The following is a 288,358-nucleotide window of genomic DNA, read 5'->3' on the forward strand; positions in this document are numbered from 1 at the left end:
GAGTCATTTCCAAACGCCTGAAGATACCACGTTCATCTGTACAAACAATAGTACGCAAGTATAAACACCATGGGACCACACAGCCATCATAACGCTCAGGAAGGAGACGCGTTTTGTCTCCTAGAGAGGAACGTACTTTGGTGCAAAAAGTGAAAATCAATCCCAGAACAACAGCAAAGGAACTTGTGAGGATGCTGGAGGAAACAGTTACAAAGGTATCTATATCCACAGTAAAACGAGTCCTATATCGACATAACCTGAGTCGCTTAGCAAGGAAGAAGCCACTGCTCCAAAACCGCCATAAAAAAGCCAGACTACGGTTTGCAACTGCACATGGGGACAAAGATCGTACTTTTTGGAGAAATGTCCTCTGGTCTGATGAAACAAAAATAGAACTCTTTGGCCATAATGACCATCGTTATGTTTGGAGGGAAAAGGGGGATGCTTGCAAGCCGAAGAACACCATCCCAACCGTGAAGCACGGGGTGGCAGCATCATGTTGAGGGACTGGTGCACTTCACAAAATAGATGGCATCATGAGGGAGGAAAATTATGTGGATATATTGAAGCAACATCTCAAGACATCAGTCAGGAAGTTAAAGCTTGGTCGCAAATGGGTCTTCCAAATGGACAATGACCCCAAGCATACTTCCAAAGTTGTGGCAACATGGCTTAAGGACAACAAAGTCAAGGTATTGGAATGGCCATCACAAAACCCTGACCTCAATCCTATAGAAAATGTGTGGGCAGAACTGAAAAAGCGTGTGCGAGCAAGGAGGCCTACAAACCTGACTCAGTTACATCAGCTCTGTCAGGAGAATGGGCCAAAATTCACCCAACTTATTGTGGGAAGCCTGTGAAAGGCTACCCGAAACGTTTGACCAAAGTTAAACAATTTAAAGGCAATGTTACCAAATACTAATTGAGTGTATGTAAACTTCTGACCCACTGGGAATGTGATGAAAGAAATAAAAGCTGAAAGAAATAATTCTCTCTACTATTATTCTGACATTTTACATTCTTAAAATAAAGTGGTGATCTTAACTGACCTAAGACAGGGAATTTTTACTAGGATTTAATGTCAGGAATTGTGAAAAACGGAGTTTAAATGTATTTGGCTAAGGTGTATGTAAACTTCCGACTTCAACTGTAGCTAACTACCAACTGTAACGACGTATTAGAGACAATAAGTGATTCTTGTCCAAATGTATTTATGTTTTTAATAAACATTTGAAGACGAAATATAGTTTACATGTTATCAATAATCCTATGATTCTAAACAAACCCTGTCTGTTTTGCCCCCGAAGATGAGCACACTCAAAACCTATACTGTGTCGCTCAAAACCTATACTGTGTTTATGTCCTATTTTCTGCCCATCTCTGTCTGCGTGTCTGTTTGTCTGTGTCAATCTGGGTCTCTCGCTTCCTCCCCTAGAACCCTAGACCTACAGCTCCAGTTTTTAACAGTTCTGAATGGATTTCGTACCGTAGATGAAATCAATATGGCGTAGCCTCCACTCCCCTGTCCCTCTGACTCACCGTCTCTCTTATTCCAGACAGCAGCAGGTCCTTGACAGTGAGATGGTAACCAGAGGGCAGCTGGGGGTTGTGGGTATCCTCATTGCTCTCTTGGAAGAGGCCAGACTCCCATCCATCTGAGAAGACAGAGAGACATAGGACCAGATTTACTGAGGGCTCAAAACAGTTACAAGATTGTATTCTATTTTATTCTATTCCATTCCATTATTCTATTTACTGACGTTACTGTGTGTCGGGGAAATCTGTCATATTTGGTCAAATCCAATGGCTCTCCCACAGGCACCAATGCAATAACAGCTGGCTCTGATCTATTTAACACCCACCTTGTTAAGACGGCCTGAGCGGTGGGAGACATTATCACGGGGATGCAGTATGACTGTCACAAGATGGTCATGAGACGGTCACATTGACCAATGAGAATGTATAGATAGTTCTGTACGACCAATGAGATGTTGTGTGTGTTGACAGTTAAAATGAGATGTAATTTTAGATCTGATAGCTGACCGTTGAAGCACCCCCACCCTAATACATCGGCCGGGGTATTATTAAACAAGTTGAGTTTTGAGAACTGTCTAAGATTCCTTGATTTGTTTTCACTCCTCTGCAAGTCTGAACTTATTGTTTGGCCATTTTGTAATTTGGGTGAACTATCCATTTAAGGTTAGGGATAGGGTTAAACTTAATTTCATTCATTAATTCCGAGTGGTTGAGGTTAGGTTTAAGAGAGGGGTTCCAAAACTTTTATGCCCACGACCCCATTTTGATTTCAACAATTTCTCGCCACCCCACCATGTAAACAAAGTGATGGAATCAAAGGACAATGTTCACTTTTTTTATTGGTGCTATAGCAGTCTATTACAAATCAGTTTGACAGTACTTTTGACAGTATTTCAATCTAAAATAAGTATGGTTTGATGTGACTGAAATGCATCAGAAAAGAAATTCAGAAGATCATCAGGCAATCATTTTGTATGATATTCTGTGTGGAAAAGAATGTTATCATTGTTTTCCCCCAGTCTGATTTAGTGCCTGGTCTTGTCCGCTCTGTTCTAATGAGTCCAGCTTGAGGGAAACAGAAGACACTGAGTATACCAAACATTAGGAACACCTTCCTAGTATTGAGTTGCACCCCCACCCTTTTGCCCTCAGAACAGCCTGAATTCGTTGGGACATGGACTCTACAAGGTGTCGAAAGCGTTCCACAGGGATGCTGGCCCATGTTGACTCCAATGCTTCCCACAGTTGTGTCAATTTGGCTGGATGTCCTTTGGGTGATGGACCATTCTTGATACACACGGGAAACTGTTGAACGTGAAAAACGCAGTAGCGTTTCAAAGGTACTTAAATCTTTTGTCTTTCCCATTCACCCTCTGAATGGCACATATACACAATCCATGTCTCAAGGCTGGGGTCATATTTTGTAGCTTCAACTGTTCAAAATATAGAGCCACATTAGTTGAAAGAAAACAGAATCGGCTTTGTTTATTACAACCACATCTAGTGGCTGACAGAGGCTACTGTCAGCCACTAGATGTGGCTGACAGTAGCTGACAACCCCCTAACTCCCCCCTTTTTCCTGGCCAAACAGTTCTATTTTTGTTTCATCAGACCAGAGGACATTTCTCCAAAAAGTATGATCTTTGTCCCCATGTGCAGTTGCAAACCGTAGTCTGGCTTTTTTACGGTAGTTTTGGAGCAGTGGCTTCTTCCTTGCTGAGCGGCCTTTCAGGTTATGTCGATATAGGACTCGTTCTACTGTGGATATAGATACTTTTGTACCTGTTTCCTCCAGCATCTTCACAAGGTCCTTTGCTGTTGTTCTGGGATTGATTTTCACTTTTCGCACCAAAGTACGTTCATCTCTAGGAGACAGAACGCGTCTCCTTCCTGAGCGGTATGACGGCTGCGTGGTTCCATGGTGTTTATACTTGCGTACTATTGTTTGTATAGATTAACGTGGTACCTTCAGGCGTTTGGAAATTGCTCCCAAGGATGAACCAGACTTGTGGAGGTCTGCAATTTATTTTCTGAGGTCATGGCTGATTTCTTTTGATTTTCCTGTGATGTCAAGCAAAGAGGCACGGAGTTTGAAGGTAGGCCTTGAAATACATCCACAGGTACACCTCCAATTGACTCAAATGATGTCAATTAGCCTATCAGAAGCTTCTAAAGCAATGACATAATTTTCTGGAATTTTCCAAGCTGTTTAAAGGCACAGTCAACTTAGTGTATGTAAACTTCTGACCCAGTGATACAGTGATATAGTGATACAGTGAATTACAAGTGAAATAATCTGTCTGTTAACAATTGTTGGAAAAATACTGATGTTACGCACGCAGTAGATGTCCTAACCGACTTGCCAAAACTATAGTTTGTTAACAAGAAATTTGTGGAGGGGTAAAAAAAATTGTTTTAATGACTCCAACCTGAGTGTATGTAAACTTCCGACTTCAACTGTATGTTCATCTGTTCCTGAGGTGTGTATTACCTAAGTCGATGGAGACATCAGGTGCCAGCCAGTGCAGTGCAGACCTGGTGAGGTTAGAGTGGAGGTTAGGGAGATGGGCTTGGTCGAAGGCATGGAAGGGGGGGCTGGAGGGCGGGTTACGGCTGTCCAGGTGATCGGAGCCTGAGTTGGGATCCTCACTGATGCCACTGTCGCTGGGCGAGTAGGGCCACATGGGGGAGGTGGGGGCAGACGATGAGTCAGTGCCACCTAACAGAGTATCCAGGAAGTCATCACCGCCACCTTCTTGGCTCAGAGACTGCAGGGGGTTGTGTGTGTGTGTGTGTGTGTGTGTGTGTGTGTGTGTGTGTGTGTGTGTGTGTGTGTGTGTGTGTGCGTGTGCGTGTGCGTGTGCGTGTGCGTGTGCGTGTGCGTGTGTGTGCGTGGGGAGGGTGAGATACATGCAGAGAGGGAAATAAAACCAAAGGCACGTCATCAGACATACAGTACACAAACAGATTACAGGTTATCTTACTGTACAGAAACCTACTAAACACTCAGGAATAATGCAATCACTCACACACAAACATGCACGCACACGCACGCAAACACATACACACCCATACATCAGCCAGAGATAATACCCCTGTCTAGGGCCATTAAAGATAAAGAACTGCTATGCTTGAGGTCTGCCAGTTCTGGTGAAGGGAACAAGAAGCCCCTCCCCACAAGCGTTCAATGAGAGTCATATATTTAGAAATATAAATATATGGCTCTGCTGTCAATAAATAACTGTCATTGGGCAATGGGAAAGATGATTGGCAGATGGACGAGGTCAACATGGACCACGCAAGACCAAAAAAAGACATGGGATTGAGCATATTATCCTATTCAGATTGGTTACATTTGTGGCTGACTTTCCATAAGTATGAATGTAAAATCTCTTTTTCTCGTCCTCCAGGTTTTTGACCCTTGCCTGTCCTGTTACTGTACCCGCCCGCCTGACCACTCTGCCTCTCCCCGACCCTGAGCCTGCCCGCCGTCCTGTATTTTTGCTCCTACTCTGGATTATGGACCCCTGCCTGCCTTGACCTGCCGTTTGCCTGCCCCTGTTACAATAGACATTGTTACTTCACACAGTCTGTACTTGAGTCTTACCTTGATACCTGATACCAGGAAAAACTATGGGTCCTAGTTACTGACAAGGAAAAACTCAGATATGTCACCAAATCTCTAGGGTGCTTTTATTGATGGAAAGGGCTGGAGGAGAAAGTGGAATGGTTTTGTCACTCACCTCGGGTGACGTGATTTGCCAGGGCTGGTTACCATGGCAGCTGAGGGTTCCGTCTGACTGGTTGAGCAGGAGATCTATAAATTCAATTCCTCTCTATAGAGGAGAAACATACTGATTGGTTACAACTCGGGACAGGAGTATTTTCTGACTATATGAACTGACCAGGTGTCACGCCCTGATCTGTTTCACCTGGCCTTGTGCTTGTCTCCACCCCCCTCCAAGTGTCGCCCATCTTCCCCACTTATCCTCTAGGTATTTATACCTGTGTTTTCTGTCTGTGCCACTTCGTCTTGTTTGTCAAGCTTACCAGCGTTTGTCCTTTCAGCTCCTGTCTTTTCCCAGCCTCTCTTTTTCTTGTCTTCCTGGTTTTTGACCCTTGCCTGTCCTGACCCTGTTTCCGCCCACCTGACCACTCTGCCTGTCCCTGACCCTGAGCCTGCCTGCTGACTATAAGTGGGTCACATCGCAAAAATTACACGAGGAATCTCTTTACAGGAGCTATAGACACAGAGGAATGTGCGTGTTTTCTATAGTTGTATTTTTTGTGTTTCCTGTGCTTCCTTCTTTGATTGATGTAATTGTGTCACTAGCTCCTTATTGTGTACTTTCTGTTTGTTGCTTTTGTAATGCAGTGCTCCCTTGCAAAATAGACTTTGATCTCAATGGGACATTAAAGAAATAGACAGGTGGACACAAACATAACAGATCAGGGCACCTCTATAGAAGTATAAACTTGTTAACATGGATCCTGAGACCATTCAGAGTCGATGAATAATCCTGACTCTTCCTGTAGATAAACATAAACAGTAGACTACATGACTCCATAACACCAATACATATACGCAACTTTGGTTTTAGAAGTGGGGGGGACATAATCATAATTGTTTTATTATTTTATTATTTTCCAGTCGGATAAACACTCCAAGCAGCCTACCCGACCGCTCGGTGGCGTCCGCATGGTCCTAAAGCACACCGTTGCCTGTTTTTGGATCACATTCCAATGATAAAGGCCGTCATTGTAAATAAGAATTTGTTCTTAACTGACTTGCCTAGTTAAATAAAGGTTACATTTTTTTAAACTGGGGGGGACAAAAATGCTATTTCAGAATGTGGGGCATGTCCCCCCCACCCGTCGCCAGTGAAAGTTGCTCACCCTGCATATAGAGCATATGGTTCCTGGGTTGAGAAGACTAAAATAAGTCACAAAAATATACTTTCAAAGAGAAAACGTTGATATAATACAGGTCAATATCTATGTCTGTATGTCATTATAGAACCCACAAATGAGTATGTTTTTTAAATTGAAGTCTTAATATGATCACAATGCTCTATGGTGAAATAAGCTGACATTAAAAGCCACTTCAAACTATGAATGACAAAGCACACATCTAATTCAGTCACCTGTCTAAGTAACACAACAAAAAAAATGACATCCACACAAGTTAGTTTTCTTTACCTTGTTTGAGATGTGGGTCATTATTCCAACTTTCCAATTAGATTGGTGCAAGAAGTTGTAAATATCCAACAGGAATGGTCAAAAGTTGTCAATAGCTACCTTGATAAATATTTCAAGCTGGGATTGCAGTGAGTGTTTCCTGTAGCTAAGTATGTGCGTTTTTGTATGCGCATATGAGCCTGTTCCACGGGACAAAGTTGAAATTCCAATCATATTGAAATCTCAGCAGAATTGAGATTGTGTGTGTGTTTGTGTGTGTGTCTGTGTGTCTGTGTGTGTGTGTGTGTGTGTGTGTGTGTGTGTGTGTGTGTGTGTGTGTGTGTGTGTGTGTGTGTGTGTGTGTGTGTGTGTGTGTGTGTGTGTGTGTGTGTGTGTGTGTGTGTGTGTGTGTGTGATCCCCCCACCGAACACACACACACATTTTAATTTAAATGATCAAATTTTGTTTAATCTGAATAGTTATCTCCTAAATTCCTTTCCATGTTTCATCTTTTAGATATTTTATTAAATTAATGTAATTGACACAGGGGTACCTGTATCCATCATGGAGTACCATGTAGAATGTAATTAAACTGAGGTGACCAATTGGGGTTTTTGTTCCATTATTTACACATATTACATCACTTTTTTTCTGGTATAATATATGATTCATAAATAAGCTATGCATATAAATCAACACATTGTTGTGTTTAGTTAATAACAGCTATTTCTCAATTCAACAATAACCTGAGGCCTTATCAGCGTGCCTTGCTCTTATCTCTATATATGAGGGCGTATGCCTGCCAATGTGCTTGTGTCTAAGAATTACACCTACCATAAAGAACATTATGTCATGTCCTCTAATAATGTTTTATCATTGCAGTGTTATAAATCATAACAATGTCAACGACAAAAGAGGTGTACCTTACAGAACATGGTTTCCAAATGACGGTAGCTGGACGTTTCCATGCGATTGTTTTACACAAATTCACACGGATATGAAAATTGTGGGGGAGTGTATCAGAGATATCTGACCACAACATAACATCAGAATTAACGACCAAGAGAGTAGTTTATATTGTTATGTTTGCCTGTAATATGACTTTTGCAGGTGGGTGTTGTCCAGAGGCAATATTCAACAGTACCATGATGAAGATATTAATGCCAGGAGTCAGGACACTTTGTTTTTTTTATGATATACAGTGCATTCAGAAAGTACTCGGACCTCTTGACTTTTTCCACATTTTGTTACATTTCAGCCTTTTTCGAAAATGGATTTAATACACGTTGCCTCATCAATCTACACACAATACCCCATATTGACGAAGTGAAAACAGTTTTTTTGACATTTTTACACATTTATTACAAATAAAATACAGAAATACCTTATTTACATAAGTATTCAGACCCTTTGCTATGAGACTCTAATTTGAGCTCAGGTGCATCCTGTTTCCATTTGATCATCCTGGAGATGTTTCTACAACTTGATTGGAGTTCACCTGTGGTAAATGCAATTGATATGACATGATTTGTAAAGGCACACACCTGTCTATAAAAGCCATGAGGTTGAGGGATATTATCTGTAGAGCACCGATACAGGATTGTGTCTAGGCACAGATCTGGGGAAGGGTACCAAAACATTTCTGCAGTATTGAAGGTCCCCAAGAACACAGTGGCCTCCATCATTCTTAAATGGAAGAAGTTTGGAACCACCAAGACTCTTCCTAGAGCTGGCCGCCCTGCCAAACTGAGCAATCGGGGAAGAGGGCCTTGGTTAGGGAGGTGACCAAGAACCCGATGGTCACTCTGACAGAGCTCCAAAGTTCCCCTGTGGAAATGGGAGAACCTTCCAGAAGGACAACCATCTCTGCAGCACTTCACCAATCAGGCTTTTATGGTAGAGTGGCCAGATGTAAAAGGCACATGACAGCCCGCCTGGAGTTTGCCAAAAGGCACCTAAAGCACTCTCAGACCATGAGAAACAACATTTATTTTAAAATAAAGTTATCAAAAATGTATAAGATTCTGCAACCATGGAGAGGTAAATACTTGTCTATTTATGTAAAAATCACATTGATTAACTCTTTGGTCCTATCACAGTTTACTAACTAATGGCTCTGCCTACTCCAGATGACTCGTTTTTTTCAAATCATATGCGCAATAAATATTTTTAATTTGGAACGTTAAGCCAGGCAAATTAAACATGCCTATTTATATAACGAATATGAGTTTGTGGGGCTAAAATTATTAAATATTAAAGCTTTAAAACTCTCACTAAAAGCTTCACTCATACATAAATTATGCTTAAACCCATAATGGTTATCCAGTAGATTATTAAGAAAGGCTCATTCTTTGTTCAAAAATGGCCTTTTTGCCTTTATACAGATTACAACTTCTCATTTCCGACTAACTGAAAATGAAATGTTGTTTAAAGTATCGCCCTTTCTTAAACAAGCCATACAAAGCTAGTTACAATTTCAGATTTATCCTTCAGAAAAGATAGAACAAATATTACAACAAATGTTATGGTTAAACTCAAATATACTGATTAATAAAAAAAACATTCTTTATGGACATTTAAAAATATATATATATATATATATTTATTAATGATACTATGAATAGAAACGGAGGAGTTATGTCACATATGCAGCTATCGAAAATATATGGGAATACCTGCTCAATTCTAATTTACAACCAACTGATTGCAGCACTACCACAAAAATGGAGGAGGCAAGTGGAAATGGGAGAAGGTAGGGAACTTGTTTGCCTGCCATACATTAAAGATACAAATTAGCTGAAAGGAACTGGCATAAATAGAAAAATATACCAGTTTCATTTGAGGACAAAAATGTTGACAGCTGAGCCAGACAGGTTGCAAAATAAATGTCAAGAGATTTTCAATGTACCAATCCCATGGCATATGGTTTATGAACTGGTACAAAAAACTACACTTGATTCAACACTTTTTCAATTTAAATTATTTCATACAATTCTTGCCACCAACATAATGCTATATATATGGGGCATACAACAATCTCAGCTCTAGATTTTTCTGTGAAGAGACATAATCAATGGATCATTTATTTTGGTATGTTTGGTAGCTTGTTTCTGGTCAAAAGGTTCAGGAATGGTTAAGAAATCACTACATGCACTTCAAATGAACATTACAAATAGCGGTGTTGGGTGATTTGGAAAGCCATAGTCAGTCAATAAATAATATAATAATACTCATAGGAAAGGTATCTGTGGATAATATACGATTAGAAAGGTTTAAAAAATTATGTAAAACATCACAGCACAATTGAAAAATATATGACACATGGGAACCAAACGAGGGAGTTCTATGGTGATAGGTGGGATGGGCCGAGAGTGGCTGAGGATTGGGGTTAAAGAGCTTATGTTTGGAAATGTATTATTGTTATGTGACTGCTTTATATAAAAGTACCATGTATTTGTATGCAAAATGTGTATGGAAAATGTATGTAAACTCAGCAAAAAAATAAACGTCCTCTCAATGTCAACTGTGTTTATTTTCAGCAAACTTAACATGTGTAAATATTTGTATGAACATAAGATTCAACAACTGAGACATAAACTGAACAAGTTCCACAGACATGTGACTAACAGAAATTGAATAATGTGTCTCTGAACAAAAAGGGGGGTCAAAATCAAAAGTAACAGTCAGTATCTGGTGTGGCCACCAGCTGCATTAAGTACTGCATTGCATCTCCTCCTCATGGACTACACCAGATTTGCCAGTTCTTGCTGTGAGATGTTACCCCACTCTTCCACCAGGGCACCTGCAAGTTCCCGGACATTTCTGGGGGGAATGGCCCTAGCCCTCACCCTCCGATCCAACAGGTCCCAGATGTGCACAATGGGATTGAATTCCGGGCTCTTTGCTGGCCATGGCAGAACACTGACATTCCTGTCTTGCAGGAAATCACGCACAGGATGAGCAGTATGGCTGGTGGCATTGTCATGCTGGAGGGTCATGTCAGGATGAGCTTGCAGGAAGGGTACCACATGAGGGAGGAGGATGTCTTCCCTGTAACACACAGCGTTGAGATTGCCTGCAATGACAACAATCTCAGTCCGATGATGCTGTGACACACCGCCCCAGACCATGACGGACCCGCCACCTAAAAATCAATCCCGCTCCAGAGTACAGGCCTCGGTGTAGCGCTCATTCCTTCGACGATAAACTCGAATTCGATCAAATAATCATAATTTCATATAAATTATAATGCATTTCCACACAATCTTTGGTTCTATAAGGCAGACCTGACAGTAAAATATATATATATTGTGAGATAAAACCGTGACTCGTCAGTGAAGAGCACTTTTTGCCAGTCCTGTCTGGTCCAGCGACGGTGGGTTTGTGCCCATAGGCGACGTTGTTGCCGGTGATGTCTGGTGAGGACCTACCTTACAACAGGCCTACAAGCCCTCAGTCCAGCCTCTCTCAGGCTATTGCGGACAGTCTGAGCACTGATGGAGGGATTGTGCGTTCCTGGTGTAACTCGGGCAGTTGCTGTTGCCATCCTGTGCCTGTTCCTCAGGTGTGATGTTCGGATGTACCGATCCTGTGCAGGTGTTGTTACACGTGGTCTGCACGTTCACGTTCACACAGATGAGCAGGGACCCTTGGCATCTTTATTTTGGTGTTTTTCAGAGTCAGTATAAAGGCCTCTTTAGTGTCCTAAGTTTTCATAACTGTGACCTTAATTGCCTACCGTCTGAAAGCTGTTAGTGTCATAACGACCGTTCCACAGGTGCATGTTTATTAATTGTTTATGGTTCATCGAACAAGCGTGGGAAACAGTGTTTAAACCCTTTACAATGAAGATCTTTGAAGTTATTTGGATTTTTATGAATTATCTTTGAAAGACAGGGTCCTGAAAAAGGGCGTTTCTTTTTTTGCTGAGTTCATATGTAGAAAAAAAGCTGTAAAAAAAGAAGATATTTGTCCTCCGAAGAGGGGGGTGGTGGAGGGGTTAATAAAAAATATATTTAAAAAAAAGAAAGATTCTCTGGTCTGAATGCAAAGCGTCACAACCTGGCACCATCTTTACGGTGAAGCATGGTGGTGGCAGCAACATGCTGTGGGGATGTTTTTCAGTGGCAGGGAGTGGGAGACTAGTCAGGATCAAGGGAAAGATGAACGGAGCAAAGTAAAGAGAGATCCTTGATGGAAACCTGCTCCAGAGCACTCAGGAACTCAGACTGGGGTGAAGGTTCTCCTTCTAACAGGGCAACTACCCTAAGCACACAGCCAAGACAACACTGGAGTGGCTTCGGGACAAGTCTCTGAATGTCCTTGAATGACCCAGCCACAGCCCAGACTTGAACCCGATTGAACATCTCTGGAGAGACCTGTAAATAGCTGTGCAGCAATGCTCACCTTCCAACCTGACAGAGCTTGAGAGAATCTGCAGAGAAGAATGGGAGAAACTCCCCAAATACAGGTGTGCCAAGCTTGTAGCGTCATACCCAAGAAGACTCAAGGCTGTAATCGCTGCCAAATGTACTGAGTAAAGGGTCTGAATACTTATGTAAATGTGATAAATTATAAATGTTTTTGTATTGTCATTATGGGGTATTCTGTGTAGATTGATGGGGGGGGGGGGGACAATTTAATCCATTTTCAAATAAGGCTGTAATGTAACAAAAAAGTGGAAAAAGTCAAGGGGTCTGAATACTTTCCGAATGCACTGTATATACAGTACCAGTCAAAAGTTTGGACACACTTACTCAATTCCAGGCTTTGTCTTTATTGTTTACTATGTTCTACATTGTAGAATAATAGTGAAGACATCAAAACTATGAAATAACACATATGGAATTATGTAGGAACCCAAAAAAGTGGCTACCTTGCTGGCGAACACAGGCAACAGACATTCACCTATAATGGAGTGGTTTGCAGGTCAGGAAGGTTACATTTTTATACCGTATCATAGACACCACTGAGTAAACTATCCCTGCTAACATCTCAAGAGTATAAAGTCAATGTCTGTCAAGCACGTAGGTCTCCAAAGCCAGCTCTTCAAATGGTTTACACGTCACTTTCCAGTCCTCTCAAGTGGCTATGGCAAGTCCTGAGAATCAATTGGATGAGTCGTGCTCCTTATCCAAGGGCCTTCTAGCACACCGAACTACCCAAGCACTTCACAGTTAGATTTGTGTTTAGATTAAGTTTCTCTGTTTTCAGGCTTCCTGATTTTCATCCTCCTCTCAAACACCCACTGGGACTCTGTGAAAAACCCAATCTGACCCCAGAGATACAATTTGGAAGACTACATCAATGCAGGATCAGTTCCCCCCTGTCCATTCATTGTTAATCTAAAAGGAAACATGGATCCTAGATCAGCACTCCTACTCGGAGATGCTTTAGGAATACGGGCCCTGGTGTGCGTGAAACCACAACCAGTGCCTCACAGGCACAACGTGGAGCTCTTAGGGCTCCATGGAGTTTCAGGATTGTCCTATAAGGGTTCTGTGTAATCAACAACAACAAGAACTATTTACCGTATAACATTTCTCTCACTCTTTCTCAAAGTGTATTTGTTGCTCCATTAAAGCACACTTATCTATGAAATGGGACACAGAATGATCTGTATTTGTAACAGTATGCTAGCTGAAATCTTGTATCTTTATTGTTGTTCTATCTGGGAAGTTTAGAGATCCAAAGTACACATATATATATTGCGCAACCAGGTCAGAGCAATAAATAGTAGCTATACATGTATTTCCACCCTATTCGTGTACAGTATATGAGGGTTAGAATACATCACCAATGTACTAATACCTGTATTAGTATTTAGATCCAGTCCAGAAGGACTTTAGAGTGAGCGTTTTGATGCCGACACTACAGGAATCAAACAGGCATAACCATTACTGCCTTGCTGCTCTGTATTGTCGTCACCAACTGAACTAAGCCATGACATCACAGGTTCTCTTCCTATCATGTAGTGGTGCTGTAAATACACGCGTAGCCTATGTGCCATTTTATGGGTGTATCTCAATCGTTAGTAGCTTCTTCTCCCCGCCTCTTCTATCTACACTGATATTAAATAACTGGATAGGTGGGAAAATCCCACCTGCTGGGCATTCACCATATTATTTTAACCTGTGCTGTGTTGTCAGATCAGTAAAGATGAAGGAGAGGAGACAAGGACAGGATGTAACTTTAGGACCAGCAATATTTCATAGATGGATTCATAGATGGTCCTGGATCCGGACCCAGGACGGGATCCATATGGGCCGTGGATCCCAACCAAAAAGGGGGGGGGGGGGTTGATTCAGTCGGGCTTTCAACCTTCTGCTGTTGAGAGTTGTCATAGTTCATGGGCAGTTTTCGTCTTGTTATCACATTCACTGGCAGACCTTAGAGAGCTATTTATAACATGTCAAATTCCATTTGAACAACTAGCCCAAGTTAGCAAGGTAGGTAAATTAGGCTAACCATCTAAATCCTGTAGTTATCATCGCCAGGTCATATGACCAGCTGCCTCAACTCCCAGGGGGCCTCAGTTGATTTTGCTGAGTGAATCAGGTATCATGTGAACGCACAAAAGACATGGCAAAACATGTCGAATTTCAGGAAATTAGCTTAAAACTGCAAGATTTTCTCTCCGCCCCATGGCAAAATGTGTAGAATTGCAGGAAATGATTGTCTCTCCACCAAGAAGAGGAGTGTGAACAGTTTAAACAGTTTGGGGTCGCATTGGTCACGAGGTGGGAGTTTGTTACCATGCCGATGAATGAAAACATCTATCTGAACCTTCGTGTCACCGGACCTTCTCATATAGTATTTGAGTACCCCTGCTTCAGATTATTGATACGCGGCCATATGTATGTGTGTTCCTAAGCATCCCACTTTATCATTACACTATACACTCAAAGAGCTGGGTCTTATCTTCAGTCTTCTGTGATAAGTACAGTTGAAGTCGGAAGTTTACATACACCTTAGCCAAATACATTTAAACTCAGTTTTTCACAATTCCTGACATTAAATCCTAGTAAAAATTCCTGTCTTAGGTCAGTTAAGATAACCACTTTATTTTAAGAATGTGAAATGTCAGAATAATAGTAGAGAATTATTTCTTTCAGCTTTTATTTCTTTCATCACATTCCCAGTGGGTCAGAAGTTTACATACACTTAATTAGTATTTGGTAGCATTGCCTTTAAATTGTTTAACTTGGGTCAAACATTTCGGGTAGCCTTCCACAAGCTTCCCACAACAAGGGGTGAATTTTGGCCCATTCCCCCTGACAGAGCTTGTGTAACTGAGTCAGGTTTGTAGGCCTCCAGGCTCGCACACACCTTTTCAGTTCTGCCCACACATTTTCTATAGGATTGAGGTCAGGGCTTTGTGATGGCCTCTCCAATACCTTGACTTTGTTGTCCTTAAGCCATGTTGCCACAACTTTGGAAGTATGCTTGGGATCATTGTCCATTTGGAAGACCCATTTGCGACCAAGCTTGAACTTCCTGACTGATGTCTTGAGATGTTGCTTCAATATATCCACATCATTTTCCTCCCTCATGATGCCATTTATTTTGTGAATTGCACCAGTCCCTCCTGCAGCAAAGCACCCCCACAACATGATGCTGCCACCCCCGTGCTTCACGGTTGGGATGGTGTTCTTCGGCTTGCAAGCCTCCTCTTTTTTCCTCCAAACATAGCGATGGTCATTCTGGCCAAAGAGTTCTATTTTTGTTTCATCAGACCAGAGGACATTTCTCCAAAAAGTATGATATTTCTCCCCATGTGCAGTTGCAAACCATAGTCTGGCTTTTTTATGGTAGTTTTGGAACAGTGGCTTCTTCCTTGCTGAGCGGCCTTTCAGGTTATGTTGATATAGAACTTGTTTAACTGTGGATATAGATACTTTTGTACCTGTTTCCTCCAGCATCTTCACAAGGCCATTTGCTGTTGTTCTTGGATTGATTTGCACTTTTCGCACCAAAGTACGTTCATCTCCTTCCTGAGCGGTATGACGGCTGCGTGGTCCCAAGGTGTTTATACTTGCGTATTATTGTTTGTACAGATGAACGTGGCACCTTCAGGCGTTTGGAAATTGCTCCCAAGGATGAACCAGACTTGTGGAGGTCTACAATTTATTTCTGAGGTCTTGGCTGATTTTCCCATGATGTCAAGCAAAGAGGCACTGAGTTTGAAGGTTGGCCTTGAAATACATCCACAGGTACACTTCCAATTGACTCAAATTATGTCAATTAGCCTATCAGAAGCTTCTAAAGCCATGACATTATTTTCTGGAATTTTCCAAGCTGTTTAAAGGCACAGTCAACTTAGTGTATGTGAACTTCTGACCCACTGGAATTGTGATACAGTGACTTATAAGTGAAATAATCTGTCTGTTAACAATTGTTGGAAAAATGACTTGTGTTATGCACAAAGGAGATGTCCTAACCGACTTGCCAAAACTATAGTTTGTTAACAAGAAATTTGTGGAGTGGTTGAAAAACAAGTTTTAATGACTCCAACCTAAGTGTATGTAAACTTCCGACTTCAACTGTATAACATTCTGGATGTGATGGAAGGAATGACTTGCTATGTGCATTTCAGGGGAAATAAATGAAAGTGATAGTGGATGATAATGAGTCAATGGTCACAGTTCAAACTTTATAGCGCTCCAAGCAATTCTTTACTATATGCAACTATTACAGCGACATGACTTGATATTTTTATGATTTTATTTGGATGCACGTGTGTGTGTGTGTGTGTGTGTGTGTGTGTGTGTGTGTGTGTGTGTGTGTGTGTGTGTGTGTGTGTGTGTGTGTGTGTGTGTGTGTGTGTGTGTGTGTGTGTGTGCGCGTGTGTGTATATGTGTATGTGTAAGAGTGTGTGAGAGAGAGAGTGTGTGTGTGTCTGTGAGAGACTGTGTGTGTCTGTGCCTGTGTTTTTGTGTGTGTGCGTCCCAGTCCAGAAACAACCCCTATAGGCCCTAGCTCCTAGCACTTCCCTCCAGGCACTTCTGTTCTGGAGGTTTGATTGTCCAAGCCTTTTTTTCAGATGTCTTCAATAATATTGTGGATAATCATGCTCCCTTCCAAAACTAAAGGTTAAAGGTATATTGAATGCCTGGGACACTCCGGAGTTATCAGAAGTCATTCATAAAAGAGATTGGGTCAAGGCCAGGAAACAGGCTTAGGACCGGACTGGCATGTTTTTAAGTAATTGGAGATTCATTGTGTAAGACAAATCAGAAAGGCTATATCTGATTATTATGTAACCGCTCTTTTGGATTGTAATGGGAACCCGGCAAAATTCTGGAAAACTGTTAAATCCCTAAAGGTTTCTACTTCCTCCTCTCTGCCACAACAAATGAATTCAGACACTGGCCTCATAACGGGGAAAAATTCAATCATTGATACACTTAATCAACATTTTATTTCAGCGGGTTATCTCTTTGAAATAACTTGCATGCCAATTCACAATGATATTGGGCCGGATGCTGATAGGGGAAACCTGCTGACTGATAAGAGAAACAATTGTTTACAGACAGATTATTTCACTTTTAATTCAGTGTATCACAATTCCAGTGGGTCAGAAGTTTACATGCTGTCACGTTCCTGACCTGTTTTCTCTTGTTTTGTATGTGTTTATTGGTCAGGGCGTGAGCTGGGTGGGCATTTCTATGTGTTGTGTTTCTATGTTGGGTTACAGGGTTGCCTGGTATGGCTCTCAATTAGAGGCAGGTGTTTGGCATTTCCTCTGATTGAGAGTCATATTAAGGTAGGTTGTTCTCACTGTTTGTTTGTGGGTGATTTTCTTCCGTGTCTGTGTTTGTACACCACATGGGACTGTTTCGGTTTGTTTGTTCATCGTTCTTTTGTGTAGCCTATTTTCCCTGTTCGTGCGTTCTTCATGTTATATGTAAGTTTGTCGTCTAGGTCTGTCTTTATCGTTTATTATTTTGTAGGTTATCAAGTTTAGTTTGTTATAGTGTTTTCGTGTTTTTTCCCGTCTTGTTTAATAAATCATTATGTATTCAACACCCGCTGCGTTTTGGTCCTCCGATCCTTCTCTCCTCTCCTCGTCTGAGGAGGAGGATTACGACACCCGTAACACATACACTAAGTTGACTGTGCTTTTAAACAGCTTGGAAAATTCCAGAAAATTATGTCATGGCTTTAGAAGCTTTTGATTGGCTAATTGACATCATTTGAATCAATTGAAGGTGTACCTGTGGATGTATTTCAAGGTCTACCTTCAAACTCAGTTCCTCTTTGCTTGACATCATGGGAAAATCAAAAGAAATCAGCCAAGACCTCAGAAAATAAATTGTAGACCTCCACAAGTCTGGTTCATCCTTGGGAGCAATTTCCAGACGCCTGAAGGTACCACGTTCATCTGCACAAACAATAGTACGCAAGTATAAACACCATGGGACCACGCGGCCGTCATACCGCTCAGGAAGGAGACGCGCTCTGTCTCCTAGAGATGAGCGTACTTTGGTGCGAAAAGTTAAAATCAATCCCAGAACAACAGCAAAGGACCTTGTGAAGATGCTGGGGGAAACAGGTACAAAGGTATCTGTATCCACAGTAAAACAAGTCATATATCGACATAACCTGAAAAGCCGCTCAGCAAGGAAGAAGCCACTGTTCCAAAACTACCGTAAAAAAACCAGGCTATGATTTGCAACTGCACATGGGGACAAATATCATACTTTTTGGAGAAATGTCCTCTGGTCTGATGAAACAAAAATAGAACTGTTTGTCAGGAAGTTCAATTTATGTGGATATATTAAAGCAACATCTCAAGATATCAGACAGGAAGTTCAAGCTTGGTCGCAAATGGGTCTTCCAACTGGACAATGACCCCAAGCATACTTCCAAAGTTGTGGCAAAATGGCTTAAGGACAACAAAGTCAAGGTATTGGAGAGGCCATCACAAAGCCCTGACCTCAATCCTATTGAAAATTTGTGGACAGAACTGAAAAAGCATGTGCGAGCAAGGAGGCCTACAAACCTGACTCAGTTACACCAGCTCTGTCAGGAGGAATGGGCCAAAATTCACCCAACTTATTGTGGGAAGCTTGTGGAAGGCTACCCAATACTTTTGACCCAAGTTAAACAATTTAAAGGCAATGCTACCAAATACTAATTGAGTGTATGTAAACTTCTGACCCACTGGGAATGTGATGAAAGAAATAAAAGCTGAAAGAAATAATTCTCTCTACTATTATTCTGACATTTCACATTCTTAAAATAAAGTGGTGATCCTAACTGACCTAAGACAGGGAATTTTTACTAGGATTTAATGTCAGGATTTGTGAAAAACTGAGTTTAAATGTATTTGGCTAAGGTGTATGTAAACTTCCGACTTCAACTGTAGGTAAGTTGTGGGTAGGTAAGGTAGGAGAGGGGGCTCTTTAACTTGTACTTTCTTTACTTATCCCCTTTTCCCCAAAATACTTTGGGAAGGAAATAAATTCCCTGTAAACAGTAATATATTCTGCCTCTGTCATCCTTTCCTGCACCTACAGTCACATACCTCTTTTACTCCACGGGCAGTTGAGTGTAGCAGGGTGTTACGTTCCCTCCAAGAGGCATGCGTAACATAGTGATATTATTTTTCAAAGTACAGCTGCTACTACTCTTAAACCTTTGGATGCCATGGTGCCCATCATTTTTGCTATAGTTGACAGTTTTGATACTCAACCCTGCATCCTGTATCAAAAGGTTGGCTAAAGACCCGTAGATCTCTACATTAGTCCCTTTTTGTTTAAAAGGCCCTACTTCATAAACGTTTGTCTTGTCTAATTTAGCTGTTGAAATATAGACACTGTTCACAGAATTGGTTAACTCTTGAGGTTCCTAGGGTCTCCACCGAGCTTGGTAAATCTGCTTTTAGCTTTAATGCACCATATTGCTGGAACAAAATTCAAAATACATTTTATCTGGACGTTCTGCTGCCATTAGGGGCCATTTAAGCATTGATTGGGGACTTATTTGTGAAGGAATGTAACTGTTTTTCTGGTTGATTTGTGATGTTTTATTCGTGCTTTCCATGACTGTGTATTTGTATTTATATATGCAGTACCAGTCATAAGTTTGGACACACCTACTCATAGCATTTACTATTTTCTACAATGCAGAATAATAGTGAAGACATCAAAACTATGTAATAACACATATGGAATCATGTACTTAACCAAAAAAATTGTTCAATCAAAATATATATCATATTTGAGATTCTTAAAAGTAGTCACCCTTTACCTTGACAGCTTTGCACACTCTTGGCATTCTCTCAACCAGCTTCATGAGGTAGTCACCTGGAATGCATTTCAATTAACAGGTGTGCCTTGTTAAGTTAATTTGTGGAATTTCTTTCCTTAATGCGTTTGAGCGAATCAGTTGTGTTGTGACAAGATAGGGGTGGTATACAGAAGATAGCCCTATTTGGTAAAATACCAAGTCCATATTATGGCAAGAACAGCTCAAATAAGCAAAGAGAAATTACGGTCCATCATTACTTTAAGACATGAAGGTAAGTCAATGCAGAAAATTTCAAGATCAAGTTTCTTCAAGTGCAGTCACAGAAACCATCAAGCACTATGATGAAACTGGCTCTCATGAGGACCACCACAGGAAAGGAAGACCCAGAGTTACCTCTGCTGCAGAGGATAAGTTCATTAGAGTTACCAGCCTCAGAAATTGCAGCCCAAATAAATGCTTCACAGAGTTTAAGTAACAGACACATCTCAACTGTTCAGAGGAGACCGTGTGAATCAGGCCTTCATGGTCAAATTGCTGCAAAGTAACCACTTCTAAAGGACACCAATAATAATAAGAGACTTCCTTGGGCCAAAAAACACAAGCAATGGACATCAGACCAGTGGAAATCTGTCTCTTTGTCTTTTGAGTCCAAATTTGAGATTTTTGGTTCCAACCGCCGTGTCTTTGTGAGACGCAGAGTAGGTGAACGGATGATCTCCGCATGTGTGGTTCCCACTGTGACGCATGGAGGAGGAGGTGTGATGGCGTGGGGGCTCTTTGCTGGTGGAACTGTCTGTGATTTAATTAGAACTCAAGGCACACTTAACCAGCATGGCTACCACAGCATTCTGCAGCGATACGCCATCCCATCTGGTTTGCGCTTAGTGGGACTATCATTTGTTTTTCAACAGGACAATGACCCAACACACCTCCTGGCTGTGTAAGGGCTATTTGACCAAGAAGGTGAGTGATGGACTGCTGCATCAGATGACCTGGCCTCCACAATCACCCAACCTCAACCCAATTGAAATGGTTTGGGATGAGTTGGACCACAGAGTGAAGGAAAAGCAGCCAACAAGTGCTCAGCATATGTGGGAACTCCTTCAAGACTGTTGGAAAAGCATTCCAGGTGACACTGGTTGAGAGAATGCCAAGAGTGTGCAAAGCTGTCATCAAGGCAAAGGGTGGCTACTTTGAAGAATCTCAAAAATAAAATATAACACCTTATTGCTTACTACATGATTCCATGTGTGTTTTGTCATAGTTTTGATGTCTTCACTATTATTCCACAATGTAGAAAATAGTTTTTTTTTATTAAAAAACTTGAATGAGTTGGCGTGTGCAAACTTTTAACTTTTAGATTACTTGTTAGATATTTCTTCATGGTCGGAACTGGAAGCACAAGCATTTCGCTACACTTGCATTAACATCTGCTAACCATGTGTATGTGACAAATAAAATTCGATTTGATTTGGTACTGTGTGTATATATATATAATTTTCTTATGTTTAAAAAAAATGTGTGTGTGTATAATGTGTATATTTATGTATATTTATGTATATTTATATTCATGCAGGGCACATTTGAAAAAGAGACCTAGGTCTCAATATGTCTTCCCTGTTAAAATAAAGGTTAAATAAATAAATAATAATGATATAAAGTCTTACCATCCCTATCAGAGGGCAAGAAGCTACCATAATACGTATCCCATCAAATCCTTTTATGTTTCTCAAATCAAATCAAAACAAATTTGATTTGTTACATGCTTACTTACAAGCCCTTAACCAACAATTGAGTTTTAAGAACAATAAGAGTTAAGAAAAAAGATTTACAAATTAAATTAAAGTAAAAAATAAAAGAACAACAATAAAAGAACAATGACGGGGCTATATACTATGTACCAGGACTGAGTCAATGTGCGGGGGTACAGGTTAGTCGAGGTAATTGAGGTAGCCATTTGATTAGATGTTCAGCAGTCTTATGGCTTGGGGGTAGAAGCTGTTCAGATGCCTTTTGAACTTAGACTTAGCACTCTGGTACCGCCTGCTGTGTGGTAGCAGAGAGAACAGTCTATGACTAGGGTGGCTGGAGTCTTTGGCAATTTTTAGGGCCTTCCTCTGACACCGCCTGGTATAGAGGACCTGGATGGCAGGTAGCTTGGCCCCAGTGATGTACAAAGCTACCCTCTATAGCTCCTTGCGGTCAACGGCCAAGCAGTTGCCATATCAGGCGGTGATGCAACCGGTCAGGATGCTTTCGATGGTGCAGCTGTAGAACCTTTTGAGGATCGGGGGACCCATGCCAAATCTGTTCAGTCTCCTGAGAGGGAATAGAAGTTGTCGTGCCCTCTTCACGACTGTCTTGGTTTGTTTGAGCCATGATAGTTTGTTGGGGATGTGGACACCAAGGAACTTGAAGCTCTCAACCTGCTCCACTACAGCTCCATTGATGAGAATGGGGGCGTGCTCGGCCCTCCTTTTCCTGTAGTCCACGATCACCTCCTTTGTGTCACTGGTCAGCTTGCGGCTGGGCTTTGCTTTGTAGTCCGTAATAGTTTGCAAACCCTGCCACATTCGACAAGCGTCAGAGCCGGTGTAGTAGGATTAAATCTTATTCCTGTATTTACGCTTTGCCTGTTTCTGTGTGTGCCAATCTTTATAAAGATTATGGAGGGTAGACCAATTTTACAATCTACCATGCAACATATTATTTTGGAGTGAGACAGATTGTGTTCCATTTATTAACTGGAAACTTTGTGGATTGACAAAATATTTTTGGACTAATATTGCCTCCGTGTGGATTCGTGCCTGTATGTCATAGCCTGGTCATAGCACGTCGCACCGCTCAAAGTACCCCTCACTGCAGCACACTGAACATGGCTGGGTCGGCTATGGGCGGAAGCGGCCTGAGCCGACCCGCCCACCACAGGCTTTCATTGGTTGAGGTGCATTCGCATTCCAGCCGACACAACGTAGTGATACTTTAGCAGTCACTACATCATGTAACTGTGTTATTTTCCACTCTAGCTAAGAATACAAATCTTTGTTTTCTTATCAATTTTGAGGTTATTAATTTCTGATGACTGTAAATACGTTATATGCATGATGGTGTTATAGCATTCACTTTTCACACGTCGAAAATGCTTGCTTACTCCTCTGGGCTATGGTCACGGGTTGCTGTCATTCTCCATGTGTGGAATTTGCGGTGCGGTTTCAGAATAAAAGTCCCACATTAAAAGTGACGCAAACGAATACAAATAGTGCAATCGTTCCATTTGTGAACTATATTATTATTAAAACAAGGTTGGAATGTTGTTGCATAATTTAAAGTCATATATAAGAATTAATTCGTTTGACAAGAAACAGAAAATAACTGTTGAAATTCCATTACACTGCAAAGTTGCATCACCATCCCAGTCAGCCTATTGTGTGTAGTTAACATTCATATTGAACTCTATGGATTGTGCACCCATAAAATGGGGTATCAGCCTACTCAGTGACACCCACAGAACCCAACTATGCAGAGTTTACACAAATATTAGCGTCATAGCTTTTACTGCAACACTCTGAAAGCACTTTGAAATGAGACACATATTTTAAACTTCAATTAATAGCCCAGGCGTTTATTTGAATAAATCACTGAATACAACAGGCGCTTATTAGAGACAGGCTTCTATTTGAGCCAGGTGTCTATTTCCTTAATGCACACAGCTTCTGCTCATTTGCATAGTTAAATGTTTAATTCCAGCATTAATTTACAGCATTTTAATCAATTTCTTAATTCCTTCCACTAATATGTTATCATTTACACACTGTGCCCCGTTTATTTTGTCTTGGTATACCTCTATTTTAAATAAAAATAATAATAAATTAAAAATACTTGACAGAATAATTATTCTCCTCTTTGTCTGTGCATTTATGGCAGTTCTTACTTTCGCCACTAGAGGACGACGGCCGATTTCTGTGGGTCTGTACTCCCGAAGTTGTTGACTGTTTTTGTACTTGTCAGTTAGCTAGCAGTTCCCAGCTGTTAGCAGCAAATGGCTAGCAGTTTCTTACTGGCGATAAAAACGGATGATTGCCATCATTTTTGCTGAGTCATTACTGAATTATTTAATGTAACAAATCAAACATTAAACATCGGAAACAATTAATGGTAATTCATGGTAACATCGTAAACAATTCATTTAGACTCAGGAGGCTGAAAAGATTTGGAATGGGCCCTCAGATCCTCAAAAAGTTCTACAGCTGCACCATTGAGAGCATCTTGACTGGCTGCATCACCACTTGGTATAGCAATTACACTGTCCTTGACCGCAAAGCGCTACAAAGGGTGATGCCGACAGCCAAGAACATAACTGGGGTCGACCTCCCTGCCATTCAGGACCTCTATATCAGGCGGTTTCATAGGAAGGCCCAAGAAATTGCCAAAGACTCCAGACACCCAAGCAATAGACTTTTCACTCTGTATAGCTAAATTATTGTGCATTTGATTTTATTCCTTGTGTTAGTTACTTTTTTATTTTGTATATTTGTATATTGTATATCTGTTGGGAAAGGTTTGTAAGCAGTAAAGTCTACACCAGTTTTATTTGGTGCATGTGATAAATAAAATGTGATTTTATTTGACCTGCTATTTATTTGAAACAGGCCTTTATTCGCTGCAATGTGTGTCATTGCCCAGCTAAAAGGGACAGGCGGCTTTTGAGACAGCAGTTAATTAAAGTTTTAGGGTAGTATGCCCCCAATGCAATTATGCAGTCTAATACATCCACAATGGGATTTATATTTATTGTCAAACTAATGAATTATTGTATTTCGTTTTAAATTATGTAACAACATTCCAACCTTGTTTAGCATTATCTTGTTAAAATATGGCAGAATTACACTATTTGTATACGTTTGCGTCGCTTTCAACGAGGGACTTTTATTTTGAAGGATCGACATCCAATTTCCCTATTGTTGGTAATCGTTATTGTGGCTAGCTTCACATAAGTAGGGACACGCGGGTACCCGGGCCGCGTTCAACGGGAGGACGCAGACAACATTGCCTAACGTTCAGATATAAATATAGAATGTGAACAAACATGCCTATCTGATTCTAAGGAATCATGTTAGAATAATTCATACAAATTCTACCAATGTTCCAAAACGTTTTTGTACTGAACCTGCCCAACCGAACTATATGAGCGCCGCTCTTTGTCTGTCTGGAAAGCCTCCGCAAATGAAAACGTTTGGGGGATCGGGTCGGCCCGGGCAGAACCCGCCCATAACTAACCCCGCCCCGTTCCATAGCGAGGGGCTACTACACCGAGCTTATCAAATAAACGTGATACAATGCAGCGTAGGCTGTCATAAGCGTTCTCTTTCCTGCCTATCCTTGGACGAGGAAGGCGGTGTATTCGCAGTGTTCCTTTTACCAACAAGTTCATCTACGAACATCAGACAAAATGGTAAGTCGAGTTTGAAGTGTTTTACTATAATTCGGTGAACCGGAAATTCGGTGTTGTCAGTGGTTAAAGAGTTGGCTCATGTCCTTCATCGGTGACCGGTTGAAATTAACCGGGCGGGGTGAAACAGCCTCCGAACCGAAGATGGATGCTCAATCTGTTCGAACGGCATGACGTTGTTTAGAAAACCGCGGCGGACAACGCCAAATAAACCTCAATTTGAGATACTGATTTGAAAGCTTCCAATTTCTCTGAATAATTTCGTTTGAGGAATATGAGGGATGTCTGAATCTACGCAGCTGTCATGTTGGTTTTTATTATCTAGTTAGCCATCTTTAGAGGTTGTCTGTCTGTTGTATAACTGGGCCCCTACATAGAGTAACTATCACCCGCTTTGCTTTTGGGAGGACAGGACTTTGCGTTGTTATTGACCACAGTAACTTTAACTGTTCACACGTGTCATTGTATCGGTATTCTAAACAGTTGGTAATGGTAACTGTGTCCGGTGTCTAATTGTAAAGGTATGACGTACATAATACATAATAGTACTAGTACATAATGTTCAAGTTTTCTAAATTTGCCACCTGGCAGTAAAACGTCAGTTATTTGGTCAAAGGGGGCATGTAATGGCATTACTTTGTTTGAGATCAATTGGCTAGCTACGGGTATGTGCTGGAATCGCAAAAATGTAAGCCTGTAAGTGCAGCGTGATGCAGTTGTGCACAATGGGCAATTCCCTGTAGTGCGTCACCGTTTTCTATTATAGCAGGCTGGACACATTAAATGTTTACGTTCTCTGATTAAAATTAGTTTATTGCATCCGCCATGGAGCCCGGTTTAATAATAATACCGTATATCCCAGCTGCTTGCCGTAGTTTAAGTATTCGCGGAAAAAAAACAGATCTAATTGTAGTGAATTTCTCCCCCTCCCATCTCGTATTAACACGGTGGCACCAACTCGCCTCCGGAACGTTCTATTCCCATCCCATTGTTCTGCGTCACAATGCCAGCTTCGCAATGAGATCTACCCGCGTGAACCTTGTAACACTGGAGGTTGGTTGCACCTTAATTGGGGAGGAATGGCTGGAGCGCAATATGTGGAACGGTATCAAATACATTAAAGAAATGGGTTCGATGTGTTTGATTCCATTCGCTCCTTTCCAGCCATTATGAGCCGTCCTCCCCTCAGCAGCCTCCACTGCCTTGTAGGATTTAGGCTTCAAATCTAATTGTATTTTTCACATGTGCTGAATACAACCAGTGTAGACCTTACTCTTAAATGCTTACTTACAAGCCCATAACCAACAATGCAGTTCAAGAAATAGTTAAGAAAATATTGACTAAATAAAGGAAAGTTAAAAAGTAATACAATAACAAGGCTATATACAGGGGGTACTGGTACCAAGTCAATGTGAGGGGGTACAGGTTAGTCAAGGTCATTTGTACCTGTAAAGTGACTATGCGTAGATAATAAGCAGTGAGTAGCAGCAGCGTAAAAACAATGTAAATAGTCCGGGTGGACATTTTAATTAATTGTTCAGCAGTCTTATGGCTTGGGGGTAGAAGCTGTTAAGGATCCTTTTGGACCTAGACTTGGCGTTCCGGTACCGCTTGCCGTGCGGTAGCAGAGAGAATGTCTATGACTTGGGTGACTGGAGTCTTTGACCATTTTTGAGCCTTCCTATGACACCGCCTAGTGTGGTATATAGGTCCTGGATGGCAGGAAACCTGGCCCCAGTGATATACTGTAGCGCCTTGCGGTCAGATGCCGAACAGTTGCCATACCAGACGGTGATGCAACCGGTCAGGATGGTGCAACTGTATAACTTTTTGAGGATCTGGGGACACATGACAAATGCTTACCTCAGGTAAGTTAAAGTGGAACTGAGTGTTTAAACTACTTTGCAGATATGAAAATAATCATATCAGTCAGAGATATCACATTCCTGGTTTATGCTTCAAAACCAACTTTATAACAGGTTTTAAACTAGTTTAGTTCTATTTGACTCAAAATCCCATGACATACAGTAAGGCATTGTTGGCACAAAAGATGGATGCAGTTCAATACGTTTCTTGGTATTCCCAAAAATATTGCTATCAGGTTGTAAATCACAGCTGGCCTGTACATTGTTTGCTGCCTTCACCCATTCAGCATGCACAAGGCCTGTGGCCTGACTAGGACACACAAGCGAGTGTAAATTAGTTGTCATCTACTAATTACAGCCGGATGCGCTCGCATTGGTGAATTCAACTTCAATTGCGCTGCTTTGATGTGTCCCGTTTACAGCGCGCAGCAGTGGGAAAGTGTACCGACACATGCCACGGTTCTAGCTAGGCTACTAAAATGTTGCAGTCTGGCTTCAGTTTTTAAAGCTTGACAATGAATAACCAAAAGACAACTTGCAACAGAACAACATGCCAATTAGAAACAAGCAAGCAATTTCCCATTGTTTATCAGTGCAATTTTGACAGCAACTAGCTGAAGGTTTGAGAGGGTTCATCTAATGTTCCCTCGTAAGATTTTTAGCTCCTCTGGCTAGCATTAGTTGTTGATGTGCATAAGAAAGTGTGGGAGTCTACCTTTTTTGTTCGTGTTAATATGATCAATAGGACTGTGACGTTCCCAAATGTAAGAGGACTCCCTTGGCATTTACATATTTGCACAAATCTTTTCAGGTGTGGCTGTTGGCGGATGTGTTCTAAGGATCTACATTTGAGCTGTGGCTACTGCCTGTAAACGTTCAGTTCAAAGTGAATGATGGCAGGCCTGTGTGGTAAATGGATCATTTACAAATAGGCCTACTGTAGCTCTGATTGGCTGTAGCGCGTCTCCGTAGACTCCGGTCCTGGACAATGTTTTTATTTACTGCCGTGTCTATTTGTCCAAAAGCACGGCTGCATTCCCGCGCTATATTGCTATAGAATTTTTACAGATGCCTTACTACAGTGATCCCTCGCCACTTCGCGGTTCACTTATCGCGGATTCGCTATTTCGCGGATTTTCATAATGCATTTTTTTTTTTTTTTTGTGCATTGTGCTCTGCATTCTGATTCGCTAAAAACTCACTCCCGCTTCTTGTATCAAAACATGCTACGAATTGGACACGAGAGATGAGGAGGAAGGACTAACGCTTGGTCGCTTAGCAACCATGGTGCGAATGGCCACTGAATTTAAGCGAGTAGCTGAGGAATGGGACCCTTTGATGAGCCGTTCATTACAGTTCTCCAACGTAATCGATGGTGGCATGGCGGTGTACAAGGATCTTTTTGCAAAGAAGAAAAAAGAGCGACAACAGCTGCCTATCACTATGTTCTTCTCCCGAACAAACACACCTGCACCGCGGGCTTCAGAAGAAGAGAACACTGCAGAGCGCAGTCAGGATGCAGCGGCCCAGTCTGAAGAGCAGTGAAACGGCCTACACGTGAGTCACTGTATTTGTATACATGTACTAGTTGCTAATTGTAAAAAAAAATATATATATATATTTCGCGGATTTCACTTATCGCGGGTCATTTTCGGAACGTAACCCCCGCGATAAACGAGGGATTACTGTATATGTAATTCCCCCAAATTCTATGAAAATGTGAAGGATCATATCTACAGTGCATTTGGAAAGTATTCAGATCCCTTTACTTTTTCCACATTGTTACATTGCAGCCTTATTCTAAAATGTATTCAATTGTTTCCCCCCCTCATCAATCTTCACACAATACCCCATAAAGACAAAGCAAAAACTTTTTTTTTTTTTTTTTTTTTTAATGTTTGCAAATTTATTTAAAAAAAAATATCACATTTACGTAAGTATTCAGACCTTTTACTCAGTACTATGTTGAAGCACCTTTGGCAGTGATTACAGCCTCGAGTCTTCTTGGGTATGATGCAACAAGCTGTAGTTGGTCAGTTTCTCCCATTCTTCTCTGCAGATCCTCAAGCTCTGTCAGGTTGGTCGGGGAGTGTCACTGCACAGCTATTCTCAGGTCTCTCCAGAGATGTTCGATCAGGTACAAGTCCGGGATCTGGCTGGGCCACTCAAGGACATTCGGAGACTTGTCACAAAGCCACTCCTGTGTTGTCTTGGCTGTGTGCTTAGGGTCGTTGTCCTGTTGGATAGTGAACCTTCGCCCCAGTCTGAGGTCCTGAGCGCTCTGGAGCAGGTTTTCATCAAGGATCTCTTTGTACTTTGCTCCGTTCATCTTTCCCTTGATCCCAGACCCTGAAAAATATCCCCACAGCATGATGCTGCCACCACCATGCTTCACCATAGGGAGGGTGCCAGGTTTCTTCCAGACATGACGCTTGGCATTCAGGCCAAAGAGTTCAATCTTGGTTTCATCAGACCAGAGGATCTTCTTTCTCATGGTCTGAGAGTCTTTAGGAACTTTTGGTAAACTACAAGCGGGTTCTCATGTGCTTTTTACTGAGTGGATTCCGTCTCTACCACAAATGCCTGATTGGTGGAGTGCTGCAGAGATGGTTGTCCTTCTGGAAGTTTCTCCCATCTCCACAGAGGAACTCTGGAGCTCTGTCAGTGACCATCAGGTTCTTGGTCACTTCCCTGACCAAAGCCCTTCTCTCCCGATTGCTCTGTTTGGCTGGGCGGCCAGCTCTACGAAGAGTCTTGGTAGTTCCAAACTTCTTCCATTTAAGAATTATGGAGGCCACTGTGTTCTTGGGTGCTCGCGTTCCTGTGGGTGTATATGAACAGATTTTAATTAAAATGTTGCTTAAACACTGTCAGTTCTACTTCAGTATTAACATGTTCACGGCTACTTGGTGAGTGATATTACATTGTGGTGACTCATGGTGGTAGAGATGGCTGGCGCCTATCCATCAAAAGTGAAACATTTTCTGGTCATGATTAACCATATTTTTGTAAAACCTTAACAAAACGGGTGTCCCTGTCTTTCAAGATGTGGCCGATTTTTAAACTGCCAGATTTGTTTTTATGAAGAAATAAAAAAATAAAAAAATGGATATTTGTTGTTTCTAACTGGCTGCTCTGTAATTTGATATGCGTCAATCTGTATGTTCATAGGCATCGACTTGAGCGTATGCTGCGCATGTTCACTGAGTTGCAAACCAAATGGATGGGTCTAGCTCATTGATTTGTAGATCTGATGCACTTTCTACCTCAGATTTTGAGCCCAGTGAGTGTTGCGAATGAGGTATGTACTACCCGCAAATGACCACAGGGTCATAGCAAGAGCTATAAACCATACTGTTTGCCGGAAGAACTTAACCCTAGCCGTAACCATAAGTCTAGGGTTTAGTAATAATATTATGCTAGTTAATAGGGTTAGGTGTCCTGTTAATGGAACAGTTATAAATCATGCACCGCGTTACGCAGATTTGAGAGAAACCACAAATGTCAGTATAGATGTGTCTTACATTGGCTGGAAGCTTAAATTCTTGTTAATATAACTGCACTGTACAATTTACAGTAGCTATCATGGTGAAAAAATTCCATGCAATTGTTTGAGGAGCTCCTAACGAAACACTTTTTCCCCCCAATGCGATAGGTTTGATAACTTCACCTCTGAAGGTGAAATATGTATTTACATTCTGAAATCTTGCTCTGATTTATCATCCAAAGGGTCCCAGAGATAACATGAAGTGTCGTTTTGTTAGATAAAATCCTTTTTCATATCCTAAAAAGGTCCATATAGCATGCACGATCGATTTTTGTATTTCCACTCGTTCAATTTGCAAGGAATCTGAAAATCTCACCCTAAACATTGTTTCAATGAGTCAAATCACGTTCGTCTCTATTCCTCAGAGATCCTAGAAGGTAACAAGACTTCACTATTTCATTAGGGGTGTAGTATATCCTATAGGACACCATATTTGGTCCGAGAGCAACGCCTTCATGGCACGCCGATGACGCGGGCGGTCATCACTTGAAGGACTGTATCTTTGTCAAATAAGCACCAATCGGGGTCAAACAAAGCTAGCTAGATAGCCAATGAGCTGGGTTTTATGGGAGTATCCGGAAACCCTGTCTCGGTTGCAAAATGTAGGTGCTAACCTTTTGCGACAGCATGCCTTTTCCTTTTGGACACAACGTAGAAGAATATTCAGAGTTATGAAAACTGGTTGTTTTGCGAATGTTGAACTTAAAATATGGATACTAATACTTGGAAAGCAAAACCAAAGTCCAAGTATACAGATTTGACGATATTCTTGCAGAAAAATTGATTCTGAATGTGAATGTCCCCTTCACGATTTTCCCAAATGTACTTGGGGACTTCTCACTAAAAGTGTTCTTGTTCACTAATTTTTCAAGTTATCAATCTGAAACTTTGCACATACACTGCTGCCATCTTGTGGACACTATCGGAATTACAACCAGTGATAGCTAGAACTGGGACATTTCTCTTGCATTTCAAAGATGGTGGTAGAATTTTTTTTTTCTTTTTTTTTTTCTACCAGATCTATTGTGTAATTCTCCTACATTCAATTCACATTTCCACAAACTTCAAAGTGTTTCCTTTCAAATGGTACCAAGAATGGTACCAGGCAGTTGGATTTGGGTATGTCATTTAGAAGAAAATTGGGGGGAGGGGGGGGTCTATCCCTAAGAAGTACCAGTAGTAAATGTTATCAACCTATAAGTATTAGCTTTTTTAAGTGATATGGTATGGTATTTATTATTGCAAGTGAAAACAGTTGATAAACGAGCCACATTAAAAAATAAATTAAAATGTGGTTTGAACTGGTTGTGACCAAGTAACCTCGGTGAAACTCCAGCAATTGGCGTAGGATAGGTGGGGCAGGGGCCTTCCGAGGGGCGCATCAGTTTAAGGCACTGCATCGCAGTGCTTGAGGCATCACTACAGACCCAGGTTCAATCCCAGGCTGTGACACAACCGGCCGTAAACGGGAGTCCCATAGGGCGGAGCACAATTGGCCTAGCGTCGTCCGGGTTAGGGGAGGGTTTGGCCGGGGGGGCTTTACTTGGCTCATTGTGCTCTAGCGACTCTTTGTGGCGGGCCGGGTGCCTGCAGGCTGACTTCGGTAGTCAGTTGAACAGTGTTTCCTCCGACACATTGGTGCAGCTGGCTTCCGGGTTAAGCGGGCGGGTGTTAAGACGCGCGGTTTGGCAGGTCATGTTTTGGAGGACGAAGGACCAGACCTTCGCCTCTCCTGAGCCAGTTGGGGATTTGTAGTGATTACACAAGATCAAAAAAGGGGGTAAAGTCAATAAAAATAAAGGATAAGTGGGGCAGGTTTGAGACTGATCTCAAACAATATGACAAATATACTTCATTTCTAAGTTGCCTCCAGTGTCTTTACGGTCTGCTGTAAATTAATAACTTTTAATTGCTAAATATTTCCAATAGATGGCAGCATAAGGCCACGAGGCATCAGTTATAAGCTACAGTTGAGGCCGGTTGGACGTACTATCAAGTTCTCTAAAACAACGTTGGAGGCAGATTATGGTATTGAAACTAACATTACATTCTCTGGCAACCGCTCTGGTGGACATTTCTGCAGTCAGCATGCCAATTGCATGCTCCCTTAACTTGAGACATCTGTGCTATTGTGTTGTGACACAACTGCACATTTTAGTGGCCTTTTATTGTCCCCAGCACAAGGTGCACCTGTGTAATGACCATGCTCTTTAATCAACTTCTTGATATCCCACACCTGTCAGGTGGAGGAGAAATGGAGAGGAGAAAGGATGCTCACTAACAGGGATATAAACAAATGTGTGCACAAAATGAGAGAAACAAGCTTTTTGTTCATATGGAACATTTCTGGGATTTCAGCTCATGAAACAAGGGACCAACACTTTTACATGTTGCATGTGTTTGGTGCCATTTAGGGATGATTGAATTCTAAGCTTTAATCCACTCAGAAAAGGCTCAGGGACAGTTCATTTCAACTCATTTGCTATGGCCTCGCGCTAGTGTTCCAACTCAGCCAAAGTTCCTTTGGCAGTTTTTCAGCCTTGGATGAATTTTTACTCATTCTATTGTCATTTAATGTCATTAAGGTAATTCTTCCAGGGAGATGTGATGTGGGAGAGCCATTATCTTTACACTGTACTCCTCAGAGGGTATGTAGTGAAGATGTCTCCCACATTACCTCCGGAGGTAGTTTGGGAGGCATCTCTTAAAGAGATTTGAATCTAGATCTCTTTACACTATGCAATTATCTCTCTTGGACCTAGTTTGTGTCGTCAAAGTAGTGTAAAGAGTCCCATAGTCATGTATGTCATTGAGAGACTAAGTGAGCATTTGACATACGTGAGTTAGGGTTCGCCCCCAAATGAATGAATTAACCCTTTAATTTAGCCAGGCTAGTCATCAAGACGAGAGCATATTTTTTTACAATAATGTCTTGATTGATCTGTGCTCTTCAGGTGAACTTTACAGTGGACCAGATCCGTGCGATCATGGACAAGAAGTCCAACATCCGTAACATGTCTGTGATCGCTCACGTGGATCACGGCAAGTCCACGCTGACGGACTCCCTGGTGTCTAAAGCCGGGATCATCGCGGGGTCTCGCGCCGGAGAGACTCGCTTCACAGACACGCGCAAAGACGAGCAGGAGCGGTGTATTACCATCAAGTCCACGTAAGTAGTACAGGGTCATATTCATTAGTGCACACTGTTGCAAAATGTTTTGCAACTAAAACCGAAAACAAGGGTTTCTTATAGGACAAGTTCATGTCGTCCGTCCCAGTTTTGGCCCGTTTGCCTCGGTTTCATTCATAGTGAATAGAACCCAGGAGTGCGTGTGTTTGGATACTACATCTACAGTATAGGAATTGGTAGATTGTATGCTGCTTGAGTTTTTTTTAATTATTGACGTCACGACTTGTTGGCCTTCATCTGAATAAATGTAAATTATTAAAGTAATTTCTCAAACTTGAAGAGCGAGATCTGTATCTTCACCACCCTCATGTGATCTTCTTTAGACTACAGGTTGTTTTCTGATCACTGTCTTTTCCCACGGTTGTATATTGCTGTCGTATGAACAGTGCTGTACGGACGACAGTGTGTTGTAAAATGCACACTTTCGTATGGGCTTATCTAACATACAGTGCCTTCAGAAAGTATTCAAACCCCTTGACTTTTGACACATTTTGTTACACCTGCATTTAAAATGGATTAAATTGAGATTGTCACTGGCCTACACACAATACCCCATAATGGAATTGTGTTTTTAGAATTTTTTACAAATGAAAATCTGAAATGTCTTGAATCAAGTATTCAACCCTTTATGGTAAGCCTAAATGAGTTCAGGAGTAAAAATTTGCTAGGTAAGTAGCGTGGACTCTGTGCACTAGTGTTTAACATTTAAATATATATTTTTTAATGACTACCTCAATTCTGTGTGTGGGGTACAGAGATATCTGTAACATCCCTCAGTCGAACAGTGAATTTCAAACGGATTCAACCACAAAAAAACAGGGAGGTTTTCCAATGCCTAGCAAAAAAGGGCACCTATTGGTAGATGGGTAAAATAAAAAGACAGAATATCCCATTGAGCACGGTGAAGTTATTATTTACACTTTGGATGGTGTATCAATACACCCAGTCACTACAAAGATACAGGCGTCCTTCCTGACTCTGTTGCTGGCGAGGAAGTAAACCGCTCAGGGACTTCACCATGATGCCAATGGTGACTTTTAAAACTGTTTGAGTTTAATGGCTGTGATAGGATATAACCAATGGATCAACAACATTGTATACTGAACAAAAAATATAAACGCAACAATTTCAAAGATTTTACTGAGTTACAGTTCATATAAGGACATCAGTCTATTGAAAGAAATTCATTAGGCCCTAATCTATGGATTTCACATGACTTGGCAGTCGGGGCCCCGCCCACTTGGCAGTCGGGGCCCCGCCCACTTGGCAGTCGGGGCCCCGCCCACTTGGCAGTCGGGGCCCCGCCCACTTGGCAGTCGGGGCCCCGCCCACTTGGCAGTCGGGGCCCCACCCACTTGGCAGTCGGGGCCACCCAATCAGAATGATATTTTTTTTATTTATTCCCACAAGGGCTTTATTACAGACATAAATACTACTCAGCACTTTTTGTGATGAAACGGAATAGAGCTAAGCACAGGAAAAATCCTAGAGGAAAACCTGGTTTTCAGACACTGGGAGAAAATTCACCTTTCAGCAGAACAATAACCTAAAACACAAGGCCATATCTACAATAGTGTTGCATTGAATAAGTCTTCTAGTTTGGAATAAAATCGGCTTAAATCGATGGCCAGACTTAAATGCTGTCTAGCAATGATCAACAACCAACTTGACAGATCTTGGTGAATTTTAAAAAGAATAATGTGCAAATATTGTAAAATCCAGGTGTGCAAAGCTCTTAGACTTAACCAGAAAGACTCACAGCTGTAAATGCTGCCAAAGGTGATTTCTAGCATGTATTGACTCAGGGGTGTGAATTCAGGCTGTCAAGGGGTATGACTACTTTCTGAAGGCACTGTATGTATGGCTGAAAACAACACTGCCTGTACTTACGCCTGAGCTGAAAATGCCAGATTAGAGGTAGAAAACACTGATTTACCATGCTTTGGAGATTCATCTTTGGCTTTACACAGATGAAACAGCAAAGCAGGATAAGTTACAGTGCAGCTTGTTCAGTGCTGTTCTGTCGTTCCCCCTGCACACATCAACTTGACTACTATCCCTGTTAGTCTGCATCCCACAGCTGACGGGGACACTTGGTTTTAGACACCTATATAATAATTAAAAAATATATATAATTTAATGTTGAAACATCTACCATTCACCTCCCTCACTCTTCTCAGGGCCATCTCTATGTACTACGAGCTGGGGGAAAATGACATGGCCTTCATCAAGCAGACTAAGGATGGGCTTGGCTTCCTCATCAACCTGATAGACTCCCCGGGCCACGTGGACTTCTCCTCTGAGGTCACAGCCGCCCTCAGGGTCACAGACGGAGCGCTGGTGGTGGTCGACTGTGTCTCAGGTAGACTCTCCTTTCTTACTCGCTGTATTTGTTTCTCTTGCTCTCTCCTTTCTCACTGGGAGATTCTCAATTGCAAATGACGTTTACAGAGGTGGAATTCCAAATTAAATGTGTAAAGTAGTAAAAAGACATTTAGCTAGTTGTGCAACATTTTATAGATAAAAGGATAAGTAGCATGTCATTTTTAAATATGTGCATACTTTTCTCCTCTGAGTAAACATCTGATTTCAAAGGGGGTGTTGTGGATTTCAAAACTCTTCCGCGAAGGACTGGTAGGATATTTTTGTGCTTCCTTGACGGGAGGCGGCGAGGACACTTCCATTCGCCTACTAACTAATTTTCCTTTTCTATATTGTATTTGCTCAACTCCTGTGTGCTCTCTCGCCTCCTTTTGGAGAAAAAAAAAAGTCAAAGGCTCCTGAGAGGGGCAGCGTTCTAAGCCACTGCATCTCAGTGCTAGAGGCATCTCTACAGACACCCTGGTTCGAATCCAGGTTGTATCACAACCGGCTGTTATTGGGAGTCCCATAGGGTGGCGCACAATTGGCCAAGCGTCGTCCGGGTTAGGATTTGGCCGGGGTAGGCCGTCATTGTAAATAAGAACAAATTCTTAACTGACTTGCCTAGTTAAATAAAAATTGAGGCGGCGAGGAGAGGGTGTGGACATAAAATGCGCTTGTATGAAATGAATCTCCTTCCCCACTCGTGCATCATCAGGCAAATTACGTTTACAGGGGTGGATCCCAAAATAAATGTGTAAAGTGATGCACAACTACATAAATTTAAGACATTTCATAGATAAAAAGATGAGTAGCTCATTGTTTTTTAACATGCATGCTTTACTTCTCCGACAAAACTAAAGCTGATTCAAAGTGGGTGTGGCAGATTGCAAAACTCTTCCGCGAAGGACTCTGGTAGGATATTATGGCCCTATAAAATCTGCGTTAAGTAGATCGCGGATGGAATCACTGAATCCAGACATTAACGGAATTCAACAATATAATTTTTTTTATTGAACTTATTAGTAAAGAAATCAACTTATGTTGAATTTTAGAATATACATTCTTTTCCCCAAGATTATCAAAATGCATCAGCGATTCATATTTTCCTTCAACTCTCTGAATAGGCAACGGCACAGGAATGCACCTGTCTGTGTGCGTGCATTTGTCTACCACTTTGTAGCTGTTAGCGACGATGCTAATGTAACGACGACCGTCTTCTGGTAGATGGAGAGGTTCCCCAAAACGTTCTCAATTAGCTGTTAACTACAAAGTAGCTTATGCCTGCCTTGCGGAATGATATCATGATCATTCACATCAATCCAGTGGCCATTAGTTTTGCGTACTTTGCAATCACATGAGCGCTACAGAAACATCGCTAACGCCCCCCAAAAATAGGCTGGTGCACAGTTGACTTAGTGTAACTACACCCCAAAATCCATAAAAAATAATGAAAAAGATTTTCCCAGACCTCAAAAGTGGTCTGATGTGGTTTATTAAGCATTGTGGGCATAAATGTTGTCTTAATATAATAAAAATACAAAACTGAATGACGGAAACCCATTAAAATAAAACTGAACGAGATTTGGGGAAATTAAACTTATTTGATATGGCACTAGGATACACATGGCTATCCTTGATGAAAGGTGGCTATCGAGGAGGGGAGGACCCTTCTGTTCGCCTACTAACTAATTTTTTTCTCCTCGACCACTTATCTATCAGTTTCCGGGTCAGGGAGGAGAGGGTGGAGGACAGACCTTTTGCCCATTGTCCTTCTTTCTCTCGCTCAGGCCTTTCTCAATGTCCTTTCTCTTGCTTCCTCTCTCTCATTGTTCCAGTCTTCTTTCTCTCGCTCAGGCCTTTCTCAATGTCCTTTCTCTTGCTTCCTCTCTCTCATTGTTCCAGTCTTCTTTCTCTCGCTCAGGCCTTTCTCAATGTCCTTTCTCTCGCTTCCTCTCTCTCATTGTTCCAGTCTTCTTTCTCTCGCTCAGGCCTTTCTCAATGTCCTTTCTCTCGCTTCCTCTCTCTCATTGTTCCGGTCTCCTTTCTCTCAGGGAAGTCTTTCTTGCCCTCAATCTCTGTCGTTGGATTTTCATATAACACCCTCATTCTCCATCCCCTGTTCAGGTGTGTGTGTGCAGACGGAGACTGTGTTGAGGCAGGCCATTGCTGAGCGCATCAAGCCGGTGCTGATGATGAACAAGATGGACCGGGCCCTGCTGGAGCTGCAGCTGGAGCCTGAGGACCTGTTCCAGACCTTCCAGCGCATCGTGGAGAACGTCAACGTCATCATCGCCACCTATGGAGAGGATGAAGCAGGACCAATGGGCGCCATTATGGTGAGAGGGACACACCTGACAAGAATACATCTAAGTAGTGATCAGTTGGATTGAATTCTTTGTAAATTCCTGCCAATTTAGGAGTGGAGTTGCACCGCTATGGAGAAAATTCATGTCCAGTTCAACTGACAGATTTAAAAATGGGACTTTTCTCCAAACTCTGACGTGATCAAAGGGAAACATGTTTGGCCTAAGACAACGACGTGGTCCTCTTGTCGTCCCTCAGATTGACCCCGTGATCGGTACCGTAGGGTTTGGGTCTGGCCTCCACGGCTGGGCCTTCACCCTCAAGCAGTTTGCTGAGATGTACGTGGCCAAGTTTTCTGCTGGCAAAGACACCCAGTTGGGACCAGCAGAGAGATGTAAGAAGGTGGAGGACATGATGAAGAAGCTGTGGGGAGAGAGGTACACACACACACACACACACACACATATATACCACTACACACAAACTGTACATGCATACACACACTTTACACACACACAGTATGTACTTGCGTACGTAATCGCACACACACTGTACGAGTCAACTTTGGACACCTACTTATTCAAGGGTTTTACATTGTAGAATAATAGTGAAGACATTAAACTATGAAATAACACACATGGAATCATGTAGTAACCAAAAAAGTATTAGATCCTTCAAAGTAGCCACCCTTTGCCTTGATGACTGCTTTGCACACTCTTGGCATTCTCTCAACCAGCTTCACCTGGAATGCCTTTTCAACAGTCTTGAAGGAGTTCCCACATATGCTGAGCACTTGTTGGCTGCTTTTCCTTCACTGCGGTCCAACTCATCCCAAACCATCTCAATTGGGTTGAGGTCGGGTAATTGTGGAGGCCAGGTCATCTGATGCAGCACTCCATCACTCTCCTTCTTGGTCAAATAGCCTTTCCACAGCCTGGAGGTGTGTTTTTGGTCATTGATCTGTTGAAAAACAAATGATAGTGCCACTAAGCTCAAACCAGATTGGATGGTGTATTGTTGCAGAATGCTGTGGTAGCCATGCTGGTTAAGTGTGCCTTGAATTCTAAATAAATCACTGACAGTGCCACCATGCCTCACGGCGGGAACCACACATGCGGAGATCATCCGTTCACCTACTCTGCGTCTCACAAAGACACCGGCGGTTGGAAGCGTAAAATCTCAAATTTAGACTCATCAGACCAAAGGACAGATTTCCACTGGTCTAATGTCCATTGCTCGTGTTTCTTGGCCCAAGCAAGTCTAATTTTATTGGAGTCCTTTAGTAGTGGTTTCTTTGCAGCAATTCAACCATGAAGACCTGATTTCAGGCTGGTGACTCTAATGAACTTATCCTCTGCAGCAGAGGTAACTCTGGGTCGTCCTTTGGCGGTCCTCATGAGAGCCAGTTTCATCATAGTGCTGGTTTCTGATGGTTTTTGCGACTGCACTTTCAAAGTTCTTAATTTTCCGGATTGACTGACCATGTCTTAAACTAATGATAGACTGTCGTTTCTCTTTGTTTATTTGCACTGTTCTTGCCATAATATGAATTTGGTATTTTATAGGGCTATCTTCTGTATAGCACCCCTACTTTGTCACAACACAACTGATTGGCTCAAATGAATTAAGGAGGAAAGAAATTCCCCAAATTAACTTTACAAGCCACACCTGTTAACTTAACTGGAATGCATTCCAGGTGACTACCTCATGAAGCTGGTTGAGAGCATGCCAAGAGTTAAAGTTGTCATCAAGGCCAAGGGTGGCTACTTTGAAGAGTCTAAAATATTTTTTAACAATTTTATTTGGTTACTACATGATTCCGTGTTATTTCATAGTTTTGAGGTCTTCACCATTCTAACATGTAAAAAATAAAAATAAAGAAACGAGGTGTCAACTTGACAAACACTGTACATGGACACACACACAGAAGTGTAATAAGAGAGGACTTGAGGAAGAATCTGTGGACAGTAAGCTCTATGCATCTGACAGAATAGTGGGGCAAGAGGTACACGCGGAGGTGAAAGAAGGGTGGGAGACACAATGTAGACAGGTACACACTCGGATTGCGTTCCAGATAGACATTCTCTGCGGCCTGTGCAGATTGTAAGATCTACACAATGTCTTGAAGTGTAACATCTCAGGAATCACACGAATGTGGAGTGATCCTATAATTTCTACAGAGCTGCACTGAGAATTTGTATCTGGAATGCACGTTCTCCATCTCGCTCTCTCTGGGCGCACTTGATTTAGAAGGCCTATCATGCTGGGTAGGTATAGCTTGTACCTTAGGACCAATGAAATGGTTTCAAAGGGGACGACGACGCCTACCCCGGCATTTCAGACTTATTAAATTAAGTGTCCGTGTTCTCTCTCGCTTTCTCAATCACACGCACACAGGTGAGGGCGTGGCAATATTGAAAAGTGTTTGCAGGTTTGTGACGTGACACGGGCAGCCACCTATATGTACAGGGTTTCTCTCTGTATGGAGACCTGTTGAAGACAAAGTAAACACATTTGGGAGCCTAAATCGCAGGTGCGCACTCTTCTCTTATGCTGGCAAACAATCTGACGTGTTGCAAAAATGTCCTGTCTTTGGCTGGTGACTTGTCACAGCTGATTGTATCGTACTGAATGTAAATGCTTGCGAGTTCCTGGCTGTCGTAGTGACATGAAATGTAGTTAACTGTTGAAGTTGTCTTTTTTCCTTGACTCTTAATAGCACTGGTTTTCCATTTAACTTCCTGAATAGAGAGACTTCAATTGGAATGGACCTCAACCAAGCTTGCAACTTGTTGAATGTGCGTTTTGTTGAAATGTGCGTTGCTGTGGATAAGTGTCTGCTAATTGACTGGATTGTCAATGAAAATATTTTGTGTGTATATCCATCCGGCAGGTTTTTTGACCCAGCCACTGGGAAGTTCAGTAAGACTGCCACTGGCCCCGATGGTAAAAAGCTGCCCCGCACCTTCTCTCAACTCGTGCTGGATCCAATCTTCAAGGTGAGACTGGCCATGACGCCCCTAAAGTGTTTTCATTGATGCAATACATTGACCAATAATGTAATACATTGACCAGTATTAATGTATCAATATTTTCTTTTGAAAGGATGAAAGTCAACTGTCTAACCCTCACCCTTTCTCCCTCCCTCCAGGTATTCGATGCCGTCATGAACTTCAAGAAGGAGGAGACGGCCAAGCTGATAGAGAAGCTGGACATCAAGCTGGACACGGAGGACAAGGAGAAGGAGGGTAAGCCCCTGTTGAAGGCTGTGATGCGTCGCTGGCTCCCGGCCGGAGAGGCTCTACTCCAGATGATCACCATCCACCTGCCCTCCCCCGTCACGGCCCAGAAGTACCGCTGTGAGCTGCTCTACGAGGGACCAGGAGACGACGAGGCCGCCATGGGTGAGGACAGGCACGCACACCGAGACACATGCACCCCCAAACAACTGACTGGAGGCCGAGAAAAGTACACTGCCTGTCCTAATTAATATAAAGTTTCATATACTTAGACGCCCCCCTTTCCTCTTCTCTCAGGTATCAAGAACTGCGACCCCAAGGCACCTCTGATGATGTACATTTCTAAGATGGTGCCCACAACAGATAAAGGTCGCTTCTACGCCTTCGGCCGTGTCTTCTCTGGCTGCGTGTCCACCGGTCTGAAGGTGCGCATCATGGGACCAAACTTCACCCCCGGGAAGAAGGAAGACCTCTACATCAAACCCATCCAGAGGTGTGTGTGGTAACATTTAGAGCGCCAGATACGTGTGTGACGTGAACTTTTAAATATTGTATATTCTCTCCCCTCAATCTCTTCTCGTCCTCCCTCCATAGGACCATTCTGATGATGGGGCGCTATGTAGAGCCCATTGAGGATGTACCATGTGGGAACATTGTTGGTCTGGTTGGAGTAGACCAGTATCTGATTAAGACAGGGACCATCACCACCTTTGAACAGGTAGCTTGTACATCTCATCACATTATACTATAGGAAAACTGAAGACCACATTGACTTTTAATGACAAAGAAGGATTTTCCATTCAATTTATTTTCCACTCCTAGGCTTTTGCTCTGGTCAAAAGTAGTGCACTATGTAGGGAATAGGGTGCCATTTTGGATGAACACTAGATGAATATTTCTCCCATCTTATATGCTCGTCCAACAGGCCCACAACATGCGTGTGATGAAGTTCAGCGTTAGCCCCGTGGTGAGAGTGGCTGTGGAGGCCAAGAACCCTGCTGACCTGCCCAAGCTGGTGGAGGGCCTGAAGCGGCTGGCCAAGTCTGACCCCATGGTGCAGTGCATCATCGAGGAGTCTGGCGAGCACATCATCGCCGGGGCCGGAGAGCTCCATCTGGAGATCTGTCTCAAGGATCTGGAGGAGGACCACGCTGGCATTCCACTGAAGGTGAGGGAGGAGGAGGAACAGACTACATATGAGATGGGGTTGAATGCGCTTTCTCCAAGTACAGTACAAATGGTACACTCCAGAGAAGGGGATTTTGTTTTCCACTGCCTAACAAAGAGAATCTGCCATAGGGAGTGGGTGTCTTTACTCTGTAGACATTACAGGACGTGGCAAGACTGCCGTCAAGGAAATATGTATGTGTAGACGAACGCACCGTCTTAACTAGGTATGGGCATAGTAATTCAAATATCCGAACGGACGTTACTATTCGAATACTTGCGAGAGTGTTCTTTTATTTGGGAGGGGGGAAATCATAGGCCTAATTTTAACAATAAAAAGGCTTTGTCTAAATAAAAGTATGACGTTGCTACACACAAGGATATACCATGACATTTGAAATTCTTAATTCAATAAAATAAGCGTTTGAATGTAGTTTGACGTCCATACCGTAGCCTCGGACACTACCCCATAATAACAAAGCAAAAACATTTTATTTTATTTTATTTTATTACAAATAGACACCTTATTTACATATGTATTCAAACCCTTTGCTATGAGACTCGAAATTAAGCTCTGGTGCATCCTGTTTTCAGTTGATCATCCTGAGTCCACCTGTGGTAAATTCAATTGATTGGCCATGACATGATTTGGAAAGGCGCACACCTGTCTATATAAGGTCCCACGAGACCAAGGAATGAAGTCGAAGGAATTGTCCGTAGAGCTCCAAGACGGGATTGTGTCGGCACAGTTCTGTGGAAGGGTACCACAACATTTCTGCAGCATTGAACGTCCCCAAGAACACAGTGGCTTTCATTCTTAAATGGAAGAAGTTTGAAACCACCAAGACTCTTCCTAGAGCTGGCCGCCCGGCCATACTAAGCAATCAGGGGAGAAGGATCTTGGTCATGACAGAGCTCCTCTGTGGAGATGGGAGAACCTTCCAGAAGGACAACCATCTCTGCAGCACTCTACCATTAAGACCTGATTGGTGGAGTGGCCAGAAGGAAGCCACTCCTCAGTAAAAGGCACATGACACCCCACCTGGAGTTTGCCAAAAGGCACCTAAAGGACTCTTAGACCATGAGAAACAAGATTCTCTGGCCTGAATACCAAGTGTCACATCTGGAGAACCTGGCACCATCTCTACGGTGAAGCGTGGTGGCAGCATCATGCTGTGGGGATGTTTTTCAGGGACTGGGAGACTAGTCTGGATCGAGGTAAAGATGAACAGCGCAAAGTACAGAGATCTTTGTTGAAAACCTGCTCCGGACCTCAGACTGGGGCAAAGGTTCACCTTCCAACAGGACAACAAACCGAAGCACACAGCCAAGACAACGCAGGAGTGGCTTTGAGACAAGTCTGAATGTCCTTGAGTGGCCCAGCAGGTGCCTGGACTTAAACCCGATCAAACATCCCTGGAGACCTAAAAATAGCTATGCCGCAACGCTCCCCTTCCAACCTGACAGAGCTTGAGATGATCTGCAGAGAAGAATGGGAGAAACTCCACATACAGGTGTGCCAAGTAGGGATGCACGATATCGGAATTGTCCAATATAGCTAAAAATGCCAACATCGGTATCGGCCTGATTGTCTAGTTTAACAGCGACATTTATAAAAAGTCAAAGCTACCGTGCATATCTAATATAACGTAGGTACATGGCGTAATGTGGCCTTCCTAACCTAGCACACAATGTCTGCTGTGTGGATTGAGCAATCATTTGAAAGATTAAGACAATTTCAGCGAGACAACTCAAAGTTGAGTTAAAATCCTTTTTAAAGCCAAGATGATGGAATTCATTGCCCTTGACAATCAACCGTTCTGTCGCGGATGGTGTTGGTTTTCGCCGACTGGTCGAGCACCGGTACACACTACCAAGTGCGCTATTTTTCAGATGTTGCCCTACCGGAGTTACACAATAATAGCGTCACTGCTATTAGCTTCACAACATACATACTATGGAACGCCGTTTGGGTCTTTGTGTCAAAATATACAGTAGCACTGTCAAAGCTGTACAAAAAAGTCTGTAAACACCGACCACGAACGATGTGTTTACAATACCGCGTTGGTAATAAAGAATTTGTTCGACCACAACTTCTGGGGTAGCTAGCTTTAGCTTGGTACCTAGCTAGCACCAATACAACCAGCCTGAAAACAATGACCAGTAGAAACTGCAGTCATTTTCATTATTCTTGCCAATGATTTATGAATCCTTGTGAGTAACTATTAGCTAGGTTGCCATTTGTTGTTCTATTGAAATTGAACTTCAGATCATGAAAATAAATAGCTTGCCAGCTACCTAACCCTGTTGCCCAAAGCTAACGTTATAAGCAGCCAGCTAGCTTCATCTGGCTAGTGAGGCTCAACCGGACCTGGTTATGTGTTGTGAAGCTAGCCCTATAAGGATTAGGCACAATAGTGGAATCTGCGGTTTGCAGTGACTCAGTTACTTTATACAAATAGTAGAAATATGCCATACTTTTATTTAAGGCTAACCGCAAAGTCCACTATTGTGGCTAATCCTTATTGTGGCTAGCTTCACATAGCTGGGTCCGACCATTAATCAGATGAGGACTTTTATAAATTAGGGTTATTTTAGATGATGACATCTAGATTACGTCGTTTTGCTATGTTTTTGGGGAAGAACATTGTTTGCATCCATGAGCTAGGTAGCTTTTTTTATGACCAGCACTGTAGGTGCGCCAGACAACTTTAACAGCATCATAGCATACATACCGATGAATCATTGACATATGAAATACAAGTAATAATGTAATCAATGTGTAATAACTACGTAAAAAAATGTATGAACGCGTTAAATTATGTGAAGTGCGGTCCTGATTGGTCAAATAGTGTTTCAGGCGTATCTTTTTTGACACGCAAAGACCCAAACGGCGTTCCATAGAAATCCTGGTTGAGAATGAAACGACTGAACAATGAAACTGCAAGTAAGTGAAATAAATAGCTTTATGTTTTACTGGTAATGGGGACATGCCATCAAAATAACTTTTTGGTGTGTGTACCTTTTTTTATTTTTATTTAACTAAGCAAGTCTGTTAAGAACAAATTATTTACAATGACGGCCCGGTCCACGCTGGGCCAATTGTGCACTGCCCTATGGGACTCCCAATCACGACCGGATGTGATGCAGCCTGGATTCGAATCAGGGACTGTAGTGACGTCTCTTGCACTAAGATGCAGTGCCTTAAGACACAAACACACAGCGGTCTAACTGTACTAGAATGCTTAAAAGGGCGCTAAAAATTTTAAATATCGGTAACAGGGTTTTTTTTTGGCACGGAAAGTATTGGCCAAAAAGGTCATATCGGTGCATCACTAGTGCCAAGCTTGTAGCGTCATACCCAAGAAGACTCGATGCTGTAATCGCTGCCAAAGGTGTTTAAACAAAGTACTGTAAAGGGTCTGAATGGTTATGTAAATGTGATATTTTTGTATTTTGAACATCTCTAATCTGTTATTTTGTCATTATGAGGTATTGTGTGTAGATTGAGTTTAAGTCCATTTTAGTATAAGACTGGAAAAAGTCAAGAGGTCTGAATACTTTCCGAAGGCACCGTAGCTGGCTAGCTTCTTTAAATTGATTTGATGCAGTCAAGACCGGTTATCATCCCATCTGGTAGTGCCTATCTATATGACTACTTTCTCCCATATCAAACTCACCATCCACTGCCCATTCCCCGCACTTCTGCAAGCAAGCAAAGCGGGACTTCTAAGTCGCGCAGCAAGCTAGTTCCCAAGTTGTCCTTTTTTTTTTAAATCACGTATTTAGACTATCCAGGTATCCCAAAACATTTCATGAGTGAAGTTATTTAAAATGCCCATCCCTAGTCCTAACCTGACAACTCTCTCTCTCTTCCCCCTAACAGAAATCAGACCCGGTGGTGTCCTACAGGGAGACTGTGTCTGAGGAGTCTGAAGTGATGTGCCTGTCCAAGTCCCCCAACAAGCACAACCGTCTGTATATGCGGGCCAAACCATTCCCCGACGGCCTGGCCGAGGACATCGAGAAGGGCGACGTCAGCCCCCGGCAGGAGCTCAAGATCCGCGCCCGCTTCCTGGCTGACAAGTACGAGTGGGACGTGTCGGAGGCCCGTAAGATCTGGTGCTTTGGTCCCGACGGCACTGGGCCCAACCTGCTGATGGACGTGACCAAGGGAGTCCAGTACCTGAACGAGATCAAGGACAGTGTGGTGGCCGGCTTCCAGTGGGCCGTTAAGGAGGTGGGTTTACTTTTAGTTAGTTAAGCTTGACAACCAACTAATGCAGTCAATTTTCCTTGCTAAAGCTTATTGAAGCATTGCAGTTCAAATCTGCATTCATGACTTCAGTGTGTAAGAATCTTGAATCTGCCGTTTAGGCCATGCTACAGGTACCAAGTTTGCTTAGTCTTTTCTCTATCCTGCGTTGCGAAGTGGTGTTCCTTCTTCCCTCCTACAGGGTGTGCTGTGTGAGGAGAACATGCGTGCGATCCGCTTTGACATCCACGATGTGACCCTGCACACAGACGCCATTCACCGCGGTGGCGGACAGATCATCCCTACCGCCCGCAGAGTGCTGTACGCCTGCCAGCTCACTGCACAGCCAAGACTCATGGAGCCTGTCTACCTGGTCGAGATCCAGGTGTGTGTGTGCGTGCGGGTGGTGTGCGACTACTTTGACACTTGAACTCGACCACTGTCTTACATTGAATTGTACGCTAGGCTATTGGGGGCTATTTGGAATCAAGTGTGACATGACGGAGTCATGCGTTTCCTGTCTCTGCAGTGCCCAGAGCAGGTAGTGGGCGGGATCTACGGCGTGCTGAACAGGAAGCGAGGTCACGTGTTTGAGGAGTCCCAGGTGATTGGCACGCCCATGTTCATCGTCAAGGCCTACCTTCCTGTCAACGAGTCATTCGGTGAGTGAGAGTTAACTTTATCCAGGGCTTACCAGGGAAAATTTGAATTTCAGTGTACTTGCCGGAATTTAAATGGAACTGACCCCAACCCAGCGTAGAACATTTATTCTTATTTGATGGGTGATGTATAGAGATGACCCATTGCCTTGACACAAACTTCTGAACATTTCACTGTTTTAACTCTCAAGCTACCAACTTATTTTACATACAACAATTACCAACTGGGGTAATTTTGACCCCAAGAAACTATTGGAATCACAGCAACATAACTTTCTTATCAAAACATCCTTAAACATGTCATTAATGCTATCAGAGTGAAGAAAAGGCCAAAATATTATTTTAGCATTTTGTTTTTGTATATTCTGTAAAACTATGTGTGGCTTCTTTTCCAAAGTACAATCCACATTAGTACTAAACTAAATTTAACATCTGAATATACTATCATTTCGTTTTCAGAATATGTATGTGGTAAAAACGACTGCCATTTAAAGGGACAGTACACCAACATTTTGAAATGTACTTAATTTGATTTACAAAAAGTGATCCTGAGAAACAACAAATTGCATTATTGCTGTTAGTGAAACAATGTTAGCCGTACGGCTATGGCTGCATGCCCAAAATTGATATGCGTTAGTTAGTTACTTTACACCAAATGGTATAGCACCCAAAATATCCTACGCTACACAAAGAATATTGGATATGAATTTTGGTATTTTATTTAACATTTACAGTATTGTTTTGGGAGAATGCACACCAATACAGCACTATTCTTTACATTCAGAGGGTAGCTGGTTTCTTTAGTTTTACCAAGTGTTCATACCACTGACAAACTTATGAGCTGTTTTGACTGCAACTTATTCATATATCTAAAGGTAATTCCAATTTTGAACACAGTGATACCTAGTTATAACCATAAGCGAGTACTAGGGATGCAACGACTCACGGATAGGCGTCGGTCCCCGATTCAAAGCATCGGTCGGCGGACCCAGTCAACTGTGACTGTCATTGATCTACAAGTCATTTTGCATGATGAACAACCCCACAGTATATTAGTTGCCTAGTTGTGCTATGTATTAATTGGCTATGTCATCGCTCATTTGTAAACAAATATTGATACATTACTTGCTCAAATCTGCAAAATTACAAGTTGATTAGTGGGCGACAGTGATTTCAGAACCAAAGTGGGAGGGGACAAAACATAGGCTATGTTGTCACCCCTAATCTGATAGTGGTAGATCCCTAGTTTCCCTTATGGCTCAGGTCAGGTGCCTACTAGGGGCAGGATTGTTATGTTGGGCCTCAAGTTTCCACTCTGATGCTATGTCTGTAGCCTAGTGGTTAGAGCGTTGGACTTGTAACCGAACGGTTGCAAGATCGAATCCCTGAGCTGACATGGTAAAAATCTGTCGTTCTGCCCCTGAACAAGGCAGTTAACTCACTGTTCTTAACTGACTTGCCTAATTATATAAAGGTTTAAAATACATTTGGGAGGTGGAAATTTACTAGTTATTGAGTGGTAAATACCAGTTGGATGCATTCATGTGATTTGAACTCTTTGAGAAATGCTGATTGGCTAATGGCCAACAAACTCTCAATCATAAACTAAAAGTACAGCTATCATGCTTGTAAACAAATCGGTTCAAAAACCACAATAATAGATTGCTTTTTATAAATAATGTTTTGTTGCATTTTAACTGCCGAAAATGCTGTTGGAGGCCATTTCTTTAGTAGGTGACAGAGGTCACCATGTGGGAGAAGTGGGTGCTCAGGATGATAGACAAGTTTCCCACTAGTAATTACCAGTTGGACGGCTGTTCAAGTGGATTTTTCCCAGTTGTATTTTGGTTACGAACTCAACATAACACTGCCTCCTTCAGTGCCAGGTGCACACTTGTGACTCATAAAGGGAGCGTGTCTGTAGCGCAGTACATCTCCCAGTCTGTGATAATGTGATGGCCTACTAGTTGTATGAATTTGGGATCTATCATCCCACAACTGTCCCAGAGTCTGTTTTGGAACAGGCTATTTTGTTCTTGACAAGCTGACCAATAGAATAGGTAGCCTACATAGGCTACTGATTTTAGTTTTTGTAACTTGTCTTGTTGGCTGAGAAATAGCAAATGTGTAGTTATTCTAACGTGTTCAAAGTGCACATCAGAATTTGGTAAGCAGGACCGCACATTGCTACATCCACGACTTGCATGTTCTGTTAATATCATCTCCGCCCCCAGGTTTCACAGCTGACCTGCGCTCCAACACGGGCGGCCAGGCCTTCCCCCAGTGTGTGTTTGACCACTGGCAGATCCTCCAGGGGGACCCACAGGACCCTACCACCAAGACTGCCGTTGTGGTGGCAGAGACCAGGAAACGCAAGGGGCTCAAAGAGGGCATCCCCGCCTTAGACAACTACCTGGACAAATTGTAAATGCTAGTTCTGAATCCCAAATGGACCCCTAGACACTACAACCCCCTCTAGGCACTACAATTGAAGTTGTTGGCTAAGCGTAAGCAATATGGGGAAGATTTCACCTAGCCTATCAGAGGGTAATGTGGATCTATAAGTATATTGCTTATGGTATACCTATCCGACCCTTTCAGATCTACAGTGCCTAAAGGAATGGACTAGGGGTTGGTTTGGAATTTAGTGGATGTCTGACCATTCCTCCCCCCATTCCTTCTATTCCTCCACTGTACGAGTGAAGGATGGGACTGTACAGTATGCAGTGGCGCTTGCCTAAATGGAAACCTGGTGAAACCAAACCAAGGATACAAATGTGTAAATCATAATAAAGATGAATAGAAATTGTACTTGGGGTGGACTTCTGTTCATATGCGGTTGAATGGTGGTTAACATTTTAATAAAAAATATTACTGGTCAGAGTTGATTTGACTTGTAGAACAGTGATTCTCAGATGGTGGATCAGGACAGCGAGAGATTAAGTTAAATGCTAGCATAAATTGTATAATTTTGAACACATGATAAAGAAAGCACCCCAAGACGATTGTGTTGACAGCTTTGGTACTGTTTCGGGACCAAAAAGGATTAAAAGGGACAGATGGCAGTTGCTACATCCATTTTTTTGATTTATGTACCCATATTCTTCAAGCTAAACTTATAAATGCCTCATTAACTTAGTTCAACTGCTGTACCCCATCAGAACCACACGTTTGTTTAGTCCCAATGATTGTAAAAAGTTCATGTAAACAACCATGTTGAGGTTATATAGTTTAGTTTTCGTATCCTGGATGGTCAGTCCTTGCATCCATAGCGGTCTATGAATGAGTGGTTACGTTTCTTCAGCCCCATCCCTCCGTTTTTCACTGAAACCAGCACAAAACGTCTTGTTTCTACTGCTGATTGAAGCTTTTAGGTTAAGGTCTGGATTCAATCAGTATCGTGATTGAGCCGCCATATGCAGCATTAACTGAACGCGGTCTCCGCGACCAAAATAACATTGCCTTTAATTGTCAATCGCGTTATAAAGCACATCTTCAGTGCTAAGTCTTAAATAGGGTCCGTGCTATGTGGGCTACCTTGGGACGTCCCTACCGCGTATGAAATTTAAAACGGTGAAAGGGTTAAATTGAGGGTATTGACGTCATAAGGATCCCAGATATCACTAACCGATTTCAATGACGCTCTACCGCGCTAAAGTACAAAATGGCAGATATAGAAATAATGACAAGAGAAAGACTTCATTTGAATGGGGAGATTTATAGCCTCAGTCTGAGGTGTTACAATAGAACCTTCACGCATTCGAATTTGTAACGCGGCTGCAAAGGATATGCAGTCTGGTGTGGATTCGTTGCATCTGATGAGTGTGCGATAGGTAACTTGCTGTCTAGACCTGGGCGCGCCATCGCACGCATGTTGATTTTATCCATCCACACCAAGACAAACTGGTTGAAATATCACAACGAACTCTGAACCAACTATATTCATTTGTTGCTAGCTAATTTGTCCTGGGATAAACATTGGGTTATTTTACCTGATATGTACAACGTCCTCTACTCCGACAATTAATCCACAGATAAATGGGCAGATGTAGTTCCAAATATTGTCTTCGCGTGGCGGTTGGCCACCAACTGGAGTGTGGACCTCAGTTCATCTTTCAATCACACACGTGGGTTTATGCTCTTAAAAAACAATGATGGGAGAGGCGGGACTTGCAGCGCATCACAAATGGAACCAAGTTATATTGAATACACCGTACCCAAACCGGCTGCGCGCGTGCGCACGTTGCAATATTCAAAACAAACTAAACCAGCTTTATTAATTTGGGGACAGGTCGAAAATTATTAAACATTTGTCAATTTAGCTAGCTAATTTGTCTTGGGATATAAACGTTTGTTATTTTACCTCAAACGCACAAGGTCCTCTACTTCGACAATTAATCCAAACATAAAACGGTCAACCGAATCGTTTCTAGTCATCTCTTCTCCTTCCAGACTTTTTCTTCTTTGGACTTTATATTGCGATTGGCAACTAACTTGCTTAAGTGTTACAACCACGTGGGTATCTGCTTCTATAAACCAATGAGATGGGAGAGGCAGGACGCAAAATCAGCTCACAAATAGAACTGACTTCTATTTTAGCACTTGGCGACACTGGTTAGTGTGCAATAATTGAATAACATGTCTAACTGTATTTTGCGACACGAGCGGTGTAGTCAGTAAGTACATTTATTTCCCAATGCTTGCGGATGTCGGCTAGTGCGGATCTGATCGAATCTAGCCCTAGGTAAACGCAAAAATAATTTAATGGCTAGAGTTGTTACAAAGCCTTACCAAGCGCTGAACATCCTGTAGCCTTGTCTTCCACCTGATACAAACTGAATTAACATAGGAATAATTAAAGGGACAATCCCACAAACTAACATTTTAATCCATTGTGAATTCAAACTACATTAATGTTAAATGCCAGTATAATATACAACCCACAAACTTATTTTGTGAAAGGAAATAATTTTTCCAGCTGGACATTTCAAGACAAGGCTGTTAAAATGGATTTACACTAGCTCTTATTCATGTTTAAACAGGCAGAACAAACAAATCCAAAAGCTCTGATTTAGTGCTGAATATCCTGGGAGAAGACATTTCGATATGGTGATCTGATAGTTGAAATGCTGTCTTAATAAAATATTAGGTAGTGGAGGGCAGATATTTCCCCAAGTTTCGTTAAGTGTAACTCAGAGAGAGTACTCATCTTTATCTGTGCCATTATAGCCTCAATGGCGCTTCCCATGCTATCTCCCTTTTGAAGTAGTCAATATTACTCTTCACAATTGGCTGATCCCTCCTGATGATCCAATTGGACATGACTCCAACATAGTCACCAGGAGGGATCAGCCAATGAAGTTGGAAGTCCAACCCAGTTGACTACATTAAAATTGTGGAAGCCCTCAATGGCGCTGCCCATGTTAATACAGCTTTTTGGCCACTAGTCTATGGTGTAACTCCAGACTGTCACATGGCCCTGTGCTGTGACTCCCAATTGAAGCAGGGAGAGACTGGGTCCTTTCCATCACAACTCCAGTGTGGAATGGACAAAAAGGCCCAATCCCATTCCAGTCTCTTATTTCCTTCCGTGGTACAGATCTGAAGAGATAGGAAAAGTATAAGCTTGTGATTGCCCCCACCAGCCCTTCAATAGGCTGAGTAGAAAACTTCCACACATTTATCCAGTCCATTCATATTTGTACTCCCTGAAGAGCTAGAGCAAAGGAATAGCGACTGGAGTAGTCTGAAGTATGGTGGGTCACTGATCAGAGCTGGAGCCTATTTGAACAAACCCTTCTGAGTGGTAGTGTAACAGTCTGTACATACATTAGAGCCCCTGGATACATCTCAATCTTTCACATGCTTTTGGATACAGGCAGACAGAGGTTGGTACTTAAATGCATGTCAAGCTTTCCTCCTTTTCCCATGTAAATACTTCTGACACCAGTCCATTCTGGGGCTTAACCCCAGGACTCTGGAAGCACAGTCCTCCCTTTCTCTCCCTCAGCAGACAAGACGTATGTCATAGTAACAGTAAAAACAAGCCGACTCAGAATTGACTCCCCCTCAACATCAAACAGGCTCCTCTCCACGTTCGGTAGGTAATGGAAGGGGGGAGTTGAGAGAAAGAAAAACACCATGTTTGAATAGTTGACAAATGCCTTCTCGCCCCCTCCCTCCGACAGGTCTGAGTGCGTGAAAGCAATGTTTCCCTGTACATTTAACAATCACCTACGATCAGAGATACTGTACATCACCAAGGAAGGTCCACAGGGTGAAGATAGGCATTTGATACATATTCAAACAGGGCCAGAGTCTCAGCAGTCCTGTGATCCCTAAGCCCCCTGAGGTCATAAGGTCAGAGGGGACTATGTGTAAAAGATGACCTCGGGGATCTGTCCGTCCTCTACCGAGGTGCCGTTGTTGTTGCCCGCGGCGTAGCAGAAGGTGAAGCAGGTCTTGGTGCCGGTTGAGGACGACTCGTGGGTCACCTTACGCATGCCCTTGGTCCCGTAGTGAGAGTCAGGACCCTGAGAGAGAAAGGGAGGGAGTGGGAAATGAGAAAGAGGGGAACGAGGGATGGATGGAGATAGGAAGAGGAGAGATTGAAGGAAGAGGGAATAAAGAGGGATAACGAGAGCATCACTATGGTTACTCACATAGCCAGAACAGGACCACAGCTATCCAGTGAGGAAATAACATCATCAAAACCTAAACAAACATGTACAGTAAAGCCTGTACCTTGAGTGTGGCGCAGGCTGTGTAGTTGACGTTGGGCAGGATCTCCACCGGCTCCTTGAACATGACTCTGAAGGTGTTGGACGAGCCGTCGCAGCTGAAGCCTGTGTCGTTCTGACCCAGCACTGTGTTACTGTCTGTATGAATGATCTGGGACGAGAGAGGGACACATTATAGAAACATCATATGAGTCCCATATGGCACCCAATTCTCTTTATTGTGCACTAATATGGGCCCTGGTCAAAAGCAGTGCATTATAAAGAGATCAGGTTGCCATTTGGGACACAGATGTCACACATTCTGCCCCGACACACAGTTGATATACATGTATACACAGGAACATATATATACTGTCATCAATGATTTACGAGAGACAAATATCTGAGAGGGGAGTCTATTCGTTCCAATGTATTTTGTCTATACAAATTAAAATGGGATTGACTGATTTGGTTAGTTGAGGTGGAAATTACCTGGATGTTGACTTGGTAGTCTGTGGGGCCATGTATGGAGCCGTAGAGGCCAAAGCCCACCACGAAGATCCTCCTGTTCACTGAAAATCTGGGAGAGGAGGATAGGATGGATAAATGATGTCCAGAAGCAATATTTTTCTAATTCAAATTAGTATCTTTGTGTGTGTCATTGTTAATTTGGGTCTGTGTGTTCTCACCGTATGCGGTCACTGGTTCCGCTGTAGCCCCAGCGGCTCTCCACCTGTCCGAAGCGTGTGATGCTGCACTCCTTCCCCCGGAGGCAACAACGAGGCCGGTCGATGAACTCTACGTGGGGCTTTGGGTTCACTGTGAAGTGAAGGAACAGACTCACCACCTCTCTGTCTGTCAGGATACTAGACTGGGCCGGCCCTGGTTGGAGACACACAGCGGGGAAAGGAGGACACGTCAGCGTGAGTGTGTGTTTGTGTGAGAGAGATAGTAAGAAAGAGACATAACCCCTGCAGGAGATGGTAAAGGTTCTGTATTCTAATAGTGCAAAAATTACTAAGTGTGTGTGTTACCTGCAGCGAACTCCTCAATAGTCATGAGTGGGAAGCGGATCAGGGCGAGGGCCTTGCCCAGTACCCTGCGTTTGTTCTCTGGAGTGGGCTGTAGCTGCTGTCGGTGGGCCTCTGCCTCTGCCCAGCGCACCGCCGCCACAAAAAGACGCACCTCCCTCACCCCCAGAGTGTCCCTTTCCAGGACAGCCACCAATGTATCTGAAAGAGGAGGTAGAAAGATGGAGAGTGAACAAGATGGACAAAGAGGGAACGAGAGAAGAGGATAAGAAGACAGAGGGGGAGAAGAGGATCAAAGAATGGATGACAAAGATAGAAGGGGAGAGAGTGAAATGGCGGAAAAGAGATGTCGTCATGATACACAGAAACATTGCCTTTCAATATGAAGAGTGAACTACAAAATCTAGAGTGAACTACAATACCCAGATCTATGTCCGTGAAGCCCTCAGCGGCGAGTGCATCTCCAGTGTTCTTATCGATGTTCTCTAGACACAGGCTGGCAAGCTGGGGCTCATCGAACAGTCGAGCCTGAAACACACGCGGTTGTACATTGATCAGAGACACACACAGTCAACAGTAGTTTACTTACATGAACTGACCAATAATCTATGCGAATGCTGCTTTGGGACTGACGGGTGCTATTGTTTTGAGACAAATAGACAGATTGTAATGGAGTTGTTTTGATGCTGGGTCAAGCCACATAATCAGACACTGGTGAGTGACTTGTTTAGACACTGCATCCCAGTCAGACATTACAGTAGTAGCTGACCTGAGTGAGCAGCATGAAGGCATTGTCTGCCCGCAGGTTCTTCTTGAGGAACTCCACACAGTGGGCCTCCAAGGCTGGCACTGCATACTTCTTAGCCGTGTACAGAGTGGTCATCACCGTCTCAGGTCCTATCTGAACCTCATCAGAGTACAGGAACCTGGAGGGGGACAAGATTCGTTGACTTATAGCAGGGGACCTATACACTCAATGGACTAACAGTCTGAGTGGCACAAATGACCTGGGATCAATACCAGGCCAGTGTAAGGCTATATTCTGCATACTATATAATGCCAATACCACTTTTTGTGTAAAATACTTAGGATGCGAGTGTATTTTGCCTATTATGATAGGATCATTTCTAAACCAGAAGCCATTTCTTACTTCAGTAATGCCAGAAAGGCTGCAGGTTCGACATCTGGTAGTTCGATTTCCGTTGAGGTGGTCGCCATACCCCCGTTGAACATGGCATCGAAGACTGCGCTGCCCACAGCAAGAACGAATCTAACCAAAACAAAAGCGAAAAGATATCAAAACAATGCCTTTCACCACTATACACCAATGTCGCCTGGATTAACACACACAAGACGAATTTCTGAACGTTCTACTAACCATACTTTGCTGACAAACTATATAGTTATAAAGGGAAAAACACGTTCGCTCTTACCGGTGTGCGGGTATTCGCTGCACTCCCATACCTTTCCCCACCAGAAAATGGACGTCACTCAGAACCTCGTTATTGAACAGGAAAGCAAACCGTTCCTTAACGGTACTTTTCGTCGCCTGCCAATTGTACACGGGTTCCCGGTAAACCAAAACAGCAGCGGCCGCTGGTGCTGACAATAACGAGGAATGGGTCGTTGGTACACTCGCAGCCGACGCATTCGACGTCATGTTCGTAGCGGAGGTCTCCATCGCTCTTGCCGAGGCGCTTTGAGCTAGCGCTTGCTGAATCGCGTTATGTGCAGTCGGTGGAGTTCCAGCAACAACACCGGCGCTTTCACCTCCGCCAGGCCCCGACTGCGGGTTGAGGCGCCTTGCAGCCCCCTGAGCCCCTCCGGTCGCACCAGCAGGCCCACCGTTGGACATAGGCATTGAATAAGCACTGTTGCTGGGCTGACCATTTCCCAAAGGCCCTGGGCCGGATAAATTTAGGCAGGGAGGCCTACCGCTGTTATCCCCAGCAGCCATCTTGAATCTGATAGAATGTGGGAGTTGCGTGACGTAGACATAAACAAAACGGTCATAACTCTTACCCAGTGGTGTAAAGTATAGTAAAAAAAAACGTTACTATTTATATTTTTGACAACTTTTACTTCACTTATGCTACATTCCTAAAGGGAGTAATTAGGTACTTTTTACTCTATACATTTTACTTGACACCCAAAAGTACTCGTTACATTTTGAATGCTTAGGAGGACAGGGAAATAGTCAAATTCACGCACTTATCAACAGAACATCTCCTGCCATCCATAATGCCTCTGATCTGACGGGCTCACTAAACACACATGATTTGTTTGTAAATTATGTCAATGTTGGAGTGTGCCCCTTGCTTTCCGTACATTTTTAAAACAAGAAAATGGTGCCATCTGGTTTGCTTAATATAAGGAATGAACATATATTAAGGGGGTGAACAAAAAACTGACCCTAGATGAACCATTATCTGGCATTATCCACAACAGCATTCCTTCATTGACCCGTTTTGCCAATGTAGCGCCGCTGTGCCTGCCAGTAGCGAAGGCCGGGACGGAGCTATATGCCGGAGTGGCTCATGTACTGAGGAAGGAAGGATGGAGGGGATGTAATAATGTCATATTTGGTAGTTAAAATCCCAATGTCATACGGTACCGTCTTCATTAAATTACCTTGTTTAGGAAATTCAAAAAATCTCAGATTTGCAGACAGCTAATTTCGTTTTGGTAGTGGTACACTGAATAATTATAGCCAACGTTAGATGGCTAAACTTTGATCAGCATGGACATCCGAAAATGGCTGAGCACTTTCAAGACCAGAAAAACGGAGGACCACCATGTCGAGACTGATGCCGAGCTCACCGAGCAGCCTGCTAGCAAGACAACCGAGGTTGAAAAGCCTAGCAAATGCAACTAGACCAAGACGAGCCATGGTTAGCACCAGCAGCACGAGGGTAACATCACAACAAGCACCTCCGTTACCCCAGCCACTGGCACCTGACGACCTCGGTGACGAGGAGCCAGCACAGGTTTGTCTTGACACTTACCCGAGACCAGAAAGTTCATAATTAACTTGCAGCCTGTAAGTTTAAATAGTGGATAGGCATAGGGAGATTGATGGGGAAATTATATGATGGCATTTTATAAACCTTGAATGAAAGGAACAGCATTCCAAAATATACACACACCCAATACATTAGGTACGTTTCCATCCAATTTGCGGCAGATTTTCATGCAAATATTCTCAAATCTGCATAAAACAATATGCGCATTTTCGCACCAGAGATGTTTAGAGAAAACTGACTTTTTTTGCCCATAAAAGGCTGTGTGTGATGACGTAGTGCATATAAAAACTACTTTTGTCGTTACCATGTACTGAAAAAATATTTAATGGGACTCCATCGCATTTTCAGCTCTACTGATGGTTTTGTCACTAACTGTTTTGGCACATGCGCTCTAGCCAACAGCTCGCACATACAGTGGGGTTTGGCTATCTACATTATGCAATTATTATGGATAAGAGTGATATTTCTATTTGTCAAACGGCAGCCAAGCATCGATCATCATGCCACCAGAATAAGACCCTGTTGATGACACAAGTTTACTGGAGAACTGAGACGAAGTAGAGACTCTGGACAGGGTGGATATTCGTATAATAAAAAGCAGTTTTATTCAGAGGTAAAGATATCTGATACAAGCATGCTTGGACTCGTTCATTCGGCTCGTAAGGAACCTGCAGACAGAGCCCAGATAACAGAAATACATAGTCATTTTATACAGCACAGAAAGTAGGTTGAGTCTGGAAGTTCTGGTCCTCTGGTTGGTTCTGATGAGTTGGGCGAGGTCTCCTTCAGGCTAGTATCACTGTCCCATTGGCTCTGAGTAGAGTTCTTTGTCTTCAAAAATGTTCAGACTGAAGAGGAGTTTTTTGTGTGTGCGTAGTCAGCCCTCTGTCCTTGGTTATGTGTGTGTGTCTCATTATTTCGTGGGAAGCCGTACCAAGCACTCTTGCTCAAGGCCTTCCCTGCCTTATCAGTGTTTATGAATGTTCTGTGTCAGCCATCTGTCTCTGGTGTGTGTGTGCCTCAGTTTCTGCTTGTGAGTATGTGAGAGAACCTTGTTTAAGAAAGAAGTTAGTTATAACAATGTAATAGCAATATGCTTGTGTTATTACAATGGTATTTCTTACAACCCTCAGTATTTATTGGAAAAGAGCATCAAGCTCATCACCTGACACATTCACCATTCTGTGAAGTTCATCATCATTTATTTAATCTGTAGCCCAATAAACGCTTTCCCGAGTCCTAGAGGGAGGACAACACAACACATCATCGCGTGACTCCAAGTTTACTTTGACATGATAGTTATTATATCAATATTTGCGCATTAAGGAGTTTCCACCGCAATTTCTCGCATAACTAATTACATTTGTGTTGCATAATTCATTTAAACAAATTGTCTGTAGGGATTTATAAAATTGTATCGCCATTTCATGTTTCCATCAACCTGATCGTGACCTTTTTCATGCGTCAGGTAATTCATCTGCATGAAATGGTTGGATGAGAACGTGGTTAGTGTTGTGTAAATGAACCAGTGGTGGAAAAGTGCCCAACTGTCATACTTAAGTAAGAGTAAAGATTCCTTCATGGAAAATGACTCAAGTAAAAGTGAAAGTCACTTAGTAAAATTCTACTTGAGTAAAAGTAAAAAAGTATTTGGTTACTTAATTAAGTATCAAAAGTAAATGTAATTGCTAAATTATAGTTAAGTATCAAAAGTAATAATAAGAAATAATTTCACATTCCTTAACAAACAGCACGATTTTTAAAAACATTTACGGATAGCCAGGGGCACACACCAACACTCAGACATAATTTACAAACAAAGCATTTGTGTTTAGTGAGTCCGCCAGATCAGATGCAGTAGGGATGACCAGGGATTTTCTCTTTAAGTGTGTGAATTAGACCATTTTCCTGTCCTGCTAAGCATTCAAAATGTAACTAGTACTTTTGGGTGTCAGGGAAAATGTATGGAGTAGAAAGTACATTATTTTCTTTATGAATGTAGTGGAGTAAAAGTTGTCAAAAATATAAATAGTAAAGTAAACTACTCATCCAAGTAGCGTAGCAGTCGGACATGTGTTTGTCTTGTCCAGTCTTGTCCCATGTAAATAGTCGTTTTCGTCTGTTTTTTTTCATATTTATTTTTAATGTCACTTTTCACCTACGATCTAAATATACTTTCCTGCAATCCACCTCACCCAATGTGGTACGAATCTGCTATTTTTATACGTTATAACTGGAACCTCCAACAGAAGCTACCCAGCTAACTAGCTACTAGCTAGTAGTTACTGTTAGCCACGGCTAGCGGTCTTCACCTTTAGCTCGGTCAATACCTGCCAGTCTGTGTAACAGTATAACTTTAAACCGTCCCCTCGCCCCGACACGGGCGCGAACCAGGGACCCTCTGCACACATCAACAACTGACACCCACGAAGCGTCGTTACCCATCGCTCCACAAAAGCCGCGGCCCTTGCAGAGCAAGGTGCAACACTACTTCTAGGTTTCAGAGCAAGTGACGTAACTGATTGAAACGCTAGTAGGGTGTACCCGCTAACTAGCTAGCCATTTCACATCCGTTACACTCACCCCCCTTTCAACCTCCTCCTTTTCCGCAGCAACCAGTGATCCGGGTCAACAGCATCAATGTAACAGTACAACTTTAAACCGTCCCCTCGCCCCGACATGGGCGCGAACCAGGGACCCTCTGCACACATCAACAACGGTCGCCCACGAAGCATCGTTACCCATCGCTCCACAAAGGCCACGGCCCTTGCAGAGCAAGGTGCAACACTACTTCTAGGTTTCAGAGCAAGTGACGTAACTGATTGAAACGCTAGTAGATCGTACCCGCTAACTAGCTAGCCATTTCACATCCGTTACATCTGCACAGTGCGATATCAACCCAGAGCATATCGGACTGCTTTTCTCCACCACATCACCGGATTCCTGCCGCAAGCTCTGGGCCATTACACCGGATCATCGCAGCTAGCTAGCTGCTACTGCTGGCTAACGCCTCTGTCCCGAAGCAAGCACCAGTTAGCATTAAGCTAGCCTCGAGCTAGGCCCATCTCGCGGCTAGCCGAAGAAGTATACCCGCTTCTTCGCGGAGCTACAATACCTCTTTTGCCAATTGGCCTGGACCCTTTATTACCGACACGTAGCCCCGCCGATCCATCACGACTGGTCTGCCGACGTAATCGTCTGATGTGGTTTCAACAGACCCGGATCATTGCGATGTCGCCTTAGACCCATCTGCTAGCTCCGGCCCGCTAGCTTTCCGAACGCCGTGCCTCCCACTCGCCTAGCATAGGAGCGACTACCGAACGGCTCCCTGACACACCTATTGCTGCTAATTGGACCCTATCATCACTTGGCTACACATGCCTGTCAATATGCCTTGTCTTCTGCTGTTTCGGTTAGTTATTACTGTTTTATTTCACTGTCGAGCCCCTACTCCAGCTCAACATGCCTTAGATAGCTCTTTTGTCACACACTCCACACATGGTGAGACCTCACCTGACTTAACTGGTGTCCCCAGAGATGCAAGCTCTCTCATCGTCACTCAATGCCTAGGTTTACCCCCACTGTACTCAAATCCTACCATACCCTTGTCTGTACATTATGCCCTGAATCTATTCTACCACGCCCAGAAATCTGCTCCTTCTATTCTCTGTTCCCAATGCACTAGACGACCAGTTCTTATAGACTTCAGCCGTACCCTTATCCTACTCCTCCTCTGTTCCTCTGGTGATGTAGAGGTTAACCCAGGCCCTGTAGCCCCCAGCCTGACAGCTATTCCCCATGCGCTCTCATTTGTTAACTTCTGTAACTGTAAAAGCCTTGGTTTCATGCATGTTAACATCAGAAGCCTCCTCCCTAAATTTAGGAGTGAATAAACTCCTCCCTTGAGTTTATTCACTGCTTTAGCACACTCCACCAACACTGATGTCCTAGCCGTGTCTGAATCCTGGCTTAGGAAGGCCACCAAAAATTCTGAAATTTCCATCCCCAACTACAACATTTTCTGTCAAGATAGAACTGCCAAAGGGGGCGTAGTTAGCCTGCAGAGTTCTGTCATACTATCCAGATCTGTGCTCAAACAGTTCGAACTTCTACTTTTAAATATTCACCTTTCCAGAAATAAGTCTCTCACTGTTGCCACTTGTTATAGACCCCCCTCAGCCCCCAGCTGTGCCCTGGACACCATATGGTAATGGTTGCCCCCCATTCATCTTCAGAGTTTGTACTGTTAGGTGACCTGGGATATGCTTAGCACCCCGGCCGTCCTACAATCTAAGATAGATGCCCTCAATCTCACACAAATTATCAAGGAACCTACCCTCAGCCACGCTCAAGGTCCTAAACTATATCATAACAGCCATAGATAAAAGACTACTGTGCAGCCGTTTTCATCGACCTGGCCAAGGCTTTCGACTGTCAATCACCGCATTCTTATCCGGCAGACTCAATAGCCTTGGTTTCTCAAATGACTGCATCGCCTGGTTCACCAACTACTTCTCAGATAGAGTTCAGTGTGTCAAATCGGTGGCCCTGTTGTCCGGACCTCTGGCAGTCTCTAGGGGGGTGCCACAGGGTTCAATTCTCGGGCCGACTCTTTTCTCTGTATACATCAATGATGTCGCTCTTGCTGCTGGTGATTCTCTGATCCACCTCTACGCAGACGACACCATTCTGTATACATCTGGCCCTTATTTGGACACTGTGTTAACAAACCTCCAAACAAGCTTCAATGCCATACAACATTCCTTCCGTGGCCTCCAACTGCTCTTAAATGCAAGTAAAACTAAATGCATGCTCTTCAACCGATTGCTGCCCGCACCTGCACACCCGACCAGCATCACTACTCTGGACGGTTCTGACTTAGAATATGTGGACAACTACAAATACCTAGGTGTCTGGTTAGACTGTAAACTCTCCTTCCAGACTCACATTAAGCATCTTCAATCCAAAATTAAATCTAGAATCGGCTTCCTATTTCGCAACAAAACCTCCTTCACTCATGCTGCTAAACATACCCTCGTAAAACGGACTATCCTACCGATCGTTGACTTCGGCGATGTCCTTTACAAAATAGCCTCCAACACTCTACTCAGCAAACTGGATGCAGTCTATCACAGTGTCATCCGTTTTGTCACCAAAGCCCCATATACTACCCACCACTGTGACCTGTATGCTCTCCTTGGCTGTCCGTCGCTACATATTTGTCGCCAAATCCACTTGCTCCAGGTCATCTATAAGTCTTTGCTCGGTAAAGTCCCGCCTTATCTCAGCTCACTGGTCAGCATAGCAACACCCACCCGTAGCACGCGCTCCAGCAGGTATATTTCACTGGTCATCCCCAAAGCCAATATCTCTTTTGGCCGCCTCTCCTTCCACTTCTCTGCTGCCAATGACTGGAGCGAATTGCAAAAATCACTGAAGCTGGAAACTTATATCTCCCTCACTAACTTTAAGCATCAGCTGTCAGAGCAGCTTACCGATCACTGTACCTGAATACAGCCCATCTGTAAATAGCATACCCAACTACCTCATCCCCATATTGTTATTTATTTTTTGCTCTTTTACATCCCAGTATCTCTACTTGCACATCATCATCTGCACATCTATCACTCCAGGGTTAATGCTATATTGTAATTATTTAGCCACTATGGCCTATTTATTGCCTTACCTCCCTAATCTTACTACATTTGCACACACTGTACATAGATTTTTCTATTGTGTTATTGACTGTACGTTTGCTTATCCCATGTGTAACTCTGTGTTGTTGTTTTTGTCGCACTGCTTTGCTTTATCTTGGCCAGGTCGCAGTTGTAAATGAGAACTTGTTCTCAACTGGCCTACCTGGTTAAATAAAGTGAAGGGAAAAAATGGTTGAGTACCTGCACCAGGTGGAGGTGACCAGACCCTACCCATTTGTGTTGGTTCTTCGGGACTGCTCACGGATGTTTACAGTCATTAGAAGACCGGCATTGGAGCTAGGTAGACTGCTTGGGTCACAGGATGTGTGCTTCAAGTCTTATTATGTGTTTGATATCAACTTTCCCACTTTGCCCCATCATGGAAATTCCTATAGACCACGGTGTATCAGCTGCCAGATACAGTATCTCCTGCAGTAAGACTGTTGGGAGCATGTCTTTTTTTCACTGAACAATAGTGGATAAGTATCTGCTCTTGTATGTAGTGTGAGAAGGGACCGGAGGAAGCAAGTGTTCCTGGGAATTAAAAGATCAATGGATGGATGAGCCATGAGGTTCTCATTCCATTGCTAATATGCTCTTAAGGCACTATTTATAGCTGTTAAATTGCATTTGTGCCTGCTTTTTGCCTACAGTACAGTATGTATCTCATTTGCCTTTAGTTTAACTACTGAAGTGTGTTCTGGTACATTTTCATTATATCGCAACAATTTATTTTAAATACAAATGTTACATTTTGGGGATTGTGATTGAGTCATTAGTCCATGTCCTTAGTATAGTGACCTTCAAATGTAATATTTTACACTTGTTCTGTGTAACAATGTTTTAATTCGACCCAAATGTAGACCATTATTGTATGGCAAAACAGCATGGTGTGGGTGTGTGCTGTCACCTAAGATAGTCGAAGTGTGTCAGTGAATGTGAATATCTAGCGATTACCTCTGCCTTAAGTGGTATTAACACAGATCTGTGTTAATACCACTTAAGGCAGACAGTGTCACATGCACTGCTTTGTTTTTTCTCCAATTCCATGTGTGCACATCAATTTCAACTGAGGTTTTAGTCTGATGTTTGGACTGTTTGGTTCATGAATTAATATAAATACATTCTAATAATCAATCCTATTTTATGAAATCTTGTGAAATAATACACCCAGTATTTAGACAATAGGGCTTTGTTTCAATGTGCTATTTAAAAATATATATATTCTCGTACATTCTCTGACATGATGTATGTTCTGAAATAGAGTTTATAGAAATCAATTATTTGCAATTCAACATTGTATCTTGATTGTGTGTGTGTAGGAAGGGGAGGGGATGGGATGCAAAAATATGCAAGCAACATTTAAATTAGGATGACACTGAAAACATCCCAAGGATAACATAAATGACCCAGCTGCTGGGTCAATCCCCCAACCCAACACATTGGGTTGTTTTAACCCAGCAATATAGTCTAATTTCCCCAGCAGTAGGGTCAGGCGCTCAACCTAAGACACTGGATTAGAAGCACAACCAAAACCCGCTGGGGTGAATTAAGCCAATTCTGTGTTTGACCAGTATTGACCCAGCGCCGGGTTGTCGAAATGACCTAAATTGGGTTATTTTTAAAACATCACTAGGGTACGTGGGATGCTAGCGTTCCACCCTGCCAACATCCAGTGAAATTGCAGAGCGCCAAATTCAAATACAGAAATACTCATTATAAAAATTCATAAAACATACAAGTGTTATACATCGGTTTAAAGATTAACTTCTTGTTAATCCAACCACGGTGTCAGATTTCAAAAAGGCTTTACAGCGAAAGCATACCATGCGATTATCTGAGAACAGCGCCCAGCAGACAAATCATTACAAACAGTTACCAGCCAAGTAGAGGAGTTACACAAGTCAGAAATAGAGATAAAATTAATCTCTTACCTTTGATGATCTTCATATGGTTGCACTCACAAGACTCCCATTTACTCAATAAATGTTCGTTTTGTTCGATAAAGTCCCTGTTTATATCCAAAAACCTCTGTTTTGTTCGCACCTTTTGTTCAGTAACCCACAGGCTCAAACGCAGTCACAACAGGCAGACGAAAAATCCAAATAGTATCTGTAAAGTTTGTGGAAACATTTCAAACGATGTTTATAATCAATCCTCAGGTTGTTTTTATTCTAAATAATCAATAATATTTCAACCAGACAATAACGTCGTCAATATAAAAGGTAAACAAGAAAGGCACTCTCGGTCGTGCGCATGAAAAATCTCTGGGACACTGTAGGGTCCACTCATTCAGAGGGGTCTTATTCTCTCATTTTTCAGAATACAAGCCTGAAACAATTTCTAACGACTGTTGACATCTAGTGGAGGCCATAGGAAGTGCAATTTGAATCCTAAGTCAATTGATACTGTAATGGCATTCAATAGAAAACTACAAACATGAATAAATCCCACTTCCTGGATGGATTTTTCTCAGGTTTTCCCCTGCCAAATCAGTTCTGTTATACTCACAGACATTATTTTAACAGTTTTGGAAACTTTAGAGTGTTTTCTATCCAACCAATTATATGCATATCCTAGCTTCTTGGCCTGAGTAGCAGGCAGTTTACTTTGGGCACGCTTTTCATCCGGAAGTGAAAATAGTGAAGTTTTAACCTAGCATTTTTTACATTTAATTTAATGGTGGATCAGCTTTAACATTGCTGATTGTTGCTTCCATCAATGTAATTGTCTGCATCATTTCCAATCCCCCATATATACAGTTGAAGTCAGAAGTTTACATACACCTTAGCCAAATACATTTAACTCAGTTTTTCACAAATCCTGACATTTAATCCTAGTAAAAATTCCCTGTCTTAGGTCAGTTAAGATCACCAATTTATTTTAAGAATGTGAAATGTCAGAATAATAGTAGAGAGGATGACTTATTTCAGCTTTTATTTCTTTCATCACATTCTTAGTGGGTCAGAAGTTTACATACACTCAATTAGTATTTGGTAGCATTGCCTTCTAAATTGTTTAACTTGGGTCAAACGTTTCGGGTGGACTTCCACAAGCTTCCCACAATAAGTTGGGTGAATTTTGGCCCATTCCTCCTGACAGAGCTGGTGTAACTGAGTCAGGTTTGTAGGCCTCCTTGCTCGCACACGCTTTTTCAGTTCTGCCCACAAATTTTCTATGGGATTGAGGTCAGGGTTTTGAGATGGCCACTCCAATAACTTGACTTTGTTGTCCTTTAGCCATTTTTGCCACAACTTTGGAAGTATTCTTGGGGTCGTTGTCCATTTGGAATACCCATTTGCAATTAAGCTTTAACTTACTGACTGATGTCTTGAGATGTTGCTTCAATATATCCACATCATTTTCCTTCCTCATGAAGCCATCTATTTTGTGAAGTGCACAGTCCCTCCTGCAGCAAAGGTCCCCCACAACATGATGCTGCCACCCCGTGCTTCACTGTTGGGATGGTGTTCTTTGGCTTGCAAGCCTCCCCCTTTTTCCTCCAAACATAACGATGGTCATTATGGCCAAACAGTTCTATTTTAGTTTCATCAGACCAGAGGACATTTCTCCAAAAAGAACGATCTTTGTCCCCATGTGCAGTTGCAAACCATAGTCTGGCTTTTTTTATGGCGGTTTTGGAGCAGTGGCTTCTTCCTTGCTGAGTGGCCTTTCAGGTTATGTCGATATAGGACTCGTTTTACTGTGGATATAGATACTTTTGTACCTGTTTCCTCCAGCATCTTCACAAGGTCCTTTGCTGTTGTTCTGGGATTGATTTGCACTTTTCACACCAAAGTATGTTCATCTCTAGGAGACAGAACGCCTCTCCTTCCTGAGAGGTATGACGGCTGCGTGGTCCCATGGTGTTTATACTTGTGTACTATTGTTTGTACAGATGAACGTGGTGCCTTCAGGTGTTTGGAAATTGCTCCCAAGGATGAACCAGACTTGAGGTCTACAAAAATGTCCTTGTTTTTGAAAGAAAAGCTATTTTTTTGTCCTTTAAAATAACATAAAATTGATCAGAAATACAGTGTAGACATTGTTAATGTTGTAAATGACTATTGTAGCTGAAAACAGCATATTTTTTACGGAATATCTACGTAAGCGAACAGAGGCCCATTATCATCAACCATCACTCCTGTTTTCCAATGGCACGTTGTGTTAGCTAATCCAAGTTTATCATTTTAAAAGGCTAATTGATCATTAGAAAACCATTTTGCAATTATGTTAGCACAGCTGAAAACTGTCATGCTGATTAAAGAACCAATTCGATTACAAACTCAAAATGGCCAGAATCAAAGAACTTTCTTCTGAAACTTGTCAGTCTATTCTTGTTCTGATAAATGAAGGCTATTTCATGCGAGAAATTGCTAAGAAACTGAAGATCTCGTACAACGCTGTGTGCAACTCTCTTCACAGAACAGCGCAAACTGTCTCTAACCAGAATAGAAAGAGGAGTGGGAGGCCCCGGTGCACAACCGAGCAAGAAGACAAGTACATTAGAGTGTCTAGCTTGAGAAACAGACGCCTCAAAAGTCCTCAACTGGCAGCTTCATTAAATAGTACCCGCAAATCACCAGTCTCATGGTCAACAGTGAAGAGGCGACTCCGGGATACTGGCCTTCTAGGCTGAGTTCCTCTGTCCAGTGTCTTTGTTCGTTTGCCCATCTTAATCTTTTATTTTTATTGGCCAGTCTGAGATATGGCTTCTTCTTTCCAACTCTGCCTAGAAGGCTAGCATCCCGGAGTTGCCTCTTCACTGTTGATGTTGAGATTGGTGTTTTGTGGGTACTGAGGTGCAGTTAACTCTAATGAACTTATCCTCTGCAGCAGAGGTAACTCTGCGTCTTCCTTTCCTGTGGTGGTCCTCATGAGAGCCAGTTTCATCATAGGGCATGATGGTTTTTGGGACTGCACTTGAAGAAACTTTCAAAGTTCTTGAGATTTTCCATATTGACTGACCTTCATGTCTTAAAGTAATGATGGACTGTCGTTTCTCTTTGCTTATTTGAGCTGCTCTTGCCATAATATGGACTTGGTCTTTTACCAAATAGGACTATCTTCTGCATTCTAGCCCAACACAACTGAATGGCTGAAACGCATTAAGAAGGAAAGAAATTCCATAAATTAACTTTTAACAAGGCGTACCTGTTAATTGAAATGCATTCCAGGTGACTACCTCTTGAAGCTGGTTGAGAGAATGCCAAGAGCAAAGCTGTCATCAAGGCAAAGGGTGGCTACTTTGAAGAATCTCAAATAACATCTATTTAGATTTATGTAACACTTTTTTGGTTACTACATGATTCCATATGTGTTATTTCATAGTTTTGATGTCATCACTATTATTCTACAATGTGGAAAACAGGAAAAATTAAGAAAAATTCTTGAATGAGTAGGTTTATATATGTAATACGTTTTTTGATATTGTTTGGAATTTAGAAACGTTTTCTAGCGTTTGTTTCTGTAAGTTCAGTAACCTCGTGGCGCTGGCGATGGTTCATTTGAAGTGGAAGATCAGCTCAGTGAGGTTTAGTGAATGCATTGCGCTGTATTTCTAGCAATGGGTGCTAGTTAAATTAATAGTTTTAAGCTGTGAATAGGCCAGTGTGCATGTGAGTGTGAATGAGTTAGATAAGATTTTGGTCCAAATAAATTTCCACGTTTTTGTAATGTGTGATGTATACGTGAGTGGTTATTTTATTTATGAAATTATTATTTTTGATACCAAAAGACAAAGGAAAATACAAAAGAGATATTTTGAAAATATGTTTAATAAATTCTTAGCGAAGCTGTCCATGAATCAGACACCTTATTTCCAGTCTCATCATTGCTCCTGTTTTACAGGATACTATTATCTGCTGACTTAGTCCTAAACCGGGACCTGTTACAGATTTTTGGGCGCTCGTCTTGGACCGGTGCCACCTGCTGCGGGATGCCAATCCAGTGAATCTAATATCTAAGACTGCGTTTGACCCCCGTGAGGGATAGAGGAAAAGGTTGTCATGTCGAGCAGTGAGAGGAAGAGCGTCGTGAGAGACATCAGGAAGAGCCTGCATACGCTGTCGGTGGAGGAAGTCTTCAAGACCGTCGGTCCGGTACCTGATAAAGATCAGTCAGGCTTTGCAAAATAAACATTGATGCCGACACCTTGTCACGCTTGCCTCTTGACATAAACAAATATGTGACTGAGGAGCTGTCACAGGATGCTGTCCGCCCCACCTGGGAAGTGAGCCAAGCTGCTCAGAAGAAGGACGTCGCCTGTGTTGCAGTCTTGAACCTAGCTTCTCAGGATGCTGACCAAGGATCACGTGGAGAACAATGAATGGGCTTACAAGGAAATTACTACATGAGTGGAGTAAACTTCTCTTGGGGGATGGATTACTGTATCGAAGGACAGGTGAGAGACGACAGCTTGTTCTCTATGTTAAGTACAAACAAACTGTACTGAAGCATCTCCATGATGACATGGGCCATGTTGGCACAGAACGAGTCCTCAACCTCGCGAGGGAACGATTTTACTGGCCCTTCATGAAAAGAGAGATCAAGAAATATGTCACAAGAAGATGTCTATGTATAAAACAAAAGAAACCAGTTACCCTCATCCGATCTCCCATGGGAAGCGTCACGTCCTTCTTTAGACTAGTTGAGTATCTGGATCATGATGATTGATTCTGCCTGCGGAGCTTTCCAGTAAGGGTCTGTGAGGAAAACTGGTGGCGCATTTTATGAAGCGTGAGGGAAATTCCCATCTGACCAAAAGAGGACGAGGACCTGCCCAGACCAGGCCCTTACTGTGAGCTGCCCCGTGTGAGATGCATCATCTGCAAACAATTGAGGGACATGACTTCTGAATTTCATTAAGTCAATTTAAATGAATTTGTGTAAAAAGAAAACAAATAATAAAATGAAGGCGAGTAATGCATAAATAGGTACCCATAGTCTTATAGGAGAAGGCTATTCACTAGTCTTATGAAAAGACTTGAGCGAAGGTGTAACGGTACCATGGAAAGCCCCGCTGACAACTGTCTGTAGGCATTTATAAGAGAAGTGTCTACATGGTCTGCAGCCACTAGTAATAGCACGTGGCGGTATTATAAATGTATGTGAAAGATACATATGGTGCATAGGAAGTAACGACAGAGAATCATTGAAGATTACAGAGTGTGTTTGGGAATAGTATTATGTGAATGAAGATATTAAAGTTGTGTGAGTGTGGAAAGGATTTGGATATTAAGCTGATTGAAGTTTGGATAAAAAGAGAATTAAAATGTAGCTACTAAGAGGATTGAAATTTAGCTATTAAGTACTGAGTGAATGAGAGCTGTCGGGGGACTATCTCCGGTGTTAAAGAGGTCTGAATGAATACCCCAACCAGTTCTGTGTGAGTTGAGTTTCAGTTCTGTGTGAGCTGAGTTTTACATTTTCCTTTTATTTAAAATGTCGCCAACAAAACAACAAACGAAAGAAACAACTGTGAAGCTTACAGGGCATTAGTGCCACAAACAAACTTAACTACCCACACCCAAAGGAGGGAAAAAGGGCTACCTAAGTATGGTTCCCAATCAGAGACAACGATAGACAGCTGTCCTTGATTGAGAACCATACCCGGCCAAAACCTTAGAAAACAAAACATAGAATGCCCACCCCAAATCACACAAGGATAGCATGTCTGATCAGTGGAGTTTGATGGTATAATGTTATTATGTATGTGGAGATATGAAAGGAGAAAGTTCTATTCCTGAATATGCTGTTACTAGAGATAAAGTAACATATGAAGAGTATAATGGGTTACTAGAGATAAAGTAACATATGAAGAGTATAATGGGTTACTAGAGATAAAGTAACATATGAAGAATATAATGGGTTACTAGAGATAAAGTAACATATGAAGAGTATAATGGGTTACTGGAGATAAAGTAACATATGAAGAATATAATGGGTTACTAGAGATAAAGTAACATATGAAGAATATAATGGGTTACTAGAGATAAAGTAACATATGAAGAGTATAATGGGTTACTGGAGATAAAGTAACATATGAAGAATATAATGGGTTACTAGAGATAAAGTAACATATGAAGAATATAATGGGTTACTAGAGATAAATTAACATATGAAGAGTATAATGGGTTACTGGAGATAAAGTAACATATGAAGAATATAATGGGTTACTAGAGATAAAGTAACATATGAAGAGTATAATGGGTTACTAGATATAACGTAACATATGAAGAGTATAATGGGTTACTAGAGATAAAGTAACATATGAAGAATATAATGGGTTACTAGAGATCTGATTAAATAAAACAATAATATACAACTTGCACACCCACACGTAGATGTACCGTAAGTGGTGTAAAAAGTATTTTGAGAAATTAATGTATAATTGTAAAGGCAGTCAATGTTGTTCTCCTCCTCAAACGAGGAGGAGCATGGATAGGACCAAGATGCGGATTGAGGGAAATAAGCCATCTTTTAATGAAAACAGCAAACAAGACAATACAAAACAACAAACGTGACTAACCTTCAACCGTCCATGTGTGGACACAGGAACAAACACCCACAAAACCCCAGTGAAACCCTGGCTGCCTTAGTATGACTCTCAATTAGAGACAAACGATACACACCTGTCTCTAATTGAGAATCATACCAGGCCGAACACAAAAACCAACCTAGAAATACAAAACATAGACTGCCCACCCAAAACACACGCCCTGACCAAAAACACATACAAAAACAACATAAAACAGGTCAGGACCGTTACAGAACCCCCCCCTCAAGGTGCGAACGCCGGGCGCACCAGCACAAAGTCCAGGGGAGGGTCTGGGTGGGCAGTTGACCACGGTGGTGGCTCAGGCTGAGGGCGAGGTCCCCACCCCACCATAATCAATCCCCGCTTCTTTATCCCCCTCCCAATGACCACCCTCCCACTAACACCACCTAAATGAAGGGGCAGCACCGGGACAAGGGGCAGCACCGGGACAAGGGGCAGCACCGGGACAAGGGGCAGGTCCTGGCTGAGGGACTCCGGCAGGTCCTGGCTGAGGGACTCCGGCAGGTCCTGGCTGAGGGACTCCGGCAGGTCCTGGCTGAGGGACTCCGGCAGGTCCTGGCTGAGGGACTCCGGCAGGTCCTGGCTGAGGGACTCCGGCAGGTCCTGGCTGAGGGACTCCGGCAGGTCCTGGCTGAGGGACTCCGGCAGGTCCTGGCTGAGGGACTCCGGCAGGTCCTGGCTGAGGGACTCCGGCAGGTCCTGGCTGAGGGACTCCGGCAGGTCCTGGCTGAGGGACTCAGGCAGGTCCTGGTTGGAGGGACTCAGGCAGGTCCTGGTTTAGGGACTCCGGCAGGTCCTGGCTGGAGGGACTCCGGCAGGTCCTGGCTGGAGGGACTCCGGCAGGTCCTGGCTGGAGGGACTCCGGCAGGTCCTGGCTGGAGGGACTCCGGCAGGTCCTGGCTGAGGGACTCCGGCAGGTCCTGGTTGAGGGACTCCGGCAGGTCCTGGTTTAGGGACTCCGGCAGGTCCTGGTTTAGGGACTCCGGCAGGTCCTGGTTTAGGGACTCCGGCAGGTCCTGGTTTAGGGACTCCGGCAGGTCCTGGTTTAGGGACTCCGGCAGGTCCTGGTTTAGGGACTCCGGCAGGTCCTGGTTTAGGGACTCCGGCAGGTCCTGGTTTAGGGACTCCGGCAGGTCCTGGCTGGACGGCTCCGGCAGGTCCTGGCTGGACGGCTCCGGCAGGTCCTGGCTGGACGGCTCCGGCAGGTCCTGGCTGGACGGCTCCGGCAGGTCCTGGCAGGACGGCTCCGGCAGGTCATGGCAGGACGGCTCCGGCTGGTCATGGCAGGACGGCTCCGGCTGGTCATGGCAGGACGGCTCTGGCTGGTCATGGCAGGACGGCTCTGGCTGGTCATGGCAGGACGGCTCTGGCGCTAGGCAGACGGCAGACTCTGGCCGGCTGAGACGCACTATAGGCCTGGTGCGTGGTACCGGAACTGGAGGTACCGGGCTGAGGGCACGCACCTCAGGGCGAGTGCGGGGAACAGGAACTGGGCACACTGGACTCTCGTGGCGCACTCTAGGCCTGGTGCGTGGTACCGGAACTGGAGGTACCGGGCTGGAGACACGCACTATAGGGAGAGTGCGTGGAAGAGGAACAGGGCTCTGGAGATGCACTGGAAGCCTGGTGCGTGGTGTAGGCACTGGTGGTACTGAGCTGGGGTGGGAAGGTGGCGCCGGATATACCGGACCGTGAAGGAGGACACGTGCTCTTGAGCACCGAGCCTCCCCAACCTTACCAGGTTGAATGGTCCCCGTAGCCCTGCCAGTGCGGCGAGGTGGAATAGCCCGCACTGGGCTATGCAGGCGAACCGGGGACACCACCTGTAAGGCTGGTGCCATGTACGCCGGCCCGAGGAGACGTACTGGAGACCAGATACGTTGGGCCGGCTTCATGGCACTCGGTTCGATGCCCAACCTAGCCCTCCCAGTGCGGCAAGGTGGAATAGCCCGCACTGGGCTAAGCACGCGTACTGGGGACACCGTGCGCTTTACCGCATAACACGGTGTCTGACCAGTACGACGCCCTCTTACTCCACGGCAAGCCCTGGGAGTTGGCTCAGGTATCCAACCCGGCTTCGCCACACTCCCCTTTAGCACCCCCCAAGAAATTTTTGGGTGAGCCTCTCGGGCTTCCAGCCGCTCTGCCTTGCTTTTGCCTCATAAAACCTCCTCTCCGCTTTTGCTGCCTCCAGCTCCGCTTTGGGGCGGCGACACTCCTCTGGCTCTGCCCAGGGTCCTTCTCCGTCCAGAATCTCCTCCCAAGTCCATTCCTCTTGTGTCCAGTGCCTTAGTTCCTTTTCTCTCTCCTCAATCCGCTTGGTCCTGTTATGGTGGGTGTTTCTGTAAAGGCAGTCAATGTTGTTCTCCTCCTCAAACGAGGAGGAGCATGGATAGGACCAAGATGCGGATTGAGGGAAATAAGCCATCTTTTAATGAAAACAGCAAACAAGACACTACAAAACTACAAAACAACAAACGTGACTAACCTTCAACCGTCCATGTGTGGACACAGGAACAAACACCCACAAAACCCCAGTGAAACCCTGGCTGCCTTAGTATGACTCTCAATTAGAGACAAACGATACACACCTGTCTCTAATTGAGAATCATACCAGGCCGAACACAAAAACCAACCTAGAAATACAAAACATAGACTGCCCACCCAAAACACACGCCCTGACCAAAAACACATACAAAAACAACATAAAACAGGTCAGGACCGTTACAATAATGGGTTACTAGAGTTTAACTTGCTAGGTAGAGACTTCGTATGGACAGAGCACGCCATTTATAGGGACTGGTAGACAGTGCCAGCCAAGTTATAGTGAAAGTTGATCCCAGAAAGAGACTAGTCTCGAGAGCCACCTTAAAAACGGAAGCTCCCTTAAAAGTTTCTGTTCCCTTCTGAATTGGCCTATGTATTTTATAAATGCAGTGCATTTATATAAATTGCTGTAAGACGTAAGAGTCCCAAGCTAGCGCGAGGACGCACTCTTTGAAATGAAGTAGTTTAAAGACCCTGGGTTTATAAGCGCGGAAATCGACTCTGCCGCACGAGCATGCTTTTGCGGCACAGTCGATAGCGCGCCGGACCTCGGGCTAGGGGGTCGAGGATTCGAGACCTGATCATGTACTCTACTTTGGCAAATAGAGGTGCAGTTCAGATATGAATGTCTTTGAGATTGTTTTTCAGTCATATCCAATACCAGGAGTATCAAATTCCAGTCTTTGAATGATGCTGAGTCTGCATGTATGCATTACAATTATACACTTCAACAGTGTTTAACAATCTTGGTCATGGGACATCAATGATTACACATTGTAACTTTGCAATAGACTAGAAACATTATTTAACTAGTTAAAGGCTGATTTGTAATTCATATACACAGAAATAGAATATAAAAAACAGTACACTACACTTCCTATGCATCATGTAAATACTCTAAAACCAGTTCATCTCAATATCTAATTCCCTTCATCTGCATTGATCTGATAAACACAGGATAGGTGTAATATTTCATCAAATGAGACTTAATTTCAACCAGTAGAGAATGTGAAATGCTTTATTGAAAGAAGTTCATTATCCAAGTGTTATAAACACATAATACACGCATTATAAATATTACAATTGTAATATTATAAATACAAGTTCAATCTGTTGTGCATTATAAAAGCAGAGGAAGAAAGAGGAGGTGGCGAGAGAGGTGTAAAAGACAGAAAGGGAAAGAGGTAAGAACATAGGAGCAGGGAAGGTAGCATATGATTAATGAATCCCAGTGCTACTCTAATATTCTCTCAGTTCATTACATAATAGTGTCTCTAGTGGTGTCTCTTAACCAGCCTTGGGCTCCTAGTCGGCCCGATGGTTATCTTAAGAGCGGGTGAGGTGGCAATGACGGAACTGGGGTTTGGCATCCTCTCTCACATCAAAACATACATGCAGACGAGAGACAGATGGAGAAAGAGAGAGCATGTTAAAACCTTGTGTTTTTTCTTCATTCTAACACTGTCAGTCATCAATCATCAGGAGATGAAATGCAAAAAATGACATTGGATCATTAACTCTGGGAATACTGCATCTCTGTGTATTTCAATGTAAGGCATCTATTTAATAATACTTCCTGTTGACCCGACCAAGTGACCTCTCACCTCTGATCATGCTGTGCACTCTATGTAGCCAGTTTAAATGCGGGAGGGGTCCACCGACAGAGCTGATATAACCTAGAGGATTTAGGGAGAAGTTGAGAGAGGGATGAAGTGAAGGAGACATATTGAGAAAATAAGGTAGTTAAATAGACAGTGTTCAACAGGAATCTGTGTGTGTGGCCTCGCCTGGTGTCCACACTAAGTGGATGCAGAGTACTTTATGCTGAAAAGCATGCAGACACACAAGGACAAACAATATAGCGTAGTTATTGAAATAATGAAGTGTCTTACTATTCTCCATGGTTGGCCTTCTTGCCTATTCTTTGAAGGTGGAAGGAGCCACAGTTATACACCTGAGCCTGCTTACTGAACAACACAATCCATCAATCAGATTGATACATAAGTGTGTATGTGTGGGTTATAGGGTGTCTAATTGTTTAAAAAAAAATCTATATGGGTGACTTAAAATAGCCTGTTTTGTTTTTGTACAGACGCCACACCCTTACCTAAACAGCACCCTCTACTGAGAAGAGAAACTGGGAATTGAATAACTCCAGTTGACATAGCTTGAAGAATATTCTTATTGTATTGTGGATGGCTCTTAAAAGAGGCTTTGGTTGTGCATAGTGTAGTCTATGGTGTTGCCAGGGAACAGCACCCTCTTTGATGAAGTAGGAGGTGAAGATCTCCCACACACGGATTGCCTCTTGCTGCGTTGTTGGACCCCATCCTTGAAACATCCTGCAGAGCAGCAGACTCCTCTGGCACACGGCGGCAAGCTGCAGATCCCCTCCTGATCCTCGTGTCCATCCTCATGAAGTTTTTCAGGAAACAGGTAGCCTTCACATGCCTGAATTCCTCCCGGAGGCAGTCCCAGGTTGGTAACCCAACCTTGCAGTGCCCTAAATAGTAATTGTAGACAATCGTTTTGAAGGAAATCTCCAGTGACAAGGTATCTGTAGGAATATGGAAGATAATGTCATTATTAGACTTTTACATCACCAGATCATTGTGGATTACTAAAGTATAATATCCCTTATAACAAATCATGAATACATTGGAATGATTGATACATGTGCATCTGTAGCATGTGAAAACAGCAGGATCATATCAAGGATAGCATCATAAATGAATACATACATACCACTTGAAGCTTGATGATGAGTTGCTCATTTGAATCAGCTGTGCAGTGCTAAGGTAAAAACAAATATGTGCACCCCTTTGAGTCCGAAGTACCAGGACTGAGAACCACTGCTCTTCATTTGGACCTCTTCTTCTGCAGACGGGCTTTCACAGCTCTCTGTATCTGAGGACAGAATATCTCACAAGAAACAGACTTAATTATACTCAAATTAGACCACACTGAATATTATGTTACTATTCTATCCATCCTCACTTCTAGAGATTGGAACTACACGGAAATACCTGCCCTATCCAGAATAGCCTACTCTCTCACTTTGACAGTTGGGACAGCAATCTTTTCACCCTCATCCATGGCTGTTAGCTAGCTACCTACAAATGCATTTGGAGTTTTTTTTTAAATACAGCGATAAATACATCAAGATAGCTAGCTAATGTGAAGTTAGGTAGCTGGTGTATTTACTTACTTTAATAGGTTCTCCCAGCCATGTGGACGATTGGAAACAGGGCAGCAAAGTTTGTTTGTCACCAGAGCGTTTTAAATCATGTGACTATTTACCCATTTAATAACCAGCCCTTCATACAAACTTGGTATGCTGAATTCTTGACAGGCAATCGAACTTGCTGACAGCAAGCGAGCCACTCTGAGCGGCCTAAGCGGCACGCTGCATTTTACCGAGTGATAGTGAACACAAGCGGCTTGAACAGATGCTTTTTTACCGAGCTCCGTACCAAACTTCAGAAAGATTGTGGGAAAAAAAACAAGTTTACAGTCATTACTATTTTTATTTGTTCAAGATATAAGACCTTTCCTGTTCCTGGAATAATAATTGGATAATTTATTTCGGCAAGTCCATGCAAAGTCGTGACAAAAAAAGAAAGGAAGAAGTTAGCCGTTCTATTGCTAATCAACAAGAGAGAAACGTGCTAATAGACAACTGCCATAACTACGCTTGCCCTATGGATAATATCATGCTTTCGAATGCTGTTGAATATGACGAATTCCCCTCTTTACCGGTTACTCCGTGCAAACCTCCACCCTCCAAAAAACCCAACATGAACTCTGACATCGTGGCTACTCTCTCCTTACTCATCAACTCCAGGCCTGACGCCATTGAGAAAATGGTTGGCGCGAACACCGTGGTTATCGAAGGTTTGAAAAAGACTGGAGTTTGCATGTGGTGAAATCAAGGATGTGAAAACGAGAGTGGCAAAAGTTGAAAAAAGTGTGGAAAAGGTGGAAAAGAATAACAATGTCTACCGTATACGTCTCACTGATCTGAAACAATACACAAGAAGATGGAACCTGAGACTACGGCTTGCCAGAGGTGGAGAATGAAGATGTGCGAGGAGAGGCCATCCGCATCTGCCAAGAAGTTAGGCCTGCAGAGAAGAACAAAGTTGGTGATACCATCGACGTTGTGCATCGCCTCGGCAAGAAGCAACAGCAAAACGATTCAAGACCAAGGGGTATCATCATCCTCTTCACTGCCAGATTCTACAGGGATGCTGTCTGGAAAGCTGCTAGGAAGAACGTCTTCCTTCAGAGCCATGGTATGCGTTTCGCCGAGCATCTCAACCCGGAGGACATAGAAAGAAGGAGCAAGTTGTGGCCAACGATCAAGATAGCACGAAATGAGGGAAAGGCTGCTTACTTCGTCGGAGGACGAGGCTTCATCAACGGTTCAGAAATCCATATTCCTCCCTAAAATCTCACCAGAAGGAACAGGTTGATGGTTTCAGCCATGGTATTCTCATTTTCCTTATGTTGTTTACCTAACAAGCATCAGGTGACTATTTTTCAGGAATACTCAGGTACTTCAATTTATTACTTTGTTCTTGTATGACCAGAATACCTATTTTGTTTACGAACTTACGAAGAAGATTGAAAGCTGTATTTATTTTGTATGTATACAGTAACTAAGATACTGTTTTAAAGGGCATACAGGTCTGCTTTGACTTTACACGGTTATTGTTCCATTTAGTTATTAATACTTATTTCAAAAAAAGATCTTAGGAACGTGTGTATGTAAAACATTTTTTATTCAATTATTTTATGATCAGTTTTCATATGCACTTAAAATAGTAGGTACCCTTTTATTGAAATTATTATTTTGTATTTTATTTCTCAGAATAGTTCCTGATTACACTAAAGAGGGTTTTTAGTCTCTCTTACTACAAGAACCCTTGGTTTGGTCTTGAACATCATTTTCAGTTGAGTTGAATTTCAAAGCCGGATAACGTCTAGCTCAAAGTTTATGGAATAAGCTATTTTCACTTTAAATTGACTTAAATGGTGCAGATCTCGGGTTCCTTATCGTTTACGTTCACTGCTCCTACGTCTTTGACTCATCCTACTACAGTTCATACTTGTATATAATCTTTGTTGTTTTGTCTTTGTCTTTAGTTTCTCTTAATGCTAGGGGGTTACGAAACAATGTAAAGCACAAGGCCTTATTTTTATTTGCTAAACAATTTCGAACAGATTTTTGCTTTCTTCAAGAGTCTCACTCAATTTCGGCTGATGCCAACTTCTGGAGGTCACAGTGGGGCAACGATATTTGGCTTTCCCATGGATCTGAACGCTCCGCTGGTGTCACTACAATGAAAAATACCTTTGGTGGTAATATTCTACACTCGGAATGTGACCCCTCGGGTCACTTTATTTGTCTTGTGACCAGTTACAATGACATTACGCTCATTACTGTAAACTTCTATGGGTACAACACCAAACATGAGAATGACGAATTGCTTGAATCTATGGAGAAACATATACTTCATTGGTTATCTACATTTCCCAATTCGTTATTATTTATAGGAAGGGACTTTAACATTACAATAGATAATTCAACTGATAGATGGCCCCCAGGTAGACCAACCAATCAGAATTTGGGTTAAATACTTTTTATGGAAAAGTTTGACCTTACTGATATATGGAGAGAGAGGTTTCCGGCCGACAGATCATTCACTTGGAGTAACAAAACAGGTTCCAGAAAATCCAGATTAGATTTTTTGGCTTACATCCAAATGTATTGATAGTGAGTGTGTTACTACAAATATCTGTACTACTCCCCTCACAGACCATAGGGCCATTTACATTGATATCAAAATATTTACCCCTGATACTAACCTTGGCAGAGCATCCTACTGGAAGCTAAATAGCTCATTATTAAATAATGATATAGTTAAATTTGAGGTTAAAGATCTGCTCTCACACTTTTGGGAATAAGAACAATCTTATTGCAAAAACTGGGAGCTCTTTAAATTTGAGGTGTCCAAATACCTTAGAAAATATGGTAGTAATCTTGCTAAGACCAGAAGAGCTGGGGAGGAAAAGGTGATCATTAAGATAACTTCCCTTTCTCAGAGGTCACCAGCCGGCCTCTCGTGGGAGGAGAAGATGGAACTGGTTGAGTTACAAAATAAACTGGATAATATATATAGATTAAAAGCAGAAGGAGCCTTTATTAGATCTAGGAAAATATTGATTGAGGAGGGAGAACAGAATTCATCCTATTTCTTTAGACTTGAGAAATTTCAATCTAAAAATAACACTATCCAAAACTTAAACATTGATGGTGTTATTACAGATGACCTAAAATGAATCACTAAATACTGTAGCAATTTTACAGAAAATTGTATAGCTCTACGTACTGTCAGGAATCCACAGGATTGTTTTTTAACTCACTGAATAATGTTCACTCTATCAGTGATATAGAATCTAAACAGTGTGATGAACCCATCAAAGTTGAAGAGATTATAGAGTCTATCAAACATCTAAAGAATAATAAATCACCAGGTGTTGATGGAATTACATCAGAATTTTACAAATTATTTTCTGAACAAATAGCTCCCTTCCTATTTTAAGTATTTTTAGAGAGTATTAAAAACAATGTTCTCCCTCCTACAATCAGTCAGGGATTAATAACACTGATACCTAAGCCTAACAAAGAAGTGCTGCTCATCGATAACTGGCGTCCAATTTGTCTTCTTAATAATGACTATAAGATATTAGCCTTACTACTTGCAAAAATAATTAAAGAAGTCCTGGATGCAATCATTGATGAAACACAGTCTGGCTTCATGAGGAACAGACATATTTCTAACAATATCAGACTAGTATTAGACATACTTTACTACTCAGACCTAATAACTGAGGATAGCTTCATATTATTTTTTGATTTTTATAAAGCATGACACAGTAGAGCATCAGTTTCTCTTCCACTCCCTTGAGAGACTTGGCTTTGTGGATTTTTTCTGTAAGGCTATTAAGACTATGCAAATGGTAAAAACTCTATCAAATTGAAATATGGCACCTCACCTAGATTTGAGTTAAAGAGAGGAATTAGGCAAGGTTGTCCTATCTCCCTGTACCTGTTTTTATTAAATCACCCAACTTCTTGCAAATTCTTTAAAAAATAGTCCTGTACAAGGTATTTCCATAGCTGGTAAAGAAATTATTATAAGCCAGCTGGCTGATGATACTACACTTTTTCTGAAAGACGCTAACCAAATTCCCATATCGATCAATGTGATACAATCCTTTTCCAAAGCGTCTGGTCTATACCTTAACATTAATAAATGTGAACTCATAGCTGTCAAAGATTGTGTGACACCTTCATATTATGGTATTCCAGTAAAAGAAGAACTTACATATTTAGGCATAACCATTACAAAGGATCAGAAGTCTAGAGGCTTACTAAATTTTAACCCTCTTATTAAAAATACCCAGAAGAAGCTAAATTAGTGGTTACAGAGGGACTTATGGCGCTCTATCTTTATATCTTGACAGTAAAATAAGCAAGGAGATAGACCAGATGCTTTTCAACTTTCTTTGGAGAAACCGTACCCATTACATTAGGAAAACTGTTGTAATGAACACTTATGAGAATGGTGGACTGAATTTCTGGATTCACTACTTTAAATAATACTTTTAAGATCAATTGGATAAAACAATTCCTAAGAAGACCCACTTCTATCTGGAATTTTATTCCTCATCATGTCTTCTCTACTTTTGGTGGCCTTAACTTCATGTTGTCTTGCAATTATAATATTGACAAAATTCCAGTGAAACTTTCTGTAACGATCGTCTTCGGGTGAAAGAGAGGAGGACCAAAATGCAGCGTGATGATAATCCATATTTTAATAGGCTACTTAAACAACGAACAAAAACAACAAACTGACAGAAAGAACCGAAGACGCTACAGTCCCGAACTAGTGAACACAGAACAGATGAACACACGAACAGGAACAATCACCCACAAAACACACTACAAAAACAGGCTACCTAAATATGGTTCCCAATCAGAGACAATGACTAACACCTGCCTCTGATTGAGAACCATATCAGGCCAAATAAGAAACCCCACATAGAAACAGACAACATAGTTAATACCCACCCAGCTCACGTCCTGACCAACTAAATAAATACTAAACAAAGGAAATAAGGTCAGAAACGTGTGTGACGACCCTCCCACTCTGTCTGCCGTATTCTCTCTTTGTTCTTGTTTCCTTATTAGGATGCCGGTGGGCGGAGTTGGGAGGGTCGTCAGCCAGATGGGAAACACCTGGGCCCACTGTCATAGGATAAATGCACCACTTCCCCATTCATGGAGGAGACTCTCTCCATGCAGACACCTTGATAGATTTTGTTGTGTTTCGTGGTGCTTTTTGGTTATTTGCTGTGACACCTTTCATCACCCTGCATTATCACATTCATGCATGCTAAACAATCACTTACACTACTGATTACTGATTACACACACCATTGTATATTAACTTAGTTACTTTATTTATTAAATATATATTTTGTTACTCCTTATCTCCACGTGGTCTCCCTTTTGTTACGGGCTTTGAACCGGTTCGTGACACGTGACAGTACCCCGCCCCCACCCCCCCCCCCCCCCCCCCCCAAGGTGCCGACTCTGGCCGCAAAACCTGAACCTATAGGGGAGGGTCTGGGTGGGCATCTGTCCACGGTGGCGGCTCTGGCGCTGGACGTGGCCCCCACTCCACCATCGTCAATCCCCGCTTCCGTGGCCTCCTCGGAACGGCGACCCTCCTAAATGACCCCACTCCACTGAGGGGCGCCTCTGGACTGAGGGGCGCCTCTGGACTGAGGGGCGCCTCTGGACTGAGGGGCAGCTCCAGACTGAGGGGCAGCTCTGGACTGAGGGGCAGCTCATGACTGAGGGGCAGCTCATGACTGAGGGGCAGCTCATGACTGAGGGTCAGCTCAAGACTGAAGGGCAGCTCATGACTGAAGGGCAGCTCATGACTGAAGGGCAGCTCATAACTGAAGGGCAGCTCATGGCTGAGGGGTAGCTCATGACTGGCGGGCGGCTCTGGCGGCTCCTGACTGGAGGGCGGCTCCCGACTGGCGGGCGGCTCTGGCGGCTCCTGACTGGCGGGCGGCTCTGGCGGCTCAGGACAGACGGGCGGCTCTGGCGACTCAGGACAGACGGGCGGCTCTGGCGGCTTAAGACGGGCGGCTCTGGCGGCGCTGGACAGATGGGCGGCTCTGGCGGCGCTGGACAGATGGGCGGCTCAGGCGGCACTGGACAGACGGGTGGCTCAGGCGGCGCTGGCCAGACGGGCAGCGGCTCAGGCGGCGCTGGACAGACGGGCGGCTCAGGTGGCGCTGTACAGACGGGCGGTTCAGGCTTGCTAAGGCGCACTGTAGGCCCCGTTACTTTCTGTAACAATCGTCTTCGGGTGAAAGAGAGGAGGACCAAAATGCAGCGTGATGATAATCCATATTTTAATAGGCTACTTAAACAACGAACAAAAACAACAAACTGACAGAAAGAACCGAAGACGCTACAGTCCCGAACTAGTGAACACAGAACAGATGAACACACGAACAGGAACAATCACCCACAAAACACACTACAAAAACAGGCTACCTAAATATGGTTCCCAATCAGAGACAATGACTAACACCTGCCTCTGATTGAGAACCATATCAGGCCAAATAAGAAACCCCACATAGAAACAGACAACATAGATAATACCCACCCAGCTCACGTCCTGACCAACTAAATAAATACTAAACAAAGGAAATAAGGTCAGAAACGTGTGTGACGACCCTCCCACTCTGTCTGCCGTATTCTCTCTTTGTTCTTGTTTCCTTATTAGGATGCCGGTGGGCGGAGTTGGGAGGGTCGTCAGCCAGATGGGAAACACCTGGGCCCACTGTCATAGGATAAATGCACCACTTCCCCATTCATGGAGGAGACTCTCTCCATGCAGACACCTTGATAGATTTTGTTGTGTTTCGTGGTGCTTTTTGGTTATTTGCTGTGACACCTTTCATCACCCTGCATTATCACATTCATGCATGCTAAACACTCACTTACACTACTGATTACTGATTACACACACCATTGTATATTGTACTTAGTTACTTTATTTATTAAATATATATTTTGTTACTCCTTATCTCCACGTGGTCTCCCTTTTGTTACGGGCTTTGAGCCGGTTCGTGACACGTGACAGTACCCCCCCCCCCCCCCCCCCCAAGGTGCCGACTCCGGCCGCAAAACCTGAACCTATAGGGGAGGGTCTGGGTGGGCATCTGTCCACGGTGGCGGCTCTGGCGCTGGACGTGGCCCCCACTCCACCATCGTCAATCCCCGCTTCCGTGGCCTCCTCGGAACAGCGACCCTCCTAAATGACCCCACTCCACTGAGGGGCGCCTCTGGACTGAGGGGCAGCTCCAGACTGAGGGGCAGCTCATGACTGAGGGGCAGCTCATGACTGAGGGGCAGCTCATGACTGAGGGGCAGCTCAAGACTGAAGGGCAGCTCATGACTGAAGGGCAGCTCATGACTGAAGGGCAGCTCATAACTGAAGGGCAGCTCATAACTGAAGGGCAGCTCATGGCTGAGGGGCAGCTCATGACTGGCGGGCGGCTCTGGCGGCTCCCGACTGGCGGGCGGCTCTGGCGGCTCCTGACTGGCGGGCGGCTCTGGCGGCTCAGGACAGACGGGCGGCTCTGGCGGCTCAGGACAGACGGGCGGCTCTGGCGACTCAGGACAGACGGGCGGCTCTGGCGGCTCAAGACGGGCGGCTCTGGCGGCGCTGGACAGATGGGCGGCTCTGGCGGCGCTGGACAGATGGGCGGCTCAGGCGGCACTGGACAGACGGGTGGCTCAGGCGGCGCTGGCCAGACGGGCAGCGGCTCAGGCGGCGCTGGACAGACGGGCGGCTCAGGTGGCGCTGTACAGACGGGCGGCTCAGGCTTGCTAAGGCGCACTGTAGGCCCCGTTACTTTCTGTAACGATCGTCTTCGGGTGAAAGAGAGGAGGACCAAAATGCAGCGTGATGATAATCCATATTTTAATAGGCTACTTAAACAACGAACAAAAACAACAAACTGACAGAAAGAACCGAAGACGCTACAGTCCCGAACTAGTGAACACAGAACAGATGAACACACAAACAGGAACAATCAACCACAAAACACACTACAAAAACAGGCTACCTAAATATGGTTCCCAATCAGAGACCATATCAGGCCAAACAAGAAACCCCACATAGAAACAGACAACATAGATAATACCCACCCAGCTCACGTCCTGACCAACTAAATAAAGACTAAACAAAGGAAATAAGGTCAGAAACGTGACACTTTCTGCTTTTTATCAGCAGGTTTTCTTGTCATGGTCCTTAATTTATAAACAAAAATGTTCTCCACACAGATATTATATATGGAATAATTGGGATATATTGTATAAAAATACTTCTTTGTTTTTAGAATATTGGTTCCGAAATAATATCCTATTGGTGAGCCAACTGGTAAATGCAGAGGGTCTTTTACTCAGTTATAAGGAATTCTTATCACTTTACAAGGTCCCTGTAACACCTAAAGATTTTGCAATTGTTTTAGACGCCATTCCCTCAGGTGTTGCTCTCTTATTCAGGAACGTGTCAAGACCTGACCCTCAGAGCCTACCTTCTATTGACCCTGTTGACTCATCAGTAGGAAAGATTTGTTTCTCTTTTGGTCCATTCAACAACAGAGCGATACGAACCTTGTTTCAGCAGGATGTTGTATCTATACCTTATGTCATGCCTTATTGGAATGGATTTATTGATAATATCTGTTGGGGAAAAGTTTGGATGTTGCCACACACATACCTACTTGTTAACAAAATTAAGGAGGTTTCCTTTAAAATTATTCATAAATATTATCCTGCCAACCACTATATGAAGAAGTTTAAGGAAAACATCAACTCAAATTGCTCCTTTTGTAATGACCACCCAGAAACAGTGTTGCATCTTTTTTGGAATTGTATACATGTAAGAAAACTGTGGCAAGACATCAGTAGATTTATAATTGAACACATTTATGAAGATTTTACACTATTGTGGAGAGATGTACTGCTTGGATTCTTTACATACGATAAAAAGAAGCTAAAAATAAACATTTTTATGTAATTAATTTCATTATTCTTTTGGCCAAATTTCATACACACAAATGTAAATTTACTAACAAAAAAAACACATTTTCTTACCCTACAAAAATAAATTGAACTCTATTTTAAGACAGTTAAACACTCTACTAACAAAAAAGCTGTTAGAATTGTAAGTGTATGTATGTCTCTTAATGTCACGTTCCTGACCTATTTATGTTAGTTTGTTGTATGTGTTAGTTGGTCAGGACGTGAGTTTGGGTGGGCATTCTATGTTTTCTGTTTCTATGTTGGTTTAAGGGTTGCCTGGTATGGCTCTCAATTAGAGGCAGGTGTTTGGCGTTTCCTCTAATTGAGAGTCATATTAAGGTAGGTTGTTTCACAGTGTTCGTTGTGGGTGGTTGTCTCCTGTGTCAGTATGTTAAGCCACACGGGACTGTTCCGGTTTTTGTTTGTTAGTTCGTTCGTTTTATGTAGTCTGTTTTCCTGGTTCATGCGTTCTTCACGTTGTATGTAAGTTCGTGTCCAGGTCTGTACATTTGTTTATTTGTTTTGTAATTATTCAAGTGTTTGTCGTGTTTTTCCGTTTTGTCTAATAAATCATTATGTATCCACAACCCGCTGCACGTTGGTCAAATCCCTGCTACTCCTCTTCGGATGAGGAGAAGGAGGAAGCCCGTTACACTTAAGGTCCTTGTGTAATTGTAATGTGATATTGTACCCCCTAGCTCGATTGTCCATTATATATAATCTATATATACTTGTGTTCCCTTATGTACTTTCTGTATTTATTTGTTGTTAATTAAAAAAAGATATAAAAAAGATTTACAAATATAAAAAAACTTCGTGGCCCCCTCACTACCTGCTGCCTCGCGTCACATTAACTGACATCACGGAACTGTCCTCGCGAGAGCAGTGGAGGAGAGCAATGCAGTGAGCGCGAGAGATGCAGCTTAGTGAGGGGAGCACTTCAACAGCAAGACAAATAGCTATATCCCTGAAAAACGGACGGGGTCATGTAATATGTCCTCGAAACGTTGCTGCGATATTTAGCCTATGTTTTGATGCAGTCTACATATGTAGCCTACACCGGGGAGGTAACTGTAGCCAAGCGAAACAGTGAAGAACAGGCGGCCAGTAGAGGACAGCCGGGGACTCTTACAGCTACTTTCAGAGATGTCCCTTCTCTGTGTCAGAGGTAAGAAGACATACACATTATGATTATACCATTAATGTTACATTTCATATTTATTTGATGTGATTGTTATATATTGTAGGCTACTTGCAAGGAGCTATAGCCGATTCAGTGTTTGACCAATAAGCAATTACCATGGTAGCCTTTAATGTTGGAGTAGCCTAAAAATTGGAAATGGCATAACGTTACATAGCCAGACTTAGTTATCACCTTACTGTTTTACCTGTGGAAAAATGTATTCACACCTGTACATTTGGGTGACAGTTATTTTAAGAACGCGGTCCTTTGCAGAGAAAACTAGCTATAGGCTCCTTGAGATGATTTTTCTCAGGTGAAATATGTTTTTCTGATGACAGAGGTCCGTGTTTTTTTTTAAGGGTGTCTGGCAGCTTTCTATGGAAAGATATGCTTTGGCTATGTATGCTTGAGGTGCAATAAAATGATGCCAAAAGTCACAGCTCAGATTGAAGAAGCCTAATAGTAGTAATAGTAATAGTTGAAGAAGCCCAAAAGCTTAGGCTATATTGTATTAAGTTATAAGTAGGCTATCAATGAATGTCTTATTCACAACGGACTGAGGAGCTGCTGTGCCTGTGTGTAACCTTATCTTGGACATTTAAACGTGTAATGATCAAAATGTGGACATTTTGTTTCTATTTGCCATCCTTAGCACCGTTTTAGCTGCATGTGTGTTGCGTGCCATGCCAGTTCATGTGTGGGCGGCCGGTGTAGCAAGGAAAGGATAGCCCCTGCCGCTCCGCTGCTGCGTGGAAGCGAGCCTCCCGCGGTCGTGAGGGAATCCTATGGTGGGTGTTCGCGTCAGGTCGTGCCACCTGTGGGCTGAAATGTAACAACATTTCCCTGTCGAACCGCGTGACCTCAGATCATCTAGCGTTGCATTACATGCATGATATGGTGCACAGCATTCATATGTGCAGAGGTGGGAAAAGTACTCAAATGTCGTACTTGAGTAAAAGTAAAGATGGCTTAATACAACATGACTCAAGTTAAAGTCTCCCAGTAAAATTATACTTGAGTAAAAGTCTAAAAGTATTTGGTTTAAAATATACTTAAGTATCAAAAGTAAAAGTATAAATCATATCAAATTCCTTATATTAAGCAAACCAGACACCATTTTCTTGTTTTTTAAATTTACATATTGCCAGGGGCACACTCATTCAGACAGCATTCAACAAACGAAGCATATGTGCTTAGTGAATCCACCAGATCAGAGGCAGTAGGGATGGCCAGAGTTGTTTTGTTGATAAGTGCATGAATTGAACTATTGTCCTGTTCTGCTAAGCATTGAAAATGTTACTAGTACTTTTGTGTGTCAAGGAAAATGTATGGAGTAAAAAGTACAATATTGTCTTAAGGAATGTAGTGAAGTAAAAATAAAAGTTGTCAAAAATATAAATAGTAAAGTACACATAATCCCAAAAAACGACTTAAGTAGTACTTTAAAGTATTTTTACTTAAGTACTTTACACCACTGGATACATTTAATATAAAATTACTCAAGTGAAAGTAACCCAGTAAAATACTACTTGAGTAAAACTATCAGATTTTAAATGTACTAAGTACAGTGGTGAAAAAAGTACTCAATTGTCATACTAAAAGTGCAAAGTAAATGCTATACATCATCATTCCTTTGTATTTAGCAAATCAGACTGCACAATTTCCTTTTTTATTCTACAGCCAGGGCACACCTCAACACATTTACAAAGGAAGCATTTATGTTTAGTGAGTCCACCAGAGCAGGCAGTAGGAATGACCCGGGACGCTCTCTTAATAAGTGTGTGAATTTGTCCTTTTTCCTGTACTGCTAAGCATTCAAATTGTAACTCAGGAAAAAATGTATGGAGTAAAAAGTATATGATTTTCTCAAGGAATATAGTGAAGTAAAAGTAATCAAAATTATAAATAGTAAAGTACAGATACCCCAAAAAACTACTTAAGTAGTACTTTAAAGTATTTTTACGAAAGTACTTTACACCACTGCATATGTGTACCTTAGGTCTGCAGCACTGCTGGTTTTCATCATTCCCCTCTACTCAGGGATGATTCAAACCTGGGACACTACCTGGTGACTGAGATGTAAGTCTGGCAAATCAGTGACATAAACCATTAATTAACAACCAGGAAGAAAAAAAGAAACCAGCAGTGCTGTTTCAGACCCTGAAGAAGTGAATTCCTGAAATCCCTGATGTACGTCACCGGCCAGTACAAAGAATTAAGTAAAACCACAAGTCCAAATCCCTATCTCCATCCATGGCTAATTTAGGAACCAGCCCATTTTAACTAGCTAGCTAGCCACCAAACATTGGCAGTAGAATGGCCCGTACCGAGGAGCTCAGTGACTTTCAACACTTTTCAGCATCATAGGATGCCACCTTTCCAACAAGTCAGTGCGTCAAATTTCTGCCCTGCTAGAGCTGCCCCAGTCAACTGTAATTGCTGTTATTATGAAGTGGAAACATCTAGGAGCAACAGCCGCGAAGTTGTAGGCCACACAAGCTCATAGAACGGGACCGCCAAGTGCTGAAGCATGTACCACGTAAAAATAGTCTGTTCTAGATTGCAACACTCACTACCGAGTTCCAAACTGCCTCTGGAAGCAACTTCAGCACAAGAACTCATGAAATGGGTTTCCATGGCCGAGCAGATGCACACAAGCTTAAGATCACTATGTGCAATGCTAAGCGTCGGCTGGAGTGGTGTAAAGCTCGCTGCCATTGGACTCTGGAACAGTGGAAACACGTTCTCTGGAATGATGAATCACGCTTCACTATCTGGCAGTCTGACGGATGAATCTGGGTTTGGCGGATGCCAGGAGAACGCTACGTGCCAACTGTTTGGTGGAGGAGGAATAATGGTCTGGCACTGTTTTTCATGGTTCAGGCTAGGCCCCTTAGTTCCAGTGAAGGGTAATCTTAACGCTACAGCATACAATGATATTATAGACGATTCTGTGCTTCCAACTTTGTGTCAACAGTTTGGGTAAGGCCCTTTCCTGTTTCAGCATGACAATGCCCCTGTGCACAAAGCGAGGTCCATACAGAAATGGTTTATCGAGATCGTTGTGGAAGAACTTGCCTGTCCTGCACAGACCCCTGATCTCAACCACATTGAACACCTTTGGGAAGAATTGGAATGCCAATTGCGAGCCAGACCTAATCGCCCAACATCTGTGCCCGACCTCACTAATGCTCTTATGGCTGAATGGTAGTCCCCACAGAAATGTTCCAACATCTAGTGAAAAGCCTTCCCAGAAGAGTGGAAGCTGTTATAGCAGCAAAGCAGCAACTCCATATTAATGCCCATGATTTTAGAATGGGATGTTTGATGAGCAGGTGCATCTTAGCTACCATTATACACTGTAGCGAAGTTTCTAGGACATACCAGTTGTTTAAAATTAAACCGAAAGTGGTGGAAGTTAAATGTCCCTCTTGCATTTCTCACAGGTTAATTATAACAGGCTGCAGGGTTAATTGTAGCACGGTCTTCAATGGGATCACATTTGTGATCCCAACTGTTGCCATCACCTGGTGTAGCTTGTGCTTTATTTACAATAGTTTGACAGCTTGCAGATGAGGAAGTTGCAGACATGTTATTATTCTCAGAAATCGGGTTGGGAAGTAGCCTAACGGTTAAGAGCGTTGGGCCAGTAACCAAAATGTTACTGGTTTGAATCCCAGAGCTGGCTAGGTGAAAAAAACAAATCTGCCGATGTGACATTGAGCAAGGCACTTAACCCTAATTACTCATATAAGTTGCTCTGGATAAGAGCGTCTGCTAAATGACTAAAATGTAAATCAGTCATGAGCATGCAACCAGACTTTCCTGACTCCTCAGACTATGCAGTGCACCGACAAATTTTTCATCCACATTTTGTACTTGAGAAATACTGCAGCAAAACACCTTAGTTAGATGTAAAATTGTGACTAAGACCTCCTTGGCAAAACATCTAAAATAATTACAGATTTCTTGATTTATCTTCAATGAATTCTGACTATTTGAGGAAGTGACTAAGCTGAGGAAATGGCTATTTTGACTCAGGAGGGCTAAACAACAGTACCTGCCAGGGTACGATATGCAAACATAACGCACCTACATCAAATCACACCCCCAAGACAACTCACGTTTGGCTTCAGTCATGGCATTTCTTAATGAGCAATCTTCAAAACGAGGCCAAATCAGGAAGTGCAGTCACCCTTTACTTCGTCATTGGGGTCTGGTGGTGGCTGGGCGGCGTATTTCACATCTGACAGTTGAAGTGGAATGGTTTATCCCACTGGGATCCTCTCTAAGGTCCTCTGGCAATCCTTTTAACTCCCCAATAAATCAAAGACAGTTATCAAACATAGGCCTGTCCAGATAAGATTGCTGTTGAATCTCTGTGACTCTACGCGTCAGTCTTCCGCACTCCAAAGTCTGAGTTAATGCGGGAAAAAGTGTTGTTGCACTAAGAGAGTGGCAAACGACCGGGTGTCGAACCTGTGTCTTCAGATCTACCAGACTCCAAGACTGTGGTAACCTAATGAGCTAATGGAAGTTATAGTAAGGGTTTTTAAGCCTAAGGCAACATTACTCATCACACAAGCGTAGTTCACTGGACCATCGCGGCTACAAGAGCAATATGTAGAATGTCAAGCGTATGTGCTGCATATGAAGTTGAGTTCTAAGTAACGTTTTTTTAATAGGATTCAACCACATCAATCTGTGTAGCCTTTTCAGTCGTTCTGTTTTACAGTCAATACATTTTTATCCTGCCATAAGAATACCATGAATACTGATTATGTTTTGGACGCATGATGCAGATAGATACTGGCGTAGGAGAAAGAGTAAGTTACATGAATAATTGCATGAAAGCAAGCTGTATTTCAAGATTTACTTTATGTGTATGCATTAAAAAAAACTAGTTAACTAGGGTCATTTCCATGTAAAAAATCCCCATGAGCACCAACATGGAAAGTTCATAGGAGCATATCAAAATGGGTGTCAGACAAAAGCTAAGTCTATATTTTGGGGAAATTAAGGCAGGCACATTTTTCAACCATTTTCCATCTTAAAAATTTGACATAAGTAAAGGCTTTGATTTCTGCTCAAATAGATGGAAAAGGAGTCTTAAGAAAACGTCAACTAGAAAAAAATCTCTAAAGTTATTAGAAATACTACATTAAAACACAGTGTTGAAGTTAAGACCCCTGCCAACTAATATCACCAGTAACACTTATATTTAGTTTTGGAGAAATTATTTGCTTTCTGTAAGTTTAAGAAACATTGTCTTGTGCCTTGTAATCCCGTTATCAAAAACCCACATATCTTTAAGATATTTTCTAATTTCTCTCCCTCGTGAGGAGGATAATGAAGGTTCACAGAAGTAACAAGTAAAAGGGAGACCTTCCAATTTAGTCTGGCGGTCAAAGCGAGAGTGTGAAAACAGTCTAGACAACCCCTCCCTCTCTCTCTGCCTTTCTCATCTCGCTCCAGTTAATGTTAACTCTCCCTTACTGACACCTACCCATGAGCCCTCTCTATTTCCATTTATTGTAACCAGCACGGACCGACACCGGACTTCCATGGACATTGAAAAGAAGTTGACATTTGGTCAGGCCACCATTGCCTTGATTTCAACAACAACAGACATAGTTTTTTGGTCCGGACTGGCCTGCATTTCAACGTCTACAGACATCGATTTTTTGTTGTTGTTGTTGTCCGGACTGGCCTTGATTTGGCCCAAACATAAACGTTCCATGATTGGTGAACGATGCAGATCTGGACCAATCGTAGACGTCCATGTTTCACAAGTTTGGACAGCACAGTAAAGGAAAGTAGAGTATAGTTCAGTACAGTAGAGCACAGTATACTGTACTGTACTCTACTTAAGTGATAATACCAGAGAAGCTGGTGTTTGGAGGATATACAGTACTGGCGCGGGCGTTGTTAGGCCCAAGACAAAGTCGAGGTTACCAACATATTCAACTATGTCTAACTTACAGTCATTTCAAAAAGTGCAGCCAGAATAACAGCAAAGTAGCTGCATTTGCGTTTGTTTAAGCTGTTTTCTAGAGCTGATTCATGATTTTGACTGGCTGAGAAACGCTGACTGTCTCATCCCGACTCGTTCATTACTATGAGACAGCTGGAGATCGAATTTGAATATTGAAACAATGTTGCAAATGTTGGAGAGACAGACAGCGAGGTTTATACAAATCTCCGCTGTTGAAAACTAAATGTTAGTCTGAAAGAAATGTGAGATAATGTCTAGATAGACACTGGTTGGAATGCAGTTAACCAATCAGCATTCAGGATTAGACCCACCCGTCGTATAATGTACTGAACTCTTCTGTGATGTACTCTACTGTACTCCATGTGCTGTACTGTGCTGTCCAGACTTGTGAAACATAAAGTCCATGACTGGTTCAGATTTGGTCCGGAACAACCAAATGTGGTCTTGTTTGGTGGTGGAGCTAATTAGAATAATAGCCAGTGTGTAGAATAATACCCATATATGCTTATTTCTACCTTTGTAGACATCACTATGAAGCATTCACATCCATTATTATGCATTTCTGTGTAGTACAGATCAGGGACCCATAATGCAATTCCGCTAGTGTAATTAGTGTAAGTACATAAAAGCTGGTGATAGTACAGACCAGGGATGTCAGGCCAAATTATGCTGTCATTCTGGGTTCGATTCTGGGTAGACATAGGCATCGTTTTCTGTCTTAAAAAGAGTTGTGTTTTACTTGGTGTATATTAGGAAAACTTATGGGTAACAGAACAAAACGTTTTGGTAAACCACTGCTATAAACAGTTTTGTTTGAATGCACCCATCCATTGCAACACTTTGTGAAAATAGTCATTGATTGACTTTATTTGATTTGATCAGGATCTATTTTAGTCCTCATTTGGACTAATCTTACAAGAGTCCTTCAACATTAAAATACAATTTATAATACGATCACATTTTCACATATAACACACTGTTGCAAACAGACATAATACACTGACATATTGACCAGATTTAAAAACTCTAACAGTCTAAAAAGATGGCTTGATTATTCATCTACCATAGTCCAGCGCAACTTTCCTATGTATTATATTTAAATCGTTTTAAAGTATTGTTTGAATTTATATATTGGAAGGTTTCTGGTTTGCTCAGATAAATTATTACATTTCTTTATTGCTCTAAATCAAAATGTTATTTTGCTATTTCTCTTTTCTGTCTGGATAACACATAGATGGTGGACAGTCTACTCCTAGTATTTACTGAATGTCTGTCTCTTACCAACTGAATACCGTTGTGAATAGAACTTGGCCGTTTTAAATGGTGTATATTATGAAATATAATAAGCATGTTTTTTTTTCAATTCTCTTGTTGATTGATGACCAACCAAGAGCATTGAGCATGACTACAACAGAAGAACCATATCTTCACCTTAAAACAATCCTTGCTGCTTTGCTCTGTGCAATCTGCAGCCTCCTAATTAAAATTGCTGATGCAGTTCCCCAGACCACAGAACAGTAGTTCACCTGACTCCCAATTAATGCTTGGGTTATTTGCTTAAGAATCTTTCCCAGGTTAATATTTAGCTATCCTTCTGATCATGCATGCAGTTCATTTTATTTTTTTGACATAGATTAGTTATTTGAGACGACCATGATAAGCAGTTATCTAGCTGCACTCCTAGTAGTTTGGTTTCTGCCACTTCCTCAATTTGTACTCCCCCCATACTTAATAGTATCCCATGCTGTGTTGGCCTTTCCCTGGTGGAACAGACCAACATAACCTTGGTTTACTTGGTGTTTAAAACAAGTTTGTTCCGGAAAACCCACTCCATGATATTTTCCAAATCTACTTGTGGAGCTTGCTGTACCTGTTGAACCGATATTCTTACTGTATTGATTAGTGTATTGTGTGTGTGTGTAATGTATGTGTGTGTGTCTTTAGGCATGCATGTATGTATGTATGTATGTATGTATGTATGTATGTATGTATGTATGTATGTATGTATGTATGTATGTATGTATCTGTGCGTGTAAATGTGCGTGAACGTATATTGTGTGTGAGCGTAGGTTCCTCCCTGAATAATTTACATGGGCATGATTCAGAACTATTATTAAGCATTAGCTCCATGCCTTTCTGCAATTAAATCTATTTCCCATTGATCCTTCTCACGTACTGATATATTGCCTGAGCCGTTTCTAGTCCTGCTGGAACACAATCAGCTGGTGGTCTGTTATCTGCTGCTACATTTAGACTTGTGTGTTTCCAGTGATGAAAAGGCAATTCATTTGATTCTCCACTTTCAGTCCAATATTGAACGGTTTAATTTGCAGTGCTGCCTGGCAGAGTTGCAATGGGTATAGAATTTGGATATTCATTTAGGGTTTGAAAATGAACTGGATCTATTTCAGATGTTCAGCCAACAAAGCGTTGAAGGAGATACAGAATAGCTTAAGTTCTTCACCAACACAACATAGGATTTTCTCTGTTTGTAACTACCGGCAGGCACAGACGCTTCAGCCTCTGTGCAATCTAATAATACAGTAACTTCATTGGTATTCCAGTAAGACTCTCATCACTAGTTCAGCGTGTAATGCCTCTTCTCTCGCTTAGTCAGGGAATTTCACACATCGTCCCCTTTTGTCCGTTGTCATGGAGACTTTGTCCTGTATTGAATATTATCAGCTGTGCAGGTGAGGGTTGTTGAATTTTAAAACTCGCTGTGGGATGCACTGTGATTCCGTGTGTATTTGTAGGCTACACAGGCCCTGCCATAGAGAGATAGTGTAGTGTGTGTGTGTGTGTGTGTGTGTGTGTGTGTGTGTGTGTGTGTGTGTGTGTGTGTGTGTGTGTGTGTGTGTGTGTGTGTGTGTGTGTGTGTGTGTGTGTGTGTGTGTGTGTGTGTGTGTGTGTGTGTGTGTGTGTGTGTGTGTGTGTGTGCGTGTGTGCGTGTGTGCGTGTGTGTAGTGAGAGTGTGGGGCATTAACTAAGGCTTCAGTTACATCAGAGCTGTTTAAAAAGTACTGCAGAGGGAGAGAGTGGGCTTTATAGAGACAGAGCCACAAAAGATATTCAACCCGCACTCTCAGAATAGGACAACAGGAATTAATTTATAGTGTACAGTTGAGGATTTCCATGTACACTACATGACCAAAAGTATGTGGACACTTGCTCGTTGAACATCTCATTCCAAAATCATGGGCATTAGTATGGAGTTGGTCCCCTCTTTGCTGCTATAACAGTCTCCACTCTTGGCATTCAGGTCAAAGAGTTCAATCTTGGTTTCATCAGACCAGAGAATCTTGTTTCTCATGGTCTGAGAGTCCTTTAGGTGCCTTTTTGCAAACTCCAAGCAGGCTGCCATGTGCCTTTTACTGAGGAGTGGCTTCCGCCTGGCCACTCTACCATAAAGGCTTGAGTGGTGGAGTGCTGCAGAGATGGTTGTCCTTCTGGAAGGTTCTCCCATCTCCACAGAGGAACTCTGGAGCTCTGTCAGAGTGACCATCGGGTTCTTGGTCACCTCCCTGACCAAGGCCTTTCTCCCCTGATTGCTCATTTTGGCTGGGCGGCCAGCTCTAGGAAGTGTTTTGGTGGTTCCAAACTTCTTCCATTAAAGAATGATGGAGGCCACTTCGGAACCTTCAATGCTGCAGAAATGTTTTGGTGCCCTTCCCCAGATCTGTGCTTCGACACAATCCTGTCTCGGAGCTCTTCCTTGGTTTTTGCTCTGACATACACCGTCAACTGTGGAACTTTATGTAGACAGGTGTGTGCCTTTCCAAATCATGTCCAATCAATTGAATTTACCACAAGTGGACTACAAGTTGTAGAAACATCTCAAGGATGATCAATGGAAACAGGATGCACCTGAGCTCAATTTCGAGTCTCATAGCAAAGGGTCTGAATACTTATGTAAGTAAGGTATTTCTGTTTTAATTTTTTTGAAATGTGCAAACATTTATAAAAACCTGTTTTCGCTTTGTCATTATGGGGTATTGTGTGTAGATTGATGAGGAACATTTTTAATTTAATCCATTTTAGAATAAGGCTGTAAAGTAAGAATTAAAAATACATCAAAACACAATCATGCGGAAGTAAACACCCCTGCCAACTAATATCAACACTTATATTTACTTTACCAGAAATTTGCCTTCTGTTAGTTTAAGAAGTATTGCCTGGTGTCTTGTCATTCTGTACCAAAAATGTATTTTCAAATTTCGCTCCCTCATAAGGAGGGAGGATAATGGAAGTTCACAGAATTAACAAGTTAAGGTAGACCTACCAATTATTTAGTGTTTTTACTGATAACAATTTGGTTTATGTTGGTAACAGAATGACCCAAAAAATCTGTAACAGAATGACTGCAACAATTGTCTACAATGGGGATTCATAGGAGGTCACTTGCTACTTTCCTCCCTTCCACTGGCTACTGTTATATTCAGCTAATAATTGTTTTCTTTCCCTTTCTGTCACGTGGTGGTCGAAGCAAGAGTGTGAAAACAGTCTGGACAAGCCCTCTGTCTCCCCCAGACAGCACAGTACAGTAAATACAAGTAGAGAATAGGTCAGTACTGTACTGAACAGTGGAGGATGCTGAGGGGAGGACGGCTGATAATTATGGCTGGAATGGAGCAAATGGAATGGCATCAAACACATGGAAACCATGTGTTTGGAGTATTTGATACCATTTCACTTATTTCACTCAAAACCATTACCACAACCTAATTAAGGTGCCACCAACCTCCTGTGGTACTGAAGTATACTCTACGGTACAGAACTCTATTTTACTGTACTAATCTCTACTGTACTGAACACTACTGTACTGTGCTGTACTATATTGTACTGTACTGTCGGGTGTAATGCTGCCGGGAACACGGGGGAGCAGCGCTCCCTCACTTTTTTGAATTTGAGAATACACAGAGCTGGTTAAACTATTTCTGTCAATTACATTTAATTACCACAAGTTCCATAAAAAACGCTAGAATGACAAACTAAATAAATTTGTATAGCAGCCGAGAGGTAGGTTGATAGTGGTTTCTTCCCTGTCTTCTCTCTGGTGGTGGCGGGAATGATGAACTGTAGGCTACGTGTGTGTACTCGAAGGCCCATCGGAGGCTTGACCACTTTGACAAACTCATTCGCTCTTTAGAGGGACTAAAAGAAAGGCCAGGTACAAAAACCCTGGAAGTGCAGTGGCTGGAAGAGGGGTAAAACTCCCTCAGTGAAAATAAAAAAATTGTCACACTCAATCACCAGCAGTTTCTATCCAGCCGTATAAACAACAAGAGAACCCGCCTGTTCACAACCACAAGCTTTAAAAGGGCACGTCCGGAGCGGATCAGGCTGCAGCACAGTCCCGAGCACACACACCTGGTACGTCAGGCAAACATCCTGGAGCGAGAGAGTTGGCTAGAGCCTTTCCCTCTGGGATTCGGGGAAGAAGGCATTCACATCCCGTGCCAACGCTTCTCCCTCCGGTGCTCCTCCACCATCAATGGCTTTAGGGACTTTGTTGACAGTAAGGGAGAACAGGTTCCACGTGAGCTGAGACCACTGCTTAACTGTACATGTCTCATTCCTTGCAGCTCGGCGGAGTGTGAGTGGGGGTTTAGCCACATGTACCTTATCACACCAACAAGATATAGGATACAAATTCACCATGTGTCTGCCTTGATGTTCATAAAACTCCACGGACCGGTCTCATGGTAATTGACCGTTAATTAAAATGAACACTCTGAGCATCTTCTGTCTTCCACGCATAGTCTACAAGCCACTGATGCAGACCTTTGGAACATCTACATTTTTAAAAGTCTAATAAATCCCTGTAATATAGCCTACACCATCACAATCAATCAATTTTTTATTTTAGACAGGTTTAAAGAAACATGACATGAAGAAAATGTAGTCTAATTCAGAAGAACAGAACAGCATACTCTGAGTTGTCCTTGTTAGGCCCTGATATGGCTATGCCATATGGCTGTGGGCTACACTAGTTCATTTTATAATTTTGTGGCATTATTTTATATTATGAAGAATACAATTGAACATAGCTTAATTATATAAAGGATATTTTCTCTAAACGATTTCCAAGGAAGTGCGCGCATGCAGCTATTCTGTGTTGAGCGGTTAACAAAGAAATAGAAACTCCTATATGCTTAATGTAGAGTTATTTATGCACCTTTAGTTGTTCTACAAACGTTGGGCTATATGTTTTGTTTTTTAATACATTCTAAGCCTGCATGATACGACTAATGAGGATTTGAAAACAGTTGCATGAAAGGCATGAGCTCTGGTTTGTGCAGGCTGCGCGCCCTTAAGCAGTCTGACATTCACAATTTGAAAAGAACTCGATATTCTCACCAGGTCTCGAATTTCCCGGCGGCATCCTCCTTGTGTGGCCGTAATGCCCCCTCAAAAAATCCATGCCAAAGTGGCCATTGTGCCCTTGGGCTGAATATAATAATGATTCCCTTATCCCGGCTGCCGTGCTCCGAAGCACCTCTCACTCACATAGGCTCTCTCAGATATTTCAATTCTTATTAGCCAATGCATGTCACGTTATCGGGTCCTTCTCACAGGCATCTCCGCTAAGACGTAGGCTCAAAGCGAAGACGGATATCAGGGACGCAACTGGGCGAGTCCCTCTTATCAAATTCTGAGGCGCCTATTGAAGATGTTTGAAGAGCTGTCCGCATTTAGCCAACTTTTCATCAGCCAACAAGATGAGTAGGCCTAACGAACAACAAAAGCACCAGCCTGTCATTCTACTATCATCCCTAGTACAAAAGTTGACCTATTGTATTGGTCAACTTGTCCTTCTGAGCAAGAAATACATATTCCAAACCTACTCTGGGACAGTTGTGGGATGCGATAGATCCCAAATTAATACAACCACTCGCATACATGATTTTTTTTAACAATGAGGCTGATGCAACAGGACAGAATGTTAAGCTTAAAATGTTGATCAACTATTAGGTTATTTCTTGACATTATAAGCGCTGCAATGCGCACACAGCAGTAGGCTATAAGCGCGAATGTTCCAAAATGCAATCAATTATCGGGAAAACACTTCTCAAAAGGGACCGAAAATGCATGTAATGCTTTATTCTAAAAGGTAAACATTTTTATGGTGAAAATTATCTTCCCCAAACTTGAAAGTCACGCACCGCCTATGTATAGCAGTTAGGCTCTACACCGGTTGTAAAGCGGATTAATGTGCTTCATTTTAAGAAGTTATTAGGCCACTTCAGTTGTGATACAATCCTTATCAAAACATATAGGCCTATGGGCTAGGCTACATGAGGTGTGTGACTATGATTTTACTACTTGGTCAATTGATTTGATAGCATGTTTAATCTATGCAATTAAATTAATTGATAGTTCCTCTGTTTTCTTTTATTCTGTAATAAGGTATATAGTAACCATCTATTCAAGCTAATCAAATCAACGTTTATTTATGATGCAGCGTAATGTAAACTACACAATACAATGAAACTAAAGCTCTCATCACAAACAGTGCAATGATATTAAGCTATATTTATTTGTATTTACATTAGGCTATAGCCTACAAATAGCTGTACCACGTAGTCATAGGCCTATTAGGCAATCTTTCAAATTATTGTTGTTTGTTCCTGAACTGACTGAATGACAGAGGTATCCTTCAGCACAAGTTGGTTCAATTTCTTTAAGTAAAAATAGATAAGTAAAAAATTTAGGTAACAAGTAATTAAAGAGCAGCAGTAAAATAACAATAGAGAGGCTATATACAGGGGGATACCAGTACAGAGTCAATGTGCGGGGGCACCGGTTAGTTGAGGTAATATGTACATGTAGGTAGAGTTAGTGACTATTCATAGATAATAAACAGGGAGTAGCAGCAGTGTAAAAGGGGGGGGGGGGGTGAAAATAATTTGGGTAGCCATTTGATTAGCTGTTCAGGAGTCTTATGGATTGGGGTAGAAGCTGTTAAGAAGCCTTTTGGACCTAGACATGGCGCTCCGGTACCGCTTGCCGTGCGGTAGCAGAGAGAACAGTCTATGACTAGGGTGGCTGTAGTCTTTGATTTTTATGCCTTCCTCTGACACTGCCTGGTATAGAGGTCCTGGATGGCAGGAAGCTTGGCCCCAGTGATGTACTAGGCTGTACGCACTACCCTCTGTAGTGCCTTGTGGTCGGAGGCCGAGCAGTTGCCATACCAGGCAGTGACGCAATCAGTCAGTATGCTCTCAATGGTGCAGCTGTAGAACTTTTTGAGGATCTGAGGACCCATGCTAAATCTTTTCAGTCTCCTGAGGGAGAATAGGCTTTGTCATGCTCTCTTCACGACTGTCTTGGTGTGTTTGGACCATGATAGTTTGTTGGTGATGTGGACACCAAGGAACTTGAAGTTCTCAACCTGCTCCACTACAACCCCGTCGATGAGAATGGGGGAGTGCTCAGTCCTCCTTTTCCTGTAGTCCACAATCATCTCCTTTGTCTTGATCACGTTGAGGAAGAGGTTGTTGTTCTGGCACTACATGGCCAGGTCTTCCTATAGGCTGTCTCATCGTTGTCGGTGATCAGGCCTACCACTGTTGTGTCATCTGCAAACTTAATGATGGTGTTGGAGTCGTGCCTGGCCATGCAGTCATGAGTGACCAGGGAGTACAGGAGGGGACTGAGCACGCACCCCCGAGGGGCCCTCCTGTTGAGGATCAGTGTGGCGGATGTGTTGTTACCTACTCTTACCACCTGGGGGCAGCCCGTCAGGAAGTACAGGATCCAGTTGCAGAGGGAGGTGTTTAGTCCCAGGGTCCTTAGCTTAGTGATGAGCTTTGAGGGTACTATGGTGTTGAACGCGGAGCTGTAGTCAATGAATAGCATTCTCACTTAGGTCTTGTCCAGGTGGGAAAGGGCAGTGTGGAGTGCAATAGAGATTGCATCATCTGTGGATCTGTTGGGGCGGTATGCAAATTGGAGTGGGTCTAGGGTTTCTGGGATAATGGTGTTGATGTGAGCCATGACCATTTTTTCAATAGCACTTCATGGCTACAGACATGAGTGCTATGGGTCAGTAGTCATTTAGGCAGGTTAGCTTAGTGTTCTTGGGCACAGGAACTATGGTGGTCTGCTTGAAACATGTTGGTATTACAGACTCAGTCAGAGAGAGGTTGAAAATGCCAGTGAAGACACTTGCCAGTTGGTCACCGCATGCTCTGAGTACAAGTCCTGGTAATCCGTCTGGCCCTGCGGCCTTGTGAATGTTGACCTGTTAAAAGGTCTTACTCACATCAGCTATGGAGAGCGTGATCACACAGTCATCCAGAACTGCTGATGCTCTCATGCGTGCCTCAGTGTTGCTTACCTGGAAGCGAGCATAGAAGTGATTTAGCTCGTCTGGTAGGCTTGTGTCACTGGGCAGCTCGCGGCTGTGCTTCCCTTTGTAGTCTGTAATAGTTTGCAAGCCCTGCCACATCCGACGAGCATCGTAGCCGGTGTAGTGCGACTCAATCTTGGTCCTGTATTGACGCTTTGCCTGTTTGATGGTTCGTCGGAGGGCATAGCAGGATTTCTTATAAGCTTTCAGGTTAGAGTCCCGCTCCTTGAACGCGGCAGCTCTACCCTTTAGCTCAGTGCGGATTTTGCCTGTAATCCATGGCTTCTGGTTGGGGTGTGTACGTACAGTCACTGTGGGGATGACGTCATCGACACACTTATTGATGAAGCCAGTGACTGATGTGATGTACTCCTCAATGTCATCGGAAGAATCCCAGAACATATTCCAGTCTGTGTAGCAAAACAGTCCTGTAGTTTAGCATCTGCTTCATTTGACCACTTTCTTATTGACCAAGTCACACCAAAAAAATATTGACTGAGTCACCGGTGCTTCCCTGTTTCTTTATTTTTAAAAACAAACACATTTGGCATTATAGCTTTCATCTAAACAACCCTGGGACCTCATTTATCAAAAGGTACAAAAAAATACTCTAAACCTTGCGTGTGCCAGTTTCTCTCCACGCAAATCTCAGACCATGCATACGCACAACTTGTAGTGGAAAATGTTTAGAAACCACATTTTTTGGGGGGGGAAATGGAGGTGTTTGATGCACAGGAATTATAATAGTGGTAGGCTAATAAAAACATTAAAACGTAGGCCTAATGACAAAAAGCTGCATTTGCCGTTGATGAGGTCATATAGAAGAATGTCGCCTAATATATTTATTTTACTTTAATTATATAGACCTTAATCATATTGCGGGGCATGTCTCTCCTTTTCTGACATGACTGGTTTATTCCAACTCCACAACAAATATTAGGCTACCATTTATTCATCGCTCATTCAATAGTCAACCATGCTCAAAACTAAATAGACCGGTATAGCCTATGGCAGTATGGGTAGGCTACAGTATTGTTGTGCAATATTTGTTCAATCTTGCAGAATGAGTCCAGCGTTTGGCACTCGCTATAGGCAACATGCATTTTTTTTTAAGTCACTGCAAAAGATGAAAACATTCTGCCCACACTCAAAATGTGATCAAATGTGATCAAATTTGCTTTTCAGCTTTCTTATAGAAATGGCTATGGCCCAGTTGCAACATCTCCAAATCATACAGCAAATGGGGGTATTTTTGTTACCATAAAAGGTTAATAGAAGGGGTTTTCCAGGCAGGGTTGTAGCGCTAGTTCACGAGCGCACAAATATGACATGGCTGTGATTTATCAATGACAACATGCGTATATGTTGTGTGCGACATTTTTGATAAATCCTAATAATGTGGCCCACGCACGCCAGTTTGTATTATGAAACGTATGCACGGTTGATAAATGAGGTCCCTGGAGATTGATGTCGAATATATTTTGATAAAGAAAACTTTATTGAAAGTTAGGCTTGTGACTAAATCTGTTTTGCACAGTGTAGGCAGTGACTGCAAGGTAACACAAGACAAGTAAAGCCTATGCACTCAAAAAAAGACAGCATTTCCACCAACCACCTCCTTCTGTATCTACTGTAACACCACACTGATAAAACACAACAGGCCTGTCATACTAGTGTAACCTCCTATGGCGGAGTCCCAAATGTCTCCCTATTCGCTATATAGTGCAGTACATTTTACCAAGGCTTTGGTCAAAAGTTGTTCCCTTTTTAAGTGAAATAGGGTGCCATTCAGGACAAAGTGAAATTGGGTGCCATTTAGGGTGCAGTCTATGTGGGTGCGCTAAAGCCTCTGCCAGGAATTGTCACTGGGGTAGTGCATTTGTCCTATAACCACAGGGTTGCTGGCTCATTTTGTCCCACAACAATGTGTACTGTGTGTAAAATCACCCCAGATGTCAAGCAGTGACACATATGAAAGCCTTCATCTGTATTTGTTTTCAGCAGAGTTTTAGTTCATTTTTTTAAGCTTCTAAGTCAAAAGGCAAAAGTATTCCTCCATGTGGGTATATAAGGTGTGTCTTGCTGTATATATTATTGTTTCTGTCGATGCGTATGATTGTTATTAGAAATGGTATGGGGTTGAAAAGGACTAATTATTAGACGACAAAAAGTGGCAATACTATAATCACATATAGACTTAAATGGACTAAATGCTAGTAGCATATGCCAAGCAAAAGAGCAGTGAAAACAAAGTAAGGTACAAACAAGTATATAACTCACTTTCGTCCATGAGGCATGCTGAAAGTGTCCCATTTCTATTGAGCACTTGGCCACTTTGATTAGTTGGTTTTGATATTTCCTTGGAGAATTCACAACAATCGTTTAATGTTTGTGTTTACCCCAAGACTGGATGCTAATGGGGATCCAGAGAAAATAAGCAAAGTGAGACTCAGAACTACCCACAAAACAGGAAATGGACGGTCGTTTTGGAGGAAAATGGATCCAGCATGTTATGTTCTTTGTGTAAAGAGTTCTGTCAAGAGATGGTGTTGCCCTGTGTGACTCTGTTCCTCTGTTTTCACAGTGAAGAAAGCCAAGCTGGATGGACCCCAAGGTAAGTGTAGCTATTCAAAATATTGCCTAGTCAGACCATTACTCTGTTCCAGCTGGCTGATAGGTATTATTAGATAGGTACTGTTTGGCGTAGGACAGAGAATCTTCGACCAACCTTAACCTTTTCGATACTTCCTCAATTCCTCACGTGGAAGATAATCATCGTTTTCTAAACGTTCATGTCTAGTTGCCGGGGGTTTGTTGGAATTAAGAACATGCTCCATTATTAAATGAAATAAATGTTTTGCTCCTTGAAGTAATCCAACAATGTGTACATTGCCATCTTGTCTATTTCAAAACTCCTCTCATTGATTGAGACAGGCATGTCATGATGACCCACCTGCGGACGAGGAACAAGTGATGATGGCGGAAGCACTGTTTGAATCGGATGGTGCGTTGAGTAAAGTAAATGGACATGTGTGGAAAACTATAACATTGAAGAATGGTACAAAACGGGCTAAAGTTGTTAATGAAGACAGGCATCGGTCTAATAATGCTTCATTCCTTGTTGGAATACATTTCATGGGTAAGGATGTGTTTTTGGGAGATCCATTTGCAGTCAAGGAGATGGTGGAGGATGCACTGCGAAAGGTGAATTTAATTAAAGTGACCAGGAGTGGTTGGGTGTTGATGTATTGTATGTCCAGAAGAACAGAAGGAAAGTGCATTGTCTCTGGGAATTATTGGAGTGTGAAGTAGAACACTTTGATTTTCAGAACAGGTGTCATCTCTGGCGTCACGGTGGAAATGGAGGCTGAAAATCTAAAGCACCAGGTACCAGGAATAGTGGAGGCACATTGATTGAACCGTACGGTGAATGGAAGGAATGAGGAAAGCCTACCGGTGCTATTGCTATTTGATGAAGAATATCCTCTGACACATGAAAGCTGGTGTATATGAGATACGCAGTGAGAGCTTATGTGAACAGACCGTTGCAGTGTCTTAAATGGAAAAAGTTTGTCCTCATGGCAAGTGTGTGCAGACGGAATGAATATGTTGTGGAGGAGTCCGTAAATACACTGTGCCGCAATTGTGGTGGGAACCCCGTTCCCGAGGTCCAGGAGTGCCCTTTAAGGGCGAAGGAGGTCAAAGTAGCAAGAATCCAGGTTGTCCACCATGTCTCCTATGCAGAAACAGTGCAAATTGCGGAACCAGCAAGTTCAAATGAGGAAGAAATGGCAATGGATACCCGGCAGCCTGCAGAAAGTGTTGTTCATCAGGTGAGGGATCCTGAGGTACTGAATGTGAAGAAGCTGAATTTTGTTGCATTTATTGCACTGGTGATAAATTGTACAAGTAAAACAAAAAAAAAATTGAAGATTTGAAGATAATTGAAGATTATTGTGAATGCAGCAAAAACGTTTCTGGATCTCCAAGACTTTACTGCCGGAACATTGCGGGGAATATTGTCTGAAGATGTACTTCCCTCAAGCCCCAAAGCCTGCAGGGATTGGAGCAGACACTTGAATCTGACTAAAGGGGTATGTTTCCCTATTTCCCTGTGTTTTTCTGGATTAAAGTTCCCCAGTTTTCACCCCGAACAGTAGGTGGTAGCATGCACCTCTAACAAATGTTTTTTGGACCACCATAATGCCATAAAAGACACTCGCCTGTCTTGATCAATGAGAGAAGATTTGAAATAGACAAGATGATGGTGTATATATTTTTTTGATTATTTCATGGAGCATTTTTTTATTTAATAACAGCATTTTCTAAATGCAACGAACCCCTTGAAACTAGACATGGACGTTTAGAATTGTCGGGAATTGAGGCAGTATCGTTAAGGTTGGTTGAAAATTTTCTCTGCTATACCAAACAGTACCTAACCTGTAACGGCTAATGGAGCATCACATTAGGCCATTAAAATCTGCTAGCTAAGGTAAGTGCTGCTGAGAACCTAGAAATAAAATGGAAAAAACATACAGGACTAAATTCGATCAAACTTGCTTGCTGTGTCCAATAGGTACAGGAGTTTACCAGACCATGTGAGGCTATAACCCAAATTTAGACACATTTTATGAATTATTAATAAAAAAAGGGTCTAAGGGCATTCCATTGCGAAAGCTTACGAGAAGTCATGGTCAATGACTGTAAACGGTTCTGAATGGAGAAGTGCTGTTTGCATTGCTATGAAATCCAGTTTTAAGATGCTAACCCCCTACCCAAATCAAACATGAATATGAATGGCAATGTTTTGTTCTGGCTTTGCACGCAAGCACATGTTTCCTCTACTTCCCATCTGGGGAAGCATGGTGCCCATAATCCGAGGCTGATTAGCTAGACAAACTGGTGTACAAGGGCGTGAAACAAACTGGTGTACAAGGGCGTGAAACAAACTGGTGTGCATGTGAAGTGAGAAGACAACATGCAATCCATGTTTGGTTTTGATTTCAGTAGGCTGGAGTAGCATCTAAAAACCGGATTTCATAATTTCCTGTTCACTGCTCGGCAATGCAAATGGCTCCTCACCAATCAGAACCGTCTACAAATTATGGATGTAGTTTCAGACGTGGGACATATGCTTTTAGCAAGTACAGTCATTGGACCATGACTTACAGTATCTCGCAAGCTGTCACAATGGAATGCCCTTAGACCACATCTTATTAAATAATTCATAAAAGTGTCTAAATTTGGGCTACTGAGGCTATAACTAGGACCTGGTCAGGTCATGTGATCAGAAAAATGTCCTGGCCCTATCTATACATAGTCTGGTCCTACATCTGTGGGTGATTTTGCAACTACGGATACTTTTGGCTTGTCTTATTCTTTAAAAATGTTTTTGTTAAATATATATATCTTTTTTAAAATTATAATCATTGTATAATCCCAGCCAATATCAGTTTTTGTTTCCTGATTAAATGAACAAAGTATTTCTGTTGATGAAAGTATGATATTTAACAAACAAACCCCCTTCTGTCATTACCATCAGATCATACAACCATCAATTTTTGTTTAAAACTGAATCAAAACCATGGGTTGTGATTTTATTTATTTCTTTAACCTTTATTTAACTAGGCAAGTCAGTTAAGAACAATTTCTTCTTTACAATGACGGCCTACACCGGCCAAACCTGGACGATGCTGGGCCAATTGTGCGCTGCCCTATGGGACTCCAAATCACGGCCGGTTGTCATACAGCCTGGATTCGAACCAAGGTGTCTGTAGTGACGCCTCTAGCACTGAGATGCAGTGCCTTAGAATGCTGCGCTACATGTACATTTTACCTCAATCAATCACACCAACTAACTCGTACCCCAGTACAGTACACTGACTCGTTACTGGTACTCCTTGTATATAGCCTCATTATTGTTATTTTATTGTTTTACTTTTTTCTTATCTACTTGTTAATTTTCTTTATTGTTAACTGCATTGTTGGGAAAGGGCTCGTAAGTAAGAATTTAATTGTAAATTCTACACTTGTTCTATTCGGCGCATGTGACAAATAACATTTTGATGATTTGGTTAATCTATCTATAGGATTTGGCACTACTGCATAATCATTTTTTTATATCCATATTGCATAACTATGTCCGTTTGCTGCCTGTGCTTGAATACCTACTTTGAGGCTTCCATAAACGATGCAATAACTTGTTGAAATGGTTGTATTTCTCATTTTTAACTAGTTATATTGAGGACATGTAAGTGCTTTACACTTGAAGAAGACAGGAGTGTGATATTGTATGTGTAAATATATATTTTTTTAAAGAAATATGTGTAGATTGTGGTGGTAATGACTGTGTGGTGGTTATAACAGGATAATGATAAATTGCCATAAATGTTAAAAATAACTTTGGAAATAGTTTTTTACAATATACCATAAAGACGGTAAAATATTATGTGATGAGCAGTATTGAGCAGGCAAAAGTTTGTATGGCTGGGAATTGCCAGGGACCTCATGATACGATATTATCACATAGGTGCGAATGCGATATATATGTCGATTCGATACTGTGATTTTGTTGTGATTCTATGTTCCAAACATATTACTCATATGTCTGCTGCAGAGGGACAAGAGCGGCATGAGAAAATGAGTTTTGGTCAATCATGGAAGTGCTGAAAACAAATTGGCTCAAAATTTTAAAAAGGGATAGAGAACAAGCTATGAAGGAAAAATACTGGAGTTTTGGTGCAGGTACAGTCGACTAGCGTAAAATAATATTTTCAATATCGTCTAATATAATATTGCGATTGTCAAATAATATCCCAATATGTAACTGTATTGATTTCCCCCATCACTACTACTTCTCATATCCTTGTTCTCCACTGTCACTTCCCAGATCTTGTGTGACTTGATGTGTAAAATGTCGAAAAAGCACTATAATGGATCACTTTGTTCAGTGTGATGGTAATGATGCAAAACTGTGAAAACTGTATTCCGTAGAAAATAATATATTTAGTGCTTATGCACATATTTGACTATTTTTTTTTCTTCTTATCAGGTACATTAAATATGTAACAATTATTAAAATGTTTAATTTTGAAATACATAGCTGAAGTTCAAAAGTCAGGGTGTGAGACAACTGCCATGTCAAAGGAAAACAGTCAAATCCAGAAATTAAATGCTCTTGGAAATAAAATAAAAAAACATATATTTGGAAAAAAACCTGAGACTTAAAAAAGCCGGTAGTTGCCCCTGTATATTTCAGAAAATTTTGGGCTGTAGTTCTTTAAACAGTACCAGACGAATGGCAGTCTCGAGGTCAGGCCAGGCAGGGGTTCAGCAACCAATTCCGAGTCCAAACAGTATAAAGGGATAGGCAGGCTTGAAGACGGAACAGGCAGAGTGGTCAGGCAAGTGGGTTCGGAGTCAGGACAGGCAAGGGTCGAAACCAGGAGGACTAGAAACAAGAGAGACAGGGGAAAAAGGGGAGCAAGGGAAACATTTTGGGGATACCATGTGTGTGTGACGCCTGTTTGAACGAGTGTATTAGACCCCCCCCCCACACACACACACACACGCCTGCATAAACACACAATCCACCTGTCTCTACCTACAGTGCATTCGGAAAGTATTCAGACCCCTTCACTTTTTCCACATTTTGTTATGTTACAGCCTTATTCCATAATGGATTAAATAAATAAATGTCCTCATCAATCTACACACAATACCCCATAATGACAAAGAAAAACAGGTTTTTAGAATTGTTTGCAAATTTATTAAAGATAAAAACAGATACATAAGTATTCAGACCCTTTGCTATAAGACTCAAAATTGAGCTTGGGTGCATGCTGTTTCCATTGATCATCATTTGATGATCTCTGGTCTGATGAAACCAATATTGAACTCTTTGGCCTGAATGCCAAGCGTCCCGTCTGGGGGAAACCTGGCACCCTCCCTACGGTGAAGCATGGTGGTGGCAGCATCATGCTGTAGGGATGTTTTTCAGCAGCAGGTATTTTGGTATTTGGTATTTTATTAGGATCCCCATTAGCTGTTGCAAAAGCAGCAGCTACACTTCCTGGGGTCCACACAAAACATGAAACATAATACAGAATGACATTATGCAGAACATCATTAGACAAGAACAGCTCAAGGACAGAACTACATACATTTTTAAAAAGGCACACGTAGCCTACATATCAATGTATACACACAAACTATCTAGGTCAAACAGGGGAGAGGCGTTGTGCCACGAGGTGTTGCTTTATCTGTTTTTTGAAACCAGGTTTGCTGTTTATTTGAGCAATATGAGATGGAAGGAAGTTCCATGCAATAAGCGCTCTATATAATACTGTACATTTTCTTGAATTTGTTCTGGATTTGGGGACTATGAAAAGACCCCTGGTGGCATATCTGGTGGGATAAGTGTGTGTGTCAGAGCTGTGTGTAAGTTGACTATGCAAACAATTTGGGATTTTCAACACAAGAATGTTTCTTATAAAAATAAGTGATGCAGTCAGTCTCTCCTCAACTCTTAGCCAAGAGAGACTGGCATGCATAGTATTTATATCAGCCCTCTGATTACAATTAAGAGCAAAACGTGTCGCTCTGTTCTGGGCCAGCTGCAGCTTAACTAGGTCTTTCCTTGCAGCACTGGACCACACGACGACTGAACAATAATCAAGATTAGACAAAACTAGAGCCTGCAGAACTTGCTTTTTGGAGTGTGGTGTCAAAAAAGCAGAGCATATCTTTATTACGGTTAGACTTCTCCCCATCTTTGCAACCATTGAATCTATATGTTTTGACCATGACAGTAGTCTCCTCAACTTGTTCAACAGCCACAGCATTCATTACCAGATTCAACTGAGATCTAGCACTTAAGGAATGATTTGTACCAAATACAATGCTCTTAGTTTTAGAGATGTTCAGGACCGGTTTATTACTGGCCACCCATTCCAAAACAGACTGCAACTCTTTGTTAAGGGTTTCAGTGACTTCATTAGCTGTGGTTACTGATGCGTGTATGGTTGAATCATCAGCATACATGGACACACATGCTTTGTTTAATGCCAGTGGCAGGTCATTGGTAAAAATAGAAAAGAGCAGAGGGCCTAGAGAGCTGCCCTGCGGTACACCACACTTTACATGTTTGACTTTAGAGACACTATAATAAAAAAAAAACGATGACTTCTATTAGATGGCTCTGAATCCACAATATGGCAGAGGTTGAAAAGCCATAGCGCTTAAGCTTTTTCAACATAATAATGAATAATATCAAAGGCTGCACTGAAATCTAACAGTACAGCTCCCACAATCTACTTATTATCAATTTATTTAAACTAATCATCAGTCATTTGTGTCAGTGCAGTACATGTTGAGTGCCCTTCTCTATAAGCATGCTGAAAGTCTGTTGTTAATTAAATTTTTATTAATTTCCTGGGTAGCTTTTCAGAGATAGACATAATATTGAAAAGATAAGACAAAGCAAGATAAAAAAATATACATTCAGCAGTCCATTAATCAATTGGTGTGTGTAGTGCTGCGGGGTTGAGGCTACGAACCCATAGGTTTGGATCTCTCATCCCTTCCAGGCTTCTGGGAGGGAGGGTGGACAATGAGCCTGTCGTAGCGGATGTACGCAATGTCCCCATGCGCTCTGGCAGCTTTCATGGCTGGGATCAGTTTTTCCCTCTTCTGGAGCACAGCTTCAGGAAAGTCCTCGTTGAGGAAGATGTACGTTCCTCTCAAGTTCTTGGCTCTTTCTAGAACAGCTACCTTGTCCTTGAACCTCAGGAACTTGACCACTATTGGCCTGGGCCTATCACCTGGGCTGGTGGGGGGTTTTCTCAGAGATCATTTCCCTCACTTTGTCCTCAGACTCCAACCAGGTCTCGTGGAGATTCTGCAATTCCGTCCACAACCATGTTGTTTTGCCTTGATTGTCCCTCGAGAAAGTCTGATTTATCTGTCATTGTTATCATGGATTCTCACACACAGAACTGATGTCCTCTCTGTGACTTACAGATTGCTGTCATCTTGCCCTTCTCCTGTTTCAACTCGTCGAGCTGACCCTGGGAGAACTGCAAACTGTTCTTCAGGACCTGGACCTCTCTGGTCAGGTCGTCCATTCTTTTATTAGTAGAATCCACAAGTATTTGGACAAAACACTTGGTGTAACAACTGCTTTATAGGTCTCTTTTTAAAAGATCCTTCACGTGTGATAGAGACACCCCTGGCACTGTCCTCAACGGTACTCCCGCCGGCTTTGGTCTTTGTCATGGTAGCTAGCAACGTATTTTAGCCTGTTACTCCTCGCAGTTCCAGACAGGGCAGGTCACGGGGAAAATTGAAAACAACAAACAGCAGGGATCTAGACAGCCACAAACCTGGGACAATCCGTGGTCCCAGCCACAATGGCTAACTGCGTTGCGGTCTGCGTTCAAGAACACCTCGCTAGCTTTATGTCCAGCTAGCTAGCAGCTAGGCTAGCTGCGACGCCAAATAGCTCCTCAGAACCGTCCTTGGTCGGCAGGATCACTGGAAAGATACAAGCAGTCCCAGCAACTGATGCCAACTGCGTCGCGGGATCCAACATAAGAAGCTAGGTAGCTACCAAGAACTTTCCAAAATACTTTTAAACGACAAACTTTCCAAACAAACAAAACCGAGCTCTTCCTCGTTCCACGTACAACAGGAAGTGACGAAGCTCACTAGTCAGGTTTGAGGGAAAGATGAACGGAGCAAAGTACAGAGATCTTTGATGAAAACCTGCTCCAGAGCTCTCAGGGCCTCAGACTGGGGTGAAGGTTCACCTTCCAACAGGACAACGACTCTAAGCACACAGCCAAGACAGCACAGGAGTGGCAATCGGGACAAGTATCTGAATGTCCTTGAGTGGCCCAGCCAGAGCCCGGACTTGAACCCGATTGAACATCTCTGGAGAGACCTGAAAATAGCTGTGTAGCGACGCTGCCCCTTGTAAGCGTCATACCCAAGAAGACTTGAGGCTCTAATCAGTGCCAAAGTTGCTTCAACAAAGTACTGAGTAAAGGGTCTGAATACTTATGTAAATGTGACATTTCAGTTTTTTTATTTTATAAATTTGCACAAATTTCTATAAACCTATTTTTGCGTTGTCATTATGGGGTATTGTAGATTGAGGGGGAAAACTATTTTAATACATTTTTGAATAAGGCTGTAACGTAACAAAATGTGGAAAAAGTCAAGGGGTCTGAATACTTTCCAAATGCACTGTATGTAACCACACAGACTTGGATGAAACACCTCATCCGAGTCTGTGTGGTTTCTCCTTCTGAAAATAATCTGTGGTACATTTTTCTTGTCCTAATAGGGCTACATATAATATTATGTGCTAAAAAAGAGAAAGTATTTCCTTGTTACGAAAGACAATTCAAAATTCTAGTTTCACCAGGTCAACGGTCAATGGCACAGACAGCAACAGGGAGCTAGGGCGACATGCAGTTAAACAAATCCACTACTTTAATCTTGAAATATAACTGACTTTGTTCTCAATGTTTACTTTATTCTCAAAAAAATTATTTCTACTTTAATCTCAAAATATTGCCACTTTATTCCCGAAATATTGCCACTTTATTCTCGAAATATTGCCACTTTATTCTCAATGTTGCCACTTATTCACAATGTAATTTTGACTTTATTATAGAAATATTGCCACTTTATTCTTGAAATGTTGCCACTTTTAAAAAGTATTATCATGCCCGCAAAAAATATCCAAGTACCACCACCTGTCAGCGTTTTATTTTGGTTTTTGTCTTCACTTCAGTAGTGTGTAGATTATTTTTTTTTAACACATTTTGAATTGAGGCAAACTTTTTTTGGAATAAGTCAAGGGGTATGAATATTTTCTAGGGGGAGACCCCTCTCTCATCAAAGGCTATCCCATTGGATATTGTCTTATAGTAGCAATGGTTTACAGTCCCTGTAGGGCCGGGTGGGCTCATTCCACCAGAGGTATGGCTACCTCTCGGGCACTGTTCAAAGAGATTTGCGACGGCATGTTGGGCCACTCCTCATAAATTTGAGGTTTTACAGACTAGACCTCACTGCACCTTCGTTGGCGCATAGTGTCCTCAGTGTCGGAGCCTCTGATGGGTGATGCTGTTGGGACAACCCTGGCTTTGAAGAGCATGTCTGCAATATGGGACTTGGCCATTTCCCCATATGTGATACATCGGGAAAAAAACTATTTGAAAGAGAACTTAAGGTTACTTTTGTTAGCCCGGTTCTCTGATAATATGAGTGCGACGTATCACCGCATTTCCCTGCTCGCAAGAGCACAAGGAATAGAGGCATGCTTGAGAATGACCAGAGGGCTGGCAAGTGACGCCTTACAAAGAGGAAAGGCCTCACCTCTTTCGCCATTCAATCTGTCTGTCTCCGACAGAGGTTGTGTGATTGGTTCTTCGTGTAGTGATTAACCACGAGCGAATCCCCATATGTGGTACAGTACCAGTCAAAAGTTTGGACACACCGACTCATTCAAAGTTTTTTCTTTATTTTCACAATTTTCTACGTTGTAGAATAATCAAAACGATGAAATAACACATGTAGTAACCAAAAAAGCATTAAACAAATATATTTGAGATTCTACAAAGGAGCCATCATTTGCCTTGACAGCTTTGCACACTCTTGGCATTCTCTCAACAAGCTTCATGAGGAATGCTTTTCCAACAGTCTTGAAGGAGTTCCCACATATGCTGAGCACTTGTTGGCTGCTTTTCCTTCACTCTGCGGTCCAACTCATCCGAAACAATCTCAATTGGGTTGAGGTTGGTGATTGTGGAGGCCAGGTCATCTGATGCAACACTCCATCACCCTCCTTCTTGGTCAAATAGCCATTACACAGCCTGGAGGTGTGTTGGGTCATTGTACTGTTAAAAAAAGAAATTATAGTCCCATTAAGCGTAAACCAGATGGGATGGCGTATCGCTGCAGAATGCTGTGGTAGCCATGCTGGTTGAGTGTGCCTGGTATTCTAAACAAATCACAGACAGTGTTACCAGAAAAGCACCATCACACCTCCTCCTCCTTGCTTCATGGTGGGAACCACACATGCAGAGATCATCTGTCCACCTACTCTGCATCTCACAAAGACACGGCGTTTGGAACCAAAAATCTCAAATTTTTACTCATCAGACCAAAGGACAGATTTCCACCAGACTAATGTCCATTGCTCGTGTTTCTTGGCCGAAGCAAATATTTTCCTTTTTAGTAGTGGTTTCTTTGCAGCAATTCCACCATGAAGGCCTGATTCACGCAGTCTCCTCTGAACAGTTGATGTTGATATGTGTCTGTTACTTGAACTATGAAGCATTTATTTGGTATGCAATTTCTGAGGCTGGTAACTCTCTAATGAATGTATCCTCTGCATCAGAGGTAAGTCTGGGTCCTTTCCTGTGGCATTCCTCATGAGAGCCAGTTTCATCACAGCGCTTGATGGTTTTTGCGACTGCACTTGAAGAAACTGTAAAAGTTCTTGAAATGTTCTGGATTGACTGACCTTCATGTCTAAAAGTAATTATGGACTGTCATTTCGCTTTGCTTATTTGAGCTATTCTTGCCATTATATGGACTTGGTCTTTTACCAAATAGGGCTATCTTCTGTATACCACCCCTACCTTGTCTCAACACAACTAATTGGTTCAAACGCATTAAGAAGGAAAGAAATTCCACAAATTAAGTTTTAACAAGGCACACCTGTTAATTGAAATGTATTCCAGGTGACTACCTCATGAAGCTGGTTGAGATAATTCCAATAGTATGCAAAGCTGTCATCAAGGCAAAGGGTGGCTACTTTGAAGAGTCTCAAATATTAATATAAAATATAATATATTTTTGGATACTACATGATTCCATGTGTAATTTCATAGTTTTGATGTCTTTACTATTATTATACAATTTAGAAAATAGTACAACATTTAGAAAATGAGTAGGTGGGTTAAAGCTTTTGACTGGAACTGTACATTTCACTCATTATCAGAGAACCGGGGTTGTGAAAGTAACTTTGTTTTTTTTCTTTCTCTCTCACATAGAATTTCAGTTCTTTCTCTCTCTCTCTCTCCTCCTCACAGAGAAGTTCAACACGTACTTGACCCTGAAGGTGCAGAATGTGAAGAGCACCACCATCGCTGTCCGAGGCAGCCTGCCCAGTTGGGAGCAGGACTTCATGTTGTGAGTCCTCTCCTTCTCTATCACTCCATCACCGTCTCGTCACCATTCTCTCCATCTGTCTCTCATTTTCTTTGTCACTCCATCACCCCTCTGATTACATTTCCTCTTTCATCTCCATCTCTCTTTATCCTCCATCTATCTCCTTTTCCCTTCTACTGCTCCCTCATCCATCCTTTCTCCCTTGGTGCCTCTATCACTCACTCCCTCTCCACATTGGCTTCCTCCCAGCCCCTCTCTCTCCACTCCCCCTTGTCCTCTTCCTACCAAAGTGCACCTTGATCTCTTACTTACTTCCTTTTACTTTCTTCTCCTACTGTTCCCTCATCTTCGCTCGTCTTTCTCTTCCTCTTCTTTCATATTACCTTCTCTTTGGGGACGTTTCCATTTTCAGACTTGAACGGGGCACTTAGTAACAGCCAGTGTGCTAGTCAGCGAGTATGGATGGTGTGGAGTGAACTAGTCAGTGAGTGTGGATGGTGTGTAGTGTAATAGTCAGCGAGTGTGGATGGTGTGGAGTGAACTAGTCAGCGAGTGTGGATGGTGTGTAGTAAACTAGTCAGCGAGTATGGATGGTGTGGAGTGAACTAGTCAGCGAGTATGGATGGTGTGGAGTGAACTAGTCAGCGAGTGTGGATGGTGTGTAGTGAACTAGTCAGCGAGTATGGACGGTGTGGAGTGAACTAGTCAGCGAGTATGGATGGTGTGGAGTGAACTAGTCAGCGAGTGTGGACGGTGTGGAGTGAACTAGTCAGCGAGTATGGATGGTGTGGAGTGAACTAGTCAGCGAGTATGGACGGTGTGGAGTGAACTAGTCAGCGAGTATGGATGGTGTGGAGTGAACTAGTCAGCGAGTGTGGATGGTGTGGAGTGAACTAGTCAGCGAGTATGGACGGTGTGGAGTGAACTAGTCAGCGAGTGTGGATGGTGTGGAGTGAACTAGTCAGCGAGTGTGGATGGTGTGGAGTGAACTAGTCAGTGAGTGTGGATGGTGTGGAATGAACTAGTCAGCGAGTGTGGATGGTGTGGAGTGAACTAGTCAGTGAGTGTGGATGGTGTGGAATGAACTAGTCAGCGAGTGTGGACGGTGTGGAGTGAACTAGTCAGCGAGTGTGGATGGTGTGGAGTGAACTAGTCAGCGAGTATGGATGGTGTGGAGTGAACTAGTCAGCGAGTATGGACGGTGTGGAGTGAACTAGTCAGCGTTTGTGGATGGTGTGTAGTGAACTAGTCAGCGAGTATGGATGGTGTGGAGTGAACTAGTCAGCGAGTATGGATGGTGTGTAGTGAACTAGTCAGCAAGTGTGGATGGTGTGGAGTGAACTAGTCAGTGAGTGTGGATGGTGTGGAGTGAACTAGTCAGCGAGTGTGGACGGTGTGGAGTGCACTAGCCAGAGGGTCTGCACTAGTTTGACTGGTGTGTAGTTGGCTAATGAGTGTATACTAGCTTGACTGGTGTGTATTATGCAAGTAAAGGTGTACTACATTAGTTTGACTGGTGTGTAGTTGGCTAATGAGTGTATACTAGCTTGACTGGTGTGTATTATGCAAGTAAAGGTGTATTACATTAGTTTGACTGGTGTGTAGTCGGCTAATGAGTGTATACTAGCTCTACTGGTGTGTATTATGCAAGTAAAGGTGTACTACATTAGTTTGACTAATGTGAAGTGTGCCAGTGAGTAGGGCTGGGAATTGCCAGGGAACTCTCGATATGATACGATATTATCACGGTACTTAGGTGCTGATACGATATTATCACGGTACTTAGGTGCTGATACGATATTATCACGGTACTTAGGTGCTGATACGATATTATCACGGTACTTAGGTGCTGATACGATATTATCACGGTACTTAGGTGCTGATACGATATTATCACGGTACTTAGGTGCTGATACGATATGTGTTACGGTTCTTGCGATTCTCTGAATTCTATATGTATTAAGTATTGATGTTGCGATTTGATGTTCCAAACATATTGCTGACTATATGTCTGCTGCAGAGAGACAAGTGAGAGCATGAGAAAATGGTTTTTGATTAGTCAGGTTAAATAAAATGGCTCACTATTTAAAAATTATGATGGAGAACAAGCTATAGGATGAAAAATATTGGACTTTTCGCGCATGTACAGCCAATTAGCGCCGACTTACGCTGTCTACAGTAGCTAATATTTTACAAATCGATACTTGGAGTCTAATATCGATATAATATCGGCCCAAAATAATATTGCGATATGCAACCGTATACACATTTCCCCCCACCATCACTACCAATGAGTAGTAGTTTGTCTGGTGTGTAGTGTGCCAGTAAGTGTGTTAGTTTGACTGGTGTGTATTGTGCTCGCTGGTGGGTTACGAAACGTGTAGCATGCGGCAGCAGGCAGGCTGGCTGGCTGGCTGCAGATTAGCGTCCGTTGTGGTGTGGTTGCACCACAGAAAGTGTTATGTAAGACTCATCCCTTTGTAATGGCTCCCAGTCCCTACCCTCAGTCACAGACACTAATGAAAATGGCACTTAAAAGTCACTACCCAGACTGGAAATCCCGCCAAACTCTTTTTTTAAATTAAAGTTCCCACTCTTTCCCTCCAGGCGCTGAATACAATCTCCACCTCCCTCCCTTTACTCTCTAGATGGCACTTCTCTCTCTTACATACACACACACGTACAGTTACACACACTTTCATGCTTTGTCTCCCGTTCCCTGCTCTCCTCTCTTGTTCTCGCTCACTTTCTTGTCCCCCCCCCCCCCCCCCCATATTTCTCTGTTTAATAACTCCCTGTTGTCTTGTAAAGGCTGTTTGTTAGATTCCTCCCAGGCTCTCTCGTATAGAGACATGTTTGATTTTTGTTACCATCAGACCCATAAGTAATTGGTGTGAACAAAGCGGTGTACCAGGTGTGTCTGTCTGTGTCTGGCCCGGCTCCACGAGGGGGCAAAAGCACGAGGGGGAAAAAAGGGGCTCAGTTTTTGTTTTGTGTCCCTATTATAACATTTGCCAAAAAGTTCAAATGATTGAGTAAAAGATTAGCGCAAAATCTGTATCCGCTGCGCTGTGTTAGTACAATGGACAGAGCGCACCGTGGTGTGTGTGTAGGGGGACTATGGTAAGCCACTGAGGTTGTTAGGTATGACTCCTTTGGGTTTCCTTAAAAAGCGGGGGGGAAACACTCATCTGTGGTAGGCTAAGAAAATAATGTGATACGCCTTTGCCTGTAATATTTATGATTTATGAGTGGGGTCAAGTTTACCTTTGAAGCTGCGTCTATCAACTGCCCCACCACTCCAGAGTTTAGCTTCTTAGCTAGCTGTAAAAAGAGTTAGTGTTATTAGCCTTAGCCTATTTAGCTAATTTGAACCAGCAAATCTGCCACTGCCATGATGGATATCAGAAATGGAGAGCGATGAGCAGCAGCAGCATCAAACTGCTGAGGTCCAGCTAGCACCGTGTGCAGAGCCGACCCACCCTTCCACAAGCGCCGCTCGGATAAAGGCTCCACAACCCATCACACTCCGACTGTTGCTGGCGATCTTGGAACAGAGGACCCTGCCCAGGTTAGCATAGAATCATACCCTAGCTGCAGGTTTTCTGTCCAAAAACTTTAATTTAATAGCAACTGGTTCGTAGGAAGAGAGTGGCTGGAATACTCTATTACTGCAGATCTGTCATTTCCCCCCCCCCCCCCCCATGTAGAAAGTTCTGTGTTGGGTCCAATGCTAACGCAGACAAGGCCTTCACCCAAGCTGGGTATTCTAACTTGAAGCATGTTATTGATCGTACCAAAGGATTCGGTAGGCACACATCAAGCACAGAGCATTTGAAATGCACTGCACTGTGGGGAAAAAACAGTTCGAAGTGCTATGGTAACATAAGTTTTAACACTTTAACACTTTAACACAGAAATCACATGTGTTTGTTGGCAGTTGTGGACATCATTGAGTTCCTTGTTTCAAACCAGTAACCACTGACGGGGATATTGGACTCGATAGAGTCGACGGGGGGGGCAGTGGGCTTTTTCTGTCTATAATGGATTATACTCTCCGAAAAGACAAGGTACTTGCCAAGGTGTTTAGCACCATTACCCCACAATGCCATGTACACGTCACACGATATTCAACATGAGATCGTAGGGCTCATGAGTGGGGCGTCCACAGCTACATGCATAAACTCATTTTCCACTTTCACAAACGTGTTCCGTCAGCACAGAAGAAGCATGCCATCTCAACTAATCCAATTGCTATTTGAGGTGGACCTTACAAGACGATTTCGAAGGGAGAAGGGAATGATTGATTACTCAGGAAGTTCCTCAGAGCATCAAGGAGGCTGCAACTCTTCTGAGAAGGTAAGAAACAATCTAGCTGGTTGGTTTTAATCAGAATCTTGGTGGTATAGCCATTGGCATCATTTCAAAAAAAGAATGAAGGGTATGGAATGGCAAAATGTACTTTCTTAGCCAGCATAGGTTTTCAACGGACTTGCTTTAATGTGTAGGGTGCTGTACATGGTGCTGATAGAGTGCAGAGGAGATTTCGTGCCAACCTGTTACTTGGTCAAAAGCACTCAATGGTGTTGGCATTTGAACTTTTATGTTTCTTGTGGTATAGCGGGATACTGTATAAGCATAATTCAATATAATTCCAATACAAGAACCGAAATGACGCCCATGGGTATAAATACATATAGGTATGTTTCATCATAGAAATGGATACATTCCACAATGGTTTTCATGGTTGTAGATGGAACTGTATGTTTTGGAAAGGTGTTTATGGTAGGCTGGCATTGCTTAATTGATTACATGGGTCGAATTTGACCCTCTGTTGCTGTGTTCATTAGCGGCTTGGTTTTCCATGTTTGAAGTGGGCCTTTTAGGCCTATTTGTTTGGCAAGACGGCTGTGCATGGCTGCATCTCGCTGTAGGCTATGTTTTGGTTATTTGGATATCCATTTGTCTTTTGTTTACTGCGTTTGTTTGCTGTTAATGTAACTAGCTCAAATATAGATTGTGTCATGCCTTTATCCAGCTGATATTTAGTTTACTAGGACTACTACGTGGTACCTCTGTTTTGTTCTGTTAGCATTCATTCACTCGCAGTCGCAGTTGTCGGTATTCTAAGGCAAGCTGCTATCCAGTATTTGTTTTTGCATGCATTAATAACTAGACTACTACTTTCAGCATTTAGTTAGCATTATTTTGGGAAGGGAGCTGCATTCACATAGGCTGTTTATAATAGGTGAATTAACCTATCTATCTTTAAGCCTACATTCATCGCCAGAACGGCCTTGTTTAGTGTGTAGGGCGCTGTCCATTGACTGATACAGCGCAGCGGAACTAGGCTACAGATTTCGCACCAACCTGCCACTTCAAAAGCACTCAATTAATGGTTTCGGGGGTCTCTGCATTTGAACTTTGTTTATTGTGGTATAGTGTGATATAAGAAGAATTTAATATATATTTCAATGCAAGAACCCCCCTCCAAAATTGTGCCCCCTCACCGATTTCAATTGCCCCCTTAGTCACTTTATCCCGGGGCCAGGTCTGGGGTGTATTAACAAAGCTGTGTGTGCGTGTGCATGTGTGTGAGATTCATCTTTACAATCACACAGCACATTTTGATGTCCAACTCTGGGCCGTTTATGCCTCTGTTCAATCTAGTTTCTCCTCATCCCGTCCTTCACCCCTCTTCCCCTCCCTCTCTTCTTCCACTCAGTTTATTCCTGTCCTCCTGACACACACACAAGCGTTTCTCTCTCCTCCCCATTCTCTCTCCTGCTGTCTTTCCTCCTTTGTACTCTCTCCTCTGTACTGTCTTTTCTCTCTTTCATTTCCTTTTGTTCTGTCTCTCTCTCTCTCTCTCTCTCTCTAGTGAGATCAACAGGCTGGACCTGGGGCTGACGGTGGAGGTGTGGAATAAAGGGTTAATATGGGACACCATGGTGGGAACTGTATGGATCCCCCTGCACAGCATCCGCCAATCAAACGTGGTACACTACACCCCCCCAATACTCATACTAGCATACTATTCAGTAAGCTACTATGTGAGCATGTCTCCCTAAGCCAGGGCAAAGCAACTCCTTGGGATAATGAAGTATACCAGCCATGGAATTAGAATTAGTGGAATGAAAAATCAGAATGACTCACTGAATGAGTCCCCACAGAAAGCTCCAGGGACAGACATGTTCCCAGATCTGTTTGTGCTGTTTTACGAACTCTTTGTGACAATGGCCGTAGAAGAGTTGGTAAGACTGCACGAACAGATCTGGGACTTGAGTAATGTTTTTGTATGCAGTACAACAATTGGGATCTAAATAACAAACGAACAATGATAATGAATGGTATATCAGGTCTATGCATTCTATTTCTGTGTAGGAGAGTCCGGGGGACTGGCTGACCCTGGACTCCCAGGCCATCATGGCGGACAACGATATCTGTGGAACCAAAGACCCCACCTTACACCAGGTGCTGCTGGACACACGCTTCGAACTGCCTCTGGGTGAGTAAGAGAGGGAACCAATGAAAGAATTAACAAACTAACGAACAGACTGATGGATGGATGGACACATTAACAAAGAAATTAATGAATAAATGGACAGACGAACAATTTAATGAATTTAGTAATGAATATACTTAATTGACCCCCATTTATACCCCAAAAACGTCTTGAAATACAGTAATTTCCACATTCACAGTCATGCCACAGAAGCATCTTACAGTAAACATAATCACACCTGAACTGGTATTCTGATATTCTGATCTTTAACTGGGTTAGGGTCAGTTTCCCCAAAAACATAAAGATTATTTTCAGCACTAAAGCCCACTTGTAGGCTATGAATGAACAATAATCAAAAGATGTACTTAATTTTGGGGGGAAACTCGCCCTTAACCAGTTTTATTAGATTCCATGTGTCCCCATACAAACACACTTATCTGTGTCGCTAGACTGGCTGCTTGTGTCCTTAACTTCAGGCTGTGGTCTCCAAGCATTGATTAGGTGTCATTTTACTCTGCCTCCCATCCCCTGGTCAATACTGGTAAACTAACCCTGTCTGTCTGTCTGACTGAGCACCAGTCAAGTGGGGTTCTGGCTGAAAAGTCACACTCAATGTCTTTGGCAAGAATAGTTTTGAGGGGAATGGGTGTGATAGGCTAACCACCAACACCTATCCAAGTGAAAGCTTAATGGTAACTGCTAGCTGTGTGTGTGTGTGTGTGTGTGTGTGTGTGTGTGTGTGTGTGTGTGTGTGTGTGTGTGTGTGTGTGTGTGTGTGTGTGTGTGCGTGTGCGTGTGTGTGTGTGTTGATATACAGCTGATATACATCTTAGCGGCATTACAGATGCGTGTCGCGAGGGTACAAGCCTGTGTGTGTGTATGTGCTGGTCAGCTGTGTGATTTCTACTTTTTTTTAAATGGTGGGGCTCCTGTTTTCAGATATCCCTGAGGAGGAGGCGCGCTATTGGGCCAAAAAACTGGAGCAACTCAACGCCATGAGAGATCAGGATGTAAGCTGTTGTCGCACACATTTATGGATCACCCTCTATTATACAGTAGACTGAGTTTTCCCACTCTATGTGTTTTCCCTTTATTGAGACAGATTTAAAATGACAGAGGGGGATACAGGCAGGTGGGACAAATGGCTTGAAGATTTGGAATGAGGTGTGAGAGGAGTACATGTGGTTAGAGACTTCTGTGTGTATGTATTTCAGATTACTAACCAGTACTCATACCAAGAAGACCAGGAGCAACCACTTCCTGTTCCAGGGACACAGTGCTGTGAGTAATCCACCAATCACTGGGCTTGTCTGATAGACAGGGGTTAGCGATTAACCAAGGAGAGTCAACTATTCAATGTCACCCTGTCAGTTCAGTGCGAGGTATTTGGATTGCACTAGTGTGTTTTTGTGTGTGTGTTGTGTGTTTGTTTGCATGTCTGTGTGTGTATCCACATTGATCAAGTGAAACGTCAATATGAGTATTAGTTATACAGAGGCACTGGATGCAGAGTTTCTGATGGTGTCATAGTCTACTGGGCGTGGTGACACAGCTCTCGGGGGGGGGGGGGGGGGGGGGGCTATGGCTCTGCTTGTCTGCCCATGACTCGTCTTGGACAGACAAGCCCCACTGAGTCTTCCTACGCTGCGCACACACACAGAGCTCAGCAAACTAGCCTCCATGTTGGCATCAAAATATTCCATAACAATGCATTAGCCAAACGTTCCCTTGCAGCACACCATACAATAACAGTAGTAAGACAGTGTAAACCAGCCATCCCCAATAGGTGGCCTGTAATTTGTTCACCTACAATTTGTTCACCAAGAAAAGCTCAAATTGATTTTAATTTAGGCAATCTGTTCCCAAGTATTCCCACGCATAAATACAGTTGCGTATGTGATCGTATACCAATGAAATCAAGGTTAGAAATTATTCTGTTTTTGTCAAATACTATATATGTTTGTGATTCTTGCTGTCAATTTGCAGTGTATAAATGATTTATAACAATGTTCCGGCCCCCCGACCATCTGCTGAAGGAAAAGCCCACAGCTGAATGTAATTGGGGACCTCTGGTGTAAACGGTTCAATTAAGCCAGCAGCATACCACCCTGCATACCACTGCTGGTTTACTTCTGAAGCTAAGCAGGGTTGGTCCTGGTCAGTCCCTGGATGGGATACCAGATGCTGCTGGTAGTGGTGTTGGAGGGCCAGTAGGAGGCACTCTTTCCTCTGGTCTAAAAAATATCCCAATACCCAAGGGCAGTTATTGGGGACACTGCCCTGTGTAGGGTGCTGTCTTTTGGATGGGACGTTAAATGGGTGTCCTGACTCTCTGAGGTCATTAAAGATCCCATGGCACTTATTATAAGAGTAGAGGTGTTAACCCTGGTGTCCTGGCTAAATTCCCAATCTGGCCCTCAAAACATCACAGTCACCTAAGAATCTCCAGTTTACAGTTGGCTCATTCATCCCCCTTCTCTCCCCTGTAACTATTCCCCAGGTTGTTGCTGTAAATGAGAACGTGTTCTCAGTCAACTTACCTGGTAAAATAACGGATAAATTAAAAATTAAAGTGTTCTGAAAGCCATGAAATTATCATTATAAGGGCACAAGGCGAGACCCAGAATCAGACACGGGAGGCAGATGGTTTGAGTCTCTGATATTTATTATAATCCAAGGGGTAGGCAAGAGAGGGGTTGTGGACAGGCAAAATATCAAAACCAGGTCAGAGTCCAGGAGGTACAGAGTGGCAGGCAGGCTCAAGGTCAGGGCAGGCAGAATATTCAGGGTGGCGGGTTCAGAGTCCAGACAGGCAAGGGTCACAACCGGGAGGACTAGCAAAACAGAGAGAAGGAAAAAGCAGGAGAACAGAAAAAACCACGCTGGTTGACTTGACAAACAGACAAGCAGGGAACACAGGAATAAGTACCCAGGAACTAATGAGGAAAACAGATGGGTGGAGACAATCACAAAGACAGGTGAAACAGGTCAGGGTGTGACAATCATATTCCTAATGTTTCATAATTAAGACAGAATCCTTCTCAAAACCTTCTGTTTCTTTGTAGGTAACTGGAGTCTGTGGGGAGACCAACAAAGTGAGTACCCTTAATAAAGGGACATTTCACCATTTTTCAACTACATATTCATCATCTACAGCACCACACCAACATCAATATATGTGAAAATGGCACATCAACCAGGAAAGGCCTACTCACAATTAGTCATAATCACATGATGCACACTGATGTCATTGGAAACGCTTATCTTCCTCTATCTTTTTTACTACAAAACAAAAACGCACCATTTTCACATACAGTGAATTATGAAAGTATTCCGACCTCTTCCCTTTTTTCACATTTTGTTACTTTACAGGCTTATTCTAAAATTTAATAAATAAAAAATTTCTCATCAATCTACACACAATAACCCATAATGACAAAGCAAAAACAGTTTTTTAGAAATGTTTGCAAATTTGTAAAACCTTCAAAACAGAAATACCTTATTTACATAAGTATTCAGACCCTTTGCTATGAGACTTGAAATTGAGCTCCGGTGCATCCTGTTGCCATTGATTATCCTTGTCATGTTTCTACAACTTGATTGGAGTCCACGTGTGGTGAATTCAATTGATTTGACATGATTTGGAAAGGCACACACACCTGTCTATATAATGTTCCATAGTTGACAGTGCAAAACCAAGCCATGAGGTCGAAGGAATCGTCCTTAGAGCTCCGAGACAGGATTGTGCCCAGGCACCGATCTGGGGAAGGGTACCAGATCTGTGCAGCATTGAAGGTCCCCAAGAACACAGTGGCCTCCATTCTTAAATGGGATTTTGGACCGGGGGAGAAGGGCCTTGGTCAGGGAGGTGACCAAGAACCCGATGGTCACTCTGACAGAGCTCCAGAGTTCCTCTGTGGAGATGAGAGAACCTTCCAGAAGAACAACCATCTCTGCAGCACTCCACCAATCAAGCCTTTATGGTAGAGTGGCAAGACGGAAGCCACTCCTCAGTAAAAGGTACATGACCGCCTGCTTGGAGTTTGCCAAAAGGCACCTTAAGGACTCTGACCATGAGAAACAAGATTCTCTGGTCTGATGAAACCAAGATTGAAAACACTGGCCTGAATGCCAAACGTCACATCTGGAGGAAACCTGGCACCATCCCTACGGTGAAGCATGGTGGTGGCAGCAACATGCTGTGGGGATGTTTTTCAGTTGCAGGGAATGGGAGACTAGTCAGGATTGAGGGAAAGATGAATGGAGCGAAGTACAGAGAGATCCTTGATGAATATCTGCTCCAGAGCACTCAGGACCTCAGACTGGGGCGAAGGTTCACCTTCCAACAGGACAACGTCCCTAAGCACATAGTGAAGACAACGCAGGAGTGGCTTCGAGACAAGTCTCTGAATGTCCTTGAGTGCCACATGGGATTATGAAGAAATGATGAAAGAGAACTGGTATCCTGATTACATATACTGTGACTAAAATACCATATTGCAAAACTCTTCCAGAATAACCTCCAACCCACTCTCTTGTGTGGGAAAAGCTCAGTATGCCTCTTCTGTTAAAACAGAAAAATGAAGGATTAAAAACGCTGATAGCACTCTGGGTGACGTGGAGAGATGAGCTCTATAGGAGTTCTATGGTTGGAGTTAAGATGGTCCACATTAGCTGGGATAGCCCCTGTGCTGAGTGGGCACTGTGAATGAGTGGTTTCTGCAAGTCATGCTTCTGCAACATTTTAAAAAGATATTCCTCTGTGGTACAATAAACTAATGAAGTTCTCTTTTCAATCTTCGGTCCACTTAGTGTCAATGGTTCTTTAAAGCTGGGTTCACACAGACCATGTGGCATAATTGAGACTCATCTCAACAGACAGACATCTTTGATGTTAAATATGGACCTTCTTGATGTCTGGGTGCGTGACACGAGCCCTGATATTCTGGTTCTCACAGAGACCTGGCTCAGTTGTTAGATTATGGATAAGGACCTTGAAATAACTGATTACAACATTTTCAGGTGTGATAGATGGAAAAAAGGGGAAGGGGTGGCTATATATGTGAAATCAACACAGAATATTTGTCTTGACTTTAACCTGACTCAACCAATTTCCAAACCCACCTGGATTTTTGCACAAATTGCAAAATTCATATGATTTTATACAAATTGCTAAATGTGTAACATGTCACATGAAAAGGATGACGTAGTACACAATTGGAGGACATAGTACACAAAAAACGGGGACCACCTTTTACTCGTGAGCACCACTTTCAAAACTCCTGGCTGAAATGATACAAAAGTTTAAGAATGCATCTTTAATGTAAGACACCTATCAAATTCCTCACTCCTTGATCCAGGTATTTTTCTGCCATTGTAATTCTTTGGAGTTGGTCAGCTAAGCATTTTTTCAGGTTCCCTAAAAATGTGTAAAAAATATATGTATATAATTTTGGGATGGAAAAACGCTTTCAGTGTAAACTTAAACGACTTAAAACCAGATATAAAGTACAGTTGAAGTTGGAAGTTTTTACGTACACCTTTGCCAAATACATTTGAACTCAGTTTTTCAAAATTCCTGACATTTAATCCTAATAAAAATTCCCTGTCTTAGGTCAGTTAGGATCACCACTTTATTTTAAGAATGTGTAATGTCAGAATAATAGTAGAGTGATTTATTTCAACCTATTTTTTTCATCACATTCTCAGTGGTTCAGAAGTTTACATACACTCAATTAGTATTTGGTAGCATTGCCTTTAAATTGTTTAACTTGGTTTCAGATAGCCTTCCACAAGCTTCCCACAATAAGTCGGGTGAATTTTGGCCCATTCCTCCTCACAGAGCTGGTGTAACTGAGCCAGGTTTGTAGGCCTCCTTGCTCAGTGCACCAGTCCCTCCTGCAGCAAAGCACCTCCACAACATAATGCTGCCACCCCCGTGCTTCACGGTTAGGATGCTGTTCTTCAGCTTGCAGGCATCTCCCCCCTTTCCTCCAAACATAACGATGGTCATTATTGCCAAACAGTTCTATATTTGTTTCATCAGACCAGAGGACATTTCTCCAAAACGTACGATCTTTGTCCCCATGTGCAGTTGCAAACCGTAGTCTGGCTTTTTATGGCGGTTTTTGAGCAGTGGCTTCTTCCTTGCTGAGTGGACTTTCAGGTTATTTCGATATAGGACTCGTTTTACTGTGGATATAGATATTTTTGTACATGTTTCCTCCAGCATCTTCACATGTCAAGCAAAGAGGCACTGAGTTTGAAGGTAGGCCTTGAAATACATCCACAGGTACACCTCCAATTGACTCAAATGATGTCAACTATCAGAATCTTCTAAAGCCATGGCATCATTTTCTGGAATTTTCCAAGCTGTTGAAAGGCACAGTCAACTTAGTGTATGTTAACTTCTGACCCACTGGAATTGAGATACAGTGAAATAATCTGTCTGTAAACATTACTTGTGTCATGCACAAAGTAGGTGTCCTAACCGACTTGCCAAAACAAACTATAGTTAGTGTGGTTGAAAAACGAGTTTTAATGACTCCAACATAAGTGTATGTAAACTTCAACTGTATATAATATAATCTTTGAGAATTAACAATCATCAAAATAAAACGGTCAGGGAGAATTGAAATTCCCAAAACAGTGAATTTAGCAGTATGGCTTTTGTTATTATGTTTGCGCAAAATAATGCAGCATTAGCCATGGCAAAATGTCATAGAAAAAGTTTAACATTTTCTCTCAGCTCCATGGCAAAATGTATAGAATAATAGGAAATTTGCTTTAAAACTGCAAAAGTTTCTCTCAGCTCCATGGAGAAATTTGTATAATTGCAGGAAATAAGGCTTTAAAATGCAACAACAAAAATTCTCTACAATTTAGCCATGCCGATGGCCCAATCATGGCCATTGCCTAAACCCCTTTTTGATCCAGAAAAAAACCCTGTGATCTTATTCTGAGAAACTGCACAAGTACTTGTCAAATGGTGTCTTTGCTAATGCAATTAACGATCACTCTCCTATTGCCTGTATTAGAGATACAAAGCAGAAAAATACGGATCCTCGTGTAATTATGAAAATACATATGAAAATTGTCTTTCCCCAATGGTAGAGTATTGCTCTGAGCTTTCCTTTGTCAGTTGCATACCTGACCCTGAATTAACCTTGGAATTCTTGTCATTTATCTTTGTCTCTCTGGCGGATAGACATGCCCCCTTTAAATGCCTTGGAGTTAAAAAAAGGAAGAAATCCTTTGTTCTCTTCAAAGCTTTCTGACTTCATTATAATGAGAAATCAGGCCTGGGCTAGAAAAACTGACTCGATATCTGACTGTCAGCTTCTCAGGCAAATGAGAAATAAATGCACTTCCTCAATTAAGAAAGCGAAGTCGAGCTACTTTCTAAATTCTATTTCAGACACTGCTAACGATCCAGCTACATTTAGGGAAATAGTTAATGCACTGAAGGGTGGAAATTCCACCTATCTCCTACCTAATCAAGTTCTTTCTGGCACTGGCATCATTACTGAACAAAGTTAGATAAGTGATACATTTAATTAGCATTTTATCTCTGCAGGATTCTTATTTGAAAGAAATAGTGGTTTAACTGACCCTTTAGTTAGTTTAGTTTAGTCAGACCGCTGTCTTCCCCTCTCCCAACCATTAGTTGGCTTAATGGAAACCCTGTCAACTACAATACAATCATTTCATACATTTTCTGTTTTTGATGTACTAAACGCCTTGCTAAATTTGATGTAAAAGAAATCCATTGGGGATGATTCGCTTGGCAACTTCTTAGTGCAGCTTTCTGCTCCTCTTATTGCGCAATCATTGACACATTTTCTACTTGATGATTGTCTCTGGTGCTATCCCTAAGGTCTAGAAAGTGGCCCATGTTCATCCCCTTTACAAGGTGGTGACCCTTGTGACCTTAATAAGTATTGCCCTATTTGTAAACTTTCTTGCCTAGCTAACATGTTTGAATTCTTGATACAGTATTTCTAAACTTCCAAATCTATTCTAAATGTACATCAGGGGAACTTCAGACCAGGGCATAGTACCATCACAGCAGCATCACTGGTTTTACATGATGTCGTACATTGTTTGGCTAGGAAGAAACACTGTGCTGCTGTATTCATTGACTGGTCTAAAGCATTCAAAACTGTCATCCACTCTTTACTAATTCAAACGTTGTCTGTAATTGGCCTGGATCAGGCATCATGTAACGGTTTAAACACTACCTGACAAACAGGACACTGTGTATTTTTTGATGGTGTTAAACCAAGTTTCCTTGATATTACGAAAGATGTCCCACAGGTATATTTTAGGTCCTCTACTTTTTACTGTCAATATAAATAATATTGGTCAATCTGCAACAAAAAAAATAACATACACTTGTATGTAGATGACACTGTTGTGCTATTGCCCGCGAGGTTTCCCGGGCTTTTTCCGAGCTGCAATCTGCCTATTGTTGCTTTGCAGAAAGCCTTTGTTAAACTGAAATGGGTACTTAATACAGGTAAAACAAAGTACATGATGTATTCCAATTCACTCAAAAATATATCTGAGGTTTTACGTATATGTACATTGTATGGTGCACACATTGATCATGTCTCCTCTTATAAATATCTGGGCATCTGGATTGATGAAAAGTGATCTTTTTAAAAGCATATGGATGAGTTAGTTAAGCAGTTGAGAATAAAAATAGGCTTCTTTTCTAGAACTAGATCATGCCTATCCCTGAACAGCCGAAATCAGATAATTCAGTCAACTTTCCTGCCAGTGCTAGACTACGGTGACACAATATATATGAATGCAGCTGCCACTACACTGAAACAATAAGAGACAGTTTACCACAGCCCACTTCGCTTTATTACGGGCCACAGGTTCAGTACACATTATCGCATCCTATATCAGAAAGTAGGCTGGCCCTGTTAAGTCTCGTAGATCGATACACTGCTCCATTTTTGTTTATAAAGCCCTCTTGCATAAACTTCCGACATACCTTCTTTGTTCAATTACAGACATATGAGTCATCAGAACACAGGGATGGCTAACTCTAGAGATCCCATTGATCTCTACGGAGTTAGGTAAATCTGCATTCAGTTTTTTTTTGCGCCCCGTGCATGGAATGATCTGCAGAGCTCTCTGCACCTTGATTCTCTTTTAACTCTAGGCCAGTTCAAGTTGTTGATGGAGAACATCCATCTTGAGGAATGTGATTGCTTAAATTTCTTGTAAATATTGCATGTTTTTTGTTACTTTTGTTTTTGTAAATGTTGTATAATTTATGTACATACACGGCTCCCTTGCAAAAGAGGCCTTGGTCTAAATGGGATTTCCCTGTTAAAATGAAGGTTAAATAAATCAAATCTGGATTCCAACAGTCTGGCAGTATGACCGCGGCAAGATTTTGTCAGATTCCTATGTGAACAGGTTCCAATGTTTTAAAATCTGAACACAACAGACAAAATCTGAACCAGACAAAAAAGCTGAGTCTAGACTGTCCGTGTGAACGACAGTCCCGGATCTCCACAATGTAAATGTAGCTTTAGTCTCACCCACTCTCTCCTATACCCACTCTCTCCTATACCCACTCTCTCCTATACCCACTCTCTCCTATACCCACTCTCTCCTATACCCACTCTCTCCTATACCCACTCTCCTATACCCACTCTCTCAGGAGGGACAGCTTCACTTTCACTTTCAGGTCTAAGGTAGTCCCTGATTAGAGGGAGAGAATAGAAAGAATCAGTGTTGCAGACCTCCATTCTGTTCATTGACCAGTTATTCTCATATGTCTGGTTCCTCTCAAGGTTTCTTCCTGCCCCAAGGGAGTTGTCCCTCCCTCCCTTGTCCCTGTTCCTCTAGGATAATCAGGGCCCTGATTTAATTGAACAATAATCGATTGAATGTGTTCCCCCCTCCCCTCCAGATGAGGACCCAGACAGTGCTGTGGATGACAGAGACAGTGACTATCGCAGTGAGACCAGTAACGGCATTCCTCCTCCTTACTACACCACGTCCCAGCCCAATGCCTCCGTCCACCAGTACCCCATCAGAGACCAGCAGAACCGCCCCTCCTCCTACCCCACCTCTAACAGCTGTAACCCCCTCGACTACCACCAGAGGGCCATCAGGTGTGTGTTATCCTACTCCCCTCTATTTGTTTGCTGCCTGATCTCCTGCTCCAGCTCAGTGCTTGCCTTGCGGGCCTGTTCCTCTCGGGCTGAGGAAAAGACACACTCCCCTGCCTAGGTTCCCTGACTTGGTTCCCTGACTGAGTTCCCTGTCCTGTCTCTCTCTCTCTTGCTGCTTCTTCATGCATTATTCAACAAACAATCTCATGGTCAATAGTGTGTGTGCGTGTGTGTGTGTTTGTGTGTGTGTGGCCAGCCATGTCCGAAATGTGGCTTGCCTACTACTTTCCTAAACTAAATACTGTGTACTAATCGTACTACATACTATTTAGAACGTACTGTTTAGTACAAACGTAGGCAGTAAGCAACAAATATCAACATACTAATTTTCGCCTTCTCAGTATGGAGTAGTATGACATCGTGGCATTTAAAGCATACACATAATATAGTTCACGAAAGTTTAACTTCATCCAGTTAGCGTAACATCATTCACATTGTTTCCTATTCTACGTGCATAGTGCGAATGAATACAAACAAATCATCATCACCATAGCATATTTTTTCTTCTGCTCTTTCCAATTAGCCATGTGAGGAATGGCATTCACTTATTTATCTTATAGCCTATAAGCACGGAACAATAATATACATTCCTCAGGCTTGCTGTTTAACCTATGGGCTCACTTTTGCAATTATCACATTCCTCCCTCTCAACCAATGGGCGTAAATCTTTGGATATATTTATATGTCAACTTACCCTCGTTCTCTCAATTGCTGTTTTCGCCAACCATCCACCTCCCCAATAGCTATAATAACTTTAGGGCCCGTTATTTTGGAGGTTTTGATGTGAACACACCAGCCAGCTGGTCTGCGCATGCTCTGAGGACGCGGCTAGAGATGTTGTCTGTGCCAGCAGCCTTGTGAGGGTTAACACTTTTAAATGTCTTACTCACGTCAGCCGCAGAGAAGGAGATGGGGGGCCCGCAGTCCTTGTTAGCGGGCTGCATCGGTGGCACTGTATTATCATCAAAACGGGCAAAGAAGGTGTTTAGTTTGTCTGGAAGCAAGACTTCGGTATCCGTGACGTGGCTAGTTTTCTTTTTGTAGTCCGTAATTGCCTGTAGACCCTGCCACATACGTCTCGTGTCTGAGCCGTTGAATTGCGACTTCCCTTTTTTCCCTATACCAACATTTTGCTTGTTTGATTGCCTTGCGGAGGGAATAACTACACCGTTTATATTCGGCCATATTCCCAGTCCTCTTTCAATGGTTAAATGCGGTTTTTCAGTTTTGCTCGAATGCCGCCATCCATCCATGGTTTTTTGTTAGGGTAGGTTTTAATAGTCACAGTGGGTACAACATCTCCAATGCACTTCCTTATTAACTCACTGAGTCAGCGTATAGATCAAGGTTATTGTCTGAGGCTGCCCAGAACATTTCCCAGTCCGCGTGATCAAAACAATCTTGAAGCATGGATTCCGATTGGTCAGACCAGCGTTGAATGGTTCTAGTCACGGGTAGATCCTGTTTGAGTTTCTGCCTATAGGACGGTAGGAGCAAGATGGAGTCGTGGTCCGATTTTCCGCATCGTGGAAAGAGTAGCAGTGGTCCAGTGTATTGCCTGCACGAGGTGTGTTGGTTCATTGTTCTGTTGAAAAACAAGTGATAGTCCCACTAAGCACAAACCAGATGGGATGGCGTATCGCTGCAGAATGCTGCAGTAGCCATGCTGGTTAAGTGTGCCTTGAATTCTAAATAAATCAGTGTCACCAGCAAAGCATCCCCACACCATCACACCACCTCCTCCATGCTTCACGGTGCGAACCATACATGCAGAGATCATCCGTTCACCTACTCTGCGTTTCACAAAGACACAGCGGTTGGAATAAAAAATCTCAAATTTGGACTCAACAGACCAAAGGACAGATTTCTAATCCTTTCTAATCCTGTCCATTGCTCGTGACTCTTGGCGCAAGCAAGTCTTCTTCTTCTTATTGGTGTCCTTTTAGTAGTGGTTTCTTTGCAGCAATTCAACCATGAAGGCCTGAGTCAAATAGTCTCCTCTGAACAGTTGATGTTGAGATGTGTCTGTTACTTGAACTCTGTGAAACATTTATTTGGACTGCAATTTCTGAGGCTGGTAACTCTAATGAACATTTCCTGTGCAGCAGAGGTAACTCTGCTAACTGGGTCTTCCTTTCTTGTGGTGGTCCTCATGAGAGACAGTTTCATCATAGCGCTTGATGGTTTTGCGACTGCACTTCAAAACACTATCAAAGTTCTTGAAATTTTCCGGATTGACTGACCTTCATGTCTTAAAGTAATGATGGGCTGTTTCTCTTTTGCTTATTTGAGCTGTTCTTGCCATAATATGGACTTGGTCTTTTACCAAATAGAGGTGGATACTTTGAAGAATCTCAAATATAAAGTATATTTTGATTTGTTTAACACTTTTTTGGTTTCTACATGATTCCATATGTGTTGTTTCATAGTTTTGATGTCTTCACTGTTATTCTACAATAGTAAAAATAAAGAAAAACCCTTGAATGAGTAGGTGTGTCCAAACTTTTGACTGGTACTTTACATTGAATTTCTGTACAACAACTCGACGACGAAGTTGGCTCTCTTACAGTGGAGGTCAATTGGAAAGAATGTTTGTTTTCCCAAAATCTTGGGAGAGGAGAATTCCTTATTTTTACGTGAATATTGACTCGGAGTGTAGGGCTACCTGCCATCACATCTGGCTCCATGGATCTTCCCTCGGAGACGAGGCCATTCCCCAAACTATTTAATAAAATGTCATATTGCATTCTGTCTTTGTTGTTCATTCAGTCAACCCTGTATTGGATTGAACTATAAAACGTTCTATTTTCGGATACCCAAAAAGCCTACTATTTAAAATGCAAGTATGGGTATTCGGACATGGCCAGTGAGTGTTTATGAGTGTGTCTGTATCCTTTCCTTTACATTTCTCTCTTCTCTGCTCACCCCCTCTCTTGCACCTTCTCCCTCTCTCTCTCCCTCTCAATATTTTTTTAATAGCTTAATTTAACATGGAGTGTACTGTAAATACTCCTGTGTTTGTTTCCTGTGAGGATGCTTGTTCTTTTTAATTTGTTAGCTTTCTGGAGGCCCCTCACCATTCTGCTCTATTTATTTATTTCTCTCTCTATTTCCCTTATTTTATTTATCTCTCTGTCTGATACTGCTGTTGCAATTAACTCTCATTGATTAACCATCAGTTTTACCTTCACGGTCAGGCGTTATAGCAGAGCGTTTTACTATTGCTCAGGGATGGAAAGTCTCTCCATGTTGGTTACTGCTTCTTCTTATTTTTTCCTTCCTTCCCTTTCCGTGTTCCTCCACCCTGTCTCTCATCCTCTCTCCACATTCTCACTTCCATCCCTTCTCGCTTCTCTCTCTCTCCCCCCATTTATCTTCGTTTCCCTGTCTTGCTCCCCCTTCCTCTCCAGTCCGACGGGAAGCTATGTGTCGTCGGCAGAGTTGAGTCACTGCAGCAGCCAGCTGAGTGAGGAGGAGTACGAGCCGGAATACAGAGAGAGAGACCCTTATGATGAGAATGACTCCTACCACTCCTGCCACTCCTCTGTCAGCTACAGCAAAGGTTCTCCCGACTGGGACCCCGATGAGATCCAGGGGGCGTACAGCGACGAGCGGGGCTATAGTAAGGACGGGGGCGAGTAGGGGGCCGTCTATGAGGAGGATGACAGGGGTCTGTATGAGGAAGAGGTGGCGTATGAAGGAGAGGAGGGGCACATATATGACGATGAGGATTACCTTCTGGATGGGGCCCTCAGTGAGGATATAGAGGTCCCGTACACCCCTACCCCCACCAGCACGGCACCCCTCACACTGGACGTCCCAGGTGCTTCTAGACCCCCCCTGCAGAAACAGCCCTCTCTGCATCAACAGCAGGCTCCACCCAGCCAACCGCCCAGCCATGCCTCAAATCAGGCCCACCCTCCGGGCATGGCTCCAGGAGGACAGCCCTCGGGACAGCCCCCCACCCAGGCCCCTCAAGCCCAGTCTCATCCCCAGCCAGCTCCTGCCCCAACCCAGTCCTTCTTCTCCATGGCCAAACCCTTCTCAGCAGCAGTAACAGGCCTGGCCTCCTCTTTCCTGTCTTCTGGAGTCCCTACTGCCCAACCTGCTCAGGCTCACCTCCCAGCTTCACAACCCCAGCCCCAGTCTGCCTCCTGCATCCCCCCATCTCACCCCGCCACTGCCTCCCATGGGCCCCAGTCCACAACCACTGGCCCCCCCTCTCAGCTGACCTCCTCCACTGCCTCTCCCTCTCAGGCCCAGCCCCTTGCCCCTACAACCACCCAATCAGAGGGCCCTGATGCCGAACCCCCCTTGCCGGAGGACCAACTCCTCCTAGAGGAAGACAAACCCCTTCCCCCCAAAATTAGGACCCCCACCCCGACAGAGGAGGAGCACCCTATGGAAGATGAGGACCAACGGTATGACGAGAGTCGCCCCCCCACCCCCGTAGAGGAGGAGGAGCCCCTCCCAGAGAGGTAAACCCCCATCTCAAATCTTTTTCTGTTCTCCATGCGCAGAAGGGGCTTTGTTTATTGGGCCACCATATTGGGTGGACTGTGAAAAAGCACATAGGGGTGCGTCTGAAATGGCCCCCTATTCCCTTCCAGTGCACTACTTTTGACCAGGGACGTTTTGACGAAGTGTCTTGATTAACCCCACAAAACCCCCCTCCTTCCCCCTTAAAAACACATTTAAAAAAAAAACTTGCCTTTCCTGAAATAACACTTGCGCTTGTCTTTTCCTACTAGCACTGACTGCTGATAGCTACTTTATTGAGGATAAAATGTACTTACTCTGACTGTGAGATGTGGTTGTCTCACCTAACTACACTACATAACTAAAAGTATGTGGACACCTGCTCTTCAAACATGTCATTCCAAAATCATAGGTATTAATATGGAGTTGGTCCCCCCCTTTGCTGCTATAACAGCCTCCACTCTTTTGGGAAGGCTTTCTACTAGATGTTGGAACATTGCTGCGGTATTAGTGAGGTCAGGCACTGATGTTCGGTGATTAGGCCTGGCTCGCAGTCGGCATTCCAATTAATCCCAAAGGTGTTCGATGGGGTTGAGGTCAGGGCTCTGTGCAGGCCAGTCATGTTCTTCCACACCGATCTTGAAAAACCATTTATGTATGGACCTCGCTTTGTGCATGAGGGCATTGTCATGCTGAAACAGGAAGGGCCTTCCCAAACTGTTGCCACAAAGTTGGAAGCACAGAATCATCTAGAATGTCATTGTAGCGTTAAGATTTCCCTTCACTGGAACTAAGAGGCCTGAACCATGAAAAACAGCCCCAGACCATTATTCCTCCTCCACCAAACTTTACAGTTGGCACTATGCATTCGGGCAGATAGCATTCTCCTGATATCCGGCAATACCAGATTCGTTCGTCGGACTGCCAGATGATGAAGCGTGATTAATCACTCCACTGCTCCAGAGTCCAATGGCGGCGGGCGTTACACCACTCCAGCCGACTCTTGGCATTGCGCATGGTGATCTTAGGCTTGTGTGCGGCTGATCGGCCATGGAAACCCATTTCATGAAGCTCCCGACAAACAGTTATTGTGCAGACGTTGCTCCCATTGGCAGTTTGGAACTTGGTAGTGAGTGTTGCACCCAAGGACAGACGATTTTTACGCCCTACGCGCTACAGCACTCGGCGTTTCCATTCTGTGAGTTTGTGTGGCCTACCACTTTGCGGCTGAGCCGTTGTTGCTCCTAGACGTTTCCCTTCACAATAACAGCAATTACAGTTGACTGGGTCAGCTCTATCAGTGCAGAAATGTGACAAACTGACTTGTTGGATAGGTGGTATCCTATGATGATGCCACATTGAAAGTCACTGAGCTCTTCAGTAAGGCTCTGCCAATGTTTGTCTATGGAGATTGCTTGGCTGTGTGCTCGATTTTACACACCTGTCAACAACAGTGTGGCTGAAAGAGCCAAATCCACTAACTTTATGGGATGTCCACGTACATTTGTATATATAGTGTACCTGAATAAAATGTAGCGAAATGTACAAATGTTCAAAAGTAATGCACTATATAGGGGCAAGGGGGCAATTTCGGCCCCAGATATAGAGTTGTTCTCAGACCTGCTCTTATCCTTGTAGTCCTCCTGTAGATGAGGAGCCCAAGGAGCCGGTGGACCCGTCCGTAAGGGCTAGGGAGAACTGGCGACGAATCATCGACAAGGTCCAACAGCAGCTTCAAGAGGTAAGGTATCACACTCAAACCTTGTTCCCATGTCCCAGTCCTATACTACTGTCCCTACGCCTGATCCAGCCCCAGTCATATCCACATCCCTAAGCCTAAGCCTAACCTCAACTTCAACCCCAGCCCTATCCACGGTCCTCTTGTCCTATCCCCCAGCCCCATCCCCTAACCCTTGCCTAACACGCCAGCCCTAAATTCAGCCCCGGCCCTATCTAGTCTACCAACCCACTCCTACCAGCCTTGTTTCCAGCCCCAGTCCCATCCAACGCGCTTCATCCAGGTGTGGAGAAGAAGAGAGGAGACAGTAGCAGAAACATCCTAAAAGTCTCTAAGTACTTTCTGCACAGCTTTGAAAAATGAATGTGATATGCATTATTTACTCCAAACGCGAGAGTGAATGGGTTCCCGAGAGTATTTTGAAAGTACATTTAGATACCGCAGTGCAGACCTAATGTCTCTCACAGCATGCAATCAATATTTTAAATGATCTGAAAATACATTTTCTATAGATGGTGGTGCACATTTTCCCTTAGTATGGAAAAGAACTCAGTCAACTCTCTTTCAGTCTCACGGGACTGCTAAAACATTTGATTTGAACGTTTCGTTTGATTGATTTATCAGTTTGCTCACATTTATTCACATATCATTTTGCTAATCATTCTGTTTTAATTGAATGAATAAACACTTGCTTTGATGTTTTATGTGGGTTTTGTCACTTTGCTTTCCCCCCCCTTTTTCGTTTGTCCCACTACTTTGTTTTCTTTCCAGTTTCATGTCATTGCCATAGCGATACTCACATGCACTCTGGTCGGCCATGATTGGAGCAGATTGACAGGTGGGTACAATGATTGGTTGCGCAAGAGAATGGTGGACTTGTTGGCCAATGATTTTTCGTTAATGTCCTGCGGTGCACACATACATTTTCACTTCAATCTTCAATTTCACTTCGTAACAACTATGCTGTCTTGTACAATGTTTAATTTGTTTGAATTTCATGGTTTGAATACTCTGCACATTCATTATTATGATTTTATAACTGTAACAATCTCTCAACAATCTCCAAGCTCGTAGGCGTTAACTACAGTCAGGTGAACTTGGCAAGAAACTTTTCCATCAATACCTTTTGTAGTGAACGCTTGCAAAATCAATCAATAACATTGAACTTTTTTATACCCGTTTGTTTTTAAGCAGTATGCAGTTGGAATTAATTTTCCTTTCAGTATTTATTCATTATATTTTTTCTTCAAATCTATGGGTTTAAAGAAGGGCCTGTGCAGATTCAATCTGGCTTTCAATAAAACCAGACAAACAGCGTGAGGATGTGGGAGGCAGAATCCCAAGGTTGAATGAGTAACAACTCTCTCTTTCTCTATGGTATTTCTCTGACCCTGAGCTGGAGGATGGGAGTCTGAGTGTGTGACGAGGGAAAAGTACATTTGATTGCTGTGATGGTCTGTTCGGTTAATGCTACAGTCTGGAACTGGTAGATCTGTGTTTTGACTTTTGAATTAGTGATGTATAGCCGTTGATCCTTGAAGTATATAGCTGGGGGGGTTTTCAGAATCATAGACTGTCGCTTTAATAACACACATAGATCTATGGCAGAGCTGCTCAATTCCAGGCCTTGAGGGACAAAGAAAGGCTGGTTTTCTTTTCTCCTTTGTGGTTGATTGATCAATTTATGTCATTGATTGGACAGAGTTCACTCACCTGGAGTTCTGAGTTCTGAATGGGTTTTTTAGTAGAAGGTCTCTATAGAAGTGATTTCACAGTTTATTAGGTCTAATTTAGCTCTATGACAGAAGGAAAGAGCTGGAGAGAGTGGGAGGGAGAGAGAAAGATAAGGATGGAGAAAAAGAAAGACATTGAGAGAGGAAGATGAATAGATAGTGCAGCTTTGAGAATGTTGTCGGAGGTAGTCATCAGTGGTGGAGATGGTCTTGATTTCTCTGTTAGGGGGCTCGGGGGCATCTTCCCCCACAAAACAAAATCGAATTTACCAGCTAAATGCTGTCCTCTGGTGCACTCTGGACATGCTCTGCATATGGAGGAAATTGATATCAAACGTTTAGTGAAAGATTTTCATCACCCAAATATAACTGTACTCTTCCCTCCCTCCCTACTCCCGGTCTTCTTTCCCTCTCCCTCTTCCCCCTCTTTCTCCAGGCACGAGGAGAGTCATCCAATTCCTTGTGGTTTGGTAAAGGAGGGTGAGTTACCCATCACTGCTCAAAATAAAAGATCACATACAGTAACTACCACTCTACCACGGCAGCTCAGTGCAGTTACCTTAATGAGATTTACATACTTACAGTAAATGCTATACTAACTAGCGTAGTACAACGATCAATAAATAAATGATTGCCACTATTGTGAGTATGTAATACTGTAAAGTGTACATTTTCAGATATTCCTCTTAAAATAGAGGATAGTTTCATCCACTGGCTCTAGTCCAGTGTGTATTGAACGATGGGCTGGGTGCCCTGAGTGGACTGGCAGCTCATTTGTAAATGGCAGACCTTATTTTAGAGTGTGACCGCGGCTGCATTGAAAGTAACCAGCCCAATATATGCACGCTCAGTTAGCCAAATACACATCTGGCTGCTCATTCATTCAGGTGGAGTATTTCTTGCATATAGACATTTGGGACTCCTTGGTCACCTTGGTTTCACTGTTCAAATGTGTATGGCCAGGAAGTGACCACCCTCTCAAGGGCTTCATGTATAGAATAGGATCATTATTAGATGAGTCATACATTATCGTCCTGTTTTAAAAGTAAATAGCAATAATAAAAAAACATCTGGTGCACCTTATCATCATTTCACTTCAACAAAATCGTCTAAACTTATCCGTAGCAGCGGATATAGGTCTGAGGGGTATACAGTATATTTGTTGGCTGGTGTATAACAGTAGGGTTGTTTTACCTGCTCAGGGTAGGAGAGGTTCTGTACAGCATCGACAGCATGCCTGACCTACGCAAGAAGAAAGGCCCCACCCTGGTCAGAGACCTCGTAAGAGACCACACACACCACATCAACTTTACCTTGGCATATGCCACCCCGCCTCCCCCTTTTGGAATCATTACTGCCATTATTGGCCTCTCTGTCTGTTCAGTTTCCTCTGCAGCACTCTGGGGACCTAGCTCCCTCCCACAGACATCACACACAATGTCCTGGGAAATTGTGAAACCATGGCACAAAATGAGGGATTACCATTTTGCAGGGGATGGTGTGACAGGAAGTCTATAGCCATGACTCTAACTGTGGCATCCTCCGCCTGAGTCATATAGCTGTCAGGCAGCGAATAAGATGCCTACGTACATAAAAGGAGGAAGAGGGCAGAATATATTAAAAGCTATAAGCTGTTTAACACACACAATACAGACACACACACTCATTTACATACACACCCTCTGCCTCCTTCCCCTTTCTTATACATTGTATATCAACATCTATCACATGCCACTCAACGAGACATGAGTATAAATCAATATGCTGTATACAATTCTGATATGGTGTTTGTTTGCTGACATGTGTTCCCTCTCCCCTTTCCCTTGCCTCTCTACTTCTGTCTCGCAGTTACAGGCCATGGTGAGTACCTGTACCAACACATATACAGTACCACTCAAAAACCCTTGTAAACATAATAGCCATACTTTAATTACACTATATATACAAAAGTAGGTGGACACCCTTTCAAAAGAGTGGATTTTGCTATTTCAGCCACACCCGTTGCTGACAGGTGTATAAAATTGGGCAACGCCGCCATGCAATCTCCATAGACAAACTTTGGCCGTAAAATGGCCTTACTGAAGAGCTCAGTGACTTTCAAAGTGGCACCATCATAGGATACCACCTTTCAAACAAGTCAGTTTGTCAAATTTCTGCCCTGCTAGAGCTGCACCAGTCAACTTTAAGTGATGTTATTGTGAAGTGGAAACGTCTAGGAGCAACAACGGCTCAGCCACGAAGTGGTAGGCCACACAAACTTACAGAATGGGACCGCCAAGTGCTGAAGCACATAGCGCGTAAAAATCATCTGTCCTCGGTTGCAATACTGAGTTCCAAACTGCCTCAGGAAGCAACGTCAGCACAAGAACTGTTCGTCGGGAGCTTCATGAAATAGATGTCCATGGCCGAGCAGAAGCACACAAGCCTAAGATCATCATGTGCAATGCAAAGCGTCTGTTGGAGTGGTGTAAAGCTTGGACTCTGGAGCAGTGGAAACATGTTCTCTGAAGTGATGAATCACGCTTCACCATCTGGCAGTCCGACCGACGAATCTGGGTTTGGCGGCTGCCAGGAGAACGCTATCTGCCCGAATGCATAATGCCAACTGTAAAGTTTGGTGGAGGAGGAATAATGGTCTGGGGCTGTTTTCATGGTACGGGCTAGGCCTCTTAGTTCCAGTGAGGAAAATCGTAACGCTACAGTATACAATGGCATTCTAGACAATTCTGTGCTTCCAACTTTGTTTCAACAGTTTGTGGAACGCCCTTTCCTGTTTCAGCATGAATATGCCCTCGTGCACAAAGCGAGGTCCAAACAGAAATGGTTTGTCGAGATCGGTGTGGATGAACTTGACTGGCCTGCACAGAGCCTTGACCTCAACCCCATCGAACACCTTTGGGATGAATTGGAACGCTGACTGCGAGCCAAGCCTAATCGCCCACCATTAATGCCCAACCTCACTGATGCTCTTGTGACTGAATGGAAGAAAGTCCATGCAGAAATGTCCCAACATCTAGAGGAAAGCCTTCCCAGAAGAGTCGAGGCTGGAGCAACTCCATATTAATGCCCATGATTTTGGAATGAGATTTTCACATACTTTTGGTCATGTAGGTTCAAGACTCAAATTAAATGTATAATTTACTCTCTCTCTCCCTCCCTCCCTTTCTTGATCTCTATTCCCCCCCCCCCCTCCAGTCTATGGCCTCTCAGAACGCTCGGAAGGCTGGGATCACCATGGCGATGGCCTGCAGCACCCTTGGCAATGAGGACCTGGTGGGTCACACAACTTATGACCTCAGCACAGCTAAAAAATATCCTTTCAGTTTAATTCTCATTTCAATCAACTTTATTACTATCATCCCCAAGGGGTAATTTTCACCTCCGGAACATAACATTTTGAAAAGAATATGTAGCCGACCGCACTATTTACTGCTGAAATGCAATTGATTTATTAAACAACCAAGGTTTTTGGCAGCTAGCTGCCTTCATCAGGCAGTGTGCATGTATAATTAATACCATATTCCTCCCTCTGCCACTCTCTCTCTCTGCCTCTTTCTCTCTCTGCCTTTTTTCTCTCCCTCTCTTTTTTGCTCTCTCTCTCCCCCCTCTCCTTCCATCCCTTCTGCAGAAGAGTCATGTGTACAAGAAGACCCTACAGGCTCTGATCTACCCCATCTCCTGCACCACGCCCCATAACTTTGAGGTGTGGACGGCCACCACGCCCACCTACTGCTACGAGTGTGAGGGGCTGCTGTGGGGCATCGCCCGCCAGGGCATGAGGTGCTCCGAGTGCGGGGTCAAATGTCACGACAAGTGCCAGGACCTTCTCAATGCCGACTGCCTGCAGAGTAAGGAACAGACGTGCGCACACACACGAACACATGCACAGGCATTTCGCTACACTCGCATTAACATCGGCTAACCATGTGTATGTGAGCAAAAAAAAATGTTTGACATACAGTACCAGTCAAAAGTCTGAACACACCTACTCATGCCAGGGTTTTTCTTTATTTTTACTATTTTCTACATTGTAGAATAATACTGAAGACATCAAAACTATGAAATAACACATGTGGAATCATGTAGTAACCAAAAAAGTGTTAAACAAAATATTTATTTTATATTTGAAATTCTTCAAAATAGCCACCTTGATGACCGCTTTGCACACTCTTGGCATTCTCTCAATTAGCTTCATGAGGTAGTCACCTGGAATGCATTTCAGTTAACAGGTGTGCCTTCTTAAAAGTTAATTTGTGGAATTTCTTTACTTCTTAATGCGTTTGAGCCAATCAGTTGAGTTGTGACAAGGAAGGGGTGGTATACAGAAGATAGCCTTATCTGGTAAAAGACAAAGTCCATATTATGGCAAGAACAGCTCAAGTAAGCAAAGAGAAAGACAGTCCATCATTACTTTAAGACATGAAGGTAAGTCAATCTGGAAATGTCAAGAACTTTGAAAGTTTCTTCAAGTGCAGTCGCAAAAACCATCAAGCGCTATGATGAAACTGGCTCTCATGAGAACCGCCACAGGAAAGCAAAACCCAGAATTACCTCTGCTGCAGAGGATAAGTTCATTCGAGTTACCTGCACATCAGATTACAGCCCAAATAAATGTTTCACAGAGTTCAAGTATCAGACACATCTCAACATCAACTGTTCAGAAGAGACTGCGTGAATCAGGCCTTCAGGGTTGAATTGCTGCAAAGAAACCACTACTAAAGGACACCAATAAGAAGAAGAGACTTGCTTGGGCCAAGAAACACGAGCAATGAACATTAGACTGGTGGAAATCTGTCCTTTGGTTTGTTGAGTCCCAATTTGTGATTTTTGGTTCCAACCGCCTGGTCTTTGTGAGATGCAGAGTAGGTGAACGGATAATCTCCGCATGTGTGGTTCCCACCGTGAAGTATGGAGGAGGAGGTGTGATGGTTTGGGGGTGCTTTACTGGCGACACTGTCTGATTTATTTAGAATTCAAGGTACACAACCAGCATGGCTACCACAGCATTCTGCAGCGATACGCCATCCCATCTGGTTTGCGCTTAGTGGGACTATCATTTGTTTTTCAACAGGACAATGACCAAAGCACACCTCCAGGCTGTGCAAGGGCTATTAGACCAAGAAAGAGAGTGATGGAGTGCTGCATCAGATGACCTGGCCACCACAATCACCCGACCTCAACCCAATTGAGATGTTTGGGATGAGTTGGACCACAGAGTGAAGGAAAAGCAGCCAACAAGTGCTCAGCATATGTTGGAACTCCTTAAAGACTGTTGGAAAAGCAGTCCTCATGAAGCTAGTTGAGAGAATTCCAAGAGTGTGCAAAGCTGTCATCAAGGCAAAGGGTGACTACTTTGAAGAATCTCAAATATAAAACATATTTTGATTTGTTTAAAACTTTTTGGGTTATTACATGATTCCATATGTGTTATTTCATAGTTTTGATGTCTTCACTATTATTCTACAAAGTAGAAAATAATAAAAATAAAGAAAGACCCTTGAATGAGTAGGTGTGCCCTAACTTTGGACTGGTACTTTATGTAACTACTGTATCTAATTTTTACATTACACACGCACTATATTTTCTCCTTACACTCTCTACATACAGAGAGAAATACATACCCATTACTCTCCTCTCTCTCTTTCTCCTCCCCTCTTCCTTTTCAATTTATCACCTGTGTAATGGGCTGTTATCCCTTCTGTTTCTCCCCTCTCTCACTCCTGGACTCAGTCCCTCCATCCTTATTACTTCTCTAATTCACATTCCCCAAGATTAGATTTTTAGCTCAATTCGCTACTGTCTCTTTTATCTCCTATTACTCACTTGTCCCCTCTCCCCACTATTCCTCAGGAGCCTTTACTCTGAAGGTTTACCCAAATGACCCTCACTGCCTCTTTTCTCACTCCATCTCCTATTCTCCATCTATACCAGGGATGGGCAACTTTGATTGGGGTGGGGGCCACAAAAAATCTGAACTCCTCATGAAGGGCCACAGTGGCAGTGGGGGGGAATTGATCTATACCCTTTTCTCTCTCCCTCATTTTCCCCCCCTCCATCTTTCTCTGCTTGTCTTTCTCCCTCCTTCATGCCCTTTAACTTTTATTGCCTCACTCTCCCTTCTCTCTCTTCCCTCTTTTTCCTCTCCTTTCTTCCGGCTCGTTTCCTATATGCTAACCCCTATCCTCCCCCTCCCTCTCTCTCGTCTCCCAGGGGCAGCGGAGAAGAGTTCTAAGCATGGGGCAGAGGACCGAACCCAGAACATCATCATGGTTTTAAAGGACAGGATGAAGATCAGAGAGAGGAACAAACCGGAAATCTTCGAGCTCATCCAGGAAGTGTTTAGTGTCGTCAAGGCGACGCACGCCACGCAGATGAAGCAGATCAAACAGAGCGTGCTCGATGGGACGTCCAAGTGGTCGGCCATGATCAGCATGACTGGTAAAACAAGGACTGAGATTGAAATTGAGATTAGATTTGGTAGGTGTTGGGATTAAATGTATAATATGAGGGGGTGTTGGTTACTGATTTGCAGTAGGAACAGTGCATCAGTAGACTTGCCTTTGCCAAACATTTACATTTAAGTCATTTAGCAGATGCTCTTATCAAGAGCGACTTACAAATTTACCTTTTTATATTTAACTAGGCAAGTCAGCTAAGAACAAATTCTTATTTTTCAATGACGGCCTAAGAACAGTGGGTTAACTGCCTGTTCAGGGGCAGAACGACAGATTTGTACCTTGTCAGCTCGGGGATTTGAACCTTTCGGTTACTAGTCCAACGCTCTAACCACTAGGCTACCCTACCGCTCCGGCAGAGAATAAATTATATTTTACATGTTTGCTTTTGAGTACTTTCTTTAGCATATGCTCTTATCCAAAGTGTTTTTGGTGTGTATTTAAGTAAGGAGACTGAAACAACCATTTAGCTACTACACTCTGCGTGGTGTATGCCCAGAGTCTAATGGTGTGACCTGTGTCTGTCTCTCAGTGCAGTGTGCACAGGGCCTTCAGGCCAAGGACAAGACCGGCTCCAGTGATCCCTACGTCACAGTTCAGGTGGGCAAGACCAAGAAGAGGACCAAGACCATCTATGGTAACCTCAACCCTGTCTGGGATGAGAACTTCCACTTGTGAGTACAGCGAGTGTGTGTCTGTCGGTCTGTGTGGCTATGTGTGGTTAAGTCTGACATCATTTCATCATCTCGTAGCGAATGCCACAACTCGTCGGACCGGATCAAGGTACGCGTGTGGGATGAAGACGATGACATCAAGTCCAGGGTGAAGCAGAAGTTCAAACGGGAGTCCGATGACTTCCTGGGTCAGACCATCATCGAGGTCCGCACACTTAGCGGCGAGATGGACGTATGGTACAACCTGGGTGAGTGATAGAGAGGGAGTTTTGGGGTGGGAGAGGAGACAGAGAGATGAAGGAAATGGACAGACGAAGAAGGAAAGAATGATCAGAAGAGAAGAGGGCATTAGAAGTCAACCCAATAGAATGTCTTGATGTGAGTGTGTTGGTGTCCTCTGACAGACAAGAGAACAGACAAGTCGGCTGTGTCTGGAGCCATCCGGATGCACATCAGTGTAGAGATCAAAGGAGAGGAGACTGTGGCTCCCTACCATGTCCAGTACACCTGTCTACACGAAGTAAGACCTACCTTACCTTACCTACCACACACACAGACACACACTCTCTCTAACCCCACCCCACACACACACACACACCTCTAACAGTTTTTCCCGGCTGTGTGTGAAGCACCTGTTCCAGTACACTACAGAGGAGCAGAACAGTGGTGTGGTGAAGATACCTGATGCCAAAGGAGACGACGCGTGGAAGGTGTACTTCGAGGAGACTCCCCAGGAGATCGTGGATGAGTTCGCCATGCGTTACGGAGTGGAGTCCATCTACCAGGCTATGACGTCAGTACCATCACCATACAGAACACATACGGAGAGTTTGGAAGTTGGTTTCAGCCAGAGACATTGCTATACATAAATACATTTATACAATGGGTGGTTCTAACCCTGAATGCTGATTGGTTAAAACCGCATTCCAGCCAGTGTCCAGACAGACAGGCAGGCAGGCAGTGTTTCTCAGCCAGTCAAAATCATGAATCACCTGGCATCATTTGTATTGACATATAGAAAGAAATGTCAATTGAAAAAAGGTCAAGCAAAACGAAGTGTGGCTAGTTTGCAGTCTATCCAGCTTCAGTTTGAAGTGATTGTGTTAGCTGTGTTGTTGGCTAGCTCCTCTGAACAACCGGGTCCTTACGAGAGAGTACATTTTCTACACCAGGTGAAATCGTGCAGCATTAGCTATGGATGTATCCAAATAAATGTCACTAGAAAACAGTTTAAACAAATGCAACTGCAGCTACTTTGTTGTTATTCTGGCTGCACTGTTTGACGTGACTGTAAGTTAGTCGTAGTTGGCTAACTAGCGAGCACGGGATAAGAACGCTGCCAGCCAGTATGGCAATGGAACATTTAGAACGAACGACTGGGTCGCGTCCATAGATACAGAACAAAAAGACTGAACGACTGGGTCGCGTCTCTGGCAACCAAACCGATAGAACAAATGACCAGCCGGCTTGGGTAGCAACCGTAAATTTGTGTCAGGACTATATCTTGTGGAAGGATGAAATAGTATGAATAAATTAATAAAATAAAAATTATTGAAAATATGTAAATTATTATTTGAATATGTTGGTAACCAGTTGTATAAAAGTGGAACTGACACTCTACGGCTTTGCATTATTTTCCAGAGAACGCATAGAGCCCCGAGTTGATTATCCCTTAAAGACCATTGCTATAATTTAACACATTTGCCGCTAGAAATGTATTCAACATCCACTGAAGTATCTAGCAAGTTTACTAGATAGCTACTGTAGTTGCTTTGGTAACCAAACAGACTTGCTAGTTTAGCTAACCAACCCATCAATCCTAGTTTGCTATTATGAAAATCGAGCTAAAATCTAATTTTATTGCTCACATACACATGGTTAGCAGATGTTAATCCGAGTGTAGCGAAATGCTTCTGCTTCTAGTTCCGACAGTGCAGTAATAGCTAACAAATAATCTAACAATTCCCCAACAACTACCTAATTAACACAAATCTAAAGGGGTGAATGAGAATATGTACATATACAGTGGGGCAAAAAAGTATTTAGTCAGCCACCAATTGTGCAAGTTCTCCCACTTAAAAAGATGAGAGAGGCCTGTAATTTTCATCATAGGTACACTTCAACTATGACAGACAAAATGAGAGAAAAAAAATCAAGAAAAATCACATTGTAGGATTTTTTATGAATTTATTTGCAAATTATGGTGGAAAATAAGTATTTGGTCACCTACAAACAAGCAAGATTTCTGTCTCTCACAGACCTGTAACTTCTTCCTTAAGAGGCTCCTCTGTCCTCCACTCGTTGCCTGTATTAATGGCACCTGTTTGAACTTGTTATCAGTATAAAAGACACCTGTCCACAACCTCAAACAAGCACAGTCCAAACTCCACTATGGCCAAGACCAAAGAGCTGTCAAAGGACACCAGAAACAAAATTGTAGACGTGCACCAGGCTGGGAAGACTGAATCTACAATAGGTAAGCAGCTTGGTTTGAAGAAATCAACTGTGGGAGCAATTATTAGTAAATGGAAGACATACAAGACCACTGATAATCTCCCTCGATCTGGGGCAAGATCTCACCCTGTGGGGTCAAAATGATCACAAAAGAACGGTGAGCAAAAATCCCAGAACCACACGGGGGGACCTAGTGAATGACCTGCAGATAGCTGGGACCAAAGTAACAAAGCCTGCCATCAGTAACACACTACGCCGCCAGGGACTCAAATCCTGCAGTGCCAGACGTGTCCCCCTGCTTAAGCCAGTACATGTCCAGGCCCGTCTGAAGTTTGCTAGAGAGCATTTGGATGATCCAGAAGAAGATTGGGAGAATGTCATATGGTCAGATGAAACCAAAATATAACTTTTTGGTAAAAACTCAACTCGTCGTGTTTGGAGGACAACGAATGCTGAGTTGCATCCAAAGAACACCATACCTACTGTGAAGCATGGGGGTGGAAACATCATGCTTTGGGGCTGTTTTTCTGCAAAGGGACCAGGACGACTGATCCGTGTAAAGGAAAGAATGAATGGGGCCATGTATCGTGAGATTTTGAGTGAAAACCTCCTTCCATCAGCAAGGGCATTGAAGATGAAACGTGGCAGGGTCTTTCAGCATGACAATGATCCCAAACACACCCGGGCAATGAAGGAGTGGCTTCGTAAGAAGCATTTCAAGGTCCTGGAGTGGCCTAGCCAGTCTCCAGATCTCAACCCCATAGAAAATCTTTGGAGGGAGTTGAAAGTCCGTGTTGCCCAGCAACAGCCCCAAAACATCACTGCTCTAGAGGAGATCTGCTGTGAGGATACATGACATGAGGATACATTACATGAGGAATGGGCCAAAATACCAGCAACAGTGTGTGAAAACCTTGTGAAGACTTACAGAAAACTTTTGACCTCTGTCATTGCCAACAAATGGTATATAACAACGTTTTGAGATAAACTTTTGTTATTGACCAAATAATTATTTTCCACCATAATTTGCAAATAAACTGATTACAAATCCTACAATGTGATTTTCTGGATTTTTTTTTCTCATTTTGTCTGTCATAGTTGAAGTGTACCTATGATGAAAATTACAGGCCTCTCTCATCTTTTTAAGTGGGAGAACTTGCACAATTGGTGGCTGACTAAATACTTTTTTGCCCCACTGTAAATATATGGATGAGTGATGGCCGTGCGGCATGTGCAAGGTGCAATAGATGTTACAAAATACAGTATATACATGTGATGTGTAAACATTACTAAAGTGTCATTAATTAAAGTGGCACTGTTTAAAGTGACTAGTGATCCATTTATTAAAGTGGCCAGTGATTTGGTCTCAATGTAGGCAGCAGTTTCTCTGAGTTGGAGATGTTTAGCAGTCTGATGGGCTTGAGATAGAAGCTGTTTTTCAGTCTCTCAGAGCTTTGTTGCACCTGTACTGACCTCGCCTTCTGGATGGTAGAGGTGTGAACAGGGAGTAGCTTGTGTGATTGTTGTGTGCCCTTGGTTTACCAGCGTCCTGTCGATTTATTGTTACAATGTCCGTTGGTGTGTGTGAGTACCTGTGCTGTGTGTTTTGGCTTTCGTGCCCTTGTGGACTGCACAGATGATTACAGGTCTCGTCCCGTGTGTTAATCATTGTGAGCTTGTGTCATTTATTCAAGGTACTCCTTGTTCTTTTGTTTGGGTTTCAACCCTGTGTTTGTTTGGTCTTCGTCCCTGTGCCTTTACACGGCACGCTATAATTTGGGTTAGTTGCTTTGGTAACCAAACAGACTTGCTAGTTTAGCTAACCAACTCATCAATCCTAGTTTGCTATTATGAAAATCGAGCTAAAATCTAATTTTATTGGTCACATACACATGGTTAGCAGATGTTAATGCGAGTGTAGCGAAATGCTTGTGCTTCTAGTTCCGGCAATGCAGTAATAACCAACGAGTAATCTTACCTAACAATTCCACAACTACTACTGTTGAATACTCCTTTTCTGATTGGTTTGAAGGGCATTCTAGAGCGTGCATTATTTCCTGAGCTACTTCGGTGGATGCTGAACACATTTCTACCTGCAAATGAACACATTTCTAGCAAAGTATTTTTCCATAGAACGCCTTGTTGATTATCCCTTAAATAAATATATGTCTCTGGTTTTAACCTTACATTAAGGAGAGAATAAGTATTATGTACCATCTACCAGTGTGTCAACCCAGACGTTCTGTTTTTGACTGTGATAACATGTAACAATACAGAATACAACACACTTGAGACTACTGTGGGCTACAACCTACACTGGACAGACAAACGACAACATCTTTCATACCTGCAAATCGCAGTTAATATGAATATAATTATGAAATTGTGTGTGTCCACAGCCATTTTGCATGCCTGTCGTCGAAGTACATGTGCCCTGGTGTACCCGCGGTGATGAGTACCCTTCTGGCCAACATCAATGCCTACTATGCTCACACCACCCAGTCCACCAATAACGTCTCGGCATCAGACCGCTTCGCCGCATCCAACTTTGGAGTGAGTTCATTAGTGTATACTTTTAGGGGCGGTTTCCCAGACATAGATTAAGCCTAGTCTTGGATCTAAAAGCTATTTCAATGGAGATTCTCTTTAGTCCAGGACTAAACTTAATCTGTCCCGGAAACCAACAATTATTGTTTTAGGTTGACATTCTATTAAAAGCTATTTCATTTAAAATCGTATTAACTGTGTTGATTAATTATGAATGGAAATGTCTTCTTCGAGATGAAACGATATGATAGAGATGACATGTTGAACTGTGCAGGTAAAGTAAACAGGGAAGTAGTTTCAAAACCGGAACACTGTCCTGAGGGCCCTCTGCCCTAATACAGCCTCCAACCCCCATTTTCAAACAGTGGCCCAACCTACATCCCCAACTGCCCAATCAGATACACCAAACTAAGCTAGATCCTGTCCTGGGTTGACATAAGCAAAATATACACGTATATATATATATATACTGTCAGCTGAGATGATGTTACAATTTTTTCTCCTGTTTTATCTTGTCCTGTGTGGGTAGAAGGACAGGTTTGTGAAACTTCTAGACCAGCTCCACAACTCCCTGAGGATTGACCTTTCCATGTACAGGGTAATGTCAACTTTTTTCTTTCACTGTTTTCTATTGTGTGTTCAGTGTTTTGAGAGACTTTTAAAAGTGTTGTACTTCACACAAACACTGGTTTATATTGTGTTATGTATGAAAGTCACTGTTTTAGATTAGTCCTCTATTCCATTATAGGCATTTTCTATTTTAGTTGTTTTTCTTTGTGAATATTTTGTGTTTTGTGTAATTGGATTTATTCTTCCAGTTCCATCTGTAAGACACTGTATACAGGCCATTAGATATACTTTTCTTGCAGTTGACATTATTATATTTATATTTTACTTTTATTCGACCAGAAGTTGAAGGGCATGATGGAGGAGATAGTATAATTTTATAGTAGTCTATTCTAGCAAAATAAACATGACATTCTAAGTTAGATAGGCCTTCAACTAGCCATGTTTATTCTACCAGTCTTGTGATATCTGATCCTGTTCTACAAGAACACATCTCTGTTCCTAACAGTGTTTGTGTTTCTACACTGTTTTCAAGTATATATCAGTGTGTTTGTGTTTGTAGAATAACTTCCCGGCTAGTAGCCCTGAGAGGCTGCAGGACCTCAAGTCCACTGTAGACCTACTGACCAGCATCACCTTCTTCAGAATGAAGGTGAACAAAACTCTATTCATCTTCTTCTTCTTCATCTCTGTTTCCTCAAGTCCTAGAGCCGGCCTGTGCCAGCTACCATTTTATTCCAGGAAAGAAGCAATATATTATGTGGATTCATAAATAGACTTACTTGCTAAGCTAGCTCTTGAGTAGCCACTGAAGACCACCCTGGTCTCCCGAGCTTACATTCTGTTTCACTACACGGATTCAGTAAAACAAAACCAGAGCGCAGCGGTCAGGATGGTTTGATCAGGCTAGCTCTTGAGGGTTAGGCAACATTTAGCACCAGTTAAGGTGTATGAGCCATATACAGTGCATTTGTAGCATTATAGCCTTCGTCTAAAATGTATTAAATAAAATGTGTTCCTCAAATCTACACAATACCCCATAATGACAAAGCGAAAATAGGTTTTTAGAAAATGTTGCAAATGTATAAAAAAACAAATGCCTTATTTACATAAGTATACAGACCCTTTGTTATGAGACTCGAAATCGAGCTCAGGTGCATCCTGTTTCCATTGATCTTCCTTGAGCTGTTTCTACAACTTGATTGCAGTCCACCTGTGGTAAATTAAATTGATTGGACATGATTTGGAAAGGCACACACCTATCTATATAAGGTCCCATAGTTGACAGTGCATGTCAGAGGAAAAACCAAGCCGTGAGGTCGAAGGAATTGTCCGTAGAGCCGAGAGGGGATTTTGTCGAGGAACTGATCTGGGGAAGGGAACCAAAAAATGTCTGCAGCATTGAATGTCCCCAAGAACACAGTGGCCTCCATCATTCTTAAATAGAAGAAGTTTGGAACCACCAAGACTCTTCCTAGAGCTGGCCGCCCAGCCAAACTGAGCAATCGGGGTAGAAGGTCCTTGGTCAGGGAGGTGACCAAGAACCCGATGGTCGCTCTGACAGAGCTCTAGAGTTCCTCTGTGGAGATGGAAGAACCTTCCAGAAGGACAACCATCACTGCAGCACTCTACCAATCAGGCCTTTATGGTAGAGTGGACAGATGGAAGCCACTCCTCAGTAAAAGGCACATGACAGCCTGCTTGGAGTTTGCCAAAAGGCACCTAAAAGACTATTTTAGAACATGAGAAACACTATTCTCTGGTCTGACAAAACAAAGTTTGAACTCTTTGGCCAGAATGCCAAGTGTCACGTTTGGAGGAAACCATTACCTGGCCAATACCATCCCTACGGTGAAGCGTTATGATGGTAGTATCATGCTGTGGGGATGTTTTTCTGTGGCAGGGACTGGGAGACTAGTCAGGATCAAGGGAAAGATGAACGGAGCAAAGTACAGAGAGATCCTTGACGAGAACTTGCTCCAGAGCGCTCAGGCCCAACACTTTCTAAAAACCTCAGACTGGGGTGACGGTTCACCTTCCAACAGGACAACGACTCTAAGCACACAGCAAAGACAATGCAGGAGTGGCTTTAGGACAAGTCTCTGAATGTCCGTGAGTGGCCCAGCCAGAGCCCAGACTTGAACACGATCTAACGTCTGGAGATAACTGAAAATAGCTGTGCAGCAATGCTCTCCATCCAACCTGACTGAGCTTGAGGATCTGCAGAGAAGAATGGGAGAAGCTCCAAATACAGGTGTGCCAAGCTTGTTGCGTCATACCCAAGAAGACTCGAGGCTGTAATTGCTGCCAAGGGTGCTTCAACAAAGTACTGAGTAAAGGGTCTGAATACTTGTGTAAAAGTGATATTTCAAATTTGCCAACTTTTCTAAACACCTGTTTTTGCTTTGTCATTATGGGGTATTGTGTGTAGATTGATGAGGGAAAAAAACTATTTCATCAATTTTAGAATAAGGCTGTAATGTAACAAAATGTGGAAAAAGTCAAGGGGTCTGAATACTTTCCAAATGCACTGCATGCTAATGCTAAGCTAACTGACCTTTGAACTTCCTGTGTGATCAGGTCCAGGAGCTGCAGAGCCCCCCCAGGGCCAGTCAGGTGGTGAAGGACTGTGTCAAAGCCTGTCTCAACTCCACCTACGAATACATCTTCAACAACTGCCACGAACTCTATGGCAGAGAGTACCAGACAGACCCTGTGAGTGTGGTTGGGTGTTTGTGTGATGTGTGTGCATGCATATCTCTGTGTGTGTGTGTCTGACCCTCTCTCTCGCCAGGCTAAGGCTGACGTTCCAGAAGAGCAGGGTCCCAGCATCAAGAACTTGGATTTCTGGTCCAAACTCATCACCCTCATCGTCTCCATCATAGAAGAGGACAAGAACTCCTACACACCCTGTCTCAATCAGTGAGTGTGTCTCTCTCTCCTTCTCTCTCTCTCTCTCCCTCCCTCTCCCCCTTTCTGAACACTGTTCTTCTGCCCCCTGTAGGTTTCCTCAGGAACTGAACGTGGGCATCATCAGTGCTGAGGTCATGTGGAACATGTTTGCTCAAGACATGAGATATGCCATGGAGGGTATGTGTGTGTTTGCGACTGTGCACATGTGTGTTGTATCAATCAATAAGTCCCTAAACTAATGCTACCAACCTGTCTCTGCTTCCCAGAGCATGAGAAGAACCGGCTGTGTAAGAGTGCTGATTACATGAACCTGCACTTCAAGGTTAAGTGGCTCTACAACGAATACTGTAAAGAGCTGCCCACCTTCCAGAAACGTGTACCTGAGTATCCAGCGTGAGTGTCCTTTAGCTCATCTAATTCAGCTCTTTTTTTTACGGAAAATCCATTAAAAAAATATATTTTGGGGGCTTGTTATCACATAATGAGATGATTTTGTGGACCCTTTCTCTGCCATCTCATAGGTGGTTTGAGCCGTTTGTCATCCAGTGGTTGGACGAGAACGAGGAAGTGTCCAGAGACTTCCTGCACGGTGCCCTAGTGAGGGACACAAAGGACGGGGTAAATTCACATCCGTTTCCTCTCTTGAGATATCAAAAATAAATTGGCTATGTTTTGTATTACAGGCTTCTATTTACCTTTTTTTGTTATTTGCCCCGACGATACATCGTCGTTGTAACTGCGTAGTCATTTCTCGATCATCGATACTGTAGGTTTATTACTTATTTGAGATTCATTGAAATGATTTAAAACTCTTCAACGTAAGTACCTTTACAAATGAACAGTCATGGATTGATTCAAATAAAGTCCAAGGTACTAAAGATCCTACTGATGTAGGTCTACTCTGTGATTTCACTGTGAATGTTGTAAACACCCAACAGAGAAATGACTCCCCTGTCCTTCCCACCACACTCCCATCTGTACTTCCCTTTACTCAGCACCTAGTGGTCCGGGAGAGAGGAAGAGGCACGTTAGAGGCTCCGCACAATCAATATATGGCCAATGACACACAGACATGAGACCTAACACACACTGCAGCCCTCGAGGAACTGACACGCACTCGCCGAGTACACATTTACACGCACGCGGGTCGACGCAGATGAGCAGGTTCCCTCCCCTCATTCGCCTGCGGTCCTTGGGGTCCAATGTTTGTCGCCCACAGCATCTTCTTGTTTCCTGTGTCAGCAGGAATCCAGTCCCACCGCCACCCTCCCCTTCACGACACCGCTCAATGCCCCGCTAATGACAGGAGGTGTTAATGAGGGCTCTGCTCCCCATCATATCCCTAATCCCCACACCATTCATGTGGAGAGAGGAACCAGCCACGCACTGTCCATTCATAGAGAATTCAACAGCACTTGCCATCTATCTTTAGCTTATAACATTAAATGTTTGGCCTCGAAAAAAGGGGCATCCCTCTCACATTTACATTTTAGTCATTTAGCAGACACTCTTATCCAGAGCGACTTACAGTAGAGTGCATACATTTTATTACATTTTTTACATACTGAGACAAGGATATCCCTACCGGCCAATCCCTCCCTAACCCCTAACCCGGACGACGCTATGCCAATTGTGCGTCGCCCCACGGACCTCCCGGTTGCGGCAGAGCCTGGGTGTGAACCCAGAGACTCTTGTGGCGCAGCTAGCACTGCGATGCAGTGCCCTAGACCACTGCGCCACCCGGGAGACCTCTCCTGTTCTATGAAGTGTGGGGATCCCAGTCTTGATCACTACAGACTACAGATCACTATTACTTGTGACTTTTGTTAGATATCAAAGTGCTTGATATAATCCCCCCTCTCGTCAATTCTCCCATCTCCCCCGTTCCTCTCTTCTCTGCCATGACACCTCTCTCCCTCTCATCCCCCACACTCCTCATCCCCTTCGCTGGTCTCTCCCCTCTTCTCTCCCCCTACAGTTCCAGGTAACGTCTGAGCATGCTCTGTTCTCATGCTCGGTGGTGGACGTGTTCTCCCAGCTCAACCAGAGCTTTGAGATCATACGCAAGCTAGAGTGTCCCGACCCCCAGATCGTAGGCAGCTACATGAAGAGATTCGCCAAGGTACCACTCTCCCTGTTAATCAACAAGGCGTTCTATGGTACCACTCTCCCTACCACTCTCCCTACCATACCAATATGGCTGACATTTCAGACTGTGTTGGTCAATGATGTGTGACTGTAAAAAGCCTTTATGAATATGATATAATGTGGAGGTCTGCTGTGATCGAACACTAACATGGTTAAACGATACAGAAGATGCTCATTATCTCTACCCCTCTCTCTACCCCCCCCCCTCTCTCTCTCTCTTTCGTTCTTTCTGTCTCTCCCTCTCTCTGTCAGACCATCGGCAATGTCCTGCTGTCCTATGCTGAGATCATTTCCAAAGAGTTCCCCAAACAATGCGGGAACAAGGAGAAAGAGAGAGTGGTAGGTTAGGGAAACGTCACGTGCATGTGTACTGTAAGTGAATGAGAACTGATTTTGGTTTAGAGGGAGAAGCTGGACTGGCTCCCAGAAAACCAAGTCTCCCAGTGGACTGATTCATCTATAGTCAACACTGAGCCTAGAGCGTCTGTTTGTCTGCTCTGCCTCTGCTTGGATCAGCAAGATACAGTCTAGTCTAGTCTAGTCTAGTCTAGTCTAGTCTAGTCTAGTCTAGTCTAGTCTAGTCTAGTCTAGTCTAGTCTAGTCTAGTCTAGTCTAGTCTAGTCTAGTCTAGTCTAGTCTAGTCTAGTCTAGTCTAGTCTAGTCTAGTCTAGTCTAGTCTAGTCTAGTCTAGTCTAGTCTGTCTGTCTGTCTGTCTGTCTGTCTGTCTGTCTGTCTGTCTGTCTGTCTGTCTGTCTGTCTGTCTGTCTGTCTCTCTCTCTGTCTCTCTCTCTGTCTCTCTCTCTGTCTCTCTCTCTGTCTCTCTCTCTGTCTCTCTCTCTCTCTGTCTCTCTCTCTGTCTCTCTCTCTGTCTCTCTCTCTGTCTCTCTCTCTCTCTGTCTCTCTGTCTCTCTCTCTGTCTCTCTCTCTGTCTCTCTGTCTCTCTGTCTCTCTGTCTCTCTCTCTGTCTCTCTCTCTGTCTCTCTGTCTCTCTGTCTCTCTGTCTCTCTGTCTCTCTGTCTCTCTGTCTCTCTGTCTCTCTGTCTCTCTGTCTCTCATATCATCATGATAAAGAGAAGCTGTATCTGTCTGCCTGCTTGTATCAGCGACATACAGCTTCTGCAAAGTTGCAAGGGATGATCTCTAATTATGTGTCCTCCTTTTCCCTCAGCCTTGTATCATCATCAATAACATCCAGCAGCTGAGAGTGCAGCTGGAGAAGATGTTTGAGGCCATGGGAGGCAAAAATGTGAGTTTGTCAACCTCAACATCATTGTAAAAATGTGTACCTACAATGTAATGATTGCACTGTGCCCACAGTGTCATTTTCTATGTAAAAACATGTTATTATTAAGGGCACTTACTTCCTGCTATGTAAATACATGTATTAAGGACACTTACTTCCTGCCCCCAGCTTAACGTGGGGGCCAGTGACTTCCTGAAGGACCTGCAATTAAAGCTCAACAACGTCATGGACGACCTTAGTAGGATATTTGCCGTCAGGTGTGTGTGTGGAGTTGTTTAGTTGAACCATTGGTGCTTGCAGGGTAGTATTCATTAGGACATGTCACAGAACTCCCTCTTTCTATCTGTTTTCTTCCGCCTTGGTGCCTAATGAATTTGACCCTGAGTTGTGGGTTTTTATGGCTGTGTCGGTGTGTAGTTTCCAGCCCCACATTGAGGAGAACGTGAAGCAGATGGGCGACATCCTGGGCCAGGTGAAGGGACAGACTGTTACGGACAACAACAGCGTGGCCGGGGACGCAGACAACGTCCTGCAGCCCATCATGGACTTCCTCGACACCAAGTGAGACAAAGGGCCAGAGATGCACTCACAGATACACACACACACACAGATACACACACACACACACACACTCACAGATACACACACACACACAGATACACACACACACACACACACTCACAGATACACACACACACACAGATACACACACACACACACACTCACAGATACACACACACACACACACACACACACACACACACACACACACACACACACACACACACACACACACACACTCTCTCTCTCTGTTCTGTGTGTTAAAATGTGTGTATTCTCTCCTCCCTAGCCTGTCGCTGTTTGCTAAGATCTGCGAGAAGACCGTACTGAAGAGAGTGCTGAAGGAACTGTGGAAACTGGTTATCAACACTATGGAGAAAAGCATTGTGCTCCCACCATTTACAGACCAGTCAGTGAGTGTAACACACACTTTTTCCTACGTCTACGAACCTGCACAAAACTCTTCAGTACATTCTCTCTGGTATAATACTGAATCTACCGTTCGTTCATAATTCTAAGGTTCTGGTTAGAATACGAGGTTGCGAACATACCCATTGGCTAGAATGAGAGGTAGAGGATTGAATGGTTACTTCCACTCCCTGCTTGTTGTTGAGAAGGGCCTTCAGATTGACCCCCCTCTCTCTCGCCATCGCCCCACCCTCTCTTTCTCTCCTCCTTAGGCGATAGTAAGTAGTGTGTGTGTTTCGCCCTGTCTGCTGTGTCAGCCCGGACACACAGGCTCCTCTGCTACCTGCTACAGCACAGCATCACTCTTCTTGTCCCCCATGCTACTCTATGTACCCACCTCTCCTTCTCAAATTGAGCCCAAGACCCTACCCACCACTTGTATAACTCTAGAAAAATGTGGTTGGTGTAAGCAGTAAGGCCATAAGGCTTGCACCTGTCCACTCCCACCAGATCTACACGATTGACTAGTAGGTAGGGGCGAGGGGTGGATTTGAGTGAGTTGAATAGTGTCAGGATCATCCCCTGTATTTTAGATTGGCGCATGGTGCACGACTGACAGATGGGTTACCTGACCCGGTGCCACTGCAATACAGCGCCGTACCCCTCCTTACTCTTCTCCTTACTCTCCTCCCTTACCTCCTGTCTTATCTTTTGTCCTTCCCGCTAAAGTGTTGCCTGTACGTGGAATGGATTGGGGGTTTCCGCACAACCCGGTACTGGATTTGAAATCTCTCCTGCACATGCCTTTCCCCCCCGATTTGTCTTTATTGTGACATGTTACGTTTAGCGATGTATAAACTCTCCCCTCGACATCCTACTCCCTCTTCTGTCATCACACTCTTCTCTCTCGCTCTCTCTCAACCTCTCTTTCTTTCTCTCTCTCTCGCTCTCTCTCAACCTCTCTTTCTCTCTCTCTCTCTCGCTCTCTCTCAACCTCTCTTTCTTTCTCTCTCTCTCTCTCTCTCTCTCTCAACCTCTCTTTCTTTCTCTCTCTCTCTCGCTCTCTCTCTCTCGCTCTCTCTCTCAACCTCTCTCTCTCGCACTCTCTCGTTCTCTTTCTTTCTCGCTCTCTCTCGCTCTCTCTCGCTCTCTCTCTCGCTCTCTTTCAACCTCTCTTTCTTTCTCTCTCTCTCTCTCTCTCTCAACCTCTCTATCTTTCTCTCTCTCTCTCTCGCTCTCTCTCAACCTCTCTTTCTCTCTCTCTCTCAGCCTCTCTTTCTTTCTTCCTCTCTCTCTCTCAACCTCTCTTTCTCTCTCTCCTCCACAGGGCACTCAGTTGATCCTGAACGCAGCTAAGGAGTTGGGCCAGCTCTCCAAGCTCAAGGTAATGATGCCACGTTAGGATGACTTCCTTTCTACAGCACATTTCAGACACAATGCAGTCCTGTCATGTAGCGTGTCGTATTCACTAACTCGTTCTCCGTTTCCCTGCAGGAGCACATGGTGCGAGAGGAGGCCAAGGCTCTCACTCCTAAACAGTGTGCCGTCATAGAGCTCGCATTGGACACTATTAAGGTACAGTATACATTATGTACACTTTGTAGGATGGATGACTTGTGTAGTATGTGTTAAGTACTATGTAGTACATTGAAATAAAATGCACTTTACTTAAAGCATCCAGGTATAAAGCTTCATAACTTGTTATAAGCATCTGTGAACCTACATAATGTATAATATTATAATATGTTATGTCTCTATGGATAAATAACAATGCCTGTTGGCCTCTCCCCCTGCAGCAATACTTCCATGCGGGCGGGGTGGGCCTGAAGAAGACTTTCCTGGAGAAGAGTCCTGACCTGAAGTCTCTGCACTACGCCCTGTCCCTCTACACACAACACACTGACAAGCTCATCAGGAAGTTTGTCCTCTCCCAAAACGCTCAGGGTACGACACTCTCTCTGTCTGTCTGGATGGCTGGCTCTCTCCGGCTCTTCACTTCTCTCTCTCTGTCTGTCTGGATGGCTGGCTCTCTCCAGCTCTTCACTTCTCTCTCTCTGTGTCTGTCTGGGTGGCTGGCTCTCTCCGGCTCTTCACTTCTCTTTCTCTCTCTCTGTCTGTCTGGGTGGCTGGCTCTCTCCGGCTCTTCACTTCTCTTTCTCTCTCTCTGTCTGTCTGGATGGCTGGCTCTCTCCGGCTCTTCACTTCTCTCTCTCTCTCTGTCTGTCTGGGTGGCTGGCTCTCTCCGGCTCTTCACTTCTCTCTCTCTCTCTCTGTCTGTCTGGATGGCTGGCTCTCTCCGGCTCTTCACTTCTCTCTCTCTCTGTCTGTCTGGATGGCTGGCTCTCTCCGGCTCTTCACTTCTCTCTGTCTGTCTGGATGGCTGGCTCTCTCCGGCTCTTCACTTCTCTCTCTCTCTGCCTGCCTCTGTGAATGGTAACTCTGGTTGTGAGATTTGGTACACCGATACATGTGAGCTGGGATATCCTGCTGAACTTTCTCCTCTCTCCCTGCTAGTCCATGGAGGGAAGGGGGTCAGGTATACCCTCAATGAAGACACATTTCCAGAGAAGGGTAAGTGCCTTTGCCAGTGCCTCACCCCTCGACCCTCCCCCTCTCCATACTCATTCAATGTAAACAGCATATTTCAGGAGAATTACAGTCTGGTGCAAACCAGCTGCAGGCTTTAACCCTGGCTCTGAACCTACTGTAGCTATGGGCCAGCCAGCCCAAGCACTGCTGCACCCTTACACTAAACGGATTAAACCGATATCTGTCCAGCCCTTGTAGGCCACACAGACACATACTTGTGCACATGACGATAAAACTTGGATGAAAGGTTGTAATCAGTGAATGGATAATGGAGGAGAGGATTCCAATGGTGGAATGATCCCAACGTCTAGACATAGCCAGACACACACACACACCGACACAGCATGCATTGTGGAGACAGATTTATCAGCCTGCCTTTGCTTTATTGTGCATTAAACTAGTGGTTGTTCCACTGGATATCATAAGGTGAATGCACCAATTTGTAAGTCGCTCTGGATAAGAGCGTCTGCTAAATGACTTAAATGTAAATGTAAACTTGCTTGCTACCAACTGCAACACTTCGGGGGTCACAGAGTGTTCTGGTCAACAGAAGTGATCTCAACGCTGTGTGTCTTATGTCACGGTTAACACTTGACCTCTGGTAGGGTCGGGAGTGGAGGAGCCAATCGGAGAGGTGGTCATGCATGTGGAGATCTTCACCCACCCCAACACTGGAGAACACAAGATCACTGTGAGAGGTGAGAGATGGAGGGAGGGGGTGAGGGGGAAGGAGAAAGAGATGGAGGGGGTTATGGGGAAAGGGAGGGCATAAGGTAGGGGTAATGATGGGCTTTACATACATAATTGCACTAGACTTGAGCTTCTCTGAAATGCACTGCAAAAACACACAACCCTTTCTCTTTCCCAGTGGTGGCTGCCAATGACATTAAGTGGCAGACCCAGGGGATCTTCCGTCCCTTCGTGGAGGTCTACATCATCGGTCCCCACCTCAGTGACAAGAAGAGGAAGCACGCCACCAAGTCCAAGAACAACAGCTGGTCGCCCAAGTTTAACGAGACCTTTCAATAGTGAGTATATCAGGCCTATTTCTGGTTAGGGTGTGTGTGCTTGCATGTCAATGTCAATATGTTTGCACTATCCAACCCACCTCTTCTCCATCTCCTCTCCAGTTCCCTGGGCAATGAGTTGGGTCCTGAGGGCTATGAGCTGCAGCTGTGTGTGAAGGACTACTGCTTCGCCAGGGAGGACCGTACGGTGGGCATGGCACTGATGCAGTTGAAGGACATGGCCTCTAGGGGCAGCGTGACGTGCTGGCTCCCCCTGGGGAAGAGGGTCCACATGGACGAGACGGGCCTGACAGTACTGAGGATCCTATCCCAGCGCAACAACGATGAGGTGGCCAAAGAGTTCGTCAAGCTGAAGTCAGACCAGCGCTCTGCCGAAGAGGGACAGGGGAGCTGAGAGAGAACAGGTCTAGCGATACTGCTGCAGACACACACAGTCGCGCAACAGACACACAGGGGTACACATGGATTCATACACCGTACACAAACGTGCACTGTACATACACACAAACAATACAGGAAAACACATACGTGAACCCACACAACATATGCATATGTTATACAAAACATGGTCATCAACACACTAATAATCTCGATCACAATGATTAGCACGTGTACAAACACTGGTCAACGGTTCCTTCGGCCATAGATAGATGTCCAAAATCTATCTATCAATTTCTGCTGCTCTCTTTCAGTCTTGCATATTACATCAAATTTTTCTAGACATTTAATGCAGAAATGTGAGAGAGTGAAAAAATTATCACCTGAGGAGTTATGGATGACTTTGCACTTTGACCTCTCTGCATGTTCAGGAGAGCAGCCCTAACCCCAACTCTTACTCCTCTGTCTGTTTCTGTCAATATAAGTCTGTTGTTCTCTCTCGGGTTTATTTTTTTACTGTTGTGCTGTCTTCCTGCTGTGTGACGTGTTCTGGGTAGAAGATGCCATCAGGCACAGATCTAGGATCGGCTTACAATCCCCTTGTCCTCATTTTGCCTGTTAGGGAGGGGGAAATTTAACTCTGATCTTACAGCGTCTTCGGAAAGTATTCAGAACCCTTAACTTGTTCCACCTTTTGTTACGTTACAGCCTTGTTCTAAAATGTATTAAATGTTTTTTTTACTCATCAATCCACACACAATACCCCATAATGACAATGCAAAAAAAAAAATATATATATTTTTTTTCTAATTTATAAAAAATATCACATTTAAGTAAGTATTCAGACCCTTTACTCAGTACTTTTGTTGAAGCACCTTTGGCAGCGATTATAGCACTGAGTCTCCTTGTGTATGACGCTACAAGCTTGGCACACCTGTATTTGGGGAGTGTCTCCCATTCTTCTCTGCAGATCCTCTCAAGCTCTGTCAGGTTGGATGGGGAGCGTTGCTGCACAGCTATTTTCAGGTCTCTCCAGAGATGTTCGATCGGGTTCAAGTCCGGGCTCTGGCTAGGCCACTCAAGGACATTCAGAAACTTGTCCCGAAGCCACTCCTATGTTGTCTTGGCTGTGTGCTTTCAAATCAAATCTGATTTGTCACATGCACCGAATACAACAGGTGTAGACCTTACAGTAAAATGCTTACTTACAAGCCCTTAACCAACAATGCAGTTTTAAGAAAAATATGTGATGAGTAAAAATAGATAAGTATAAAATTAAAATAACAAAATAAATAAAGAGCAGCAGTAAAATACAGCAGATAGGCTATATACAGGGGGTACTGGTATAGAGTCAATGTGCTGGGGCACAGGTTAGTCAAGGTAATATGTACTTGTAGGTAGACTAATAGTGACTATTCATAGATAATAAACAGAGTAGCAGCCGCGTAAAAGGGGTGGGGTGGCCATGCAAATAGTCTGGGTAGCCATTTGATTAGTTGTTCAGGAGTCATGGCTTGGGGGTAGAAGCTTTTTGGACCTAGACTTGGCGCTCCGGTACCACTTGACGTGCGGTAGCAGAGAGAACAGTCTATGACTAGGGTGGTTGGTCTTTGACAATTTTTATGGCCTTCCTCTGACACCGCCTGGTATAGAGGTCCTTGGATGGCAGGAAGCTTGGTCACAGTGATGTACTGGGCCGTACGCACTAATCTCTATAGTGCCTTGCAGTCGGAGACTGAGCAGTTGCCATACCAGGCAGTGATGCAACCAGTCAGGACGCTCTCGATGGTTTAGCTGTGGAACTGGAATTGTTTGAGGATCTGAGGACTCATGCCAAATCTTTTCGGTCTCCTGAGGAGGAATGGGCTTTGTCGTGCCCTCTTCATGACTGTCTTGTTGTGTTTTGACCATAGGGTCATTGTCCTGTTGGAAGGTGAACCTTTGACCTAGTCTGAGGTCCTGAGCGCTCTGGAGCAGGTTTTCATCAAGGATCTCTCTGTACTTTGCTCCGCTCATCTTTGCCTCAATCCTGACACGTTTCCCAGTCCCTACCGCTGAAAAACATCCCCACAGCATGATGCTGCTACCACCATGCTTCACCGTAGGGATGGTGCCAGGTTTCCTCCAGACGTGACGCTTGGCATTCAGACCAAAGAATTCAATCTTGGTTTCATCATACCAGAGAATCTTGTTCATGTGCCTTTTACTGAGGAGTGGTTTCCGTCTGGCCACTCTGCCATAAAGGCCTGATTGGTGGAGTGCTGCAGATATGGTTGTCCTTCTGGAAGGTTCTCCCAACTCCACAGAGGAAATCTGGAGCTTTGTCAGAGTGACCATTGGGTTCTTGGTCACCTCCCTGACCAAGGCCGTTCTCCCCCGATTGCACAGTTTGGCCGGACGGCCAGCTCTAGGAAGAGTCTTGGTGGTTCCAAACTTCTTTCATTTAAGAATGATGTCCTTCAATGTTGCAGAAATGTTTTTGGTTCCCTTCCCCAGATCTATGCCTCGACACAATCCTGTCTCGGTGTTCTACGGACGATTCCTTCGACCTCATGGCTTGGTTTTTTCTCTGACATGCACTGTCAACTGTGGGACCTTATATAGGCAGGTGTGTGCCTTTCCAAATCATGTCCAGTCAATTTAATTGTCCATGGGTGGACTTCAATCAAGTTGTAGAAACATCTGAAGGATGATCAATGGAAATAGGATGCACCTGAGATGAATTTCGAGTCTCATAGCAAAAGGTCTGAATACTTATGTAAATAAGGTATTTCTGTTTTGTTTTTTTATTGCAAAAAAAAAAAAAAACTTTTGCCATTATGGGGTATTGTGTGTAGATTGCTGAGGATTTTAAAAATATATCAATTTCAGAATAAGGCAGTAACGTAACACAATGTGAAAAAGTCAAGGGGTCTTAATACTTTCCGAAGGCACTGAACAAAAATATAATCGCAACATCCAACAATTTAAAATATTTTACTGAGTTACAGTTCATATAAGGAAATCAGTCAATTGACATAAATTCATTAGACCCTAATCTATGGATTTCACATGACTGGGAATACAGATACCTTAAATAAAGAAAGTAGGGGTGTGGATCAGAAAACTAGTAAATGTCTGGTGTGACCGCTATTTGCCTCATGCAGCGTGACACATCCTTCACAGTCTGTTGACAGACCCCCTCTCCCCCCAATACTGACACTTGACACCTTATACCTGTGTGCACGGCGCATATAATCTGGTATAACTACTATCCAAACTACTATACAGTGTGAAACACATAGCGAGATAAGAATGTTCCGATGTGTGATATGAATGTGTATTTTTTATGATTGTAAATCAAATCAAGTTTTATTGGTCGCATACACATGTTTAGCAGATGTTGTGAAATTCTTGTGAGACATGCCAGACTTTCACATCCGTAGAGGGTAGCCTACCTGAGGGTTGGATCAGTTGTTGGATGTTAGTCGGCTTGTTTGGAACACACCATATGGCCATAATGTACATAGACACTGACATGGTGCAATAGACCCAAGCATGTACGTTTTGAAGATGGCCTGCTCTTTTTACATACTCACCTACTCCAGCAATGGCGCTCGTTTCACAACACTATAAAGGAGTAATAATAGCCAAGATGGTTGCGTCAACTTCTCACAAACAAACTCTCTTCTATGTTCCCCTGAAAGTGCACAAATACGGCAAAGGGCTACATGACCATCAGACACAGAAAGGACACTGCCTAGTCAGTCCATACGTCTGCATTTGTGAAAATGATAGAAATATGTTTTCTATGCTATGGGCCATACAATTACCAACCCATAGGCCACTATATACCATACAGGAAACTGCATGGTCTCTCTGACTGCCTTCATGATAATCTGATTCTGTATTTTAAGACAATATCTACAGTAGTTGTCGTTTTGGTCAATTTGTCCCTGCATTTTTCTGTCAAAAGTTTTCAGTGCATTTTGGAGTGCGTCTGTCTGCGTGTTTTCTGTCCTACCTGACTTCTGGGCTAAGAGTTCATCTGTTTACAGTTTTTCTCAATTGCTAAAACACAATTTCTGAAACCATTTCCTGAAAACATTAAACAAAACCTCATCTTCAAGCACTATTTACATAACCTCTGACTCCTCTCGCAAAATTAAACATTCGCCTCAAAACAGTTTTACCTGTGTTCAAAATCAAACACTGCTCTCAAATCATAAACAAAGTGATCAAAATGATATACACTCTCAAGCAGTCAGTAAACAATACACCGAAAAATAGAAAACACATTGTTCAAAACATACAATTCTCAGGGAGAAGTACATTTTTAATCTAAAAAAATATTCATATTTTTCCATCATTGTCTTTTGATGAACGAAAACATGTTCTATCATAGTAGCTCAAAATTGATCAGAAATTACTACTCTGCTTTGCTCTTTCGTTTTTTGTTCTTCCTCCTCCTTGTACCCCTATTTTTACAGTACTGTACCCTGCATCTCACAAACTTGTCCTTTGTCTCTGTGATACTGTAATTCTTGTTCTTTGTTGATATGAACCTGCAACCAGTCAAAATCTATTGAGCAGTCAGTACTGTTAATAAATGGAAAGCACAATGTTCAGGGCCATACAATTTGTCCATTGTACAGTATACAGCCTACAATGCACTGTACTACAGTATACAGCCTACAATGAACTGTACTACAGTATACAGCCTACAATGCACTGTACTACAGTATACAGCCTACAATGCACTGTACTACAGTATACAGCCTACAATGCACTGTACTACAGTATACAGCCTACAATGCACTGTACTACAGTATACAGCCTACAATGCACTGTACTACAGTATACAGCCTACAATACACTGTACTACAGTATACAGCCTACAATACACTGTACTACAGTATACAGCCTACAATGCACTGTACTACAGTATACAGCCTACAATACACTGTACTACAGTATACAGCCTACAATGCACTGTACTACAGTATACAGCCTACAATGCACTGTACTACAGTATACAGCCTACAATACACTGTACTACAGTATACAGCCTACAATGAACTGTACTACAGTATACAGCCTACAATGCACTGTACTACAGTATACAGCCTACAATGCACTGTACTACAGTATACAGCCTACAATACACTGTACTACAGTATACAGCCTACAATGCACTGTACTACAGTATACAGCCTACAATGCACTGTACTACAGTATACAGCCTACAATGCACTGTACTACAGTATACAGCCTACAATGCACTGTACTACAGTATACAGCCTACAATGCACTGTACTACAGTATACAGCCTACAATACACTGTACTACAGTATACAGCCTACAATGCACTGTACTACAGTATACAGCCTACAATGCACTGTACTACAGTATACAGCCTACAATGCACTGTACTACAGTATACAGCCTACAATGCACTGTACTACAGTATACAGCCTACAATACACTGTACTACAGTATACAGCCTACAATGCACTGTACTACAGTATACAATACTAAAAGGGACAACAATCAAAGGAGTAAACATGTGATCAATGTGTTTCTTCTCGTCTTTGGGCTGGGTCGGGCCAGAGCACTTCGTCGACATCACAAGCAATATTGTCCCTCGAGGCAACGGGGGAAGAAGCCTCGTGTGCCGTATCCAGCCCTGACATGATTCCTCACCTACAGTGGGGCAAAAAAGTATTTAGCCAGCCACCAATTGTGCAAGTTCCTCCACTTAAAAATATGAGAGAGGCCTGTAATTTTCATCATAGGTACACTTCAACTATGACAGACAAAATGAGAAAAAAATTCCAGAAAATCATATTGTAGGATTTTTAATCAATTTATTTGCAAATTATGGTGGAAAATAAGTATTTGGTCAATAACAAAAGCTTCTCAATACTTTGTTATATACCCTTTGTTGGCAATGACAGAGGTCAAACGTTTTCTGTAAGTCTTCACAAGGTTTTCACACACTGTTGCTGGTATTTTGGCCCATTCCTCCATGCAGATCTCCTCTAGAGCAGTGATGTTTTGGGGCTGTTGCTGGGCAACACGGACTTTCAACTCCCTCCAAAGATTTTCTATGGGGTTGAGATCTGGAGACTGGCTAGGCCACGCCAGGACCTTGAAATGCTTCTTACGAAGCCACTCCTTCGTTGCCCAGACGGTGTGTTTGGGATCATTGTCATGCTGAAAGACCCAGCCACGTTTCATCTTCAATGCCCTTGCTGATGGAAGGAGGTTTTCACTCAAAATCTCACAATACATGGCCCCATTCATTCTTTCCTTTACACGGATCATTCGTCCTGGTCCCTTTGCAGAAAAACAGCCCCAAAGCATGATGTTTCCACCGCCATGCTTCACAGTAGGTATGGTGTTCTTTGGATGCAACTCAGCATTCTTTGTCCTCCAAACACAACGAGGTGAGTTTTTACCAAAAAGTTCTATTTTGGTTTCATCTGACCATATGACATTCTCCCAATCTTCTTCTGGATCATCCAAATGCTCTCTAGCAAACTTCAGACGGGCCTGGACATGTACTGGCTTAAGCAGGGGGACACGTCTGGCACTGCAGGATTTGAGTCCCTGGAGGCGTAGTGTGTTACTGATGGTAGGCTTTGTTACTTTGGTCCCAGCTCTCTGCAGGTCATTCACTAGGTCCTCCCGTGTGGTTCTGGGATTTTTGCTCACCGTTCTTGTGATCATTTTGACCCCACGGGGTGAGATCTTGCGTGGGGTAAGATCTTGCGTGGAGCCCCAGATGGAGGGAGATTATCAGTAGTCTTGTATGTCTTCCAATTCCTAATAATTGCTCCCACAGTTGATTTCTTCAAACCAAGCTGCTTACCTATTGCAGATTCAGTCTTCCCAGCCTGGTGCACGTCTACAATTTTGTTTCTGGTGTCCTTTGACAGCTCTTTGGTCTTGGCCATAGTGGAGTTTGGAGTGTGACTGTTTGAGGTTGTGGACAGGTGTCTTTTATACTGATAACAAGTTCAAACAGGTGCCATTAATACAGGTAACGAGTGGAGGACAGAGGAGCCTCTTAAAGAAGAAGTTACAAGTGTGAGAGCCAGAAATCTTGCTTGTTTGTAGGTGACCAAATACTTATTTTCCACCATAATTTGCAAATAAATTCATTAAAAATCCTACAATGTGATTTTCTGGATTTTTTTCCCCTCATTTTGTCTGTCATAGTTGAAGTGTACCTATGATGAAAATTACAGGCCTCTCTCATCTTTTTAAGTGGGAGAACTTGCACAATTGGTGGCTGACTAAATACTTTTTTGCCCCACTGTATATCACCACAGGCTAAATCCATGGCTTGCAGCAGATTTACTCTGGCGTAAGGTTGTCTATCATACACTTTCCATCTCCAAGATGAGAAAAACTCCTCAATCGGATTCAGGAAAGGCGAGTATGGAGGGAGGTACAAGTTCATAAACTGCCCATTGATGTTAAACCATTCCCTTACCTGAGCAGCTCGGTGGAAACTGACATTGTCCCACACTATCACATAGGTGGGAATGGGATTCTCATTGAGCTCTTGACCCTGCTGCTCTTGAATCTGCTGCTCAAATAAAATATCTCTTAGATTGGCAATAAATCTTAGAAGGTGCTGGGTGTTATATGGCCCGAGTGTAACATGGTGATGTAGAACACCATGGTTGCTGATAGCAGCACAGATTGTGACATTGCCACCTCCGTTGACCAGGGACTTCAAAAATGGCCCGCTGTCCAATCATGTTTCGGTCTCTCCTTCTCCTCTTTGTTAGATTGAAGCCTGCTTCATCGACAAAGATGAACTCATGGGGTCTGTCCAAGGATTCCAAGTCAAATATTGTCTGTGTAGAAATACAATATACTGTATGTAGGACTTTAAGTCGTACAGAGACGGTGCTATACTGTAGAGTACAATTAGGCTTCTGATTCACATACATTGTATGTACTGAAGAGTAATGTCATTCACATAGTATGTGTTTAGTACTGTAGACAATCTGGATTACAGTAAATGTTTCTGAATGTACACTTACTTGCACATACTGAGCTCGCAGTTCTTTCACCCTTGGTGAGTTGCGTTCAAAAGGTACTCTGTATACTTGTTTCATTCGCATCCTGTTACGATGGAGGACACGGTCAATTGTGGAAATGCTCACACTGTCAATTCCCTGGAAGTGTATGTTGTCTTGTATCACTCGTTCCTGGACTTCTCCGAGTCGTATTGCATTATCTTGAAGGACCATGCCAACTATAACGGCCTCTTGCTCCCGAGTGAATATAGCTGTCCTTCCACCTGCATCTGGCAGCCTTGCAATTCTACAAAAAGTAGTTGTGCAGTTACAAAACATATTCATGCAGTACAATACATACAGCGATTAACTTTACAAATGTCTATTGAAACAGCTGCATATAATGTAGTACAGTAAATTTGCAATTACAAAAATACAGTAGTATACTGTACCTGTTCTCTTCTCTGAATGTCCTTACTATGGTGGACACAGGAAATCGGCTCAAATTGGGTTGCACTCGAAGTCCTGCTTCCCTCATTGTCAGTCCATGGACAAGAACATGGTCTATAACTGTTGCTCGAATTTCATCAGATATTTCCACTCTTTGTCTTCCTCTTTCTTGCCCACCTCGCATACGCACTCGTCCTCGTCCTCTCACATTGGATAGAAGAAACATTCTCAGACTTTCTTCTTCCCACCTTCAACAGCCTGTTTGCTCTCTGAACTGGCTTATATTGGTTGTGTCGCATCATTTGAAACAGGTTAAATCAATTTTAAGGGGTTGTGTTCAATCAATGACATGTGTTCTCTATTTGTATTTGATTGTTGCCACTTGTGTTTACCAGTATTGATGACATGTGCATTAGAGTGCAGAATGTGTTTTGAGAATGTCTTTAGAGTTTTGTTGAAAAGTCTAAATGAGATCTGCAAATTGTGTTTTACCATGTGAAATGGTTTAAGGTATTGACCAACAATTAGCTAAATGAGTCCAGGCAACTGAGAACTTTGTTCAGCCAATGGGTTTTAGTGTTTTAGCAATTGAGAAAAACTGTAATGTGGTTGCAAGCAATATAACCCCAACATAATCACTAGAAACCTGTGGCACGCCCAGGAGTTCCAACTGCAATACCCAGATTCAAGGAGCGGGATGCCAAATCCCAACTTTTCATTGGATAACTGAATGGGGAATTCCCTGTTGTAATGGACACATCTCAATCCCCTCCTCATAGGAAGTGTGTGTTTCTTGTAAGACTGGGAATACTTTAGGAATACTGGACATTGGAGCGGGAGAGCAGTCCGGCTTACATTAAGACCTATCAGCTGTTCAGTCAGCTCCTGGTCAGACTTTTCCACTGGATGACTTTGCGGGGATTGCGGTGAATGGGCCAACTCAAACGGACCAATTTATGTTTTTCAAAGACCAATGTTGGCTAGAAGTGTCAACCCCCAAGCCATTGTAGATGACAATGTAGTAGTTTAATAATACGACAGGGGTAATAATCAACACAACCCCTCTATTTATATCAACCAATCACTTAGCATGTCACAGCTGATCTTACTATACAGAAAACACCTCATGTTACACACGCCTGTCTGTCCGTTTTTGAACAGTTCTACATTTACAATGCAAAATGATGGGTGTTAGCACAAAGCGCTTATATTGTGATGTTTCTGCTTATTGTAAATGAGTTTAAAATCAACTCTAGAGCTTCTGCTACTATTTCCACTGCTAGAGAGCAACATGGCCTGTGTTATGTTGCACTGTGGAGAGGGAGAGCTAATGCATTAATGTTCTGTTTTCATCTTTTGCATTGGACCTGTTTAACCAAATGCAAGGCTTCTGAATGTCATTTCACATCACAGGATCATGAGAGCCGAGTGTGCCACTGATAGTGAGAATGTATTACTTTAACTACAATAACCTATTGTCTTCTACTACACACATAAATACACACACTGACGTATGCTCAAGCACAAAAGGGCACATGTGAGATGAACACGCATGCATGCCAACACATCTCCATGGAGACCAAGCGATGCCGACCCCCGTGAATAAAAACAAAACACCAGTGCATGAAAGGAGAATTAACTTCATCATGCCAGCACACATCTCTTTGATGTTAACAGTTATGGGAATCTTGTTTTTCTTATCTGAATAACTAATTAATGATAATGAATTGTGAACATTTTTCAAAAGGCTTATGAAGACAAAATATTTAACCAATATGAATGTAGCCTATACAGAATTCGCACGAGAATAATTTTTTGAGGATGTTTCTAATTTGTTTATCATTATGATTGATTGTTCTTTGTCAAGGATTAAGGTGGGTTGGAATGCAGCTTGGTTGTGAACTGCTTCCTATTAAAAAGGCATTTGTCACAAACTGCCTATTCTTTATTCTGTTATACTCAATGACCACGTGTAAAAAGATACTGTCCATCCTAAACCTATCTACAAGCTACCAACTGAACTGCAATGCCTCCCCTCTGAATGGGAGAGCTTTGTTAGGCCGCTGTATGCACACCCATCGTTCATAGCATCTAGCCAATGAGTATCTACTGCCACCATGTGGTGGAATGAGAACAATAAGGCACCTATTGTAAGGGATAGTTCACACATATTTTAAAAAGTTACTTTGCCCTGAAAGCAAGACAAAATATTTAACCAATATGAATGTAGCCTATACACAGAGTTCGCATGCTTCGGTTTTGTTAACCAAGCCAGTCAACCGATAAATGTAGCATTTTCGAACCTCAACAAATTAGCATTCCTATCCAGTCTCAAAGGAGTGGTGTCGCTCACAAATCTCAGTTAACCCAGAACAAAAACCTTGCGTAATTTGTTCAGATATGTTTACATAGCCTGTCCATGAGACTAGTAGCTCACTGATTTGGTTGGAAGTTTTGAATGCAAGGTAACCACACAGCCATGCAGTATTCCTACCATAAAAAGTGAAGAGAAAAAACAAAATCACAATAGGGTTATTGTTTTACAGTAAAAAAATGAAACCAAAAACAAGATTTTATTAAAGAAGCATAAAAAATAAAACTCTTGATACATTTCTCAACCGTCAAGACAGCTCAAATTATATGCATATATTGTTCCGGCTCACGGTTAAAAGGTCCATAAACTTTCAAATAAAATATATTTCAATTTTAAAATTTCTTCAATAATTTTTTTCTAATTTTGTTATAAATTGCCTACATGTTGTACACAGGAAATAAAATAAAAAATATTGAAAATAAAATATTTTGAAGTAATAAAAAGGGTCACATTATTGTCTGGGATATTTAGGTAAGCAAATAAATTGTAAAAATAAAGTGTAAAAAGTTTTTGTTTTTCCTCTGAAAAATTATTTGCTAATGCCTGATGGCTTGAAGACATGCACATGGTTAACCTACAAATAATGTTACATGTTTTTAAAAACTACAACTTCCTTACTTAAGTCTGGTAACTTTTTGAAAATGAGATCCCATTGATTGTACTCAGGGTATATACACAAGTCAGGCCTGAAACCTTGTTTGCTAACATAACATTTTGGTTCTGCGTTAAAGGATTAAAGCAAAATAGGAAGGCGAAGTTCCCGGATGGGCGTGGCTCCCCCTGGGTCCACCTGTGTCACAAAAAGGTCAGACGTCACTCCTTAAGGAGCCTCTATAAACCCTGTTTTCAAACCTTAATGGGGTGGGGGTCAGGGGTTAAATTCAGCTAAAATAATCAGCAGTCAATATGAGAATATTCTGTACCCTTTAACTGTTCATGCTACTGTACATGACCTGGTGAAACAACCAGACCAGAACCACCTGGCAAATTCAACTCTGGACATTTTAGTGACTGAGGAATCATGGGCAGTTCTGGAAAAGGGCCTTTAAGATTGACACAACAGTCATAGTTTATCTGTTCCTTTAAAAGACATGGTCACATCCTTCCCTGCAGCCAACTTGAGTCTGCAGGAGCAAAGAAAAACTATACTAAAAACATTTAAAGTCAGACCCAGCAGGGACGGGTTGCCAGTTTACACAGATCCCTCCCACGTTGAGGGGAGAGAGAGGAGCGGGGTCAGGGTTGCCAGTTATATGTCAGTAGTGAGTTGCACCAAAGCACCATTATAGTCTTCAGTGAAATATGACTCATCAGTCAGCCAGCTACTAGCTCCACATCTGTGGACATGAAGGGCCATTCAAGTAGGGAGCATTGCGGTGTAGTTAAATGTGGAGGGTCGATTACTAGATTACAGACTAAGACGTCAAGCCGCTGTCCCCTTCACTTGACAAGCTCATTTAGTCAGGCATCTCAGACACAGAAGTTGTTTGTTAAAAAGTAGCCCGGCTTGACCCTCAAGCACAGACTATACTTGAGCTCTGTGAATTGCCTGTTCATTCTCTTAAAAAATAAATAATAATAATTCTCTGTTTAATTGTCACACACCAGATAGGTGCAATGAAATGTGTTGTTTTACAGGGTCAGCCATTGTAGTATGTTGTCCATGGAGCACATGAGGGTTAAGTGCCTTGCACAGAGATTTTTTTCACCTTGTTGGCTCGGGTATTCGAACCAGCAACCTCACAGTTACTGGCCCAACGCTCTCACTGCTAGGCTATCTGCTGCCCTGCGTCCTTTCCTTCTCCCTCCCTGAAGGTAGTCACTGATCTGAAGTGACATTATTGAGAAAAATCCAGTAGAGAACCTGCTTTCACCTGTCCACACATGGTAGATCAGGGGATAGTACCTGAAGGTGTGAGGGTAGAAAGAGATGCTGCATTTGAAAAGTATTGGAACAGAGCCTTCTGTTCACAGGCGATGGACATGACTGAGAAGGACTGGTGCTGACAGGGTTGACCAGTGTTCTATAGATGTAGACCAGAGAGAAAAGAACAAGCAACACATTCTGCAGCTGTTGGGGTTTGAACACTGAGTGTCTGGAAGCCCTGGATGAACTAGCTACTAGCTGCCATATTGGATAAGTTGATTATTCTCACTGATGAGAAGGTTAACATCTGAAAATGTAGTGTGTGTGTGTGTGTGCGCAAGGAAGCCCTTTTTCCTCTCCCATTCATTGTTTTGATTCTGTTTGTCATGGCTTGTCTGGCTCTAGGAGTAGATCCGCATGTACGTTCAGAGGGGTGCATATAACAACCATGTACCGTCACACCAAAACCAACCATGTCATACTTAAAAACACAGTCAGACAGGCAGTTGATGTAAAAATACAAACACAAAATAGATCTCCCAGGGTGACAATGTCACTTGGGAGGGGTGATCCAGGTTGGAATAGGAGATAAAGAGCTTTGCTGGGGGAGCTGAGGCGGGGGAGCGGAAGACCAAAAATCACTCAAATCGAGGAACCCGAGGGGGGGGGGGGGGGGGGGTCTAATAACATTACAATGTGTCGCTCAGGGCACAGAGACAGCTCATTCGGATGCCCCCAATACTGGGGGTGGGCCACCTCCCCTTAACCAAGACCCCTATTGGACGAGACATTCCTGTGTGTGTGTGACATCAAGACCCATCTTATCCTACTCGACGTCAATGCAGTTCAGAGAGTAGGGAGTCAGGGGCAACATACTTTACAGTCAAAAGCCAAAGACCCATTAAAAAAAATACATTAGCTCTCCAAAGCAAACTGTAACAGAGGATCTGAGTGGACTTCCACAGGGGGAAGAGAGAGAGTGGAAGAATGGGGCCAAAAACTAAACTGGAACTATTGAAGGAGATTGGGTTGAGAGGGAGAGAGCGGTTGAGAGAAAGAAGGACCAAGGGGTACTGAGTAACTGACCTCTGGCATTAGTTCTGATATTCCTTAAATAACTTATTACCATTGTATTATTCCTATACTAGTCATTAAAACCACAACATTGGATATCAGTTTTTGAACAGTATAAATACCTTACGTGTTTCAGTCTTCATAAGATCTAGTAGGGCCTTCTGGCTTGTTTTTGTCTGATAGGTGTCTCTGTGCCTGTTTTAAAGTCAGTTCCAGGCTCATACCAAAGCATTTCCTTTATGTCACTATACTAGCTAGCAAGAGAGACCTAGTCAGTTGTACCGAAATGTGTCTTCCGCATTTAAGCCAACCCCTCTGAATCAGAGAGAGGACAGATGGCGAGAGAGAGCTGAAAAGAAAGAACAGGAGCGAACTCAGGATGCAAAACGCCGTTTTTTGGTCTTCTGTCAAAGAACATCGAAAAGGAAACTGAGTAGAAAAGTGCAGGCCTAGGCAGCTCCGTCGAAAAATATCTGCTATTAAGTACAAAAGTGTCAAAGGAAAAGGCTTGTGAGAGAAGCAGGCAGAGATATCTGAAGAAGGAAAAAAAAAGCGAGAGAATGAAACTATTCAAACAGCCTGGCAACCTAGTTCAGAGCTAGTTCAGGCCTGAAGGCTGGTCCAGGTCAGAACGAAAGCCAGAAGATAAGACACTGGTTTCCTTCCATACAAGTCCACCATGAAACCTCTTGATCCCACCATACTGTTTCTGCAGTCCGCAGAACCAATCAAAATCAGTCAGTCTGGAAATATTTTCATTATTATTATTGTCATAGTTATCATTAAATCAACATCCGTATAGTGTCATATTTCTAATATTGTAATCATTGTGGTCCATCATATGTGCAGAGAAGGTCGTTGGTGTCCGTCCGTCCCGCCACAGTTGATGGTCCACTGCAGTTCTCTCGGATAGTAAGACCGTAAAGTACAGTTTTTTTTAAGATGACACCCCTACCCCTCTCGCCCCCTCCTCAGTCCCCATACCATCCCTCGTCTTCGGGTGGGTGAGGGGGGGGGGGGCTATTAGGAGAAGATACGGATGCACTGTGTGGCAGTGGTATGGCATACAGGGCACTCAGGCTCAGCGGACTGGCAGATCTGTCCGGCGCAGTCCATGCAGAACAGATTGTGTCCGCATGGCACCAAAGCCGCTGTCACCTCGCTCTCAAAGCAAACAAAGCAGTCCCTGCTCACGCCCCCTGGCCCCATGCCAACCAGACCTCCAGCACCAGCGCCTGCTGCAGCCTTCAGCCGGCCCAGCATGCCAGAGCCCAGGCCAACGCAGCTACCCCCGCCCTCTGAATCGGTGGGAGAGCCTCCGGGCAGGGAGGAAGCTGAGCAGGAGGAGTAACCGGTGGATGACCCTCCGGAGCTGGAGCTAGACGCTCCAGAGAAGGACCCTGCACCGGCACCGCCCGACTGCAGCCAGGAGAGGGTGCTGAGTGGGTCACTCTGGGCCCGACGGGCCAGTTGATGATCCAGGGGTCCCACCACTGCGTCGGGGGGCAGGGTGGGGGACAGGCGGGGGGTGATGGCACCGCCGCTCAGGCCGCTGCTGTTTCTGCGGAGAGGCTGCTTCTGGGAGGTGCCTGGTATCTTCCCTCCTCCTCCGTTGACGAAAGGGGCCCAGATGTTGGAGGCGCTGAACTCAAAGCCCAGCTCCTCAGAGGGGAGGCCTGGGGTGGAGTCACCCCCGAATGTGAACCCCCCTCCTCCGCCGGCATTGCTGGAGCTAGTGCTGAATGGGCTGGTGGGGCTACCTCCCTCGGTGGCCCTCCTGGTGGCGCTGTAGCACTCAGAGCCCATCCCTCCGTTGTGTTGGTGGTAGGAGGCCGAGGACAGCTTCCTCCCAGAAGATTGGTGCATGGCCATGGGGAGCGGGGGTGGTGGAGGCGGCGGCGGGGGCGGAGGGGCAGGGTGGGGGTTGTTGGCCCGAGCCCAGAGAGCAGCGCCCAGCCCCCCAGCCAGCGAGCCCAGGCCCTCTAGGCTGACGTCAGTCCCGTTAGTGTGGAAATCGTTGTCTCCCTGGAGGTCCACAAAGGCCCCGGTCCGCAGGGTGATGTGCGTCTCAATCTCCTCACGGGCTCGGTCCACATTCTCAGGCATGCCCGTCACCTCAAACACGGGGTCCTTCTCCCTGCTGGGCGTCACGATGTAGGTGTGCGTCTGCTGCTGGATGCGCTTGATGGTCGCCCCCTTGGGCCCCACCACTAACCCCACCACACGATACGGTACCCGCACCTGCACCAGGGAAGGAAATACTTAACAGTGAGAGTTTCAGACCACCTGACCTGGCCAGGAAAAACTGTCAAGGAGGAATTACATAACTATAAAAACTGGTGATGAACCATGCCATTTACTGGCAGAGCAGTAAAGCAATTGGCAATAACTGGCATTTAAATGGAATTGAATGGTCGTGCAGTAAGTGTATGAAAGTAGATGTTAGAGTTTATCATGACCTCTATTTTATCTATTCAAAGAAGGGATATTTTAGCCAACAGATATTTGTATATCTCCACAGGTGCTTGTGATGCTGACTACTGGCCAAGGCTCCCTTCTCGTAAAATAAAGATGGCCATCTCAACAGAACTGGTCGAATAAATAAGAAAACATTTTAAGCTGCTGTATCTCCTACTGTGATTGTCATACCTGTATAGTGGTCTGTCCAGGCAGGTGGGGGGGTCCAGGGAGCGCTCCCCCTGTCCCGGGTGCTCCTGTGCCCGTGGCCCCAGCCTTGCAGCGGGATGCCCGGATCATGGAGAAGTGCTCGGCCGCAGAGACGATCTCCCGCTTGGCCATCTCCACGTCTTCCCTGCGCCCTGTAACTATGAACACGGGCTCCTCGCCTCTCACCGGGGTCTTTATGTAGGTGTTGGTCTTCGCACGCAGTGCCTTGATCTTACAGCCTGGGACAGAGGGGTGGAAGGGTGAGGAAGATTGCATTTTATTATTTTATTGGTCACATACACGTTAAACAGATGCTAGCTCCAACAGTAATATCTAACAATACACAAATTTTTAACTAAAGGAATGGAATTAAGAATATATAAATATTTATCACCACCTTCCGGAGACACCTGAAACCCCACCTCTTCAAGGAATACCTAGGATAGGATAAAGCAATCCTTCTGCCCCCCCCCCCCCCCTTAAAAGATGTAGATGCACTATTGTAAAGTGGCTGTTCCACTGGATGTCATTAGGTGAATGCACCAATTTGTAAGTCGCTCTGGATAAGGGCGTCTGCTAAATGACTTAAATGTAAATGTAAATGTAAATGTAAATATTTGGACGAGCAATGTCGGAGCGACAGACTAAGATACAGTAGAATAGAATACAGTATATACACGAGATGAGTAATGAAAAATGTCAACATTATTAAAGTGACTAGTGTTCCAATTATTAAAGTGGCCAGTGATTTCAAGTCTATGTATATAGGGCAGCAGCCTCTAAGGTATTCATTATTCTCATAATGGGAATTTAAGTGGAAAGTATTGGTTGTGCATAAACTATGTGAAAATGAATTATATAATTTAAATAATATATACAGCGACTAACTTTAAGGGGCATGCAACTTCCATATTTGAATTTATGTATATACCCATTGAATCCTGATGAATAGAACTTATAAATGCCTCGTGAGCTTAGTTCAACTGTCACACTCAAGGAGAACCCAAAATATACGCTTATTTTACTCCAATGTTTAAACAAATTACATGAAAACAAACATCGTTAAGAGTAAAATGTTTATATCATGGATCGCCTGTCCTTGCATCTATAGCCCTGTCTGTGAATTTGAGAGTGGTTACATTTCTCCAACCTCTCCTGAGGTTTTTACCAAAACAGGGACAGGAACAGATTTGTTATTGTTACAACCCCTGCTTGCTGCTTTAAGTTATTGAAAGACAAGGAATTTGTTGGGGATACAAAACAATTTACAAAACTGTCAAAAAATTCTGGCCACACTGCATTCACTGGTTGACAAACAGATTAAAATATATTTCCATAATATAAAGCCTATAGCTTGTTAGCCCAGTAGTATTAATGACGCTAACTCAAGAACCGCTGCACTGTTCCTTTAAATATGGACGGTTTACTCTCACCCACCAATGGGGTGCTGAGTGTGTGATGTCATTCTGGGAGGCAGAAAGCATGGCATTTTCAAACAAAGAGAACAATGCAATAACGTTGCCACAACTGCGCCAAGCATTGACACTGTGTGTATGCAAACTAGTAGTGAATATTGAGCTAAGTGTGCGGAGATAAAATATGGGTGGATTTTGAAACCAGTTGAGAGCGGTCGACGGCGCTGGATGCGGGGCGAAAACACCGCCCAATCCCGTGTTCTGTGCATCGGACCTCCCAAAAGCCTCGCATTGGGGTTGAGCAAAACTATATACAAATTACTACAAATCTACTTTAACGTTGACCTCAATGTAAACGCCAGGCCTATTGTTTACATGTGTGACTTGAGGCCTACATATAGCCCAAATCAAAATTATTCGACAGGTTTCTTTTGTTTGGTGCCGGCTGCTAGACATGTCCGGACTCCCGACAATCTGCTGCTTTGTCTGACCCTGTCCCACCCCTCCCCCTACACACATCTTGAGTTGTCTCAACACTTGTCAGGACATGCAGATTAGGCTAGTAAGTCATTCTTGATCTACATGTATAATGAAACGCATAAACAACATCCACTGTACACATCAAGGCCAACTCTCAATAACACCAGCCGGCGCTGATAAACGTATGAGATATCTCACCATCCAAACAAAGGAAGGCAGTCCTATGCATTCATGTGGTTATGAGCGAGGTAGTTGGTAATGGCTAGACTCTGAACATCTATAACTATAATACCTTATGAATTAGCTAGCTACGGCCAAACCACATTGATAAACAAAAGTGGAAAACATATAGAATTCTTACCCTGTCTTCCCACTATTTCAGCAACGTGTTCTGAGCTGGGCACAGGTACGCATTCGGTCATGTTGACACTCCTCTTGCGATTGCAGAGAACAGAGCTTTGTTCACCGAGCATGGGGTGAGAGTGCGGGCCAGTCATGTGGTACCCGCCCGATCCATAGTACTCTGGAGACGGGGAGCAGGATGTCGGGGAGTCCCGGGAGCCTCCTTGGTGCTCCAGCATCTGCAGGTCGACATAACCGCCGTTGGAATTCCCGGAGCACGGTCCCTGGTTACCATCGAGCGTGTCAACGAGCCCCCCACCACCACAGTCCACCTTCTCCAGGGCCATAAATGACAGCTGGTCCAGGGCGAAGCGGAGCGCATCCTGATGGTCCTCGTCCCGGGACTCCTGGTCAGTCTCTCGCGGCAGGCTGACCCCGTTGTGCTGGCTGCTCACTACCATGTCGTGGTCCATAATCTCGGGGTGGAATAAGGGGCTAGGCATAGTCCACGAGGATGAGCATCAGATCTTGGGGCGTCTGTGTGCAAAGCGCTCTTTTCTAGGAAATTGACACAACAAAGGGAGTTTCAGCACAAAACGTGTCGCGCCAAGATACGTTTTAGAAAACACACAAATTAAATACACTAAAAGTTATAAAACATATCCGATGTCATAGTTCGCTAGTTTCATAAATAGGTTAGTGTGTTGCTCCACTTGGGCGACGTCTCCTTCAACCCTTCTCCTATCCTGCTTTGTCTGTGTGTTGTTGCATTCTGTCTCACTGTGTGGCGAAAATAAAGCTTGGTTCTTGTTGAAATATGCATCATACAATATTCACTAACACTGACCAACACTAGAGCGTTTTCTTGTGTCTATTCAGACCGTCTCATCCCGAAAAGGGAGCATCACATTTGGAAAACCGGTAATCTGCTAGCAAACTAGCTCCACACAGTTGAGTCTGTCACGTTGTCGTCCCCTTTGTTTGGGAGTACCACAGCTAGCTGGCTAGTTGGATAGCCGAGCAAAAATACTTAAGTTCAAATAATACGTCTAAGCCAAATACGTGTATTTTATATTTGAATAAAATAACACAGTTACTTTACCTTTTGGCTACCTCCCAATTGTATAGAGTTCCTCTCTTTTGATTCTTGAGGGAATGGTGAGTGGCTACCAATGCTCTAATGCTAGCTAGTAGCTAGCTCGATAAATTGGGGGCGTTGGAGAAAATGTTTAAAAACGAAAGAGAAGGGACAGGCTGTTGATACAATTCTATTCCAGACGAATGTCGAGGTCATTTAGCGGCCCGTCAATCTTTGCATCGATTCGTAGGTTATCATTATATTCCCATGCAGATACCTCCCGACAATTGTATCTGGATATTTATCCCGGCTGTTCCCTGGTCCGCCGCCTTTGTCTCGCCAGGCGCACGCCGCTCTGCCTGTCTCGCACACAGAACTGACGTCAGTCGCGACACAACAATGGGTTCAAAGGCCACGCAACACAGAAGCGCTTCACCGCAAGCGTGCTAGCCTCACAATCACGATCGATATTATTGTTATGGTGATACATTTTTAGAATCGGAAATTGATAAAGCAAATTAGTAATTTGATGGTTCCATGTCAGATCTTTTGAAAAGTGGTGGGGAATTGGCAGTTTTGGATGCTATGGGGGTGTGGTATCACAAGGTTGGTTGTATTATTGGGATCTATCAAAACCTAGAACTCAAAAAAATTATTCAAGGGTAGCAAACAGTTCAATATCACCAACTGTGCTTAAAGGTCTAGAACGGAACAATGTCCCTGTTACTTATTGTGTGGGTGCCTGTCATCCCCTTGGCATTGACCAAATGGGACAATAACTGAATAATAGATGCCAGACATGTAATCTGAAATAAGAAATTATTATCCATTATTGATTGCTATCCATTTCTGATTCTCACATTGACCTAGAGCAGGGATGGGCAACTTTGATAGGGGTGGGGCCAAGAAAAATCTTAGCTCATCATGAGGGGCCACAGCCTACCCACTTCCATGCCCACACATGCAGTCAGAGCCGGCCCTAGCTGTTTGGGGGCCTGTCGTGCCAAATAATGTCCCCCAGCCAAAAAGAGTCCCCCCCTTCGTCTCAATGGGATTCAATATACTATTAGCGTCCGTTGTTATATCAACGGCGTGATGACCTAATGATTCGAATTTTGGAGATCATTACAACCAAAATGACGTTCTTTTCATCCCTGCTATTCAAACAAAGCTGATTTCCGCTACAATTTCGCTGTTTAAACAAGTTTTGTTTAGCTAATAAAATGAAAACCTTACTTCAAACCCCTTTTGGGTACTTTGTTAACATTAAAACATGAAATCCATGTCTTAAACGTTGCTATGTTTCAGAAATAGCAAAGAAACCCTGTAATCTGCATGACACATTAATGTTACTTACCTTACAGATCAAAGTCAACTAATTTCCACTCCATTCATATGCAAGTCCGTTTGATTCATACAGTGGCTTGTCTGGCTGTCAGGTTTTTATTTTAATCTGCCCTTCCCTTATCTACACTGAAATAATATCATTTCAGTAATCCTCTATTACGATTCACTTTTTTCTATCTCACATAGCTCACCACCCTTGTGGTTGAATATATATAATTATCTATTGTAGGTCCTAGGATACAACAACGAATAATGTGGAACTAATATATACCATCAAAGGATACCTTACAACTTAATAATAATATAACTTAAGAACAATTAACACCTTGTGAAACAGCTGTGAAAACCAACCTGGCAATATTTAAGATTTTAATATATAAACTTTGATATTTTTTTTCACAGATTTTTTGTACACTCACATGGCAATCATAGACCAAAATACTGAATGATGGTGTGTAATATAGAGGTGGTTGCTGTGTGTGTGGGAGGTCCTGCCTGTCACTTGTTCTCAACAGGCAGCCAATCTTAGAAGGAGGACTTGTAGAGGGAGACTGCAAAATCCAGGCACTGCTGCCCTCTTTCTTCTGAGTGTTTTCACTGCTAGTTTTTAGTTAATCTGTGTATATCACATATTAAGTGCCCAGTATGATAGAGCAAGAACACTTTTTTAGCAGATAATGACAACATGACAATAACAGTAGCTGTAGATGATGTAATGAAAAGTTGGAGGGTTGTTGGTAATGGAGGACATCAGGTGGATCCACGTCTGGGTGTTGGGCAGAACCCCTAGGTCCTGGAGAACAAGAGCAGAGTTAAAGGGAACAGGGTAGAAGACAGACGTAAACAAGCAAACACACAGGTTACACTTTACTGTGAGAAAATGTGATGGATTAGTGCATTCTCTCAACCAGCTTCATTGGCTGTGGTTGACAAGCATATTCAGTTCATAGACATATTATATATATTTAATTCACTGATTGAAATTATAACCCCATCCTCAGTAGCCTATTCCAGCAGGCTATTGGGAAACACAAGCACTTCTTATTGCAAAATCGCCTCTTTATTCATGTTGAATAAATTAGTCTGTTAATTTGAAGTAAGCAAGCTGCTAAATCGTTCAGTTTACATCTTGCCTACATCTTGTCTAGGCTACTGTACACTGAAATTAGATGTAGGCCTATCGGGGGCTATAGGCTCCTGCCTTTAGCTAAGCAAACTATGGCAAAATGTAATTACAATCATAATCCCAGATTTTAGTCTGTAGCCTATGCCTATTGAAATGGAAAGTCAATCACACAAATGGGCCCTTCATAACGGTTTGTAGTCTTAACATCTGGCACATAATAACAGCACAATTGCTAGAAAATAGCCTAACATTAGTTTTTTATTTTCATCTAAGTGTTTCTTGCTCAGAGATTTCGAGATCCTATCAAACTCTCCTGTCGGATTTATCTATAGTTATGTACATGCGCAAATGTAATTTATTTACAATTATAAACCTGGTTCGAGCCCTGAATGCTGATTGGCTGAAAGCCATGGTATATCAGATAATATACCACGGGTATGACAAAACATTACTTTTTACTGTTCTAATTACGTTGGTAACCAGTAACCAGCAATAAGGCACCCCGGGGGGTTCGTGGAATATGGCCAATATACCATGGCTGTAACCAGGCACTCTGCGTTGCGTCGTGCTTAAGAACAGCCCTTAGCTGTGGTATATTGGCCCTATGTCATACCCCTTGTGCCTTATTGCAGTCAAACGAGTTAAATCGACATCCATTGATGGAAAATGATCTGGCGTGTTTAATAAGGGTGAAGGGTGAATGATCTTTTCTCTTGCCACATATTCATATTCCTTAATTATTTAATGTCATAGCTTGCAATTGTTATTATTTTGAGGAAACCCGAATTTAGCTCCCAACGTCATTACAAGTTACTAAGATATTCCTTCCTAATTGGCTCGATAACGTCATTGAAAAATGGTTTATTGTATAAATATGGCAACTCCTCTCTTGAGAGGTCATAGGGTTATACATTTTGCTTGACCTGGAAACCCTGATTGGCACTATTTTTACCTGTTAGCGGTTGAGAACAACAGAGCGGGATTAGGAGAAGATGGAAGTGGATGCTGAGTTCGAATTGAGCAGCGCGTCAAGTAAATTTGGTGAAGACAAATGTTCTGAATGGACAACAGTAATATCTAAAACTGGATCAAAAAGGAAATTGTATAGAATTGGAGTGGAGGACACATGTGTAAATGATAACGAGCATGCATAAAGCACTTCGCTAGATACCGTTTTCTTTACCCAGTCAAAATTAGAATATAGGCACAATGCAACGCAGAGTGCCTGGATACGGCCCTTAGCCGTGGTATATTGGCCATATATCACAAACCCTCGAGGTGCCTTATAAACTGGTTAACAACGTAATTAGAGCAGTTAAAATATACGTTTTGTCGTACCCGTGGTATACGGTCTGATATAGCACGGCTGTCAGCCAATTAGCATTCAGGGCTCAAACCACCCAGTTTATAATGATGTGTATCAGTTCTAGCGTATAAATATGTTTCACGGAAAAAGGGTTGGAAATAGTTCTCCATAATGACAATCTAAATAGCCTACCTACAAAGTGCATTCGTGCTGCTCTCTCTCCTCTCAATCAAGTGACTCAGCCAATAACTATTGTGCTATCTCAACACACACACCCCTTTGGCTCTCCCCACCACTCACTCACTCAGCAACAGCCTGCTTCACTGCCTGACAGTCAGCAGCAGGTCACAGTGAAACATTTTTAAAGAGAAAAAATCGAATAAAAATGTGTTGGGGACAATAAAAGGCCACTATTATTTTCACACAACACAATGCCAGAGATGTTTTCTCATGTTTTGAGGGGGGGGTGCAATTGGCATGCTGACTGCAGGAACATCCACCAGAGCTGTTGCCAGAGAATTCAATGTTAATTTCTGCACCATAAGCTGCCTCCAATGTTGTTTTAGAGAATTTGTCAGTACGTCCAACCAGCCTTACTACCGCAGACCACACCAGCCTTCCACATCCAGCTTCTTCACCAGTGGGATCGTCTGGGGGGGGGGGCTGCGTAGTTGCCCTATTGTGGGGAAAACTCATTCTGATTGGCTGGGCTTGGCTCCCCAGTTGGTGGACCTGGCTGCCAAGTGGGTGGGCCTATGCCCTCCAAGCCTGCACCCCTGTCCAGTCAAGTGAAATCCATAGATTAGTGGCCTAATACATGTATTTCCATTGACCGATTTCCTTATATGAACTATAACTCAGTACAATCTACAGAATTGTTGCGTTTATATTTTTGTTCAGTATAACTTCATTTAATTCTACTCATTTTGCCATGGGGCAGAGATAAATGTTTGAAGTTTTTAAATGAGTGACTAACCATGATTGATGCAAGTTTACATAGCTGGCTAGACTAATTTACCAATCTAAAAAAATGTTATCTGAGTGACTGTCAGTGACCAATTTGAGAGACACTGCTGATGCGCAACCAAATTTCACCTGGGGTATTCTACTATTCTAACTTTCAACAGTAAGTTGAGACCCCTACAGAGTTCCTAAATAAATGAATTCATTAATTTTGTTTGTGGAAATTGATCCACAGGCCAGTTGCCCATTCCTGACTTTGAGACTGGCTAGGTGGCCTACAAAACCAGACAAGTCTAGTGATGAATCTTCTCCAGGTTGTCCACTGCTCTCACAAACCAAGTGTCTAAAACCTTCAAACTCAACTCTGGACATCAAAGCCAGTCCCACTGCTTTTTTCATTGTTCCCCCCCCCCCAGATAACAGACTGATTTAGACCTGGGACATCAGGTGGGTGCAATTAATAATCAGGTAGAACAGCAATCCAGCAGGCTCTGGACCTCATAGGGTAAGAGTTGAATACCCCTGGTCTAAAAGAACACAAACACACAAATTACAAAAGAGTTAGCATTTATTTTAGTTATATGAAAAAAAAGAATCATCCAGAATTAATTGCTTGATGTTTGAACTCAAATTTCAAGAGAACATTTTAACAAATCCCTCTATGGAAACAAAGGTTTTTTAACTAGAAAGCATAATTTTAACAATAACTTTTCATGGAGGGATCATTCTAACAGTCTTCCCATTCAGAACTCAAATCAAGAACAAGTTTAGGGAAAAATGGCAGCATTTAAAACCTACTAAAAACAACCAATGTTAAATAACTATGGCATAATTTTGACTTGCCACACAGCAACGATTTCAACAACAAAAAATACAAAATCCCAAATAGGCAACTATTTCAGAGTAGCCGTCTACGTCAGCCGTCTCACCTATTGACAGATCATCAATGTAACATGAAAGCAAATACATCTAGAAAGATGAGAACAGACTAAATTAGCACCATTTTGAACTTATGGGAGAGTTTGAGACATGAGAGCCTGTTCAACCTCTGTGTAGAGCACCACTCTTCATGACCGTCCAGAAGACAGTTTGGAGAACACAGAATCCAATTATTAGTTAGAGATAACAAGAGCCATAATAGATCATATGATGCATGCTTATCTATGACTGATTTCTGAAACAGGTAGTCTTTTGCAAAGTCTGTTTTGAGCCTCCAACTGTCATCTTACAGCATGTGGTCCCTTGCCCAATATGCACCCCTCTAACCACCCACTAATTATCCACTTGGGCAAAGGATACTGAGTGGTGCCAGATGGAAAATTGGAATGGGCCGAGTGGTGCCCCACAAACACATACTCTCTCCCCCTCCCAAAAACACACTCTTTCTTCTCCTCTCTCGCGCACACAAACACACACACGCAGACAAACACACATTAACTCTGTTTAAACCTTAAACTTGTCTTCACAAGAGGGCAAGACTATATTGCCTAAAGCACCATACATACTTCTCCACATTCAATACAATTAGTGAGGGTAAAAATGAGTGAATTGAACTCTGAACGTCAAAGCCTCGCCTAAGGGCTTTAAAAAATTATTCAAAATTACATTTAAATTGGTCAAAAATATATTTAGATTGTCTTGAAAACGGTCAACAACAATTCAGAGAGACGTAGACAAGAGAGGGTCCTTCATGTTGACAGATGCTAGTCAGATCCTGGTGAATGTCCTGTATGTGTATTGGTGTGTGTATGGGTAGAATACTGTGCTCCAGGCAGCTTTCTGTAGCAATCACCAACCCTGTAGGAGAGAGAAAAATGATCGCAAATAAATCAAACGTTTTTTTTGTCTGTCGCGTGTTACTACCGGCAATCACAGAATTATGTAAACGTTTAAATTCTGGACTTTAGCTACCCTGGTTATCTCGCTACAAAGTATTACTAACAAACCCACACAACAGAACCTAGGCCATTTCTTAAAGACAAAGTAACTAGCCATTTCATTTCTACGTTCTGCTGCTCTGCTGTACCTCTGCTATACGTCCTCCTTGTCATCCTGCTCGGCTTGCTCCTCCTTCAGAGCGTCTGTGTCTGCCTCGTTGGTGGAGGCCTCTATGTGAGCCAACATGTCCGCCATCAGAGCTTCCTCCAGCCTCCTCCTCACACTGTGGACCAGGTCCTCTTGCTTCCTACATACACCAGAGAGAGAGGAGAGGGGTTAGGGAGCAATGGATGGATGACAGTCCTCGTGGGCAGGCTTAAAGGGATACTTACCCAAATGACAAAATGGCATATTGGTTTCCTTAACCTGTAAGCAGTCTATGGACAAGGTATGACAGCAATCCAATGCTTTTTTTAGTTTGCCTGGAACTGTTTCCACATGCTAATGTTTTAGCATTAGTGACAAATCCCAGTCATGGGACCGATATTAGCATTTTTTACGAATCATGTCCAAATTATCCAAAATGTATTGTGAAGCTCAACATTGTCACTTATTGTTGATTTGAACATGATACGTGGCACATTTTTCACACATTTGGAAATCATCTATAAGTGATTGCTTCACAATCAATTTTAGATTATTTCGGATGATTTGGACATGATGCGTAAAAAATGCTAACATCGGTCCCATGACTGGGATTTGTCACTAATGCTAAAACGTTGCCAGCAAACTAAACCAAAGCATGAATTGCTGTTATACCTTGTCCATTGACTACTTACAAGGTAAGGAAACCAATGTGTCATTTTGTAATTTGGGTAAACTATCCCTTTAACAACAATGCCCAAAAGTAGCTAGTAGCTGGGTGTTGAGCCAGACCACTGAGTTGTGTGTGTACTTTACCTGATGTCGTCATCGGTAACCATGAAGGCCTTGCAGAGTGGCTGGGTGGTGTTGAGCCATACCCCAGGGTTCTTCTCCACGGCTGCGGTCAGCTGACCAGTGACGGGTGTGGGGCTGGTGTGCAGGGCGCTGGCAATAGCAGAGAGCAGGGTCTTGTCTGAACACACAGGCCCAACACCTGGGGGGAGATTCACAGAGTCAGATATAAAACACACACATCAAATCCCAAAACGTTGGTTTTATGTGTATATGAGTCCCAAGTATTCTCTGCTGTGTGTGTACTTACCCTGTAGGCCCTTGGGAAGGTCCATGGTCTTGACCAGCTCCTCTGCAATGTCAAATGCACTCAGACCACTCAGCTTCCTCTCCCAAAACAGCTGAGGACAAACAGCGGGTAAACAGCTCGCCATTTGACTTTAAACACATCACATCATGATGTGCTTCATAATTTATGGAAAACCTCTAACAGCTAGTTCAGGTTACATAGCCCTCCCATTATGCTCATCCAATTAGGCCTCTCACTCAGACCACTCCTAGCAAAATTCTTTCTTGAGAAATTACTCTTTGCTAAGAAGCTATTAGTTTCTTTTTGACTATTTTAATTGAAAACAATCACAGTAAGGTACTTAATTGTTACCCAGAAACTATTTGATATTGAGATAAAAACAGCTGCATTGGACATTTAAGTCAGCTTGATAAATCGAGTGACTCATCCCAATTTGCAATAATACGTTTTCAAAGACTAGGCCAGAGTAGATGACTTCATCTACCAACCACATGGCAGCAATTAAATAAATAACATCACGGTATCATTACATCACAACCAATAAGCGCAGAGCATCGTTGGACTCACCTGTCTTGGTTGGTCGACAGCCTTGTGGGGGTCTGTCTTCACTTTGTTGCTAGGGTGATTGGTCACCTTGGTGACAGGCTGTTTAAAGATGGATGCTGTCTGTCGGACTGGTAGTGTCGTGTTCAGGTCTGGCTTGACCTTCAACACAGAGAAAAACAGGTCAGGGATCATAGCTCAATGGTCAAACAGATTACACATGATCCTGGACTCAAACTCCCTCACCTTGATCTGATGGTTGTTGTTGTCATAGCGATGCTTGTGTCTGTTCCTGTGCAGTTTGTTCGTTAGCATCCTTCCTGCACGGGGGTCAATGGCGTGCACCTCCATGGTGTTGCCCAGGTAACGAGCTAGCTGGGGCTTGCTGAGGAATCTCTTTCCAGGGTCACTAAAGGGGCGGGAAAACAGGCCACCGGGAGAAAAAATAAAACATAGGCAATGAATTGAGGCACAAACGTGCAGGTACAAGAGGCACAAACCTATTGATGAGGTCAGTGGTGTTGCACTGACAAGACTACAAATGGGCCTAATTCACAAACCATAACGTCGATCTAAACTCTTGTTTTGATTATTTTCTAGATTGCAGTGTACATTCGGAAAATGTATGATTTATGCATATCAAAACATGATATGAGCTGCATAGAATGACAAGCAAGAGCCTTGTATTGAACTGTTAGCAGTGGGTTATATCAAAGAGCCTCAGCCTGCAAAACAACCATAGTAGCAGGGGTGAGAGTAGATTTAATTTCTTACTGGTATGGGACACCCAAGTGCCTGCACGTTTTTTTAATGCTACAAAAATTACAGGGTAGCCTACTCTGCCAAAAAGATCAATAAATACGATGTCTGATTCATATAATTGGCCTACTAAATACAATTCAACATCCATCTACCCTGGAGGAGGAAATAACTATCCAAAAGAAACCCAATGACAAAGACAGTGAATACGCACTCACAGGGATGTGCCCGATGTTCTCAGCTGGTGCCAATAAAATAGGCTACTGTTCGCTCAATTCAGTTAAGAATTTTGACAACTAAAAGACAGATTGGAGTCTTTCATTGGCATCTCTTTACAGCAATAGCCATTTGCTTTCCAAACGGTTTTTCCGCGATTGTGTTTTTTTAAATATTGCGATACGGCTGGCTAGGTCTCCGCTTTTCACTGACAGTAGCAACTCAACAATCATCTATCCCGACTGTAGGCTATGCAATTTAAAACAATCCACTGCGTTTTTTCAAAGACGCTAATGATCCTCTGTGGCCAAATCATGCTTTCTGGTGTAGTAGCCTATTTTGAATGATTTGATTTATTTCGGTATAGATAGAAGCTAATTAGGCTATATAATTTTGCCAGTTTAATTCAATTCACTTTAGCGAAAGCTTAGCTTCCCCTAGCCTTATGGTCACGCCACCTATGCCTTTTAATGTGGCATAAACACAACCAGACAGATGTTCTCATCTGATTGTCAAACAATCACTTAACAAATGCGATCCTGTAGGCTACCCGCGCACATTCGTCCGCTCACAAAATAATTTCAGCATCCAAACCAACAGTGCACTAGCAATTTGATCAACGGAAGAGACATCTGTTACAAAACACCTACGTGTATTGTAATGCAATTCTGCGATTGTCATTAGGCTTACACTTGTAGCCTGAATTGACGCATTCACTGTTGTCCACGCACGCTTCGGTCTCCGTCACTAATCTCAGCCTTGTCCGCGAGCTCTCCGCCACTCATCACGGCCTTGACTGAATGTACGCGTTCTCCTCAAACCACAACTCAATGTTACAGTATACCACACAGTTTCCAGTCAATTCGCAAATTCTTCAAGGGGCTGACATGCAGAATTGTTAAATAATGGTGTAATAGCCTATAGTTGTTTGGGCATGTATTATTTGTGATAGTCTCACGTTTTACCGGTACGGCGTATCCCCACTATTTATTTTGCCGGGACGCCGTACCTGACCACCTTACTTTTACCCCTGCATAGTAGTAAACAATGAACGTTAGCTAGCTACTGTCGTGGGTAACCCGCAGCACTGCACCCACAATAATGTAGTATAAAGTCCACATAATCGGAATCAATTTACACAAATCTAAACAAAGACTTGTAACAGAAAGCTACTGATGCTAACGTTACTTGCTAATTTGTTGTCAAATGTGCGGGGAGCTGACATTTGCTAGCAAGCTAAAGTTAGCAATCAATGACTTATCGTTCGCTATCTAATGGTTACTTATCAAATTTGACGCAATCTGTAGACACTGATCATTTACATTTTTGGTACGTAGTTACCTAAGTGGGTGATGTCTTACTTTAGTGGCTAGCTAACGTCTCGGCTACTCCATCGAGAAACAACGTTAGCTAGCTAGAGACATGCTTCCCTACTGCAGACCAGCTAACAGCTAGCTACCGTCTTTTTACTTAGCTACTTGTCCTTACAACTCATTCGAGCAAGTCGTACAACCCCACCTTTTCCTCTCCATGCTTCTTGCAGGTTATGATTGCTCGATTTTTGTTGATTCGGGAATCTGCATGGGTTTTAAATATTTGGCTATATTTTTTTGTTGTGGATCTGCTTTCCTTTTCGATGTCAGCTGTCCTCCCTGCTTTCTCTTGTCAAGACACTCATAAGATCACTCCGCAACGCTAGACCACTGTTACATAAAGTGGACAGCAAGTCATCCGCTGGTCCACAAACTAGTCCCAACTGAAGTCCTGTCTTTGTTGGGATCAGTTGAGTGTTTTAATGTTGTTTAATCTAGCTACATTCGCTAGTCGTTTTCTCATCAGTTTAGCTGTATGTTTTACAAAATTATTTCGATTTCATACGAAACACTTTAAAACTTGCATTTATTCAGGGTAGCCCAATTGAGACCAGCATCGCATTCCCAATGGTGACCTGAGTACAACCATTTTCTCACAACAGGAAGAACAATTTACATTACAATTAAAACAATAATAAAATATAAAAATCAACCAAGCTGGATGAAATAACCCAATACCAAGTTTTTTCCAGAAAACAACTATCCATCATGTCAGGTTTGCCAGAAGATACTGACCCTACCGTTGCGCTTATTTACTCTGAAGTCTGAACGCAATCATGGTTACAATAAGACACTGTTGAGCCGGTGCGACACATGGGTCGGAAACATACCTCAATGCAGGGATGGGATATGCCACTGTCCTCCAAATTGTACCTTTATCCACACTGCTCCGTCAAGAAGATTGAAATATTACTTGTTTCTAGGGATGCACGATATACCGGTGAGCATATCGAAACTGACGATATTAGCTACAAAAAAACACCTGCATCGGCCCAACAGTGACAGTGCGCACCGAGGAAGAGAGGCCACAGACAGAGCTGAAACTCCACTGCTTGACATGTATGATGAAATCCTGGTTGAGAATGAAACAACTGAACAAATGAACAATGAAACAGCACAGCAAGTGAAGGAAATAGGTTTTGATTATGTTTTACTGGTAATGGGGACATATGTAAATGCCAACAAAATAACTTTTTGGTCAGTGTGGTGTGTGGCCTTTATTTAACTAGGCAAGTCAGTTAAGAACAAATTCTTATTTACAATGACGGCCTACCCTGTCCAAACCCGGACGACGCCCTATGGGACTCCAAATCACAGCAGGATGTGATACAGCCTGGATTCGAACCAGGGACTGTAGTGACACCTCTTGCACTGAGATGCAGTGCCTTAGAATGCTGCATCCATGTGTGTGTGTTAACTATTTAACTGTACTAGAATGCTTAAAAGACCGCAAAAAATTGACATTTCGGTATCAGATTCTTTTTGGAAAGGAAAATATTGGATATCGGGCAAAAATGTCATATCAGTGCATCCCTACTAGCTTCCCCAGAAAACTGCCGTTTTCGTCCTCATGCTAGCTAGCAGTAGTCACAGCAGCCATTATTGAAAACGGACCATGAAAAGCAGACATTTTTTACTTTAAAAAGAAAATAAATCAGACTTCAAACTAACAAAGGAATAACAATGTGGAGAATATAAGAGAAATGTTAATTTCTCATGCCTGCATTTCCCATTCCTCCACCTGATTCCTTGGCTGAGCAATCCCCCCCCCCAAAATACATAAAATGCACAACAGTTATTTTAAAAAAGATGTCAAAGATCAGGGTGAAAAGTCCAGTTAAGTTTATTGAAAAAGGTGAAAGCATGTTGTTTCTCGTGTCATTGCCCTGGTGTGGAGTTGTGTCTTGGTGTCTGATGACATCTGCAGCTCTGGTCACACTGTCCCCATTTATCTTGGCCTGCCTCTGACAGCACAGACTGACCTACAGGCAAACACAATTGATTTCAGACAGTGGGGGTGGGCGGGTGAAGGGGAGTCCAAGGTGAGAATTTATATTTAGAAGGACTGAGAAGCTCAGTTCTGCTGACATTTTAAAAAGGACATTCTACCCCAAAATGAATGAAAATAAAATTATCTAAAATTTAACTTCCACCACCAGAAATGAGCCCAATAACATAAATATTTTAACATATTGGACAATGCATATAGCCTATGCATGTTCCATATTATCAGGTATGCTATTAGCAAAAAGCATTATCACCTGTAGCCCAACTGATGATGCAGCAGCATAGTGGCTACAAATAAATAGGCTAAAGTATGAGGTTGCCCATCTGCATGTACCCTATTGGGCCAATCATTAGCTAAATGTAATATTTTAACTTGTTAGCATCCTATTGATATATTTTATGTCCCAAAAAACTTGCATAAACACAGTGAATATAATTTAGGCCTACCTGTTAGGGTAACTTGGAGTATGCCGCCAGCCAGGGTAACATGTCCCCTGCCTGTACTTCTCACAGAAACCACCATTTTCCCCAACACTTTCCCTGGTTGCCACTGCTCTTGCTCAACTAAAAATGTAATCAGTCTCACCATTTTTTAAGTCCCCCAGAAATATTTTGTAGGTAGGGCGGCGTTTTACCCCAAGTTACCGTGTTACATTTAGCCCCACTCTCCCCTATTCACTCACTGAGCATTTCAGAGCTGTAAATGTGCCTAACCATGACACTGTTAAAAAAAACTATTTCAAATGGTGTAGATCCCCCTCTTTTTAACAAAGGCCATTAAAACTGCTGTTTTCTCGAGATTGCATTAAGAATTGTTGTGCATTGACTGCTTGGATGTTTATGCAACATGAATGGCCTTGAGAGGAATATTTCTCATATACAACACACAAGCCGAATAGGTAAATAGATAAACTATTCTACTATGGGGTTGTCGGATTATTCTATTCATTAGTAAATGTGAAGTGTTATAGAATCTTCAAAGTGCGCTTCGGCAGAAATATTTTTTCAGGGTCCATATTTTTGGGGCGTGGCGGCAATAATTTTGCCGTGGCTAAATGACTGCAGCGGAAACACTGGTCCCCAAATCGACCCCTAAACCCAATATATTGTGAAGATCTGAGAACTTACTGTGGCGATTTCACATTGTATAAAGTATACCGAGATAATACCGCATATCCGGGTATGAAATCAGGAAGGTATAAAAGTGAAACATTTGGGATACCACCTAGTCGCGATACACAGATGCTATCCCTCTTGGACATTATCCGCGCACAGAAATCCTTTGCCGAAAAACTTCCAGCTAGCTTCACGTGCACTGTGTTTCACGAATGTTGGATACAATTCCATTTGAATTTCAGCATGAAACACACTGATAATCTCACTACCGATAGACTGCTGCTTGATACTTATCACAGTGGGAGGCCGTTTTGTCTTGCTAGAACAAATGCTGTACCTGCTACGTGTAGACCCCATAGCGACGATCCTCTTTTCTACTTGTCAGAATCTCAATGCTCGTCAGTGGACAATGACTTGACTTTGAGCCAACCAGAGAGCATGAACCCCCAGGTGGGGAAGCCAACAGGAGTGACAACAAAATTGAAAAAATATGACATTTTATCCATACATAGACGGTTAAATGTCATGAGCCAGTCACACTTCATATGCAATAGTAACTAGCTAATAAACTAACTAGCTAAGTGCACAGACGCAATGCACACTAAATACTTCCAAGGAAGCTACCCACTGTAGCTAGTATTGACATAATTAAATCACAATGGATTACTTTCCATGAAACAGCTGCCGAGTTGGTGCATTTTTTTAATTGTACCTTTATTTAACTAGGCAAGTCAGTTAAGAACAAATTCTTATTTACAATGACGGCCTACACCGGCCAAACCCGGGCGCCGCCCTTATGGGACTCCCAATCACGGCTGGTTGTGATACAGCCTGGATTCGAACAAGGGTGTCTGTAGTGACGCTTCTAGCACTGAGACGCAGTGCCTGCGCCACTCAGGAGCATTGTCCTTAGCTAACTAGCTATGTTGTGCTAGCTAGCGAATATGCTAATGTTAGCTAGCTAGCGATGGGCTGGTAGTGGTAGTATGGGATTATGGAGAGCGAATTAAATTTCTTCTTCGTCATCTTGCTATGTAGTTATCTAGCTGTTGCCATCTGGATAGTATCAACGACGGCTTTCTACAAAATAACAACAGCGGAGCTAGCGAACATTGGAATCTAGACCATGAAATAAATACACACAGACATGCATTGCCGTGCAACGCTACTGCTACTGCCACCTTCTGGTTTGGAGTATTTTAACATGGTTACGTGTATGACGACCTCAAGGTCTGTTCAAATCAAATTGTATTGGTCACATACACATATTTTGCAGATGTTATTACGGGTGTAGCGAAATGCTTGTGTTCCTAGCGCCAACAGTTTAGTACTATCTAACAATTCACAACAATACACAAATCTAAAAGTAAAATAATGGAATTAATGTATAAATATTATGACGAGCAATGTCGGAGTGGCATTGACTAAATACAGTGGAATAGAATACAGTATATACATATGAGATGATTAAAGCAGTATGTAAACATTATTAAAGTGACTAATGTTCTATTATTAAACTGTTGTGTGAAAATAAAGAGACTGACTGCCGACACTATTCAGTGTTGGAGATATTACTCTGCCGATTGTTAGGGAGTTTGTTTCTTATACCGCTCGGAATTTGTGACAAAATATCCAAAGGAACATATTATTAAACAGACTTTCCAAATTCGTAAAAGTCCCCTACAAGTGATCACTTGCTTCTGTACATATGCCACACGTGCAGGACTTATTTTGACATAAGGTAAAGCAGAGAGCAAGTGATAGGTCAGGCACCAGTGTAACGGATGTGAAATGGCTAGCTAGTTAGCGGGTACGCGCTAATAGCATTTCAATCGGTTATGTCACTTGCTCTGAGACCTGAAGTAGGGTTGCCCCTTGCTCTGCAAGGGCCGCGGCTTTTGTGGAGCGATGGGTAACGACGCTTCGTGGGTGTCAGTTGTTGATGTGTGCAGAAGGTCCCTGGTTCGCGCCCGGACTTTTTAATGAAGTCCGTTTTAATAACACATTCATTTGGATATTTTGTCTCTATTTCCCAGAGGTATAAGGAACACGCCATTTGAGACAGGCATAGGACGTATGTGGTTTCGTCAATACAAATTAACACAACAATGTTTTCCAAGGGACATCAGAACGTCAGGGCTAGATAGCACCCAACCCTAGTTAGGTGGCGACGATGAGCAATAAGGTGCACATTCCAGAGGACAAGGCGGTGTTACCATCATACAGGGAGACTACATTATTTCCCATTATCTCATCATTACCTTCAATGTTGCGTTCGAAGGTAACTGCCAAACAGAGGTAGATCGGTGAACTATGCTCTGCAGACTTGTTAGCTCTCAGACTGATCTAGTGCCATGTCTTTAGTCCAGTGGGTTAACAGGTTATTGTTGAGTCACATTGACAATCTGTGTTCGTTAATAGTAGAGAGCGAATGCGAGCCTGGGCTGCTGCTTAGTCATTATGGGAGATCTTTCTAGAGCCACATTGACTTCAGGGCAATCACACATCCTTTTATCTCAGATTAGTGGTTAGTATAAAAGTTTAGTATTCACGATGACAAAATCGATTGCTTCAAACTGACATTCTAGAATTTAGATGACGGTCTTCAGCTAATTTCTCCCCAAGCCAGTGACATCACACTTATATCAGATTCAGTGTAGCCTTTGAATAGTGTTAGTTAAACAGTGCCTATAACCCAAACGTTTGCTCCCGCACTATTGATTTTAAGTTGATATCGACATGAGTGATTAACAAAATAGTGTTGCGTTTACCTTTCCACGTTGGCGACCCACTTGAAACAAAATTCAACAATCCAAAATGTAGCCCTCTGTCTTCCACAGGTTGTCCCACAAGTTGTCCTCTAACCAGTGATATACATAGTATTCCCAGATTCCCAATTTTTCAGTAGTGTTCGTTTGAACAGGACGTGCAACCTGACTCCCTCTTCTTTCTATTGATTTCAACATGAAATCGATATGAGTGATTGACACTTAAGAGTTGCATTTCTCTTTCTGTTTTGGCGACCCCTAAATCAAAATAGCTGGTTGTATTCAGCAGAGTGGTATACCAAGAAGCAAGCTCGATTTACTCAGGGTTTTCTAAAGCTAGCCAGCTAGTTAGCTTTACATTCCAGCTCAGTCTTCATCCGTACCATGACGGCGGATATTGTCGTCCGCCTGCGGCTAACTCTGACAGGCTGTAACTGTGGGTGCATGCTCCACATGCAGGGCCGGTCCTGGACGTTCTTCCGCCCTAGGCGAAACAAAAATATTATCAGAAAGAGAAAAGCTCAATTAACAGGGACAGAATAGCAAAGTCATTTAAAAATAAAAAATCTCATCGAATAGTGAGGAATCAATGCATCGGAGTCACGTCTTTCGCGGGCATTTTAGAGCTTGTTGGCATCACCGAGTTAAGCTTTGTTATAGAACACTTGATATAATCTGGATACGTTTTATGTATTTATTTCAAAATAAAAAACAAACAATAGATGTCCCTTTTGCACTTTTCTCAAAGGGTGTGATACACTCGCTCAATTCGAGCCCTGTTTTTAGTCAAACACACCAAGCCGTTCTCAGACATGGAGGTATTTAATCAGTGCATGGGACAATAGTGGAGTATTTGGCTATGCCTACATCTATGGAGGATAATTGTGTCTGTCAAACAGGGAGTCTCACCACTTATTTATTGGAGGATGAAGAAATAAGCTCAAATTATCTATGTAACTCTATGTTTATGCCCATAAACATTTTTGGGGGACGTATGCACATATAGGAGGTCCCTTACCAGGCAGAAGGGAATTTTACCCCTGCATCAGCGAGTTAAATTGTTGCTATCACTATGCAACCTACTATCTAGAGTAGGAAAACGAGTTTCTTATTAATAATATCCCACCTGTTATCACACATGGCACGACCCCATAATTGTTACAATTACAATAAAAATAACACTTTTATATAACATATTTAACATATTTTAATATTCCTGTAGAACTGTAAAACAGAGTAAGATCATTTGAGCTTTGGAAAGGAGTGCTTTCATAAATGTATGGCGGGGCTCGTTTGCTGGAGCAGTGTAAAATAAGCTTTATGCCTATTGCCCAGCCTTAACGAATTTTGTTTATTTACATGTCCAACATCAGCATTTATTTATTTCGTCTCCACCTAGAGTGGCCTCTTTCCTCTGCTGTGGTGCTGCGTTGCAGTCAGCGATTTTTGTAGTTCGGTAGCTGTCCATGGTCCTGAAATCAAATCATCTGAGTTTGCTTAGACACCAGCCTGATCTCCAGCTCCTTCCACCTCTGGAAACTATCTAGGTGGTCATGTGACTTCTCATGCGAGCTGAGGAGGTGACACTGATTCTTCCAGTCCCTGGTTCCATCCCTGACCAGCGCAGATTTACACTCGTGTGAAAAAAGTTTGCCGCAAAAACAGAAGGCTGCGTCGTTTTTGCTTGGAATAGACAAGCCTTGGTCTCTCCACTCTCTCCCCGTTCGCCATCCTCCTATTGTAGTGGGCCACCGAAAACTTTCGTTGCCCCTCATCTCTTGTGAAATTCCCCTCCTTATCCTGATGTGGCCCAGCCTGCTCTAACATATCCCGTAAATATCCATTCATATATTTTGGCCACTCATCGGGATCTTTTATGTTTTTTGTCTGGGAGTCGGATTTAGCAGCAGCACCACCACTGTCATCCGGGACGGGGAGCGACGAATCTGAGTCTGGGTTCAAGATAGTAGGGTCTTCGCTGGCATTGTTTGGAGATGTGGCTAGGCCTGGTGCGACCACCTGTTCTTGTCAGGCCAGAGAGCTGCCATCATCGGTGGAAGTGCATGGCTCGGACTCCTCCGCTTTGCCCTCTTCGCTGCTAGAATCAGCGAACAGGGGCTCGTCGTTCGCGGCGAATGAATGGCCTGTCCACGTAAGCGTGTCATTCTCCACACCGGTTGATGGACATTGCTGCACACTTATACATTTCACCAGCGAATCTCTTTGGTTTAAAGATTGTGACTCTTTTCTCATTGTTAAAAAAATAAATAATCGCTTCCTGATAGTTTTTGTCTTTTAGACATCGTAGCAAATAGTTTCAAATCTCTATAGATGACTTTTAGCTAAAATTATATCCACTAGTAGTAGCTAGCTAACGTTAACAGGCTAGGTTAGGCTACTGCCTTAATCACTAATCATCGTCGTAACTCACAAACTTAAAAAAATATATATATATATATATATATATATATATATATATATATATTTGGCAGATTCATTTTGATTAATGTTTCACAATTGGATAATCACATATAAACACACACATCACCATAGCTACCAAGGACAGTGGGAGTGAACTTCGGGAGAAGTGGGAATGGGGTGGGGGCGGGAACTGTAGAAAAGCTATGAGCTGGTGGCTGGGGTGCCGCGGGTGTTGTAGTAGCGGATCAGGGGCGCTAGAGGGCGGCAGCCAATTGTCAAAATACAGCCTCAAATTCACGTGCCGCCATAGGTGACGACCTAATCTTGCCGAATGGGAGGGCCGTCCCTGTGCACATGGCTAGTCGAACTCTTCATTGTGACAATGCCGAAACATTAATCCATGTGCAAATCTGTGCCATATTTTCATTTTTACCGAAATCAAAACTTGATAAAAAGTTATCTACGGCGCGAAATATGCTTTTACAAGTGCCACCTTTATTTTATTACTTATCGTTAATGCCGTATTTGGTGTGCTTATCAATGCATGCGCACCTTTCCCCCCAACTCTTATCGATAAAATGATTATCAGAATAATAATTGTATATGTCATGCAAACGTTCTACTGTGCGTGAAGTTTGAAATGCATTCTGTAATTACATGATAATGTGATAGGTACTTTAAAATTATACATTTTTTTACACAAAAAAACATTGATTAATAAAATATTTATCAGTCTTCTTCCTCAAATGAATGGAAATGAATCTGAATTCATTGGTCCTCAACTGGCAGCTCAGACACTAATAAGTGATGGGCATTCCGGCTTTTTTCGGTGAGCCGGCTCGTTCGGCTCAGCTCACCAAAAAGAGCCGTCTCTTTTGGCTCCCAAACGGCTCTTTAAAAAATATATGTTTTGTATTTTCTCAAGTCACAGTTTGCGGTAGTTTGACTATGATTGGTGTTACAACAATTCTAATTAAATGATTAAATGAAATCATACTCTACCTTAACCACAATGTATTTAAAAATGCATTGGTTTGTTATGAAAAAGAATGCTATTAAACATGTGCATTTAAAGTATCACTTTTTAATGTATATAAACAAAGTGCATATATATCTAACCATTCAAAACGAATACAATCTGAACAGCATAATAGAATATTGCACCATATCAAAGAAAAATAAATAACAATTTGCAAAATTGAAGCATCCCACAAATTGAAATAAATGTAAAAAAAGAAGGATGCTATTACACATGCGCATTTAAAGTCTAACTTTCTAAATGTATATAAACAAAGTGCATGTAATTGTAACAATTAAAAACTAATACAATCTGAACAACATAATAGAATAATGCACCATATCAAAGAAAAATAAATAACAATGTGCAAAACTGCAGCATCCCACTTAAAACATTAAACTGGTCCCTCTTTTCTGTCACCCCTCTGTCACGTGTCCTGTGGCTACATTTGCTTCTCTCTGGCGGCTGGCTCTGATTCGCTGCAGACCCTTACACAGGAGTAGCATTTTTGAGGTTGTCACATAGCTGAAAATAGAGAACAGCAACTTATTAGTTCAGGTTCATGTTTTGTCTACTGATACTACATTCTCATCTACTGCTCATTTGCATATATAATTCTGGATTAAATAATGACGTAGTAATAACTGCTGACTGTACCTCTCTCCACTGATCTCCACAGTGACCTGCTCAAAGGGTTCCAGGACTCTGCACACCTCCTCCACCACCTCCCATTCCTCTTGGGTCAGAGCATCAACAGGTGCATTGACAATGGCCAGGGTAGAGATGATGGCATCCTTTGACTCAAGAAACCGCGTCAACATATAAAGTGTTGAATTCCACCTTGTAGTGCGGTCTTGATTAGGCCTCAGCTCAGGCATCCCCATCTGGAGTTGTGTAGACTGTAGTTTTTCAGGACCTACTGTGCTCCTGTGGAAATATTCCACAGCTGCTTTCACTTTGTCCACAGTGGGCTTCATCACCTTCAGAGCATCTCTTACAGTCAGGTTGATTGTATGGGCAAAATATGGATGATGGATCCATTTAAAAAATGTTATGGCTTTGGTTATGTTAGCTGCATTGTCGCTAACACAACATACCACTTTTCCATCTACTTGCCATTCTCTGGCCACTCTCAACAGTTCCTCTGCCAAGTTCTCGCAGGTGTGTCTGTCGCTGAACTCACAGTTCACATATGCCGGTGTAGGTTATGCGTAGAACCGTCTTTATATGATATTTTGTTTTGGCAAAATCTACAATGTGGGCTAACATAGTCTACATTATTAAAATGCATCCAAATGCTACTGTGCTTCTGACTCATTTTCCAGCTGTTGTTTTCATTTACATTTACATTTAAGTCATTTAGCAGACGCTCTTATCCAGAGCGACTTACAAATTGGTGCATTCACCTTATGATATCCAGTGGAACAACCACTTTACAATAGTGCATCTAAATCTTTTAAGGGGGGGGGGGGGGGTTAGAAGGATTACTTTATCCTATCCTAGGTATTCCTTAAAGAGGTGGGGTTTCAGGTGTCTCCGGAAGGTGGTGATTGACTCCGCTGTTTTCGCAGCTGTCCTTCCTCTCTCTTATCGGCTACTAAGTGCGTGACTGTAAGTGAGTTGGCTCGGGCCTCCCTCACGCATCTTTGGTTCATTGGTTGACACTGCGTGTCTGATTGACAGGAACAACAGGAGAGACTGTTAGTCTGAGCAGACAGTCAGAACGAATGTGTGTGTGCTTGAGCATTTAGGCCTATATCATTTTATTTATTTTTTACGTTCTTTGAATTAGTTAATTCTATTCATTTCAATCTTTTGATTATTCATATCTTTATTTTTTATTTTTTTTATAAATAGATTTGGCTCTTCTGATATGCGAGCCGGCTCCCAACGTTCACCTACAAGCCGACTCGTTCGCGAACGACCCATCACTATCAGACACGTCATTCAGGATAAATGGAGTTAGCCTTCCCCGGAGCAGGTTAGTTCTGAAGGATTCGTTGCCATAAAAATTTACCTGACTTAACAGGTGAGCCACATTCACATGACTGGTTATCTCGAACTGAACTCAGAGTTGACCAAAGTTACCTTGCCAACTCCTCAAAGTTGATTCCTAGGATACCAGGTTGTCCTCTAACGAGTGATGTAAACAATATTTCTAGTTTCCATGTGTTTTTTGAGTTGTTCGCTTCAACAGCACATACAGTCGTGGCTAAAAGTTGAGAATGACACAAATATTAATTTCCACAAAGTTTGCTGCTTCAGTGTCTTTAGATATTTTTGTCAGATGTTACTATGGAATACTGAAGTATAATTACAAGCATTTCATAAGTGTCAAAGGCTTTTATTGACAATTACATGAAGTTGATGCAAAGAGTCAACATTTGCAGTGTTGACCCTTCTTTTTCAAGACCTCTGCAATCCGCCCTGGCATGCTGTCAATTAACTTCTGGGCCCCATCCTGATTGATGGCAGCCCATTCTTGCATAATCAATGCTTGGAGTTTGTCAGAATTTGTGGGGTTTTGTTTGTCCACCCGCCTCTTGAGGATTGACCACAAGTTCTCAATGGGATTAAGATCTTGGAAGTTTCCTGGACATGGACCCAAAATATCGATGTTTTGTTCCCCGAGCCACTTAGTTATCACTTTTGCCTTATGGCAAGGTACTCCATCATGCTGGAAAAGGCATTGTTCGTCACCAAACTGTTCCTGGATGGTTGGGAGAAGTTGCTCTCGGATGTGTTGGTACCATTTTTTATTCATGGATGTGTTCTTAGGCAAAGTTGTGAGTGAGCCCACTCCCTTGGCTGAGAAGCAACCCCACACATGAATGGTCTCAGGATGCTTTACTGTTGGCATGACACAGGACTAATGGTAGCGCTCACCTTGTCTTCTCCGGACAAGCTTTTTTCCGGAGGCCCCAAACAATAGGAAAGGGCATTCATCAGAGAAAATTACTTTACCCCAGTCCCCAGCCGTCTAATCCCTTACCTTTTGCAGAATATCAGTCTGTCCCTGATGTTTTTCCTGGAGAGAAGTGGCTTCTTTGCTGCCCTTCTTGACACCAGGCCATCCTCCAAAAGTCTTCGCCTCACTGTGCATGCAGATGCACTCACACCTGCCTGCTGCCATTCCTGAGCAAGCTCTGTACTGGTGGTGCCCCGATCCCCCAGCTGAATCAACTTTAGGAGACGGTTCTGGCGCTTGCTGGACTTTCTTGGGCACCCTGAAGCCTTCTTCACAGCAATTGAACCGCTCTCCTTGAAGTTCTTGATGATCCGATAAATGATTGATTTAGGTGCAATCTTTTTTTTATTTATTTTTTTATCCCATTTTCTCCCCAATTTTTCGTGGTGTCCAATCGCTAGTAATTACTACCTTGTCTCATCGCTACAACTCCCGTACGGGCTCGGGAGAGACGAAGGTCGAAAGCCATGCGTCCTCCGAAGCACAACCCAACCAGCCGTACTGCTTCTTAACACAGCGCGCCTCCAACCCGGAAGCCAGCCGCACCAATGTGTCGGAGGAAACACCGTGTACCTGGCCCCCTTGGCTGGCGCGCACTGCGCCCGGCCCGCCACAGGAGTCGCTGGAGCGCGATGAGACAAGGATATCCCTACCGGCCAAACCCTCCCTACCCCGGACGACGCTATGCCAATTGTACGTCGCCCCACGGACCTCCCGGTCGCGGCCGGCTGCGACAGAGCCTGGGCGCGAACCCAGAGACTCTGGTGGCGCAGTTAGCACTGCGATGCAGTGCCCTAGACCACTGCGCCACCCGGGAGGCTATTTAGGTGCAATCTTACTGGCAGCAATATCCTTGCCTGTGAAGCCCTGTTTGTGCAAAGCAATGATGACAGCACGTGTTTCCTTGCAGGTAACCATGGTTGACAGAGGAAGAACAATGATTCCAAGCACCACCCTCCTTTTGAAGCTTCCAGTCTGTTATTTGAACTCAATCAGCATGACAGAGTGATCTCCAGCCTTGTCCTCATTAACACTCACACCTGTGTTAACGAGATAATCACTGACATGATGTCAGCTGGTCCTTTTGTGGCAGGGCTGAAATGCAATGGAAATGTTTTTGGGGGATTCAGTTCCTTTGCACGGCAAAGAGGGACTTTGCAATTAATTGCAAGTCATCTGATCACTCTTCATAACATTCTGGAGTATATGCAAATTGCCATCATACAAACTGAGGCAGCAGACTTTGTGAAAATTAATATTTGTCATTCTCAAAACTTTTGGTCACGACTCTACAACCTGATTTCAAACGATCACTTAAATAGCAGCCAACCGTTGACGCTGTTGATATCCTATGGTGTGTCATGATACGTTTGATATTTTCTTTCTTCAATTTCCATGATGGCAGCCTCCTGAAATCAACATCCGCCATTCCAAAATATAGATAGAAGCCTTCTACTTATTCTCATCTAACCAACTATGTATAGCAGGGTTCCCCAACTGGTGACCCCGCGGGCCAAATTCTGCAAAAAAAAGATTGGCCCCCCACAACAGTGTTGCTTTTTTCTTTTGACGACCCCCGTATCAAAATCCAACACTGAAATGTAGTTGACTGTCTTCTGCAAGTTGTCCTCTAACCAGGTGAGGTAAAAAATATCTCCCTTTTCCCATATGTTTTTTTAGTTAAGTTAAATTCGACAGCATGTACAACCAGATTCAATTTACGTTTTGGGAATATAAATAACTTTCAACATTTATTTCCAATGTTATTGTACTTAATCAGGTAAAAAAAAAAACTGCTGAATGAGTCCAGAAACGTGCTGCGATTGATTGGTTTTGATGATATACCAGAAATCCCAAAATCGGGTTTGCGCTGCCTACACGAACATCCTGCAAAACAGGATAAGCAGACCTCTTGGTAGAGAGCATATTCACTTACTGATTGGCAGCATGCACAATGATACTCACCTTCAACTACACAAAAAATACCTCTAGTCATCCTTGAATTTGCTGCTGACATATGGTACATAATCCAAGATCAGTCTACCAATGCCACCCCTCCAACTGAACCCCACACCTCCAACGTTGGAACCCTGTATTTGGGCGGAAGATTGAATAAGTCAATTTACAATCTTAACCAGAATCTGGGTTTACAGGAGACCTGCAAAAATTATTTCCAGACAAGGCTTTTTTTTCCATACAAGGCAGTGATGCAACCAGTCAGGATGCTCTCGATGGTGCAGCTGTAGAACCTTTTGAGGATCTAAGGACCCATGCAAAATCTTTTCAGTCTCCTGAGGGGTAATAGGTTTTGTCGTGCCCTCTTCACGACCGTCTTGGTGTGCTTGGACCATGTTAGTTTGTTGGTGATGTGGACACCAAGGAACTTGAATCTCTCAACCTGCTCCACTACAGCCCCGTCAATGAGAATGAGTGCGTGCTCGGCCCTCCTTTTCCTGTAGTCCACAATCATCTCCTTTGTCTTGATCACGTTGAGGGAGAGGTTGTTGTCCTGGCACCACACAGCCAGGTCTCTGACATCCTCCTTATAGGCGGTCTCGTCGTTGTTCAGTCCTACCACTGTTGTGTCATCGGCAAATTTAATGGTGTTGGAGTCGTGCCTGGCCGTGCAGTCATGAGTGAACAGGGAGTACAGGAGGGGACTGAGCACGCACCCCTGAGGGGCCCCAGTGTTGAGGATCAGCGTGGCGGATGTGTCGCTGCCTACCCTTACCACCTGGGGGCGGCCGGTCAGGAAGGCCAGGATCCAGTTGCAGAGGGAAGTGTTTAGTCTCAGGGTCCTTAGCTTAGTGATGAGCTTTAAGGGCAGTATGGTGTTGAACGCTGAGCTGTAGTCAATGAATAGCATTCTCACATAGGTGTTCCTTTTGTCCAGGTGGGAAAGGGAAGTGTGGAGTGCAATAGAGATTGCCTCATCTGTGGATCTGTTGGGACGGTATTTAAAATTGGAGTAGGTCTAGGGTTTCTGGGATAATGGTGTCGATGTGAGCCATGACCAGCCTTTCAAAGCCTTTCATGGCTACAGACTTGAGTGCTATGAGTCGGTAGTCATTTAGGCAGGTTACCTTAGTGTTCATGGACACAGGGACTATGGTGGTCTGCTTGAAACATGTTGGTATTACATACTCAGTCAGGGAGAGGTTGAAAATGTCAGTGACGACACTTGCCAGTTGGTCAGCACATGCTCGGAGTACACGTCCTTGTAATCCGTCTGGCCCAGCGGCCTTGGAAATGTTGACCTGTTTAAATTTCTTACTCACATTGGCTGCGGAGAGCGTGATCACACAGTCGTCTGGAACAGCTGATCCTCTCATGCATGTTTCAGTGTTACTTGCTTTGAAGCGAGCATAGAAGTGATTTAGCTCGTCTGTTAGGCTCGTGTCACTGGGAAGCTCTCGGCTGTGCTTCCCATTGTGGTCTGTAATAGTTTGCAAGCCCTGCCACATCCGACGAGTTTTGGAGCCGGTGTAGTACGATTCGATCTTAGTCCTGTATTGATGCTTTGCCTGTTTGATGGTTCGTCGGAGGGCATAGCGGGATTTCTTATAAGCTTCTGGGTTAGAGTCCCGCTCCTTGTAAGCGGCAGCTCTACCCTTTAGCTCAATGTGAATGTTGCCTGTAATCCATGGCTTCTGGTTGGGGTATGTACAGTTGAAGTCGGAAGATTACATACACTAGGTTGGAGTCATTAAAACTCGTTTTTCAACCACTCCACAAATTTCTTGTTGACAAACTATAGTTTTGGCAAGTCAGTTAGGTCATCTACTTTGTGCATGACACAATTTTTCCCAACAATTGTTGACAGATTATTTCACTTATAATTCACTGTATCACAATTCCAGTGGGTCAGAAGTTTACATACATCAAGTTGACTGTGCCTTTAAACAGCTTAGAAAATAATGTCATGTCTTTAGAAGCTTCTGATAGGGTAATTGACATCATTTGAGTCAATTGGAGGTTTACCTGTGGATGTATTTCAAGTCCTACCTTCAAAGTCAGTGCCTCTTTGCTTGACATCATGGGAAAATCAAAAGAAATCAGCCAAGACCTCAGAAAAAAATTGTAGACCTCCACAAGTCTGGTTCATCCTTGGGAGCAATTTTCAAACGTCAGAAGGTACCATGTTCATCTGTACAAACAATAGCACGCAAGCATAAACACCATGGGACCACGCAGCTGTCATACTGCTCAGGAAGGAGACGCGTTCTGTCTCCTAGAGATGAACGTACTTTGGTGCGAAAAGTGCAAATCAATCACAGAACAACAGCAAAGGACCTTGTGAAGATGCTGGAGGAAACAGGTACAAAAGTATCTATATCCACAGTAAAATGAGTCCTATATCGACATAACCTGAAAGGCCACTCAGCAAGGAAGAAGCCACTGCTCCAAAACGGCCATAAAAAGCCAGACTATGGTTTGTAACTGCACATGGGGACGAATATTGTGCTTTTTGGAGAAATGTCCTCTGGTCTGATGAAACAAAAATATAACTGTTTGGCCATAATGACCATTGTTATGTTTGGAGGAAAAAGGTTGGAGGCTTGCAAGCCGAAGAACACCATCCCAACCATGAAGCACGGGTGTGACAGCATCATGTTGTTGGGTTGCTTTGCTGCAGGAGGGACTGGTAAACCTCACAAAATAGATGGCTTCATGAGGTTGGAAAATTATGTGGATATATTGAAGCAACATCTCAAGACATCAGTCAGGAAATTAAGGCTTGGTCGCAAATGGGTCTTCCAAATGGACAATGACCCCAAGCATACTTCCAAAGTTGTGGCAAAATGGCTTAAGAACAACAAAGTCAAGGTATTGGAGTGGCCATCACAAAGCCCTGACCTCAAACCCATAGAAAATTTGTGGGAGGATCTGAAAAAGCATGTGCGAGCAAGGAGGCCTACAAACCTGACTCAGTTACACCAGCTCTGTCAGTAGGAATGGGCCAAAATTCACCCAACTTATTGTGGGAAGCTTGTGGAAGGCTACGCGAAACGTTTGACCCAAGTTAAACAATTTAAAGGCAACGCTACAAAATACTAATTGAGTGTATGTAAACTTTTGACCCACTGGGAATGTGATGAAAGAAATAAAAGCTGAAATAAGTCACTCTACTTTTATTCTGACATTTCACATTCTTAAAATAAAGTGGTGATCCTAACTGACCTAAAACAGGGAATTTCTACTAGGATTAAATGTCAGGAATTGGGAAAAACTGAGTTTAAATGTATTTGGCTAAGGTGTATGTAAACTTACTACTTGAAATGTATGTACAGTCACTGTGGGGACAACGTACTCGATGCACTTATTGATAAAGCCATTGTCTGATGTGGTGTACTCCTCAATGCCATCGGAAGAATCCCGGAACATATTCCAGTCTGTGCTAGCAAAACAGTCCTGTAGTTTAGCATCTGCTTCATCTGATCACTTTTTTTAATAGACCGAGTCACTTGTGCTTCCTGCTTTAATTATTTGCTTGTAAGCAGGAATCAGGAGGATAGAGTTATGGTCAGATTTGCCAAATGGAGGGCAAGGCAGAGCTTTGCACATGTCTCTGGGTGTGGAGCAAAGGTGGTCTAGAATTTGTTTCCCTCTGTTTGCACATTTAACATGCTGATAGAAATGAGGTAAAGCTGATTTAAGTTTCCCTGTAGAGCTCTGAGACAGGATTTTGTTGAAGCATAGATCTTGGGAAGGGTACCAAAAAATGTCTGCAGCACTGAAGGTCACCAAGAACACAGTGGCCTCCATCATTCTAAAATGGAAGCGGTTTGGAACCACCGAGGCTCTTCCTAGAGCTGGCCGCCCGGCCAAACTGCGCAATCGGGGGAGAAGGGCCTTGGTCAGGGAGGTGACCATGAACCCGATGGTCCCTCTGACAGAGCTCTAGAGTTTCTCTGTGGAGATGAGAGAAACTTCCAGAAGGACAACCCTCTCTGCACCACTCCAGCAATCAGGCCTTTATGGCAGAGTGGCCAGACGGAAGCCACTCCTCAGTAAAAGTCACATGACAGCCCGCTTGGAGTTTGCCAAAAGGCACCTAAAGACTATCAGGTCTGATGAAACCAAGATTGAACTCTTTGGCCTGAATGCCAAGCATCACGTCTGGAGGAAACCAGGCACCATGCCTACTGTTTCTGTATGATAGGTTGGATAAGGGAATAAAGACAGACACCAATGTCAAGTTCAACAGCCTTGTTAAGCATTGTACAAATCCCCACACGTGGAGTCTGGGGAACAGTCCAGCTAGTCGATTACCTATCAACTAGACTCCGTAACATCATCCTTTTCAATAGAAAGTGCAAACATAACGGCATAACATTGAGTTCTTAACAGTCAAGTCATAACAATTGAAAAGCATGACATTTTCTTTTTACTTTAGTTGTCATCTTCCTTTTTTTATTTTTTTATTTTAATTTTAATTAACAGACAACAAGTTAAGTCTCTTGCTTACAGAGTAAGCCTGTCCGGTGGCTTGCACAGCCGACCCACCCGTGAGTAAGTATGGGCTCTGGCAGGTGTAGGATTAGGGCCACGAGCTGGAGAGTTTGGTGGGGTAGAAGCCTCACCTTCAGTTGGCTCATGTCTCAATTCTGCACCCCTTACCCTTAGGCCTGGACTGTGATCCAGCTCATCTAGGTGAGTGTATGGCATGTTCTGGTTTGTCTGCTCTGCTACGCGCAGATCCACCCGATTGCGACGATAGAGGGAGCCACCAACATCCACCAGGTAAGAACGTGGTGCAACTCTCTGTAGGCATGTGCCCAGCCTCCAAAGTCCTGTGTGGTCTCCCGACAGCGGTTTCATCCTTATAGTTTCACCCACCTCCAGCTCTGGTAGGTCTCGAGCAGTCCGGTCGTAGAAGCACTTAGCGAGCTGCTTTCTGTGACGCAGTTTGTCCAACCATGACGCAGGGCTCAAGTAGCTTGTTAGCTACGGGGATAGTAGTCTTCAGACGTCTGGACAGAAGGCGTTGTGCTGGGCTGCTGTCCATGTTTTCGGTGGGGGTGTTCCTCCACTGTAAGATCGCTTTCCATGGGTCGTTGCTGTCGCGCAAGGCCCTGCTTAACAGTTTTTTTGCAATCTTGACAGCTGATTCTGCCTTGCCATTTGCTTTTGGGTGTCTTGGAGAGGAGGTCACGTGGTCAAACTCCCATTCTGAGGTGAAACGCTTGAACTGTGCAGTGAATTGTGGGCCATTGTCCGTGATTACCTTGTCAGGCTGACCTTGCCTTGCAAACTGCGCCTTGCAGCGCTTTATGACCGTCTCTGCAGACAAGTCAGGGAGCAGTTCAATTTCCCAAAAGTCAGAGTAATGATCAACGATGAGAAGATAGTCCTTTTGTCTGTGGCTGAATAAGTCCATGCTGATGATTTGCCAGGCTCTTGTGGGCAGTTCGTGTGACATCATGGATTCCTTTTGCTGTTCATGAGCGTACTCGTTGCATGTGGTACAGTTGCTGACAAAGTCTTTCATTTCTGCTTGCATGTTTGGCCAGTATAATGTTTCACGAGCCTGGCGGTAGCATGTGTCACCTCCAACGTGACTGGAATGTATGCGGGTAAGCATCTCTGGACGTAGTGATTTGGGAATAATGACCTTCTGACCTCTGAACAAGACGCCATTTTGCACACTGATCTCATCTCGAAAGGTCCAGTATTCTCTCACTGTGAAAGGTGTCTCCTCTTTCAGATATGGCCAACCTGCGAGAGCCATGGACTTCAGTGACTGTAGGTGTTCGTCCTTGTCAGTATGTTGCCTGATCTGGGCTAGGCGGTGATCTGTGACGTTTAAGTAGTCTGCCTGATTGATCTGTTGAACATCTTGTTGTTCCTGCTGTAGCGAACAGATGGCCTGCCGCTGATAGGCAGTGCCTCGACCTGTACATTGTGCTGTTGCCCTGCTCAGTGTGTCGCTGATGTACATCTCTGGTCCTGGCTTGTAAATGACCTTCAGGCTGTAGTTTTGCAGAGTCAGGAGCATGCTTTGAAGCCTCTTGGGCGCATTGAGGAGAGGTTTACTGAATATGGAAATGAGTGGTTTGTGGTCAGTTTCAGCGGTGACCAGCTCTCGACCATATAAGTAGTGATGGAATCGCTGGCAGGAGAAGACGATGCTGAGGCACTCTTTCTCAATTTGTGCATAGTTTTGTTCGGTGGGGGTGAGCGCTCGAGGCAAACGCAACGGGCTGGCCTTCCTGCATAAGGCAGCATCCAAGTCCCCTTTGGCTAGAGTCGCTCTGGATTGTGACAGGCTTCGTGACGTCGTAGTAGCGCAACACTGGCATGGATGAAGCCAGAGATTTCATCTCCTGCACTGCGGCCTCGTGCTTGGGTAGCCAGTGCCACGGTGTGTCTTTGTCCAGCAACCGGAGCAGAGGCTCACAGACTGCTAATAGGTGTGGCATGAACTTTGCAAGATAGTTTGCAAAGCCGATGAGACGCTGTACTCCTTTTGCATCAGACGGGTTTGGCATGTCGCGGATCGCTTGGACCTCGTCTGGGTCCGGCTTCAGGCCTTTTGCCGAGAGAATGTGGCCATGGAAGTGGACGTCTTTCACCTTGAACTGCAGCTTCTTCAGGCCAAGACGAAGCTTAACTGATCGGCAGCGCTCCATCAGTGCCAGGAGCTTCACATCGTGGTCGCGTTCTGCTTCTTCGTCTGTTTCACCACAGCCTACGATCAGGATATCATCGGCCAGCCCAGCCAGTAACTCGTGCTGCTTGCGTTGGTATACCTCAGGCGCCACTGAGACACCAAACGGGAGCTTGAGCCAGCGTTTCCGACCCCAGGGGGTCCAGAAGGTAGTCATGAAGCTGCTTTCTTCGTCCAGCTTGCATTGAAGGAATGCATCTCGGGCATCCACCAAGGTGAAAATCCTGGCCTTGGGAAGCTTATAGAGGACATCCTCTAGTGTCGGCATGATGTAGTGGGATCGTTTCAGTGCTTGGTTCAGATGCTTTGGGTCGATGCAGACCCTCAGCTTCTCTGTTTTTTTCACTACGACCATATTGCTGATCCAGTCAGTTGGTTCAGTCATAGATGTCATGTGGCCATCGGCCTCATACTTGTCCAGCTGGGCCTTCACAGCCACTTTCATTGCAATGGGCACATTGTGATGGCAGTTACTAATGTTAAGCCTCTCTCTCTCAGTAGACGCCGGCGCGTATTCTCATTTGCAATTCCCAGTACTATTTTGTCACGAATCAATTCATCTTTCAATCCCCCGTATTCACAAGTGGCGGATTTCTCTCTCAAACGGGTTACAAAGTTGTGTACTGACTCACCCTCTTCCTGTTTGCAGCTTCCGAAAACGAACCGCTCGTAAATGACATTTCTGGCGGGTTTGAAGTAATTCTCCAATGCATCCAATATAGCCTTTGCATCACACTGTTGTCGTGCCGTGAGGGTGAGATTGTGCCGGTAGATATGCCTGCATTCGCTGCCCATTAAACTCCTCAGAGTTGCCGCTTGTACCTCGTTGGGTTTCTCATGTAGACCGGTCGCCAGCGCATAGTCCTCGAATTCATCCCTGAAGTTGTCCCAATTAGTATTCCAGTCCCCTGTGAGAACCATGTGATTTGGTGGCGGAATGTTCGCTGCCATAGCAATGGAATAGGAGATGTCTTTCCCTTCAGTCATGGAGGTAGGTAGTGATGCTAGCTAGCCAGCTAACAACGAGTTGATCAGTGTTGTGAGTAGGAAACGGCGTGTGTTCGCATATGGAACGTAACTGCGCCTATCCTGTACTTAGCTACAAAATTAACAAACGTGTGTTTTCCGAGCCACTTCTGATACCATGTTCCTGTATGATAGGTTGGATAAGGGAATAAAGATAGACACCAATGTCAAGTTCAACAGCCTTGTTAAGCATTGTACAAATCCCCACACGTGGAGTCTGGGGAACAGTCCAGCTAGTCGATTACCTATCAACTAGACTCCGTAACACCTACGGTGAAGCATGGTGGTGGCAGCATCGTGCTGTCAGGATGTTTTTCAGCGGCAGGGACTGGGAGACTAGTCAGGATGGAGGCGAACGGAGCAAAGATGAACGGAGCAAAGTACAGAGAGATCCTTGATGAAAACATGCTCCAGAGAGCTCAGGACCTCAGACCTGGGTGAAGGTTCAACTTCCAACAGGACAACGACCCTCAGCACACAGCCAAGACAATGCAGGAGTGGCTTCGGGACAAGTCTCTGAATGTCCTTGAGTGGCCCAGACAGAGCCCGGACTTGAACCCGATCTAACATGTCTGGAGAGACCTGAAAATAGCTGTGCAGTGACACTCCCCATCCAACCTGACAGAGCTTGAGAGGATCTGCATAGAAGAATGGGAGAAACTCCCCAAATACAGGTGTGTCAAGCTTGTAGCGTCATACCCAAGAAGACTCAAGGATATATTCGCTGCCAAAGGTGCTTCAACAAAGTACTAATACTTATGTAAATGTGATATTTCAGTCTTTTTGCTTAGTCATTATGGGGTATTATGTGTGGACTGATGAGGGGAAATAACTAGTTAATACCTTTTAGAATAAGGCTGTAACGTAACAAAATGGGGATAAAGTAAAGGGGTCTGAATACTTTCCGAAGTGGCCAATATAAAATCAAATCAAACTTTATTTGTCACCTGCGCCGAATACAAGTGTTGACCTTACCATGAAATACTTACTTACAAGCCCTTAACTCTTCTTGAACTGCACTGTTGGTTAAGAAAATATTTACCAAATAAACTAAAGTAAAAAATTATAAAAAAAGTAACAATAAAATAACAATGAGGCTATGTACAGGGGGTTCCGGTACCGAGTCGATGTGCGGGTGTACAGGTTAGTCGAGGTCATTTGTACATGTAGGTAGCGGTGAAGTGACTATGCATAGACCACAAAGGGCGTTTCTTATGCTCGATGCAACGCTGTGGTATATTGGCCATATACCAAACCTCCGAGGTGCTTTATTGCTACTATAAACTGGTTACCAATGTAATTAGAGCAGTAAAAATAAATGTTTTGTCATACTCGTGGTAAAAGGTCTGATATATCACAGCTGTCAGCCAAATCAGCATTCAGAGCTTCAACCACACTGTTTATAATACAATATCGGTACTTGATGCATTTACAACTTGTCTAAGTGCTATTGTCAACTGATTTTAAGGGCGTTTTTCACCCTTAAAAGTGAACTCCGGGGTAAAAAAAAAAGCAAAATAACCCAGTAATCTTTATATTCACACTGCCTTTGCCTTTGAATGAGGACTCAACTCTTTTGCCAGTTCACTTCACCTATTTTGTGGTCCGAGTCCTCCTTGAATTCACATTTCTATGTTTAGAAAGAAACGAAATCATTTTCCAACATTCACTCAATGCACTCTGGGTTTGTACCATGTGGAGGACAAGGCATTCTATCAGAATGTGTTATCAGACAGCTAGATATACACTAGATGAAGAAAATTGTGGACCACACTTTAAATGAGTGGATTCGGCTATTTCAGCCACACCCGTTGCTGACAGGTGTATAAAATTGAGCACACGGCCATGAACGGTACAAGCTTACAGAACACAAGCTTACAGAACGATACCGCAGAGTGCTGAAGCCTCTGGAAGCAATGTCAGCACAAGAACTGTTCATTTTGAGCTTCATGAAATGTTTTCCATGGCCGAGCAGCTGCACACAAGATCACTATTGCCAAGTGTCGGCTGGAGTGGTGTAAAGCTTGCCGCCTATTGGACTCTGGAGATATGGAAATGCGTTCTCTGGAGTGATGAATCACGCTTCAACATCTGGCAGTCTGACGGACGAATCTGGGTTTGGCGGATGCCAGGAGAACGCTACCAGCCCAAATGCATAGTGCCAACTGTAAAGTTTGGTGGAGGAGGAATAATGGTCTGGGGCTGTTTTTCATGGTTCAGGCCTAGACCCCTTATTTCCATTGAAGGGAAATCCTAATGCATGACAATGCCCACGTGCACAAAGCGAGGTCCATTCAGAAATGGTTTGTCGAGATCGGTGTGGAAGAACTTGACTGGCCTGCACCGAGCCCAGACCTCAACCCCATCGAACATCTTTGGGATGAATTGGAACACCAATCTCACTAATGCTCCTGTGGCTGAATGGAAGCATGTCCCCACAGCCATGTTCCAACATCTAGTTGGGTGGAGGTTGTCGTAGCAGCAAAGGGGGTAACATATTAATACACATGATTTTGGAATGAGATGTTCGACGAGCAGGAGTCCACATACTTAGATTTTGGAAGCTAATAGATTACATTTAGTTAAATGATGAGACAATAATTGTAATAAGAAGTTCATTACATTTACATGTAAATATTGGTAACAAAAACAAATCTAAATAATTGCAGATTCAATAATGTTATTGAAACACTATGAAGCCATTTTAGCCTGCAGATCACATATTGCAAACAAATAATCTGGCCAACACACATTTAGGATTTTTGTGCATCCTTCACAATAGCAAATCAATATCCCAAAACAGTACTAGTTTTTTCCCCCCGAACCTGCACATCGTCTCTCTTTTGTGGCACTAATGTGAGTACTTATGTTACTGGCAGGGGAAACAGTGTTGCGGTACTCTTGTGTGTAGTGGGTGAATAATAACAAGCCAACCCAACTCCGACCACCTCTCCAGATGGTCTCAGTTCGCTTCAGGGCCTCTTTCGAAAGGTCTGAGTTCCTTTGGAGCGAACAACACTGAGTTCAAAAATGGTCTGAAAGGGAAAAACCCCTAAACCAGTGTACTGGCTGTGGATTGACTGCATTGTTTGAATGGAATGATGGCATATTGGCAGTTAATTTGAACTATTTATGGAATCATTCCCCTGAAACTGTCTGGCAAGCTAACAAATATACAGTGCAGATAAATTCAAATTCATTGTTTTACATAACATCTTATCACAGCACTTGCAAACCATAGTCGACCAACTCCCTGACCTTTATCCCATCAGAAAAAGGTTCACGTCCATTCTATTATTCTAATTCCTAACAGTATGGTCATCACTATCTGGGCAAGTTAGGAAGTCATAAACCCCACCTATTTCTATAATTTATGTCCTTAATATGCCTGATGACTTAATAATTAAGCAATAAAGGTCCGAGGGGGTGTGGTATATGGCCAATATACCACCGCTAAGAGCTGTTCTTTAGGCACAAAGCAAACCAGAATGCTAGGACACAGCACTTAGCCGTGGAATATTGGTCATATATTACAAACCCCAGAGGTGCCTTATTGCTATTATAAACTGGTTACCAACGTAATTAGAACAGTAAAAAGAAATGTTGTCATACCCATGGCATACGGTCTGATATACCACGGCTGTCAGCCAATCAGCATTCAGGGCTCGAACCACCCAGTGTATAATGATTAACACCTAATAGGTGTGTTTAACAAGGGAAATAGTTCGCGAATGTTGGCTAACATTCCATTTGCTTTGTGTTAGCCGCAACTGTTTGCTAAATGTTAGCAAACAGTCTGAAGGTAGTGTGCAGCGAGCATAAGTGTCTGTTTCGTGTCTAAACTGCCGCTGTTGACTAAGTAAGTATTTAGCCAAATGTATCATTCTCACTGAGTCTCTCCTCTCATAGCTCTAGAATCATTGGAAATTGAATAATCAAATTGACATTGTATGGGGTCATTACTCAAAAAAATGCAAAGGACTGGAGAATATCAGAATTAGCCTGTAAATGGGAGGATACTTCCAGATCTGTCTTTAGTTGCCTTGGAGTACAGACAGGTATACATTTATAGCCATATAGAATAGCCATAGACCCTCTTCCCATCCAGCACTTTGTAATTATTCAAAACATAAAATGCTTGGAGATGTTTTAAAACACTTGGGGCATTCTCAGACGCTTCTTTCAGGCTACCTGCAGCACACACCTTCACAGATCTCAAATATTACGAGGCCTGAGGACTGAAAGGGAACAAATGGTTGTATTGATGCTAGGCCAGGCGTCGATTCAACTATATTTCTTATATCTACCTATTCCTTCTAAATCCATGAAGAGGGCGTGAGCGTGCACATCAGGGAGACGGGTGGAATCACACTGTAGTAGACCTTCGCAGAGAGATAATCATGCTGTTTTCTACACAGTAGCCTACACACATAATAAAAGCAAATCATCTAAGTATGTTTTCAACCCTTTATTACAATGTTTTTTTTTCTCATTTAGGTATACAAGCTCAAAAAGACAGACATTGAAAAAATGTATATTTCTGTTATTAAAAATGGCACATTTATTGCTACATTACTGTTATATACACGACAGTTCTCAATATCTACTTTATATATAAAAAATAGGAAACTGGAGGCACTTTGAGGACAAATGGATTCTGTCCCCAATGTAAGAGAGACAGTGGGTTTTGTAGCAGTGTGTCCATCTGTTGAACAGGGCGGAGATTGGCAGACCATCAGAGGCCCCCTGGCAAAATACTAGTTGTGCATTTTGACAAGGGAAGTTCTAAGGATACTGTACACAACATTCAGTTAATATTAACAAAAAGGAACACACGTCAGCGATGTTGAGTTTTCAAATCTCATTCGAGTAATAAATCAAAGACAATACGTGTCCTCTGTGAAACAGACAATGGCAGTTGAGGTGGAAATAATACATTACTGATACTAATGCTTCGGGTTTCACCTGCGGGGTGGTTATTATGAAAGACAAACTGACAAAGTCAAGAAAATACTGTTACAATTCAGTATCACTCTGCACGGGAAAATACTGTTTAGTTGATAATTAAAACAAAACTGGCCAAGTCCTGTATAGGTACACATACAGGACATGTCCATTTCAGATGTTTGATATGATAACAAACATGAATCTCTGCCCTATTCAGTAGAAAATAAAGTTCAGACTGTTGCAAATAAAAAAAAATATGGACATCATACTCCACATGAGTATTGTTTGCAAATCGCCAATGGTTTGTACAGAAGATAAGGTCTGGGGACACCCCTATTATATAAACTTAGAATAGGTCTCAGTAAATCAAAGCGGACTCAGTTGTTTGCCAAAATCTGAGATGCCATCACGAACTGACAGAAAAGGTGTAAAAAAAAAATTACTTTATCATTTATTTTACTTTGGGAGCTAATAAGAATAATATTCATAGAGATTTACTGAAGCATTGCCCCACTCTTCCCTCCCATGTCAACCTTGTTTATCTGTAAAAGGTTCTCTTGGAAAGCCATACATGCAGAGACAATCACAATTCATCAGTGTTCAGGCACTGGTGAGTAACCACTAACAATTATCCCAAAGTCAAGAGAATGACTAAGGTTGCCCTGTTCATTAATTCCTCATACATTTTTTTCTGTTTGTTTTGAAATGTTTAACTAGGACCAACAGACATTAACAATACAGCAACTGTAGACCTAGCAAGCCGAAAGGTATTGATATAAAATCTAACTTGTATGAAACAATACAATTTTGTTCCTTTTTCAATAGTTTTTACTAAATGTTTGCGTGACAAAGCTTGTCAATAGAGCCCCACGGTAGGAGTCATAATACGCATAAAACCTAGCAATCAAACAGGGAAATGGTTCCAATTGTTTTTCCACCATTCATTTTTCATACAGGGGATTTTGGAAACACTTAACAAAGGGCTGCTGTGTTTCATGTAGGTTTACCCTGGCCTGAGGTTTCGACAACCATGTAAATCTCTCAGACAAGGGGACTTTTACCAATATATTCGGCTCCATTTACTCATATTCAAAAATGCAAATGACCATCAAATTAGACCATGCAAAACTACAAATCCCGGCAAGTTCCTGCACACCGTCTCAAGCTAACACCTTTGCTAACAGGTATTGTGTTAATTTACAACTTGCACAAGACAGTTCCCAGAAATGTAAATGTAAAGAAATTTAGCCAATTTATAAATTACAACAATTAGCTAACAGATTGTTAATCCAGAGATTACTGCCTTGATTCGGCAGTCTGGTCCAGATCATCATGGCATTTGTAGTTGTTTATGACCCCCCCCCATTTTTTATTTTTAAAAATACAAGCGAATATATTGTTAAATCACCTTGTCCTAAAAAGATTTACTCGGTTATCAAAACGTCGCGCCAGGGTAAACCTACATGAGAACACAGCCCTTATTTTAAGTGCGTCTAAGATCCCTGACGGGAAAAATGAATGGTGGAAAAACAATTGGAACCATCTCTCCTTGGTTTTATGGGTATTATGACTCATACTATGGTACTCTATACTTGGACATTTCCATTTTCCCTTGATAGTGAGTAAGTAGTAATAACTGGTATCAATTACATATACAGACTTTTTGCAGTTTTTTTCTCCTGAAACAGACATCCTCTAAATTACAGGTACTTCCAAAACAGGTTGGGGATGTTCTAGCCAGATTAGGAGTTGGCATGAACTACTTTTACACCAAAGCAACTGGCACGTCATGCTTTTCCCAATGGTAAAAAAAGAAGAAGAAGAAGAGAGATCACTACGTTTGGGAGGGAAGAGAGACACTTAACGTTTGTTCCTGGTATCTTTAAAAATGAGTCGTCCTTACATTTAAACAATGTCAATGAAAAGAAAGTAAGCAATCCAAAAGAAAACTCATACAGCTATCTTACAAAGTAAAAAACAAAACGAAAAAAACAAATCACTTCTACAAAAAGGAGGATCCTTACAAACAGGCTTTGTAAATTGTTCAAAACACCCAATGCTTCCTGTAATTTAAGGAACACAAAATTGTCCATCGATGGCAGTTGAATGCATTCCAGGGAAGATATCCATGACATTTCAGAATGCACACCACAAAATAAACCCTCTTGAAGTCCAACAGCCATTCCTTCTGTACGGGAGAGGCTATACGGATACGCATGGTGCCAAAATGAATGATGCAGCTGAGGGCCGAGTGGAGACGAATGGCTTCGGTTCAGTCTGTCATCCAGATGAGCCCTCCACAGCTAGCTAGTTTATGCTGGCTAAAACAGCAGCATGGTGCTAGTTAAAAAAATGACAACTTGTAAAAGAAAGTCATGTTTATTTCTATGGGCGAGTAACGACAAACCGGTGCGAATGACGTGGTGCTTGTCTGCGTGAGTTGCTTCCCACTGGGCAGCAGTATAACATATCCCCGGAGGTAGTTAAAAGGGGCCAATTTGTTCCATCCCACTTGATTTTATTTTGAGAAGGATAGCAGCCTACATGAGAAATAACTTGTACTACTGGTAGTAACCATCTGGATGAGCAATTACTCTGATTAAAACCCAACGATTCTGAACACTCTTCCAAGTCCCAACTTCGGCAGACAAGTTTTAAATTCTTGCTGAATTTTCTAGCCACGAGCATAAACTAGCTAGCTGGGAAGGTCTCTTCAGCGCGACTGACTGAGCTGAATCCGTTCAGCTCCACTTGAATCAGCTGCGCGACATACGCCATCAATTTGGGCACCAAGTGTGTCCATATAGCCTCTCCTCTTCAAACTAACTGTAGTCTACTGAAAACTGACATAGTCCGTCTTACATAGTCTTTTAAGGACGCATGACCTGGACATCTAGGTTTGCCTTGCCAACTGACGACACTTGCTCCACAAACGTGAAGAGGAGAAGGCAATGAAGGCAGGTGGTTGACTGAGTTTGGGGCAGAGTATACTGACCACGCATCCACATGGCCTGGCTGAAATGGAAACAGAACCAGAGGGGCAAAGACGGGTACGGTAGAGGGAGTGGAGGGGGAGAGGCTTGCTCTGGTTCAGAGCACACACACTTCCTGCATGTTTCAGTCCAATCTCCCCAAGACAGAGTGAGGAAGTCTTGAGATGACCACGCCAGAGTGATCCTGTGGAATAGTAGGTGAACGGGGAGTGGTTTTCAGCTAGTAGCGAGTCATCATGACCTGTCCTGGGTCTCGGTATGTATTGATGAGCTCACCTTCCTCACTGGCAGTCCTTCAACTCCACTCATGGCAGTGACGACAAACAGATGAAGACAAAAAATGGAAGGCTTGTAGGATCCCTGGATCAAAAAAATACACACCATAATAAATCTTCAGACGGGCCTGTGTCTGGGCAGCCCTTACGAGAAGGCATAAACAAAGAAATATGGCCAAAGTTGGCTAGGGTTTCTTTTTTATCATTGTGCTATATAACAGCACTCTGCCTGCCAATTCAATAAGTGTCCATTCGTCACCATGACAGTCCAGTCTTTTCAATTCTGGTGGCTGGATACCTCAAACTCTACTTCTGTGTTTGACATTGAGGGGGGAAAAAAAGTAAAAATGATGGTGGGGATGACAACGACGATTGTAACTTACCCAAGCCTTGGCGTTATGCATGTACGTCAGGCACATAGTTACTCATACAGGTTAGATTCTGATGTCACCTTTTCTTGTGATGAAAGTAAGACCTACTTTTCAGGTGGGAATGGCAAATGACTATCAAAAGGACACAAAATCCTAGGTTGCTCACATGAGCAATTGATCCAAAAATACTATTTGATCCAAACAAATGTTGCTCCCAACACGCAAAGCAACTTCTTCAAAATGTCTTACAAAAACAAACAATACGCAAAAAAAATCATTGCGTTTAAATTTCCTCTGCCTGTGATCCAGTCTCTCCTTGGAGTTCAGGGTGTTTACTGTAAGTATTCTTCAAAACTCTGTGTGTATTGGTGTGTATGTATTGTGTGTTCATGGTCAGGAATGTGGCCACTGGCGTTTGTCAGTTTTGTGTGTGTGTGTCTGTGTGAGAATGCGCTTCTCCACTATATGTGCTAGCATATATAGAGAGCACCTTTGTGGATTGACACACACTGAGATGCATGATAAGAGAATAAGGCCACGTCTTCTAAGAGCTGTACAAATCAAGAGGATCAGGAGCTGGAAGAGAGAAACAGGGATTGTTATATTATGGTAACACACATCATGCCACAATACATGCGATATGGACAGTTACAGTATGACAGCAGAGAATGACAACTTACCCAGGTGTTACATATGGCTGACAGAGTTGTGTCCATCGCCCCCTAACCCGGGGTGCCCCCCTCCCATCTGCATCTGGGGGTCCACCCCCGAAACCTTCTCTTCCTCCCTCCGCTTCAGACACGCTGCCTTGGGGTTCAGGTTACGCTCTTTAGGAAGAGGCCACACAGGTTAGAATCAGAGGGGTGGAGTGGATCTACAGGGTTTGGCTGAAACTTCAGGTTAACCGATGGTGAGCACAATCAAGAAGATTGTCAAAGAGATGGAGGCAAGAGGCAAAACCATCAGGTTTCACAGTATATTCTAGTAAACGGAGAAGGTTAGGCGTATAGAAGAACGAGAGATGTTAAAAACAAAAAGGGTTAGGGTTAGACGGGCAAGGAAGGTATGATTAAGGTGTAAATGCTGCGAGATTCAAGTCATGAAAGAAATATTTTTAAAGTATATCATCGGAAAGCATGGAGGACAGTAGACCAAAATGGTGAACGGAAGACACAGCTGGACAGGACAGAGGAACGACCAGACGGCAGCAGTGGTGAGATCATTAAGTATTTGACAGAGGTGCAGCCCCCATTTTCCCCGCCTACATCGGCATCTCTTTTTGCTCGCCCCTTTTCCATTATCCAAGAGGATAGAAGGACAGTCAGAGGCAGGTGAGTGCATATAGAGGTGAGACTGCTGGTTGGGTGGTTGAGTGGAGGTAGAGGGCCTATAGATGAATCATACTGGATCTGGAATTTTTGGTAAGGAAGCCTTCCACAGCTAAAAGGAAGCCCTATGTCGCACCTGCATCTCCAGGCACAGTATGATCTCTTTAGCCGTCATACTAGTCAAGTCCCAGTTGACTGGTTGGAGGCGGACATTACTGGGTTGGTTGGTACAGGAATCCCTACTTTGAACCTGCTTCTCCATGCCCAGTATTAAGAGCTAATTGGCTGAGTGAAGGTGGATGGCGGTACTGGATCTATTCGTAAAGAGAGGCCTACCTCGGACCTGCTTCTCCAGACCCATTATGACCTGCGCGGCCTGCTGCAGGATGATGAGTTTGGTTTGGGCCTTGTCGCTGCACACGTGCACCTGCACCATCTTTCCCAGCTCCCTGAACGCCTCGTTAATGTCACGCACGCGCACCCTCTCCCGGACGTTGTTGGCCGAGCGGCGCTCCCGCTCGCGCTTCTCCTTCTCCTCGGCCGTCAGGTTCTCATCGTTCAGCGAGGCCGTGCTGCAGCTGCTGCTGCTGAGGAGGGAGGAGGGTCGTTATGGTACACCCCAACACCTGCTGCTTTTACCCTCCAAGTTGCCCCTAACTACAGCCCTAAGGACAATTTCTGCGGAAAGCTTCCTTGGATAGCAAATTGTTGTTCCAGGGTCAGTTAGCTCATCGTTAGATCTGATCCTAGACGAGCATTTAGGGGCAGCCTCTCCCTGGAGTGTGACCTCAGAGGGGCTACAGCATTCCCTGCACACTACTCAATTCACATCCTAGAGCAGACGGCCTGGTTGGCTGAAGGTGACAGCAGTCATTATTTAAGTGTCATATTTGGCCAGGAGGCCAGCAGCAGAAAGCTGTGGAGGTCCGGATGGACAATGTATTCCAGTGAGGAGGATGGGGTCACGGATGGATGATCCCAGTGGAGTGGCGCCAAGGTGCAGGAGAGCGAGAGATCGAGCGGAGGGATGGACCGCCAAGGACATGGTACTAGAATCCTTTTTTTTTTTTTTTTTTACATGGAGGAATCCTAAGGCCAGAGCACTACTGTTACTGTCAACGAAGGCACCGCGTAGGACCTTGCAAATGACATTCACTTCCGACGAAAGAAAATTGGCATGTAACAACAAAACCGTATTCGCAAAGCAACTTTATTACTTCTCGGCAGACTTTCACTTGGCCAAAATAGATCATTTTAGGGTTCTTTTGTCAAATTGAGCGTTTTGAATGTTGAGCCGTTATGGGTTGACAACTATCAGACCAAATGTTCCGAATGGAATCTGACAAAGCCAAGACTGTGTCTTCTGCTGATCAGGGTCCAGGGTGGGAGTCAGAGGATAATATGAGGCCTTTGCGGGGCGGGGGGGGGGGGGCTGTCAGTTAGGAGGTAAGAAGACCAAGGAAGAGAGGGAGAAAGAAGGAGAAAGAGAGCGACACACCCTCCGGCAGGTCTAGATCATACAGAAGGCCAGAGAGGAAGCCAGGGGGGAGAGCTTGGGAAACAGGACAACAGAGAGCTGAATGCCACTGGTGCCTCATGTTAAATACATCAGCGGCCATAGATGTATTTATCTGAATGTAAGGAAGCTGAAGTCACTGCTGCCATCTGCAAAAGTAAACGACGAAAAGAGGAAGAGGGAGGGGGTTGAAGAGAAGGAGAGGCGTGGAGATGACCAACGAAATCAGTACATTAAAAAGGTTAACATTTGACAAATAAGGGCATGCAACAAAGAAAGACATTGCAATAAGGAAGTGAAGGGTTAAGTTAACACATTGAGGAGGAATGGGATAGGAGCAGAACAGTGAGTCCCTCCATCCAATCACAACCTATGTCTGCATTTGTATAGCCAATCAGCAAGCAGAATACAGAGAGAGGGGGGGGGGGTCAATGCATAGAGCCAGACACAGATAACAGTAACACACTTGTAGAAACAGAAGTGGTGAGGTCTTGTTTTTAAAACAACTTGAGGGGTAAATGTCAAATGACAGCTGCCTGAATTTCTTTCTTTTTTTGTGGATAACAGAGAAGACAAGCCCATTTAATTTAAACCAAGAGAAATAAAACAAGACTAGAATGTAACTTGGGACTGGTGATATATTGCTTATGAGTGTTTTACATTTGGAAAAAATGTAAAACCCCCCCCAGACAAAAAAAACACATCTTCAACACTTCAAAATTGGGCCATTAGCCAAAGCTGATGAAACGAATACAGAAGCCATCATCTGGTCCTGAAATCATTTCAACGTGAAGTGTAAGAAAACAATGTTGTTAAAAAGAAAATGTGTGTTGCTATGTTGCTAAGGCCTCAGACAAGAAGCACAGTGATTGGACACAGACAGCGATAGAAGCAAATAAAGGAAATCAGAGATGTAATGTTAATATAGTGGAAGGTGAGGCAGTGTCACATGAAGCATATTTTACAGTGGAGACAGCCCAGACAGACAGCCCCATGCCATTTAGAGCAGGCAACACATACTTCACCAGACCAGACATGAGTTCAGTGCTGGCCAGTATGTGTCCACAGCAGCAAGGCCTTATAGGACTGGAGAAGGGCTAGTCCCAAAACAGTCTAAATAGCCTGCTTCCTCATCCCCTTTCCTCCCATCATCACTGATCAACAAACACAACTTGATGGTTGGAAACTAGTCTAAAGGCAGAATCTCAATACTTGAAAGTGGCCTCCCCTCCTAGTCTCCTCTCCTTCATCTGCAATGATCTAAAAACACAGAACAGGTGAAAGCAATATGGACTGACACCTTTCCAATTCCATCAATGAAGGAAGAGAGCCACAGAGACCAAACCATTCCAAGACTATCGAGACACATCCCAGGGCCTTCAGCCTGAAGAATAGGAGACTAGAAACTCAGAATTGGGACGCGGCCCTACCCTGGTCTTTTCTCCTGTCTAAACCTGGATCCCCCAGTGACAGCACACTGACCTCGGACTTGCTGCTCCAGGTTGAGTATAACATTAACGGCCTGGTGCAGAATGAGCAGTTTGGTCTGGGGTTTCTCATTAGTCAGGTGGAGCTGACACATGCGGCCCAGCTCCTTAAAGCCCTCGTTGATGTCCCGCACGCGCAGACGCTCGCGGGCATTATTCGCCACCCGCCGCTCTTTCTCCCGCTCCACCTTCACCTCCGGCGGCAGATCCTCTTCGTCCTCGTCCTCATCATCACGACTGATGACAAGTCATTGTGGGCCACGGGGGGAAGGTTTGGTTGGAAGGGGGGGATAGAAGACATTACATGGGTATGACTGACATATTTACTAACATGGACAACACTGTCCAAACAAGTATTGTTTCGTTCACGCTAGATAATTACTCAATTTTATCATTCGGGGAGAGTGCTGTACTACTTTGTGGACTATGATTACAAAAAGTACTTTCTTTAATTAAGTACTTTGGGGCAAACTTGTTGCTAGAAACTTTACAACAAAACAGAACTTCATATAAATCACCAGTTACATATTTCTGACAGAACATAAACAGCTTTCCTTTATAAATGTAGAACATTTTCTTATGGTAAAAGCCAGGTTTACATTCATGAAATAGCTCTGACATGATACCGTCTTATTTAACTGAAATGCAAGGCAACAAATTGAACATTCACATTCATAATACTTACGCCATCAGATATTAAACTCAGGTTATCTGCTTCAGAGATTGTATGCTATACGAATGTGTTATAATCGCAAGATTTTGTACAAACCATTCTCAAGGTACTAACAGCACGGCTCCAAAAAAATAGAAAAAAGCTTGCTATGCCTGAGAATAAAACATTTTTACGCTGAAATTCTCCCCACAGTCTAAAATGGTTCTGATATAATCTGGTTTTTAAAATTATTCTCAAAATAATTAAATAGCCATCTATATTTATGGCCACACCCCTTTAAGTGTGAGGCTCACGTGATTGGATGCAGACTTACTCTGCTCCCGTGTCTGATAGGGAGGAGGAGAAGGTCTGGAAGGAGAACATCTCTCTGAAAACAACGGTAGACACGAGGGCAAAAATGACAACAGTGCTACGGAGAATCACCTCTTTTTGGGTGCTGGGGCCGTGTTAAGTTGAAATAACGATGGCAAACCTGTACTCCCTGAATACATTTAATCATTTTCAAGCAGCAGATAATTTAAATCATTAAATAAATCATGATAATGTTTAGTGAGTGAGAGTTTACCCCCTTTATGACAGTGGCACAGACCCCACATACGCGCGTCTCAAGTTAGGATTTGGCCGAAAGAAACGGACTTCAAATCATATGGATGTGTGTGTTTCTGATATGTTTTATCGCTATCAGAAGGGTTAGTCACCTTGTTCGAGTGCGGGCCTTCGAGTCTTTCTTCTCATCCTCTGACTTGTCAGCCACAGAGGAATTCTCGTCATCCTCCTTGTCCTCCCTTTTGATGTCAGAGCCACTGGATGAGTGTGTGGAGCGAGGGAGGCCTGAGGGAAGATGGGGGGGGGGGGATAAGTCAATGAAAAGCACAGCAGATAATTTGAGAGGTAGTCAAACATTGTGTGTCTAATGAAATGATGAGGAAAAGAAAGAGTGAGGGGGGAAAAAAACTCACTGGTGAAGCCGTCGGGCTGGCTGCCAGAGGGAGGGCCGTGATGACCATGCACACCCCCACCAGTCGAGTCCTCGTGGTGGTTGGACATCTATAGAGCAGATGAGAAACATGGTATTAGGCAAGTAGACTGTACTATGGACAAGTAGGTGTTACAATGGTATCACATGAAGGAGGATGTACATAATAGCGTGACACTAATCAATGGACATAACACCCTAAACCATTACACCACCCATGTGGTTAGATATGGCCACTATGTATTTATCCCTCCTGTTCTTACCAGGTTGGGCAGTCTGTTGGCCAATCCCAGGCCAGCGTTGTTGAAGGCCTGGGCGAGCCCTCCTATCCCAGCGCTGAGGAGGCTGTGCATGTCAGCCAGCCCCCCTGGACCCCCTTGTCCCCCGGCGTGACGCTGGAGCACATGGATGGCCTCCTCCAAACGATCCTCCATCTTGTTTTGCTGTAGGGGGGAGGGGGAAAGGGCGGGGTTAAGTAAAACTAATGAGTCAACACTTAATTTATCGATTTTAATTCATCCAACTTGCTTAGGATCAAGGTGGTATTTTTGATCCTCTAGTGCTGTTACTCATACCAGTGCCACTGCACACATGCATGGAGTTGAACATGATAAGTTACTCACCAGAGCCTGCAGTCCACCCTCGAAGTTTGGAGAGGGTGTGGCCGGTCCCGAGCCCCGAGGCCACTGAGAGGCAGAACCTACAGAGGTAGAGACATTGAGCATCTGGACAACAACCTTACGGGTCTGTGAAAATATAGTCGGCGCTAACGGCAAGAGTGGGTCTGTCCAGCTACCAGGCAAACGGTCCATACGGCTAAAAAGCAGTCAACCCTAAACCCCATTTCAGACGTCACACTCAAAGCACTGTTGTCAAGCAAGAACCTAATCCTATTACTCAGTTCCACTCTAAACCAATAGATGGAGCCATATTATCATTGTAATCAGTGTCATTTAAGCTTCCTCTGCCTCTGAAAAATATATTTTCTTGTTGTTTTCCATGTGGCTGTAACCTTACACCCCAGGATAGTGCCCCCTAAGGCCTAAAACAGGTGTGATCTCATAGGTTAGTGATTCACTAATGTTTTTGCCCTTTCACTCACCCAAAGACTTAGCGAAATAATGCCTTATTCCGTCGTGAATTAAGACTGGGCTAGGAACTAGCAGTAGGCTCCAACCCACCATTTGGGAAACACAAGGCTAAGTTAGACTCAGGACTAACTAACCCAGGTGCAATCCTCCTAGCTACAGGTGTATTCTCCCTGCCCACTCACCTGCTATGGCCTGGGGAGAGCCCACTGGAGTAGACGGAGATGATGGGAAGGTGTTGCTGTTGTGATCTGAGGGATAAATCTACACAGAAACAAAAAACATGAAATGGTGGCTGTTTCTCAATATGCATACTCCCGTGCTCCACACTCATGTTCCAGGTGCCTTCTTAAGGGACGTTCTTGTGGAGGATGAGAGTGTGGAGAACGCATAAAACAGTACATTTGAGAAGCGCTCGCACTCCCCCTACTGTATTACCTCACGCTTCACCTCCCCAATCACTGAACCTTCTTCCGGCCAGGACAATGGCAACAATAGAGACGAAACAAGATGTACACAAAGCAAACATTTTATTTGATAGTTATGAGCTAGATGTGTAAATTGTTGTTATCTGGCCAGCTAGCTAAACATGGAAAAATGACCTAAAATTAATGTTATGCAAGGTACAGTAGATTTTAACTCTTTGTGGGTAGCTACCTAACACTTCTTTGTGGCTTGCCAGTTAGCACTACAAGCTAAAATTACCTAAAACCAATGTCATCCAAGGTAGATTTAAATTCTTCGTGAATATCTGGCTAACTAACAGTAGTAGCTAGCCAGTTATCACTACAGACTTACTATGGGCTTGCAACCTACAGTGGGTATTGTAGGCAGGTAACCATGCCAAAATTTATACAGCATGTATTTATTAACGTATCAAGTTAAAATATTGTAGTCAGGCAACATATGAGATGTGAATAGGCAACACGTCATTCCAAAGTCGGAGTGTATTTTCTCGCGCGTCAGCTCAAATAATTGATTTCAAGAAAATGTGCGTAATTTTTTACGTGGTTGCTTCATATTTCTTTGCTTACTAACCATTGAAGCAGTCACGAAGTACGCATTCAAGAAGTGCCCTCCAAGCTCTGTTTCGAATACTTTGATTTGGACTCATGCTCCAATTTGCATGCTAAGAGCATGGTAGTATGCAATTTGAGAAACACCACTCAATAGTAAGATCTTTGACACAGAGAACTACATAAGAATCAGCATTCTCTATTATTTGCAGATAGTTTTTTCTAGGGCTGTCCCAAACGAGAAAATATAATCATCGTCGACCGAAAGTCGGCTGTTCTTTTGACTTTGATTTGGTCGACATTTTTTAAACGTGTATTTTTCCCATATATATATATATATATATATATATAGACACACCCAATGTGTTTTAATAAAATCAACTATATGCATTGATCTTGTCTGATGCTTTAATTAAGCTTACGGTTTGATGAAGACAAGTGCCTCAAGAGGGCGCCAGAGATCTAGATAACCAGAAAAGAAAAAAAATAATAATAATCTGACCCAACTATTGTCCTCCCGCTCCAGCTGGTTTTCGCAGATTCTGCCATTACTCTCCTGAAGGTGCCGGTAATATAGGCTACACGAGGAGTCGGCAACCTTTTTTCATGTGGATCGCCAATTTATCAAACTATTTCTACCGATCTGCTTGCCCGTTATGATTTTCATTAGCACATTTTCTTGAAACAGTTTAATTTAAATGTATAATAACATCTTCATATCTCAAAATCATTGTCATGGGGTTAATCCAAATTCTATCCAACTCTAAATGAAAAGGATACAAACCTAAAAAGTAACTTCTATTGCCATCTATGTAAAAATAGTCTACATAAAGCCAAATAAAAACATTGCAGCCTGCAGGTAGTAAATATCCGGATAAAAATAAATATCCGATGAATCACAATGTTGCAGACAGACCATGTGTAGCCAAACTTGAAATATTGTATCAACTACTAACTTGGGTTCTGCCCGAAGCATGTGCTAGGGAACTTGCAACTTTGTATAAAATATTCTGGGCCCTCGAGAGTTTCCTGCGCCAGTGAGCTCGGGACAGACAGTTGTAGGCCATTTGCGCAAGGGATAGGAAGCAGTGCTTGACTTGGGCATGAGCTCACTGGAGCATAGTACCCGACACCTCAAATTTGTCTTGATTTGTTTAACACTTCCTTGATTACTACATGATTCCATATGTGTTATTTCATAGTTCTAATGTCTTCACTTTTATTCTACAATGGAATGAGTAGGTGCGTCCAAACTTTTGACTGGTACTGTATGTAAATGGGGAATTTATGTACACTAACAATCAAAATGCAAACAATTCACACAATGAAGTTATGAAACAATGAATGTGCACAAATTGGCGGGAGAGATAATTCTGGAGAGAGAAGTGCATTGTGCATATGGTCAATCTGACATCTGCATTGGCCATGCAGCATTTAAGGTGATACGGCCTCAGCAGAAGTTAGGGCATTCATACTTCTAGCGCTTCGTGGAGCAGAGCAGAGCTGTTTTCAAGGAAGTAAGTTTGTGTTTATACAGGATGTACCGCCCCCACCTACCGTCAACCAGTCATGTCAATGAGGAGCAATACAGAGCCCTCTGCATTGTTACAACATTTGGGAGGCGATGTGGTACAGAGCTGGATTTGGCCTCTGCATGCATCTGGAGGCTCTGCAATTGTGTCACACTGTCCATATGGAGCCCCCGACCACATTTTCGTATCAATCATAAATTGGCTTTTAGTCTAGGCCTCAGCAATGGATTAGTTCACTGAGACGGGCACATATATCACACACAGGTTACTGCTCGACTAAAACAAATTTAGGTCGACCAACAGACTAACAAAAAAAGAAAATACAAAATAAATAAATCGACCAGTCGACTAATTGGGTTCAGCCCTATTTTTTTTCTTGGTCTCGGTGGATCAATCATCATGGCATAATGACTGAAGACTATGGTTGATGTGGTCTGTGCGATTCTACTCACCGATGCCAGGGCTTTGCCGATCTCATCTCCTGAGCTTCCTGTCCCCCGGTTGGCTGTGATGAAACAATAAAGTAGACAGCAAACTATTATAATTGACATTTCCATTTTGAAGAACATTTAGAAGTAAAGGGAGAAACAAACAAAGGAAGGGCCAGAAAGTGAGAGAAAGAGAAAAATAGACCGAAACAGGAAGCTATATAGAAAAAGACAGTCTACATAGTGTCAGTGGTAGACAGTCATACCCATGATGCTGTCTGTTCCGTTGATGGGGGAGGTGTGGTTGGAGACTCCATAGCCAGTGGATCCTGAGTGGAAGCTCCCGTTCACCTCGCTGCCGTGCAGGGGGTAGTTCTGGGGCGAGAGAGGCAGCGGCTGGCGTTTCTGCACAAAAACAGGCTTAGAGTCATTCTCTGTGTTTTGGGAGAGAGCGAAATGACAGTGGTGTATACTACCATCTCATGTAACCTTTATTTAAACAGAGAACCTGTTGCTGTATGTGTTTGTGACAGAAGTCTCACCAGTCTGTCCTGGGGGTTGATGGCTGTGAAGGGTGTAGGCTGGCCCAGGTGGGGGGAGTTACCCAGCATGGCTGTAGAGTAGCCCGGCTGCCCCATCGACCCGCCAGAACTCCATGGGTCAGGGGAGGGGTGCAGGCCTTCTGTCAGGGGGAAACCAGGGGAGGGGAGGGATGGGTGTTTGGGTGTGGACAAAAGAGAGGGTGAGCCCCAGAGGGACGAGCAGCATCCAGAGATAAGACAATAAGGGGCCACAACATATGAAGCATGTCACATCCGCCTGATGACTTCATCCTAGTGTACAGATAGACACACAGGGTAGGCGGAGGATCACGTTCGCTCGGGGCTTTGGCTCACTATCACACTGCCAGCAGGTGTTTCCACAGGCAGAAATAGAGAAAATAAAACAGGAATGGGTCATCGCCATAGACATCACTGGTCAGCTAATGCATTATTCAATTGATTAACCTCACCTAAAACGGTGTTTTGTTCCACTTTCTCCATATAGCAGAGTTATCACTAGGGGCCAACCCACTCTGATAAGTATACTGTGTAGTTGTGGCCCCCAGACACGATCTGGTATAAAGTAATGACCTTGCATGTAGAAGGAGCCGGGGTAGGCTACATTTCCAGGCTTGGAGGCAGGATACCCTGCACCGTCTCTGTTATATTCCTCTCCTGAGGCCGATGCATACACCTACAGAACACACACACAGTAGGGAGATGAGTACGTCAAACGGACTATTTTCTAATAATATTTCCCAATTGATTGGAAATAGTAGAGATGGTGTGGTCAAAAAAAATGTGTATCGAAATCTTGATTAGGATACCCATCCCTCCCTTCATACCCTTATAGCATTTATCAATATAGCATTTATCAATTGTAGTTTTTTCAATTGAGGAGTATGTATTTTTATTTATCAATTCAAATCAACAGCCTCTGACATTTGAGGACACTGGGTCATTGCCATATTTCTAGAACTAAGCCGTGTGGCAGGTTTTTTAACAGACTGAAAATAAAGTCCACAGACACACACTCCCAGTCTTAATACGGCAACCTTTTGGCCACATTAAAAGACCACTACAAGAAAACTCTGGCAGCATCTGAAATACATTTTCTCCTTTCGTATTACGTAATTATTTGGCCTATACACAGTACAGCCCAAACTCTGTACACCTGTATAATCTGCTGGAAAGTTCACACCCCCTGACTTTACCCACATTTTGTTAGGTTACAGCCTTTTACAAAAAAATTTATTCAATTGTTATTTTTCCACAATCCACACACAATACCCCATAATGACAGAGAAAAAACAGGTTTGAAATGTTAGTAAATTTATAAAACATAAAAAAAACACTGAAATATCACATTCACATAAGTATTCAGACACTTTACTCAGTTGAAGCACATTTGGAAGCGATTACAGCCACGTTTTCTTGGGTTTGACGCTACAAGCTTGGCACACCTGTATTTGGGGAGTGTCTCCCATTCTTCTCTGCAGATCCTCTCAAGCTCTGTCAGGTTGGATGGGGAGCGTCGCTGCACAGCTATTTTCAGGTCTCTCCAGAGATGTTCGATCGGGTTCAAGTCCGGGCTCTGTCTGGGCCACTCAAGGACATTCAGAGACGTGTCCCGAAGCCACTCCTGCGTTGTCTTGGCTGTGTGCCTAGGGTCGTTGTCCTATTGGAAGGTGAACTGTCGCCCCAGTCGGAGGTCCTGAGCAAGGATCTCTCTATACTTTGCTCCGTTCATCTTTCCCTCGATCCCGACTGACTAGTCGCCCAGTCCCTGCCGCTGAAAAACATCCCCCCAGCATGATGCTGCCACCACCACCACGTTTCACGGTAGGGATAGTGCCAGGTTTCCTCCAGATGTGACAATTGGCATTCAGGCCAACAAGTTCAATCTTGAATCTACTTTCTCGTGGTCTGAGAATCTTTAGGTGTCTTTTGGCAACTCCAAGTGGCCTGTCATGTACCTTTTACTGAGGAGTGGCTTCCGTCTGGCCACTACCATAAAGGCCTAATCGGTGGAGTGCCGCAGAGATGGTTGTCCTTCTGAAAGGTTCTCCCAACTCCACAGAGGAACTCTGGAGCTCTGTCAGTGACCATCGGGTTCTTGGTCTCCTCCCTGACTAAGGCCCTTCTCCCCCGATTGCTCAGTTTGGACGGGCGGCCAACTCCAGGAAGAGTTTTGGCGGTTCCAAACTTCTTCCATTTAAGAATGATGGAGGCCACTGTGTTCTTTGGGACCTTCAATGCTGCAGACATATTTTGGTACCCTTCACCAGATCTGCGCCTCGACACACTCCTGTCTCGGAGCTCTACGGACAATTCCTTCGACCTCATGGCTTGGTTTTTGCTCTGACATGCACTGTGGGACCTTATATAGCCTTTCCAAATCATGTCCAATCAATTGAATTTAACACAGGTTGACCAATTAAGGTGTAGAAACATCTCAAGGATGATCAATGGAAACAGAATGCGTTGAGCTCAATTCAGAGTCTCGTAGCAAAGGGCCTGAATATTTATTGAAATAAGGTATCCGTTTTTATTTGTAGTAAATGTGCAAAAACTTCTAAAAACCTGTTTTTGCTTTGTCATTATGGGGTATTGTGTGGAGATTGTTGAGGATTTTTTATTTTATTTCATCCATTTTAGTTTAAGGCTGTAACGTAACAAAATATGGAAAAGGTCAAGGGGTCTGAATACTTTCCGAAGGCACTGTAGGTTCAATACACTGCCTTGAACTAATGACATGGAGGTTTCCATTAACCCAGCACAAACTCATTATGATCCAAATACCTGACATCCTCTTAATGCCCTGTTACCAAGACAACAAACTGGTATAACTGGTTTCTTTAATGGTTGAAAAAAGCCCTCAACTTACTGCTTCTTCTCGGTGATCTCAGGGCCTTACGGCTAGGTTTGCGATATGTGGTGTGTGTGTTACACACATGATCAAGTTAGGTCTGGTTAACACACATGATCCAGTCTCCTCTGTGACTTGCAGAGCATCAACCATAGGATTGCTAGTAGTCTCTGGCATGTCACTAAAGAGGTGAAGGTCCCGAGGTTGTGAACTAGCAGAGCCCTCAGAATCAGCTCTATTCTGGCAGGGGTTAGAGAATCAAACTATGCGCCCGACAACTCAGATCTTACACAGTGAAGTTTTTTCTGTTATTTGACTGAACAGAGAGAGGAAGAGAGGAGGAGAGGAAGAGAGGAGAGGTACAAAAGGGAATGGAGAGATGCACTACTAATTACTGTGCCATCTGCCCATTCCTGGACTGCAGCCAACTCTACGGGCAGCTGGGATAGAGGGATGGGGGAGGGAGAGAACGAGGGGGGGGTGGGGGCGAGAGAAACAGAAAGGAGGGTAGGAGAGGAAGTAGAGCACACAAGAGAGAGGGAGAGAAAAAAGATAGGGAGTTGAAGGGAGAGCGACAGAGGGAGAATAGGAAGGAGAACAGGGGAAGAGCAGAAACGGTATAGTGAAGTCAGGTAATGGCCAGGTCTGCATGTCATCCCTTACGTAATCTGTGGATGAGGGTGCTGGGCTGGAAGGAATGCAAGCACATCTCTAAAATAAATGGCCCTATAAATATGACCCTCGATAAAAACATGTCTAAATAAATGAATGGGTGAATGAGTAGGGCTCGGTTTATTTTTTCACCTCGTCGGCAGCGTAAAGGCACACAGCTGTGCGTCTGGAGGCTCTCTCTGCCAGTTAGGCTGCTGCTCTAAACACCAGGGAGAAGCCTGCCATGCCACTGGGACTCTGTGTGTGTGTGTGTGTGTGTGGGGGGGGGGGGGGGGGGGGCTTAGTCTGGGTATTGGGGTGCACACTCAGTGACGATGGGGGCTGGGAGGCATTTTAAGTATGGGGGATGCAAAAACAATGGGAGCATTCCTGATAATGGGTGGGGAAAAGGTGTGGATATGATTGGGTAGGTGGGCACATTTTGGGTTTGGCGAGGGCGAAAGGTCTGAGATGGGTGTGCGTTCTTAAGGGGCAAATAGGCAGACTAGGGTATGGCAGTCTGGTAAGAGGGGGGGTAATGGTGGGGCTGGAGAGGGGGACAGTTTTACAGGCTTTGGTGTTCCATTTATATTTCAAGGTTTGACATTAGCACAATGGGGGCACCAATTGTTGTCACCTGGTTAGTCAGTATGTTACACCTGTGCTGGCTTGTCATCTTGTTAGTCAGAAGATGTTTCAACTGTGCACAGATGATATTTAAGAGTGGCTGGCCCAGTGCTCCAGTTGTCTTGATAGACGCGAAAGGTTAACACCTTTAGTTGGCTCTCTATTTGATTTCCAGAAAAACGTTCCTTTGTCTGATTTCCCTGATTTGTTTTTCCCGCCACCTTTTTTGGTTTGCTTCCTGTCTTTAAGTTTGATGTGTTTGTCTTCTTCTTTTGTTTGCCTCTTAGTGGTTAAATTTAGTGGGCGCTCATGGTGAGTGTCTTTTAGGTCCCAGTTGTTGTTGCTATGCAACTTTCAGTGGACACCCCTGTGACTGTCATTTAGAGCCCCTCCTAAAACCCCACCTGTTTTGTTTTAATGGTTGTTGTCAGTAACTCTGTTAGTTCCCTCTTCTGTTTGAGCGACTTTTGGTTTTCATGCTGGGGAACGTAACAGTACTTACCGAAGAGGGCAGGCCAGGGGGAACTTTCCTGATCTTTTTTGGCTGGGCATCTGACACACACACACACACACACACACACACAATGAAACAGAGTTATGAAAGCAGTTAAGGGCATTCCAATTAATTTTCCATTTGGTAAGCGCTGTGCTGGTAGCTATATCTGTCTTTATGGCACATAACTTCATCAAATGTAATCTAATCTTATACAACCAATATGTGTATGCAGCGGCTTCACACCACCTCTCCTTCCATTGAATCCCCTACAGGTTTAGCAGAAGTGAGATTTCTCAGGTTCTTATTTTAAAGCTAAGTAGGAGAAGTGAAGGTAATCACAGTCGGAAATATGAACCAGAATAAAGAGCAACTCCTCTCCTTTGACAGTAAAAGTGGAGCGGATACGGTCATGAATTCCGTGTGATTTTGTACAAAGAGGTAGCAATTAGTCGACATGTAGAACTAGGGCTGGGCGATTTGGCCTAAAACGCATCTAACTTTTCCACGATATACATCTAGATTTAAAAAAAAAAGTTCTCTAAATAAGCTTATTTAGGTAAAATGCACTGCATTTAAAACAGCAATAATCGAATGAATTCAGAACTTGGTCAATTATACCAAGGCTAAATAAATGCCTTCCACAACCATAAGACCAACTCATAATTTAATTATTTTATTAAAATAGTAGTACCTGTTTTTTCTGTTGTTGCAATAATCACTGATCTGGCTTTCAGGTCGGTCTATAAAAATGACCTTTTTGTAACACATTTAACCAGAACTATGCATAATGCACCCCCACTAATAATGTAGAAAATACCACCAGTCTCAATCTCTCAAGCCAAGCCCACGTGCTAGCGATAAGCCGGCTAATATTCATCATTTAAACGTTGAGTCAACTTGGATCTAGGCATAATTTCACAAGCTCTGAATTCAGCTACAGTTGTAATGAACACAGCCCGATGCCCGTATCCAACTGTTTAAAACGCCATTCTAGCCTTTCCACTTTGTTCAGATGTTGAAATCAAATGGCCTACCTTATTTCTCAGAATGAGAACGAGTTGCCAATTCCTTATACAATTGTCTTATGATTATTGCACATTTATAATACACAGACTAAACGACTAGTATAACAATCTTGATTTGACTAAAATGCTGCTAGCGATACGTGGTACCGCAATGCGCACAAAAACTAAGTATTCATTTTCCAGAATGTGTTCATTGGTACATCCGTTTTAGTAGTGTCTGCTCTGCTCGAAATCTGATGAGTTGAAACAAACGGGGGGTGGTTGGAAAGGTTAATGTCTCCTCTATTACAGTAAAATATTGTCTCCGTGTGTTGTGGGGTCCATATGACCGATTCTGTTGGACCAAACCTTAAATGAAACCGTTTGTCAGAGAGGAAGAAGTGATCTCTCACCATTGTTGTTGTGAGTGGTAGGGGGAAGGGCTTGGCAGAACGAGACGAAGCGAGAGGTTTCACTCTGGCCAAAATCTGCCCAGAATAAGCCTAATGGGTTTCTATGCGCTTATTTTGATCTTAAGTTTGTCGCCTGCGTTCACCGCCTTTGGGACAACAACGACTCCCATTGTTAAGGCGGAGACATGAGCATCTCGTAATTATATACAGATCTCTGGTGTAAATAGGAAGGTGCACAGCACAGATGGAGCGAACAAGACCAAAAAGACAACATGAGAACAAGAGGGCATAAACACTCACAAAAAAGAAAAAGAAAATTTAAACCTTGATTCTGCAATACTGGCATTTGGAATATCACGCAAAAACATAAAATCTGAATTAATTTGATATATCACCTAGCCCTATGTAGAACGTCCGAGATTTACAACAAATGCATTGCAGTAAGCATTTAAATAGAAGCTTCAATTCAACAACGTTTTTTAAAGACCCTCCAATGTGGCCACCAGGAAAATTGGCACTGCGGCACTGCTTTACATTAGAATGTCTATTCTACCCGTTCTAATTCTGTGCACCATCTTCCTTGCATTTATCCATGCTAAGAAATAGGGATAGCGTGAGTTTTTTATGGGGTAATATTCAGTGGTTTCTGTCCTTACCCATGCTCTCCTGGGTGGGTCTCCTGCGAGGGTTGAATTGGGAGGGGTAGAACTGGGAGCCAGACTTCAGGCCCGAGGGTGACAGGGCATCAGGACTGGGCATGGGCATCTCACTGGGCATAAAGCCCGGCTACGCAGGAGAGGAATGAGAGAGAAGGAGAGAAGACAAGGTCAGACACACAAATACTGCATGGGAGATTATCCCAATGTGGAGAGAGGAAAGAGGATGAGAAGGTCGACGGGAGGAGGGGGGAATGGGAGAGAGGAGAAAACAACTCGGGGATGAAGGAGAAGATGGGACAAGGTGGGCAGATTCACAAGAACATCAGAAAGAAGGAAGAGACGGTAGCTTCAGAGGGGACACGGAGAAAAAACATTTGACACATTGGAAGAGAAGCGAGGTCAAGAGAGGAGTGTGATTTTACCTGCGCTCCAAAAGAAGAATAGGGTCCTCGCTCAGCTTTCCCTATAAAAAACAAGGAGGGACAATCAGGGCAGGCCGTCGTAAAAACCTTTAAAGCCACCTTTTACGCATCTCCAGCACATTAACACCCAATCTGGGGTGTTCCCCTTTCTCCAGTTGGGTGACCCCCTACCCCCCCATCTGCTGCCTGCCTGCTGTGTGGTGCTGTATATGAAGTGTTGTATTTATGGCTTTGGACAGGCGCAAAACAACAAATTGGACCATACCACCCAACCCAACCCCCTCATCTCTCCTCTGACAGCTCAGCTGAGACACACGCTATAGGCCACACTAATCCTCTGGCAGAGGTTTGTTTGTGCTTGGGTGCACCTAAACCCCTAACCCCCCTTCCAACACACAGCCTAAACACCCTGTCCCCGTGTATGCTCCTAGTCACCTCCACACACGTGGAATGCCCCTGAAGGAGGTCTCTCATATACAGCGACAGTAGGTGAGGTTCTCGCACACACAGTCTCTGTATCCTCTGAGACACACATACAACTGCATCTCCATTCACTCGTGTGCGTTTCAATTTACTCCCCTAAAGACGTATCATTATGCAGTCACTTCTCCTGGTCATTTATTGTAAATACAGGGTGGCTTACTGAAGCTCCGAAAGCCACACAAGACCACAGGGACCTGTTAGTGGGTTTACTTTGTCTTGGTGGGGCCGTCAAATCAGCTGAGCTTAATTAAAGGGATGGGGAAAGAACCTGCTCATGTTCCAAGGTCTAAACCACAGACCAGGTTGGGGGAAATGTATTCAGATTTCCTTACCAACGATCCCCGAGCCGAACAAGGGGGTGGAAGCGAGGCCTTCGTGCTCGTTGTAATGAGCTCCTTCGCCATAACCCTGGAGGGAGAGAGATAAGAGAGATAATATGAAGACTTAAAATCAATTGCTGCTTCTTAAAAAAAAAGATTCAGTATGCCAATCTTCGACCAAACACACTGCGCATGTGGGCTCCTTGGGCTAATCTATGCTTAGGGTTGGGCGATGTCAACCTTTGTACGATCGTGATTATGTACCCGTAAAACATTGTGACATACGATGCTAATCAACCCTATTGGCCAGCCCCATATATATTTTTCTTAATGACAACAATACAAACACCAGTTGGTCTATAGTGCAAAATGCAATGCAACTGACCGAATCATAATGAAAGATAATATTTTTGAAAGCCTGGACAGTAGCTAAGTGGAGGCAATGGCAAATCTTTTCTGATATTCCTTTCTGGTGGAGGAGCAGAACAGGTTTGTGTGTGTCGGTCTGGCGTGTACATGATGGAACAGTCTGATGAGGAACGGGCTGTCTTACCGTAGTGAGCTAGGTTATAGGCCTGCATCATGGGACGGATAAAAGCACTGCCGTCCTTATAACTGGATAATAATGCCTTTATTTGCCGCAAAATAAATTATGTTGTCCGTTCTATACCTCAAAGCTGTGACTGAGAAGAGCCTATGCTATAGAGTTTCATTTGTTGTTATTTTTGAAAGCCACAACGCCTTCGTATGATAGAATATTTGGGAAATAAACTACTGTTCATAACTAACTTGTCGTAAAGCTTTTAGGATAGGCCTAGTAGGAAGATATGCGAGGTTGAAAACCAAATAACCTTAAGGGATTTCCCTGGTCCGCATGGATCATTTATTTCTTAAGATAGACAGAGGACTAATAATGAGAGAGAACAAAACCTCAATAGCCTATAGAAAAATCGAATGACAAGTTTAAGCTTGTGTTTTTAGGCTATTCAAATAACTTGAAGATGGAACTCCGTTACATTCATTGTTTGATCAGGAGAAAGTCGCGCATAAAACAAAAAGAGTAGCCTTCAGTCATATTTATAGCCTATGAAAATGGAGAGAGCGAAGGGAATATAGAAAACAATAATTAAGTGTCGGTTATATAAAATAAAAAAATGTAAATACAAAAATGGTTTAGGCTATAGCCTAACGCCCATGCATCCGACAGAGAAACAATATTGTCTGACTGGAGACTGTGCTGCTTTGGTGACATTCTGCACTCTGGCCTACATTCACGTCGTGTTCTGTAGGCAAGAACATTAATTGAAATAGGCTATAGCAAATAGGAATAGACAAATTACTCAGAATGTCACTTGTCTGCTGCGCTGCGAGACTGTTTTTTTCCTGAGCGGCGACAGTCAAGTTCAAAATAGGTTAAACCACTGTCTGTCATGTCACGATGTCGCCATCATTGATGATTGCTGTTAATGTGTTGGTGTTGGAGCTGGGAGATAGTCAAATTTATCACGATATGACTTTGGTCTATTTTGCTGGATTAGAAATAGGTAAAATAAAAAAAATGCTATTTGTTTACATTAGCGGCAGGGACCTCGGCATTTTTTACCCACTGCCATGTAAGACAACTGAAACGGTAGCCTATGATTCAAAAACTAAGCTATTTCAGATGACATATCCAGAGAACGCATGATTCATATTTGGATGTGCAACCTGTCAAAATAGGATCCAGAATGATCAGATTTATTTCTGGATCAAATAATTTGCCGACATCTTATGCATATTGGCCTATAAAGCCACCTGATGGTACTCAAAACATGATTGTTGCTATATAGCCATGTGGGCTAATTTAGTCGTCTTAAAACGTCCAACAAAAAATGTTCAGCTCTAGGCATTGGCTACTTGATGCAGGCATATTCACTGCAAATGGGGCGCTCTGCTACGCGGCGCATCAAAACCATAGAAATAGATACTTCACAGAAAGTTGTGATTATCCCCTCTATAAGAGGAACTGTAGTCTCGCTGAAAACTGTATTTTTCCCGCAATTGCATTTTGTGCAATGGTCATATGCTTGTGCTTCTCAGAACGCATCTCTCCCTCTTCCATGCACACATTGGGGAGAGGGAGTGAGTGGCTCGCTCACACAGCAGCCGACAGTGAAACAGGCAGATACTTTCATAGGAGGAATCAACATACTGCATTGGCTATTACTGTTGACTAAATAATGGTTTTAGAACAATCTACAGGAACGTAGAGTGTTCAAAGCTGTCATCAAGGCAAAGGGTGGCTACTTTGAGGAATCTCAAATATATTTTGATTTGTTTAACACTTTTTGGTTACTACATGATTCCATTTGTTTTATTTCATAGTTTTGATGTCTGATGTCTTATTTTGTTGCCTTACAACCTGGAATTAAATTTGATTTTTGGGGGGTTTGTATCATTTTATTTACACAACATGCCTTACACTTTGAAGATGCAAAATATTTTTGTGAAACAAACAAGAAATAAGACAACACAAAAAAATGAAAACTTGTGCATAACTATTCACCCCCCCCCCCCCCCCCAAGTCAATACATTGTAGAGCCACCTTTTGCAGAAATTACAGCTGCAAGTCTCTTGGGATATGTCTCTATAAGCTTGGCACATCTAGCCACTGGGATTTTTGCCCATTCTTCAAGGCAAAACTGCTCCCGCTCCTTCAAGTTGGATGGGTTCCTGCTGGTGTACAGCAATCTAAGTCATACAACAGATTCTCAATTGGATTGAGATCTGGGCTTTGACTAGGCCATCCCAAGACATTTAAATTTTTCCCCTTAAACCATTCAAGTGTTGCTTTAGCAGTATGCTTAGGGCCATTGTCCTGCTGGAAGGTGAACCTCATCTCAGTATCAAATCTCTGGAAGACTGAAACAGGTTTCACTCAAGAATTTCCCTGTATTTAGCGCCATCCATCATTCCTTCAATTCTGACCAGTTTCCCAGTCCCTGCCGATGAAAAACATCCCCACAGCATGATGCTGCCACCACCATGCTTCACTGTGGGGATTGTGTTCTTGGGGTGATGAGAGGTGTTGGGGTTTGCGCCAGACATAGCATTTTCCTTGATGGCCAAAAAGCTACATTTTAGTCTCATCTGACCAGAGTACAATCTTCCATATGGTTTGGGAAGTCTCCCACGTGTTTTAAAAAATATCTTTGAGCAATAGCTTTTTTTTGTGGTCACTCTTTTGTAAAGCCCAGCTCTGTGGAGTGTACGGCTTAATGTGGTCCTATGGACAGATACTCCAATCTCCGCTGTGTAGCTTTGCAGCTCCTTCAGGATTATCTTTTGGCACTTTGTTGCCTCTGATTAATGCCGTCCTTGCCTGGTCCGTGAATTTTGGTGTACTTCTCCACAACCATGTCCCTGACCTGTTTGGAGAGCTCCTTGGTCTTCGTGGTGCCACTTGCTTAGTGGTGTTGCAGACTCTGTGGCCTTTCAGAACAGGTGTATATATACTGAGATCATGTGACAGCTCATTCGCCACTTACAGTGCATCTGTGTGGAATCTATTTAATTATGTGACTTCTGAAGGCAATTAGTTGCACCAGATCTTATTAGGGGGTTCATAGCAAAGGGGGTGCACGCACCACTTCTGTTTTTAATTTTGTAGATTTTTTAAAATAAGTTCTTTTTCCCCATTTCACGAATTGACTATTTTGTTAATGTCCATGACAACAAAATAGGAAAAATGCGAAGGGGGTAAATACTTTTGCAAGGCACTGTATGCAAGCATAAAGAAGCACATTTTTTTTTTTTAAATATATATATATATATATATATATATATATATATATATATATATATATATATATATATATATATAGATAAAAAAAATGTTTATACACATTGCTCAAAAAAATAAAGGGAACACTTAAACAACACAATGTAACTCCAAGTCAATCACACTTCTGTGAAATCAAACTGTCCACTTAGGAAGCAACACTGATTGACAATAAATTTCACATGCTGTTGTGCAAATGGAATAGACAAAAGGTGGAAATTATAGGCAATTAGCAAGACACCCCCAAAAAAGGAGTGATTCTGCAGGTGGTGACCACAGACCACTTCTCAGTTCCTATGCTTCCTGGCTGATGTTTTGGTCACTTTCGAATGCTGGCGGTGCTCTCACTCTAGTGGTAGCATGAGACGGAGTCTACAACCCACACAAGTGGCTCAGGTAGTGCAGTTCATCCAGGATGGCACATCAATGCGAGCTGTGGCAAAAAGGTTTGCTGTGTCTGTCAGCGTAGTGTCCAGAGCATGGAGGCGCTACCAGGAGAAAGGCCAGTACATCAGGAGACGTGGAGGAGGCCGTAGGAGGGCAACAACCCAGCAGCAGGACCGCTACCTCCGCCTTTGTGCAAGGAGGTGCACTGCCAGCGCCCTGAAAATTGACCTCCAGCAGGCCACAAATGTGCATGTGTCTGCTCAAACGGTCAGAAACAGACTCCATGAGGGTGGTATGAGGGCCCGACGCCCACAGGTGGGCGTTGTGCTTACAGCCCAACACCGTGCAGGACGTTTGGCATTTGCCAGAGAACACCAAGATTGGCCAATTCGCCACTGGTGCCCTGTGCTCTTCATAGATGAAAGCAGGATCACACTGAGCACCTGAGCACATGTGACAGACGTGACAGAGTCTGGAGACGCCGTGGAGAACGTTCTGCTGCCTGCAATATCCTCCAGCATGACTGGTTTGGCGATGGGTCAGTCATGGTGTGGGGTGGCATTTCTTTGTGGGGCCGCACAGCCCTCCATGTGCTCGCCAGAGGTAGCCTGACTGCCATTAGGTACTGAGATGAGATCCTCAGACCCCTTGTGAGACCATATGCTGACACATGCACATTTGTGGCCTGCTGGAGGTCATTTTGCAGGGCTCTGGCAGTGCTCCTCCTTGCACAAAGGCAGAGGTAGCGGTCCTGCTGCTGGGTTGTTGCCCTCCTCCACGTCTCCTGATGTACTGGCCTGTCTCCTGGTAGCGCCTCCATGCTCTGGACACTACGCTGACAGACACAGCAAACCTTCTTGCCACAGCTCGCATTGATGTGCCATCCTGGATGAGCTGCACTACCTGAGCCACTTGTGTTCGTTGTAGACTCCGTCTCATGCTACCACTAGAGTGAGAGCACCGCCAGCATTCAAAAGTGACCAAAACATCAGCCAGGAAGCATAGGAACTGAGAAGTGGTCTGTGGTCACCACCTGCAGAATCACTCCTTTTTTGGGGGTGTCTTGCTAATTGCCTATAATTTCCACCTTTGGTCTATTTTATTTGCATAATGGCATGTGAAATTTATGGTCAATCAGCGTTGCTTCCTAAGTGGACAGTTTGATTTCACAGAAGTGTGATTGACTTGGAGTTACATTGTGTTGTTTAAGTGTTCCCTTTATTTTTTTGAGCAGTATATATATATATATATATATATTCCAATGTGATTATGGGTCCCTTGGGAAACACTGACCAACACTGGTTAATACCCTGTCATAACTCATACCAGTCTTATTCATTTGTTTTCATGACCACCACCCATTGAATAATTATATCTTTGATTCCAATGGTTCACCCAAGTGTTTTGATCTATAGCGCAAGTAAAATCACAATACTTCTTGCCCCTATCATGCAGTCATCCTAACAACGTGGTAACTTTACTAATATACACAAACATTTGGTGCCACAGAAAGAAAGGAAAGGTGATATCTTCTTAGGAGTAAGTAGGATTCATATAGATCCAATGTAAGCTATATACTATTGAAGTCAGAAGTTTACATACACTTATGTTGGGGTCATTAAAACTCATTTTTCAATCACTCCACAAATTTCTTGTTGACAAACTATAGTTTTGGCAAGTCGGTTAGGACATCTACTTTGTGCATGACACAAGTCATTTTTGAACAATTGTTGACAAACAAATTCTTTCACTGTATCACAATTGCAGTGTGTCAGAAGTTTACATACACTAAGTTGACTGGGCCTTTAAACAGCTAGGAAAAATCCAGAAAATGATGTCATGGCTTTAGAAGCTTCTAATAGGCCAATTGACAAGAGTGAATTGGAGGTGTGCCTGTGGATGTATTTCAAGGCCTACCTTCAAACTCAGTGACTTTTTCAAACGCCAGAGCAATTTTCAAACGCCTGAAGGTACCACGTTCATCTGTACAAACAATAGTACCCAAGCATAAACACCATGGGACCACGCAGCCGCCATTCCGCTCAGGAAGGAGACGCGTTCTGTCTCCGAGAGATTAACGTACTTTGGTGCGAAAAGTGCAAATCAATCCCAGAACAGCAGCAAAGGACCATGTGAAGATGCTGGAGGAAACAGGTACAAAAGTATCTATATCCACAGTATAACGAGTCCTATATCGGCATAACCTGAAAGGCCGCTCAGCAAGGAAGAAGCCACTCCTCCAAAACCACCATAAAAAAGCCAAAGTACGATTTGCAACTGCACATGGGGACAAAGATTGTAATTTTCTGAGAAATGTCCTCTGGTCTGATGAAACAAAAGTAGAACTGTTTGGTCATAATGGCCATCGTTATGTTTGGAGGAAAAGGGGGGAGTCTTGCAAGCCGAAGAACACCATACCAACCGTGAACCACGGGGGTGGCAGCATCATGTTGTGGGGGTGCTTTGCTGCAGGAGGGACTGGTGCACTATACAAAATAGATGGCATCATGAGGAAAATTATTTGGATATACTGAAGCAACATCTCAAGACATCAGTCAGGAAGTTACGACTTGGTCTCAAATGGGTCTTCCAAATGGACAATGACCCCAAGCATACTTCCAAAGGTGTGGCAAAATGGCTTAAGGACAACGAAGTCAAGGTATTGGAGTGGCCATCACAAAGCCCTGACCTCAAACCTATAGAAAATTTGTGGGTAGAACTGAAAAAGCGTGTGCAAGCAAGGATGCCTACAAACCTGACTCAGTTACACCAGCTCTGTCAGGAGGAACGGGCCAAATTTTACCCAACTTACTGTGGGAAGCTTGTGGAAGGCTGCCCAAAACGTTTGACCCAAGTTAAACGAATTGAGTGTATGTAAACTTCTGACCCACTGGGAATGTGATGAAAGAAATAAAAGCTGAAATAAATAATTATCTACTAATTTTCTGCCATTTCACATTCTTTAAATAAAGTGGTGATCCTAACTGACCTAAGACTGTGAATTTTTACTAGGATTAAATGTCAGGATTTGTGAAAAACTGAGTTTAAATGTATTTGGCTAAGGTGCATGTAAACTTCCGACTTCAACCGTATAACAACAAAAGTATTTGGACACCCCTTCAAATTAGTGGATTCGGCTATTTAAGCTACACCCGTTAATGACAGGTGTAGAAAATCGAGCACACAGCAATGTCCATAGACAAACATTGGCAGTAGAATGGCCTTACTTAAGAGCTTAGTGAATTTAAAATGTTGGCAAAGTCATAGAATGCCACCTTTCCAACAAGTCAGTTCGTCAAATTTCTTCCCTGCTAGAGCTGCCCCGGTCAACTTAAAGTGCTGTTATTGTGAAGTTGAAACATCTAGGAGCAACAACGGCTCAGCCGGGAAGTGGTAGGCCACACAAGCTCACGGAACAGGACCGCAGATTGCTAAAATGAATAAAAATCGTCTGTCCTCGATTGCAACACTCAATACGGAGTTCCAAACTGCCTCTGGAAGAAACATCAGCACAAGAACTGTATGATGGAAGCTTCATGAAATAGATTTTCATGGCCGAGCAGCCGCACACAAACCTAAGATCACCATGCGCAATGACAAGCCTCGGCTGGAGTGGTGTAAAGCTCGCTGTCATTGGACTCTGGAGCAGTGGAAACGTGTTCTCTGGAGTGATGAATCATGCTTCACCATCTGGCAGTCCGAAGAATGAATCAGGGTTTGGAGGATGCCAGGAGAATGCAACCTGCACCAATGGATAGTGCCAAATGTAAAGTTTGGTGGAGGAGGAACAATGTTTTGGGCTAGGCCCCTTAGTTCCAGTGAAGGGACATCTTAACACTACAGCATACAATGATATTCTAGACGATTCTGTGCTTCCGACTTTGTGGCAAGGCCCTTTCCTGCTTCAGCATGACAATGCCCCCATCCACAAAGCGAGGTCCATACAGAAATGGTTTGTCGAGATTGGTTTGGACTGGCTTGACTGTTCTGCACAGAGCCCAGACCTCAACACCACCGAACACCTTTGGGATGAATTGGAACGCTGACTGCGAGCCAGGCCTAATCACCCAACATCAGTGCCCGACCTCACTAATGCTCCTGTGGCTGAATGGAAGCAAGTTCCCGCCGCAATGTTCCAACAATCTAGTGGAAAGCCTTCCCAGAAGAGCGGAGGCTGTTATATCAGCAAAGGGGGGACCAACTCCATATTAATGCTCATGATTTTGATATGAGATGTTCGACAAGCTGGTGTCCACATACTTTTTGTCATGTACATTATTTTCTGTGCTCTTCAAAATTTATGTGGTGCTCCTAACTTTTTTATGTTAAGAGCCAGTGCTACCAAATATTTATTTTTTTAATTTAGAGCCCTGCTAGTCATATACTATTAGTAATATCCACCGTGTAAGAAAAACATGTCCATGCTGATCAGTGTGTAGCCACTGTAGTGTGTAGTGTACAGTATGAAGTGTGCAGTGTTCCTTTACCCGTCCCTGGTTGAAGGAAGGGCTGTTCTGTTCTCCTGATACCCAGGGGCCAGGACCGCTCCGCTCATCTATACCTAGAAGATGGAACGCACAGGGTTAGACCTGCTCACTCAGAACCATGTAGGACTGGAAAGGGAAAGGAGATAAGGATAGAGGGAAAGGGACCAAAACTAGTAGTAGACTGGTAGTCTTTCACCCAACTCCAAATAAACCCCTAGTTCCTAGTACCCACCCAGAGCATTTGTAGGTTTGAGAAGTTGGAGATGTGACCAAAATTGAACAAATTCCACCTAGCCAATGCCAATACCTATCTAATCCTTTACGATCTACACCAGTACCTAGGGAGATAGGCGATATAGGCTAGAAGCCAATACGCAATGGAGGGTGACCCAGTTAGGAAGCACTGCTGCTTCCTCACTGGCTAGAAGTGTTCTAAATAACCTTTGGCTGAGTGCGCTGCTACTTCAGCTCCCCGTGACAGCTCTGCCACCACACTGTCACTTAGTGTAGCTATGAGCTGTAGGAAGTTTGAATAATTAACACCCAGTATGAGCCTCCTACAATCATCCTCAACATTTGTCATTCTCCCACTCTCTCCACTTCTGTCCATGGCAACGCAGTAGTTGTTCGTATCCCCATCCCTTCACACCTCCCTTTGCATGACAACGGACGAAGGAGTACACAAATGACAGAAGGGACACACGTCATGCATGTTGTCCCCGGTCAAGGGATTTGCATTGAAGAAGTGGAAGTAGGGAGAGTGATTTTAAAGATTGCCGAAGCAGAAATTCCTGCCCCCCTCCCCTTCTCTCCTCCCCCTCCGTTTCCTCTCTTACCGCTACCCAGCATCTCTGGGGGGAAGCTGAGGCTTAATTGTGTGCTGATTTGCATAACTGTGCATATTAATGAGACTGCGCTCTATGAATATTCATATTTTTGTTTTGTTGTCTAATAACAAAAATGGAAAGGGGCGGAGGGGAGCAGGCTGGAAGCACGACTGGATCAGCCATCAAGGAGAATGATGGGTCCAGAGAGGAAAGAGCTGCTATATCACCGTGACAACTGATCTATAGGAGAGATGGCAGCAGAATCGCAGATGAAGGAGACGAGGGGTTTGTTGCCTCAACCTGACTGTCACGCTCCATGTCCAGCAGTAGAACAGACTCAGAGAGGACATATACACAGAGACATATGGACCAGTCCTTTCCCCTGCTGAAATGACACCAGTGTTTCCCCTAGATATTTCTTAGGTGGATCGCAAAGGCAATAATTAATACGACAGCGCCCACAAATTATGACATGTGCCGGATATTGTGGACCGATAAATGAGGTTGGAATGATACTGTGAAAATGAGAATGCCCTTTTAGTGTAAGATCTGTTTGAAAAGAATGGCTGACATTTCAGTCTTTTGGTGGGATGGAGTTTTAGCCTTACAATGCAGTGAATTGGTTAATAGACAACAAAAAAAAATAAAAAAAAATAATATATATATATATATATTTTTTTTAAAAGAGTTCCAAACCCCTCTGCCAATAACAGCTAATTCTCAGTTTTCCCCTCCCCACTCAGGACTGTCTGGGAGTGGTCTATCAACATTCTTGCTTGAGAAATTGCCCTTTGCTAAGAAGCCCAGTTTGTTTTCAATGAAAATGGTAAAAAAGTAACAATCACAGTGACGTACTTAATTATTAACCAGAAATGATTTGATAGCGATAAAAACGGCTGCAATGGACCATTAAATATCTCCATAACTCTGTCGAGGGCTGCCAACAAACATTATCAGGACATCTTAATCTGGTATCCTGCTACTGAATCAGGCCGGACCTTTATAAGCCACTCGCTCCCCCTCACGTCAACACCGTGAATAGGCGGCTAAAATATGGTCATCTGAAGAATGTGGAAGACTTAGCATAGCCGCTGGGGTAGGAAATGAACATGGCGGGTATCCCTTACTGCTCTTTGGGAAGACTGACAGATGGAAGACAGGGGGATATAGACCTGACCTGACACCATGGAGATCCACAAAGGCACGGGGATAATAGGGAGCTCGGCAGGTAGCTAGGACCTCACACCTCGGGCTATTCATGTGTTCTCCTGAGGAGAGGAAGGGTCTACAGGAAGTATGGAGCGAATGGAGAAGAGGGTGTCTGGAATGCATGGAAGGAAGCGCTCTCCTAGACCTTCTGGGGTAAGTAGTAAGTAGCGTCACAACTCTTATTGCAAGGTATTTTAAAATGGCTGGTGCAGGGATTTGGACTGCATTGAAATGTATGGACGGGGAGCTGTGTTTCAACCGGGGAGAAAAAAGAGAAAAAGACGAAGAAAGTTTCACACCACACAAATGACTCACATTGAGTGAGGGAGAGGGCAAGTGAGCAACTCTGAAGTAAAACATCATTAAAATTGCTTTCATGCATATTCATTAGGACCACATTTTCCTACTAATTAACAGATCTGCTGATTAGTATAAAGGAGAGAATAAGTGAGACTCGTCTAAGTAGACTCATTTGTTTTCCTCAAAACTTCAAATGGCTTCCTCCTGCAAGTCGTTACCATGACAGCCTGATATAAGACAAATAGAACATCAGAGAAAACCACAGAGCTCTTGTCCACAGAACCCTGGTAGAAGAGAGGACCCAGTACTAAACTCCACATTCTAATTATACGGATTCATTTAAACAAGAATCTTGAAAATAGTTGGTCTACTATGTTACCAAGCCATTGCTGATGACAACTCAAAAATACATGAGGCAGGAACTCCACACCTTAACCTCTGTTATAGGGTTTGCCCCCCAGGGACACTTCTGTGACTGAGTGAGTTAAGAGTGAGTGAGAGAACGTCTCAGCACGATAGCTCAGAGAGCGAGAGGGTTGAGTCAGGCCAGACACATTCACTAGCGAGTCCCCTTTACACCCGGGTCTCACCACCCCTTCAAGCGAGGCTGGCCTATAATTACCACAGGAAGAGATACTGGAAACGACCAGTCAGCCTGAGTCACACAAGCTACGAGGCTACAGGACCAACACACAGGGAACATGCAGGCACAAACACACTTCACTTTTATAGGGTAATGCCCCGGGCACTGATTGGTGTACTGTCTGGTGTCTACCCTTTCTTCCTTCCTTCCTTTCATCCCAGCCCTGTATGACAGAAATGTGAGTCAACCAGACATAATTCACGATGCCTAATAAGTATTAAGGAGTGTGATTATGATTTAGGGAATGTCTACAATGGATACGCAACAGTATAGGATGTGTCTGAAATGATTACTAAGAGCCAGTGTCACGATGCTGGGGGGACAATATTCAACACCAACTTGAAATTACAAATTTGAACATGATTAGGCATGCTACTTCCCATATTATTTTTGAATCATTCAAGTTAGAAGCTAAACATATTCTGGACAATGTATCTTATGTTTAAAGCTCTGTGGTTTGATCAAGTCTGACAGAGTCTGCTTCTATACTGCACAAGGAATCCAATTCATGAGCAAATCTGATCAAGTTACTGAATTACCAAATCCAAATTTCCGTTCACACGAAGGAAAGTTCCTAAAGAACGGAAAGTTCATGCAAAATGCATACGTTCCTCTTTTGCATTTCAACCCAAGCCAGAGTTTAAAAATACCAGTTCAGAATCTCAGTTTCTGCTTGCCAGTAAATGAAACTTCGTTGGAAGTTAGTTTACACCTCAAGGGTTTTGCACATAGACACCCAAAGTCAGAGAGAACTAGGGATGCATGACAATGACCGTTCCTACGGGTAAAGATCTCCCAAAGACACAGATCTGTGATCAGCTTACCCTTCCCCCAAAAATTGACCATAGATCAATATCTTGGGTCAGGCTAAACTCATCCTAATCCATGACAGCACAGGCCAAACCTTTTCCACTCTACAGGGACGAGCACCAAAAAAAATACTAATAAACCACAGCTCAACTAAATCAAATCTAGAAAAAAAGGCAAGGCAGAGCAGATACTCACCAATGCTACTAAGGAGATGGTAGTGCAGAGAGACTAGGAACCTTCCCTTATAGAGCCTCTTCCTCCCCATTGTGAGAGGATGGGTGGGGGCTTCCTGGGTGAAATCATACACTGGGCCACATATGCTGCCTGCCTATCCACTTCTCTCTCTGCGGCCTAGGCCCTTTGTTTTGGCCTCTGATGAGCCTTGTGGAGACCTGTGCTGAGGGCTGCCACACAATACCAGGAGCAGCCGTTGGATTGAGAAAAGTAACGGCCTTTTTCTGTAAGTGTGCACCTTTCGTCGCTACAAAAGAAAATGTAAGTGGCCCTCAAGCGTAGAGAAACACCGTAGTTCGGTTTCCACGCTTCACCTACTCCGTCCCTTTCATCTGATTTATGCTACTTCAATATCCTGTTTCTTTTCAGTTACAACCTGAAAATACCTACATCAACGGTTCAGGGATTCGAGGAGGGTGAAAGAAGGTGATTGGAGGAGAAGGGGGGGGTGAAGGGAAACGATCGGCGGAGAGGAGAGGGTTGAAGAAAAGTGGCTTGAGGCCGAGAGAGAGGATGCAAGTTGGATGTGGAGCATGGTTCTTGTGTTGATCTCGGATGGTTATCAACAAGAGGAGATGGGATCTATTGGGGGTAGTTGGTTGGTTGTTTGGGGGTGAGGAGGAGCGAAGAATACCGTAAATAGTTCCCCCCTCCCCACAGGGTGAGAGATGGGGAATTTGGGGGTGAATAGGGTCATTTCCCATCCCCCCTCCTGTTTTAACACCCTCCGTAGAGTGTGATGGAGAGGCAGCAGCTGAGAAGGTGAGGGCGGGGACACCTGGAGGGGGAGGGGAAGACTGAGGCTGCTTCCTTTTCTTGACGAACTTTATTAACAAACAGCTGGAAGGAGAAGACCGGTGGAATCATATCCAATCCTTTGACCCATCAGTGGTAATGAAGGACAGTAGGCCATTTTAGCCTATTTGGAGTATTGATACAGCTACTGTGATTTGACCTCACTGACAACACTCCCTACGGGGCAGTGAGAGGATGGACAGTGGGGAGGGGTGGGGGGGGGGGGGGTCAGAGGTGGGACAGTGGGGAGGGTTCTCAGAAGACAAATAAGAAAGTGTTGTTGAAAGGGTTGTAACAGCCCATCGATGTCATGCTGTTCCTTAAAGACATATATAGGGGACCATTACAAAGCAATAACACCCTTAATGAAACAGCTTCAGATGAGATGTAGGGAAACGGTGGATATTGACCATTTTAAATCATATGGTCACATATGAAGACCATGTTGGTCAAAATGTTGTTGTACCATCACCAAGGTGACCTGAAGAAGACCATGTTAACTGAAATACTTAAATTATTGTACCTAGGCTTTATTCAAAATCTAAATTGGGAGCTGTAAGCATTCAGTGGGCATTTATTTTTGTATAAAAACCAAGGGCAGGTCTTACCGGAGCCTCCAAACTGGCTGCTGGCTAGAGTGGTGGGCCTGTTCTTCCCATTTGACACCGGTGGTGCAAACATCTGAAACAGAGACAAACACTGCGTCAAAAACATTCAACCAGAAATGGGACGTACATTTTTTTTTTTAAAGTCCAGGGGCCATATCCACAAAGCATCTCAGAGTAGGAGCGCTAATCTCGGATCAGTTCATAAAACCTTATCCATTATGAAGTAAAAGTCCAACCTGAAGCAAGAGCAGCACTGTGGATATGGGCCCTAAAGTTTAAAAAAAAACAAAAAAAACAAGCAGAAGTCTCCTTTAGACATCTATGTCTTGAGACAAATGGCGAGCCCGTGGCAACCACTTCAATAAACTAGTCAGTAGTCATCTTCATTAGACTACAGGAATCCAAAGCTGCTCTTAATAGACACCAAAGTACAATAACACCGGTTACATTACACCTCTGATGTTACATTGTTTGGTGCTAGGCGCTAATTTAATCTATCCCGATAGAAGGATTTAGTCGTTCTCAGTTACAACAGACTCCCGCAGCTGTCAACAGTGTGAAGCAATCTAAAGAAACATGCCAATGAGTTAGTCATTGACGCGAGTGACTCACAAAAACTGCCCAATGACAACACTGGCTGATTGATACCGTGCTATTCACTTTATGTAACAACCTTTTATACCAAACAATAAAACAACAAAAACACTTACTTTTATTATAGTTAAGAGACATTTTAGCAAATGGTCTTTGGCATGTCTATCTTGATGGGTGTGGATTTCTACACTCTTGTCTTGACAACAAAAGGTGTGTGTTGAAGTGTTTCTGTGTACATAAAATGTATTCTTTTCGATAAATAGTTTATCAGTCTATGTTTTTTCCCTGCCCATCCCATTATAAGAGACTATGTGTATTTGACTACAAACAACTTATTATATACCCGAAGGAGCAGTTCTGGACAAATATATTCTAGTATTGGGAACAGAACTATTGCAGGGCTGTTGACAGCAAAGATGTCTTACCGCGCTGAAATCCAGCAGGTCGCTGAGCTCCTTGTCTGTTCCCACTGTAGCCATTCTCTGCTGCTGTTCCTTTGGCCCTCGCAGTCTCAGCAACTGAGGGGGCGAGAGAGAGCACGGATCTTTAGTGGGATAACAGACCAACTGGCAAAGTCTAGAGCTGGGTTGTCAAACTCCTTCCATGGACGGCCGAGTGTCTGCTGGTTTTTCCCTTTCAATTTGTATCCAATTAAGATCTACACAAACGGGTGAGGGGAGTTCCTAACTAATCAATGACCTTAATTCATCAAGCAATCTCAAAGGGGGAGCGAAAACCAAGCATTTCCCTACACTCGCATTAACATCTGCTCACCATGTGTATGTGACAAATAAAATTTGATTTGAAAACCCGCAGACACTCCGCCTTAGTGGAATGAGTGACACGTGGTCTAGAGCAGGGGTCTCCAGCAGGTCGATCGCCAGCCACCAGCAGCCCGCCTATGAGTAGCTCGCCAAACAATTCTGAAAGTACATGCAATTTTCACGTGTTGCAGTGTAAAAAACAATGTCATAAACAAAATCTACCAAGTATCAGACACTGCAAGCTTCCAGCTAATATCTAATCAACACGACATTGTCATTATTCCACCCCTGGGGGGAAAAAAGCCAATCCTAATAGAATATCTGCCCATCTGTGTGGTGTGTGCGTTTGTCTGTGTGTAGACCATTGATGCGATAACCGTCTTGTGGGTTGACAGAAATACCTTCCCCAAAACCTTCTCCATTAAACGTTAACTGCAAAGTAGGCTTACCTGGCAGAAGTATATCATGAGTAAGTACATAAATCGGAATATATTATTTGTTAATTTGCATACTTTGCCATGAAATGAGTAGCAGCAGTAAAGAATCACTGCTAGACCGGCACACTAGACGACATATTCCTCACTCACTAGATGTAATTAAAGGGGAAGTACACTGAAATCTTCCCAAACTAAAAATAAACGGGCTTCTGATGTGATTTAAGCATTGGCATGGACACAGGACATCCATTTTCCTTGTTTCTCTATGAACAATAGACATTGAGTGGAAAACAAAAAAAATCTAATATCAGGAAAAATAAAATGGAGAATTTTGAGGGGGGAGGAGATATAAAACTGAATTTGTGTGTGGGCCGGGGCTCTCAAAGCAGCTCTCATGCTAGAAAAGGTTGGAGACTCCTGGTCTAGTGGTACAAATAGTTGAAAGACAGAAGAATCAGTGACAAAAGTGTGAAGTCAAATCTTACTCAATTGATTCCTGTGTCAAGGGTACATTTTCAGCATCATGATTCAAATCCACCAACAAATTGCTTATTCAGACACCAAGATTTCTCTACACAAACCATTAACTTGGTTGCAACCACTTTTTACTGTGTGGTTAGACATCTCTTTGTAATGGATAGGCCACATTACAATTCCCCTTGTAGACATAAGTTTACATTTGGCAGAGCATGTAGGTGGTCTACGTGATAAGCAACCTTGTCTGAGACCTGAAGACTGAAGTTTGCTCCCTGAGCAAACAAGGGTCTCCCACACATAGGCATCTTCAGCGGGCCAACAGTCTTGGGGATACAAAAGTAAATCCGGTTTGATGCCCGGTCGGCCATCATGGTGAAAATGTCACGAGCATCGAGTCAGCATGATATCACTTTCCTTCTGTATAGAATGACCAACATTAGGGTTGGCAAAACACACAAAGCACCCTTTACACACACACACACTTCAAAAGGCCAATAAGGGGGAGGGATGGCACAAATATAGCCTCCTAGTTATTTCCCTGCTACAAGTATCCTGCTCTGTTATTGAGTTAGATGACGCAACTCTTTCCCATTCATTTGGAATTGTGGCCTGCAGATTTGTGCTCAATCTACAAAACAGGTGGTGTGGAATCCCTTAAGGTATGGAAACTGCTGGCAAACTTACACTCTGGGATGAACTACTGGCAAACTTACACTCTGGGATGAACTACTGGCAAACTTACACTCTGGGATGAACTACTGGCAAACTTACACTCTGGGATGAACTACTGGCAAACTTACACTCTGGGATGAACTACTGGCAAACTTACACTCTGGGATGAACTACTGGCAAACTTACACTCTGGGATGAACTACTGGCAAACTTACACTCTGGGATGAACTACTGGCAAACTTACACTCTGGGATGAACTACTGGCAAACTTACACTCTGGGATGAACTACTGGCAAACTTACACTCTGGGATGAACTACTGGCAAACTTACACTCTGGGATGAACTACTGGCAAACTTACACTCTGGGATGAACTACTGGCAAACTTACACTCTGGGATGAACTACTGGCAAACTTACACTCTGGGATGAACTACTGGCAAACTTACACTCTGGGATGAACTACTGGCAAACTTACACTCTGGGATGAACTACTGGCAAACTTACACTCTGGGATGAACTACTGGCAAACTTACACTCTGGGATGAACTACTGGCAAACTTACACTCTGGGATGAACTACTGGCAAACTTACACTCTGGGATGAACTACTGGCAAACTTACACTCTGGGATGAACTACTGGCAAACTTACACTCTGGGATGAACTACTGGCAAACTTACACTCTGGGATGAACTACTGGCAAACTTACACTCTGGGATGAACTACTGGCAATGCTTTAATCCTTGGGTATTAGAGGTTTTGAGTGCCTTTATCAGAGATCTAGTGTCACAAACTCTGGGCTTTCCCCATTCTAGCCCACATCAGTCAGCTATCTGGAGTATGGCCTCTGGTCTACCACAAAGCCAATACTCGCCTCGCTCCTCCTTCCTCAGCCCTGGCTGCCTCTGTAACCTAAGAAACTAACCTGCTTCAAGAGTCGTTCTCACCAACAACAATACCAGCCTACACATCAAAGGCCATTACATATGGTATGAAATATCTGAGCTTTACCAGCACAGTAACTCCACGGGTTTATCAAATAAAGGACCTAGTTGTTCTGTTTCACAACATTTCCCCGTTTGTACCAGATGAACATAACTCAGGTCTCAAGTGTTTTCCTCAAACTTCAGCCAGAGTAAGGTTTAGGCTACAAAACCTGTGTCCCAAAATCAAACAACACGATCACCTAAGTAGGCTAATGAACAGCTCAGGGCATCGACAAGCACTGGGTTCTGGTTGTGTGAAAGGATTTCAGACACCTCAAGAACAAGAGTAGCCTATGTGTGCTGAGCATCAGTGTTGTTGGTGATGGTGAGTGTGTCTTCCCCCCAGGGCAGCATCTGAAACACTACCAGGCAGGCAGCACCCCATGGCCAAGAGCCAACACACAAGAAAGTGCAAAGATAAGAGGGGGCCTCATGCAAAACTCAGTTTTGGTAAACTTGTCACTGTGGGGAATGTAATCATGAATAGGCTATATGATAGCTATATAAGCCTTGGAGAAAAAAAAAAAGAGTATACTATAACCTACTTAGAATCACATAATCAGGATGTTTTTGAGGGACATGGCTAGTTTAAGGAGTACATTAACACAAGCATTACTAGTGAAGAGTAGTATGATCTTGTTGGTACAGAAAATCATGCTGCAGCAGACGTTGAACATTTGTCTGACAGTTCTCTGCATGTCCCATTCGCTGCGGAAATCTGCTTCCTCCCTAAAATCGAAGTTCCATAATGGGCCCCACTGACGACCCCCCCCCCCCCAATACTTAGGCCTTCCCGGGCGGCTAATCTAAATTATTTTTGCGGATTTCGACGGAATCCCCAGAGTGCAGGTTTTACCATAACAACAAAAGCTTTATGTCATCCCATAAATTATTGTTCAGTTCGTGCGTTTGGGATGGGTGAGAAACCGGTTGTGAATTAGCTGTCGAATACACACGACTTCTCCACTTGTCTGTTAGTATAGAACACAAAGAGAGTCAGGCCCTGATAAAGTTAGCGATAACGGCTAGAACAATGGTGTAAGAGTTGCTCTCCTTGCGTATTAAATTAAATGTGCATGATGGAAAAACGATAATAAAATGTGTTGAACCGTGCGTAAAGAATGTACATTGCTTATGTTCATGTTCAGGGGTTCAACGCGAGAGAAGAGGGTGGGGGGAAAGGAATTTACTGCCAAATGCGAAATAAACAGAGTGGAAAATGTTGAGGAGCACATAACTGGGAATTGAGATAAATGAGATCGTACGTCTATTATAAAATACATGTAAAATATAAAAACAGCCTATTTGACCCAGAAAATAGAGGCATGCATGCGTGCCTTTCTGGGCGCAACTTTCCTCTACACCACAAAGTTTTCCTCTAAATATTTAACCACATTTCGAACCGTCTAAAACATTTCGTTTGTTATTCCAGAAAATATTGACACAGAAATGCCAGTAGTATCACTACAATGATTTAGCCGTTCGAACTGGCATGTTAGGTTACTTTTAAACTTGACAATGTTGTCCAAAGTGAACAAAGAAGTATTTTCCTACAAGGCTGCAAGTAGCTAGCTTACTGCCCAACTGCTGCATGCTCGCTCCCATGGCCCAGGCCGGACAAAAATTCAAGACCCCGTTTTCTCCGGCAGTACTACTCACACAACTCATAATTATCATTATTCGCTAAAGTTGCACAATGCCCCCGCAAAACATATGTCGGTCAGTATCATAATATCGTTCACAAATATACAGTGTGTGATGTGGTGTATTTACCTTTCAGTAACCTCTTTAATTATGTAGCATCCAACAGGGGGGGAAAAAGAACGCTTGTAGAGAGAAAAACAAAGTTGGGGATAGATTCCCTCTCTGTGCTCCGGACTGTAAATGAAGAGCGAACGACGATATCGTGTTCTCCCAAACCCTTATTGGTTCGTTATACAGTCCACGTCACGAAAATGAAACAATGTTTCCAAATAGCTTCATAACTCTTGTGATATCTCAATCGATTATTTTAGTTGCTACAATTGTAACCATTTTATCTTCCGAGTAGACATGTTAACAGCCTCCACATTGTCGGTTCCAAAAGAGTATCCCTCCGCGGCTTACGAGGATCGTAAAACACCAGTGGTGTCCGATTTCAAACGCCCTACAACTAAAAACTGCCGTTTTCAATAAACATCCAGTAACACATCGATATGGAGATAAACTAAAATACTGTACAGCATCAGTGTTATTGTCGTTGCATTAAAATGACATATTTTTAAAATCGCAAACCATGAGAACTACGTCAATTTGCGGAGGGAGACTGCGGAAAACCGAATAGTGGCAGACCAGAAACAGTGTGAGATGGAACGATAATACAGCAGACGCACAACCAATGGTATGCCACGAGAATCTGATTGACAGTAAGAAAGTCCAAATATATATCGACATTGTTCGTTGGGCCTGCCTCCAATGTTACCCCATCATGGACCCGCTATGGTCCGTGTTATGGACAGCATTTCATTTTAATAATGTGTTTAACTGCAATAACAGTGCATGATGCAGTTATTGGTAAAGGCTGAACTTGAAAACCATTGCAAAATATGTATCCTCATATTAGGTACATCAACAAGCCGTACATATATCCTATTTGCACAGGGCCTATACAATTCAGTCACACATTCTGTAAAAACAACAACAAAACATGAATATAGGCTACTAAGATAATGCGTGAAGGTTAGTAGTATCCTAATCCATTTAGCCTATTACAGACCTAATGTGATCTACCAGCCCACCCTATCTTTCAATAAAAGAGTATTGCAGATTTAAGCACATAGCCAGTATCTGTTAATAATAACCTAGCCTACCAGTATTAACATTTATTTTACACAAAATAATCAGAGGAGGCAGATCAGGGGTCAGGATTTCTGCTTGTGTGTGTGTGTGTGTGTGTGTGTGTGTGTGTGTGTGTGTGTGTGTGTGTGTGTGTGTGTGTGTGTGTGTGTGTGTGTGTGTGTGTGTGTGTGTGTGTGTGTACGTGTACGTGTGTACGTGTTTGTGTGTGTGTCACTCCAAAGGCAGCATTGGACAAATGGCTCCACCTCAGTGGTGTGAAAGTGTGGTTAAAGAGGGGGTTTAAAAGTACAGGACGCAGCAGCATTTGCTTTTTATATTGATCCTTTGTAAGAACAGCTTGTGAGCTAAGAAGTTTTCCTCTAAGTATGTAACATATTTTTCTGTCTTATATAAGGTTCACCAGGAGAGAATAGTGCACAGTGTTTTTTTCTGCAACCGAATCTGGACCTGAAACAGAGGACTAACCATCCCTGGTGGCCCTAGCGTATGACTCAATATACATTGGGAGGTGAAGAATTAGTGGACAAGACCAAAACAAGAATGTATAGCGTGGGGGTAGGGAAGCAACATATGCCATGTGTTATAGAGAGAGGGCAAGGAGTGCATATAACAGGAAAATGTGTTATTACTGTTCTATTACACTGTGATTAGTTAGTATAGACAGACACCTTTTCTCCATTTGGGATGAGGATGATACATTTGTTTGACTGACAACATTCAGATTATTTTATTTGAAGTGCGTCTCATTTCCTATTTCTTAGGTTTTTGGACCCCGTTTGTATCGTAGAGACTTGTGTCACTATAAGCCCACTATGGTAAGCCCACTAATGGTGTTAGCCGTTGGCTTAAATCCAAAATCCCTGTCAACATTATTTGTGTCCATCAATAGTATAATGAAATGGAAGTTTGGATGATTGTAGCGTTCCCTCCACAGGGGCAAGTAGTCTGTTATGAATTGTCTGAATGAACCAAGGCTTCATCAGTTGAGGGGGGTCGGGCACTGAGTAACAGCTGGGTCTGACATGAAGTGTGTATTGTATAAAGGAGTGTGTGTGTGTGTGTGTGTGTGTGTGTGTGTGTGTGTGTGTGTGTGTGTGTGTGTATGTGTGTGTATGTGTGTGTGTGTGTGTGTGTGTGTGTGTGTGTGTGTGTGTGTGTGTGTGTGTGTGTGTGTGTGTGTGTGTGTGTGTGTGTGTGTGTGTGTGTGTGTGTGTGTGTGTGTGTGTAAAGGGCAAAAGAGCGCCTGGTTTTCCCCAATGGTTTTGTAGAGGGAGTGGCAAGTAATACAGACTCTGGCCCTGGTTCTCGTGAGACAGGTATTTCAGTGGTAAAATAAACAAGCACAACATGTGTCTGTGGCTCATGTTAGTTTTTGTGTGTTTGTGTATGTGTGTGTGTGTGTGTGTGTTTATGTGTTTTAAAAGAAAAAAAATATTCAGTGGTATTGAGTTGAGCTACATCTGCCCCAGCCTTCACAAGAATACAGAGCCCACCACATGTGTGGCTTCACAAACCAAGGGTGAGATGTTCACTTCGTTTCCTGACCTGCTCTTTCCTCCCTCACCTCGTTTCTACTGTTCTGCTGTTGTAATGATTTTTTATGCCGATTCGAAGTTGATGTTATTGCTGTCATACATTTGTATCTACGTTGTTTTTTACCCTCCCCTCTCAGCTATGAGCAGTTTATGACAAAAGGTTACCATGTCCTAGATTTACTAGGCTTTTGCACCTGTGGAAAGGCCTTACCACCACTTCTTCTGTAAAAGCGTGAAATTCTGTTTTATGTAAGTATTGCCATCTTTGCACTGTAGCATTGTACGGGGGTGTGGTTTACCTATAGGCCTACGCAAAGTATGAAAAGCTATTTTAAGCGTGGAACCCCATCCTCCTAACCCTAAAGCACCCTCTCCTCCACCCACGCTTTCCTGGGCTCCCTCTCTCTACAGTTGTACAGCTCCCCTTTCTCAGCAGGTAGGCCCCGTGCAGCCACCCACGCATCAGGTACAGTGTGCACAACCTGGGGCTTCCTGTTATGACTATGGTTTCCTGTTTCCTGTAACAAATGCAACAAACTCCCAATAGTGCAGATCTGGGACCAGCTTGCCATAATTACTGCCAAAATAAATTATTACAAGAAAAAACACAAAACTGATCTTAGATCAGTGCAGAAGGGCAACTTAATTCGAAAGCAATAAAATTACTTCTGTGGCGATGTTTGGAAAGAGGTGTTGTTGCCATAACATGCAAGCGAACGATAGAGAGATAGAAAGAGATGAAGATGGGTGGGGGTTGAAGGCTATGTAAGGAGAGCGAGTGAGGGGGGGGATGAGGGGTGCCAAGGGAGCACTGAAGCAACAATAACAGCAGTGTGTCTGCCCGTGGGTGAAGTTACTGCTTGCCAAAAATATAAAATAACATCCTTCGTGCTCAATGACACATATGCTGCCATTGCAACCCCCCCGTCAGGCTACCTCTTGCTCTTTTTCTCTCCCTCTCTAGCTCAACGGGGGTCAAAAGAATCACCGTTAACCAGCATGCATCTCTCTTGCTCCCCGTAGCGGGTCTGGCTTGCACCATGCTGTGTGTTTGGTGATGATGTACGTTAATCACTGTTTAACAACAACCACACCCTTCACCCTCTGACAGAGACAACATTCTGTCATGACAATGGACAAAAGCATTCCTCTATTTTTCATTTATCCATCTAAGCATTCATGCATAGGCCTATTCACCCTCTAATGATGGACCCCCATTACCCTTTCCTGTTTTCACAGAACGTGATTAGAGGTGCAATATACCTCTCTCTACTCTTCTCTGTCTCTCTTTTCCACTTGCTTTTTCCTCATCTTCCCCTCCCCCTTTCTTGCAGATTGGAATTCATTAGCAATCAAAGAGCTACTGACGAACGCAGGAACTTAATTACCCTCTAATTTGCATATTTGCATATTAATGACTGCAGACTTTGCTGTTTTACTGCCGCAGTGGCTTAGAGCAACCCACCACCCCATCTCCCTCATAGCCCCCGTCCTCTCTACGTTCTAGAATTACCCCACCACACAAACGTGTGCACACACACACAGACTTACATACAAAAACCTGCACACACTCTGCTAGAATCTGAGCTCTTTAAGCTTTAGACTTATCCCCAACACACGCATACACACACGCTCAAGCGTGAGTGTACACACAAAACCTACACAATCAACATCCTTAGCACATAGCTAAGGTGGGCTGTGGGGAATTTGTTGACTCTACTGAAGTGGCCTTTGAAGGGATATGATACAATTGTTTTTAGACACTAATCTAAGGTCAGGTTTGCTGTTTTCCCTCTTGGTAAACTGGTCCTAGATCTGTGCTTGAGGACAACTTCTACCCTGAGCGCCTCTGAATTGCTATACTTCCCCCTAGTGGTATCATGAGTGTTTTACCACAATGTAGCAAACAGTTGCAAAAATATTGCTACCGAAACAAGAGTTTATTTTACAAATTCAGGTAGGTGCCTCCCCGTTTCATTCCTAGTGAATACACCCCAGGGTACCAGTAGTTCATATCATGCCATGAAAGACAATCCCTTTAGAATTTGCTTTCAATAGTTTTTATAAAAAATAAGGAGACTGTGTTCTGTTGTGACAATACATAACATTATTGACAATTATGACATGTAAACAAAGTTTTTGATGTTTTTGACATGGTACAAAACATCCATAGTTTTAAACCATTGTTGAGAAGAAATACACAAAGAGAAGCAAAGAAAGCAGCGAAAGGCCCTCGACCCCCCCCCCCCAGGACACAGAAACGCACTTATTTTATGGCAGATCCATGCCCTGCTGTATACATGCTTTTATATACACTAAGTGTACAAAACATGAAGAACTCATGCTCTTTCCATGACAGACTGACCAGGTGAATCCAGGTGAAAGCTATGATCCCTTACTGATGTCACTTGTTAAATCCACTTTAAATCAGTGTAGACGACGTTTCCAGTACCTTGGTGTTCACATCACCAATAAACTATCATGGTCCAAACTCACCAAGAAAGTAATGAAGAGAGCACGACAACGCCTTTTCCCCTTCAGGAGACTGAAAAGATTTGGCATATGTCCCCCGATCCTAAAAAAGTTCTACAGCTGCACCATCGAGAGCCTCCTGACCGCTTGCAACACCACCTGGTATGGCGACTTCTCGGCAACCGACTGTAAGGCGCTATAGAGGGTAGTGCATATAGCCCAGTACATCACTGGGGCCAAGCTTCCTGCCTCCAGGACCTATATACTAATCGATGTCAGAGGAAGGCCCAAATAATTGTCAAAGACTCCAGTCATCCAAGTCATAGACTGTGCTCTCTGCTACCACACGGCAAAGGGTACCGGAGCACCAAGTCTAGGTCCAAAAGTCTCCTTAACAGCTTCAACTCCCAAGCCATAAGACTGCTGAACAATTAATCAAATGGTCACCCGGACTATTTGCATTGACACCCCCCACCTTTGTTTTACACTGCTGCTACTCACTGTTTATCTATGCATAGTCACTTTACCCAACCTACATGTACAAATGACCTCGACTAAGCTGTACCCCCACACATTGACTCGGTACCGGTACCCCCTGTATATAGGCTCATTATTGTTATTTTGTGTTACTTTTTAATTTTTTAAAACTTTGTGACAAATACAGTTTGATTGATTTGAAGGGGAGGTGACAGGTTAAAGAAGGATTTTTAAACCTTGAGACATGGATAGTGTATGTGTGGCATACAGAGTGTGAATGGCAATGACAAAAGATTTGAGAGCCTTTGAACAGGGTATGGTAATATGTGTCAGATGCACCGGTTTGTGTTAAGAACAGCAACGCTGCTGGGTTTTTCACACTCAACAGTTTTCTATGTGTATCAAGAATGGTCCACCACCCAAAGGACATCTAGCCAACTTGACACAACAGTGGGAAGCACTGGAGTCAACATGGGCCAGCATCCTTGTAGAGACCATGCCGCAACGAATTGATGCTGTTCTGAGTGCAAAAGGTGGGGCAGCTCAATATTAGGAAGGTGTTCTTAATGTTTCGTACACTCAAGTGTATATTACGGCAGTGTTTCCCAACTCCAGTCATCGAGTACCCACAATTCTCAATGAGTTGAATCAGGTGAGTTTGTCCGGCGTTACAACAAACATGTGTGCTGTTGGGGGTACTTGAGGACAGGTGTTGGGAAACACTGTATTAGCAGATATAGATATAAATTACTCTGGTTAAGGTGTGTTCATCTCCCAACACAGGTCAGGCATGCATCTCTCCTACAGCCAAAGGGGTGGAGGGAGACTGGTCAGGACACAGACACTAGGGCTGCATCTCAATAGTCTAAATGGCATCCTCTTCTAGTATAATTTCCTTTAACGTCACTGATGCACATTTGTGGCCTGCTGGAGGTCATTTTGCAGGGCTCTGGCAGTGCACCTCCTTGCACAAAGGCGGAGGTAGCGGTCCTGCTGCTGGGTTGTTGCCCTCCTACGGCCTCCTCCACGTCTCCTGATGTACTGGCCTGTCTCCTGGTAGCGCCTCCATGCTCTGGACACTACGCTGACAGACACAGCAAACCTTGCCACAGCTCGCATTGATGTGCCATCCTGGATGAGCTGCACTACCTGAGCCACTTGTGTGGGTTGTAGACTCCGTCTCATGCTACCACTAGAGTGAGAGCACCGCCAGCATTCAAAAGTGACCAAAACATCAGCCAGGAAGCATAGGAACTGAGAAGTGGTCTGTGGTCACCACCTGCAGAATCAGTCCTTTATTGGGGGTGTCTTGCTAATTGCCTATAATTTCCACCTTTTGTCTATTCCATTTGCACAACAGCATGTGAAATTTATTGTCAATCAGTGTTGCTTCCTAAGTGGACAGTTTGATTTCACAGAAGTGTGATTGACTTGGAGTTACATTGTGTAGTTTAAGAGTTCCCTTTATTTTTTTGAGCAGTGTAGATGAAGTGCAGATGTGTTTACATGCTCAGGAAGCTGAAATAGGTCTCGCTTAGTTTGTGACGTCAAGTATCCCGAAGGAGTATATTTCTGCATAACCTCTGTTCAAAAGGGTTCTGGTGTTACAGCAACGCAAAACATAGTGGCTTCAGAAAGTACCCACCCCTTGCCTTTTTCCACATTTTGTGTTACAAAGTGGGATTAAAATTGATCTGTCATTCTTTGTCAATGATCTACACAATACACTGATGTCAAAGTGGAAGAAATGCTTTTTTTTTGTTGAGTATTCAACCCTGAGTCAATACAATTTAGTCACCTTTGGCAGCATTTACAGCTGGGAGTCTTTCTGGGCAAGTCTTAAGAGCTTAGCACAATATTTTCCCATAATAAAGAAAAAAAGGTTGATCATGAGACAGCTATAAATCTTGCCATAGATTTAAGCTGATTCAAGTCAGAACTAGGACACCCAGGAACATGCAATGTCATCTTGGTAAGCAGCTCGTGTAGATTTGGCCGTGTGTTTTAGGTTACTGTCCTGCTGAAAGGTGAATTTGTCTCCCAGTGTCTGTTTGAAAGCAGACTGAACCAGGTTTTCCTTTAGGATTTGTACGTGCTTAGCTATATTCCGTTTCTTTTTAGCCTTAAAATAATATAGTCCTTGCCGACAAGCATACCCATATACAGCCACCACCATGCTTGAAAATATGGAGAGATACTCAGTGATGTGGTTTCCCTCAAATATAACACTTTGTACTCAACAAAGTACATTTCTTCACCACTTTTGCAATATTACTTCAGCGCCTCACTGCAAATAGGATGCATGTTTGGAATTATTTTAAATTCTGTAAAGGCTTTTCTTTTCACTCATTTATGTTAAGCTATCCTCAGTTATCTTCAATCACTGTTTTAAAAAGCACCATTGGCCTCATGGTGAAATTCCTCTCCAGCAACTGATTTAGGAAGGGCGCCTGTATCTTTGAAGTGACTGGATGTATTGATATAGCATCCAAAGTGTAAAAATTCATAACTGCACCATGCTCACCGAGTTATTTAATGTCAGTTTTAATTTTTACCCATCTACCAATAGGTGCCCTTCTTTGCAAACCGTAGGAAAACCTCCCTGGTCTCTGGTTGAAATTCACTGCTCAACTGAGGGACCTTACTGTGGACCATGATTTTTACAATTCTGTATAGCAGTGAGTCCATGCACCTTATTAAGCACATTCACACCTGAACTTTAGGCTTGCCATAAATAAATAAAAAATGTTTTGGAAACTTGAGTAAAGACATTTCAGCTTTTAATTTTTAATACATTGAGAAACAATTCCACTGACATTATGGGGTATTTTGTGTAGATCAGTGACAAATCTAAACTTAATCCATTTTAAATTCAGGCTGTAACAAAATGTGGACAAAGTCCAGGGATGTGAATATTTTCTGAAGGCACTGTAGATACATGTCAAAACCAAAACTTTGCCAACTGTGAAGATTGTGAGTTAAGAGTTCACCGCCTGAGTCTGTATACATCTCGTCCAGGGTAATGAAGCTCCCTGATGCCACACTATTGATACTGCAGACTACAACAGCCAGACCGCTTTGACGGTCTGATAGGGGAATCAGACAGTGAGGGGTTGCCCTAACCACACCATTGAAGCAATGTTAAGGTTGTAACTTTGGGCTTGTTTCTGACAGAGGAGAGTGACTGACAAGGGCCAGTTCATACCAGGATCACCTGAGAGGAAAGGGGGCTGACAAGGAAAGTGTTTTTGTAAACATGTGGTTGTAGAGGCTGCTTGTGTATCCACAGGCCACTGTGTGTGTGTGTGTCTAGTCTGCAGTGCTTGGGGGAGTGCTGGGTTGGTTCAGCCCAATGGTTTTACAGAGCCAGCCAGCAAAGTCCACCTCCTCTACCTCAGCGCGCTTGATAAACGTGTGGCTCTGAAACAAAGGGATACATGGCTCAGTACAAAACTACATCTGTGGCACCAGCATGCATAGTAAAATATCTAACCAGTCCAATTCTGGTTATTGTCAGGCAGTTGACAAGAAAGCACGAAACTCACCATCAGCATATCCAGGTCAGCCCGGTCTGTTGGGTTCTTGATGAGACTGAAGCACAAGAAAGTCACAGTAGTCATAGATCTAACAAAGCAGTGAGATCTAATGACTTTAATGCTGAGGACCACTTTGGAAACAAGTTTGACTTTACACTCGTACCCATATACACCGGTTGAAAATTGCAGATTTGGGCCCTAATGTGCACCTAAAATTGGAACAGTGTCTGTACAGGAACATGCTATAAATGACAGAACTCAGGCTCTGCACTTCAGTGCTGTAGAGGTTTGGCTGACAGCCTTTAACAAGTAGTCACCCCCATCCCTCCCACTAATTGGGCAACTTTTGAACAATGTTCTGTTGTTCGAGTGAGGGAAATGCTGTAAATTAAGACTATTTTGAAAGATGAGACGTTGAGGATTACCATCTTTGATGTCACGCAAGCAGGCCAAACACCCTAGTCCAAATGTGCACTTCCCATTTATTCCTGTATCAAACTCATGTCATACAGTATCGTTTGCCGTCACCATCTTTGATATACAGTGGTAAGATGACGTGTCATACCCTGGGTGGTTCTGAACAGAATGAGCCTGTTCGTCTATTGAAAACTCGCTGTGGAACACGCACGCATGACTCGGGCGCATCAAAATTACCATTGGTTTCTCTGAATAGCCTTGCGGAAGCACAAAACTATATTTTATAACTTAGCTGTGAACACTTGAGGTTTGTGGCCACTTTGAGACAAGTTAGTCCTCCTTCAAACCCTTGCAAAAAAAATAATTATAAAATATTCATACATGTTTCATCTACCCCCACATATTCTTGTCATATTACTGAATTTATCCAGAGTATTTTCAGACTTTGTTATCAGCAAATCTGCCAAAAAGTACAATAAAATGTACAAAATCAAGTGTAGTGTTTGGATTCAGTCTTGTCAGGTGAACCGTTGTCCTCAACTTAGCTAATAACGGGCCGATACTCCACTGCTCCCTTTCAATTTCTATCATGCATTTCATATTTCTGAAAAACATTTCAATTACACCCCATCCCGATAGGCCAATTCCCTCGAGTGTAAAGGGTTAAGCGCCATCCTCTGGGAATTTATTGTATATCTTGTTGTATACCCAAATAAATGCAATTCAATAAATCAAGACATTGTATTCTTTAAATCATGCAGACCGAGGGAGACTTACCATCTAGTCACAAAGTCATGGAAATCAGAAGTGAATACTCCATGGGGCAGTTCAGGGGGAGGCTGGAACAAGATAATCAGAATATAAACAGCCCATCTATACACTATGCCTTGGATATAGATTTGGTCATATCTTAGTACCAAACAGCCCATTACAATAATTTGTATTATTCCATGGCCATGAGGGGTGGTATCCTCAGCAGTGCTCACCTCGTTGACAATGTAGTCCAGCAGCTCAAAGATGGCCATCATAGGACCATGGCCTGCAAGACAGTGAAACATTACTGAGATCAATTGTACAAATAAGTTCATTCTAACCATCTGGAGGAGATACTCTGTTCTCACTGCTGGCAGGTCTGCCCCCGGGGGGTTTGGGTGAGGTGCTGCGGTGCATGACTCCCTCGGTCCCATCCATGATGGGCCGGCCGAAGATGGTCTCCAGCTCCTTGGCGTCAGGAGGGGGGATGGGGTACCGGCCGATAGACAGCTCCACCAGAGACAGGCCCATACTCCACAGGTCAGACTGAACAGAGTAATGGGTGCCCTGCAATCGCTCCGGCTGTTGGTTAGAGACAAATAAATGGATTACACAGAGACACAGACACAGACACAGACACAGAGACAAACAGGTGTACACACCGCCATGTAGGAGCGTGTTCCCACAAAGGAGTTGGCCATGGAGTCTATGAGCTGTCCACTCACACCAAAGTCACACAACTTGATCTCCCCAAGAGAGTTCACCAGGATGTTAGAGGGCTTCACATCTGGGGGAGGGATGGGATGTCAGTGAGTGCGGGCAACCACATACAAGACAGACAAAGGCAGATCTGTAAATCAAACTGCATAACATAAATCAACGTGTACCTCTGTGCATGATCTGGTGTTTTTCTCGTATATAGGCTAACCCTCTGAGAACCTGTGAAGAGGATAAAACGTTTTGGGGTAAGTCTCTTAAAATAAAAATGGCACTGGAAAGCTAGCCATCTGACTGGCACCATCTTTAGGCTATGTAGCTGGTTCTGGTACTCACCGCAATGCTGACTTTCCCTAGGATCTCCTCAGGGATCCTCTTGGCCTCCTTCAGCACCTGGTCCAGGGAGCCCCCATCCTGTAGGGAGAGAGGAGAGCCACTCACAACCACCGCACTGCCATACGTCAACAGTAGGGCAAGGTCTGAGTCTACCTGCATTACATTTGCAACTTACCCATCTCCCCCAAAATATTTCCCTTGCTCTTGAAAGGCACTCAACCCCGACTCCACCCCCCCCCCCCATTCTCACCATGTGTTCCATGCAGATGCTGATTTCTCCGTCGCTGTAGAAGGCCCCGTAGAAACTAACGATGTAGGGCGAGTTTAACTCATGTAGCAACTGAGGGAGACAGAGCCGGGGGGGGGGGGTTACCAACAGGGGAATAGCCTTAACTCAGATTTGACAATTATTGATATCCCTAACAGTGAATAAAACATTTCACATTGTGGAGTACTACATTTTTGTATATTTGAAGTTAAATCACAACAAAAGCAGCACCTGTAGCTCTCTGACGATCTTGTTTCTGATGGCTGGCTTGATCTCCAGATGGATCAGCTAAGGACAGGGAGGAGGGATGAATACAACACACAAAATCTAAACAGCTTTGTCGCATCACTAGTAGCCATTAGTAGGCTATGCTGGTTTTGAATCAAAATGGCTGTCTAATTGTTTTATTGTAACAGTGTTGCTTCAGTCCCTCTCCTTGGCCCAACCTGGGCTTGAACCAGTCACCCAAGAAGCATCATTACGCATCCCTCCACATAAGCCACAGCCCTTGCAGAGGAAGGGAAACTACTACTTATGTCCCAGAGCGAGCATGAAACTAACTAGCCAGCCATTTCACACTGATTACACTAGCATGAGAGATGTCCAGTCTGAGAAATAATTAAAATATCCAACCCCTATACTCTAAATACACAAGGATCAGACAGGTGTAAGCAATATAAGCTACAGGCAATTCCATGGAGACTCACTCACTTTAAAACATTTCAAACAAAAGCAATTGATTTCAGTTGAACAAAACCATAGAACATTATGCACAAGGACTACTATAACATACACATGTACTGGAAAAGCTGTACACATGCAAAGTTTGGTAACAGAATTACTGTAAAAGCTAACTCAGTTTAACAAACTTTGCATCTGTACAGTTTACAGAATTTGTTACAGTAGTCCTTGTGCATAGAGTAAATATTCGTATGTACTGCATACATTTGTCAAAGTAGTCATTGTGCATGGAGTTATGGTTTGTTAACTTTAAAATCAGTTGTTTGGCATACATTTTAAACTGAAAAAGTCTCAGGTGCAACTCCACGGTAACGGAGTTATGCCATCTAAACCACTGGTTGTCCAAGTGGACTTCCCCTCAATCTGATAACGTTCTTAGATCTGGAAGGATTGGGAGAGCGTCACACTTGGTCCCATTCAGACAATTGTGAACTCAGTGGGTTGCTTATTTTGTTTGTGCATTGAGTACACGCCAAAGGAACTCAGACCACTCAAGAGCCCCCGAAGCGAACCAAAACTGACATCGAGAGGTGGTATGAGTTCATTTCCCTTTTTTAGGGCAATGTGTTCAAAGCTCCCCAGGTTCGCTTGTCATTATTCCCACAGCAACACCGTTTCCCCTGCCATAACTATTCACATTGGAACCAAAGCAGAGATGTGAAAGTTCGCCAAAAACGCTATAAAAAGTGCTGTTTTTGGATATTGATTAGCGAGTCAAAGAAATTCCAAAATGTCTGGAGTGTTTTGATTATTTGTTTGCAATATGTGAACTATAGGCTAAGAGAGCTTCAAACTGTTTACTTGAATAGTGTGATTAGACATTTGGTGAGAATCAGTGATTTAGCCATTTTTTTAACCCACGGTTCAATTTAAAGAGAACAGATCAGTTATTTTTAAGAATACTATGTGAAACCACCCTAAGGGGGGGGGGGGGGGGGGGGGGGGGGTCGACTTCATACTGGCAGCGGCATTCACACCACTCACTTTTCTGGCCATGACCAGGCCTGAGGGTTTGTGGCACACCTTGTTGACCACGCCTCCATTGCCAGTGCCCAGCTCACAGATGCGGTGGAAGTCATCGTCTTTCAGCTCGCCCACTTTGGCTTTCTGGGTGAGGAAAGCCTCCAAGTGCTTCATCTGCTGCTCATCTAGATCCAACTCTTCCAGCGTCTTCTGTAGAGCCTCCAGATTAGCCCTGAGAGGGAGGGATGAGGATGAATTAGCTCACGGTTAAGACTTTGAAAGTAGAGGGGGACTTGAAGTGCATCTGTTGAACAGTAGCCAGCTGGCTAAGCAATTACACTTAGAGGCAGCAGTGATGGTCATAGAGGTGGACAATCCCTCACCACCAGTGGGAGTGATGTTTAGGGGCACTGGTCTTCTTTGGGGCCATGTTTTGGAGAATAATTTGATCACTAAATAAAGCTGCTCCTAAACAGCGTAAAACTTATTGATCCCAAATTACCATCTGCAGATCAAACAATCCAGAAAGCCAACTGACTGCCTAGCTATCAAATTAGCCTGTGCATCTATCAAATCAAAACAGGTGACAAGGTGGTTACCTAACTAAGCTGTCTGTTATCTGGTCTAATTCACCAAGCTAATTTGTTGACTTAAGATGGCTGGATAAATTATCTAATTATTGGCATACAGGCACTAGCTAGCAAGCTAACAAAACAACTAGTAAGAAAAGTAACGTCAGCTAACTTGTAAATAATTTTCCAAATCGGGGGTAAAAAAAAAAAAAAAGAAAGACCAACGTCAGCTAGCAACATCAAATGTATTTGGACCACAGGCACATTTTTATACCGAATGCCTTTAGCTAACATTAGCTAACTAGCCAACAACCTCACTGTGGTCCTTGCCAAAACAGTCTAGGCCTAGCAGAACGTCCAGAAGGTGAGGACTGTAGGAACCAATAAATTACTGTTCCTGCCGGGTGTTCTGTACACCGAATGGCAAAATTTGGCCAGGGTTGCCAGGTCCAAATAAAACACAATTGTCACTTAACCTGCTCAAAAAAGGTCTAAAAAGTAGCAGTTGCTACATTTATACAATAAACACTTTCTACTTTACATAATCCTTAATTAGCACGATAACGTTAGAAGCAAACGATTGAATATGTTGCAAGAGAAAATAATTCGCCCTTAATTAAAACCTCCTGGCGCACAGATCCCTTTAACGGGATCATTTTCATAAACAACCGCTGAATTGCAGAGCACCAAATTAAATTGTTATTATTTTTTTCATGAAATCACAAGTGAAATATACCAAAACACAGCTTAGCTTGTTGGTAATCCACCCATCGTGTCAGATTTGAAAATATGCTTTACAGCGAAAGCAATCCAAGCGTTTGTGTGAGTTTATCGATCACTAGACAAAACATTACGAACAGCTAGCAGCAATGTAGATTGTCGCGAAAGTCAGAAAAGCAATAAAATGAATCGCTTACCTTTGATGATCTTCGGATGTTTGCACTCACGAGACTCAGAGTTAAACAATTAATGTTCCTTTTGTTCAATAAATATTATTTTTATATCCAAAAACCGCCATTTGGTTGGTGCATTATGTTCAGAAATCAACAGGCTCGAGCAGTCATGAAGGGCAGACAAATTACAAATAGTATCTGTAAAGATTGTAGAAACATGTCAAATGTTTTTTTATGATCAATCCTCAGGTTGTTTTTAACAAATAATCAATAATATTTCAACCGGACGGTAAACTACTCAATAAAAGAGAAAGAAAATGTTGAGCTACAACGAATCGAAGGACATTCCGCTAGCCACTGACCCGTTTTGATAAATCTCGCTTATTTTTCAGAAAAAAAGCTTGAAAATATGTCTAAAGACTGTTCACACCCTGAGGAAGCCATAGGAAAAGGATTCTGGTTGATATCCCTTTAAATGAAGGAAAGGCAGGCAATGGAAAAGGGATTTTTCAAAATTAGAGGCACTTCCGGGTTTCGCCTGCAAATTCAGTTCTGTTATACACAGACAATATTTTGACAGTTTGAAACTTTAGTGTTTTCTATCCTAATCTGTCAATTATATGCATATTCTAGCATCTGGGCCTGAGAAATAGGCAGCTTACACTGGGAACCGTTTTTTCCCCAAACATAAAAATTCTGCCCCCTAGCTTCAAGAGGCACAATGGGTTATGGTACATGGCCAAAATACTGTACCAGGGCTAAGGGCTGCGCTTAAGTACGATGTAACAGTGCCTGGATACAGCAGTTAGCCATGGTTTATCAGCCATATACCACAAACCATGGGGTGGGTGCCTTACTGCTGTTCAGTGGTGACCAGTCATTCAGGGCAGGTGAGGCAGTGTCACATCAAACAAGGTAAAAAAAAAAAAAAAGATATCAATGACTTAATAAAGCCTCCATACAAACATGGGTCTCTTTGCTTTCTTGAAGGCAGCGCCAAAATGCAGGTGTTCCAGCCTAGCTCAATTCTTTCTGTTGTGGGGCAGCCAGAGGAAAACAGTAGGGGTTGGTAATGTTCTGTAGTTGCGCTGTCATTGGCTCAGTTCTCACTCATGGGGACACTACATCACCTTGGTGCCCATCCAAGGCTCAAGGTCATTGGTAACATTAACACAGATAACATCACATCAAATATCTACAGTAGCTTTGATTGATCATGTCAGTCTTAACTAGCAGTCATGAATCAAGTTGACAATCTACTAGCAAATCTTTTAATCCTCATCATATGAGAAAAGAAATTATAGATAACGTGTCGGTGCTCAGCCATAAAAATTACACCATTTGGAAATCGCATGTTCAACAATGAGTGGTTTATAAAGACTCAGTGGTTAACTGCAAGCATTGCAAAGCAATCACTAGCTTGCTATTCAGTGGAGTGTGTGTGGTACCAAATCTCAGTTTAAAGGTTATTTTCCTAGATTAAAATGATAAACATTGGCCATGCTGTCAATCCAGCATGATTTCTACCGTGGTCAAAACTGTTAACTCACTGAAGTCAGATTTCCCAGCTCTGAGTTCAAGACAACTGGGAAACACAAAAAAACAAGCTCCGACTGGGTAAATATGTTTTGAACGGTCATTGAACTCAGAATTGTAAGTATTGAGCACGGGCCTCTTTCTAGAGCTACAACCTGAAGAGCCATCTCAGACTGGCCAATAATATATTTTAAAAAACGATTCAGATGGGCAAGACAGACACTGGACAGAGGAAGGTTTGAAAAAAAAAAAAAATAGACAAAAAAAAATCTAAGTTTGAGGTGTTCGGAGCAAAGAACATTCGTGAGACGCAGAAATAAACAAGTGCTTGACGCCATCTGTCTTGCATGGTGGAGGCAATGTGATGATCTGGGGGTGCTTTGGTGGTAGTGGGAGATTTGTACAGGGTAAAGGGATCTTGAAGGAGGAAGGCTAACACCATACCCTATAGACGTCGCATAATTGGAGTCAATTTCCCCCTACAACAGGACAATGATCCAAAGCACAACGCCAAACTATGCAAGAACTATTTAGGGAAGAAGCAGTCAGCTGGTCTATAATGGAGTGGCCAGCACAGTCACCGGATCTCAACCCTATTGAGCTGCTGTGGGACCAGCTTGACTGTATGGTATGTATGAAGTGCCCATCAAGCCAAGCCAACTTGTGGGAGGTGCTTCAGGAAGCATGGGATGAACTCTCTTCAGATTACCTCAACAAATTGACAACTAGAATGCCAAAGGTCTGCAGGGCTGTAATTGCAACAAATGGAGGATTTTTTTGACGAAAGCAAAGTTAAGACTATTATTCAATTAAACATATTTATAACCATGCCAATGTCTTGACTATATTTCCTATTCATTTTGCAACTCATTTCATGCATGTTTATGGAAAACAAGGACTTTAAGTGACCAAACTTTTGAACGGTAGTGTGAGAATGCCATTTGACTAAAACTCCCTCTTCAACTGGATCCTGGACTTCCTGACAGGCTGCCCCCAGGTGGTTAGAGTTGGCAAAAGCACATCTACCATGCAGAACCCCTCAGGGGTGCGTGCCTAGTCCCCTCCTGTACTACCACTATTGCGTGGCCAAGCACAACACCACCATTAAGTTTGCTGATGACAGTGGTAGGCCCGATTACCAACAACAATGAGACAGCCTATAGGGAGGTCAGACCTGGCAGTGTGGTGCCAGGACAACAACCTCTCAACACAAGCAAGACAAAGGAGATGATTGTGGACCACAGGAAAAGGAGGGCCAAACAGGCCCCCATTAACATTGACGGGGCAGTAGTGGAGCGGGTTGAGAGTGTCAAGTTCCTTGGTGTCCACATCACTAACAAACTATCATGGTCCAAACACAACAAAAGTCGTGAAGCGGGCACGACAACACCCCCCCCCCCCCTCCCCCCCATGAGACTGAAAAGATTTGCCATGGGTCCTCAAAGTTCTACACCTGCACCATCGCAGCATCCTGACCGGCTGCGTCACCACCTGGTATACCAACTGCTCGGCATCCGACCATAAAGCACTACAGAGGGTAGTGCGTACGACCCAGGACATCACTGTGGCCAAGCTTCCTGCCATCCAGGACACACACATGGCAGTAACAAAGGCCACCCCAAAAATTGTCAAAGACTCCCAACTCAGACTTCTGCTACCACACGGCAAGCGGTACTGGAGTGCCAAGTCTAGGTCCAGAAGGCGCCTTCACAGCTTCAACTCCCAAGCCATAAGCCTGCTGAACACCGAAGCAAATGGCCACCTGGATGATTGACAAATACAATTTAAATTTGACATCCGCACTGAGCTAAAGGCTAAAGCTGCCACTTTCAAGGAGCGGGACACTAATCCGGACGCTTTAAAGAAATCCTGCTACGACCACTGAAGAACCATCACAGGCAAAGCGTCAATACAGGACTAACATAAAATCCTACTGCGCTAGCTCTGACACTCAATGGGTCTGTAGTGAATATCAATAAGGAATTAATATGGTCCACACACACGCACTGTTGTGCCCTCTAAACAACTGCCCCCCCCCCCCCCTCCAGATGCCGACAAGATTTGGCCTGGGCTTTTAGAGCGTCAACATTTCTACAGATGCACCATTGATACCATCTTGACTGGCTGCGTCGCTGCCTGGTACAGCAACTGCAAGGCACCCGGCAGCAAGACGCTACAGAGGGTGGTGAGTACAGCCCTGTACATCACTGGAACTGAGCTCACTGCCATCCAGGACCTCTATACCAGGCGGTGTCAGAGGAAAGCCCCAGAAATTGTTAAGAACGCCAACTACCCAAGCCATAGACTGTTCTCTGCTACCGCATGGCAAGCGGTATCAGTGCAGCAAGTCTGGAACCAACAGGACCCTGAACTGCTTCTACCGCAAGGCATAAGACTGTGCCCTCCATTATTGGAAAAAATTAATTAGAAAGGTTAACCCAAGATAAGCTAGCAGTGTTATTAAAAGTCTTATTGAAACATTTGGTAAAAGTCTTACAAAAACCTCAGTAGCCTATCATTTGTTCTCAGAGTGTTAATAAAACCTCCCAGGAAAACTTAAGGAACCAGAGCAAAATGTTATCAGAACCTCCTTGCAACCTATAAATGAATGTTCCCAGAATATTCAACATTTTCACTTCGGTTCTCAGAATGTTAGAAAACATTTCATTTTAACAGTTAGGAAAGGTATGCTTCATTGCCACAACCAATGTTCCCACAACTTCCAAGGAAACAAGATGTGCTAGCTGGGTTCTGCCTTTTCAAAATCATATGGCACACAACATAAGCGATATGGCACTAACTTTGACCATAAAAATGTCTATAGAAGTTATCGTGAACTGGTAAGTGGAGGTCAACCACTAACAAATATTACAATGACTGTAGATAAATTAGTACCATGGTTCAATTTCTCATTTATGACCTACTGTGTGATAATCTGGACTTGACCATCCATGGTGTTCAGAAGCAGACGACAGGCCAGCAGAGAAGAGGCTGATTATCCCAAAAAAAGTATGTATGGCAGGATTGTGTTGTAAACTCCTGAAAACAGAAAGAGCAAGTTGATTTCAGATGTAGGATCTTAAATTTGAGCCAGTTCGCAGCAACAGGAAATGTGACTTATTAGTGCCTTCAAAAAGTATTCATAACCCGACTTATCCAACATTGTGTGGCTTAATTCAAAATGGATTAAATAAAACATTTCTACACACAATACCATAAGTGAAGACATTTGAAATTTATTGACAATGAAATACAAAAATCTAATTTACAAAGTATTCACACCAATGAGTCAATACTTTGTATAAGCATCTTTGGCAGTGATTACAGCTTTGAGGTGTCTTAGGTATGTCTATCAGCTTTGCACATCTGGATTTGGGAGACTTCTCCCATTCTTCGTTGCAGATTCTCACTCTGTTAAACTAGATGCGCTGCAGTGAACAGCAATCTTCAAGTCTTTCCACAGATTTACAATGGCATTCAAGTCTGGCCTTTGACTGGGCCACAAGAACTTTCACATTCTTGTTCTGAAGCCATTCCAGCATTGCTTTGGCTGCATGCTTGGAGTCATTGCTCTGTTCGAACATAAATCTTCACCCCAGTCTAAGGTAGTTTGCAGTCTGAAACAGGTGGCTTGTATTTGGCTTCGTTCCCTCTATCCTTACCAGTCTCCCAGTTCCTGCCTCTGAAAAGTATCCCACATACCATGATGCCACCACCATGCTTCAAAGTATGAATGATGTTAGCTGGGTGATCAGCTGTGCCTAATTCTCAAGACATAGCACTTCGTATTCAGGCCAGAGTATCCTTTGTCTCTTCAGACCACAGAATATTTTTTTTAACTTACAGTCTTTAACATGCCTTTTCGCAAACTCCAGGCATGCGGCCACGTGCCTTTTACTCATGAATAGCTACCATCTGGCCACTCTCCCATAAAGCCCAGACTGGTAATGTGCTGAGACATCCTTTTCTCAGGTTTACCCATCTCAGCCAAGAAACTTCATAGTTCTGTCTGAGTGGTCATTGGGTTCTTGGTCACCTTCCCGACCAAGGTCCTTCTTGCCCGGTTGCTCAGTTTGGGTTGGACGGCAAGCTATAGGGAGTCTGGGGATTACACATTTGTTCAATTTTCCAATGGGGACCACTGTGCTGTTGGGAACATTCAACACTCTAGAAATTGTTTTACATCCTTACCCAGATACATCCCTCATCACAATTCTATCTCAGAAATCTACTTACAGTTCCTCAGACTTCATGGTCTAGTTTCCTCTCTGACATGCACTGTCAACTGTGGGACCTTATAAAGACAGGTGTGTTTCTTTCTAACTCATGTCCAATCAATTTAATTGGCCACAGGTGGACTCCAATCAAGTTGTAACGGCATCTCAATGATAATTAAAAAGGAAATGGATGCACCCAAGCTCAATTTGGAGTGTCATGGCAAAGGTTTTTGATTTGAGTCTTACTGGGGTCCGACTCATAATGAAAAAGACCTTACAGACCAAAAAACTACAATTTACATACATTAACATTAGGTGTGTGTGTGCATCTATCAGTATACAAGTCAGTACATACACACAACAAGTAGGTCACATGGGGGAAAGCTGTTGTGCCATGAAGTGTTGCTTTTTATATGTAAATGAAATATTTCTGAATTGAATTTTCAATATATTTGCAAAACTTTCTATTAACATGTTTTCACTTTGTCATTATGGGGTATTGTGTGTAGATGGGTGAGAAACATGTAATACATTCTGAATTCAGGCTGTAACACAACAAAATGTGAAACAAGTCAAGGGGTATGAATACTTTCTGAAGACACTATGTGGATTTTAATTAATTGACATTGTTGTAAGCGTTGATACATTTTTTGTAAGGGAAAATGAAGACTAAAATTTCAAAGTGGAAATTACAAACTTCAGAAGCCTTTTTAAACCTCAAATACACTACACGTTTTACATTTCTTGCATTGCAGTACAGTTCTCCAACAGGGAGATCAAATTAAGATCCTGCATATGTATATTCAATCATAAACATCGTAGATCTGGGTTCATGCATATTATACTGAATAAAAATATAAACACAACCTGCAAAAATGTCAACGTTTTTACTGAGTCACAGTTCATTGAAGGAAATAAGTAAATTGAAATAAATGAATTAGGCCCTAAACCTATGGATTTCACATGGCAGCCATGGGTGGGCCTTGGAGGCCATAGCCCCCCCCCCCCCCCCCCCCCCCCCCCACTTGGCAGTCAGGCCCATCCACTGGAGAGCCAGGCCCAGCTACTCTGAAATATTTTTTTCTCCACAAAAGGGCTTTATCACAGACATAAATACTCCTCAGCATGATGATCCCGCAGGTAAAGAAGCCGGATGTGGTCCTGGGCTAGGGTGGTTACAAGTGGGCTGTGGTTGTGAGGCAGGTTGCACGTACTGCCAAATTCTCTAAAACAACAGTGGAGGCAGCTCCAATGAGAAATTAACATTCAATTCTCTGGCAAAAGCTCTGGTGGACATT

At 43.2% G+C, this 288,358-nt stretch overlaps 9 protein-coding genes and 1 long non-coding RNA gene across 14 annotated transcripts in view; 2 read left to right on the forward strand and 8 right to left on the reverse strand.

Annotated features, from left to right (window-relative positions):
• LOC129824335 (cyclic AMP-responsive element-binding protein 3-like protein 3-A) overlaps positions 1–6,983 on the reverse strand; it is a 15,574-nt gene extending 8,591 nt beyond the window's left edge. The window contains exons 1-4 of the mRNA XM_055883911.1: positions 6,736–6,983; positions 5,280–5,372; positions 4,028–4,304; positions 1,540–1,655 (exon numbers count right to left, since the gene is read on the reverse strand). Of these exons, the coding sequence (XP_055739886.1) occupies positions 1,540–1,655; positions 4,028–4,304; positions 5,280–5,372; positions 6,736–6,756 (507 nt within the window). The 5' untranslated portion in view covers positions 6,757–6,983. The remainder of the gene's footprint in view (positions 1–1,539; positions 1,656–4,027; positions 4,305–5,279; positions 5,373–6,735) is intronic.
• Positions 6,984–25,290: 18,307 nt separating this feature from the next.
• Positions 25,291–50,819, forward strand: LOC129824336 (elongation factor 2-like). The gene is made up of 14 exons (XM_055883912.1): positions 25,291–25,421; positions 33,785–33,999; positions 36,201–36,382; positions 38,509–38,720; positions 38,947–39,125; positions 41,582–41,687; positions 41,840–42,092; positions 42,225–42,420; positions 42,522–42,645; positions 42,853–43,095; positions 46,981–47,334; positions 47,552–47,734; positions 47,879–48,011; positions 50,243–50,819. The coding sequence occupies exons 1-14, from the start codon at positions 25,419–25,421 to the stop codon at positions 50,434–50,436; spliced, it is 2,577 nt and encodes an 858-aa protein (XP_055739887.1). The 5' UTR covers positions 25,291–25,418; the 3' UTR covers positions 50,437–50,819.
• Positions 50,820–52,877: 2,058 nt separating this feature from the next.
• On the reverse strand, positions 52,878–57,750 carry LOC129824337 (BTB/POZ domain-containing protein 2-like). The gene is made up of 9 exons (XM_055883913.1): positions 57,192–57,750; positions 56,909–57,028; positions 56,528–56,684; positions 56,181–56,286; positions 55,762–55,959; positions 55,417–55,609; positions 55,220–55,307; positions 54,753–54,899; positions 52,878–54,541 (listed from the first exon to the last, which is right to left on the reverse strand). Exons 1-9 carry the CDS (start codon positions 57,713–57,715, stop codon positions 54,380–54,382), a joined length of 1,695 nt encoding a protein of 564 aa, XP_055739888.1. The 5' UTR covers positions 57,716–57,750; the 3' UTR covers positions 52,878–54,379.
• A 30,891-nt stretch (positions 57,751–88,641) lies between these two features.
• Positions 88,642–177,509, forward strand: LOC129824339 (protein unc-13 homolog A-like). The gene is given in 42 exon segments (XM_055883916.1): positions 88,642–88,939; positions 106,889–106,918; positions 118,413–118,512; positions 124,373–124,490; positions 124,876–124,999; positions 125,936–126,006; positions 126,211–126,277; positions 128,062–128,091; positions 134,931–135,135; positions 138,606–139,673; positions 141,313–141,415; positions 143,582–143,625; positions 144,348–144,426; positions 144,994–145,005; positions 146,341–146,418; positions 146,774–146,993; positions 149,356–149,583; positions 150,133–150,274; positions 150,353–150,522; positions 150,679–150,794; positions 150,904–151,067; positions 155,128–155,281; positions 155,805–155,873; positions 156,405–156,494; positions 158,423–158,557; positions 158,637–158,764; positions 158,847–158,932; positions 159,022–159,148; positions 159,277–159,373; positions 160,734–160,877; positions 161,156–161,242; positions 162,072–162,149; positions 162,315–162,403; positions 162,564–162,707; positions 162,997–163,120; positions 164,443–164,499; positions 164,610–164,690; positions 164,912–165,059; positions 165,630–165,686; positions 166,310–166,402; positions 166,573–166,732; positions 166,835–177,509. Coding segments are annotated over 42 exon segments (5,631 nt in total). The 5' UTR covers positions 88,642–88,917; the 3' UTR covers positions 167,127–177,509.
• A 598-nt stretch (positions 177,510–178,107) lies between these two features.
• On the reverse strand, positions 178,108–187,247 carry LOC129824338 (RNA-binding protein MEX3B-like). Its single transcript, XM_055883915.1, has 4 exons — positions 186,897–187,247; positions 185,814–186,352; positions 183,540–183,796; positions 178,108–183,131 (listed from the first exon to the last, which is right to left on the reverse strand). Exons 2-4 carry the CDS (start codon positions 186,295–186,297, stop codon positions 181,914–181,916), a joined length of 1,959 nt encoding a protein of 652 aa, XP_055739890.1. The 5' UTR covers positions 186,298–186,352; positions 186,897–187,247; the 3' UTR covers positions 178,108–181,913.
• A 4,917-nt stretch (positions 187,248–192,164) lies between these two features.
• On the reverse strand, positions 192,165–197,946 carry LOC129824340 (methyl-CpG-binding domain protein 3-like). The gene is made up of 7 exons (XM_055883917.1): positions 197,775–197,946; positions 195,528–195,690; positions 195,306–195,443; positions 194,739–194,829; positions 194,453–194,630; positions 193,641–193,799; positions 192,165–193,411 (listed from the first exon to the last, which is right to left on the reverse strand). Exons 1-6 carry the CDS (start codon positions 197,786–197,788, stop codon positions 193,646–193,648), a joined length of 738 nt encoding a protein of 245 aa, XP_055739892.1. The 5' UTR covers positions 197,789–197,946; the 3' UTR covers positions 192,165–193,411; positions 193,641–193,645.
• Positions 197,947–199,456: 1,510 nt separating this feature from the next.
• On the reverse strand, positions 199,457–202,182 carry LOC129824341 (uncharacterized). The gene is made up of 2 exons (XR_008754733.1): positions 201,090–202,182; positions 199,457–199,611 (listed from the first exon to the last, which is right to left on the reverse strand). It is a non-coding gene; the product is annotated as an uncharacterized LOC129824341 (long non-coding RNA).
• A 5,117-nt stretch (positions 202,183–207,299) lies between these two features.
• On the reverse strand, positions 207,300–208,475 carry LOC129824555 (zinc finger BED domain-containing protein 4-like). The gene is made up of 2 exons (XM_055884248.1): positions 207,617–208,475; positions 207,300–207,484 (listed from the first exon to the last, which is right to left on the reverse strand). Exons 1-2 carry the CDS (start codon positions 207,934–207,936, stop codon positions 207,376–207,378), a joined length of 429 nt encoding a protein of 142 aa, XP_055740223.1. The 5' UTR covers positions 207,937–208,475; the 3' UTR covers positions 207,300–207,375.
• Positions 208,476–224,077: 15,602 nt separating this feature from the next.
• On the reverse strand, positions 224,078–267,139 carry LOC129824342 (transcription factor E2-alpha-like). 5 transcript variants are annotated; one of them, XM_055883919.1, is made up of 21 exons: positions 266,563–267,139; positions 261,880–261,972; positions 260,861–260,933; positions 255,435–255,508; positions 246,753–246,828; positions 245,938–245,978; positions 245,513–245,642; positions 243,446–243,495; positions 239,388–239,490; positions 238,797–238,936; positions 238,521–238,659; positions 238,279–238,331; positions 235,464–235,542; positions 234,814–234,890; positions 234,454–234,633; positions 234,174–234,261; positions 233,913–234,045; positions 233,528–233,581; positions 229,875–230,122; positions 228,891–229,037; positions 224,078–228,786 (listed from the first exon to the last, which is right to left on the reverse strand). In XM_055883919.1, the coding sequence occupies exons 2-20, from the start codon at positions 261,931–261,933 to the stop codon at positions 228,898–228,900; spliced, it is 1,932 nt and encodes a 643-aa protein (XP_055739894.1). In that variant the 5' UTR covers positions 261,934–261,972; positions 266,563–267,139; the 3' UTR covers positions 224,078–228,786; positions 228,891–228,897. The 5 variants fall into 5 exon arrangements, with proteins under 5 accessions (XP_055739894.1, XP_055739893.1, XP_055739895.1 ...); XM_055883918.1 differs by having other exon boundaries at positions 229,875–230,125; XM_055883920.1 differs by lacking the exon at positions 229,875–230,122 and adding an exon at positions 232,537–232,778 and having other exon boundaries at positions 266,563–267,138.
• Positions 267,140–274,874: 7,735 nt separating this feature from the next.
• Positions 274,875–287,134, reverse strand: LOC129824343 (dual specificity mitogen-activated protein kinase kinase 2-like). Its single transcript, XM_055883924.1, has 13 exons — positions 287,080–287,134; positions 285,768–285,882; positions 279,864–280,074; positions 278,370–278,426; positions 278,121–278,210; positions 277,871–277,948; positions 277,705–277,756; positions 277,480–277,604; positions 277,186–277,399; positions 277,051–277,103; positions 276,842–276,903; positions 275,657–275,702; positions 274,875–275,531 (listed from the first exon to the last, which is right to left on the reverse strand). The coding sequence occupies exons 2-13, from the start codon at positions 285,794–285,796 to the stop codon at positions 275,421–275,423; spliced, it is 1,128 nt and encodes a 375-aa protein (XP_055739899.1). The 5' UTR covers positions 285,797–285,882; positions 287,080–287,134; the 3' UTR covers positions 274,875–275,420.
• Positions 287,135–288,358: the final 1,224 nt, after the last annotated feature.

The sequence above is a fragment of the Salvelinus fontinalis genome, chromosome 26 (genome assembly GCF_029448725.1).
Source record: "Salvelinus fontinalis isolate EN_2023a chromosome 26, ASM2944872v1, whole genome shotgun sequence".
Classification (NCBI taxonomy): domain Eukaryota; kingdom Metazoa; phylum Chordata; class Actinopteri; order Salmoniformes; family Salmonidae; genus Salvelinus; species Salvelinus fontinalis.

Excerpts from the sequence above, each read along its gene's own strand:
- LOC129824336 (XM_055883912.1), top strand. Across the intron at positions 42,646-42,852 it reads CCATCACCACCTTTGAACAG|GCCCACAACATGCGTGTGAT; the intron begins GTAGCTTGTACA and ends CTCGTCCAACAG. Across the intron at positions 47,335-47,551 it reads TCCAGTGGGCCGTTAAGGAG|GGTGTGCTGTGTGAGGAGAA; the intron begins GTGGGTTTACTT and ends TCCCTCCTACAG.
- LOC129824337 (XM_055883913.1), bottom strand. The coding sequence starts at position 57,715 with ATGGCTGCTGGGGATAACAGCGGTAGGCCTCCCTGCCTAAATTTATCC. Across the intron at positions 57,029-57,191 it reads CAGCGAATACCCGCACACCG|ATTCGTTCTTGCTGTGGGCA; the intron begins GTAAGAGCGAAC and ends TGTTTTGGTTAG. Across the intron at positions 55,960-56,180 it reads CTTCACGGACATAGATCTGG|ATACATTGGTGGCTGTCCTG; the intron begins GTATTGTAGTTC and ends CTCCTCTTTCAG.
- LOC129824338 (XM_055883915.1), bottom strand. The coding sequence starts at position 186,297 with ATGCCTAGCCCCTTATTCCACCCCGAGATTATGGACCACGACATGGTA. Across the intron at positions 183,797-185,813 it reads TGAAATAGTGGGAAGACAGG|GCTGTAAGATCAAGGCACTG; the intron begins GTAAGAATTCTA and ends CCTCTGTCCCAG. Across the intron at positions 183,132-183,539 it reads CTGGACAGACCACTATACAG|GTGCGGGTACCGTATCGTGT; the intron begins GTATGACAATCA and ends TCCCTGGTGCAG.
- LOC129824340 (XM_055883917.1), bottom strand. Across the intron at positions 195,444-195,527 it reads ACAACAACCATCAGATCAAG|GTCAAGCCAGACCTGAACAC; the intron begins GTGAGGGAGTTT and ends TCTGTGTTGAAG. Across the intron at positions 193,800-194,452 it reads GTTACCGATGACGACATCAG|GAAGCAAGAGGACCTGGTCC; the intron begins GTAAAGTACACA and ends TGGTGTATGTAG.
- LOC129824555 (XM_055884248.1), bottom strand. The coding sequence starts at position 207,936 with ATGAAGCCCACTGTGGACAAAGTGAAAGCAGCTGTGGAATATTTCCAC. Across the intron at positions 207,485-207,616 it reads GTGGAGATCAGTGGAGAGAG|CTATGTGACAACCTCAAAAA; the intron begins GTACAGTCAGCA and ends CTCTATTTTCAG.
- LOC129824342 (XM_055883918.1), bottom strand. The coding sequence starts at position 261,933 with ATGGCTACAGTGGGAACAGACAAGGAGCTCAGCGACCTGCTGGATTTC. Across the intron at positions 260,934-261,879 it reads ACCTGCTGGATTTCAGCGCG|ATGTTTGCACCACCGGTGTC; the intron begins GTAAGACATCTT and ends TCTCTGTTTCAG. Across the intron at positions 233,582-233,912 it reads AAGGCCCGCACTCGAACAAG|AGAGATGTTCTCCTTCCAGA; the intron begins GTGACTAACCCT and ends CGTTGTTTTCAG.
- LOC129824343 (XM_055883924.1), bottom strand. The coding sequence starts at position 285,796 with ATGGATGGTCAAGTCCAGATTATCACACA. Across the intron at positions 280,075-285,767 it reads CAAGTCCAGATTATCACACA|GGCTAATCTGGAGGCTCTAC; the intron begins GTAGGTCATAAA and ends CCTCCCTCTCAG. Across the intron at positions 277,605-277,704 it reads ACACCAGATCATGCACAGAG|ATGTGAAGCCCTCTAACATC; the intron begins GTACACGTTGAT and ends TCCCTCCCCCAG.